General features: G+C 39.1%; 1 protein-coding gene across 3 annotated transcripts; it reads left to right on the top strand.

Moving 5' to 3' along the window:
* The first annotated feature begins 85,969 nt into the window (after window positions 1–85,969).
* MEF2C (myocyte enhancer factor 2C) lies at window positions 85,970–207,562 on the top strand. 3 transcript variants are annotated; one of them, XM_031046190.2, is made up of 11 exons: window positions 85,970–86,462; window positions 131,248–131,444; window positions 143,465–143,668; window positions 172,473–172,616; window positions 172,678–172,815; window positions 179,347–179,533; window positions 180,695–180,742; window positions 196,057–196,229; window positions 198,381–198,510; window positions 199,393–199,528; window positions 205,657–207,562. In XM_031046190.2, exons 2-11 carry the CDS (start codon window positions 131,391–131,393, stop codon window positions 205,976–205,978), a joined length of 1,536 nt encoding a protein of 511 aa, XP_030902050.1. In that variant the 5' UTR covers window positions 85,970–86,462; window positions 131,248–131,390; the 3' UTR covers window positions 205,979–207,562. The 3 variants fall into 3 exon arrangements, with proteins under 3 accessions (XP_030902050.1, XP_030902049.1, XP_030902048.1); XM_031046189.2 differs by lacking the exon at window positions 172,678–172,815 and having other exon boundaries at window positions 205,753–207,562; XM_031046188.2 differs by lacking the exon at window positions 172,678–172,815.
* The last annotated feature ends 80,796 nt before the right edge of the window (window positions 207,563–288,358 follow it).

Below are 288,358 nucleotides of genomic sequence, written 5' to 3'. Positions count from 1 at the left end.
AATAATTGTATTCATGTTCAAATATCCACAGCATAACTCTCCATGTGCTTTTCTTCCACCCCAGAAGTGGCTGTATGTCAGCTGTCAAAAGCTTTGGATGAGCTTCACAAAACATCTGTGGATCTTTCAGTATCAGAAGAACTACATATGTAAGAACATGGGGAAGATTTCCCACTTAAATATTTGTGCCTGTAAAATTGACACCCTCCTGACACTCCAAAGGGAAGGGATGGATCCTCTGGCTGTGGCTTATGGATTTATCTTCTTAAAGTGAATACTGTTGAAACTGGAAAACCAAAGCATTATTTCACTGTGTCGTCTACTGTCCTCATGAATGGAAAATGGAAACATAAACAGGGTGGTTTCCCTGGGGGAAGAAAAGATGAAGAAAGTAATTCTCTTGGCTCTTCATCTGATGAGCAGAAGAAAGCTGAAGTAGTTCGTAGTTTTTCTAGTTGGGAAACCTGCAAAACCTTTGGGATTTGTTGAGCCAAGGACATATCTCTTCAAAGAAACTCAGATGGAGGACGCTGGTAACCAGGGCATGAAAGACATGTTCTCTGGCCATTTGTCTGCTTGTTTTCCTCCTCCTGTTTTCTTTTCAGTTGATCTTTGAGGTCTGTAAGTGTGAATGTGCAGCACTATTACCTGGTGGTGAGAGGGATGTGAAATCTAGGATCACACCAAAGCAGTAAGTGGCTTGAGACACTTTTAAAGATAGAGGCCCAAAACTGTAAGGAAGTATTCATAAAATCCTTTAAAAGCTTTTCTGCTGATAGCTGGTTTCTTGCTTGCCTAGAGAATAACACTGTCCAGTAACTTCTTCAAAGGTAACCAGGTGCCATTTTAGGACTATGAGAACATCTCTGGAATTACATCAAGGAGGCTGACAGAAGGTAGGAAGAAAGCCCCATGCAGAGAGAAGCAGACAGTTAAAGGCAGTTTTTTTATCCCATCTGATGGCAAGGTTGAAACACACCTGCCCAATGTTGTTTTTTGGGGGTTTCGGTCCTCAATATGAATGGAGGGGCACAGATGCAATGTGGTCCTTCTTTGTGGACATCTCCATGTCCAGGGCATCTGCATTGCTACCTGATTTTACTGTGTGCAAGGTAAGGTTAACAAGAAGATAAACTTCTTGGGCTATCTGAGTTCATAGGGCACCTCACCACCAAGTCACAAATTCTTCACAATCCTTATGAACTCAGGTTAGAGTTCATAACTCTAAATTACAGGTTGCAGAGTTCATTTGAGCACCCCCATAATAAAACTGCTCAACTGTTAAAGATCAGGATGAAACAGTCTCTCCAATGGGACATATCTTTGACCTAGAGTCCTGTGACAACTTTTCGCGTATGGCAAGAGATGTGAACCCCTGTTGTTACTTTTACAAGATCCCCTTTTAAGACACAGTCGTAGATTCACTTGATAATTGTTTCCTAGCTGATGTGGTGTACCATGGGTTATATGGGCCTAATGTACAGTACAAAATAGGGTCTTGAGACTGCCTTTTTTGTCCAGCTCCAGAGTTTTTCGGGCTCATAACCCTTGTCACAGCTGTAGTACAAAAATTCAGCTTCTGGCAGGACGGCTTAGGGGTTCAGACCCTGAAGCACCCCAAAATATCCATTTTTATCAGCTGGTTGGTATTTATAATGGGGTTTGCAAGATTAAGTTATATTTTAAACACATTTTCCATCATTAAAAAAAATTCTTCAGAGAAAAAATACTATTTTTCTTCATTTAATTCTTATTTTTTAAAACTAGCATCTGTCAACACATTGCAAGGTTGTTTTCAAAGGGTGACAATTCTAACTTCCTCTGTTACACAATAGTGGCAGCATATGTATTTCAAAGGTCTAAGATAATCAAAGATAATTAATCTCATCAAGGTATTAATGAGACAAACAGCTGCACTGATCTTCACAGAGATGACTGATGCAACAAAAGAGGTGAACACAGGTCAGCCACAAAAACAGCCACCGGCAGCCGTGGCCCCTGAAGATTCAGATCTTGAAAGTCTATCTAAATCTAAATTTCCAAACAGACTGCATTTTCCACTTTGCTCTGCATTTAAAGATCTCACTCTTTTAATATATAATTTTACAATAATTTATGAAAATGGCAAGCAATGTAGAATGCAATCAATCATTCATACATCTGAATGAAAACCCAGAAATAGCAATGCTGTTCTGCAACTCTGTCAAGAGCTGCTGCTGACATCATGTTCATCCTGCCATCCTGATGAACTTTTTGCCTCATCAGCAACTAAAATAAGCTTTTACTTCACAAAAGCTTTACATTTAATTGTGGGTTTCAGCCATTTATAGGAAGAGAGAGAGGAGATATGATTTGTAAACATATTACAAGTCTGTGTTAATACTTTCTTTTGATCCAGCTCAATATTGCCTTCTGTGGCAATGGGATGAAAAAAAAATTATTAATAATAATAGTAAATTAATGATTTTAAATGCCAAAGAGTTCAGGATTCCCATTCAAAAATAAGATTACATTTTCAAAAAAAGTCATTAAGTCATTTTAGCATTTTCCCAACTTAAAGTTATTGCTTTGGAAAGATCCAACATGTTTTGTTCTGACATCCTTAAACTGGAGTATGTTTCATTCTGAATTTGAAAAAGGGTAAAGAGATTTACTGCATGTTAGACTATTTCACATTAGAACAAACAACCCATAAGGGTAACCCATAAATCAAAATTTTCAGAATTTTCACTGAAAAAAAAAGGAAACCCTTAATTTTGTTTTCACTCAGTTGTTGAGTTTTCCACTTGATCTGTTACCAGCCAGAAACTATTTTTTTACCCAGTTTCATAGCCAATGGAGCAGCATAGATGATTTATTCCTGCTAAGCTCCCCAGGAGAGGGATGCCATGGTGAAACCTACATGAAGTGTAGGGTGAGGTATGGCCTTACCAGCTGTGAGACAGGAACATCATCCAGCCAGCATCAAGTAGATAAAACAGCCAAAGGCATTTCCTATCTCTCATGCCAAGAAGGGGTATAATTTGCAGACAGTCTGAACTAAGGTTGCTTTTAAGTACTTTAAGGAGATTTTTAGTTAAGTAAGAGATATCATCTATCTGTTGTGAATGAATGGACAGAACCCCAAAATGAAGCAATCTTTTTAAACAATAGTGTTCTCTCCTTTAACATGTTCTGTGAGTCTGAAGCTAATAAAGATTTTCCATTGGCACGGAGGTGTTTTGAATCAGGCCTTGCATGTGAGAGAAAAAAATCAGAGCCTTAGCAGTTCAGGAAAAAAGCAGTCTGCCTGAAAAGTGGTGCATTCACATATTAAGAAACACTTTAATCCTTTCACAGTTTGCTTGGACTCACGACATTTAATTTCACTTAAGAAAATCTACCATTGGATAGATGGTGCTCATATAAACAAAAGTTTTTTGTTTTGTTTTCCTGCATATTACTATTGATCTTTTTCATTCACAATTTTCAAATCCTTTTAGTCAAGTAAATTGCTTTCAACAGTCTAAATTTTCTTGATATTTCTTCTACTCTACAGAGATTCGACAGATCAATTCTTCATCAGATCAGTGTCTTGCCCTAACTGATTTCCAACTCTATATATTAAGTTAGTGAATGCCAAAAAAAGAAATGTTCACAAAACTATTTTGTTGATACTCTCAGTTCATGAGGTTGATGGAATGAAGACGGGATACAAACTTCCAACATTACTCTATCGAAGTAAGCAAATACATCTGTCTTTCACAAATAGTTTGATGATGTGATTGCAAAGCCAATGTCATCATTTTCAGATAATTCTTACATAAATGAGGCCTTGTCTTCTTGGTAAAATAGACAATGGTATTATTTTTAAAAAAACCCAAACATAAGCTAAATGTAACTTTAAATGCCAATACTAGTTATATAAATAGATTTCACAGAAAAATGTCCATGAACTATATCAACTTCTGTCTAAGATTCTTAATTTTTTAAAGCTTTGGTCAAAAATTCTTGATTCTAAACATATGTGAAGTCTAGGAAAGAGTGAAAAGGTAAGTGATGTTATTTATATCAGGATTACTGGCAAACTATAGAAAGAAAAAGAAAATACAGTTTGCCAGATTTTGACAGGAAAATTCTATCCTCTTACCCCAGTTTCCAAAAGAGAAAAAATAACCCTTTGACCAGCTCTAACTATATAATATCTCCACAGTAAGGACTTCCTTGTAGGGAAGAATTATAAAAAGAGTATATTTAGTCTATTTAAAAAAAATAAAATAAAAAAGGCTGCAATAGAAAAAGTTCTTTGCCACAGAGCAGAGCAACTGAAGCTGGAGTCTGGGCATTATGAATTGCTAGCCACGATTTCTTCCCCAGCACTATCATTAGATGTGTAGCACACATGTGACATGCTGACCCTGGAGAAAATATATTTTACAGCACTCCATGATCCCAGAGAAAATAAGACTGTAAGATGGAAAAAGCTATGAAGTGGATAGCTGAGCATGGTGTTTGAATATTCAGCCCCAGAAGAGAGCTATATTGGAAGCAGGGAGATACCGAAGCCATCATATCTGAGCATCTGCTCCACTTCCTCCATCCTCTTTGTGAGAGTCTGCATATCAAACATGCTGAGACAATAAAACCTCTCATTCTATCAGCTTCTGTATAAGGAAAGCTGAAACCTTTCAGCATGAAGGCGAATAACGAGCAGATCAAAGGGTGACCTGTTAGGAACAGGATGGAAACACAAGACATGTATCACACACATGAAGTCTCGCTATGTAAACTTTCACTGTACTCTGCTGTTATGAACTGGCCTGCTGCATAGCATGGATTCCAGGGAAAGCTTTTGATGTGAATCATTTCCCTGAGACTTGTACACAGTGGCCATCTGCCAAAAAAAAAATAAAAAAAAAAAAAAAGGAAAAAAATTAGTTATATTAGTTTATGCACGTGTGTGGAGGATCTGCAAAGCTCAGGCTTGGCAAGCACCTATTGCTGAATGCACCAGATTTCAGTAAGCAGATCTGCAGAGAGTTCTGCATTCCCTGTTAACTATGAATTAATGCTTTCAGCTAATGCCTTTTGGCCAGTGTCTTGCACAGTAAGCAGCCAGGGATGAAACAGCTTATCTGTGCCTGTGTAGCATCATAATAAAGGCAAAAGTGAGCAACAGTGGTTATCACATGGTAATTGGGCATTTACAAAGGATGATGCATTGTGCCACTCAGTCTTATTCTCAGACTTTTCAGTAGCAACTCATGGTCAGTGGCACAAAAGACTAAATGCAAAAGAATCATTATGCCTTGCTCTGCAACCAAAAGGAGGTGGTAAGTCAGCAGAATGGGCGCAGTCCTACACTCCAGCCTGTGCAGAAAATGAACGTGAATATTGCAAAGGACATCTGTCAAAACTTCCTCTGTCTTTTCTTGAAAGAACAACTCAAAGTAAGTAACACCTGGAGGCTTCAAGAGATCATTTGTTGCGCAGGCCACTAGTAATCACTTTCCTTATGGAAACCATTTTATTCTGACACAATATTGTAATGTCAGAAGCAGGCATTAAAAGGCATTGCTGGTAATCATGCCAATATTTGCTCTATGGAAGGAATCAAGACACCATGATTCCTGACTCAACCAGTCTCCCACGGAGTCCATAGGCACTACTGGCTAACATTGCCATTGGGAAACCTGTACTTGTCACAGGCAGAAATGTTTCAGCTACCACATAGGTGCAACTCCAGACTGTCATTGGCTATGTATATCAAAAACATAGGGAAAATAACATAATTGTATCAGCTCTATTTATTGCCTCTTTGTCTATCTGTTGCTCCAGCTGGATGAAACTAATGCAGAAGGAATATATTTTTATGAGTGACTAGCCATTATTTTTGGATGTGCCTTCTTGGGAGCATCACTGAACTGCGTTTCAGCTTTACTCAGCTCTTCACCCGAGCCTGCTGTAACAGCTGCCAAAACCAGCTTTTCATGCTTTCCAAATGCTGACCTTGAATTATGGACACTGTGAAAACTTTCACTAGTTTCTGTAGATCTGGGTGTTCTTCCACCTTATGTCCATTCAAATTGAACATAACAAAGACAATATCTTTCTTTGGATGCTCAAAATGTTCAAGATGTTCAGGTCATGACCGGATGAGATTATGCAGCTTCTTCAGAATAACTTGGTAAACCACCCAATGGAGACCAAATATAGCCATGATTTGTCAATGCAGCCTTGCAGCTGCACTCTGCTTCTCAGTTTTAATACACATTGTGCATCAGAAAAATGGAAAAACTCATGCAGCTAATTCCTGAACTAGCCAATCTCCTGTTTCATTGTTTGGGCCTCTAATGCCAGGCTCTTCCACTTTTTCTGAAGTTATCTATAAAAACATGAAAAATAATCCTAACTCTGACACTACCATCCACATCTGCTTCCACTAGAAAGAAAACCTCTCTAGGAATCAATGAGGCACACACACAGGGCCTAATTAAATCCCTATGCCATTTCCTTTGAAACTGTCAAACTACAGTTCTTATCTTGTATTCATTCACCCCCAGTAGTGGTGTGATAATTTTAGCAAGGGTGTGCTTAAGCAATAAGACAGAGCAGCATGACAGCCATGCTGAGATTCCACCATACAGTGAATTGTTGGTTTGAAAACTGAAGATCAGGGACACCAGACAGTCAAGAAGTTCTTCTGCATATATGAGAAATACTGGTGTGCCTGAAGGATATTATGATAGACTGATAGAATCATAGAATGATTCTATTATAAATTAGTTCTCTGTGTCAGTACTTTGGGAAGAAGCTGGAGTCATGGAGAAAGATTAAACTGAATTACATGGGGATAATACATCTTATACCAACAGAAGAATTTCACACTACAAGAGTGGCCACCCTGGCCCCTAGCAGAGTTACATCCAGCCTGTTACCTTCTCTCTACTAACTATGGGAAATCAGTGTCTGCAGACAGATGAAACCAAGGCTTCCCCAAGGACTCCTCCAATTAGTAGAGATAATCGTAGAATCACAGAACGGTTTGTGTTGGAAGGGACCTTAAAGCTTATCCAGTTCCAATCCCCTGCCACAGGCAAGGACACTTTCCACTAGACCAGGCAGCTCCAAGCCCTGTTCACCGTGGCCTTGAACACTGCCAGGGATGGGGCAGCCACAGCTTCTCTGGGCAACCTGTGCCATGGCATCACCACTCTCACAGGGAAGACTGTCCTTGTAATTAGTAGCCCTGAAGCTAAATCTCATTACAATGCATGAATGTAATACAAATGCTCTTAAACAATAGTTTGAAACCAAGAAAACATTGACATCCTAGGATAATTCAGGTTTAATTTTATTATTTAGCTAGAAAAGCAGCATAGAATCACATGCCTACTTCTTCATTTGAACATCTCTGTGCCGACTGTACTCCATGAATCTATCACTAATGTACACTCACATCACCTTAACCACATTACTTTTTTAATGAACTTAATGTCACCGAGTCAGATGTGTTCACTTTGGAGGTTTTATTCCTTTCAGGAGGATTATCTATCATTTTCCTGTGCAATATAAACACTAAGAATGCTTTTTTTTTTACAGTCTTCCCTCTGTAAGCAGATGTGGACATAGCTAATGCCTGGAACATCAGAAGCACATGTGTGGTTATTGTCTCTTATGTTTCTTGTGAATCCAGGTGTCCCTTGCAGAAAATCTGCTTCTATTGATTGCCTTTCTTTGGAATACTTGTTTACATTTTTATTGGGAACTTTTGCCAGGATCTGTATACAACTGTGAACTGCTTTCTTATATCAAGAGGTGATGAACTGAAATTGTTAAATACCATTCATAAGCTGCTCTCACCTGTTTTGGATGCTCCTTGGGCACCATATAAAGTAACCAGTAAATTTTCTAACAATGTGCATAACCTGTAAAATAAATACCATATAATAAGGACTCAGAAATGTACTTCTGTATTTTACTCTGACAGCCAAAACCTTGGAAATCAATTTTAGAGATAAAACCTACGCTGTAAAATTCCTAGAATTAGCAAACCTGAAATTTTCTATTTTGCAATGCTTGTTCAAGTCACTTCATAATCTTTACCTTGGTTTCTTGCTGTGTAAAATGAAGTGACTACTTTTAAACCACACTTACAAAAATGTTGTGTTAATTTTTTTTGTATGTAGTGTTTTGAAAGCCTAATTTAGCACTATTTGGATGTTGTACATCTAAATAGATTTTCCTCAGAAAACATTAGTTGACATCACCAGAAATTCTGACAGAATAAAAAGAGAAAAAAATATCCGTCCTGAGAAAAACATTTAGGTATAAATGGCTTTCTAGAAGCCCCAGACCACAAACATTTAAAGTTTTGAGTATAGCTCTTCCTTCAATAAAGTCGATCACTGATTCCAATGTGAACAAATTGCCGAGGATTTTTGAATATTCAGCTTTGAAAAATAGAAACTAATTGAAATCCTTATAAGGAGAAAATAATAGCTCTGCAATTGCACAGCCATCTCACATAAAGATCTGTTATTACAGTTCATGGCATCATGTGGAATCCTACTGCAAGAGACATTTGCCAACAGACTCTTCTGCACATTGGCCTTATCTAAGCTGGTTTACATCCATATTCATGGATAACTATTGAGTCCAACTCACTGCCACCACCTCACAACAGCATGACTGCACCCAGCTGAACTGGTGAACAGAGTATCAGTAATGTCTCAAAAACAAATGAGCCTACTACAATGTAAGCTGGTTAATTATTAAAAATAATTGGTAATGTAATTAGTCTCTGTTTGCATAAAATGCGTGCAAAATCTATGCAGATCTTGAGATAACACCTGAATTACCTAGAAAGAGGCAAAATAATGCAAAACTTGTTAAAAAACTTGGCTCTGTTCTTTTAATAAGAATGCTGTTGAGCACTGAAATATTCTTGGTGTGTTATTCCACTTCTGGCAGAAAAACACTGTTTCTTGGCTGAATTCCCAAGTATTAAGTTAGAAAACACTTGACATTGTGTGTGACTGAACTCATTTTCAGCACAGCATAAAAGTATTCAAGTATTTATTTTTAGGTTTGCCATATTAATAAAGTAACATGGATAGCAAATACCTGTGCCATCTAAAACTACTTCTGTATCAGTATCCACACTGCATAGGGAAGGTACAGTCTGATAAAATGACAGTTTTAATAAATAAATCAAATCATTATTAATTAATCTATTTGACACAGATTCAAAAGGCCAAATACTGACTGAACTATAAGCTTCCAAGAGCAGGGTTTAATCTTCAGTATAATTATAAGGATTCCCGACATCCAATCTGTTAAAAATATTAAAGAAATATTCTACAAAAAGACAATAAGAGTTCCTAAGAATTACTGTGATTATTTTGTTCAAGTTGAAATCTCATTCTTTAAGAAGTCAAACAGCATCCTCAGACACTGAGTAATTTTACAAAGCAGGGGTCAAACTGACTGCTATTTCAGAGGTACTGCAAGGTCCAAAGCAAAGAGGAGGGAATGCTGGGTCAGTTAAAAGCTCTTAAGTTTAATTCCAAATAATGAAGAAGTTTATTTTCCTTCTTTACACCCTTATGCTGGCACCATAAGGGACTGGAAACAGTGTGGCAGCATCTGCTTAGGACCTGTAAATTAGAAAAGGCTTCATGACATTCGACAGCAACCTCCTGGGATAACTAAACAACATGATGTTTAGTTGCCTCTTGCTGCAGGGCTGTGGTGGGTGTACAAGACCATGAGAGAAGCAAGGTTAAAGTCAGGAGAGGATGGGAAGTTTCCCTATCTCTGTGGGGCTAAATGTTGATGAGCCACAAGTCAGACTCAGTTCCTAGAGATGCTGCTAAAAGCCAAAAGCGCTCAGCACCTCCCAGGGAAGCTTAACACCACATATTCCATCTTTTCAAGTCAGTTGTAGGTTGTTTCACTGTGCATTGATTTAAAGTATAAATATCTATGAGCTCTGACTCCTAATCGTGTAAATGAATCAATGTCCTGGGGAATACAGGATTCCTTCTTTCCAGTTATGCTGTGCCTTTTTTTTTTCTTTTTTTTTAACTGCTGTACATCTATTATCTGACTTTAAGTGCATATAATGATGATAGGGACAAAGCACCAAGTATTGAGCCACAGCCACTCAAGTAAAAGATATATCTTCTCTCTCAGGATAAGAAATATTTACCTCAGCTATTTTATAACACACCTCTCTGTTTTATACAACCACTTTGAAATATTTTTTTTCAAATAAAATAAATTTCTAATCTTTGCTGTTACCTATTAGCTGGCTTGAGGTCTAAAAGTTCCTAGGATGCTGACATCCCACAGACACTCCTCTATTTTCCCTTCAGACAGCAAAAGCTCTTTAGAATTACTACATACCCTGCTCCTAAAAAAATTAGGTATATATGTAGCCCTGATCAGTAAAGCATTTATCTTAATTTCAAGTTTCTGTAGCTACATAGAATTCTTCTAATGATAAACTAACTATTAAAAATAAAAAAAAAACAACACATAGATGTTTCTTTCAGTGGGAATAGTGTGTGTGTTTCCTATTTACAAGGAATACCTTGGAAGTGAAGACTCTGATAAGCCATCCATATCAGGTACTATTCAAACATAAAATCTGAGTCCTAACGCTTCCCACACTCATGTGTAAAAATTTATGGACACATCCTATTGTTTCTGTTGCTTCAGAAATACTCTGGAAGAATAATGATGCTGGTTCTTAGATGTCTGGGGGAAACACTGCATGCATGGCATCCAACTCCCCCAGAGATCTGATGCATAATTGTTTTAATGTTGCTAGCGTGTTCCCCATTATTTTAGATGCTCAGCATTGAAAGGAAAAACTTGGTCCACATCTTTCATGGAACACATAAATTTCATTAATATCATCAGCTGAGAGGATTAACTTGAAGGGAGGAGGAAACAGCAGAAGGTATTTTATGGTAGAGAAGCAAACATACCCTGGTGGAGACAGACTCCAGCGGGTCCCCTTCCCTCATGGAGCTCCTGGGAGACATAAACCCACAGCTTTTGTACAGGCAGGAGGGAAAAGCATTCATCTGCCCTTTTTCCTCCTCTAGCAATATTATAACTTTAATTCTGAAATGTCTGAGGCGTTTATCCACGGTGGCAGGGAGGATAAAAGAATAAATAATAGAAGAAAGGAAAACAGGCACGGCCTCCAGCTCTCTGCTGGCCGTCCTTGGCTGGAGGCCTGGATGTTTGCCGTGAGCCAGCATGTGATGCTTTGCGCAGAGCACAGCAGGCGCTGCTGCATATAGCAACAGCTGGGCTGTAACATCCGCCTCTCGTTGTAGTAACACTTCATTAAAAACATAGAAAATGCTCAAAATATTTCTATGCTTCACAGCCTGTATCTGGTAAACTGATTAGAAAATTAAATTATCTGTTTTCTTCAGGTTTCTGGATTAAATATCTATCACAAAGTATGCAAGAACCATTTGGGTGACATTCAGATCCCAAATTCGGCTTATGAAGCGTAATTAAGTGTGATAGTTATGAGCAGTGATAGCGCTGCATGTTGCAGCCTGCATTTGAACAGAGAGGAAATAAAAAGAAAAATGTGTCTCTTATCTTAATTTTTTAAAGATATGTACAACATCAGATTACACACCAGGCAGCAATGGGAACTCTGTGAGGGTGCAAAATCCCAATCACAGCTTCACTCCAACTGATCAATGATGCCTTCTAATGAGCTGCTACTTAACTCGCCACCAGCTGAGACTATGGGGTTAAATATCTGTCTACCAATATTTCCTCCTGACTCAAATCCTCACCTGGAATGAGTGGCAAAGTCCTCAGTGGCATTCATGGAGCTTGGTGCGGACAAGAGGCCTCCACCCCAATTTGTTCAAAAATGGACATTTCTTAGAGCAGTTTAAAATATTATCTTTCAACACAGCAGGTTGTACTGCTTAAATGGACTCAATTCACTTAATATTCCCCAACCAGCTGAAAATAGTTTAGAACAACTTTTGGAAACATTTTTATTTGTTATTTTACCTAAAAAAGATATAAAAGTAAAGTTCATTCTCAACTCACTGTCAAGGGATAAAGAAAACAGAAGTGATAGGGACAGCTCTCTTAAAATGACTAAATTGAAAGTGACTTTAATACACAGTTCAGCTTGCCAAACAGACTGTAGCTGATCCTTCCAATTTAAGTCAGAAAGTCTTTTCTTGGTTATGGTTGAGATCTGCACATAAAAGATGCACCATTTTCTGGGGAAACAGAGATGCGCATACCTAAAAGTTGAAATAATGGAAGACTTGAAAAATAAAATCTCCTGTTTCTAATGGCAGAGTTACAGTATTAGCTTGTGATACCCACATTACTTGTTCAGTGTTAATCTTTAAGGTTAACAATAATGCAGTGTTTAGGCAAACAGTCTGGTGGCTTGCAACAAGAGAGGTGAGATAGATTTCTACTGAGTGCCAAGTTCTCCTGCTCACAAACCAGATATGGAAAAATCACTGCAACTCCTGCATCTCCAAAGACAGTTGTTTAATTGTCCATGATTCAGACACTGATATAAAGTCTATTTGATATTACAGTAGCTGTATGAATAAGAGTTATATAGTTTAAAACAGAGTGCCCAAGACTTTTTCTTTTTTTCTCTACAAATGTGATACAAGACTTGAGGAGGAAATCAGCATCAAGAAATTTCACAGCAGATTATAAGGCCCTCAATTTGGCCTTGGAGCTCATTTGTCCATCTACTCTCAAGTGCAATAGAGGCAGGAGAGTCTGATCCTGCCCCACTGAGCACCCCAGAAGGGGGTTATCATGGGGTGGATGGGAACAAAAGGAAATGGGTGCAGATATCATCACATAGTTATGGTGCTTTTCAGGGCAGAGGCACCTCCTGACCATGAAGCAGCTTTTTCCCCCTAAGGATCTGAACCTCGTTATGCCAGGGTGCATACCTGACATATTACATCCAAGGAGTTTCACATGCAGGGTGTTAATTAGAAAATGCCCTGAAAAGACTGATTTTTTTTTATATTTGCATATTTTATATTGCTATTTTTGAGCCTGACATGTCAATATAGGTAGAGCCTATAAAGTATGCATTACAACAGTCCCTTCCACAACACCAACAGTGCCTTATATTTAAGTACTATAAACAGACTATGACTGGGATACACTGGGACTGATTCCAGTCTCCCTCAAAAAAGTCATATACTATCGAGGTGTTGCAGGGTTAAAGGAGCGCAGGATGGTTTCCATACCCTACATTCCATTTATAATATATCTGTGTTGCATATAAATTGGCACAAGTATGAGGAAATATGAATATCTCAGCATCCTTCAGTGCCAAATACAGACATGATGCAACATAGTCATTTTCTCAATTCAACGTAACATACAATATGCCACTCTCCATTATGCTGCAGCAACTGAAATGTGCTGCAGGCCAATGGAAAATATCCCTAAAAATAGCTATGCTGTTTCTGGGCAAAAGGAGAAGTATTCGACATTTCCTTGAAAATGTTCCCACCTGGATTTGCTGGAACAGCAACATGATCGTTCAGTGACAGGAAGCTTGCTGGTAAGGAGCTTTCTCCTCGATATTACCCTGCTTTACAGAAAGCACTGCAAACATGGATTGTAGCAGTTCTTTAAAATACTGTACATGAAAGCTGCACTAAACTGTTTCAGTGCTCCATTGTGAAGCACTGTATTAGGTGCTTTCTGCTGCTCAAGCAACTTTAGATTGTAACATATTATAATAGTGTGTTATTCTCATACAGATCATTTTACAAATACAATACAAAAGATTGTCATGACATGAGAATCTTCTAAATCATATCAAGGAAAATAAACACCCACTGCAAAGGGACTTGCTTATTTTGCTAAGACATTTTACAGCATATTAGCATAAAAATACTACTTCTGCTTTTCAGGTTCACCCACAGCACTGTGTAAGAGCATTAGACGTGTTACAAATACAAATTATTTTGGCAGCATGATAATTTGTTAATGTATATTTGCAAACTTTATATGACCTTATTCAGCCCTGACATACAACCTGTGTAAATTATAGATGCTTGCATAAATAAAAGGGGGGAGGGCGGGAGGAAAGGTCTTATTGGTTCTTCCATTTCAGATACATGACGCTGGCACCAGGCCTCAGTCATTAATAGTAGATCATATCATGCCAGATCTTGTCTTCTCAGAAGCTGCTGGATGTCCTGAAGAGGCATATCCGGGAGCTGCCTAGTTTTTCTAATGGATCTGCACAGGACTGGAGGGTTGATCATTTCTCCCTTCCATGAGGACCCTGTTATCTTGTATGGGATGGACTTATCCCACACCTCCTTCCTTCCTTTTATTTTTTTCTTGTAAATATCCCTGCCATTGTTCTCTTGCAGGCAGCTCTCCCCATTGCGTGGTCAACCACGTGCGACACACAGTAAGAGATATGCCCAGGGCTTCACCAGAACCCAGCAGTGGCAGAGGAACTGCACCCCAGATTGCCCAAATTTCAACTGTCACCTTTATCTATTGAGCCACTCTTGCCCTCATCCTCCTCTGGTTGGCTAACACTCTGCCCTTTCCTTCAGTACAAAGCCACCCTGTCATGAAAGCTAATGCACTCTTTTTGATAGGTCCTCAGACGGAGCAAGGTCTTCTCATCAAACCCTTTCATGAACGAGACCCACAAGAATAGCCTGGGTGGATGAGAGGAGCTGCAAATAACTGCAAAGATCCTCGATTTCCAGCCAGAGTCTCTTTCAGGTTCATACAGCTTCACCACAGAATGTGAAAGCCTCACACGAGATTAACGCTAAAAATTTCCATTTTTATGGTATTTTTAGATTATATTTCTTTTTCCAGGCTACAGTTGGCTTGAACCAGAGCCACAATGCTTGTGATGATCCAAACACAAAAAGGAATTACAAAATGTGACAATTCTTAAAATGTGTTTCTTGTTGTATAACTAATTACCAGTGTTGTAGATTAAACTAGAGAGAACAGGAGCCATAACATAGGGATTACATAGAATTTCACTTTGTGCTATGGCAAAAAGTTAATGCCTGCCTTGTTATATCTGGTAAGTAGAAAAGATACTTTACAAGAGCATAACACACAGCTTAGATGATTGGAAACTGCAGGCATATGTAAATCAAATATTTTCCTGCACAGTTTAGTGAAAGCTAATTGCAGAAAAGTGTGAGGTGTTCTTGCCCCTCATCTGCTCTGCTTAATTTAGGGCAGAACTACCAGCACAACTCCTTGTAATTTTTTTCAAATTCCTTCTACTCAGTGTCCCACCAGAGTACTCATCCTAAGAAACCTACCTGCAAACCTCAAACAGTGCATATCTTGGCTGTTAGCTCATTTTCTGGGCTGGTTCCTCAAAACCACACCTTGTCCAAGCACTTGGTTGTGTCTTATAGTCAAAATTCTGCTAACAAGAAATTGGATCAAGGGCTGGAAATCACATTTTTTCTTATTACGAACCCAGTCATTTCTGATTAGCAGACAGAAGCGTAAGTTGGTAGGAAAGCTGAATGTGAAGGGAAAGAGACCAGGTACATTTAGCTTGGGCTTTTAGATTTTTTATTGGAATTTGCTTTATAGCACAGAATAAAGTTGGGCAATAGCTCAAAAGCTGAAACCCAAGACCGGCCATGAAGACCTTCAAGTTCCACCTTCCATGCTTCATGTGGATTCATGGATTCATCTGCCCACTAAGACTCTCAATATCTGCCCTTTGGTGGTCTGTCTAAGACAGTCTTCAGAGCCTCAATTAACTGCATAAAACTGAGGCTAAAGTTTGTATTAAATTAATATGGGTGCATTGTCTACTGTCTCAGACAGTGGGATCATTAGGGCTGTTCTTTCTCCCTTTAGCCATTATACTGGTCCAAGCGAGTACATGCATTCATAACAAATAAAACTCATCCCTGTCAAAAGTGCCTGCATCCTCTGTCTCACACCACTACTATGAAATAAAGAACAGTTGTACTACTGCAGGAAGCAAGCCTCAAAAAGTAATGTTTTGGGTACCTGTACTGGCAACTGGATGGGCAGGGACTGAATTAGCAGAAACCCACATGAGATAATTTACATAAGAAAACAGTCATGAGGATATCTTTTATCTTTTATTTATTATTTTTCTCCTCAAGTCTAGAAAGATTCAGACTAACGTGAAATTAAGTGGAAGCCCAATTCCTACGCTCCCCACAGTTATACAATCAACAACATAGGTTTAATTTGCCTTTTTTTATGTCTTTCATTAGGTGTTATACATGTGCACTTTCTCTAAGAGACTGACTTCCCTGCTTCTCTTTAAAGGCAACCCCGGTGAAGGAAACTCCTTGGGTGGAAATATCTGGCCTCTTGGTGAATGTCAAAGGATAGCATGAGCAACACTGGAGTTAGTCTGACCTGTGGTTAGGCTGCTGGTAGACTGTCTGGGATAAAGCTGGCTACCCATCTAGTTTTGGATCCAAGTGCTAGTTTTGTGGGTGCCTTACAGCCATTGTGTTTTTGAAGAATTGTCTGATTTCCGCTGCCCTCCTGTCTTGCTGTTCTCTTTAGTTAAAAGTCAGCTCCACCTTGTATGTGCAGCATACGGTGACAGAAAAGCAAATCAAGTGGCTGGAGGGAAGGCAAAGGGGTTTAGCCTTCAAGGAGTCAGTGTAAACTGGCCCACAAGACAAAAAGGAATTACACAGAGAAGCCTCACTAGGACAGAGAAAACATAAAACCTCCAAGGTAGACTGTCACACTCAGTGATACTTGGCCTTCTAAGATGAATTATTAAGCAGCCTTCCAGTATCTGAAGGGGGCCTACAGGGATGCTGGGGAGGGACTATTCATTAGGGACTGTAGTGATAGGATAAGGTGTAACGGGTTGAAACTTAAACAGCAGAGGTTTAGATTGGATATAAGGAAGAAATTCTTTACTGTGAGGGTGGTGAGGTACTGGAATGGGTTGCCCAGGGAGGTAGTGAATGCTCCATCCCTGGCAGTGTTCAAGGCCAGGTTGGATGAAGCCTTGGGTGATATGGTTTAGTGTGAGGTGTCCCTGGCCATGGCAGGGGGGTTGGAACTACATGATCTTAAGGTCCTTTCCAGTCCTAACTATTCTATGATTCTATGATTATGCTTGTTTTTGCAAAAGTCACCCAGGTATTTCTTCCACATAGAGAGTGTTGGTGTGTTTTTCTCTAGGCAAGAGGGGTCTTTGAAATCTTCACAAAACAGGGGCTTTAGTTGCTTTATTAGCTGGATCACCTCAAATCTATGTTCTTTAAGTAGAGCCAATCACTTATTTGATATATAATTTTAATAATATAGACTATGATGCAACTAATTACATTTCCATAATATTGAGAGAGGGTAAAAAACAGTTGCTATGTGATGGAAATATTTAGGCATGGTTCTGTTATTATTTCTCTTGCAAGTCTATTTACTGTCTTAGTATCTGACAATACTGAAAAAGCCCAAAAACCAAATCTAAATGCTTTATTTTTGAAATTAGTTAAGGAACTAAATTCCAGCTGTTAGAAGTTACACAGTTACCTCATATGTGTCTCAACATATTTAAAAGTGGACATGTAGGTTTGATGTCTGCCAAGAGTAAGAGTCAGTCTATGGCTGCTGTATTACGCCATCCAAGCTTCTCTGCCTCTAATTTCATTCACTATTTCAGAAGCTGAGAAATATGTTTTTCAAGAATTTCTGGATGCTGGGATTTCTGGATGTCTGACAGCCCAGTAGGAGCAGAGCTTTAGTAATAACTCCAGTAGGATTACTGGACATGGACATACAGAAATTGTAAGCAAATGGCCACAGCACAGAGGCACACAATTTATCCTGTACCTATGGAGTGAGGCAATCCCCCCAGCAGTGGATTTACTACACCTGCACAGAGGCATGGTAATATTAAGCTGGTGCTACAGTTGTAGGATGAGCAATTTGCTTTAGGAGTAACCTTTAAGAGTTTCATAGGAAAGTTTGCAAAATATTCTTCCAAATTCATATAACAATGGACAAAACTTTGAACAGAAATTGTTATACATGTATGACTATTAGACTCTGGTCAAAATATGGGTTATTTTGTGTATTGCTTAATGACAGGCTATTTCTTCAAGAAGGACAAGTTCTTGTTCCATATTTTAGCAGGTTTTCCGTTGCAGAATAAAGAGTCAGACAGTTCCTACATGTAAATAATTTCAATAACAATAAATAAATGTATCTTAATAACAAATGCATCTAATAACAATAAACAAATGTATCTTGCAAGATGTTTGTACTTACTGAACATGTAAAAATGTTGGACATACCTTGCATAAAATAAAGCATTAACCTAGAACATGATGACATCATCTTGTGATTTATATAGAACCCCCAGCCTTTAGCTGGTTTACAAAGCTCAACCAAGAACAAAAATATACCTTTGCTCAGACAACCAATGCGCTGCATAAACTGATCACTGTGGCTGCCAAGGCTATTACAGAATCACAGAATCACAAAATCCCGAGGGCTGGAAGGGACCTCAAAAGATCATCTAGTCCAACCCCCCTGCAAGAGCAGGGTAACCTAGAGTACATCACACAGGAACTTGTCCAGGCGGGCCTTGAATATCTCCAACGTAGGAGACTCCACAACCCCCCTGGACAACCTGTTCCAGTGCTCTGTCACTCTTACAGTAAAGAAGTTCTTCCTGATGTTCACGTGGAACCTCCTATGCTCCAGTTTACACCCATTGCCCCTTGTCCTATCACTGGATATCACTGAAAAAAGCCTAGCTCCATCATCCTGACACCCACCCTTTACATATTGGTAAACACTGATGAGGTCACCCCTCAGTCTCCTCTTCTCCAAGATAACAGATCCAGCTCCCTCAGCCTCTCCTCATAAGGGAGGTGTTCCACTCCCTTCATCATCTTTGTGGCTCTGCGCTGGACTCTTTCAAGCAATTCCCTGTCCTTCTTGAACTGAGGGGCCCAGAACTGGATGCAATATTCCAGATGCGGCCTCACCAAGGCAGAGTAGAAGGGGAGGAGAACCTCTCTTGCCCTGCTAACCACACCCTTTCTAATACACTGTAGGATGCCATTTGCCTTTTTGGCTCCAAGGGTACATTGTTGGCTCATGGTCACCCTCCTATCCACCAGGACCCTCAGGTCCCTTTCCCCTTCACTCCTTTCCAGCAGGTCAACCCCCAACCTGTACTGGTACATGGGGTTGTTCTTCTCCAGATGCAAGACTCTACACTTGCCCTTGTTGAATTTCATCAAGTTTCTCCCTGCCCAACTCTCCAGCCTGTCCAGATCAATCTGAATGGCAACACAGCCTTCTGGTGTGTCAGCCACTCCTCCCAGTTTAGTGTCATCAGAGAACTTGCTGAGGGTACACTCAGTTCCCTCATCCAGGTCGTTGATGAAAATATTAAACAGCACTGGTCCCAGCACCGACCCCTGAGGGACTCCACTAGTCACAGACCTCCAACTATATTCTGCCCCATTGACCACAACTCTCTGCCTTCTTCCTTTCAACCAGTTCTTGATCTACCTCACTACCTGATCGTCAAGCCCACGCTTTCTTAGCTTATCTATGAGAATGCTGTGGGAGACAGTATCAAATGCCTTACTGAAATCAAGAAAAACCACATCTACTGCCCTACCATCATCCCTCCACCTAGTCACTTCCTCATAGAAGGCTATAAGGTTGATCAAACATGACTTCCCCCTGATAAAACCATGTTGGCTGTTCTTAATAACCCCCTCATCCTTGATATGCCTAGAGATGGATCAAGTATAAGTTGTTCCATCACCTTTCCAGGGACGGAGGTAAAGCTGACCGGTCTATAATTACCCAGATCCTCCTTCTTACCTTTCTTATAGACTGGTGTGACATTTGCCATCTTCCAATCCTCAGGCACCTCTCCCATTTCCCACAATTTACCAAAGATGATGGAGAGTGGCCTAGCAATGACCTCCGCCATCTCCCTCAGCACCCGTGGGTGCATTCCATCCGGACCCATTGATTTATAGATGTCCAGATTGCATAGCTGATCCCTAACCCAATCCTCATCTACCAAAGCAAACTCCTCCTTTGTCCTGACTCCTTCTGGGGCTACAGGAATCTGGGGCCTCTGGGGAGAGTCTGCAGGAGTAAAGACAGAGGCAAAGAAAGCATTCAGCACTTCTGCCTTCTTTGTATCCTCTGTCTCCAGGGCACCCACCTTGTTCAACAGTGGGCCTATATTGCCTCTTGTGTTAGTTTTATTTGCTATGTATTTGAAGAAGCCCTTTCTATTGTCCTTAACCCAGCTAGCAAGATTAATTTCCAAGGAGGCCTTAGCTGTCCTAATTGCCTCCCTATGTCCTCTAACAACTGTCCTATATTCCTCTCAGGTGGCCAGCCCCCCCTTCCATAAACCATAGATTCTCTTTTTCCACATGATTTTTCCCAGCAGTTCTTTGTTTAACCACGCTGGTCTCCTTGATCCCTTACTTGATTTTCTACCCATTGGGACACTCTGAACCTGAGCTTGGAAGAAGTGGTCCTTGAATGCTGACCAACTATCTTGAGTCCCTTTACCACCTAGTACCCTTTCCCATGGGACTTCCCTTAGCAGATGATTGAACAGGCCAAAGTTGGCCCTTCGGAAATCCAGAACTGTGGCCTTGCTAGGTATTCTATTCTTCCCACACAGGATCCTAAACTCCACCATCTCATGGTCACTGCAACCAAGGCTGCCATTGACCATCACCACTTCAACCAAACCCTCCTTGTTGGCGAGTACTAAATCTAGCAGCGCTCCTCTCCTAGTTGGTTTGTCCACCATTTGCATTAAGAAGTTATCATCAGTGCACTGGAGGAACCTCCTAGACTGTGAATGATTGGCTGTGTGAGTCTTCCAGAAAATATCAGGATAGTTAAAATCCCCCATGAGGACTAAGGCATGTAGTCGTGAGGCTACTTCCAGTTGCCTGTAGAAAGCCTCATCAACTCCCTCGTCCTGATCAGGAGGTCTATAATAGACTCCCACAGCTGTATCACCCGTACCACCCTGTCCCTTAATTCGTACCCACAGACATTCCACTTTCTCCTCATCTGCCCCTGGACAGAACTCAATACATTCTAGTCGCTCTCTCACATAAAGAGCAACTCCACCACCTCGCTTTGCTGACCTATCTTTCCTAAAAAGGACATAGCCATCCATGAGCACATTCCAGTCATGTGAGCTGTCCCACCATGTCTCTGTAATTGCCACTAGGTCATAACCTTTAGACCGCACACAGACTTCTAACTCCTCCTGTTTATTCCCCATGCTGCGTGCATTGGTGTACAGGCATTTCAGGGAGCGAGCAGAGCACGCTGATGGCACCCTTGGGAGGTGGGAGGCCTTTTGGTCTTCATTAATAGTAGAACAATGCCTCACTAGTTCAGCTACGACCCCCTCGCACTTTGAATCTAACCTGAAGCTCTGTGACTTAGCTCTGCTAACTCTTGTCCTAGTACCCTTTTTTACCTGCGGGACAGGGTCGAAACTATCCTTTCCCACAAATGAAACAATAGATTGATAGTCCTCCCTAGTCCGCCATCCTTCAAGCCCTAGCATGTTTCTCTTGGGCTTGTCCCTAACAGGCCCAGTTAAATCCCCTCCCCCCTTCATATCTAGTTTAAAGCGCTTGCCTGCCCGCTTGCTTGCCCGCGCGAACTGCCGTGCAAACTGCCTCAACCCACTCCTGGTCGCCACGCTCCCTGGGTAGGCTTTTAACCACTCACAGCTGGTGCCACTCCTCCTGGCTCCGCCCCCCAGTGAGTCAGCCACTGGGGTAGGGTGAACTGCCTGTTGAGGACTTGGGGCTTCCTCCTCAGTGGCTCTTGTTGCTCTGTGGTGAAGCTCCTGGATGCTGATCTCTCCCCGCTCCGCTCCGGTGTTCCAGGCATCCTCTCTCCAACTACTCACCTCAGCAAATGATCTTGTATATTGTATATGATATTGTAAACAACTTGGTCATGGAAGCTGAGTTTACCAAAGAAAAGTTAGTGAAAACACTATCAGATCAAAGTTAAATACTTTTCCATGTGTTGCTCTGAAAGCTTTCAAACATGATCATCGATGAACTCCAGTGCAGGAGCTTTGTACTATTTATGTCTCAGAGTGTCTCTTGAGCAGTCTGTTCCACAGAATTCTGCTGACAATTGCTTTTAGCATGCCAATAACATAGTCAAAGGAACCTTTATAACAGGTTTGATGATTAACTTCTAAAAACCCAAGTACCTCTCATCAAAAATCTGCTAAAGGAATTCTCTTTAAGAAATAAGATGCCATTAATTAGTCATTATTTCTTATTGCAGAAAAAGACAAAATTCAGTCCCTTTGCTTTTAATCACATATGTTAAGGCGTGATCAAGAACTTACTGAAATTGACAGGTTTCAAGAGCTGCAAAAGTTAAGGAGTTATTGAGTTCGATACTGAATCTCAGTGGATGAGCTGTCTCCAGCACAGAATCACTTCAGGTCTTGTACTTATCATTGTTTTATTCCATGAGATCTGCAGTCTGTAAACTCTTCTGGGTTTGAAAGCCTGCTTTTGTTGTTTAAAGCAAATTACATGGGGTACTAACATCACAGACTAGTATCAACAGTGACTGTTTGTCCAAATATTTGGGGGATCTGTTCATTTTGACAGTGTCCTGGAGGAGTTGCTGGATTGCTCCCCCATCTCGTTTGCAGATGACACTAAATGGGGGTGACCACTGAGCCCAGGAACCCATCAAGGAGATGGAGGGACATCCTTCAAAGTACATGGTATGAGAGCAACAGATAATAGAAGATATCTGAGCTGGATACAGTAGAGACTTTCCTCTGTGAGGACACAGGGTAGTAGGGCAGTATCCCAGGGAGGCTCTCTGGTATCCAGCCTCAGAAGTTTTCAAAATGGGCTGGAAAAAGCCCTTAACATCCCCACTCTGACCCATAAGCTGTCCCTGCTTTGAGGAGGTGGGATAGGAGACCTTTCAGAATGAGTTACGCTGTGGCTGTATGCTCAGTATTTTAAAACTCCTGGATAAGTCTGAAAAATCTTCTGCTGATAGTTTGTTCTGATGTTGTGTTTCATATGGCTTTATGAGATATAATTTCATTTTATAGTACTGCAAAGTACACTAAGAGCTTTGGGATGTGGAGAATAACAAGCATGACTAATTTTTTAACCTTGACCGTTGTTACCCTTAGTCTTGACTGTTGTTACCCTTAGTCCTGGATATGTGCTTGGTAACTCTGACATACATAAAGCACATCACTGGATCCTGAATGAGTCATGCCTCTCACTGACAAAACCCATCTTCATTGGTTTTACAGTTTTTGAAGGTTGAACACAAAATATTTCTATCCCAGAAGCACTGACTGATGTGAAAATATAATAAATAGAATTCATGTTACACAAGGACCCCACTGTTGGAGAAAGTCTCAATTTCTGTATTCAAAATGGCCTGTAATACTTACTGCGTTAAGAAAATGAGACCTTTTAGAGTAGTTAGCTGCCTTGTGAAAACTTAGCACACAAACAGCTCCTCACTCCACTATTTCTCACCATTCACTTCCAGGACCCAGCGGCTGTGCTGGGAAGATGGTGACTTCTGTGTGTTCCCATCGCATCTCTCCTGTGGTACCTGGACATTGCTCAGAAAGGCAGCTGTCCACGATTACAGATCTTTCTCATGTCATGGGTCACTTCACCAGGGAAGTGAGAAGGTTCAGGATGACAAACTCAAAGTAATCTGTCACTGTCAGCTCCATGGGATCAAAGGAAAAACAAACTGTATATGTTTTGGCAAATGGTGAAGGGAAGAGGAGAAGCACAGGCTGTTAGGTTAACATAGACAGACAGAACTGACCCCTGCTATCTAGATAGTTTACATTGCAGCAGTATTTTGCACACTGAAATCACTTTTGTCAGGGAACCTCCAAGCAATTTGCAGAAGATGTTATTAAGAGCTGTGACACCTCTGTGAGTTATAATTACAGTTGTCTCACAGTGGGGTGACCCTCTAAAAGATGCTAAGTCCCTCAGGTACCTACCTGAGAAGTAACTGAGAAGTTCTGGTTTTGGCAGCCATCAGATATAAGGGTGACAATGGCATGGATAGTACAGGGGCATGGTGACAGCACTGCTGGAAAGGGCCTGAGACCCTGTCTCTGAGCCTCAAATGTACAAGTCAGAGCTGAAAAGAAGAAAGTTCAATATTGGTAAAAAAGTCGAGAGGATGACAATCGGTGTCCAAGGCTGGAAAGGAGCTTTAGTTAAGGTGAGGAACTCCTGTCATCAGTTTTCAAGTAACCAACAGACTTTTAAAGTGGTGTTTGTGATATTCTTAAAATATCAAAATAAAAACTGGAATAAACATTTTCTTTCTGTATCTTCTAACCTGCATGTGTAATAAGCATGCTACATCTGCTTCAGCAATCTCATGCATGCCATCACTGCTGCCCAGCATGAATCAAGAGCAGTGAATCCAACTTCCACAGTACAATCAGTTCTTGTTCTCAACTTCTGAGAGTTCATAATTCAGTCTTACTGTCATTTCTTTCCTCTTCCATGTTCTTTCATGAAAGGTAAATCTGAACAGAAATAAACCAGAGTCATTAACTGTTGGAAACTTTAATGTGCTACAAAACCAGAATTAGAAGTGATAATGAAATTCCCACTGCTGAAAGCAGACTTTGCTAACTGATATACGTAGTGAGAAAGGTGGCCATATAACCAATAAAAATAAGAACTGTGTTCATTTTTAATGTGCCTCATTCATCTTTGCTTGAATTGGCAGAACATCAAATTAGAGTTTAAGTTAAGATGTTCCTTTTAATTTTCAGTAATTAAAATAAATATATGTTTAAGTATTTCCATTAGACTCTATTAAATCCAGTATATTTGTCAAAATGCCTTTTAGAACAATGTCTACCAATCTGAATAATATTTATAATGCACTTTGGAGTGAAATTAAATTGAATTAGCTCTAAAAATACAGGTTGTATTCTGCAAAAGCAGCTGACCACTAAATTAGTGCATTTCCATAGATAGACACTGTCATTACTAAATGAGAGGTTTTTTTCCCCCTAAAAACTAAATTAAACCAGGAAGGCTGAGAAGATTAGCATCCCTAACTATCTGTCCATCCCCATTTCAGATTCAGCTGGGGTAGAAATCCAGCAGCCTCAAGCTTCACAAAGCTGTGAACTCCTACAGTTTATAAAAGGCTTATAAATACCCATATTAAAAACTGTTTTCCAGGTCCCTTGCTGTGGATCCAACACTGCTCCTATTCAATCAAGGAGAGATCAATAGCTGAATTCAGAGGAAACAGTAGTGAGCCCAGAAGGACTATTTCCACAGAGGTCTTCAACATAACACTAAGAAATTCTGTCATAACTTATCTGCTGTCAAAACATCAAATTCCCTGTTTTGGTCCAAAAACCCTTTTCAGAAGGAAATTTACTGAGAGATACTGTTGCTACTGCCAGTTTCATGAAAAAATCAGGAAGTTTCCTGTAAACCGGTAGCAAGACTGGTTTCCATGATTCCATGGGATCCAAAACATCTGATGAAACCAAATGCTGTGATTTGTTAAGAAAACACAAAAATAAATAGTAATAATTATACCAAGAACAGAATTATTAATAACAGCAAAAGTTTCAAAGCCAGGACAAAAGGAAAATCTGAAAAAAAAAAGAAGAGTGAGCTCCACTTTGAGGACAACAGCTTCTCAAAAAGCAGCAGTAGAAGCAAGGATTGACAGAGTTACAGGGGCAAAAAAGGATATTGGGAAACAGAAAGACAGAAAAGAGGAGAAAAAGTAGCAGAAGTGGGTTATACAGAATCTTGTCCCGAGGAAAAGACACTGAGAAAATAAAGTATACCAACTGCACAGAAAAGAGGGCATTTAGTAGTCAAGTAGATGAAGCATCTTAAAAAGGAAAAGGAACTGGCAACAGAGACAAAAGCTAACAGATAAACATAAATAGTGCTATGAAATCAAAGAAAATGAGGCATGCACACACAATCCTAAGAGAAGGGAGAAATCCAAACCACAGAGCTCTGCCAAGGGATCAAACCCTGGAAGATCTCGCCAAGAATTGTGAGGGCTTGTTTTATTTTTGCTTTCTTATTCCTGCCAGAAGATATAAACTATATCTATTTACTTAAGGGGAAAAAAAATGTATTGCAATACAGCCAATTTCTCTTCGGGGAAAAAGGATGCTGTAACAAAAATGCCTGAACAGTTTTTCACAGTATATCCAGGGATGCTGGAAGTGCTTGGTAAAGCTAAAAGTGTACAAGGTCTCTCTATAAGGCTGATGCGCAGAGAAAGGGTGGAGCCATCATGGGCCAGACTCAGATATGCTTGTGAAGCCTGAATAGCTTGTGACACTCAGTCCAACTGAAGTCAATGAGTTTATTCCCAATAATCAGTTTGAATCAGGAAATTGGAGTCAGTTCCAAAGAACTGTCAGATTGATAATATAGCTTTTGGTTTTTAGTAACAGTCTTGAGTTAATTTTGCAAACGTAGACCTTTTACAGACCCTTTCAAAAAGGTAAAGCAAGGAAAATGGATATCCCTTTTTAGGGAAATAAAACATTTGATTGCTGGTTGCTTATCAGAATCTGAGAGAGCATCCGTTCACTGATCTGCCAGCTTTAACAAGACACTGGAGAAATGTCATTTACCTCTATAATTACAAAATAAAAAGGAAAATAAAAGAAAACCCACCCACCCTCGATCCTCACCTTACTCCTGCATAAACACTAGTTGTATGTGATCAGAGCTTTGAGCACACACAGAGGTTGGCAAGTTCAGCTGACTGTGCAGAATTTAGGCCAAGCAGCACACAGAGTACAGCTCCTCTCTCAGCTTCAACCCTTCTGCGAGATTTTATCTGACAAGGTTTTCCCTTGCCCGCACCTTCCTTCATGCCCTCAAAGTGCTAGAGGAAGCAGGAGGCATTGCGCCAAATAAATCTCACACAGCCTAAGCAAAATGCTGGCAGGCCACGGGAGCTGCTCATCAGGGCTTGGAGCTCTGCTGAAGTTTTCAAAGAAGTCTCTTTCTCTTCCCTTTCTGCCCTCCTCAGTCACTTTATAAGCACCAGCTAATCTCCCCACAAGATCTTTGAAACCAGCATGAGGTGTTTGCTTATGCCTTATTTTGACAAGCCAAATTTGTGAACCCACTTAGTCTACATTTATCAGAAACTAATTCCACTGCCATAACTAAATCCCTCATTTGAGGAAGCTGTAGATTTTCCAAGAGCAAGTGATTCTGCACTTTTTCATCAGTGTAGCCGCCTCTGTTGTTACCTACTCTCTTTTCCTATGACTCCATAACATTGATGTGAATTTTAGCTTTGCATCCTGCCATACAGCATTACCACAATGCAGAGGTATTTTCTACACAGAACTGTGCTCTAATCCAGCTATATTTCAGTTACCTATTAAACTGCATCATCACTGTGATGCAGTTTACTGACGGCACAACAATATTTCTAATTATTGGTCAGTAATATTTATCATTACTAACTGATATGGAATAAAGTGATGCTGGAAATACAGGTAAGGAAGACGCTGCTTTTAGCAGAGCGTCCAGAAGAGTAAGCACAAATCCAGCTATCCCCACACTGCTTTTGAAAGCAAATTGACATAAAGAAATTGCAGCATTTTAATGAAATACTTCCCTAATACGCTTTAAAGAGGTAGAAGGCCCAAGGAGATTGACCATGACAGAACACCAACAGCTGAGAGGAGGAGGGCATTCCTGAATAAAAGCTGGCACTTAACCTCTGCATATTATTCCTTGTATAGTGGAAGAGCTGGTCTTAGGGTAAGGACAGGATCAGCTGGAACTGAAGGCTGACCATGAGCAGTACAACGTACCGTATCTCAAACTGTGCATGTAGTGATCACACATATGTGCTGCCCGCTGTTGTCTACAAGTACACATAGAGAGCATCGCAGTTTTACAGACCTAGAAATACAAAACACATAACACCCTGCTGGCTTTCCCAAAGCCACAGAGACAAATATCCACATTAAAACCTTTGGTTTACTTAGGCTTTTATCATTCCTTCTCCAAAACTTGCTGTCAAACATGGCACTAAAATTGTACGGGCATTTGGACAAGGGGCAGTTCTGAAGCTTGGCTGCATGTCATGGCTTCAGATATGGTACATATGTCAGAGCCAATGAACAGGATGCAGGAGGGGCATATACTCAGATATAGAAGAGGGAAGTAGGGAACAGACTGTTACTTTCTCAGACCAGTGAAACCTGCTCCCAAGAGAAATCTAACTTTGTGCAAAGAGGAGCTTTGCCAACATATGTTGGCATATCAGGAATCAAGGGCTAGGAACTGCCTGCACTGCCACTGCTTGGGGGCAGGGGGAGGGGATGGAGGCTGAGGAGGCATGCAGTTGTTGTGTGCACAGGAACAGACATCTGAAAGCTCAATCTTTTTCCATGACCTAAGCAATGGTTAAAGATTTCCATTCCTGCTGGATTCAAGTCTCACCCGACAGCTTGAGTTTGTTGTGTCAGTGGATACAGATGCACCCCAGTACTCCTGAAACCTCTGTGATTTTAAGGGAGATGTATATGAGGTTATCCACACAAGGTGGGAATGTACAAGTGCCTTTGTTTATTGGAGCAGGACTGATTTGCATTGCTGTCCTACTGCTCCCCTTTTAACCGGATAATAAATTAAATATATTAACTACTAATTAATTAAGTAGTACACAACTGTAGTAAAGCAACCCTACTTTTTTTTTCCACACAACAGTAAATTATAGACTTGGAGAGGGAACAGCACAGTATTACATTACACAGCAAGTGTTTCTGTGGAATTCCTATGGGAAAACAGAGACATATCACCTGCTAAGAAGCCTCCTGGGAGCCAGCAGACACATGCAACACCCAACTCATTCTAAATGTATGAACAAAGGACTGCAAGACTTTTGACTAAAGCATGTTTGCAGCCCATGCAACACACATCTTCTCCATATAAAAAGCAATGGTAATTAGTGAAGAGGCAGACAGTGGCAACTGCTTGACTGTTACAGTAGACTTACTATTGGGACTACAGCAGCCACACACAGCAAACAGCAGTGTACTGGAAGATAAGGTTCTTGCAGATATGACAAGCAAAGCCCTGACTCTTCCAACTAAATTGCTTTAGGGATCATGTTATTCCAGCAGAGCTTTTCAGAACCAGCAATACCACCTATGGCAGTTTAGCCCAGTTGTTTGTGTATGGTCTGAGATGAAAGCAAGTTTTTTGTAAAGACATCATTGAGCTGCTTTAGTCTCAGAGGAGATAGGGCTTGGTGAATGGAGAGCTTCCCTGAAAGATGAGCAGAGGCTAGGAGGTGTTCTGAAAGGAGGGGAAGCAGCATTCCAGGAGCATACCATCTTATTTAAAGCTGACTTTTATTTTTCCTCTAAATAAAGCTATAGTCAATTTTAGGATAAAACTAAGTTTATGATACTTGCTTTACAGACACCCACTGTCATACAATAGCTACCAGTAACTCTTGCTCAAAGGACTAAAGGCAAAAGGGCAGCTCACGTTGTACAGAAGAAATGCTATACCCCATTACATCCCAAGTCTGATCAGAGGGTGGGTTTGTAAAACTCTTCCCCAGGACACCTAATGCCACACATTCAGGGACAGCAGTGGTTTTCAGCTGCAGGAAGGTCTGTGGGTTGTGTTTGTCCTGTCAAGCCAACGATATCTGTTAATGGCAGCTACCTCTGCTATTCCTCTCTGGGTTTCACTGTGTTGATATCAGTCACCTTGTTAACAATGTTAAAGTAGCATGAGAGAGAAACCTTACTCCTTCTCTTTCAAAATATGTGAAAAGGAAAGTCAGAAGGGGCTTTTTCTTCACTAAGTTACTTCACTGCTTCTGTGCACCCATGATTTAGCCTTTGCTCAGGCTCACATATCCCTGAAAGTGCAAAGTCACAAAGCCAACCCTAACAAAAACACAGCATACTTCTTCATACTTATCCCAAGACTCACTGAAATTGGGTTGGCACAGCATGAAAGAGGAACCCCATGACACCTCATGACAAAAAGAGGAGGAAACATGCCTATCCTCTTCACAGCAGTCCTCATAAATGCCCAAAGACTCATTTCTCCCAGGATGACAAAACACAGATGAAACACCAGTGAAAATGGACTGTGCATCAGTACTAAGGTATTCACACCTCATTGGAGAGCTAAATGGGGAGGGCAAGCTAATGGTTGTGACACTGTATAGCTCAGTCCACGGAGAAACCCAGAAAAAAAAAAAAAACAAAACAAAACAGAAATACAGCATCTGAAGCTTCCTCTGCAGACCATGGCTGGCTTCATGTTTGTATTCTGGATAGAAGTGTTTACAGAGATATTTTTTTGCATGTGATGCTTAGTATAACAGCTCAACACCTTTATTTAGAAGTGATTTGATGGATTTTATCCTCTAGCCATTTGTACCAGCCTTATTCCTTGAGGAGGCATGTGCTGCTCACTCATACTGGATCATCATGTAACACTGAAGTCGCCTGCTTCTTCCTGCAGGACATAGTTGTCCTGGATTTAACATTAGCAGTCAATTTTTCTCCTTCTTAGTAGTTGGTGCAGTGTTGTGTTTTGACTTTCAGTCTGGGAACAGAGCTGATAACACTGATGCTTTTAGTTGTTGCTCAGTAATGTTTGCTCTGACCAAGGACTTTATGAGTCTCATGCTCTGCCAGGAGGAGGGGAGGCCAGGTGGAAGCAGAGACAGGACACTTGACCCAGACTAACCAAAGAGGTATTCCATGCCATAGCACGTTACCAGGGAGGTAACTAGGAGTTACCCGGCTCACTCTCTTCTGGATCATGCTCGTTTTGGTGGGTCGTATCATATTCTCTTCCCTTGTTATTTCCCTTATCATTATTATTATTGGTGGTACCAGTAGTGGTTTGTGTTATACATCAGTTACTGGACTCTTCTTATTTCAACCCGTGGGAGTTACATTCTTTCAATTCTCCTCCCCATCCCTCTGGGGGGGGGGGGAGGGGGGAGGTTAAAAAATGGGGAGGGGGTGAGAGAGAGACTGTGTGGTTGGGTTTAAACCACGACAGTTCTTTTTGGCACCAAATGTGGGGCATGGGGTGTTGAGAAAACAACAGATCTGACCAGATTTATAGTCACTCGTCACAATGCTGATTTATTGGCTCTCACAGTTGTTGCTCTTGATCTCACAGTTTCAGTATATCATACCTTACTTAGAGCCGGTATTTGCTGTGTTAGTGTTTTTCAAGTGTGGGGCTTGGGCTAAGGTTCTTGTCCCATTGTACTTTATGTTAATGACTTGCAATACAATAGAAGCATTGATCATGAAATTGATCTGGCTCGTGTTCCTCAATGGCCTTCTGGGTCTGCCTCGTTTCGGCTGGTGGTATCATATTCTCTTCCCTTGTTATTTCCCTTATCACTGTTATTATTGGTGGTAGGAGTAGTGATTTGTGTTATACCTTAGTTACTGGACTGTTCTTATCTCAGCCTGAGGGAGTTATATTCTTTAGATTCTCCTCCTCATCCCTCCAGGAGCAGAGAGGGGGAGGAGAAGCAAAGGGGGGGGGGGGGGGAGTGGGGGAGGGCAGGGGTGGTGAGAGAGACTGTGTGGTTGGGTTTAAACCACAATAGTAGTTCATAGTATCCCAGACTGGTTTCAGGTGAAAACAAACTTAAAGCTCATCCAGTTCCAACTGCCTGTTATGGGCAGGAACACCTTCCACTAGGCCAGGTTACTCCAAGCCCCATTCAGCCTGGCCTTGAACACTGCCAGCGATGGCGCAGTCACAGCTTCTCTGGGCAACCTGTGTCATGGCCTCACCACCTCACTTCTGCCTAAGAGCTCATCACAATCTCCCCTCTGTTGGGGTAAAACCATTCCCCTTGTCCTATTGCTACAGTACCTGATGAATAGTTCCCCTCTAGCAACCTTGTAGTTGACCTTACACAGCCATACATGTGGCAATTCACCTTCTGCCAAACCCAAAATGATAACCAAGAAGCAGCAAATAATGTTTCCCACTGTCCAGGGAAGTGATATACAGTTGACAACTGGCTTCAGAGTAGACTTCCAACTCAAACAGCTGCCTGTGGGTGAGAACATAACCAATCCACAGTGGTGCAAAGGGCCCCAAAATAATTACGTGGTTTTGATCCATGCACTCCCACTAGCAGTGTCCAGCTTCAGCAGAAGTCTTCTGACCCTAAATAACAAGAGCCAGTATAGAGGTACCTCAGCCCCAGGTGAAAAGGCTGCCCTTACTCAGTCCTGTCCTGCTTGTTCTGCACAGGGTCACCCACTCCAAAAGCTTTTTGTGAAGGGCCATAACCCACTATTGCCTCATTTTCACATAATGATGGAGCTACACTCAGTTTTCTGTTCTGTAGGCTCGGAGTATGACGATAGCCAACACTGTGTTTTTATTTCAAGGCTTTTAAAAGTGTGGGAAAAGTGACAAATTTCCTTTTTCTTTGGCACTAATGTTTCTAACCAAGAAAATGGCTGGAAGCTTTCCTTTTATTTTCCATCTTGTATGGTTGCCACTCTCTCAGACTCAAATGACTCAAACCTTTTCTCTGTCTGATGAACAATGGTGATTTTGTGGTGAAAGTGCTGACATGGTCCTGCGCCTCTAAGTTCTTGCTGCTCAGCAATTAGTAATTTCTTGTGTACAATTCTGGAAAACTGCACAGGGTACTTGGCTGTAGGTACTGAAGTTGTGTCTCAACGTTACTTAACCATCCCTCTGAGCTCACATGAGGTATTACAACACCTTTATATGTGTCAAGAACTAAAAATGGAGTTAGGAGAAACGAACCATGACTTCGGGCAATTCCACATCTTGCTATTATTTCTTTTCCCTTATTTTATTATATTTATTTTACAGTATATACTGCACTATTTCTTGGTATATTCTGAATCCTCATTCATTCCTTATTAAAATAATGAATTTTTTGAGATGTGTTTTCAGATGTCCAGATGAGTGGGACTGCAAAATTATATCCTGAAAAATCATATTAAATAATTATTTAATAATTAGAAAATATTAATGTTACATCATTTAGAGGCCACTCTGGTATTGAACTGCTGGTATAACTGTTACTACTCATTTGGGTTTTTGCTTAATTATGGCAGTATCTCACCAGATATAGATTATATCTCCAAGTAGAATATAGAAATGTTAAATATTAGTAACCCTTTCTTTATAGGAGGTTGTATAGAGACTAAGTCAAAACAGGGTTTAAAATCCAGATTTTACTCTTCACTGCTCCAACCAACATTAAATAGTATTAAAATAAAATTGTGTGCAGCATCTATAACTTCCCTTTCAGGTCTTTTCTTTGAATCTAACTTTTGCATACACCCATTTTAAAAACCTCATAGGCATTTTAAAGGTTTTTTTTATTTTTCAAATATCTCTTCACCCTTTGAAGGAGACAGAGTAACCTGCATTTCCTGCAGTCCTTGAAGAAATAATCATTTCAACATTATTCTTTAATTCATAAAACAGTGAATTAGCACAGAATCACAGAGTTGGAAGGGACCTTAAGGCCCATCCAGTTCCAACCCCCTGCCACAGAGAGGGACACCTTCCGCTAAATCAGGTTGCTCCAAGCCCCATCCAACCTGGCTTTGAAAAGACAAAATGCACTTCAAACTGATTTTGTAATCATCTTCTACTTCTTTGTTGAATCAATCTTTCACCTGACTGCATATTCAATAGAGCAAGGACCATTGACTTTGAAGGGGGCTGAGCACCTCCAGGGCGGGAGCACCCTGAAACACGTACAGCACTTTGGGTTTGGGCACCTTGCTGATAAAAACAGCCAACCTACCTACAGCCTAGTGTGCAACAGATAACTCAAATCTCAGTGCAGCCACCAGGTACACAGGGCTTCACTGTAAACTGGATACCAGATTGTCCTTGACATCGTTATTTCACTTGCACAAACTACTATATCCAGAGCTTATCAGAGTTAGTATAGCATTTTCTACTAGTAGGTGTGCAGAGTTAGGCACAGTGCCATTCACTCTAGCAACAAAGCCAGCCTCAGAGATTCCTGTTCCAACCCCCCATACCCTGTGTTCCTCTTCCCTGGGGTTGTGCTCATACCTGTTTTTTAAGCTATGCGATACACTAGGAATCTTATTTCTTTACACCAGATTTAGGTAAGCTCCAGGAAAGATAATATCTGCTTTGGCAGAAATGTAGAGTGCTTTGCCAGGTGATGCTCAGGCTTGCAAAGTTAACCTGTACACAATTTTTGGACAAGCATGAGTGGGTTTGTGCTCTGTAATGCCTCAAAGCCAGCCCTCACAGCTCCGCAGCTATCCCATGGCCCAGGCCCACAGCGGGCACATGGATTTCACATGCAGGGTTACAAAGGACTCAGTTGTTCTCCCTCTGAAGCCAGTTGTACTTTCAGAAACTACTGCACCAGGATTTCAGCAAGCTGGGAAGTCACACCCTCCATGCATCCCAAACCAGCAGTTCCCTGTCTCAACAGGGCTTCATCCGGTTCCAGACACTGCAGAACAAGCTCTTTGTGGAGTGCATCAGGAAGACTGTATCTCATTCTCCTTTTGGACAAAACAGTGCTAAAAAGTGAAGCAAAGAAACATTTGGAGAAAGTGAGATAAGTGACAACCACCCTTCCCCTGTTTCTGCAGGTCTGCCATCAGAAGTGCTGACACCCCAGCTGATGCTGTGTCCTGCTATAAGGCACGCATACAGGCTGCAATGCATTCCTGAGCATCCTGCAGACAACTTCAAGGCTGGCAGGTCTTTTCTGGCTGTCATTCTGGACTAAGTGTAAAAGGCAGGATGGAAGACTGACTGTTAAAGTAAGAAATGATGGCAAATTTGTGCCTTATTTTCAGAAAACATTTAATGCATTGTTTTCCCAGCAGAGCCACGCTCAGCTTTAGTGGCACTCTGTACCTTAAATGTTATTCACTGTGAGCTGTTTCCTAAAGGAAAAGTACATCTGAGAATTCAGATTATTTTGTCTAGCACAGCTGCTGCTGGTACTGCAAAAGGAGATCTGCAGCTGACGACGAGGTGGTGTGGAGTGTGACACCTCTTCTGGCACCCCTCCAGGAGCACTGAGCTGGTCTGCAGCACATGATACATTTCTTAATTGTTGATAGCACATAATTAGGACAACCTCATTTAATAAAAACAATAAGTTAAATCAAAAGGCTTGGGGTAGACTTTGTTGGTGTTGGAGCAGGAGGCTGCAGAGTGAGGTCGCTTCAGCTATGTAAAACAGAGTCCCCCTTCATTAGGCTGGGGGTTTGGAGCTATGGCTGGACTTCTGCTTAGCATGCTGCCTTCATCATCATATCCCTCAGGCTATCTTCATAGGAGGTAAATGATATTCTAATTCACCCATAAGCACACATTTAAGCCTACAAGGAAAATGTACCCCAGACCGAAATGATTGGCATAGATGTCATCAATATCTTCATTACTTTGACCTTCTCACAGTCTGCTTTGTAAATACTGGTAGCTCAGTAACTTAAATACTTGTGTACCTTAAATGCTTGCATAATTCAGAGTGAATGATTCAGCCCCAGTTTTACAAAACCTTCTGAAGGAATGAAATGCTGTTAACATTTCCAACCAGAAAGCATTTGTTTACAGCACAACAAAGAAGAAAAGAGGTGAAAGAGATTACACAGGGTATAAAGATCTCCTTATTTATTCATCACATACTTTCTAAGGCTTTTTTGCTCTTTAAATTTGTTCTAATATTATCAGAATTGATTTTTAGTCTCTCTGATCCCAAAGGAAATGTCTTCAGTGAAGCTCTCAGTGGATATCTGTAATGAAGAATCAGCTTGTAGAGCTGTTACTATGGTGCTCTTAAGTGTAGAGCTTCTAAAAAATTAACTGATAAGAAAATTCCAATGAACTATATTTAGAAGTATTTCATTTCTTAGCTTTTGACATAAAATAATTTAACAACTGAAAGTCTACACGGAAATTGTTTATTTATTTTTATTGCAGCATGATAACTTTTAAAACCTGTTTTTGTTGGCTTTTAAATAAAACCCTGAATTTAGTGAAAAACTTGCTTACAAAATTCTTCAAAAATAAAATTAGAAGCAAGAATTATACTGCTCATTTCTCTCTCTAGATTTTGTTTTGGTTTTGCTGGATTTGGTTTTTTGGGTCTTTGTGTTGGGTTGGGTTTTTTTTTTGTCATTCTGAGACCCGAATCCCTTAGACTCTACTAGAAAATATTTACATTCAAAGAGCCCTACTTGAATGTTTACCTTTGCTTTATATTGCAGAAAGGCATTTTAAGAGGGTTACTGCATTCTGACTCTCTTGGAAGAAGCCCAGGTCTATTTTTAGACTCCAGTGTCCTAAATTGTGTACTATATCACATAGGGCAATGCAAGCAAAAATGGAAAATTCAGCTTCCTATTATTTTTGAGCACAAGCCAACACTGGCCCATTTCTGTAGGACAGTCCAGCTTAAAGCCCTCTATAGCCACCACTGAAATAATCATAAGGAATACTGGATTATTACAGGAACAACTGTGTTTCACATATATATACAGTTTATGCCACCTGAAGAAGAGTGATTGCAAAATAACTGAAAATAACACCAAAGCGCACATGCACATTTGTAGAAATCTCGTTACTGTTATTATGAACCAGTTTACATTAACACCTTCATTTGAATCACTCCTATTTAAAAAAAAAAAGAAAAAAGTAAAAAAAAAAAAAAACACTCATCTTCACACTGCTTATAATGAATTGCCTGCCAGCACATAATTAATTTCCTGCAACCTGCTCAGCAATACCCTCCCCACTTCATGGCCTTAAGGGCTGAGGGATTCATTGCCATAATGGTTTTCTTGTACAACTTATAAATGAGGTAAAATGCTTGACAATGACACTTTTTCAGTGTTGACCACCTGCACTTTTCTGCAACCACTTGAAACTCCACTCACAGCTCTGGCAATTGGATTCCACCCTACTGATTGTTTCACAAATAGCTCACACAGCATTACAGGCATGGCCTTGATGCAGCACAAGGAAATGAATAGGAATGTAGCTATTCTTAATAATTAGACAGATAAAGGTAATCTGGAATTAAAAAACTTGCTGCCATCCAAATTATACTCTTTGCATTATCTTTACATCTTTCCATTCCCTCACCTTCACATCTCTGTGATATGTCTGGCAATAATTTTACCTCCAATGGTTTCACAGAAAGAGGAGGGCTCATTGTGAATGATGATGAACTGATAGTAATAAGATTTTGCACTTCTGCAAAGGCTTTGTATTCTCAAAGTAATTTCAAAGTGGAAACAGAAAATAACGTTGTGATTTTAACATCCGAGTGAGTTAAGCACTAGCTCTAAGACAAGAACACCCCATAAATAACTCCCGAAAAGCATCTGATTATGTGGTTAGGATAATACTACTTTTATCCTCTGCAGGGACCTAGAAAACAAGTAATGAAAAGTCCTAGATAGGTCAGTTATCAACTGCTTACATTGCCACCATTAGTACTATAATCTTATTATGTAATATGAATTATTTCATGTTGTTTTCCCTTCACTACCTTTTCAATAAGAGAACTGCACCACCATTTGTAATTATGTAGTTATACTGCGCATAAATAAAATTCACTTATTTTCCCATTAGCTCACCGGAGACCCAGTAGTTGAGGTATTCCTGTCTTTCAGGACCCACCCAGAAATATCAATACCACATTTGCATGAGCACCCCACTCTATAGCCTATACTGTAAAGATCATTCTGAATTCCCCAGGCTCACTCCCAATTTCTATTCACTAGCTTAAAATATTGGGCCCTTAGAAAGGACAAGCTGTAATTTATTTTGAGTCTAGTTTCTATCGCTTCACATAAAAGGACAGCTATTTGAATGTGAGAGTATAGTGAAGTTATACAGTGGGTATTATTGTGAGCTTTCAAGCTTAACATATATATACATATTTCTGCATGTATATTTATATGTGTATATATACATATTCAGAGCTCGGCTCAGATGCCTCTATACAAATGCCCGTAGCATGGGGAACAAACAAGAGGAATTAGAGATGTGTGCATGTCTATGGGGGTATGAAATAATAGGCATCACAGGAACATGGTGGGATGGCTCCTATGACTGGAGTGTTGGAATGGAAGGTTACAGGCTCTTTAGAAAAGACAGGCCTGGCAGGCTGGGAGGGGGAATTGCTATTTATGTTAGGGATAGGCTGGAGAGTATGGAACTCTGTCTGGGGACAGATTTCCAAAACAGAGAGTTTGTGGGTCAGGGTTAAGGGGAAATCGGTTATGGGACACATTACTGTGGGGATATGTTACAGACTGCCTGATCAAGAGGAACCTGTGGATGAAGCACTCGACAGACAGATAAGAACAGCCTCACTCTCACAGGCCCTTGTTCTCATGGGGGACTTCAACCACCCTGATATCTGTTGGAGGGATGGTACGGCCCAGCACAAGCAGTCCAGGAGGTTTTTCGATTGTGTGGAAGACAACTTCCTTCTGCAAGTAATAGAGGACCCGACAAGGAGAGGTGCCCTGCTTGACCTCGTGCTCACCAACAGGGAAGGGCTCCTTGCAAACGTGACTCTCCAGGGCAGCCCTGTTTGCAGCGATCATGAGATGGTCAACTTTGAGATCCTCAGGACAGTGAGAAGAACATGCAGCAAACTCACTGCCCTGGACTTCAAGAGAGCAGAATTTGGCCTCTTCAGGAACCTGCTTAGCAAGGTTCCATGGGATATAGCCCTAGAGGGCAGGGGGCCCAAGTTTGTTGGTTGATATTCAAGGATAACCTGCTACAGGCTCAGGAGTGTGGCATCTCAGCTAGAAGGAAGTGCAGCAGGAGAGCCAGGAGACCTCCTTGGATGGATAAGGAGCTGCTGAGGAAATTTCAAAGGAAAGAAGAGGCTTATAAAAGGTGGAAGCAAGGACAGGTGGCCTGGGAAGAATACAGGGATGTTGTCCGGGAAGCTAGGGACCAGGTTAGGAAAGCTAAGGCCCAGTTAGAATTAAACTTGGCAAGGGATGTTAAGGATAACAGGAAGATATTCTATAGGTACATAGAGAATAAAAGACAGATTATGGACAATGTAGGTCCTCTCCAGAAGCTATCAGGAGAACTGGCTACCCTGGATTTGGAGAGGGCTGAGGTTCTGAATGGCTTCTTTGCTTCAGTCTTCACTGGGAAATGCTCTGACCACACCACCCAAGTCTTGGAAGGCAAACGCAGGGACTGTGAGAATGAAGACCTTGAGCCACCGCAGGAGAGCATCTGGTTCGAGGTCATCTTAAGAACCAGAACATGCACAAGTCCATGTGACCTGATGAAATCCATCCACCGGTCCTGAAGGAGCTGGCAAATGAAGTTGCTAAGACACTGTCCAGCATATTTCAAAAAATCATGGCAGTCAGGTGAAGTTCCCAATGATTGGAAAAAGGGAAATATAACCCCCATTTTGAAGAAGGGGAAAATGGATGACCCGGGGAATTACAGACCAGTCAGTCTCACCTCTGTGCCTGGCAAAATCTGGGAGCAGATTCTCCTGGAAGACGTGCTAAGGCACATGAAAAACAAGGTGCTTGGTGACAGCCAGCATGGCTTCACTAAGGGGAAATCTTGCCTAGCCTATTTGGTGGCCTTCTAAGATGGGGCTACGGAACTGATGGACAGGGGTGGAGCAGTTGACGTCATCTACCTGGACTTGTGCAAAGTGTTCGACACTGTCCCACACAACATCCTTGTCTCTAAATTGGAGTGTCATCAATTTGATAGGTGGAGCATTCGGTGGATAAAGAACTGGCTGGATGGCCACACACAAACAGTTGTGGTCAATGGCTCAACGTCCAGCTGGAGAGCAAAAATAAGTGGTGTCCATCAGGGATTGATGTTAGGACCGGTCTTGTTCAACATCTTTGTCGCTGACATGGACAGTGGGATTGAGTGTGCCCTCAGCAAGTTTTCCAATGACACCAAGCTGTGTGGTTCTGTTGATACGCTAGAGGGAAGGAATGCCATCCAGAGGGACCTTGACACACTTGTGAGGTGGGCTGATGCCAACCTCATGAAGTTTAACCATGCCAAGTGCAAGGTCCTACACCTGGGTGGGAGCAATCCCAGGCACAGCTACAGGTTGGGCAAAGAAGAGATTCCAAGGAGCCCTGCAGAGAAGGACTTGGGGGTGTTGGTTGATGAGAAACTGAACATAAGCCAGCAGTGTGCACTCACAGCCCAGAAAGCCAACCGTATCCTGGGCTGCATCAAGAGGAGCGTGACCAGCAGGTCAAAGGAGGTGATCCTGCCCCTCCACTCTGCTCTCTTGAGACCTCACTTGGAGTATTGTCTGCAGTTCTGGTGTCCTCAACATAAAAATGACAAGGAGCTGTTGGAACAAGTCCAGAGGAGGGCCAAGAGGATGATCAGGGGACTGGAGCACCTCCCATATGAAGACAGGCTGAGAAAGTTGGGGCTGTTCAGCGTGGAGAAGAGAAGGTTGCATGGAGACCTCATAGCAGCCTTCCAGTATCTGAAGGGGGCCTATAGGGATGCAGGGGAGGGACTATTCATTAGGGACTGTAGTGACAGGACAAGGGGTAATGGTTGAAATCTTGAATGGGGAAGTTTAGATCGGATATAAGGAAGATGCTTTTTACTGTAAGGGTGGTGAGGCACTTGGAGTGGGTTGCCCAGGAGGTAGTGAATGCTCCATATCTGGTAGTGTTCAAGGCCATGTTGGACAGAGTCTTGGGTGATATGGTTCAGTGTGAGGTGTCCCGGCCCATGGCAGGGGGGTTGGAAACAGATGATCTTAAGGTCCTTTCCAACCCTAACTATTCTATTATTATATGATTCTATATATATGTATATACACACAAATGCACATGTGTATATGTGTTAGCATGTACCTATTTATTTTCTTTCATTTTTATTATTCTATTATTCTATTTCAATTCTTCTTTGCATTTAGAACCAGAGAAGTTGACATGGTTTCTTCCAACTTTGACACAAGCTTTTAACTGTTCTCACACTACAAATAAGCCTGTTTATGCAGAACCTCTTGTAGTATATATTATTAAGGGTGCAAGCTTTTTGAAGGCTAAAGCCCTAGAAGTCACAGCATGGGATGGAGAGTCAAGAGTGCTGAAATCTACTGTTGATTTCCTCACTGAATTCCTGAGTGAAGAGTGGTTATGTCATTTCACCCACTTCCTTGTTATTTCACAAGCATGTTGTAAAAATTTGAATTGTAATTTTGGAATCTAAGCAGAAAGGGAGGAGTATGAGTTTTGCCGAGTTATTTTATGGTTGTTATTGTAACTTGCAAGAAGCCTGAAAAGCCAAATCCTGAAGACAGATTTTTATTTCATTATATTTCCACATTGTTTAGTTATTGCCGGGATGTATCCACCAGTGCCTTTCTAAACTAAAGCTTTGAGATAGTGCTTTTATGGCAGGGGGAAGACAAGGGAAATTATATAGGTTTATAAAAAAAATGAACAAAATGTTTCAGGCCATGTTTTGCTTCATTAAAGGTAACTTTTGTTCCTGTAGTCATAGTGTATTCTCTGTTCCTTATACACATTGCCATTTATTCTTCTACCAGCCATAGAGAACTGGGGCACTGAGAGTAAATGCTCAGCTCATAATATCCATTTCTATGAAGATTTTTTTTTTCATTTATTGACCAAATAATGCTTCCTTCTGCCCTATAACAAGCCTCAAAGCTCTTACTGAAAAGTGGAAGGTGGATTTCTCCTGCTGGTTTTGATGAAAGATTTCTTTGAAAGCCATTTTTGGATTAACCCTGTTTTCAATGCCTAAGCAAAAGACATTTTATCTTTTTACTTTTCTTGTGTACCTGATTTTGTTTACTTCATTGCCCACAAAGGTCAACACCAGATCTGAGCCTAACCATGAGCAAAGGAATATCCCATCAGATCTTTCCCATGGGAGTGCAGTGAGCTGAAATTCAAAATCTTCTTTCTCTCAGCAGACTGTTGATTTTACATTAAGTCTGAAGACTGCACATGCTCTCAACGGGTTTTGATCAAGCACAATTGTATAAACACAGATGCATACACTGTGCTTCACAAGGCTGACTCCTTCGTCAGCAGCATGCATGGCTCCCATCACATCCAGAGAGAGAATAGACTCCCCAGAGTGTAAGTTCATTGTCTGCTTCCTCTTCTTTGAAACATTACATTTTTAGAACTTTGGTTTTAAACATGCACTAAAAATCTGACAGCGAGTGTTGCTGAAGTCCCAACTCTAAATAAATAGTTTAAAATAAAAGTTGTATAAATCCCCAAGTGTGCCAACAATACCGTTTGAAAGGGAGCGCTGTAAACACAAAGTAAATTAAACGCAATCCTCTCTAGTGGGGTGGATGGCTACTTAAACCAGTCATCATAGAGAAGATTTTATTGTGTGGTGCGACAGCACGTACCCATGTGGCTAACCAAGAGCTGATTGAAGAAACAAACCCCACCCATACCTAGGAGCAGTGCCACAACCAGACCACAATTCCTGCGAGGCATAAACTTAATTTGCTGAAAATGAAGAACAGGCACTGTCGCAGCTCATTAGCCAGCAGCAGACATGTTGCAAGAGAAGAAAGTGGAATTTGGTGGATGATCCAACTTCTACATGTGCTGTGAATAAAACAGACTATTGTTTTTTGATAAAGGAGTATTATTTTGAATGTCACAGGCATCTAAGTGAAGCCAGCAGAATTTGTTTGCCAAATATAGTCTCTTGCTCACTGCTAAAAACCCCTAGCTTTTAAATTAGCAGCTGAAGTCACTGAAAAAAAGAGTTTACATTCTTGCAGCCGGCTGCAGCAAAGCCAAACATTTGTTTGGCTTAATATTCAACTCTTTCACAAACTTTTCTTAAACATCTAAGTCAGAAAATACCATTTCTGTCATTTGGTAATTTGACACTTAAAACACTGGTTTTCTACAATTCTTCCCCTCCCCCATCTCCAGATGCCCCTTTTTTTTTAACTTGCTCAGAAAAGACCCAGTAGGGTCATTACTGTGGCATTAGGCTATGTGAAGCATTTCATAACTTAAAGAAATCATGGTTTCAGCTCCTGGCACCAGCTCCAGTTGCAGGTCACAGTCAGTAGCAGTATGGGTTTTGTTGGGTTTTTGGTTTTTTGGCTTTGTTGGGTTTGTTGTTTTTGTTTTATATATATCCCAAACCACTGGATGAAAGGAAAAGAAGGTGTTGCTTTTCACAGTAGCTAGCTGCAGTTGTGATACAGGTCTAGAACACTAGCAGGGCTTAGGAGACCTGACTGTGAAAAACAGCAACAACTGCTACATTTCTTTAGGGCAATGCTGTGTGAAAGGCATGCTGTAAAATTATTAAAATGAGTAGAGTAAATGCTGGAAGCCTGAACTGTCTTCCACATCCTCTGATATATTTGGTGCTCACTACTTTTAGCCACCTTGCGAGGCCAAAAAGATTTTTATAGTTCCAGGATCTGTGTCTGAACCAGCCAGTCCCATTCTTTGCCACGGCGGCTGTGCCAGGACTGAAGTGAAGGGACAAACCCCATGCCTCGTGCCCCCAGGAGACATCAGTAGTGTTTGGTCCCATTAGATGTTTGGGCCCTGCTCCAGAGTTATCACAACTGCTGTTTCTCACTTCTCCTTCCTTCCCTTCCAAAAGGCTGAGGATATTCCCCAGGAAAACAATCTCCCTAACAAGCTAATTTTGGGCTAAGATTCTATTCAAGCAAAAAAATCATACTATTATAGAACGGTTTGGTTTGGAAGGGACATTAAAGCTCATCCAGTTCCAACTCCCTGCCACAGACCAGGTTGCTCCAAGCCTCATCTAGCCTGGCCTTGAACACTGCCAGGGATGGGGCAGCCACAGCTTCTCTGGGCAACCTCTGCCAGGCCCTCACCACCTTCACAGGGAAGAACTTCTGCCTAAGAGCTCATCTCAATCTCCCCTCTGTCAAGTTAAAGCCATTCCCCCTTGTCCTGTCCCTACAGGCCCTTGTCCAAAGCCCCTCTCCAGGTTTTTTGTAGCCCCTTTAGGCACTGGCAGCTGCTCTAAGGTCACCCCTTAAGGAACCTTCTCCTCCAGGCTGAACCAGCCCAGCTCTCTCAGCCTGTCTCCAGAGCAGAGCTGCTCCAGCCCTCGCAGCACCTCCATGGTCTTGTATGGACTTGTTCCAACAGCTCCACATCCCTCTTGTGTTGCTGCCCCAGAGCTGGATGCAGGACTGCAGGGGGGTCTCCCCAGCAAAGGGACAGAACACCCTCCCTTGACCTGCTGCTCATGCTTTGGGGATGCAGCCCCACACATGGCGGGGTTCTGGGCCCAAGAGCACACTGAAGCTGGGTCATGGAAAGCTGCTTGTCAACCAGCACCCCCACGTCATTCAGTCAATTTCTCTACTCACTATCTATCTCATCTACTTTATGTATGCGCTATTTCACACCTCTATTTCCTTAATTCCTACTTCTTCTGCCAGTGTTTTATCCAGAAAGAAGGTATGTTGGAAAATTCAGGGTCAACCCAACAAGGGTCATCAGCTCAGGCATAAAGGCAACAGCAAGACCAAGCCTGGATCCATCTTCTGCAGTGGTGATCACAGCTCCCCTAAAGTACCAGAAGTACAACTGCCACATGGAGGAAGAGATTAGCTAAAAGTAAGTGACTCTTTTCCTTTTCAGACTTCTTGAAAGATGTATTAAGACAATATTGAGACCAGCATGCTTTTCCTGCCTAATATAACAGGGTACAGAGTATTTGACCAGTTCCTGTGCTTTCCTCTTTCCTAACCATACTAGGATGGTTTGTTTGTGGGGCAATCTCCAAGCATGGTGTGATGGAGTGGAAAGCAAATAGAGAAGATGTGTTTACATGACCTGGATCACTGATAGGGTCCAATTTAGTAGAACACAGGGATTGCCACAGATAATCAACTGAGCCATGGCAGCAGGCAGACTTCCCACTTCAGCAGGGAAAACAACTTCCTGAGGGTGTAAATGTATTATTTCATTTACATGAATCTCAAAAAAGTGTACATTTTACTTACTTTTGTTTCCTTCGCTCCCAGTTTACTTTCCCTTTCAAGAAGTAGAAAGTACAGACACATACTGTTTAAAAGCCAACACTGTAAGCTTATGTCTCCTAAAGCACCTTTTATCCAGACTTGGCTTGTGTGTTGTGAAGCCTCACAATATGTGAGTCCCCAGCCTCACATGTTTGATGGCCGATTTTGAGGTCTTCAGACTCTCAGGTTTTGAAGATGTCCCTCAACATGTTAAAGTTTAAGTGGGTTTAACAGAATTACTTTAAGTTATAAAGACAAGCATCTGAACAAAACATTCCAAAATTACAATTTTGAATAGATAAAACACATAACAGTTACCAAACACACTGAATAGTTTAATTTTATTTTGTTGTAGGAAATACATTATTTTTTTATCTGCCTGCTTCATTTTATCTGCAGAAAGTAGTGTACAATTTAACACTCAGTGTTGCCCTCCCTTCGATGCTTGAATGACACAAAAAAGTTGCTAATCACTTCAGCTGAAAACCACACTGATGATAAAAAAATTTCCTTCAAATCAGGTATATAATACCAATCAAAGAAATGAAATGTTTCATTTGTCAAATTATTTTAACCGAGTTAATAAAATAATCCTATCCAAATAACCATTGCCAGCACTTGTAGGTTTATCACCAGTCACAGGATATTGGGTGGTTTCCATAAAATCCTCAGTCTTTTTCTCAGGCAATTAGATTCAGTATTTTTCAGTCCCAGTCCCTTATAAGTATTGAAAAAAATTGTGAGTTCTAACAATTGAAAAACCAGCAGACAAATGAAAAGATTATGAATAAATGGAACGAACCACAGACATTTCTGGCTTTGACTTGCACGTTATAGAGTTTTCTCTCTCTCCTTTTTTGTTTGGTCACTGTTGGATTTTCATATTCTGAAGACAACCTCCCTTTTGAGGGTCTGGTTCACTGTTTCTGAAAAACTGGGGATTGCAGTGCTGTTAATTTAATAACATTTCACTGTGCTCCAGTCTCCTTTTTTTTTCCCCTTTTTTTCCTCTCTCCCCCACTAGAACTGGAACTTTCCTGCTATTCCTGGCATGTCAGACCAAAGCCCCAACGAAAGGCACCAAAGTCTTAAAAGCTCAAGTGTTATGAGTAACACCAAATGCTGGCTGTGCCACCGACAGCCACTGTCATCCATGTCAAACTTTCACTGACAACAGCTGACCTCTGACAGGCAATGGAAAATTTGGAGGATTGAAAAAAGGAATTCAGAAAATTTTAAAAATAATAATAATAGGAAAAGAAACAACCCACCGTTAAAAAGAGCAAATAAATTGATAGTGAGATTGGTCACTCACGTTGACTATGGACTTAGTTCTTTAGTATGGATGACTTTAAGGCCACTGCTGTCCACCAGCAGAACTATTGCTGATGGTGCTGCAACAGTTCACTTTAAGAAAGCAGGGCTTCAGAAGGAAGTGTGGTGGAAATTTCCAAAATATAGACAGTCTGTTTGGATAAAGATAGGCTTTTTATACTTAATTGCTAGGCCTGGGAGGCTTGGCTGCCCTGACCACCGGCTCTGTTTGGGTACACGAGGATGGTTTCATGTTGGTGGGATCCCCTGTGAATAGGGGCATTCCCTTCCCCCAGCATCACTCACTTCTTTCTTCTTGCTGTGTGAAGGAAAAGGGAAAATATTTCCATTGGCTTTATTGCTAACATTTTGGGATTTCCTAGCTCTGGGTGAGTAATGATGTTGAGGCAGCTGGGATAAAAGAGAATCAGCAAAATCAACACAACTCCAATCAGTTAAAAAATGAACAATATTAAATATTAAAGGTAATCTTCAAGTGTTGTCTAAAAAAAAAAAACAAACACCTTGATTCTGTGGCATAAACAGGGCTCATCTTAAAGGCTGTTCAGAGAAAAAGGATCTTAATCCACATGCAATCAGGGATTTCAGTAGACAGACTCCTGAAGGCTGTGGCATACTTACATGTAAAAAAGGTTTCCAAACTGTATTAAAATTAATTGTGTATTTTCAAACATGCTTGAGTTTTTTTGTGAAGACACCAGAGTAGGTAACATGGCTGCAAGGTTTCAATTTATAAAAACTCCAGGTTACCTAAAACTAGATCATCAGATTCTATTTTTAACAACAGTGATATAAATCTGAAGAAACCTCACCAACTTCAGGATAGTTGCCTTGTATTTACATGTGAATTAAATATGTCAAATCAGTCCCTATTTTATTGCTGAAGACCACTAAACACAAATCTCTGATTCTGCAAATAAAAGCTGCACTAATGCATATGGCTGGAAATGTCCACACTAATTCCATGTAACAGCTACTGAGTGAGAGATAATATTCCCAGGTAGAGAAAGGCTGTGAGTGTTTCTTACTACCAGTCTGGTTTAGTATCAGCTTGCAGACAGGGCAGCTGAAACAGCAATCACTCAGAATGTTTTTTAAGCCACCAATTTTTGGTTACCTCACTTATCAACATGTCAGAATATTTTCTTCAACAAATTAGAAACCGACTTTTTCCTTACGCACTTTTCAAGTACTCTAAATTTTCATTCACAATGCCAAACTGCAGTAAAATCCAGCATAATGTAAATCACCCCCTGATATTCCTTTTCCTTTTTGTGGATAGAAGTATAAATGCAATGAAAAAATAAATTATTTTGGATGGCATCAGTAGAGAAATTGCTATCATGGATGGAGTCTAAAAGTCAGATCATCTTGCTAACAACTAAATAATGTATTTCATAAGTTGGATTTTGGCTACACTAGTCTGAATGTTTGAACATTTTTTATTTTAATGAGGAGAGTGTTTTAAAGTGCTGAAACTGGGGATAACATTATCCTCTTGGTACATTTAATAATAGGTACTAATGCAGCCTGTTATTTCCAGCCCCTCTTCCCTGTCTAGCATTAATGGTGCAAATCAATGTCGTTTTCTGAGCAGCAAGCCCAAGCAGTAATGTGGTCATAGGAAATTGGAAAAAATTACCACTTGCTCTGGAAAGCAGCACACTATGAGTTTGAAGTCCTTCATGCTTACATGGTGGCCTGACTCTCAGCAACAGGTCATAGCCGTAGAAACAAGAGCTGCCTGAAATATTATGTAGGCCCTGTAAACCCTGGAATGTGCCGTGCACTGTCAGCAGTGCCCTATAGGGTCTCAAGGAGCCTCTCTTCCCAAGACCTGGCAGAACTGCAGGTGTTTCTGACCAGACCTGTTGGGCAAAGGTGACTGTGACAGAATCAGCTCATTAAGCTAAGAGTGAAGCTTGTCTTTAGGTATTTCAGCTGTGAAGTATTGTAGTAACTCCAGGGCAAAGATGCTGCTCACAACAGAGATCCCACTAACAGTATTTACAACGCAAGAATTAATCAAAAATTGATGTATTTGGATGTCTCTTTTGCAAAGGGAAAAAAAAAAAGCAGCAAGTAAGTTGGCCCTCAAATAACATAACATACTACTCTGTGCTTCGTCTCCAAACAGAAAGGCAAAAATCCACCAAGTTTTGTTCAATGAATTATAGTATGCAGAAGTGATTCAAAGACAACAGTCTTTTCTTGGTAGCTTACACCATAGAAATGAATGGAGTGTTACGTGGAGTATTTGAGTAAAAGTTCCCCTTTCCTAGACTTCCCATGTAACTTTATTTCCTGCTTAGAAAGAAAAAGGATGACAAGCAATTCAATACTCTCATCGAGAGCGATTCCTTTATGATAAGCGGACCCCCTACACAGCATCACTGCGGGGCTGATTTACCTGCAGATTTAGCCAAGCAGCTTATGTACCCCTATGACTGCTCCTGAAAATCTCCAACAGAAACTTTGTGAATGGCCTCAAAACCAGGACTTGGCAGATTTGCAAAGTGTTCTTTACATATCATGGCTCCTTCTAGGCAGCTCACTATATCCATTTTACTTCAGATAGATGCTTTGACCGTCTCAACTCACACATGAGTCTGACTTGTTATGGTTAGCTATCAATTGGCATTTCCAAAAGCACCCATCTCCACCCACTCACAAAGTAGTCCAGGATAGCAGGGTACCTATTACACAAGCCAAACCAGTCAATCTGTTCAAGGGTGTGAAATTCTGAGCTGGCACTGACTAGTAGCAAAGAATTATTCAGAAGCACCACAGTGTACACATTTTAAAATACATTTAACTTCTCAGTTCTTAAACTGCTTGCAAACTTTTTGAGTTACACTGGGATGTAATTTAATAACAAGGCTGCTGTCTATAATTATAATGACTTTTTAATATGTTTTCATTTAAAGGCATAAATGTGGTAGCCTTAAAACAACTGGCAACAGTGTGCATGGCTTGACTTCAAATTCCTATACTTACATGAGCAGAGATCAGGAGAGACAAGGAATCTTGACACTCTGTTGGGGCCAGATGAAGACTGTCCAATCTCATTTCCACAGTATAAGCAAAAAGGCACATTAAATTGTTTTTCATACTTGCAATTACAAGAACAAGTTAAATGCTAAGGGCCAGACCTGAACATGCTTTTCTTCAGTAATATAATTGAAGGAAGCAGTGTTCCTGATCCACTGAAATTACTTTTGCTTATGTGTGTTTGAAGAACTAAGCCATTGCAATTTAGTTCTTGGCTTTCCAAACTGTGCCTGATCCTTGCAGAAACAAAGTACTTTCAAATGGTTGATGCCATCCCATTCCTTAAATGAAAATAAATAGCACTGCCATGCAAAAATAGCAGGTTTTGTTGTTGTGTGCTACCTACCACAGTTCAAGATATACTTTTCAGATGTAACAGATAGGCCAATTTGCATCCTCAGTAAGAAAATTCAATAGGCTACAGACTAATAAAACCACCTTAGCTTGGGCCAGCAAAGCTTCCATTAAAACTAGACAGTATTTGTGTTGCAGAGCCATAAAATATGCTCTTTGCAAAGGATTTTTTCAAACCAGTCTAGCAAAATGTGGGGATACACCTCCATTGGCTTTAGTGACTTTTACATCAGGCACTACAGCAGTGCATGCATTACATCTTCTTAATGGAGATTTACAGGTGAATTAAAAAAAAAAAAAAAAACAGATATATTATAAATGGAGATGTTCCGAAAGGTTTTCTACCTATGCTAAAAAATTACCGAGTGGAAAGTAAATTCTGCATGACATGTAATTGTCTTAGCCAAATCAGCCGTGCTAAGTCTGATTCTCCACAGTTTTGTCGAAATCACCTGAAGATGTGAAATCTTGAGGGCACAAGGTCTTGAATTGCTGACAAAGACAAATCTGTAGCATGCCATTTTTAACTAAAAAGTCTCACTTTTAGACTAAAAAGTCATTATCAAACCTTTCAGACACTGAAATAAAATATCATTTCCATTTCAATTAGCAGCATTTCCATTCTTTGTAAGGCAAATCTTTGAAGGCAATTAGTGCTAAGTTTCCCTACCAAAACTGGGTGCACTGGGACCCACAACTCCACATCAAGCTTTGCATATAGGTAATGATGATGGAACATAACAGCAGCACTCAGGACAAAACATATCGTCAGCAGACACTTTGATCCCTGCCTGCAAAATGAATACAACAGTGTAAAAAAGGTAGACAGAACATAAGACGTCTGTAAACAGACAGAATATATCTGTGCAACTTGCCACACTTGGGGAAAAAAAGGAAGTTAAATGTAAATATATATAATACCCTTTTCTGAGGTCACAGGCAGTTGATTTAAATTTAGTCTCCTACCACTACTTAGTACCCACTCATCTATTAACTCATAAAAACACTCATCTGTGGGCACTTTGCTGTTTACTGCTAAAGGATAATTTTCATGGATCAGGAGAGTACCAAATAACTGTACAAAAGGCAAAATGCATGTTCTGTAATATTGACCCATGCCAGCTCTGCTGCCCACAGAGGGGGCCATTATCAGACATAGTGACAATCCAAGAAATGTAGTGAAGGTCAAGAAACTCAGTACTGCATTCTCCTCAATCTTCCATCAGCTGGAAGTCAGATAAACTACTTGTCTCTGATCCTAAAATGGTCTGAATTCTGGCTTGGATGTATTTCCCTGAAACCATGCACCAGAGCCAAGACGGTGTCTTTGAAATTGTCCTCTACACCATTATTAGAGCCATTCCTGGGGCTGAAGCATTTTTTCCCAACAAAGCTGATACAGCAGGGTACAAGTGGAAAGACTGACAAAACAACCCAAAGCAATGGAGTGGTGGCTAAGTTTGTGGAGAACACAGCAGACCTTTTGTTCCAGTCAGATGGGAGCTACAGCATCTGTGCCATCATTGAGCAGGAGTAGCGTGGCTACCTTTATTCCCTTTCACATCAGCCATAAAAACTGGATATATCCACAGATCTTTCCCAGAAAGCCATATGCTCCTCCTCCGCTCCCCTGGTCATTAAGCAGATGGACTTGGATGTCCCAGTATGGAGCCTGGAGCTGCCACCAATCTAATGAACACCAGCATCACAGGGCATAATTCAGCAGCTCTGACCCAAAACCCTCCTCCAAGCATCCTTGCAGGGCTGGAAGCACCCCGTATGCCCCACAAACACAGTTCTTCCCCCACAGCACAAAGCACAGATGTATTTTTACCACCTCCCAGGAGACACGTTGCAGATTAAAGCACAGCCTGCTTCCTCCCCAACACTTTCTCTGATCACAGCCAAGGGGTATCGTCTTTTTCTGTGTACTGTCAAGACGTTTAGAGGACCTGGCACCAGCAAAGCCTACCCATTGTACTAGGCTGCATAATAGGTCTGGAATTGCTTTATAAAACTGAAGAGCAGCATGCAAAAATGAAGAGACTTGAAGAAGAAAGCTTCCAAAGACATTCTTGTGAATAAGCTCCCATTTTAAGCACAATCAGGTTTCTGAGGCACCAGAGAGCCAATTAATTATGCAAGTATCAAATAAAGACTAATAAAGCAAATATACACACAAAAACCTCATGTTTTCTCTGCAGAAATATTGTATTTTTAAATTGTTAGTTTTTATTTCAGATCTTTTTGCTTGGTCACAGCCACAGTGCTTCAGGTGGAGGGCAGGTATCTTCTTTAGGGACTAAGGCACCACTTTCCATGGAAATAATTTTCAGATTTGGATAACAACAGTGTTATTTCAAGACTTAAATGAAACAAGCATGAGAAATAAATCCTTGAAGCTTTGCACAAAAAAAAAAGCTTGATACTTTCAAGCGTCTACAGAAGCTGGGAAAACAAGCTTCACATCCAGCTTCCTCTTAAAAACATAAAGGAATTTTTTAGTAATTTCCTTGCTATTTTCCCTACCAGCACACAGACTCATGCTTTTGTTCTGCAAAGGGCATTTTCTTATACCCTACCAAACAGTCTCTCTTTCATACTGAAAGCATTTTTCCTGATCACTTTGGGAAAGATGGAGTCCAAAGCTCTCAAATTCCATACAACTGTAAATCAATATATGACATGTCTTCAAGACACTGATTTAATGGTCACATAATTCACTGATTTTTGACAACCCAAATGTGATTTATCAGAGTTTTAAATATTCCTTGAATGTGTGCAAAACTTTTCTCCAGTATGCAAAAGAATAACCTCAGATCCTTCTTTTTTGCCACACTGGACAATTCAATTAGCAGCTGCTAAGTCTGATACCACCTTTTCCTTTTTTTTTCCCCTTTTTTCCAGTTTTTTAATAATCATTATGATTATGAAGTCTACATTGCTCAAATGTGTATGTACAGTGGGTTATGGTCCACAGAAGGTGCTTCTAGCCTCATTTTTCTTGGTTTGGTGGATACCACTGAGTAAAAATAGCATTTCCTGGAAATAGATTTAACAATATGTCTTGATTAAATCATGTAGTATATCTGAAGGACAGTCCATAGCTGATAAAAGATCAGAGGTTGGCTGTCCTATACATCCATAACTGGTAAGACAGCCATGCTGCAGAAATTTAGATTGTCTTTAACCCTGCATTAGTTGTGTGTCTGTTTGTGTTTGTTTGGGGATAGGGTAAGAAGAATGGGCACACAATTATTTGACTAATTTCAATTATTTACTGTGCATGTCTGTGTGAAGAAAACCCTGAAATGGGGTTCAAAATATGTCATATATTTTCTGTACTTACGATTAAACCTTAAAGAGCAGCACTGATGAAAAAGTGAACTGACTGGAGAAATGCATGATCAGCTTCATTACAAAAGTCCTGCAGCATTTGAGCATAGGAAAGTGGGTCAGGGAGAACATCTGCACGGCACGCACAGGTAGACACACTCGGCAGTGGCACATTACTCCTGAACTTCTGGCATTACTGTTTCTGAGCACCCGAAGGCTGAGGACAGAGAGTGACCTGAGGCTGCTCACCTAATAGATGCCCATCCCTGGCAGTGTTCAAGGCCAGGTTGGACAGGGCTTGGAGAAACCTGGTCTAGTGGAAGGTGTCCCTGACCATGGCAGGGGGCTGGAAGTGGATGAGCTTTAAGGTCCTTTCCAACACAAACCTTTCAGTGATTTCACAGCAGTGAGAAATAAACCTGGTTGGTGGTTGCTTCTGTCTCATCTGGTTCTTGCCTGGTAGTATGTCGTATGCTTCAAGACATGAAGCAAGCTATCTAGACTTGCTGCGCTGTCATAGGACTAGTGGGGACCATTAGAGTAGGGTTCATTGGCTCCAAATGGAATGAGATATGTGTCTCTTGCCACCAAGAAATTTAGATGACAAGCTTAGATGCAACATATTATCTGGTGAGAATAATCCTACCCATTGGGCTCAAAATGCCAGCAAAGGTCTGGCTCCGTTTCCACTGTCCCTGTGGCTTCTCCCAGTGGAAATGAACTACAGAAGTAAAACATCTAAGTAAGCCTTGTGCAGATATCTCTAGAGACTTTCCTCCTTTGCTCTGTATTGCAGAGTACATGTTCATACAAAACATGTTATGACATTTGTCACAAAGCCTGAGAAACCTAGCTTAAAGGGAAATTTGGCTTTTTCTGTTGCCAGTTGTGGATAGAAATTCTTCAATGTTTTGTCTTTCATTCTTTCACTGTTTTCAAGTATGGCTGGTAAACAAATATATCCTTTTTTAGTTTGCACGCAGTTTTTTCATTATCAAGCACTATGAATGTAATGTGTTATGTCTGCCACTTGGCCTTGAATACTGAGAAAGCTAAGCCCATGATAATACTCAAATTGAAGAGAAAAGTAATGTCAGCTGAATGGTAGAGAAGAGGTCTCAAGGGGAGCTGTGTCTGCTTAAGGCTGCTTACAGGATCAGGCCTTACTTATCATAATGTATGGTTGTGTCTACAGTTGCTAAGTGTCAATCTTCACTCTTCATCTTCTTGTTGGTATCTAGGCACATTTTGAGTGAGAACAAAATGTGGTGGTGAGCCAAAGCTCACTCATATTTCTGGAAAGGAGACAGGGGCCCAGGTGGACTTTTTGTCACCTGAAGACATATTTTCACTTTAACCTCTTGAAAGAAATAAAAAATAAAAAAAAAAAAAACCCAACCCTTTGTTTAAAACTTCAGTTCTTTAAAAATTGAATTGACAGTCAAAAGGAAACAGTGCATTCAAAGGTGGTTGTAATTACATTTACCCTCATTTTTGTTCCATAAACAAATTTTCAAAATTATGTGGTGTTGCTTTGACCTATTTTTGAGATGCTTGAAAGGATAATGAAGGATCTGAAAGCCAGCAATTTCAGACTTAAAGTCTGAACTTTGAATGCATTTATTTTTAGCATACAATGTAAAGGATGCTTAAAGAGAGGGGGTAGGAGGGAAGTAAATGAAATTTCATTCCTAGGTCAGGAATGAAAAAATATTTTGGGGAAAGCAACAAGCTCTTTTGTTTTAGTTCATTGTTTATCTTTTACTTTTTCAAGCTGCATTATTTCTCTTTCACATGAATCATTATGCAATATGATTTACAGTCTGACCAACAAAAGCTGTTATTAGTGCTAGAATTAGTGGTATTTCACAGTCTCATCAGACCTCATGAGTATTCTAACTGTAACAATTAAGGTACACACAGAGACACCAAGTTAATATAAAATTAAATAATTACTATTCATTTTTTAGAGCCATCTGGTTTTCTTCTTGAAGCTTGTCTCACCAGGCTGAAGATTATCTGGATATTCTTTTGCTAGCCACTTGAGAAATATTTGGGATTCAGGAGCCGATTCAGGAGACAGAAGACAAGCTGAAGTTCTTGGAAACTATGTGTCAGCCTCAGTGGCTCCAAATGGAAAAAAGAGCTGCAAAGAAATCCGACCAACACCAAGCAACTGTTCTGAAGAATGTGGCTTAAGGTTTTCAAAGTGAAGTCAGCCTCCTAATGCATGCAGCTGCAGTTGAGCACACAACAGCAGAGAGTAGACGGGTACAGGGAGAAGCACTCCTATTCCATTAATTCTGCATGAAAGATTTTCCTTTGTGAAACATCCAGGTTGAAATGCTCTTCATTCTACTTGACTTAAAGATAGACCACTGATAGAAAGATTTAGTAGCTGATAATTACAGCTCTTCATTTATGGGATTTAGGTTTTCAACCAGAGCCTGAAGGCAAAAAATTAGTGAAATTGCTGCTCTCTAAGTCCACTGTACTGGGGTACCAATCTATCTGACACCAAGAGGAAAGAAATGCATCATCACCTTGAATTTCACAAGGTGACATAAAAATGAACATATCTTCCTGCAACGTAGCTTTTATTGCAGCACCTAATTTTACCCTAATGACGCAAAATACAAAACTAATATTGGTTTCTGCTTAGGGTAAGGCCCTGTTTGTTACACTTGTAACTTTTATTTTAAATCTAGCAATTATAGGAGGCATGGGTGGTGCTGCCCATAGCTAAGGCTGCCCACAAATATAATAATAAAATAAAATAATAAAATTATTTTTTATAAAAGTGCTTAAATTCTATCATGAAGTCTTAAAATACAAGAAAATGCAAAGATTAAGATGAGGAGTGCATCTTTCAATTATCTCATTCTCCTCTTGGTTGCACGTATTATGTCTTCTGCTAAGAACACTATATCATAAATCTCTATCCATCAAACTCCAGCCTCATTCAGTGGACCGTTTTGTGCCATTGAATTGGGTTTTGTTTAAGTGAAGAAGACTTTTGGCCAAGATACTTGTTTCAGAAGTTTGTTGGAGAACACAGAAAGTGTGAAGAGAAATTATGGTTTTGTAATCAAAGACTATCAAATACTGCTCGTTAGAACAACACTGCCTCTGCAGAAGCTTGTCCGGAAAAGCCACTGATAGATAGATTCAGTTAAAAGATTTTTCTGTACCATCTTGTAAAGGCATAGACTCATCTTAGATATTCCAAATGTGCACAGCATCACACAGAATGTGTGCAGCTGGTCACCCCGAGCCACCCCAAAATCTGTGCTGTCCTCCCCCTCAGTCTCTTGTCTGAAAAGCAGGCTTTTCAGAAGAGTTTTTTGTAGATACAAGATGGAAATCTGAGTATGTTTAGACTAACAAAGCCTACATTAATTTATATGAGAAAATCCCCATGGGTTTGTTGTAAGATTATGTTGTTGAAATTGGCTTCTTCCCATTATTTCCACACCCAGACATGACAACAAATCTGCTGAGTCCTATGGCTTTCACATCTTACATAAAGAATTCAGGGTCAATAGGATGGAATATATGACTGTGTTAACTCAGGCCCATTCCCCTTGACAAAATTTTGGCTGAAGAACTGAGTTTTCCACTCCTTTTCATGTAGCTGATAGTGAGAAAAAATATGGAAAAGATGACTGATGTCCTACGTAGGGCACATGCATCTATTTTCATATATAAATACGGAATACTCTCAGAACAGAAGACAGAATAGATTATTTGTCTAAATTAAATTCAACATAAGGGGGCATAAATTGCAGTGGTAAGTGGTACTAGAGGAATGGTGATAATTCACTACCGTACCACTTTACAAAAGTATATCGTACTTTAGACTGCTGTCTAGACAAACCTCTTTATAAAAGATACTTCAGTAATGTCCTTCAAAGTGCATCATCCAAAGCAAGTTATATCAATTTAAGTTACAAATATGAGCTGTTCTTATCTAGAACTTAAGGTCAGTAGCAGATGTTACAAATTCCTATAGGCGCATGCTCAAAACCAAGGATGGGTGTGTTTTTTTCTTAATGGCAGAAATCTGCTAGATATTCTTGCCTTATCTGCAACAGCTGAGCAATCTTTCAGTGCCATGAGGAGATTGAAAACTTGGCTCCTATCTAGCATGGACAAGCTTGCCTTAATCACATTGCTCTTTTACATGTGCACAAGGACATCAACATTGACAGTGCTACAGTAAAGCAGCCATTTGCTGAAAACAACTGTCAACATTGTCAAGTTTTTTGGAACCTTTTATAATGTGATTTGTGTGACAAAGCTTGTATAATTCTGTTTATCAGCCACAGTAACAAATTTCTATAAGGAAAATATATGGAAAACCACGCTGGAGTTGGATTTTCTATTACCAGCTACTACCTGACTCTCTAAAGCAAATGGGTTAGAAAAAATTGCAAGATAAAACAACTGCAACAGCCAGAGCTTCTAGTCCCATTTAAACTAGTTTTTTTGAGAGTTTTCACAAAAGGTTGCAAAAAATGAAGTAAAAAGATTTTGTCTTTCGTCTAAAACTCGTGCTTTTTCTAAATTCTTCATGTATTTTTCTTCTAAGCTTGCCATCAAACTTGTAAAGATGTGCTTGAAAAAAGAATCATCATTAAATTATATATGGTGCTAATTGATACCTGGAATTTTTTAAAACCCAACATGAAAGGCTCAAAATAGGCACAGAATAGGTAAATACTACAAAGTACATGTTAAAATGCTGAAGAGGGTGGGAAAGAAACCTTATTTAGGATTAAATTAATTTAGACTTGGGACTAGTCCAGCTCTCAGCATTCCCAGCATGCCTCAAGACCAGTTTCTTAGCATCTGCCACTCTTCAGGTTAGAGGACCACTAACCTGCAAATGGTTCTTGTCATCCTTGGCACTAATATACCTTGAGTTTATTAAACTCTGCTGTCATCTTTCCTAGGCATTCATATTTTCATAAATCTAACAGTATTAAACAGTCTGCATTTTGAAAGTATATGAAATTAACTCCAACAAAGGCTTAGCACTGTTTCTGATTATTTAAAGTCCTAATTCCCATAGCTTGCCCTACAGAAGTGGTTTTTTTCCTCCCTTTCAGTCAACCCTTCTTCCATAAAATGGCTTGTAAAGAAGAACTGGGCATGCTTGCCCCAAACAGATCCTGTCTAATATCTCAGATACATTATGAGGACAGTTTTGCATTTACACCTGAGGTTCTCTTCAGACTGTGGGAGCTACTAGCCCCTGAACCTCTTCAATGTCCCTGTGGAACACTCATGAGTGCTCTAAAGGATGCTGTTAACAGACTTTCTCTGTATCATCCTAATCTAGTTTCCGAAGAGGCATTATACATATGTATTAACTGTAGCCCTGTCGATGCTCTGAGCTGTTCCAATTTGTTTTTTGCACACATACTTGCAATGCCTGGGAGATAACGCAGCACACGCTGTACAATTGCTGGAATTTATCTTGAATTAAAGAGAAGGGGGGTCAGAGAGGGGGGAAAGGAGGGATTGTGGGCACAGTACACATTAGGCCCAAAGAGTTTCATAACTCCCATAAGAATCTAGTGCACACTGTCAAAGTGAATCGTGTCTCACAGTTAATTTGGTTGGTGGCCAGAGGCCACAAATAATTCTCTTGCCCACAGCCCAGGTTACTCAGCTGTATAATAAGGATGAAAGCCCTGTTTTCTGCAAAGACTCAAAATCATTGACATAGTTTTTCATGCAGGGGAAGATTTAAGTTATACAGACTTGTATAGGTGTTGCTCTGAGCTTACAATGTAATTTATTTTTAATTGTTCCTGAAGTTTAGGAAGAATAAAATGTTTAATCTTCATGATGACAAAAGGAAGCAGGAAAATAAAGTGACACACTTGAATGAACTGTGAGGAAATAAAGTGCACAACATGTGATAATGCCATGACTCTGTGTTACTCTGCATTTCTGGGCTGAAAAGATATGGCTTGATGGGTAATTTGTCATGCTGTGCAATAGAGAACAACAGTAAAGAGACTTCAGACAGAAGAAAATTACACAAATAGTAGGGTGGAAAGGTATAATTGAAGATGGCAAAAGACTGAAAGAAAGACATTTAAAATTACTGTACTGACCTACTAAATGCACTTGGGCGTGGAATCCTGGCCCCACAAGAAGAAGCATTAAATGACTGCAGGCTGTGACACTACTACAGGATAATGCCAATCTTATGGAGCTCTTAAAAGGATAAAAAAAAATTCCAGTCTTAGTTGTAAATAACAAAAAATAAAAATCAGACCCTTGCTTTTTGCTTCCATGCACAGCCTGAACAAATTTACTACATAGGAAAAGTTTACTATGGCCAGGCTGGTACCTGGTATTCAGACCCATGGAACGAAGTCTTCACCTTCTTATGAGCTGCATGAGGAGTAATTCTCCACCACTAGGATACTGTGTCTGCAGACAGACCTAGGGAGCTAAGCCAGGATGTGATGCTGCTCTAGCTGAGTTGTCCTCTTGCCTCACTGGACAGAGAAATCATACCCAGAGACACCAAAAGTCCCATGCTCGCCTTAGAAAAGCTAGCTGAGGCAAGGGCCAATACAAATGTATCCTTCTCCTGCCTGCTGTTCCTCAACCTCTTAGCTCCTCAGCAAAAGCTCTTGAGAGTAGTCTATTACTGACTGCTCCAAATCTCCATGAATGTGAAATACTTGTATTACCAGCTAACTTATAGAATCATAGAATAGTTTGGGTTGGAAAGGACCTTAAGATCATCTAGTTCCAACCCCCCTGCCATGGGCAGGGACACCTCACACAAAACCATATCACCCAAGGCTTCATCCAACCTGGTCTTGAACACTGCCAGGGATGAAGCATTCACCACATCCCTGGGCAAGCCATTCCAGTACCTCACCATCCTAACACTAAACTTCATACATTCAGTGATGCATTCCTGTGTAACACAAAGAATACCACCAGCATGTTAATAGCTTTGTCTTTTCTTTGCTTCAGGAGACTTGTGAATTCTGACTTCATAACAACATGTCCTTTTCTTCAAGAGAAATCACAGACTACATCTCTTTCTCCCCTCAGGACCACCTGGAAAACACCAGAAAATCATACTGAAATTGGCTTTCCAAGGTTTCCTCATTATGGGTGCAGGATACTTACACAACAGGGAAAGCACTGCTGGGGCCTATGAGAATGCTGGGGAGGGACTCTTCATTAGGGACTGTAGTGATAGTACAAGGGGTAATGGCTTAAAACTTCAACAGGGGAAGTTTAGATTGGATATAAGGAAGAAGTTCTTTACTGTGAGGGTGGTGAGACACTCGAATGGGTTGCCCAGGGAAGCTCTGAATGCTCCATCCTTGGCAGTGCTCAAGGCCAGGTTGGACAGAGCCTTGGGTGACATGGTTTAGTGTGAGATGTCCCTGTCCATGGCAGGAGGGTTGGAACTAGGTGATCTTAAGGTCCTTTCCAACCCTAACTATTCTGTGATTCTATGATTCTATGACTGAACAGCTTGTCCAGTTCCAGAAGCACCCACTCTGTATGAAGCCTAAAATAAGGAAAGCCAGGGCAGCTGCAGGATGAGGCACTATCCCACTGCAGAGATATGCTAAATCATTTCTGCTATTGTACAAACATTTTGACCATAAAAATAAATGATTTAAATTGTGAAACTGTAGCTAGCCTGCTGTCAAGTTAAATAAACAATGAAGAAATCCAGAGACTTCAATTGCAATTGTTGTTCCATGACCCACACTTTTCAAAAGGCCGCTTCCAGTGCATTTAAGTATTAGATGAAGAGAATACTTCACTAAAATAAGTTTCTGCGTTTATCACACACCATTTGGTAATAGTCAGGGCCTTGTGCGATTCTGTGGCAATTAAATTTGCCAGAGAATCCACCCACTGCTGCAGACACACACTGCAGGATGCAGACTGTCATTTTTAAAGCTAAAATGAAGGTGTATTTTTGCTGTTAGCAGCAAAGAAAATCTTCCAGATGTTAACTGAAAGTAAAGTCATGCAGAGATACAAGCCCAAGTTTGCAGGCAGCCTAATGTAATGGCTCTAATAGGCATGAATGGCCCCTTGATTTTAATTGTTAATTAAACCAGAAAACTTGATAGCCATTAAATGGTTAGTGATGCTAAGTATTCCACAGTTGCTTGGTATCCTGATCTCTACTTCCCATTTTCATATTCTTGCCAAATTTGATAAATTTCAGCTTCTCCACATCTACACCCCAAACCTCCTGTTTATTGTGCTGACAACTCTTGGTACCAATATTGCAGTTTGCAATGAAAAATTAAGTCTGGCAGAAAATCAATAGGATGCAGTACAAGATTAAATGCCATACAGTGCTGAATTCATCGCACCATTTTGGTAAAGAATTCCTTTTTTTTTTTTTTTTATTCACTTGCAGCAGTGCCTCAAATCTCGATCTTTTGCCACAGCAGACTGCAGCAAAATTTAGGTGAAGTGGGCATCAGCATGAGATAGGGTCATAAAGAAAGACTATCAAGGCATGCTAGCCATAAGTAACAGTTCTTATTCAAGCCTTAATGTAAAATAGTTATGCTGTGCTTGTGTATCTTAACCATTTTAAAACCTGCATGCTCTACTGACATTTCCCAGACTATAGTATAGAAATATAACAGTAACTTAAGACCCAGGAGCTCAGCTGGTGTAAATTAGTGTCTGTTCAGTGGGAGTAATGCCAGTTGTGTTGGCTGAGGATTGGTGCACAGAAAATGACTCAGAAAATATAGATGGAATTGTGTATAGTGTTTCCTATTAGTAATCTTATGTTCAGGAATTACCAAAGAGATGAGAGGCTGTCTCCTTGTCCTCACAAAAACGAGACAAGAAAACCCTCTGCTTGAGGTTTACTTGTCAGCCAGCTACAAAAAATCACAGTGGATCAGTGATAATTGCCCCATTTTTTGCTCTTAAGACATAAATTATTACTAATCAACCTTGTGAAAGAAGTTAGGAACGAGAGAGGGAGCTGATCCTTGCCAGGCTGCAATCCTTCTCTTGGCAAGGTAAAGTTCCTCACCATTCCCCTGGCACAGCTGTGTAAACAGGTATGCTTCTGGCTCAATTTATGCAGCTGTAGCTTTAGGAAGAAATCATGGAATGAAACCTTGGACAACTCTCAAAAGAAAAAAACTTCAGCTTAAAAACTGTTCTTAGCATGTAAGACTGAATACTTTATTCACTGCAAAGTAGTCTTTCATGCTGGCTTTAATAACTGAAAACAAGTTTATATAATTGACACAAAGTGGTAAGAACACATCAGTGTCAACTCTGCTTCTTTATGGAGGTTTTGCTTTTTCTGTTATTCATGGAAGGAGGCAGGTCAGAAGCAAGAAAACTTTAACCTGAACAAATCCATCATGTTACTTTAGAAATACAAAACAAATAAGAAAATAAACCTCCCCCCCCCAAGTTTTTTGAAATTATGTACTGCTTTTACACAGTTCCTGCCGGCGGCAGGGGGTTGGGACTGGATGATCTTTAAGGTCTTTTCCAACCCAACAATTCTAGGATTCTGTGATAGTAAACAGTCAAGGCAACCTAGAGAAAATACAGGACTTCAACTCATTTCACACTATTTTGACTACACTTATGGGCTAAACAGAATTATTTTGCCCTTACCAGAATGGTGGAATTTTCAAAACTACTAGTTTTCATTCAAAAATGGGCAAAGGCTATCTCTAACTGAAGGAGTATAAATTGATCTCATGGATTTATACTAAAAGTAAGATGGCTTAAGTTGGTAGTATCACCCAGCAAAATAACCACATTAACCTGCAAATTCTTCCTCAAAAAGTAGCATTGACAAGGCATATTCAGTAGCCTGAGGTTTCAGTCCCATCTTCATTTTCTCTAAAGCATTCCAACTCCCTCTCTCAAGCCACTACATAGCCTTCACCCAGAATGTTTATAGGAGGAAGCTAAGCTGAAGTTATTTCTTTCCTGAAAGGATGTCCTTCCTATTATATTCATAATCTGCGTTTTCAGGGATAGAGAAAGGACCACTGAAGCTCTAACTATGTTTACATGTCTTCAGTAGCTCTCAGTCTGCATTTGCTGGAGCAAGAGGGTCAAACGCAGCACTCTATCCTCCCTAATTCATCAGTGGCAAAAGCAAGTACATCTATATCTCCTGCAAGCAGATCTAATTTGCATTGAATAGTTTTCCTCTCACCCCACCAGCTCCATACTACTTCACCTAGCCAAGATACAGGAATTATGACTGCTGTGCCACCTAGCATGCTGATGGGTAAGATGATCAGGAGAAGAAGGTCCATTCCAGGCTTAGCTGTCCACTTCTGTCACTGTAGCCTAGAAGACTGCTAGCCAAGCAGCAGACCACATGTTTTATCCAGCTCACAAAATACCTGGATTTCATTGACAATGGAATTACACTGCTCTCCATGTAAGGGATGATCATCTGCAGGTATGGAATTTCCCTGTGTGATTAGTCACTTTCTGATGCTGTCCTGGGAGATGGCACCCTCTTTACACCACTGCTGAAGACAGACACACATAGATGTATTATAGAATCATAGAATGGTTTGTGTTGGAAGGGACCTTGAAACTCCTTCAGTTCCAAACCCCTGTCACAAGCAATGACACCTCCCACTAGACCACATTGCTCCAAGTCCCCTCCAACCTGGCCTTGAACACTGCCAGGGATGGGGCAGCCACAGCTGCTCTGAGCAACCTGTGCCAGGGCCTCAGCACCCTCACAGGAAGAACTTCTGCCTAAGACCTCATCTCAGACTTCCCTCTGTCAGGTTAAAGACATTTCCCCTTATCCTGCTAAGCCCCACCCCCCTCCTATGAACTCATTCCTTTGGTCTCATGTGCTGGGAGATGAAGAAGGGGCTGGTGCTGGCCGTCTTCCATATGCTTCCCATTTTTTCATTCTGCCACTGCCTTCATCTTGTTGATGAAAACCCCCTCTGGCACAATGGAGCTGTGTAGCTATATTATCAACATACATCTTATTTCCTCCTGATGTTTTGGTGATGGTTGTGGCTATGCCTGAAACAAGATGAAATAAGTACTCTTCAAGTGTGTGTCATTCTTTCCCCAAAAACAGACCCAGAACACTCTTCCCTACATTCTGCCTGTATAATATCTACTGCATTTCTATAAACACTCCTGCAAGACAAGGACAAGATTTCCACTTCCATTTGTAATCTGAACCTAAACATATCCAAAACACATTGTTCTTTAGGACCATCGTCAGGAAAGGTGACCTAGGAAGATGCACCTTGTGAACTCTATGACTGTGAGTGTTGATAAGGGAAAGGAAGAAGCTGTGCTCAAATTACCCTAATAGACTGCAAGGGCCCTGATAAGCTGCCCCCAGGGTTCCCCCACACCCATGCCTCCAGACCCAGTGGCTCCATTTAAACTCAGCTGTCCTTACTAACCAGAGTTATGTTTTAAGTGTAGTAGTCTCCCAGTGGCCACCAGACCTTTACTGTGAGTAGCTGTCTCCTGGATAAACCCATTTTATCATAGTTTTATCACCAGCCCCATCTTTGCTCTGTCCTCTGGATGAATTAAAGCACTCATCTCCAGCCCTGTCCCTGTTCCACCTCCTGTTTATCCTGGCTGTGCTCTTTGGGTGATCCCTGCACCTGACCAATTACTTCACCCTATGCAGATTGCTTGGATTAATTGCAGTCTTCATCCTGGACCATATGACATTCCCTTAAAATCTAATTAGAGCAGCTCTGTATATACTTAACTCATCAGAAAGCTTGAAGCGTTAACGGACAGGCAATATTTGCCCAAAGTCATTAAGTGACCAAGTGAGATGACTGCAGTAAGCACCCCAAATCTCCATTTTACATGCCTTCTCTGATGTATTTCTACTGTTGTAAATACCATTATAATCACTCCAGCTTCATGGCAGCTGATGTGCTATACATGTTTGAGAGGGTGATATCAATTAACTACGTTATCTATAATGCTGTGCCTGCAATTACTACTACTTCACAACTTATCATTAATGCATTTGACAGGGTTTTTTCAAAGTAACATTTATTTAGAGGTTAATCAAAATTCCTAAGACTGCCATTTATTATAATCTGATTTTGGATAATTGTCCAAATCAGTGGCTCTTAGAGGCAGCAGTTTTGTCTCAGTCTCAATGAATACAGTACATTAATGCCAAAAAACAACAGTGGATTAGAATTACATTTCTGTACATGTAAGCAGCTACTGTAAAACTCAGTTCTTCTGAGTATAGGAAATTTTCTGTCTAGATTTTTTTCTATCTATCTAATAGCTGGAAGTCTGGACAATGCTCAGCCATACTAAGAGCAGGGAGGCCAGGACACAGAGAGGAAGCTAAGGTGAGGTTAGCTCCTTGTATCATTCCAAGGAGCAGGGAAAAGAAGTAAAGAGAGAAATAAAAACCTACATATTCATCCTTTTGCACTAGAAATTGAGGCCAACCAGGTAAAGAGTAGACAGCAGCTGACACATCTGCCAGTACACAATGCACAGTTTAGTGTGCACCTTTGCAAGCCTTCAGGCTCCATGATAATATTAAGTCCAGTGCTTAAAGGACCACAAATACCAGAATTAGTTACCACACTAAGTTGGCTCTATGCATATAGACATGCCAACAGCTTTTATTCACTTCTTCTCCTTCTTTGGTGCTAGATTCCCTCCTCAAATCACCAGACAAGCAGAGAAAACCTGCTACTTTCCTGGTGAATTTTTAGTTGGCAGGTATGCTACTTGAGCAGGAGGCAGGTACATTCCTAAGACGATCCCTTCTTCTATTATTCCAAAGCCTGTAGATGATAGATTCCCAGTGAAACAACTTTACATGTTTTCTTAACATATGTAAACCAAGATATCCCTCCTCCTGTTCAAGTAGCTGCTGAATAACTCTAAAAAATCCTGGATAAAGCACATACATACCCAAAAAAAGGTATCTCCAAAGCTGAATGGTTGAAATCTGGCAACTCACAGACAGTGGAAAATCTCAGTGAGAAATGTTAAGCAACACTATGTGTGGTTTTTGTACCAAGTCCACCTAAAATAATAGCTTCCATATCAACTATTTAGATAGTATGAAAGGCTTAAAACAAGAAGGAGGCCCATTTACTGTTTTATTAGTAAGCATCTTTTGTAGACATCTGGACAAACACAAGATAAATTTCTTATTTATTGAACAGAACATATTTACAGAAGTAGAGTTTGGGAGACAACAGGAAAATTAAAAAAAAATGGTTTGCAGGAACAGCAGCTGAATCACTTTTACATGAAACTGGGAATGTTCAGCAATGCCCTTTATTCTGCTGATCCTTTCCAATGTTTATTATAAATACTCCTTTTCAAATAATTAATTTGACAATACACCATATTGCTGATTTGCACTAAGACATTTTAATTCTAAAAGCTTGTAACATTTTGAGGTTTTCAGTTTTGCTGTTAGATACTGCCTATGAATCACTCCCTATCATATTTATATTTCAATTCTTGGGTAATACTGGCAATTAGTATGTAAAACAGTTATACAAAACAGCAGATCAGTCTGTAATAAATCATACTTTGGCAGAGAAGGTCACCATTAATTTATTGCTTTAAAGTAACTTACAATCACTGTAACTGTTCTGTAGTAAATATTCCTGGGGGAACTCTCTTCTCTTTTGTCTGTTGACAGAATCCCGGTGCACATTTAAACTAACTGCATATATGTACCTGAGTTGTACCAGACTGTTGACACTGCTTTCCCTCTTCAGTACAGTGCTGTGGATCTATTCACATGGACACCAGAACTGCTGTTTGGTTTTTTAGCTTTGATAAATATCTCATAAGACAAGTTTGTTCTGAGTTAGGTATCTGTAGCTCTTGGACTGGGCCTTCTTATGGAATCAGCTTGTCATCTAACACTTGTGTATGAGCCTAGTGTGAGAGAGGCAGCGTTACAGCCCTGCATGAAATGCCAAGCTTTGGCCCTGCCATGTCACCTCATCCCTTCCTGCCTGTGTGCTTTGCATATTATATTACACCAGCACAAGCACACTGGCTACCCAGTATTTTTGCATGTCAGAAATTACTTCCTCTGCCCACATTAGTGACTATTTCCAATAGTTTCTTTCAAACATTTGAAAAAAATCTAGAGGTAGAGGCATTTGAAATGCTTGTATATACAGCTCTCCCAGGCACAGTATATTTCAGCAGAACCAGTAATTCACTGCAAGGTCAGTAACTCACTGCAAGGTCAGATTCTTCCCTCTCATTCACCTGGCCACCCTTCCCTTTCAACGGCTTTAATTTCCCTTTTTGAAAAGTTGCTTTCAGTTTTAGGACATTAAAATAAATGGACAAGTAGAGAATCATAGATTGGTTTGTGTTGAAGGGACCTTAAGGCTCATCCAGTTCCAACCTTCTGACACCAGAAGGGACACCTTCCACTAGACCAAGTTGCTCCAAGCCCCATCCAACTTGGCCTTGAACATTGCCAGGGATGGGGCAGCCACAGCTTCTATGCGCAACCTGTGTCAGGGTCTCACCTATTCAAGGTTTTCTTTATTCCCCAGTCTCAGAGACATGCTTTTGCTATGAAAGGTTGGATTAGATGATCCTTGAGGCCCCTTCTAAGCCAGTATTCTATGATTCTAGGATTACCTTTCCTCCTGCCTTCAGCTGAATAAGTATGCCATATTATGTTTCTGCATCACAGTGTGCATCTCCCTGCAGCTACATAGAGCCACTTCCACAAACAGAATTACTCCTACTTAAACACCATTTTTTCATTCTGGCCCCTTCTCTACCTCCTATCTCACTCTATATTTACTCCATTCCCTTTCTTAACTTACGGACCTACGTATCTCTGAACTTTTATTGTGCAAATTGTTTCCTAAATAAAGTTTGGGATGTGGCTCCCCACCACTACTAACAGCCAGTTTATGTACCTTAATGCTGCCCTACAACCTTCCCTCAATGAGAACTGTTCAGAATGCTGCAGCTAAACTAACCTTCTACAGCCTGTATAACTCTCAATTTCCTTTCTCTTCAGGAAGAAAATCCTAGCTCCTCTTCTGTATTAGGAATAATATTGCCCTCCCTCTCACTTGCCACGTGTCTTTACAGTCTTTCTGCCTTTGGGCTCTGCACAACAATAGAGGGAATACACATGTAAACTCACATACACATATTTAGTGCTGTATGCATTTATATGAGTACACTGATGAGCAGTGGAGGTTTCTACGCTCTATCACTTTGCTGTTGTAACTGCCCGTTTCCCTTCTGACCACTGGCTGCTCCCACCAGTGGGAGCAGATTCTGTGTTTTCACCGTTTTTCCAAGGCCAAGTTTGAGCCATCTTTGTTGTGCACAAGTTCTTCAAAGGCAGCTGCTTTTAAGTCAGTCAGATTTCTTTCTCAGTGCTTTTTAAATGGTAATGTTTCAAGCATGGAATGGTCAGAAGGTAGGACATGTATTTGCTCTAATGGCTCCAAAATAACAGGAGGTGCTCCTCGGAGAATTCCTTGTCTAAGTTTTAGCCTGCTGCTGATCTTTAAAAGCCTTCAAACAATGCAGCAATACTTCCTACACCTTTACTGTATTCTTAAACATTTTCCCATTTTTTCCCCCTCTAACTTGTATTTGATCTATAAATTCAAATAGCATGCAATGAGCCTTTATGTTTGTGAAGTACATGTAACTTGATGGAGCTATAAAAGTGGTCCATGGAAAGCTAAAATAGTAATAATAAAGTTGGGCATATGATGATCTAGAGTTGTGTAATATGCCCATTATCATACGATCTGTGCAGTTTTGTCATAGCTTTTTAGCACCTGAAAAACTGAATATAGGCCAAATGTTGTATCTCTATTTTATGTGATGGAGAAGGGAGACAGATTTTATCTGCAATATGCTCAGGCTGACTTTCTAGCATTTTGGAAGTGATTCTTTAACAAATGCTTGGGGGAAAAAAAAAAAAAGACAGACATCTTGGATTAAAAAGCTAAAAATCATAAAGCTGAGAACATGTTACTTAGATGAAGATTTATGTGCCCAAGTGATACCAATAACAATCTTCCTCACCCCTTTCTTTCCCTGAGATCTGTGGCTAGGAAGGTCAGATTTTTTTACTGTTGTAATTGTGGCAACAGGGCAAATCTTGTTTGTCAAGCCCAGCCTTCACTGTGTGTCACAGTGCTGCTACTAGAGTAGGTAAGCAAAATGTCATTTGTTCAGGATGATGAGTAAGGTCAGAGCTTCCTTGTTCACATCAGACTGCATGCACAGAGGGCTGAGCTGATGCTGGTCTCTACTTCCGGAGTTAATACCCTAGCAACCTTGACCTCATAGCAAGGATAGGCACATGATGGAAGGGAAACGTGCAAAATTGTCATGTGTGCTGCATCCTTTCCCAGAGGCTGAAAGTTTCACCTCTCTGATATGCTTAGTTGGCTCAGAGTAAAAGTTCCTGAGAGCAATCACAATCCTAGGTCTCATGTGGCAATCTGCAGAAGTAATAGCCCAGCTCGCAGGCAGAGCACCCACTGAAGCTCCCACAGAGAGTCAACCAGGTTCAACTTGTCCTCATCAGGATCATACTACTTAAATAAAATCTTTACACATTTACAAATGCATTTATAAATAAAAGTATAAAACTGATGTGGATAATCTGGCAACAACTCTCATTAGGTAGCGAAGATTCACAGAGCTGCTGCAGAGGCTGTTCCAGCCTAATCAGTGGAGAGATCGCTGGTGCCATCTGCACTCAGCAGGGACCAGGTCCTCGAGAGAGAAGGCAGCAAATAAAAAACAGTAACAGCAGTAAATGAAAATAATATGCAGCGACACAAACATAGCAAACCAAGACTATAGCTGGATTTCAGTGAAAGCAACCGGATCCTTCTAGACATAAATGTTCTTTTTTTTTTTGATGGCAATTGTAATTAGCAAGGCGTTTTAGTGTTAAAACCAGGCCCAGGTGAAATAAAGTGTTTTCCACCAATAAAATTAAGACAGGATTTTTAAGAAACACATACAGAATGTTAACTAACAGATAGCAATCACTCGTTTTCATAGTCTGTAAATCAAACGGCATTAAAATTGTGTATCAGCTGTACCAATTAATAAATGGAATTACAGGAGTCTTGTAATTGAGCCAAGGCAACTTTTAAATAACTACATTTGTTCTGCAAAAAGATCTCCATAATGGTAGTATCAAATATAAATGTAGTTCATGCCTATACTTCTTTCTCTGCATGGAAATATGGAGACAGAAAATCCCTTATTTCTTTTGGTCCTTTGCACCGATATTTTAACTTAAGTAGTGGGCCAGACAGATCTTAATCAGAAAATTGTGATTTGACTTATTTCTGTGCTAAAGCATCTCCTCCAATTCCTCTGTTTTGGTTTGGTTTCAAGACAGTTGTGAAGCCCTTAACTTCTGTGACCCATTAAACAGTGACAAAGGTAGGTATGGCTATTGCCAAAAGAAGATAGTTTGATTTCTTTGCATTGTTTCATGTTTCTTTCGCAGAAAGACAGAAAACACAGATTAGCTTAATGCAGTTAGAGAAGCACCTAAGTCTGATGGTAATATGAACTATGATTGTTGGTTTTCAAACTAATGGATCATCAAAAAAATCGGAATTTCATTCAAGACTTCACGAATGTTGTTTTTAATATAAGAATGATAGCTGATAGGAGGGTGGAAATGAAAGGTTTTATCAAATATGGTGAAAACTCAAGATCTTTATTATGACAGATACACACCCCAAGAACCAACTTTCCACAAAGTACCTCCCATATAATTATTAAATAAAACCACTTACTTACTCAGTATTCAGCTTTTAAATCCTGAATAAGAGAAGTACATATTGAGAGAGAGGCACTTAAAATGTTTCCATGGTTACAGGACGATGCCAATCAGGTCCATGTTTTTATCTGAAAGGGTGCCCCTGCAGAGACATACAGCTTGGTGAGTGGTTGTTTATACAAGTAAGCAAATAGGAACCTTGTTTATTTTACAAAGAGCTCCTGACCCACACTATTTCCCATCACTTTTTTAGAAGGTACATTTTGCTCCTTTCAAACAGCACATTGCAGTAAAAGACACACTTTTGAAATTTTTTGAAAGTTGTTTTTGAGTTTATGACACAGTTTTTGAGCAGAAAATCGAGTACTTAGGCCTGCTTATTACCAATCCTGGCAAACCGGTGCTGGTGACTCTTTTTCTTAATTCTGAGTGAAGACATACTGGTGCAAATTACACCCTTCTATTTCAATCACCAGAAGACACTTCCAGGAAGGGAATAAAAAAAAAAAAAAAAACAAAATGCAAGGGGTAGGTATAAATAAGAAAATACCCTTACCTTACTCCAACAAGGATATGAACACCAAGTTTTGATCACTTCAGAAGTCTCTACTTTAGCTCCCATTTAAAATGTGGTTGGTTCCTAGATTCCCACCACATAAGTGCTATGCACATGCAATTTTAACATCCAGTCTCTCAACACTGCATGCTTTCTAATTTTGGGAATGAGACTAACACCTCCTATTTGAGAGGCTTTAGTCTTCTAATATTTCTTTGGATAAAAAGGCACAATGAGAGTGAAAAGAAACACAATCAACTTTAATACTTAACACAGTTTAATAACCTGAATTGAAATATGTGTGTGCTCTATTCCCATTAAAAAAAAAAAAAAAGGTTCCTTACAGACATAATTAATAGAACAAAACCCCATCTTGTTCAGAGTTTATTCTTGGAATACTGTAATTTTAACATCTGTGTAAAGGAGGAAAGTTTTTTGCCACATGCAAGCAATTTGGCCTTCCTTCTTCTCGAAGAAGCGATTCCTGGATAAGATGATCCAAGTTGCTATTTTCTACTTGAACTCACAGTGTGCTTTGAAGGGGGGACGGCAATACTGTGTCCGTTTGCCAGTGCTGACAAAGGTCTACTTGTCAGTGATACCTTTTACAGCTAAATTTACTCAGGACTGACAGAGACAGGTGCCCCCTTGGCCTGCCAGACACTTGTGCGCCCACATCACGCAGCCTACAGGTCAACATCCAAAGGAGAAAAAGCCTGGGGCTGCGGAGCAGAGGGTGAGTGAGGCAAACACAACCCAAACTGGGGGGCTTCTCTTCAAAGCCAGCTGGTCTGGCTTTATTCTACAGGAATTTTTTTTACCTGCCCGTTTGATCAAGAAGCCCTCAGCAGGTGCTGACGGGTACAACTTCCTGGAGAAGCAGAAGAAGGGCACTGGTGAGTTTTAATAGAGAAAAACATTAAAATAATAATTCTTAAGTCTTTGGAGTCATTTTACTTGCTGCAGTGCTGGGTAGCTCGGCTCCGCACTTGCAAAGCTGTCTTCAGAGAAAGAAGATAAGCTTTGTAGCATGTTTCGCATTTTGTTTGATATGGTGCTTGATTTTAGCTTCTGTTGCCAAGAAAAGTTTCTTGAAAGTGACTGGGTATTTATAGTCAGTTTCTGTCTAAATGTTTTTATGAATCTGAATAGGAAGAACACAGAGGATTACATGCAGGAACACCAGAATCCAGGCAGGACTGGGGTGTACTCTGTGCCCCCCTGCACCTGCCTCCTTTAAAATAAATTAGTTATCCTGGTGATTTAAAAAAAAAAAAATAGCAAGGATGTGGTGTCTGTAGACTGTTTCCAGTATCTGGAGCTTCAGTGGACATTTCTGAGCCTCACAAACTCCTTCTTGAACATTAACATTAGTTTGTAAGAAATAAGTGAGGTGAACGATGTTTAGAACATTTTAGAAGTCTTGGTAATCAAAGGATTATCACACAAAACAGCTGGCCTTTTGCTGAAGTGAAAAGGTAAATTAAAAAACAGAGGCTACATGAGAGCACTGCTTGGCACGATGCTGTTCAAATATATCATGGATTTACACAATCTTCCTCATTGTAAAACCACAAATTATGCCCGTGTGTGTATTCTCTAATTTGCGTAAGAGCTGGGAAACTAGATGAAGGGAATAAAAAGATTTATTTTTCTAGAACAATAAGATTTCAATTAATGTGAAAATGTAGGAAAATGTAACCACATGTTAAAATAAATATTTTGGAGAGGAGAAAAGCATTTTATTACAATTTCTATTTCAAGAACTCATTCTTTTAACTTTGTTTCACAGTACTCATTACAAATTGTTGTGTTAAATTGAGAACATTTATTTAAGCAAGTAAACAGACAGAAAACTTGACCATATGAATCCTTTTGAATAAACAGATTCCATATTCACAATTCACAGGCACACCACAGAAGATACTAATGGGAGAAAAAAAAGGAATCGTATGTCAGTATACAGTTAGACTATTTCTGTAGTGGATATTCCCCATTTGTCAAAATAGGTGATTTAGCAGCAATGGATAGATTAAGATTGGCTAAATAATAATAGCCAAGGCTCTTTTAAATATCCCTCATCTGTGATTTTTTTTCAGCTAGGTTGCTTGGTGTGGGATCAAGACAGTTGATGGGGAAATCCAACATCAGAGAGGTAGATCAGGGCTTAATCCTCATCCACTTTCTTCATTTGGGGAGATGGTAAAAACGCAGCAGAGATTATTTTTGTTTCTGGAATGTGATACATGAAAATAATCACTATTTTGTCTACAGCAAGGATATCCTACTGTATGTGAGAGTACAAGGGCAGTAGAATAAAACATTGCTAGCCAAAGCATAAAACTCTAAATATGAGATATACTTTCTTGGATGAAGTATGAAACATAAAACAAAATGTCAAAACTAGAGCTGCCTTTAAACCAAAGCAATGCCTGTAAAAGCTGTTTCATGCATAACATTTGTAATGTATGGAAACCAAATCCCTTGAACGGTCATTAAAACCAAGCGCTGTTAAATCCAAAGACAGTAAATAGTTAACTAGACGTTGTACATGCTACACTAACCAAGAAAAACATACAGCCTTTGGGTTAGAGCCTTTAATTCTGTGTACTGTTAAGTTTGACAGCATTTTACTGTATTGATTTTAAAGGTTTAGAAGCAGTAATTAATGTGACAAACTCCTGGATAATTTAATGAAATTCCAATTAAGTTTCTCTATTTCACTGCATTTCCGGAAAAAAAGTATTCTGTAAAATAAAACTTCAGTGCAGAATATTTTACTTTTCCAGAAAAAAAGCCTGTTTAATGTTGCAAAAGGTGGAGTTTACACCCTAGATAGATACCATCAAATTTAAATGAGTGCCTTTTATTGGTCTTTCTGGTTCTTATCTTCCCCATCACCAGACTCAAGCACATTAAGTGAAATTCTAGAATATTTCTATTATCAATTAAATACTGAGATTTTAACAAAGAGGAAAACTTTATTTAACTCACTGAAACTTTACTGCTATTTCAGCTTGAAACAGAATCAGCCCTAAAATGCCTGGTACACTCATTTATTTCTGTACCAACTCTTTCCCATCCACGAAGAGCTCTGTTGTGTTTTGTAAACAGGGGCAGCGCATTCTACATCTTTTTATCTTTTTTTTTTTTATTTTGAAAGCTACAGCCTGGCTCAGCTTTCAACCACATGTTTGTCTTTTCCAATAAATCCAAGCTTTAGTGTCAGGAAGACATCTATATTATTCATTCCATAGTGCGTGTAAATATAAAATGGGATTTAACCACAAAGCTTTGGCAAAAATTGCAATTTAGTTACTCTGTCGTGTGTTCTTCAAAAGCTGATTCAAGGCTTTCCATACAGTGCATACAGTGTTGCACGGTACTTTCAAAGCATATCGTGCCCTCTTCTCCTTTTACTGGTGAAAACTGGACATTTTCCACTGAAGTAAATGAAGCTGCATTTAAAAGCTAGATAAGATGATGAACTGCATGATAAAAAGGAGGAGGAGGGAGGAAGTTGGATTGTTGCTTTAATTTCTGCTTCATATATGAGCATTTAAAACATGCAAATTTTCCATTTTATATTTCTATTATAAATGTGAAGTGTGTGTGTATGTATATACAAATCTGTGTATATGAAGTGTGTGTTTGTAAATGTATATAAGTATGTATAGGCACACTTCAAATTTGTATTTCTTTTTTCCTCAGTAGAGTAAGCAACATGTTACTCTACAAAATATATAAAGATTTCTTAATTAATTAATCAAAAAATCCACTGGTTATTGGTCTAAGACTGCCACCCTGGAAATCAAAGTCTGCTTCCCACCCCTGCACCCCACTGCGTCCCACTCCAATGTGCCGACACCGACGGCATTCCCATACCACTTCCCACGGCTGCTCGCAGCTCCTCCCTCATATCCAATTCCAAAAATGCTGTTGCATTGTACAGTTTGCCACAAACAAGGCAATGCGGACAGGCCTTGCAGCATACCCCCTATCACAACGCAAAGACACCAACCGAGCCATCTTCCCTATCCAAAGGAATACTAGTTTATTGCACAAACTGAGATTTGTTCTTGTGAAAGCAATTAGCATTAGGAGGCAAGTTCTGAATGCACCACTTAAGAAATTCTCAATAAAGACAAAAGAAACAGTGCAATGTATGTACAACTCTAAAGCCCTGGATTCTAAACCAAGTTCAATAAATACATCTTATAAAGGATAAGTATCTAAATTTAAGCTAAGGTATATCAGTTTGCTGGAAGCTTGTAAAACATCTGCCCAGAATGAATGAAACAGTAATTACTGCTTCGTTCATAAATATACAGTATTGCTAGTTCTACATAGATAATTAAAAATTGTGCTCACATCATATGAAGTTCAATTTAATGCACTGTACCCTGAAACATGACAGCATCTGTCAGGGCAAAAAATTAAAAGGCTGGACCGCATGGTAACCAGCTGCTAAAGACTAATGCAGCAAAACATACCCTTCTGCACCTGGGTTGTCTGAGGTTTCATTTGGGTTCTCTTAATAACAAAAAGCTCACCCCCAGTAACTTTCATCTCCCTCTGCTTTCTTTTATTTACCAGTAATGACACGGAAGTATATAAAAACGGTCATTCCTATCATTTTTGCTATAGATATCTGCAGTATTCACTCTTTTTCTTTCTTTGCTTTCTTAATTGGTGGTGGCAGAATACTCTCTATCCAATGTAACTATATACAAATAGTCCTTTCCCCAGTATCAACCCATCTCCTGAGTTTCAAATTATTGTAGAAGAATGCTTGGTAGCAACAAATTAATATTGTGTGCAATAATTATAAAAATGAGTTAAGAGTGAACTGATGTTGAGAAAAACAGAAGACTGTGAAATAATCTACTTGTATATAGGGAGATAGCTACTAACTTTGGAAAGATATTGCTGCCCATTTGATTATATGTCCTTGCAGTAACTGATTTTATTAACCATTTAGTCCCCAACCACTATGCTTTTGACAGCACTTCAGATCCTAGGCACATACAACCTCAGAGAAATGTGATTTTGGATTGTAATCTTTCTCCAAAATATGAAGGAATTGGCTCCCACCTAGGATAAAGAAGCACTTGTTCCTTTGTTCCTGGGAGAAATCAGAACTGCTGGGTTCAATCTGCAAAAAATGTGAGAACTCCTTAGTGAATCTCACTTTAATGCAGAAATTCTTAACCTGCCTATCCCCATTAGCAACAGTCCTCAGATTATTTCTACCCATATACCTTTCACGCCAGCTGAATATCTAGACCCCAGAACACCATTTGGTTTCACTTAAGAGCTAGAAAATCTCTGAAGTCTGCTCCGAATATGTATCCGTTCTCCAGCCCTTGCTCCTGTAGCTGAGTCATAGCTAAAGGACAACCAAGTCATGTCCAGAGATACTAGTTGAAAGGGGCTTTACTACAAAGACCCTCAGACTTCTAGATCCAAAAAGTAAAGACAAATGCTAGTGCCAAAATAACTTAATTTATTCAAGAGTTACCGAAAGTTTAAAAATTGAGAGGTTAACTACATACTTAGTGGGTTAGTTCCAGAGGTTTCAATACATATTTGATTGGAGATTAAATGGTTAATAAAAAAGGAACTGAAGTTGTCTCTGTACAGTCCTTACTTGGCAAACAAAAAGAATAACCCTCAATTTCGGAAGTTTATTTGATTTAGTAATCAGATTTCTTCTCCTTTAGCCATGTCAGGTTTAGCTATCTGTAAAGTCATTGCTGAAAACAAACCTTGCTGGTTTCATTGGTGCAGGCTGTTATGGGAACTCAAATCTGCCCATCTCATGCAGAAGCTGTGCAAAGATGCTCAAACTAGATCAGATGATAGCAACAGCAATTTCAGATGAACTATGTCTAAACAAAAGCACATATCCAAACATGACCTCTGAGGGTTAGTTTCCTTTTAACCTCAGTAATGCCAGCTTTCTCAAGTGCTTCCACGGAAAGAGTTACAACCAATGACATCACAGCTGGAGGCTCATGAAAGTTCTAATATAGATGAACATAAGTGGCACAAGCACATCTAAAAGCTGACCCAACTATTGTGCAATTACATTTTATCACCACAGAGGTTACAAGGTTGTCTTCACTTATCCACAAGAGCTGTCAACCTTCAAAAGGCCTCTCTAAAACATCTAATAAAAGTTTTATATTAATTATGGGTTTGATAATAGAAGTATTAGTATTACAGCAGCATTCAGAAGGCATACTGATGGATCCATGCTTGTACTGGGAGCTGTTCAAATGCAAAGCAAAGACATGAGTTTAGTACCGAAAAGCTTATAAACACAAAACCAGTGCACTTTCTTGAAATGTCCATGGAATAACCTATTACTTCTTGATATTTGCATGTAGCATATCTCTATCAAAGTTTTGCAGCAATACCTTTATTCGCTCATTCAATGTACTGATCCATTGCTATCGCATTCTGTACTCAATATATGTTGCAAATACCGTACAGCATACTCTGTTACAACAGGCACGATGACTGACCTTTAAAATTTGCATATCATTCACTCTAAATTTGGTTCCAGAATGTGGTATGCAATCTGAAATAGAAGGAAATTGTCAGAGAAACAGCCAAAAAGCTGGGTGCTTATCTAAAATGTATCTCGACGTCTAGTCTGGAAAACCCCTGAGAATTGGGTTTAAGGAAAAAAAAATAAAATAAAACCAGCCTTTAATATGGTACATTGGAATCCCTATTTGCAACCAGGATGGTGAACCATAGTGGCCTTCAGAAGAAGGAGATGAGGTTGACCAACCTTTTTCTACCCTTAGAACACTTTTAATTTGAATTTTGTTTGAATTGTGGCTAAGGGTTTATCCAAAACAAACCTCTGCTTTGCTTGGCCCTAAAAAGTACCATGGATTTCATTGTCTACACAGATGCAGATGCTGATCTAATTTATAGCAGCTGCAGAATACTTAATTAAGCCTTTTTTGGCCATCTGTGGCTGTCTGCTTCTGTACCACATCATCAAGCAATGCAGGATAGACAAATGCTTGAGTGTCAGACATTAAGCAAGGAGGTGCAATCATATATTTTGTTTTGGATTATGTATTTTTTTGGCAAAATATCTGAAAATATCACAATACCTTACTCAGGCAATTCCATTTCAGGAAAAGAGAAGAAATGCACAGCCTAAAAAAAAATCAGCCTCTCCAAACCTTTCCCTAAATGAAAAGGGGTCACAGAAGATTCTGTGACACTCATATGAACAAGTAAATATGGCGGCAAGAATGAGAAAGGTGGTTCTTACTCAAAGCACTAGTGATGGAACTTAATTAACCTTTCCTCTTGGAGAGAAGTTTGGGAAAACTTCTTTTGAAATGACCCACTAACAGAAAAGAGGTTTCAGCCTCCTAAAGCTCCATAAATTAACAATGAAATACAAAGTTATCTTCCCTTACATCAACTCTAGATGCTGTGTGAGATACTGGAAGACATACACAGATTTTAAAGACAGGGACGGCCAGCACAGTACTCCATGGTTGGCAGGAACCTGCCTGATCCCTTCTGCAAATTCAAGTTGCCCCACAGCTGCGCTGATTTAGTCTCTGTTTGGACACAGGCCCTTCAGAGAACAAAAAGCCACCAAACCAGAGCACTTCTGCCTCCAGCATGCTCTTCTGTCTTATAGACTGTGCTAACAGCAAATCTGTTGTACTTCTTGGGTGAAGGCTGCTTAAAAATGTAGGTAGACTTCAATCACAGTTGTATTAAACTATATGATAAATTGCACATCAACCAAACGCCTTGCTTTAAAAAAAAATAAAAATCTAATGTTTCTGAGGCATATGAAGATGCAGAATAATCAGAGAGATGAGCAGCAGTTTGTGAAAATAACACTCCCAAAAATATTCTTCAAATACATCCCATACTTAAACCCTATTAAGATGTGGAATTGACTCCAAATTTCCACTCTAAGCTCACATTTGATCTATTTTTATATTTTTTGCATAGAAAAAAAAAGGCCATTTAGCTTGAAATTTCACCTAATTATGTCAGAAGAGACTGAGGGGACGGGGCAGAACTGAAACTGGTTTCTGAGCTGTTGAGTTTGTCTGAGACTAAAGCTTTGCTTGCTGATTTCTGACTAGCGCTGACATGCTTCAAAGCCTTTCTTACACTTCTTCCATGCAAGTCTAGCCTAACATTATTTGAGTCCCTAAATCTCAGTGGGGGAAATGGTAGGTTAAATTCTTCCTTTAGTTACGCTTAAGTAAAACCACTGACTACATGTGTTATTCCCCTAAAATACATACATGTATATAGAGACTATATATGTGGAACGTTGTCATATGATATGAGGATGTTTGAAGATCTTACAGACAGGCAGTGACTGCAAGAGGAACTGGAGTAGCTGCATACCCAAAAACTAGTTCTGAGGCAGGAATAGGATCTGAGTGATCACAAGCCTCTATTTAAGGTCCCATGACAATCTGTGAGTGTAACTGTATTTCAGCAGGCTTGAGGGGACTTTGGACATGACACATGAGTTTCACAGCATCCACACTGAGCAGATTCAATGTTTCTATAGCTGTTAACTCCTTCATATGCAAATTCAGCCTCATTTTCAAACAAATGAGCAAAATTCAACTAATAGCTCATCCCTCAAAAGCTCGTGTGGCAAACTGTGGACATCATCAGGTCCAGATCCAATTCTAATATTAGTCTGTGCTGTCATTCACAAAGTAATAAATACTATTTTTACACTTTCAGCACAATTTTAGCAGTATCTGAAAAAAAAAAACCAACAAAAACATACTTGTCTACAAAGAAGTTACCTCCCGTCTCTAGTATTAAAATAGTTAAAAAAGAAACAAAGCAAACATTACAATAAAAAGAAAATCTTTGATATAAATAATCTCTGGAAAATTGTTCCTGAGATATTTATAGGACAGTATCAACTTGCGAGCTACAGTTTCAGAAACTGCCTTTTGTAACAATGAAGCATTACCAGAAGTGGATTAATTTAGCAAAACAACCAAACCTCTTTTCACTGTTGACCTAGTGTGTCTGGCAGCCTTTTCCTCTTCTACAATCAGCCTCTTCCCTGTAAAGGCCCTTGAAAAGATAGACAAGGGAACACAAAAAAAAAAAAAAAAAAAAAAAAAAAAAAAAACCTTTTAAAAAACAGGGAGTGTTGAAATGACAGCTTTCTGAGAGCTTGGAAAGCAACAGATAATGCCCTAGACTACACTATGTCCAAGCTCTCCAAGGAGATGAAAAACACAGTTTACACTGTCTTTCCAGGCACTGCTGGCGCCACAGCACACGCATGTCACGGCTGACGCCCAGCACTCCCCAGCCATTAGTTAACAAAGTGAAGTTTAATTTTACCACCCTCGCTCATTCCTGCCCTGCTTCCAGACCCCGGCTCTACACCACGCTCCTGGGGCTGCTGGGCCACCCCTACCTCACCCAGCCCGGCCCTTTGGCCACCTTGGTGTGCACCCTGCTTTCGAAAGTGCCCTTCAGCGTCTCAAACCATCGACACCCGCCTATTCGAGAGGCTGGAGGGGTGGGAAGAGGCTGTGGAAGGCTCTGGAGGGGACAGCACTAAGATGAAAGCAAAGCAGAAGTCTCTTCTAAAGCCAGCCCCTGACCGGAACTCGCTACGCGTTCGCTGTGCCCGTCCTTGTTTTAAGCAGCTGCCGCCTGCACGAGATTCTTGCTACGCCGCTACCACCGCAGCGGGATGGCGACCGCTTCCCTCCCTCCCCGGGACCACCCGCTCTCGCGTTAGCCCGCCTGAACGTACGATACCCTCGGCCCTCCTCAGTGCCTGTCCTTGGAAGAGGGGACAGCAGCGAGGAGGAGAGGGGAAGAGCTGGAAGCGTACCCGGTGCTCCGCCCGCACGGGCTGAAGTGGAGGGAGCAGCCGAGCCGGGCCCTCCGCGGGCACAGCGGGGTGTGAGGCAGTGCTCCCGCCAGGGCGGAGCGGGACCGCGGCGGCCGCTGGGCCGCGCCGCCTGAGGAGATGGCGGCCGGTGGGAGTGAAACGGCAGGCGCAGCTCCCGGGGCTCATATTGGTCATAAATGAACAGAAAAGCCGGAAGTAACGTTGTGTGTTAAAGGGGCGAGGGTCACACCTCCAGAGCAAGCTGTGGCTTCTGGCCGTGGCGGGGACCCTCTCTGCTCAGCTGCAGGTGCACTGAAATCCGGGTGTTTGGGGTAAAAAAGTCTTCCAGGGTTGCCTTGTGCGGCCTTCCTCGAGGCACACCCGAGGGTGCTGGCACAGCATACAGGTGCCTTCGAAGGAAGAGATTAATAAACCAAGCTTTGACACTTCAGCATTTGGCCCAGTCATGGAAATTGCCATTTATTAAATAATAAGACAGCCACGTTCTCCAAAATGCATATACAAGTATAAATGTTTTATTTTCTAAGTACCAGTCAGAGGATGAACCCCGTTCAGTAGGTGTTATTATCAGAAGTGAAACATCTCGTAAGCTGGGATTTGGATAGAGTTTATTACAGCTTCTGAAAATGTCGAGTTACTGACAAGTGATACTCTTTTTAGGCTTAAGTGCACATCAGTAAAGACACGTATCCTTTTTATAGATGTTGTTTCATAAATTTCTTTAAATGTATTTAAGTACTATAGGTTTGCATTCTAATAACACACTACTTTTGTGCTTTTAAACATCTAAGGTGCCGAACAAGAATTGTAAACTGTGAAGTAACTACTATGGGAAGGCTTAAGTAAAGCATTGGAGGCGGATGATTTTGACAATAAAGAGGGTGTATGTGGTGAGTGTTTAACATTTATTGCATTTAATATTACAAAGTACTATTTGTTGTTTTCAGATTTAATGTTAAAAGCAAAGCCTGGAGAGCAAGTTCTACTGTATCATGTACTTGAAGGTACACCTGTGACAAAGGCTTTCTGTAATCATTGCTTGGTGTGTATAACACCATTCTAGTATTAGCATGCCACTTTATTTAAAGTTCATATGTCAGCTGTGCCTACTTAGCAGTTTTTGGTGGGTTTTTTTTTTTGCAATTAAATGATTTTGCAACGTATCATCTTCAGCTCTTTGTGGTGGTTTACGAAGCATTTAAACTGTGCTCCTGGAACATATATCGTGTTATCTTTGAAAATATCCAAGTTTGCGTCTTTTGTTCATTATAAAAGCATATGGATTGAGGGAATATTCTGAATGAATGAGGAACAAATACAGTACCGTTGAATAATCTTGTGGGGTAGATTAATCTATAGCTTCGATTCCTCACAGGGTGGGTTGCTGTGGCAACCACCCCAGCTCACTTTAAAATAATTTTTTTAAGCTCACTTCAAGCGCTGCACCCAGCGTGGGCCAAGTTTAAAAGCAGCCAGACATGGGAAGAAGTGTTATATACTGTGTTGCTCTTACAAAGAGGGAGGTGGTTGAGGAGAGCGAGGCGTGGAGTGGAGTGGGGTTGAGCAGAACTTTAGACAGAAAATAGAAACCAAGCCACCCAGGGTTAAGATGCAGGGGGGGGGTAGATTATTTCATAGTAACCTTACTGCTTTTCAGTTTAAAAACCATTAGAAGATGTAAACTGGCAATCTCATTTCTCCTAAGGGGAAAGATATGTTCTGCATCCACAAAAGAACAGAAATGGACTTTGATAATCATCTTCAAAGGAAACGTTACCTTGACATAATCGCACTTGTAAGAGAAAGAGATACTTGGATACACTTTGATAAAACTTTAGAGATGTGATTTTATAATTATTGCATTTTGACTGTTAACCTCGTTGTTTAAAATATTGCATGCATCAGGTGGCGGATTAAGGAAAAAAGCCCCAAAAGTAATTTTGTCAGCAGACCTACACATGACTGGTGGACGGCTAAAAAAAGTAGATATGGGTCTCATGCCAGAAATCTGAAAAGGGTGCATTTGTAGAGCATCAATACAAGTACAGACAGCAGAACAAAGGTTTTCCGCTGTTTGAAATTATTCCAGATTTTAAAATTAAATGCAGTAAAAGAGATGGGGGGGGGGGGGGGGGAAAGTCCTGAACACTTCAAAAGGTACAGCATAAATTCATGCCTCATCTAACCCTGAGAGGACTGAGAAAGCCAGATCTGTCCCCTTGTATGTTTGTCCATCTAACATCTGTACCCTGATTTAAAAATCGAGGTGTCCTTTACATGGATTTGATGAACTGTACTCGTGATAAAAACTTGGCATGGCTTTAAGGTACTTCAGTATGTGAAGGTCACAACTATTTAAAGATTAGGCCACAAGTGCCCACACGGAGATGTAGTAGATGTGCTAAGATGCTGTGTACTTTTATTTTCTGAAATACTTGCCCACTCTAGTAATTGCTTTCAAAATATGACAATGCTCGTGTTCTGCCTGACCAGTTGAAGGGCTCTGTTACCAACTAGCCAGAAACCTGGCAACTTACACATCCTGCACAAAATAAAGCAGATGTCAGTCATTTTCAATTAGAGCACAAAAGTGTGAAGTCTTAACACAGCTTTCTATTTTTCACCACTAAGAAAATAGGAATGTTGCCGGATAGTTGGGTGTCGTGCTGGGAATTATGTGCAGAAGAGAAATAGCAAGGGTACAACCCATGTTACTGCTTTGTATTCCCTTACTGCTGTGCTTCACGCCAAACCTGAGGCTGAGAAAGTTATTTCTTCCCCACCATTATGCAGGCTCTGCTGCTGACACTACTGAGCATATGTGGCTTCACCACTGTATATATGCGCTAGGCTGGGCTGGTGCCTGGCTGCCTGGGGGCTAGGGGCACCTCAGTGTTACTGTTACTGTTCTTGTGGGTGCGTTTGTAGCCTGTAATCGCCTGTCCTGTGAGAGTTGCCCAGCCTGTATCTAAATCTCACCAGGACAGAGTGAGGCATGATGAGATCTGAAGTCACTAAAGGGTATTCTCAAGGGATCTGCCTTGAGAGCAGTTGCAGGGTGCTTGTTAGAACTCCCTTAGCTTCGCTCTGCTCCAACCATGCTTTGAGCATCCATGTTTTAAGAAGTGCAGTTGAACCAAGAAGGCATTTATTCACTGTCAAAAACGGAACTTCAGAAGTAGGTCAGTGGCCCAATGAGATGTTTATAGGGGAAAAGACTGTGAGACCAAGGGCTTGCATTAAAATAAACCAAATACACATTTATCACTGCTGTTGAATTCAGTAATTTGGTTTTATCATGCGTGCTGTTCCTATTTCCAGTACCTTAATCTATCATAAAAATAATGGTCTGTGCCTTTATAAACTCCCCTGCTGCTCTCGAAGCATCATAAAAGTTGGCTTATCTACACAGAAATTAAAACAGCTACCTGCAGAAGTGCAGTTTTACTCACAAATTATTCCGTGTGCTTAATGTGAATTCGAGCTCCCTTAACAGTACAGCCCTTTCAGTCCGGTTTTAGAAGCAAATGAACCTATATTAAAAAGCGCCCTGCCCTTTTACACGGTGTGCTGGTAACGCTGCACTTCTGTGGGTAAGTGGGACCCCGAGCGGGACCTAAGCGGGCTTTCGCCTGGAAGAAGGGGTGCTGTCCCCCCACTCCGCCGCCGGGGGAGCCGCCAGCAGCGCCGTGCAAGCCGGGCGACTTTGGGAAGTTGGGCTGCTGCGGAGCGGAGTGCAGGGAGCACTGGAGCTCGGCAGAGGTGCGAGGAGAGGGGCAGGGGCTCTCCGGGTGGGGGTGCCCCGCTTAGCTCCGCTCCTCTCCAGGGGTCTGTGGCAAACGGCGATGGCGGCAGCTCCGTTGCCTCCACCCCTCCCGAAGTGCCACTGCCGGGTGTCGGTCGGAGCAGAGCGGAGGTGCCTTGGGGATGGTAACACGGGGGGACATGGCAGAGACCCCTCGGCGGGTAGGTGCCGCAGAGGAGGGCTGATCCCTGGCCTGCCGCCAGGCTGTCCTGCGCCCTGCCTGGGCTCGGTGTGAGCAGGGATTGTCATTAGGTTTGCGTGTGTCATATGCCATTACCCCCACCGTAAAACTAAAATTAGCAAAATGTCAGGAATGGAAAGATTGATTCACCCGAGATGCAATTATCATTTAAAAGTGCTTGATTGAGGTGCTGATGTTCAGTGATTTATTCTGCATACCATATACATAATTAAAGTAGTGCAGTGGAGTAATTTATCAATCTAGTTTAGACTTGAGGGGCAAGGAAGGGAGCTGCTGCCGCTGCTGCTGCTCTGTTTTATTAAAACCCTTTCGGGATCTGATCCCGCCCTCTTTTTGCAAGAGTGAAACTGATTATTTCTCCAGCTCGGGAGGAGAGAGTCATTCGTTTGGGATTGTGGGAGAGAGAGAATTAAATAAGAGACGCGGAGAAGAAGAAGAAAAGGGAGGAAGAAGAAGCGAAGCAGAGGACACCTCATCAGGCGTGTAGTCTGAAAGCTCTTCCCCCCTCCCCTCCGCGATGTTACAAAGGCTGTGAGCAGCTCGCCTTTTCCCATTCGCCTGCTGTTACTTCCTTCCTGGACGCTTTCAGGACGAGTCCGGTTACTTTTAATCCGACCAGCAACAACTCAGCCACTTTCTCCTCCTCCACGCTGCACACACGCACACACACACACACCCCAGACGTCTTCTGGCTGCTTATTGGATTGACTTTGACGGTTGTGTGTGTGATTCAAGGAGGCTGCATGTTGAACCAGGTGGTGAATATTTAAGGCTGGAAGAAGTAAAGGGATTTTTTCTTTTTCCTATGAAAGGAAAATATTTCAAGGACTAGTCTGATCATCCAAACAGCTAAATGTTTATAATGTAAGTACACTTGAAATTCAGCATTGAATAAAACATAGAGGGCATCATACAAAAGCCTTATATACATTTCCTATTGCATTTGAAGAATTTATCAGTCATATGTAGACTGGGATTTAGGTGGTTTGCAGACTTTTTAAAAGTGTGTGATTGTACAGTTGCTTTAACTTTTTAGACAAGTAACTTAGTTAAATCACTGTCTAGTATATTACTACTGACTTGTCTCTGTCAGTGTCTTAAGTGTTTAAACTTTGGTGAAGTTATTTTACATAAATTGTGTGCTTGATATTGTGAAGTGTTCCATGCTTATTTGATTTGAATAGTTCACCAAATGCTATGACCTTGTAGTGCTTGCACCCTGATTTATCAGGCTAAGAAAACGATCCACCTTGAGTGAAACGCTCTTAAACTTCATTGTGTGATAGGCTGTTTTAGCTCTTGAGTCTAAGTAATGCATGCTTGCAGCTGTTTAACTTTGTGCATCTTTCATCTGAATACTTGCGTTAAGAGAGGGAAAGACCTCTTGCACTGATATAGGAACTTCAGACATGGGCTGCAAACCTCTTTTGAAATAGTATGCTTTGGTCTTTACGTGAGTAATCTTTAAATTTTTTAACACAAGGGAGCATAGCTAATCAAGCCTTACTAAAACTGGCTGTTTAGTTACAGTGCAATTACTTACAGGCTAAGGTAAAGTTTAATGTGAATGACAGACTTAACAAGACTATTGGTGCATTATGTAACTGTAATACTTATCCTTTGCCATAAAACTTAGTGTGACCTTCTGTCAGCCTGAAAAAACAAGTATAAAGACAAGCTAGTAAGTCTCTCACAATTATAATAATAATAATAATGATAGAAAGCAGCAGAGTGGAAAACTAAACTTACTGAATCATTATGGGAGCCTAGGCATTGTTTTTCGTAGAAGAGTTGTATTTTCTGTATTGTATGCAGTGATTACTGGCAAGTACCTGTATCCTGAAATTAAATAATGTAATAATGTCATACACAACTTAAGATTTTAGATTTAAGAGAATTAAGATGAGAAACATACTTTGCCAGTATTTTACTGGTGGTCAGAAAAAAAATCGTCTTGACGAAATGCATTTGCCTAACACATACCTGATGATCAGCTTAGTGACAAATGTCCTACTTCCATACCTTTACTTTAAAATAACTGTGGGATGAATGATAAACCAACTATATTATATGCAAATATGACTAGATTTCTTTTATTGACACTTTCCCTGTTGTTGTGGTTGAAGAGTAAAGATGTTTATATGGAGTATAATAACTCTAATCCCTAGAGGCTTGGCAGGGCATGGAAATATAACCACCTGTGAACCATTTCTAACCTCTGTATTTCATACATACTGCTTTCCAGTTAAAACACTTGGGCAAGTGGCCACTTCGGGGATTTATTTTGTGAACTGTTTTTGTTACATGATTTTAGGTAACTATCATGAAGTCAAAAAAACCCACAAGACTTTCTTACTCCATCTCTAAATACCTGTTACATTATTATTTCTGATAAAACCCTAAAGTCTCTGCTTAGACTTAAGTCCCTTTGGAAGTAATAGAAAAATTCTTTGAAGAACTTTAGAGAATGGCCCTTAATTCAGGCTGAATATGTTCCTTGTAGTACACATCTTTTTATTTTAAACTTTGCTGTTTATATGTATTTTCACTAATATGCCCTACGTAGCTAGTATGAGTATATAGTTCTGGGACCTGCACATAAAAACCTTCTTTCATGCAAACAGTATTTACACAGCCAGTCCCACTGAAAAGGCTGAGACTTCTTGTGTGAAAATTAAAAGTCACAGGAATAACAATTTGCAGGATCAAGCCCCATGGAAACCTAAAACCTCTTGCCTGTCCCATAGCTCTCTTAGGACAGAGATGTAAAGAATGTCACTTTCAATGTCCCATAAATACATGCAGGAATCAAATATATCTGTATTTTCTTTAAGATTACTTGACCAAGAAAAAGGAAATTTAGGTTTAAGAGCCTTGAAGAAATTGGTAGAGTGATGAACAGTGTGTGAGATTAAAGTCTTTCAGAGTTAGTTCCTGAGCTGCTAGTTTGAAGCATCATAAGAATATTCATACAAATAATTTCTTACTGTGAATTTTCTTCCAATATAGGATCAGAAAAATTTTCTTACTTTTTTGATACTCTTATCTGTGTACTTGCAACATGTATGTTGGAAAGCAGAGTGATGCCTCTCTTAAATGATTCTGATTTTTTTAAACATCTAAAATATTCTAGACATGAGAAACAAACCTTTTACCAAAAGTTTACATCAAAAAGATTTTGATAGCTCACTATTTAGTAGATAAAGGTAACTACATTAAAACTTAGGAACTGAGCAGGACTTGTAAATAGAATGCTTTGCCAGCTTAATTCCTTTTAATCTTTTATTTTAAAGGTTAATTTATTGTTTATCAGAACAGTTCATCTTCAGAAACAGCGAAGGATATTTATACATCACTTTGAGCAAGAAGTTATTAATTGCTATTAGGTGCTTGAAAGAATAATTGTTTGAGGTTTGATATATGTAGACTCTTTTTTTTTTTACCTGTTGGACATCATCACTTTAAATTACATGATGATTTATCCTAAAAATCATAGTGAAGTCTAGTGGTATTCTTTTCAAAACACTGATTATGAAGAAGAACATAAATAAGGTGGTATACATATTTAGGGAGTTTGTAGTCTCTTCTTCGTGGCTTTGAAGATTAACCAAAGCAGCTATATTTGTGATGTATTTTAAGATTTTAAATTTTGCTGCATGATAGAGATTTTGCTACATCCTCATGAAAGCTCTCTAGCGACCTAGGTATGATATACAGAAAAATTATGTATGTAATTCTGAACAGCTAGAAAACTTCAAGCTTAACAGTAGGGGTAGTATTCTGGTATTTGGAAAGGATGACAATATAGTTTTGCATCTTATTTCAGAAGCAAAATGGATTTAGAAGAGCTGGTCAGCAAACAAAAGTGGTGGTGCAAGTGAGAAACTGAAAAATTTAGTTTCTTAATATCCTATTTTTAAAAGGAATACTTGGGTCTTCTGACCAGCTTTAAGGTAATTTTCTCAGAACTGGTGATCAAGGTTGCATGTGGACAGGTGATTAAAAGCTAGTGTCTTCAGTCCTCTACTTTAATCTCACTGTCTCATTGACTGCAGTGCAGTAGAACTTGTCTGTTCACTAGGATCTGTCATCTTTAGGAAATCAGACCAGCTTATAGAGGCTATTCACAAAACCAACAGTGACAACAAAGTCTTAAGTGCCTTACAAAAGAAGGATTAGGCAGTTCACATGTCATTTTGATTGGGCAGAGATAAAAGCTGATTGCTGCAGCATGGCTAGGCACACTTCAATTTCAATTGATTGTTTTATAAGACAACTATAACTCTGTTGCTTAGTCATTGTTAGTCACAATTTGAAAGAAGGAAAACTTAATTTTGACAGTACTGGTTTCGCATGACTTTATAGTGAAAGGCTATAGCGTTGTTATACAGATTTTTTAAGTGCTGCTTAACACACTGTTTTGGAGGAATGTGTTTAAAATGTAGTAGGTGATTGTCCTGGACTTAAAAAAAAATATATATATATATATATATATATAGGTGATACCTTGTAATAGCAATTAAAAGTTCTTTAAAGTGCCTAGGACTATATTAAGTTCACTGCATTTACCCTATTAAGAGCTTTCATGCAGAGGAAAGTGGATAAAACATGGCAGGGCTTTGCAGATTTATCAGAAAGTTCAATATTAAAGAACAAGTAAGTCACCTTAGTTTGTCTCTAGTCTGTTATTTTTAAATATGTAACATGATGTAAAACTATACTTGCATATGTGTACACCTTAGTCTGGTTTGAAAAGTGTTAGGAAATTAAATGTTGTCCCTGTACTATTAAAATGCCATTTGTCAGTGAGAATAGAGAGTTTAAGATATATGCATAATATAGTTAAAATGTGCAGCCTTTACCATTTGTAAGTAATGAAACTTGCAAGCTGATAACTTCTATGCTAATTTCTTACCATTTTTCAAATGAACTCTTTTTTTTACCCAACTGATGCCTCCTAGTGTTTCACATAATAAAACACTAATGAGTCAACCATAAATGTAAACATTGTTTTTTTCATTGTCTTCGTCTTATGTGATACATAAAATTACTATTTATGTATTTAATTTTGTGTGTGTTATTATAATCAGACAGGAAACTCCTGTAAATTCAGATGTTTCCCCTTAATGGACTACAAACACATTTAGATTTTCTTTCATTCTAGCCTTGCCTAGCTGTTATTTTGAAAAGTTTGTTATATGTAAAGTACATTTTTTTTTTCTCCTTTTGTTTCCTATATGCATTGCACTAGCCTCTCAACAGTGTATTATGATGTTCAAATGGGATTTTAAAAATTTTGGTAGGATAATGTTTCAAATGGAAGCCCTGGAAAACAGGCAATAAATGCAGTTATAGAAATGTTTGAACTATCCTGAAGTACTCACGGCCAAGTAAGATGAAAAGACTAGTCTGAGACATGCTCGTTCACTAACAGTCCTTAAAGAATTGTGAAGTTCTCACACTTTGTAGTCGTTCCTGGTTATTTTACTGCTGCATAAGCAAGAAAACTGTACCAGGGCAGTCCGCTGAAAACATGCACCTTGCACATTTGATTGCAGATGTGGATGATAAGTACTTTTGAAAAGGAACTCCTGTACGTAAAATACTGAAATGGGTCTTGGAGTGGTAAGGACTGAAATACAATGTCCTTTTTTTACAGGTTCAGTCTGCCATGTAACTTCTGGATACCTGAAAAAAAACAGTTCTATTTGTTTCATACAAGAGTAGAATATTTTATTTCTTTTGATGGGAGAGTGTAATTTTCAGAAAGTTAGCTAGCATTGGTGTGGCAAAATGCACCTTCTGGGATCCAGCTATATATTTGAACTGTCTAATACAGTCTTACAATAATAAAGCAGCAGCCAAGGCTGAGTGCATTTTTGAACATTTTAATGTCACACAGTTTTATGTAAAGTATGAGATCTATTTAATGATGACATTGGAAATACAGCCTGTTATTCTAAGACTTTTAAGAAAAGCCATAAAATTCCTAGGCACCTGTTATACTATGGAAGTTTTAAAGGGAAATTAAATGATTTCACAATTAAAAATTTTAAGTTTACCAATTAATATGGGTAATAAAAATGGTGTCTCCTTCTCAATGCACATATGGTAAACTTAGGTGCCTGCTTACAGATGAAATAATTGTTTCTCACAGAACAGAGAGAGAGGCATCTATACTTGCAGATCCCAGTCATGGGAATTAGTGTTTGGTCTTAGGATCTATAAAAAATGCAATTTTTAGGACTGAGTTCTGACATCAACCCTGTTAGTATCACATTTTTCTCTCTGCAAAGAGACCTTTCTGAGATACACCATTTATTTAAGCCACTAAACATTGGGTAATAGCCTAGCCTTTAAGTTTCCTTGCATCTTGGAAGTATTTCAAAGTATGCAAATGTCACGCCTTATTCAGACAGGAAAGACAACATGCAGAAATTATAGAATTTTCTCATATATTACATTGCTTCTTCCCTTGCAAAGAGAAAGTAAATTTGCAAGAGAAATAGAGGGAAGCATGGAGGAAAATAATCTTTGCGGTAGTTCAAGTATAGGACTGTTACTCTGAAATACAGTTAAACGTAGCTCCACTAAGAATTTGCTCCCCCCTCCCCCTTTTTTTACCAACTAAATACAATTAGATTGCAGAAATATGTCCTAGGAAATTCCAGAAGTACTTATTTAAACCCAGGTCTAGACGAATTATTTGGTAATTATTTTTACATTGTGTGGGATAACTTCTTAAATGAGATGGGTTCAGTAGTCACACCAGTGAGGTCTGTAGCCTAGGCCCCTGCTGTAATTCCCTGAGCAAGTGACTTTGCTGTCACCTGCCTCAGCAGGGTCCATGTACTTATCTCTACCTTCTGCCACCTTCCCTGACACCAAAGAGTGGCAAGAGCTGGAGAGGAGAGAGCTTCAGAGATCCTGGCCGGTACAGCAGGTCCTGCAAAGTCAGTATCTGCTGCTTTCTTTTAAGTTAACCATACGGCAGCCCACAGATTAGAGATGGAGTGGAACAGATGGCATAAAGATCTTCTGCCTCCTTTTCCCAGGTTATATAGCACTGTTGATGCAAAACTTAGAATCCAACTCCTATTTCTTTGACTGTATAATTAAGTGAAGTTTATGAAGAAAATGATTATTAACCAAATGCCAGTGCAGGCATTCACCTTAGACATAATTTCTATTGCTGATTCTCTAATCCTAAAAGATGTACAGTTAAGTAAATTGAAGTAGAAATAACATTATTTATGTTTGCTTTTATAGATACAGGACGTATGCTGTTTGTGAAACCCATGCTCAGTTAAATTTCAGTGTTTACTTTTAAGTAGTCAATAGCTGTTAGCAAAGTATGTACAAAGGACAAGGAGGGAGGATTGTGAAATTGTTTATGAAACAGATCTGCAAAAGTAAACATAATGCAGAACATTGTCCACATGAAACATCACTTTTAGTAATATAAATAACAGGTAACATAGTAGCATGTGCTACTTTTTTGATTTCAAGTAAATTCTTACCCCAGTGACCAATATATTGTGATATGACATTATATTCGAGACAATAGTCATTATTTTAATCCAAATAATTTAATTATTGTAAGATCATTACAGAAATTAAAATGTTCCCTAACATATCCACCAGTGTAAAAACCTACACTACAGCACCCTTCATTTAAAATTTCCACTTAGACTTCTCAGTGGAGATTGTTTTAAATCATTTCATTGGAGCTGGGTGGAAAAGCTGTACCTAAATACGGGGGATGTTCTGAAGAAACAGCACGGCACTAAGGTTCTATGACCATTCTGTAGCACTGACCTCTCCTTCAACCTCGCATTTCAGCTTTAGGCATGTGCGGACAGGAGCTCCCCTCTAACTTCAGAAACCCTTGGGAATGCCGGGTCAGTCTTTTAAAAAAAAAAAGTTAGTGCAGTCTGAGGATATTCTGCAAAACCAGCAGGAGACAGTATGTTCTCTACACTTGTCCTCAGGCCTGCTCTATCTCTGTCCATCTGTGTCCTGATTGTTGCTCCTGCCTGTACTGAATAGAAGTGGGAGAAACAGCAAAAAGGAGGAAGGCTTTTAGGGGTGTTAGGAAGAACATGGTTACAGACCAGTTCAGTAAGGTGGTGTTTAAATAGAGGAGAGTGGACAAGACATCATCATCAAACCTTCATCTTACAGAGTTTTTTCAAACACATTTCCTGTTCAAGTGTATAAAATTAGCCTTGCTATAAATAGTCTGTAATTGTTGCAGATGTAGGGAAATGATCTTTAAAAAATAATAACAGTGATTTTTTAATTGGGCTCTGTGCCTGTAAGGAACTGATATTTGAAGCAGTATTTGGTGAGAACCAGTTTTGCCCACAGAATCCTGGATAAATGGTCAGGTTTTCCTTTGTCTTGCTTACCTGTAAAAGATGCAGTCAAGGAATTGATATAGCAGCAGAATGAGACAAAAATTCCAATTTATTGCCCTCCTGCAATATATGAAAGAAGTGTGAAACTGCCTACTTATCAAACTTACACAACACAATTTTTAGGTCAGAACACAGAGCCAGGGAATATATCCTTGTAGTGGCATTCAAAATGTACAACTTTGTCCAAAATACACAGACATAAATTTTAGATATCAGAAATCTGACTGTAAATGTTAGTAAGAGCCTATTGTCTGGTATGGTCATTTAAAATTAAATTGGATGAAGCAAAATTGCATTAATGTTTTTTGGAACGCACACTAAAAGAAAATACAACCCAGGCTTGCTGGATTACAAGTACTGTTATTTATTTGATGTGTTATTAAGTGGAAGTAATTTAAAATTACATTTTAAAATGTGTATTAACTGGAAAATAATCTTCCATTTTTTTCTTAAAAGGAACATGATGGAATGATTGGCAAGCTACCTAATTAAAACAGAACTGCCCATAATTACATGTACAGAAATTGAGAATGCCTACTTTTATCCTTGGTAGGTAGAAATCTGCGTATCTTCACTGGCATAACAGTGGGATCTGGCATTTCTGTTTTATTGTTGATGCTGCAATAAAAAAATACTATGCACAGGACATAAATAGAAAAATATTTTTTCTATATTTCCTACAATATTCTTGGCATACAAGTTTAAAATTGGACTAATATTTTAGTTTTTTTTCCAGAACTCTATATTGACAAAGCAGTATGAGAATCTATCATCAGTACAAGTCCCAATGCTTAAATCTGCATCCAGAACATTACATTTAGTTCAGTTATGCTTCCAGTAGATATTGTCACAAACTCAGTATGACATTCCTAGTGATCAGCAGAATAGTCATCCTGAAGGCATCCTTACTGAGTACTATCTTTTCTGGAATTTAATGTTTTTATAAAAAACTATCAGGGATAAGATACGGTCGGTGTTGATAGGCATAATGTAGATCCTTGTGACAGATACAAAGAAAGCAATAGGAGAAGTGATTTTTCTTTTTTCTGATGTTTTAGTGCTATTAGGATTTTCTTTCCCTGCTTCTAATCCTGTAGAAAAATCCTTACTTGTGAGCACAAGAGCCCAAGGATTTCTCAATGGCAGCAGGGTGTGTTCTTTATTTAACTTTTTTATTCTTGTTTGAGGTTTGTTTTTTTTTTTTTTACAAGAACGATATGAAACAATATCTGATGCAGCAAAGAAGCATAATACAAAAGAAAGATATTCTGGTCTGTTCTGAAGACCAGTACTTGTCATGTATCTGGACAAGTGGTAATTTTCTGGTGCTGCTTTCTGTTAAAAGTCGCTAATGTCATCCGTAAAGCAGTAGCAGTACGTTCTGCCTCATATTTCTGCTTAAGATTAAAGGCAAACCTGTTGTGAGACTACTACTTCACTTCCCCAAACAGGACATGGAATAACACTTCTACAGATTTCTGAGAAAAAGTAATTTTGAGGATGGTCAGGAAGAAAGTATTTGTTCTCTCACTCTACTGTTTTCCAGATGTGATTGGAAAGAGGAAGCTGTTCCACTAATGGATCAGAAGATTGCTCTGTGAATTTAAACATCATCCTAAAAACACAGCTTCCATGTTTGATAGCTGTAAGTTCAAAATACAATGTAGATATATCCAAAAGGCCTCTTTAAAATCACAAGGAATCTATAGACATAGTTCTATGAGATTTTGCTGCTAACACTTAAAAAAAAGGGGGGGGTATCATCTGCATTCTATTTTCATATCTTGGTGTAAATGCTGATTTTAAATGCAGAATGGTTAAATAAATACTATCATGTGTGTTGATAGAGCACATTTCGATCTGAAATAGGTATATAAGGTTAAAATACAGGTTTTCAGTTGAGGAAGTGAACCTACAGCACATGCAGTTCCCAAATGTGTTCCAAATTTTAAACAAGTTTCTTGAATATAATAATCTCCAGTGCCACAGGCAACCCATCACTGATGATTTCCAAGACCAGGGAGCGGAATCCTTCAATATGAATTCCAAAATTTTAAAATAAAGGGGGAATTTTAAACCTATACTGTATATCTTAAACATGCAATTCACCAGTCATCACTGAAAAGATGCATGAACTTTGCTAGTGACAGCAGATGCAAGGTAAAAATTCTGCAAATGAAGTGCAGAAGCTGCACAACAGTCTGATGCATACAATACAAGAAAGGGACTCAGAACCTCTAAGTATAATTTTAAATGCAGCTGCAAACTATTTCCTTTTTATTGCTGCATGTCTGTTACGCGGCAGTTCAGCTCTCCAAGGGCAAAACATGGATGAAAACTGGCAACTTTACTGAGATGCTGTAAAATCTAAAATCTATTCAGTGTGCCAGGATGTATCTATATAATTAGAAATGACTTAGGGCAACACGAGAAAGGGAAATTGAGCTTTTGCGTTGCAGTGTCCTGTTGTCTGCTGGAATCCACATCCTCAGATTAACTCTACAGATTCTTTATTAGCACTGATTTACCTTTTATAGCAGAAATTCAGGATCTGAGAAACTTGATTTGAAGTAGTTCCTTTCCTTGATTTAGAGCAGTTCACAGAAAAGACAATTCTCTCTTTCTGGAAAGGTCTTTAATCAGCTGGCTATTCAATATTCTGGGAGAAAGCTACTGTCACTTTCTAAATGTGAGACCACCCCATTTTTGTACAGATAATTAAATATTCATCAAATGAAGGGCTGTAATTGAGTCATGTTTCACTGGAGTGCCATAGTTCTCAGCTATTGAGTTGGTCTCTTGTGCTCTTTTATCTCTCTTACTCAAAAAATACAAGCCTTTCTGTGTTTCTAGTCTGTAATATAGCTTAAAAGTATTTTAAACAACAAATTCCATGCCATTTTTTCTATTGCATTGTCTGAAAAGTTTGATTTTACTCTATAAATTGTAAAATATAAGAAGAAAGTGCCCTTTGTTTTTATCTTTACATTTACCAGCATGTTCATATTAATAGATGAAGTTAGATTTTTCATAAATACCTCTGTGTCAGTCTTTCATAATTTTTGGTGGCCTCAGTCTTTCCTTTGAGTTTGTTTCCTGAGCTGAAACATACCATGCCTACCAAAGCTCTGAAATCTAGGGTAGGCGTAAGAAACATGAAGAGGTGTTTGAATATGCGGACAATGAGTGTGCTGTAAAATGAGTAATGTATTGATTATAGGTTGGTTGAGACAGGAAGTACAGCTTCAGGGTACAACAAATTGCTCAGACTACCTAGGAGTGTTTAATAAACCTTTATGAGAATAAATAGTTCAAAAATAACCAGTATATGCATGTTCTCAGTCATCTTCAGCAGAGCTTGGGTGGTCCTTTAGGAAAGACCTTGTGGCCTAGCATGCATGCTTCTTCAGCCAGTTTCTTGTACAGTTAATGTGCCTGTTGAATATGTGGGTGTGAATCCAAACCTGACTTCCTGACCACATTATTATTCTTGAATTAATGTAGAAGAATGACAACTCTGGTTAAAAAGTTGTGCCAATATTCAGCCTTGATGAGTATTCATCCAAGAGCTTGAAACAGTTTATGAGCTGTAAAAATGTACTTTTTTCCTTTTTTTTTTTTCCTTTTTCTACCTTTGGGAAATACTGATTTCACAAATAGAAAGAGAATAGGTATACAGAGATACTAATTTGTTTATTTAATAGTATTTCAGATGTGAGTATATGAACCTGTCTTTTGCTCATATATTCTATCACAACTCTGCTGACTTGATGACCCTACTAAAAACTGCTTTATATACAGAATTATCATTCATGCTGTTAATTAACATCCACCTCTTTTTCTCAGTTCCACTCTGACTCCTTTTCCAGACTCATTAGAAACAAAGGTACCATTTGAATAGAATGTTTCAAATTAAGATCTCCTTCTCTTCTGGACCATACTGGGAAGAATATGTAGAGATCTAACACTTCTTTGATCAAGAATATTTTAAGCAGTTTTCAAAGTTAAAGTCTGTACATGTACGGCTGCCATTCACACATTGTGAAATGAGATGGAACATGAAAGGTGCATTATATGCCGTTCTAGAGCTTTTCCAACAGACTAGGCGAATATACATCAGCTTTTGTATGCTGGATGTTAATTGTACTATGTAATGATATATTTGAGTTTTATAAATGCCAAATCATTCAATTTTACTAATGTGATTCTGAAGTACCATCAGAATATTAGATACTCACTGCATATGGAATACATAACAGGCTGAGACTGCTAGCCTCGTGAGGCTTCCATATCCTCTAAATAGATTGCTTGAGCTACTTGGACCATTATGTGGTCTACTAATCTTTACTCAGCTGGCAGTCACATCTTATTCATGATATGCAAGACAAAACAGTGTGTAAAAAAATCAGAGCAAAATTTAGAAAAGTTTATATGTCCTTGTAACCAGAATACTATTTTCTGGGAAAAAAAAAATGGGAAAAATGAGCTTTCATATCTCTTTGGTCTGTTCAAGTGATTAACCAAAAGGGAAACAATATAAGTTACTTTACACCTGATATAAAAGATTTATTTTAGAGACTCAGCAAAATTCCTGGATTCATTCCTGAGCATCAGCATGTGGTACTGCTGCCATGATGAGTACCTGGGAGTACTTTTTAACTATTAATGAATATCAGATTCTCCTTTTACGCAAGAATACACAGTTACTGCCATTTGTGGTAGAAGTTCTGTACTGAAGTCTGTAAATCACTGATCCCTTTTAGAGCCATCTTGGGCTGTCAGTTCATATATTCAACATTAAAACTTAACAGAATACAAGTAGTAGTAACAAAACTGATTTGAGTCACCCTTAGTGCTATTTTGCCAGGCTCCCTAGTCCTGAAACAAGTTACTTGTTTAATGTCAGTTTCAGGTATAACAGGATTTTTGTCTCAAAGCCAGGCTAAATACAGGAAGGATAGTCTAATGTTTAGAATAGCAGCCTGGATTTGGGCAGTGAGTATTTAACTCTTTCTTCCAGAACGTGTTTTAGATGACTGATGATTTCACTTTGTTGGTGCATCAATTCCCTGTCTGTAGAATGAGGATGCTATTTCCCTGAGGCAAATTCTGTGGGATTCTGTGGGAATGATGGCCATATGAGTACCATAGGGAGTAAATAAGACAATGTAGACTATAAATATGTAGTTGCTTTTGGAAAGTTACAGTCTAAAGCAAAGCATACCGTCTGCAACAGACTTTTAGATAATTTCACTTTTGTTAGAGAGCCATTTTAATTAAAGTTTAGAACTTTCTGCTTCTTTCTGTCCATTTTTCTTCTACTTCTTTAGTTGTTGTGCCAAGGTATCCATGTGTGTTTCTTCCACTGTCATCTGGCTCATTCCCAGCAGATGCACACAATCTGTTTTGCTGTCATTGACAGGGCTCAGTTTACGGAGAGAATGTGAGAGAACATGCTGCTGTAGTCACTTATAAAGGATCCTCTTTTCTAAAAAGTAACTGAGAATAAATTCATTCTTTTTAGGTTTTTATATATATTGTTCAGCCATAGGGTTTTATCCAGGGTAGTCTGTATCCAGTTAAATAGGGTATTTATTTAACATCTTAGCTTTATTTTTAATTCCTAGTTTGTAAAATATAGATTTCCAATAATTATATATAGAAAATCATCACAATGCATTAAGAAATACCAATTTCAAGTTATGGCAGTTACCCTGCCCATTTTGGAATAAGCCTTATTTTCCCAAATATTTTTTTTAATTTTATATTATTTCTCTAAATTTTTTTATTCTCATTTATAAATATTGCTGATCATCCAAAAATGTAGAGTCTTGAGAATCTTGCACACATACTGAACATCCAAAAGCATGTTGTATAAGGGAAAAGGGTGTTCCTTCTAATTCAAAGTATTTGTCCAGAAAGAAGCTGAGGAGATACAGAAAAATGAAAATTGACTGGTTTAGACTTTGTTGCCTACAGAAGACAAAAAACTTGAAACCTGAATAGTTGCCACTTGTTCTTGAGTTGTGGTAACTGCTACAGGTCCTAATAGAGATGAGCACCCGTACAGCGTGATGCTGTGCAACAGACAGCCTCTACCTCAAGGCATTAACAGTATGAACAGGGTAAATGAGGAAGGTAAAAGGAAAAGAAATTCAGATGGTTTTACTATTAAGAATGTCTTGCAGTTCTTCTCAGTATTCAGTAGAGAATGCTGGTGTGTTAATTTAACTTTATGGAAGGTGCCTAACCAGCATAATACTATTTATGAGGTGATGCAGTATTCCCATTATGTCTTTGGCAGAGGAAAATTAATCAACAGCTTAAATTTGGTAAATACAACTTTGAGTTACTTCTTTGCAGCTTCCTACCACTAGGATAGCAGGGCTGATGATAGCAAATTCCACACTGGGCTACTAAGGTTTCAGATTAAGCTGTTAAAATACTGTTAACATTAAATATGTATGGACACACTAAATGCTTAAGAACAGAATTTGTTTTACAAGCTGATGCTGCCTGTTATCCTATTATTTTCATCCTTAATGACCTAACTTCTTTCTTCAAATTGTACTTCGTTCAGAGAGGTTGATATCTCTGGATTCTTTCTTATCTACAGCTAAAAAAAAAAAAAAAAGAAAACATAAAAAATTTTCAACAGTGGAAATCTCCATTAATTCCCAAAATCAAGAAATAGTTTAATGAGCTTAGTGACGGCTGCATTTGAAATAGGTTCATGTAGACATTAACATAAATTGAATATTTAAAGAAAGTGTATTTTTGGGACATATTTTTAAACACATTTGAGGAGTGACTTTATATACTTAAAACTCTGAATTCATGTTTTTGTACCTCACCTAATTGCAGATCTTATGTTATTGATAGGATATATATGTCAAAAAGGCTATCTAGAAATATGCTACAGTGGTAGACTGCCATGTTAGCTAGGCTTGTGCTTTTTCTGTAAAATCACTTCCTGTGATCATGTACATATATTTATACATGTGTACATATATATATCTGTGTGCTTTATATACAAATATATATGGTTTTCAAACTATGTTTGCATGCCTCTGGGTATGCCTTACACTGTAAATAAAACTGTCAAAATGTCTCTTCACAGTTAGACCTCATAAAAATAATCAGTCCATAAACACGTGGTGCTTTTTATTCATATATATATACAGTTACTATATAAAGTAAAATTCTTTCTCCTGTTTTTTTCAGACTTACATTTCTTCCATATTATGGGTTAGAAATAGGGTATTTTTTACTAGTTTTTGATGTAATTTTATATTTGTGTATGCAGGTATGAGAATGATGTATATAAACATCCCAAACATAACTTTTTCTTGGTTTTATAGATAGGTTGAATTAGAAGATGGCCGTAACTCCTGTATTTTACTTTTTTTTTTTTTAAGTATAGGAGCTGGATCTTTCTAGGGTTTCTGCAAATAATACTGACTTTTTTGATTAGTCCCAAAACTACTATTTGAATGGGAATTGTTATTATGTGTATCTCCCAGAGACAAGTATTTTCAGAATAAGTTATGACACATAATGTAAAAAGAAGGCTAAGAGTAAATCAGACCCTCAGTTAGCTTCTTTTGTTACCTCTGTGCCTTGATTGTTAGGCTCAGTTCAACTCCAGCAATATTGTTACCACTTAGTTATCACACTTTTAAGACCAATATTACAACAGCACCAGCACACCTATTAGTAAGCTGGGCAGTGAGGCGTGAATGAGATAATTTAATACATTTCTAAAAGAGTAGATTTTATATCCTCATACATGTCACAAGAATTGATACATCTTCAAGGCATCAGGAAACAGGCCAAAAACCAAACAAAAGACTGCGGAACACAACACTTTCTCGTTATGCAAACCTGTATTTATCTTGATTTGGATTTAGTGCACTCTCGTTTAAATATAAGCATATGAATTATACTTCAATGTATTATACTTTTTTGTAAAAAAAAAAAAAACTCAAACCAACCTAGAAGCTGAACTGCAGTTCAGCATAGCAATATATTGCTGTTACATCCAAATGCTAAGCACAGGAATTTCAAATCTGTTTGCCTGGTACCTCACAATCCTACTTGGAACCTGATAAGGTAAAAAAGATGAAATTTATAAACATCCAGATTGAACAAATCAGATGATAAATTCCAAATCTGAAGACTTACTATATAGAAATTCTATTCCGTAAGGTAAGCAGTTTCAGAGTTTGTTTCAGTCATCAGTGCTGATATTAGCTGCAGATATATTTCAAGTGAGAAGATATAAAGTCAAGATGGTTTGGGTTTTGTTTTTGAAGTGGTTTTGTTGTTTTTTTTTTATTTTAGACATAGCTGATAACTTCCATCTAAAGAAAATCCATGAGAAGAAAAACACTTAGCTTTATGTTCCATTCACTTTCATCTCCATTGATTAGTGACTATTGTTTTCAGCTTCCCAGTAAATGTTTCGGGAGTAATTATTGATGGTTACTTAAGTGATGGTATGAAGATACCTGCGTATCTTCAGCTAAACAAATATATAGAATAGGTCAGTAAGTTCTGTATATGTTTGCATTTATGCCTTGTAACACTGTTAACAGTAATGTAAAGAAGTAGAAAATATCATGAAAGGGATGTTTGATGTATAGTTAAACACTGGAAAATTAAGGTAAAATCAATACTAAATAATTACGTGTTCTTGTTCTTCACAATGGGGAACAGTATGGGCCTTTTCACTTGAAAATACTTCTAATGCCTTGACAGTAGCCTGTTTCCAATGGGTACTTCATACCCTCTGTAGCGGTATGAAGTAGATTTTTTTTCCCTGTATCAGCCTAGATGTGGACCATTCAGGAACAGAGACAACTTGTTTTTGTGTTCTGAGGTGGCCCGAAAAACGTATTGTTCATGGAGCAGAGCTCTTCACCAGTTAAGATAGCTTGGATCTTTTGGGCTAGTACTGCCCCTAGTGTAAGGGCTGTTTGGTGAATTTTTCTTTGTAAAAATATACTTATCCTTTTTTGTCTGTTTGCCCCAGGATGTGGAACTAACGCATTACTCAAGAAGAAATTATACTTATCCAAGGTCTAAGAGAGAAGGGGACTGTCTGGTTGGAGCCAGGGTTGACCACTGACTTAAATGGTACACAGATTTGGCTGTGATATGCAGTCATGCTCCACATGCATAAATCTAATAAGTAGAAATTGCATGTGTTTATACAGTGCAGGAGATACCTTAGAAATTACTCATTTTGTATCCAATCACTGTATTCAACAAAACAAAATGTCAGTAATCAATTCTTCAGTCAATTCTATTATAATTTTATAAGTCTATTATAGTTTCTGCTACAATTTTTTCCCCAGCAAAATTACAAACAGTACATTAATTATGAACGTGTTATTTTGAAGAAAACTATTGTAATTTTGAATGTACTTTTCACAGCATTCAGAAAAATTACCAGTGTTAACTGTGTTAAGATGACTGAGGATGAAGCAGCCCTTTGGTAGTAGCACTCACAAGTTATCTTAAAAACAGCTCAACTGACAAAGCTATTTAATACTCCTTTTTTTTTTAATTGGCAGTGCTATTAAGCTTTCAAATACACTATCTCAACAACTGTTCCAATTTTTTATTTCTGTTAGCTAAAGAATGTGAAAATAAGAACAAACAGCTTTGTTGTATCCAAAGTCTCATAATTTTGGTTTAGTTTGAAAATTTAGCTGTTAAAACATTAAATGTAAGCAGCTGAAAATGCAACGTGTATTATACTGCTCTGGTTATGCAGATTCCTGTTGTATAGAAAACATCCATTTGTTGGATAAAATGAAACCTCCCTCTAAATTATTTTGTATTAAAATTATCAATATAAATTTCAGTCAGTCATATAAATCTACTTTCTTTGTGTTTCTATGACAAAGCATCATTAGGAGATAGAACTCCAATTCTGAAAAAATTTAAGCACAAGAAAGGTCTTACTCAAATGGTCAGTAAAATAATTTGCATGCTAATTAAAGTCATGCTTAGACCAGACCCAGTAGGCATCTCAAGCAGTGAAGAATCTTGCCGTTGCGTTGAACAAGAGCCAGAGCACTTCTGGAGCTGAGAAGAGAAACCATTTATTACAAGAAGGTAAAGCAGATGTTTAAGAAACTTTTCAATTTATCTCTTGGGAACAGGATCACCTTCAAATCTTCAATATTTGCTTAATTTTTATATCCATGTAGAGCATGCAAGGTGAAGAGTTTTTCTTCTCTTGTGCACAAAGCACGCTTCCTACAGGCAGAGGCTGGCACAGAGACAAATATTGCATATTTGTATTTAAAAAAAAAAAAAAAAAAAGCAAACCAGCAAGCTATTCTTTCAGTCTGTGTCATTAAAAAGATTTTATCTGCTGCTGCTTTCAGTCAGAAATGCTGCAAACAGTGCTTCTCAGTAAATCGGGAAACAGCTACCTGTGTAGTTACTTCAGCATCACATTAAGCTAATGTTTTCCTTGCCTAAATACCCACTGTTACATAATGCCACCAACACATCTTTTCAGGGGGAAAAAATAAAAATTGTTTGAGTTTTAGAAAACTGAAAAAAGATCCTGAAATTGTTTGAGTAAACTTCTGTGTTGGACTGTGAGAAGACATTTTGTGAAAGCCATTCCTCCTCCTGCACTTGAGTGATGGTACAGACAGTTGCACTGTCATCAAGGAAACTTGTGTTACAATCTCTTTAGGCTTCTAGCCTCTTTTACTGATGTCTCATTAGCACAAGAGAAATTCTGTTCCACATCAGTATATTCGGCAAAAGCGTTCAGTGAATTTCATGACTTCCTGAAGTGGCAATTTTTCAGTATGAAGTAGAGAACAATTCAGAAAATGTTCAGTACAAAAACATCAGACCAGAAAGTTTCTTCATGTTTTCATGAAGCCACAATAAATATCCATGTTATGAAAGTGTAGTTTTGCAGCTTTGTACAAAGCTACTCTGAATGAGGGTTTGTGGACCCAGTAATCTGTGTGAATTTCGTGGCTGTGTTAGGGTAGGGAACCAAATCTTCAGTGTAGGACCTAAATTCTTTTCACAACTGCTTCTGTAGACCTGCTGCATAAACAAAAAGTCTGCTTGAAAATTCCTTCTTTTGCCATAAAACTTCAAGAGTTCCTGTAACTCAGAAGTGAAAAGTGGGGAGGGGAAATCTTACTTTATTATATACATTATTTTATAATCAGTATACTATTTTCAGAAGCTTCTAAAAAAATAACACTTGTCATTTGAGAGCTGCAGCTGTTAGTCTGTTGAGATATAGAGGGGATGGGGCATATATTGAATTATTCATGAAGGCTACTGCTATAGTTGACAGAAGTTCATCAGCTAATTCCCCCACTTTATTCTGAACTTTCTTTTGAACTCGGTCAGGCTTCAGGGGTACAAGCTGTTACTTTTAACAATCATGCTACTAGAAGTTTCCTATACTAAAGTATAGGAACCTCTCTTACATCACAGAAGCTTTCTCTTTAAAAAAAAAGTAATTTATTGCTGACTGGGGGCTGACAAGTGCTTTATTTTGAATACTTCGGAGATAGAGTGAATAATTTGATACACTTTCAGAATGTAACTGTTACATAGATGTATTAGAAAATGTATGTAATAATGCTTTATTTCCTTAATTTGGTGAACCAATTTGGTGAACCAAAACCCCCCCAACATTTTAATTATATACATACTTAATATCTACATGATTTAAGAACACATGAAGGGTTTGTGTGCTATTATTTATAATATACTTTTCAATTTATAGGCCAATTCAACACATGCAAATGCAAGGAAATCTTAGCTTTCACAAGCGGGGGGAAATAGAGCACTCTCTATTCAAAATGCTAAGCCTCATGCTTGCATTAGCCAACCATTTTGTCATGCAGATTGTCAGATTAATAATAAAAATATTTTATGGTTCTTCAGTGCAGAAGATCATGGTTAGTTTGGCAGACACCAGTATCATCAAGGCGCATGAAGTGCGTGCTTGCAGCAGTTACTGCAGGAATGCTCAATATCAAAGACTTATCTCAGTTTGAGCACTAAGGAGCTGTGTGCCTCTCACTCCAGGGATTCCACAAGTGTAGCTCTGTTTTCACACAGGCAGGTTTGCCAGCTACCTCTGCATGAGCAAAAGCACAGATCTTACCAGTGCATATTCTTTATCTTTAGGAGACTGCTCTCTCTTTTTACATGGCACTACAAACTAATTTGGAGAATTTGAGTGCAGTAGGAAATTGTAATAAAAGTTCCAGTGTCCAGTTCATTCTCCTCAGTGGAGGTTTCTACACTGAATGAGATTGAAAAATATCTTTTTAGTGGTGTGCTTGATGCAGACAGTGCCCTTATTTATCCTGTGATGACCTCATAGCAGCAGCACATGCCCTCTTGATGGAGAGGATTATTGTAATTCCCTTATAGAAAGGCTTCCAGCAGCTCAGTTCTGTCATTTGCAGCCTGTTCAGAATGCAGTGACATACTCCCGTTCTGTCTTGAGCAAATGTGATCATCCCCCTTGTACCTTAATTAATTTACTTTGTCTGCTATGAAGTAGCTGTTTGATTTGAAAGTTTGCTCTCTTAGTTTCAAAATCCTTAATGGTTTAGATCCTGGCTATTTTCAAGAACTCCTCCACAAATATCATCTTGACAGATATCACCACCCCCATAGCACATTTTAAGAATCTCAGCATCACATCTTAGGTTGGCAAGTTATGTCCTTTGCTGTGATAGGCCTTCAATTAAGGAACTCCCCCAGGAAATCTGTCTCAAACCATATATCCTTATCAGAAAACGTTAAAATTAAATTCACATTTTTGGCTACTTTTTTTTTTCCACTATTATTTTTCAGCATAATTCCTATTAAGACCGTATGTATTATGGTTGCTCTCAGTAATTCTTGTTGGAGTTGTTACTTCAGATATTCTTGTTTCTTTTTTTGTAGAGTGACCTAAGCATGTTAGTGTTGTAGTTATTGATAGTGACTTCTTAATGATGCGTTTCATGTTGATACAGGTACAATCTTTTCCGTGTTAACAAATACGGTTTGTCAATATAATTGCTTACTAGATAGGACACATGGACAATTATTTCATTTAATATATTAAGAAAAATGTGTTTGAATCTTCATCACTCTTCTTTACAAGGAATTATGCCTTTCTTGTTCCCATTTTGCAGTCTAAGTCATTACACCTCAGCTGTACAAAGCTTCAGATAGCAAGGAATCATCTTTGTCTGCTTGTCTTGCTGTCTGTTTGTCTTGCTACTTGTATTATAGTCCTTGTAATTATGGTGAGATGTCTAGAGCTACGTTTAAATGGTGGCTAGTTTTCTCCATTGATGATAAAGTACACCTGTGTTTGAAGAAGCTTAGACTAGATGCCAGATGTTGATGGCTTCAATGAAGTCAAATGGATGCTACACTTGTGGGCATTCATAGAATACTTACGGCAATACACAAGGTTTTTTTCTTCAGTGCCATGTCTGCGTTTCCAGTCTAATAATTAATTGCATTTTGCACACCTGAATTAATTTGTGGAATCACTTGAGACTCTAAATACTGCACTAATAGTACCACCTTTCATTTGAATACTGTGCCCATATTTAGATGCACACAACTTGTATCCAGCAAAGGTTTACAAACAGCATCAAGGATTTGCTTTTACGTCTCTAATGTACTCATTGATTTTAGATACTCATTGGCTTGCTTCACTCATTGGGATGCAGTAACAATGTCTGTGATTTCATTAATCTTAACCATTACATATGTGCTTAATTTTAGGTACATGAGCAGTTCTGCAGCCTTCAGTGAACTCTTCAAGTGTTTCAAATTAGACATATACATTCACACTTGTGAGTTTGGGGCTACACACCATAGGACTGCAAAGACACATTTGTTCAAGTTTATTATTTTTGGATGTTGTATAGATGTCACAGTTATTTTTGTCACGTAAAATGCTACCCCATTAAGCCTTCACTTGACTCATTAGTGTGGTGATGTGCTTTTAAATTGTTTTAAATCCTTTAAATTTTAAAGTATTCCATGCATGAAAGTTACTCAAAGAATCTAATTAAAATTATAAGAATTCTGAACATTTTCTAGATTGTATGTATTATTGCAAAGTGAAAGGTAGTTTTGATCTAAAAAAAAATAATAAAAAAGTTGTTGGATATTTTTTTTCTTAAATCAAATTTTACAAATTAGCTATTTCCAGAAAGAAAGAAGGAAATGGAGGAAGTTGACATGCATACCTGAAGCTAACTCCATTATATTTAGATCTTTCTAAACATAACTTCAGTGCAAGGTCAGCTAGTAGATGATTGTTCCACTAAGTCAGCTAAATAGATGATTTTTAATATATTTTTTTTGTCTTACTATTTTTAGTAATCTTCTGATGGATTATAGTCAGTGAGAATACCAGAGAATTTTTTAGCCCAAATAATTCTTGAAACAATTCAAAACTATTGCGTATTATTAAGCTGGGAATTTACAAATCCTCATTACTGGATAGTCTTCAGGGTAACTTACTCATTAGGCCTTGAACCACAATCCCAGTAGAATGTGGTGTTTTTTAATAGCACTGGTTCCTATGAGGAAATTTTAATGTGGCATTGTGGAATACCGTGCATTCTTTTGCTTTATGATTTCTTCTCCCTAGATACAAAACTGTAAAAGAGATGTGTTAATCTATTTTTATTCAAAGTACAGAAATAGCTCAGTTACTGTTCAGAGATTGAATAACTAATATGAGCATACTGTTTGTTCTTAGTCATGCTGTACCGGGTGCTCAAAATAAGGATATTGATCAATTACAGGTAGAGATATGCAGCACATTTCACACATCATTGCTAAATTCTTCTGTTTCAAACTGTTTTCCCAAAAACAGTACTGTAAATCAAAAGCGTAAAACTGCTACATCAAATAATAGATAATGTGCTTCAATGCAGGTTGCAACTTCATACTAGAAAAATACTCATAGTAAGCTGGCTCAAAATTATCCTTAAAGAATGAAAGTATTTCACATGATTGTTCCTTCTTGATTGGATGCTTAGGACACTGTTCTTTGGGGATTTATGCCCTACATATGTCTGAACTTACGCAACTAAATAAGAAGTATGTCAGAATGCAGCATTTATCTCTTAATTGAAGGAAACTGTTATTCACTTACCTGCTTCTCAGCATGCGATTAGAATCTGGCTGTTACATATTGCAGAAAGGAGAATCAAGGCAGCTGAGCTTGCTTGCCTGGAATTTAGCAGTCCATGGCTGATAACCCAGGCTGAACCTGACCTGGGCAGCATTGCACAAGTAATTTGTGAGGTTGAACTGTTCTTGAACAATTTTGCTAACGTATCAGACACAAAAAATCTTTCCCTTTTTACAAAGGAATGTGTATTTATTTTTTCTTCTTATCCTGAACAAATATCTTTGAACAAGCTGCTGTCCAGGACCTTCAATTCTCTGTTTCTCTTTTGACTTCAGTCCTTCTTGTAGTACACAGGGATTTGATAGGTGCAGAAGCGAAGATTTCTTTGGAGTCTTTGTCTATCATTAATTTTGACAAGTTTATATGATGTTGCATAGTGACCTAAAGCTGAAATATTACATCAGGATGAAGAAGTTGGCAGTGGGGACATACTTTTAGTCTATTGGCATAAGAAGAACTAAAATGATGAACTTTTCCCCAGCATCAAAGGCAGTTGCAGTACTGCAAGCCGACAGGGTAGAAGTAAAAGGATTGATGCCATGGGCATTACTATGAGTTCATCTGCTAAGATGGAGGACACTAGAAAACTCAGGTGACTGAGTGCTCATATTTATGCTTCACCCTTCTTGGTTTCATAATGTGCATGACATGTAATCCTACTATGCAGGTACAAACCCCACAGCCATGACAGTTGGCCCGTTTTCTGCAGTGGAACGTAAAAGTCATACAGTTTGTCAAAAACACCATGACAGTGTTAATGTTTGTTCTGTAGTTCACAAAGGATTCAGTTTATAATGCTTATAAAAAAAAACTATCTCACAACAGATACTGATTAAAACATATATAATTACTGAGTAATGATCTTAATGTACAGAGCATTTTGTATCATATTTTTCACAAGGTGCTTTTCTTTCAGAGCGACTAGGCCCAAATTGTACCCTGTTTACACCTGATTTCAGGTCTTACTATATTTCACAATGATTTTTACCCTGTAGAGTGAAAAACTCCATGTACTTCAGTTAAAATATAGCTAACATTTGGGTGGAGGAAAACCCCATAAAAATATAAGCAAATATATCACTATATTCTTCCATGCACGTTTAACAGCAAGCTGGAATCTAAAATGTGCTTCCTAAATTAAATTATAAATTATTTTGTGTGAGTGAATCTTGCCATCTGTACCTTGGAAAATGTAAGATTAATTTAATTATGGGCTCTAATTTCGGGCTTGAGTATCTGATTGACAGTAGCAAAGGTTAAACAACCTACTCCAAGACAGTGCTGGTATTTGGCAAACGTGGACTGAGATTCAGCCTTGGAAAGAGGATTTGCCCTTGGAACTGTTCTAAACAGAAGGCTAAGAAATCCAAGCTTGTGCTGTGTCTCCACCTTTATCTTGCTTAACTACTTATTTTTAAATGTGTTTGAAAGACAATTGAATTCAATCAGCCATAAAAAAGAAGCGCACTAAAGTACAGTCTGCGATAAAAATTGAAGATTTTTTTTAATATGATTTAATAGAAACTAAATTGGTCCATATGCTATAATTTTTCCTCAGGTTAGTCTCAACTAATCTCAACAGCTGTAACCCCTGAAAGTTGCTGACTGATGTGTCTGTCCCAGGACTGCTGAGTTACAATTACAACCTATGGAGTTTCTGAGGACCTTCTACCCTTTTAGTCCAATTCCAGGTGGAATATGACCGCATCCAAAGCTGGTAGTGTCGTCTGTTTTTGTGGCAGACATTTAAACACAAAGTGTCTGACATCTTGTCAGATTTGTTCAGAGTTGTTTGATACATTGCAGATACAGCCTTCTAAACCCTGAATTTAGGCTAATGCATTGCCTATCCAGGATTTAAGGAAGTGTTCAGAGTTGCTGATGGCTATCATTCTGCCTTATTGAAACTTGGTTTCTGATGTTTTCTATCCATGCTTGTGTCATTGTGTTCCCTTGTGTAAGTGCCATTATAGGAAGGGCAATTAATAATTTTGTGGGTCTGTTTTTTTCATTTCATGTTAGTATTCAATTTATGTTAGTATTCAGCTCAACGAAACTAAAAGCCATTATTCCATACATTATTCCAGGAGAGCATGCAAGCAAATTGCAGTTCCAGTAAGAAGCTATGCAGGCGTAAAAGAAAATTCCTTCTATCATTTTCAAGTGATAGAACTTGTAGGCAATTAAGTTTTCAGAAATAGGAATTTCGCATCCTATTTAATCAAACAGACAATACCCGCACACACCTCATCCCCATCTCTGGCAAGAGGATAGAGACCCTATACCAAGAATAGCTAGACTGTATGTAGCAGGATAGTGTTAGGATACACTATCAATTACTGTCAATAATGAAAGTGCTTCCAACTTCTATATCTATCAATATATCCATTGCTAGTTAGCAACATTTATGTGAATCACTGATTTCTGATTTATTACAATATGAAAATTTCTGTACTAAGTAGTTCGTGTATGAAGAATTGCAAGTAAAATTACTTTCTGATTTAGCAGACATTTGTGGTCTCTCCATCTCAAAAGAGTGTAGAGAATTTGCATTTCACCTATAAAATTTAAAAACTGGTTAGTATTAAAAAAGTTTTTTACAATGTGTAAAACTCTTATCTTTGACTGGGTGAAGCTGTGAACATATCTGAGGGAAAGGAATCTTTTTCCTTTCTTTCTACATAGTATTTTTTGTGTGGAGAACTTTTTCTTTGGTCTGTTGCATGATACCAAGTCAGCAGTGTAAAGTGGACTTTCGTATCCTCTGCGTGTGCTTCTTGTTAACACATTCTTATATTACTAATATTTTTTTCACAAAGACTGTCACTCCCTATTTCTGAGCAGTAGGTTCGATATTCAAGTCAAAAATCATATTTTTTGATAAATTTCAATGATCCAATTTACTAGTCACACAGTGAAGCTGCTCCCAACACACACACTCTTTTCTGTCACTGGAAGTTGGCCATTCTACTCTTTTTCAACCAAATATTGATATTTCACGTGTCCATGTTAACACAAAACCGGGGCCTTGACTTGTTAAGAAATAAGCAGTATGTTTGCCATAACCCTACTAAAAATGAGATTTAAAAAAAATCCCAAACAGAATACTGCACAAAAAAGTATGTCAAATTTCTAACAGATCTGGTTGAAAATACACTATTATTACAATCACTCTTAAGATATCTTTTTTCTATGACAACCGTAAAACAGTTAGAAATGGGTTATTGAAAACTTTGATTACTAAAACCGTTTTCTAAAATTGAAAAGCTGACCTTATTTAAATAATAATAATAATAATAATTTTTTAAATCATATGAAGAAGGATGTTTACACCCCAGGGACTATGTCACAATTCCCCTTGCCCTTTTTTCAAGACTGAATTATACCCACCAGCTTGATCTGTGTAGAAATTAAAGCAGGGGAAAATGTAGGTTTTTTCAACTTTTGCAGGAATGTGTGTTTCTGCTGTTTATAAAGGAGGAGTTGCCTTGAACAATATGAAGCTGTTCTTTGATGTATTAGTTGCGTCTACATAAACCATATGATAGTGAACAAAAGATTATCAGTTAGGTTAGGTTTATTCAGACAACATTGAAGAGTTAAATATTATAATTTCTTTAGGATTAGTTCATTTTCTTTCATGGCATTGTTACTGTTATCCATAAAATGGTATTTCCAAAACTCCATGTTGCAATAAATTATATCTGAAAAGAGAGAATGTAGATACTAATTTCTTTGGGGGATTTGAATGCAAAAATGTTCCTGTTTTCATTAATTTTAACAGATTACCATATGAGTATTTTTCTTTCTTTGCTACTTCCCTGGAAAAGCTGGTAAGAGAGAAAGACTGCTCACTTCAGACATGACAAAATTCCTCTTAATAAAAGAGCTTTCTGATTGTATAGTATGACATAGGGCTCTATACTACCCTTTGAAGGCAAAATGTAAGTAAGGAATGTGATTAGTTCACCTGACTCTGAAAGCAGAACCACAGTGAAATGCTAGTACTTCTAACAAACAAAACATCACCAAATCTATCCAAACCAAAAAGCAAAAAAATGCCTGCTTCAACTGCATTAGAATTTACATGAGCAGAATAATGATCCAAGATAGAATTTGGCCAGGGCATTAGAAAGAATTAATTCTGTAAAGATTGCCATGAAATCTTTATTGTTCTGTGATCAGGATACTGGTTTTGCAATTCATTTGTAACATACTCTTTTCTATTAGCATAGTGTCTCCAAACACTCATAGTTGAAATCTCTCTGATTTCATCTGTTACCTGCACATGTTTGGACGTCCTTTGTGAACTATAGTTAAATCTGCAGAACAGTTCAGGAATGTCTTGATATTCCAGTTATGACTGAAGACTTATTATTTTACCTGTTAATTTTTGTACCATAGAAGCTTATAGGAAGAGAATGACCCTGTCCTAAAGAATTTGTAGAGTGTAAATCTGACCCAGCTTGACCCTGATTAACTTGTGAGAATCAGTAGGATCACAGCACATGCTGATTTGACTGCAGCAACTCAGGGAGTGTCTCTTTTGTTAACCAGGGTGACCATATGCCATGCAGGTTAAGAGTAGTTGACACCTCTTTAATTGAGCGTGACAAGTCTTTAAAAAGATGAACATCTAATCACACCCACTTATATGGAAGGAGAGCATGGCACTGATTTACAGATTGAGAAAACATACTATTATTCTGTGCATACCTTGGTATGGAATATGTATTGTCTGTGGCAGATGCAAAACCTGCTTAATGTGGAAGGAGCCCTTAGAATCTGCTTCATGTAGTGTTAGGCTCTCTACTCTCACTGTTCTGCTTTTCATCAGAGAAGCCAGGTTGAGCAGGGTGGCCTGTAGTCCTAAAACACTGTACTTGAAATCCTCCAAACACTTGCCTGCCACGGGTGTGATACTGAATGTCAGGGTCAGCATCTTTTTCCACTGATGAAGGGAAACAAGTTGTGTGCCAGCTTAAATGAAATAGTAAAAGAAGGCAAGATGTCATGTTTCCAGTTTGTTTTTATTTATCAGACAAGGTATTAAACTGTAAGACTGACAGCTGCCAGTCTGTAGGCACCTGAATCCATACCCCAGACATTTTCTTCCATATCAGTGCTGATTTCTACAGAACCATGCAGCAGCGAGTTTTCCAGAAACAAGCCCATGTACATTTGCTGCAGGCTCTGTTTATCCCTGCAAGAGGTTTCAGGAGGAGCTACAGATTTAACTAATGCATGGCTCTCAGCTGAAGAAATTGCTTTGGGAACTGAAACAAATTTTCTGGGAATCTAACATCAAAGGACCATCAGACAACAAAATAACTATAAAAATAAAGATTTTGGCCTAAAAAACAGACCCAAAACCACACTAAACTTAAAACCCAGCAAGAGAGTTGCTTCCATCTACTGGAGCCAAGAAAAAAATATGACAAATGAGCAGCAAGCTCCTCTAGCATAGGCTATAAATCAGTTTATTCTTGTCTCAGGCTGCTGGTGTTGAAAAGTAAATACATGAGCTGGTATGGGAAAGTGTTTGATGATTAAAATGACTTGAAAGTATCCCCTCAAGTTTTCAGTAACTTAAAATTATAACAGTGAAAGCTATAGTTGCTGTTAAAGTTCCTCATTTATACTTAAATGTACTTAACATATCCTGTAGTTGCATACTCTATAGTCTTTCGTGCAAACTTGCAAAATGGAACCTTTGATTCCTCAGTGGTCATCTCTAGCTGATATACAGGACTAACACTTTCATATTAACATGGCTGATATAGAGTCTTTTTTTATTATTAATATTATTATGGTTATTATTGTTAATAATATACTTTGAAACTTTTATGCTTCATTTTTATGATGCTTTGTTACTGTATAGCACTGCTGTACCCTATGAGGATTTAGAGCCTTTGACGTCATGGTAATTCATCTTTCCTCTCCAGAGGAACCCAGTGGACTCTTCAGAGAGACTGAGAAGCATCGGCATATTTTTCCTTTATTTAAGCAGGATAATGCCATTGAGCTGTGTAAGACCATATAGAGCTTGCAGCCTTGATAATAAAGTGGTCTTGGACATTTCATACAATATCCTCAACTCTTTTTTGAAGTCTCAGTGCTATTATTGTTAAAGTAAATAGAAAAATTGCTGCTAGCTCCCATATGCACTGAAGCAATCAGAAAGCGAGATACTGTTTTCAGTGAGCTGTTTCCAAGCGCTACAATCAGATTTTTAAAATAATTTTTAAAAACCCTATAACGTCTTCAATTAGGTTATGACATGCTGTCGACATTTCTATTGAGTAGAACCCATTACTGACTCAGATGGGTTTCAGTTTTGCAGCACAACATATGAGGATGAACATTTTAAAGTATTTCATCATGCAAAACTTGTTAAATCTGAAGTAAAAAAAAAAAAGAATGCTGGAGATTTTTCCCTTAGAGATATTGTGATAAATAAGCAGCAGATCAGTTTGATAATTATACTTGGAAAGTACATTGCTTAATAGCAGTGGACTGATACTTATTTGTCATTTATGCATGATCTAATTGTGCAATTGTCTGATTTTTCATATGAAGGGAGGAAATTTAGGTTTACAGACTAGGAAATCAGTGACACAGTATTTCCTTATGATCAACTTGCTTTTAATTATTCTGCTGTTAGTGTTAAAAAGTTTTTTAATGGAGATTTATAATCAGGAATAAATGCTACATTTGAAGATGTCTTATGCAAAACACATAGTTTTATTCTAGAACAAAATTCTTCTTTATGGTATCATTTTTTTAAGTACTATTTGTTTTGAACTTTGGATTTTATTGTTCTTATCTGAAACTCTCTAGTGCCAAAAGTGTATCTTCTTCTAGACATAAATATGTAATTGATATGGAGTGGATTTTGTACAGTCTTTTTGTCTGTTCATTGCAAAGTAAAATTGATCTCTTTAGCTTGAAGCTGCATAGTTTACTGTCATTAGTTGGGGACAGTCAAAGATGTGAAGTTTCAATAGTAGAGAAGCCTTGGGATTTTCAGCTATTTCTGAGATCTTAATCAAAAATATTACTGATTGCTTGGGAATCAATGAACACACTCTTGAGGAAAAAAAAAAAAAGCAGCATAATCTTAACATTATTCACAACTCATTTTTTTTATCTTAATATAACACAGTAAAGAATATCAAAGAACAGTAGGAAATCTTGCTCCATGTAAACAGGTCAGAAATGTTCAATACTTTTGATCTTTTTTTTGAGACAGTTGTACACACATGGGTAGCTTTAAACACTTTAATTTTCCTTTTGCCTTCCTGGCATATTGAGTTTTATCACATTCTGAAGTCCATGCCTATTCAGGGTTTTTGAAACCATAGCTTTAAAGTCAACAAACACTTCAGTAAAAGTAAGTGCTGTTTTAGGAGAATTATCATTGTGCTGATGACACAAACTACAGCCTCTCACATTAATGGAAACAAGATTTCTGAGTCATTGAAGGACTTTAAAAGGGAGAAAAGATCCTTAAAAATCATCACATTCAATTTCTAGAGAATAATATCTCCATAACATTCTCTGTTATTCCCTGCTTTTACCCATTCACATGAGGTTATATTTGACTGAACAGGAGTTTAAAGCATTTTTAAAAATACATTGATTGATGTCCAGTCAGTCTACTGAGTTTCAAAACTTTGTTTTTCTTGGGTCTCTTTCAAATAGAAAAGAGGAAGTGCTTCCTTTTACAACATGATGTCAAGACAAGGACACATACGCTCCCCTATGGACACATATATACAAACAAGGTACTATTCAAGTCAGTTCAGAGCTTACTGACTGGCACACGGGATCCTAAATGAGAGCAGGGAGAAAAATGCATAATGCTTGTAAAAAATAGCAGCTTAATTACGTGGTGTTTCATTAATTAAAATATTGCTGTACAGAATACAAGGAATAAGGATTATTGTTCAGAATAGACATCACAGTCACAGTTGTATAATAGAGCAACAGGCTTCATTTTCCACACACATATATATATGTGAAAACTATTTTTAATCCATGTGCTTATTCAAAGGGTGGTTGCAGGCTACATTCGGGTCTCATTTTCACCAATGAATATGTGCAATAAGGGAACAGGCCACGTAGCAGTTTTATTCATGGCCGTGCATTTGAATAGCTAGCATCGAAACGCTAGCCCTGAGGCTATGGCGATAGGTTTTACAGTACTGTACTTTTTGTAGCAGTAAGGACATGCTGTGTTTTCAGAGGAATGTCTTGACAACAAAGTGCATCCGTGAAGGCCATCCCACTCATAATGATGGTCTGTCTTTAAAATAGCACTAAAACAAAAAACCAGTTGTGTTTTGGCAAGGATCTTAACTATTTACAGCCAGAACAGTAAATAGTGCTTTAGTACCCGGATCTCTTGGAGCTGTAACTCCAAACCTGGAGGAAATACGATTATTGGGGGCTTTTTCTTCTGTAGTTTTTTTAAAATATAGTATCCATTATCAATGCAAACATTCAGAAACTCAGACTGATATTTCTTTTTAAAATGAAGAATTTTGATTTGTGACAGCTGCATTGGATCGTTAATCATATATTATCTTTATGGAAGCCTTTTTCTAACATATGTTAATTGGCTGTTTTCTGTGACAAATTATGAGCTCTTACTTTGATGAGGTTCAATTGCAATCATGCTGGAGTTGAGTATGTAGAGTTTCCAGCCCCCCCCCCTGCCTCCTTAAACCACTACAAGCATCTGCAGTGCTGAGTAATGGCAGGATTTGGATTGATCTGATTTCTGTACAAATTTTTTTTTCCACCGGATATTTTCAGCTCTTTGCACTAAATCCATTACAGGGTTTGCTGTTTTTAGCAAAAGAATGATCTAAAATTAATATCTTGTATGGCATTATTAAAATATAATGAGAAATTATTTGCAGCACAGTGTACTGAAATCTTTTTTAATCTCCAGAAATTTCAATGGGCTACTAGAAATTCTCTGTCAACTGTTATTGCATTTTACAGTTCAAATTTACTGGAGTCATATAGCATTTCTGGGAGTAAAACGCCTGCTTTTGAAGTAAATATTTTTTTAATTCCCAAGTGTAACACTTGCAAGTTCTTTAAGAAGAAATTTATTTTATTTTTCGAGAAGTGGTTGGCATCACTTTATTTCTTTTAATACTTATAAAAGAAAATTATGTTTCCCAGCTGGCCAGGAAATGTGTCTAATTATGTTTTACATAAACTTGCACATTTTCCTGCTAGTAAAGAAAATATTGCACTGAAATTTAGTGTCTTTCTATCTTTTTTGTGTATAAGGAATCTTATGCTTACATTTGTTCAGTATGTAAATTAAAGAAATCCAGAAAACATTGACCACAATGGAAGTAGTATTGCTTTGAGCTTTTTTTACTTGTTACTCTCTTGATGATAACAGTTGACCATAATTTTGTTTGTTTTGTACAGCAATTCATTAGAAATAGTAAGATAGAAAATGTTTGCTGTATTTTAATGTGTTTTTACTTAAAGCTAGACTTAGGTTAAATGTGCAGACATACAAAATTTTATGTATTTTAATACAGAGAGAGTGGTATGGTCATAAAATGGATGGAGCATCATCTTTTCAAAAACTGTGTCAAACAGTATCAATTACATTGCAATTAATTTAGCAGAACACCACACAGCTCAGCTTTGACCTACCAAATGGCAGTAGATAAATCTGTCCCATTTGTTCTTCAGAGAGAAGATGGGGGTTAAATTTCCAGGCAGGTGTTAGAGTTTAGAATAAAAAGAGCCAGATGTGTATGGAAGCTACTTCAGTCTCATGAGGCTGGTTTTAATTCAGCTGTTTCCCTGGAGTACCACACAATCAATGAGTTCCAAATCCTGGGGCTACCTGCCTGTACAGGAAATCATGGGAACATTTCTTCACAGACTACTACTGAACATGTGTGGAAAAATTAGAGCAGAAATTAAAGGTAAAAGAAAGGTTAACCTCAGAAGCTACACGAGCACCACATTTCTTTGCATTTCTGAAATGCAGAAATTCTAACCATGTGGAAGTGCTTAAAGAAGCAATGCATTACCATGGGGAGAATGAGAATATAAGCAGTGCAAAATTCACACTGTGGATATTTCATATATTTCTCTAATCACTGCTCATGGTAGTCAGTGTTTTAAAAGTAAGCATATGTAGGTCATGTGCAGCACAGTGAAAAGCATTAAAGCTAGGTGAATTGAACCAGGGAGGGGTTTCAAAAGGATGATTTTGAGCATGTTGTCCCTATCTCAGTACGTCTGTAGTAAATTGATGCTCTGTGCCTTGAATTAGTCTACACAATGACATTCAATTCCACTTGATAAGACGAGCTTAATTTGCTTTAAGAAAATAAAGCAAGGTAAAGAAAGATGTACAAGCGAAAGAGAAGGGTTGGCATTTTATTGGATTTTGAGGCCTGCGAGCCATGTGTCTTAATTGGGGCCAGTTGGGATCATTCAATAATTGCTGTCAGAAGATCAAATTTAATTCTCTTTCTAAAAAGACCACAGTGGGATAGAGTTAAACAAATTGTCATCTGAGGTTTCAAATGAATGAAGTTTAATTAGGTTGATTAGGATGCTGTAAGAGAGAGAGGGTGAGAAACAGGAAATTGATGAATCTGCTGTGTACCATGTTGGACCTTATATGACAGTACTGTCAAATATCTTTATTTCAAGAAGATATACATTAGCATAAAAGGCTATAGTGCTACAACAATGTGTTTATAAGTGTTTTAGATATATGAGATAATTACAGCTTTCTGAAATCAGTAATCTTACCCACAGATTTTAATATTTTTATGATCACAAGTTTGCCCTTAACATTACTTGCATACATTTTTAAATCTGATAAATTATTTGTTTATATATTCACTGACTATGCCAAATGAAAATTATGGCATATTTACTGAAAGCCCTTATAATTTCTCAGCTGTGTAAAAACTACTCACTTTATAGAACATTTGCATGAACAAATCCCCAGGTTTATTATCCTCAGGTTTCCAACAGAGAAACAAAATGAAGGTGGTATGAAATATTTTTGGCAAAAAAGAGAGCAGATCTCAGCCATGTTTGCATCCTAATCTTAGATTCAATTCTCTATACTCAGCTGCCTGCTACTTTTGCTGTTTCTAAGAATAACTTTTGTCAACTCACCTTGCGTATCAATAGAAATCAAAAAGTGCCATTTCTGAGAAAACATAATGTACATTCAAGGCCACAAAAAGATTTAGCTAATGTATCTTTGTATTGATTATGTTTTAGGTTTTTTTCAGCATGTTTCTAGGACAATAATTAAGCAAGGCTGGGAATGATCCGCTTATAAAAAAAATGCTCATTCAAGATAAAACAGAGACTATCAAGCAAATTGCATTGCATTTTGCTCAGCAAGTTAAGCACGTTTTATATGTATGTTTCTTCGGATATTTGTCAAGGAATTTGACTTTTTGCATTGGCTATTGCCAAATGCAATGGGTTTTGTATGTGTAATGAATAAAATAAATAAATCCAGCTTCATGTGCTAATGGAGTGGTTACAGCTGAGGTTCAGTGGCAGGCTGTGATGCTCACTTGTGGCTTTTGTAGTTGTAGACAGCAGTAGGTGTACCTCTGTGGCAAAACCCTTCCCTTTTAGTAGAAAATTTGTTTTTACGGGGCTTGAGGTGAGAACTGTTAGGCTCTGATTCTGTGAAAAACAGAACAAATCCTCATGTGGGAAGTATGAATTAGTTACCTAATACAGTTTTCAAAAACTGTGAACTATGATGTGGCTGCACAGCTTGCTAAATTAGATGGGGCTATTTATGTCTCTGTGATGAAAGTACAAAACTGACGCTCTTTTAGCTCTTTATCATATTAGAGCATAATTTCTTAGTGTGCTGTGTATCTTATGTTTCTCCATTCAACCTTTCTCTCTTTTTATGTGAATATTGTTAACAGAAATATATCTATTGCTTGTCCCTTTGAACAACACCAAAGCAAAAAACAAAATTTGTAAAATATACCAAAATTCAGGACAACAGAAAATTTCTTCCTCAGCAGACAGCCTAAGTAAGTTGTTTCAGGTACCCTTACCATTTCTTCACTCACAAGGCATCTTTTTTCTATTTTCTCCCTAATAGCAAAGTCCATGTTGTCTTTCTTAGAGCTATGTCTGTTTATGCATTTTTTCTTAGTTTCAAACTAGTGTGAATCCAGTTTGGATCTTCCAGTGTAGAGAAATGCCTCTCATCAAGATACAGCCGCAAGGCAGAAAGCAAGTAGCTTCAGCAAATGAGTGATGGTGTGCTAGCACTAGCAGATATGGCCATGTACTTTGTTTCTCTATAGTCAGAACCTTAAATTTTTTAACAGATGCCTCATCCTGAACATGCAAAAAATTCCAGACATGAGGCACCAGACAATGTATGTGAAGGTTTATTTCCTATGATGGGGCTTATGAGAGGTATCAGATGTTTGTAATTCCAATAAAAGTACTTTTTTTGCTATATTGCCACTGTATTTTTTCTTTTTTTTAACAACAGATGTATTCTGAGTTCATGTGTTTCCACTTATTTGTGTGCATTTTGTATACTTAAAAGCAGCAACCTGTCTCAATTTATGAGCTTTGCCATTAGAAAAAAACATATATTTCACAGACAGAGGCAGTTCCTCACCCCTAATCAGTGAAATGCAGGTGTTTTCATTTTTTTTTTTACTAGCCTTATTATGTACCTGGCATACATTTCATCTCCTTTTGTCCTTGGGAAACAAAAAAATAAAAACCAAACCCCTAAGTGGGATTGGAAGCATTAATGTAGACTTTTCAGCTGTCATGGTCATTGGGAAGATTGATATATTTCTCTTGCGGGTTTTGGTGGGTTGTGTTTTTTTTTACCTTCTTCCTCTTCATTTTAAGCCTGCAGCTGTCTCTGGGCAAGCAGCTGAGTTCAGGAGTGTCATGGTTTTCATACTCATATTTATCATATTAACATTTATACAGAATGAATGAACAGTTAGCAGCTCAGCAGCTGTCCTCCATGTTGTGCAGTTTACTTTACATTTCAGAAGAACTGTATTTAATTCTTGACATTTCCTGGAATATCAGGGATTAAGCAAAAGTGTGTGTTTCTATAACTTGTGATACAAAAGAGAGAAGCAGAACATGACCAGACCTAATCATTCCTCTCTGATAAATGAATTGTCAGATGAAAGATGGGCTGATATGAGGTTGCTTCAGAAAACTAATAAAGGTTTTTAACCAGGAATGTTATGTGTTTAGGTCTGTATTGTAGGAAAAGCAATTTTCTCTTTCTGTGTATTGTAGTTGTAGCTGAAGTCTAACACCACAAACTAGAGACTGTTCCTAAGCAGAGGTAATGTATTTCATTAGACCAGCTTTTATAACTGGAAAAAAAAGGATGAGTTTTGGGTCAAAAGGCTCCAAAGAAGAGCTTGTACACCACAAAGACAACTCAGTTAATATGCATTAGATACCAGCTCTGTTTACAAAGCTTGTCTAATTTCTTTTTCAGTACTAAATGGACCTGTTTTCATGTTTGCATGAGTATAGAGTACTATATAGAAATTGGTGGCATTCTCTTGTCTTCCAGCCACTAATAAAATTACTCTTAAATTGGCAATACAGTGAGGAACACTTCCCAGCCAGAAAAAAAATTGTACCTCCTTAAGACATCTATATGTTTTTATGTCAAATATTTCCCATCATTAACCCAAACCAGTTTTGCATTCACTCAGCTTTACCTTGATAATTTTTGTTACTCAACTTTGGTCATATTGGAAAGAATTCCTTTTATTAACCCCCTTCACAACATTTCTATATAATCAGTTGTCTAGCAGAGGCCTATATTTTCTGAGGAACTTACATCTCTTCTTGTCTTAATTTCTACACTTATGTTCCCAGTTTTGAGGTACTTTAATCCTCAATTATGTTCTTATTCTACCTCCTTAGATGATCCTTCCTGATATTCAGCTTAATCTTTCAATACTGCTCAGTCATTTCTTTGTGCTGTAATTTAAAGAGACTTTGGGTTCCTAATATATTTTGCTCTGGTTATTCATGCCACAAAATTCCCGTTTCTAAAAGCTTTCCCTTTTCTCTAGAAAAAGCCTGAAAAGTTTCATTTGCAAATGCATGAGATATCCCTTTTCAAAATATAATTATTAAGTTTCTACAGTCCAAATCTTTGTTGCTTCTCAGAAGGATGAAGTGGTGCAGCACAAACCTAGAAAGGCAGAACTCATCTTCTGTTATTAAAGATAGGCTCTTTGAGTGAGAAAAAGGATGATCCTGGGTAAGAGTGTATAAAATTCCTTTGGAGTTTGTTGAATGGAGATGGATGAAGGAGACCAGGTCTGTGTAGATCTGAACAAGTCCACCTGATTTACCCAAGATTTTTTCTCCATCTATTCCACCTATTTCTTCAAGACTTATCATTTACCGTAGTTCAGACACTTCTGTCTCCAGCTCTCTTGTCTAAATGTGTGTACCAAGCTTCCTTACATTTCTGCCGTTCAGCAAATTATAAGCAGAAAGTAATGAAAAATCTTTTCTGTTAACAAAGAATCCTTTTGAAAACCAATTCTTACTTGCTTCAACAGAGGCAAATCTGAAATTGCCTGCCACTGGTATTGGCATGGCATTACCAAGCACTTGTGCTCAGGTTCAGACTGCGGTTTGATACTGCAGTTCATAGCTTTTTCCAGTAACACCCAAAATTGTCCCATGATTCTTAAAAGCCATTGTGGGGATTTATGTTCCTCACCACAGATTTCCTCACATACAAACACTTGTAACAAGTCTGTAAATCTAGGTCTAACCACAGTCAGAGTCTGCTTGCAGGTGATGCAGTGACTTAAAGCTATCAACCTTAGATTTTTCCTGTAATCATCCAACACTCTCCAAAGTCCTTTGTATTTGTGTATAAGACTGTTCCCAGCTGTGTCTTACTGCACTAGTATCTTACCTGGCATGAAAAGTGTCTTTAAGTAAAGGTAGATCAAGATCTGAGTAATTCAAAGATAGATCCCTTTGCAACACACAAGGTGCTAAAGCATATTCTGTTGACCGCTGAAATACTTCATGCTCTGCTCCAGGTAAGTAAATGACAGACTGATTTTGTGAATTTGTAAAACACCTTTCCTGATACTTACTTCATTACATTTTCCTGATACTTACTTCCATTAACTATAATGTGATCCATTCAAATCATTAGCTCAAAGCTATTGAGACTTACAGCTGAAACTGCAGCAGTCCAATTTCCCTTCTCCATTTTCAGGCAGGTTCTGATTCTTAGTGACTGTGTCCAGTTCAGTCCAATTAGGTGATGCAGTTTTAAGTCCTTTATTTCTACACTTGTATTATTAGTTTGTCTGATTCAATAAACTGTTATATTTGAGCCAGTCTCCCAAGCGCTTCAAGGATCCTATTCCATATTTATTGGTCAGACTCCCATTATGTCTGTCTAGCTGCCAAGGTACAACATGCACCTAATCATAAACCTGTAAACCTTTTCTTCAGACTATTGGCTTTCCATTTTCTTCATCTGAGTAATAGGTAGACACAGAAATATCCCTTGCTAATCACTGTAGACTTAAGATCAATTTTTCATAAGTATGTTTTTTAGTATGCTAGCATTCCACAAAATTGCTTTCCTTAAAACATGCATTAGTGTCTGCATTCTCTGCTTAACAAATCAAATACTTTTCTTCATCTATTCTCCAAAAATGTTGTAAATTAGCCAAGTCTTCCTTTCTTCATGAAGTGTAGCAGGCACATGCCTCTTCTTACTGGGCTGCAGGCAGGCAGATTTCATCTAGATTGCTGGTGGTTGCTTCCTCTTGGTGCACTGGTTTAAGGAACGACTCACCATCTGTGGCAAATTCCACAGTTGCTTGGAAGGCCTTTGGCCTCCTATCGTGGAGTTTTATCAGCATGTCCAGGTTGGGTATAACATCTATGTACAACTCAGAAAACCCTCCTTCACTGTGCCTGATGGATGATTCTTTGCACATCCTCTGGAAGGTAAGCTGAAGTCCTTTCCTTTCCACGCAGGTGTGGATATTTAGCTTCTGGGTAACTCAGAGTTTTGAAAAGCAGGGTCTGTGGCATACTGAAGTAGGAAGTACCATCCTCTCCACTGTTTTGGCAATGATGCTTCGTTTACCCAAAAACACTTTTCAGGGGAACTTTGCAAAACAGTAGCAAGTGAAACTCCTCCACCCACACTGCATAGGTTCTTGCTCCCTGAGATAATGTAGTACTGTGTTTTGATTTGTAAGCTACAATGACCACAGTTGTCTGATTTGAAGGGGATGAAGTATTCTTACTAGTCTTCAGAAGCATTTAACTCCAAATTAAAAAGAAATCACAATGCTAGTTACTGTCATGCTTCTTCCTCCCAGGCATATATGCAATGGCTTTGATTACACGACTTAAGTTGACTGAAAGAGAGGAATGTTCTGCAGTCAGTGAAATAGAAGTATGTTCAAATATAAATGTGAAAAACAAGGAAGGTGTATGTCCTGAAGTTCAAATTTAGAAATAAACTCATAGTGTTGGTGTCTATTTGCAAACAAATAAATTGATGGAGTATCATTTGGAATAATCTTTATTAAATTCAGCAGATGCTTTAAAAATCAGTAGTAAAAATAATGAAATACTGTAGTAAAACAATAGTGAAAAAGTGAATTCAGATCAAATTACTCAAATTTTCTCTAAAACTTTTAATCAACAACTTACATATAGGATATGATTTTGCAGTTTGCAAGTTTATGAACATTTTACTCCTCTCTTGTTGCAGAACTTCATTGCCCTAGAATTGTTCTTTTTATAAATAAAATTCATGCCATATATCAAGAATCAAGCTAGATGCATGAAAACATTAATAATCTCTGGTAGTTAAAAATTACAAATATTTTTTTATGTACGGATTTCTTCATTTTGATATATTGTCCATCTACTAGTCTGTGGTATTTCCTCTGTTACTTTATATCCATCATGGCCTAAATGTTTGGTTTATACCTCCTGTAGCAAAATGTATGATCTCTTAAGAGTTAAATTTAGTAGATTAAAATGAACTCATTTCCAATCTTTTCATGTCACAGCCTGCCCATAAGATCAAAACACATAAGTGTAGGTTAGGTTTAATTTCTAAATCAGTGTGTTGTGGACAGATGTTTGAAAGCTTAAGATGACTCATATTCATTTGCTGCATGGCTTTCTGCCTGGATAACCATACCATACGTAGATCATGCCATTTTTGCTTTACTGCTGTATTGCTTTGATGATGACATATATAATTCTAGCATAACCTTTCTGTTAATGGCCCAAGCTGTGTCTTCTGTAATGACCATGTAGCCAAACCACATTGAACATGAAGTACTTCTTCTATATTTAATGTCAACTGACCTCAGTTGGATAACATGAGATATGATCATCACTTTCACCCTTTTCTGTATTTCTTTCAACTTTTCTGCTCAAGGTGATGTACCCAAAATGACTGGTGCCTGTTTGTTGTGGTTTGCCCAGCTTTTTCTTCACTATGTGGCTGTCTTTGCCTGCACAGGGAACATACTTATATAGGCTTTTACAGAAAACACTTGAGCAATCATTTTATTTGAATACGTGTTTCTCACTGTGGATTTTCATGGTTGTGTTGCAGTTTTTGAAGTTAATTTTTCATCAGAAAAGTAGCCGATGTGTTCTTAACTCAGTACATTTAGATTTTTGTTTAGAATCTGATTCAAAACTCATTTGAGTAAACAGAAAGGCTTGCATGAAACGATTTCATAGATCTTTGAAGTTACTTTTATTTATAAAGACGTTTATCAAGAATGGTGAGTGGGGGCAGTGCGGTTTTGTTTGCTTCCTTAAATCAGGATAATAAAAAATTTGGTTTGGTTCTTCTCATTAATCCACTCAGACTGCAAGCTGCTTAATGGAACAGGGACATCGTTATGGCAAGATTGTTTCTTTTTTAAAGCAACCATGAAAATGCTTAACCATAGCACATTTTGGGTTAGTTTTTCACTGGCTGCCTTCTTGTTTAGAAATTAAATGTTTTGACTCTCCTGTTTTGATACTGCTTATTGCCCCTGGTGTGACTGTTTAAAGAACTCTCTGTCTGGGGTGTTGCACATTCAGACAGTTCTGCTTGGAGAAGGAAGTGGAGAGTTTTGGTTCCCATTTTGCACTTCTGGAACAGTTTAGGGAAGGAAGCACCTTTACACCTTTTATTGTTCGTGGTTGCTGACATCATATCCTTCCCCGACTGCTCTGTGCGTGTTTCCTGCCATTCTATCAAGATTCTTCTGTGTTGCAGAGAAGGGATAACGGGTGCGCGTGTGTGTGTGGGTGCATGTGCACCCATGTGTGTGTCTGTGCATGGGTGCACGACAGAGAGACAGGAGCTGCATCTGCCCATTAGCTCTTGTCCCTTCTCAAGGCTCTGATCAGTCTTCTGTCAGCAACCACTGCCTCTGCCAAATCACATAGTGAACAGAAGCCCGCCAAAAACTGAAGTTCCTCTTTTTGTAAGCAGTCTGATTCTTTTTTTTGTGTGTGTGTGTGTTTGGGTTAGCAGAAGAAAAGATGCTGAAGGCTGTAGCACCATAGCACGTAACTACGTGTTTCTTTAAGTGCAGTTTGTTTGCATGTGACCATGTCATTAAGTTAGAAGGTTTCTTTTATGTGCAGTTACTTCAGCAGAGTTTCTGGAATTATATTAAGTTCCTTTTTAGATTCTCTTGGGTAATGAAAGCCTGCAGTACTGTTTGAGTTTTGTAGTACCTTCAACATTACCAGCTAGCTTGCTTATAAGTGTTAGGGAAATACAATCAATCAGTTAACAGGAACTTTAAATACTTAATCCTTAATCCTGCAAGAACTTTCAAAATGCATTGTGTACAGCAGTGAAGTCCTAAAGCAGCAACTGGGATTTGTTGGTCTCCAGAGTTCTTTATACTCTGTTTGACTCAGAAGTCACTAGCTTTTGAAGGCTATTGCCCTTAAATCAGATGTCTTGATTTACTCACCTGAATATAATTGATTAGGAATCAATATAGCTATCTGCTTTATACATGTGCTAACAAAATGAATGTAGCCAAACACATTCTACAAGTAGCTTGTGAAACAACATGTATTGGAACATATGTAAGTGTAAGACAGATAGAGACAATACCACAGTATTCTCAATTACATTATTTTTTAAAAAGGAAATAAATTTGCTAGGAAAACTAAAGCGCTTTTATTTGAATTTAGACTAGTAAGCAAAAAAGACAAAAAGGGAGAAATATTTTCATCCCTGCAAGAAAAATTAACTAACTGCCTTGTGAAGGAAATTTATGTTTCTTTGAAAATTGTATGTTCAATGCATATGGCCTAACATATTTGCTCTTCTCCTTCATGTTCTCTCAGGTTGTATGATAATATTTAAGAACCAAATAATTCTTGTTCCCTTTCAGCTTTATGTTCCTGCACATCTATTTTTCCACTTTAAAATAAAACTAGTGTAGTTAGTGGATTAATTCAGGTAATGAAGAACAAAATTCTGCTCACCAAGTGTTGCATGCATTACTTCAAGATAATTCTATGGAGATCATAAGAATTCTAAGTGTTCTGGCTTTATGCTGTCTATAAGAACTTTTGGTGTTTGCAGGTTGGTCTTAAATGTGGAAATGGTAAGTGTGTGGGAGGGACTCAACATATTGCTTCTTCACTAAGACTTTTGTCCTTCCTGGTAGGTTTTCTCAGAATTAAGTAATTTTTTCTGAACTCACTCAGCATCAGCATCCTGATCTGCAAAGCAGCTCTCATCCTAGCTAACCTGTCACCACTGCTCTAATCTTTTCACCCTGACCTTCCACCTTGAAGTGAATAAGAGCTTAGGCAGGGATAGTGCTGTAAGCCAATAGTGCCACTGGCTGCAGGTGAATGAAAGGAAAGGAAGTTGTTCCATATGCATTTGCTGTGGATTAGTGTATTGGCTTACTGTTACAGAGAAAGCCTGTTGAGTCCTCTGGGTCCTGCATGTGCATGGGAAACGCCATTCTTCACTTGCTCTTTGTAGCAGAGGTAAGACTATAGGAAAAACAGGAAAGAAACCCAGTCTGAGGAAATCTAAAACCATTTCTAAAAATAGACTGGGCTTGTTTGTCAACACTGAATGTCAGATAAAACTGTCTCCTAGCTTTGTTTGGGAAATTTTCTACATACATCTAATCAACTCAATTTAATTCAAAGGTTTGGGCCTCTTTTTTGTTGTAAGTATGATCAAGAGCCTTTGTGTATTCTTAAGCAGTGAAAGAAGTAAAAAGCATTAAAAAAATAATAATTGCAGCCTTTACACTTTTTTGTATTGGCAGTATGACTTGTTCCATGTTCCACGTTATGGTAAAGATTTAGACATATATAAATATGACTACCAAATCGTATAAAAAGTTAATTATGTATGGAAAGGTAATAAGTATTACACTTGAAAATTTGGTTTGCCCACCAGAATAACTGTACCATACTGGCTAGTTAGAAAGCTCAGACTGACTGCTTATTTGTTAACTTGCTTTTTTCTTAAGAGTGATAAAACACTTGAGCAGCTTAGAGTTTAATGTATACAAAGAAAATCAAGAGACATTTGAAGATCAGAATGAGTGAGGTCTAGCTTTTCTATCTCAGTAGCTTTGAATCACAGCCAAATAATGGATTAAGTGGCCAGGATATCAGCTTAGTGTTCCTTCATATATTGTGAGAATTTATCAGGTTGGCTGCGAGACTGCATCTTAAAATAAATAAGGAAACACTAGCCTCAGTTTTAAAATTACTACATTTTTATTTTTGAGGCAGTATTTTTAATATACTGTGGATCTGCCATTAAAACTGTATGAAAACATTCTAAATTAATCTTCTTCAGATTTTTTCCTCTTTTCTGGATTTAAAAGAACTATGTTAATCTTTGTTAGAAATATGTAAATATAAAAACACAGTAAATGAAGGTTAAAGGGGAGAAATTAATCTTTTACTTTAGTACCAGACTGAAAGTCATTTCTGTATTCTCTTCCATCTCTGCTAAGTATTTTGTTGCTAAAAATACTTTGCCTATGATAGAGACTAATTCTGCAATTTATGACATTTCGTGAAATATGAAACGTACTTTGTTATGTATTCTTATATATTGCATCTAACTGTCCTTAGTTTTGTGATAGAACCAGTACTGTAAAGCTCAGGGAGCTATTATCAGTGCATTACTGAAACTGTGAAGGTATTTTCCAAAACATTCTTGAATTACCATGTTTCCCTATTATTCTGTGCTACATAGCTTGCCTTTTGGTGCAAAAAAAATATAAGGAAAGATAAATAGTGTTTGCTAGTTATAAATCACTTGCCAGAACGTTTTAGAATTTACATTGAAATAAAATGAGAGAAAATGCACTACTGCTTTCTTCAGGTATTTTGAGTAATACTGGCACTAATCTATATTCTTAAAGAATAAGGTTAAAAATTTGGATTTAAAGTAGCTGATATCTCTCATATATCAAGTAACACTTTAATAAAGGTCCATGCTATTTGCATAATGAGGGGCATTATCACCTCTGCTGTCAAAACACAAGATTGTTTTCCCTTCAGGAATGAATTAGCTGGCCTACTTAGCATACATAGGTAAAGAAAGGTTCATTAACTCTCTGATTTAGGTAATTTTTCATATTAGAGCAGTGAATGGTACTTAAAACTAGAGACATCTAATTCTATTAAAGTTTTGGCAATGTGCATTTCATTCTTTTTTTTCACTTCTTAATATATTAGAGCATTTATTCATAAAAAGAGGTCTTTGAATTAAATTATTATTTATTGATGCATTACTTATTTTATAGATGCAGGAAATTTTTATTATCATTTACTCTTATGCTAAATTATAATGAGGATGTGTGGTCAGCTTCATACAACTTTCATCTGATTACCAATTTTATTTCTTTTCTGTGTTCAGCAGGAACAGATGCAGGGGACAGTGAACTGAGTAGTGCAAGTGCTGAAGAAGGAGGTTTGTTTTGAGGAAACGGGAAAGAGGAAGAAAAGAGAAGGGGAAAATACATTATTGTAAGGAAGAAGGAGAGAAAAAAAACGGGGACTATGGGGAGAAAAAAGATTCAGATTACAAGGATTATGGATGAACGTAACAGACAGGTGAGTAGCAAAGATGCTGTATTTGAACATCATACTATATTTCTAAGTTGACTTATTCTCATAAGTGATTAAAATGTTGATAATTTTGTGTACATATACATACATACATGTATACATACACACAATGGAATACTATCAAAGAAAAAGTACTTTTAGAAACAACCAGAAACCTCACACACAGTTTTTTGCAGTTTAGTAACATGCACAGTTAGGAATTTATTTCCTGAGGCCTTGATTCTACAAAGAATGATACACATGGTCTACTGTGGACCCTCTCTACATTCACTTTGACTTCAATGTGTAATATGCATGGTTAAGCAAATCTGCAAATTGTTACAAGATACAGGCTTTTGGTACTGTATTTTGTGAACTATTATGAGTTTATTTGCAGGAGGACTTGCATTTAAATTCATAGATCCAAATTATTTATGTCTCTACATGTTTGCACTGTATTTTTACCTCCTTCATCTAAAAATGACACTACTTCATTAAAAAAAAAGTCGTCTTTTCCCATCAGTATTTTAAAACCAATTTGAGCACATTCTAAAACCCACGTACAATAATACTGACATGTTATAGTCTCTGTAACTGATGCTATGGCTAAATAGGTCCAGCAGGACTGGTTAATTAATTATTATCACTGCCTTCAATAAAATGGCTGAGTAGCTGTCACATATTATCAACACTATCTCGGCTAGTTAAAATATGGTCATAAATCAGATACTGCTTTCCTGTTTTCAGAAAAATAAAATTCAGCAATTGACATCTTAAAATCAGTGAAAAACTGCCGCTGTTTACATGTGATGTAGGCAAATGTTTAATTGAAAGTGGAGATTCACAAGTGTGAGAAATTCTCTGTAAAATTATTTAACTCTACAACTGGTGTTCTTCATACCCATGGCTCAAATTTAAGAGCAATGTTTAGTAGATATTTTTGAAGAACTTAATACTGAGTTACTATTAATGTATTAATTATATTCCTTTGATCCATAAATTTCTTCGTATATTCAGGTTGTTTTTTAAGATGTTGCTAGTCTTCAAGGATTTTATAAAGCCATAAAAAACTCAACCTAGGAATAACAACAAATTACAATCTTTAACTATGTTTTCTAAGAATTTTTAGATTTTTTAGTGTTAGTAGTCACTAGTGTTCTCCATAGCAGAAAATCATGTATAAAAGCAAAATTACATTTATGATGGATACACTTTGTGTTTTCCCTGCAGGTTGCCTCTTGCTATGGGCCAAGCCAAAAAGCAATAAATCGATCAATATAAAACCATCAACATGTTTGTTTTAATTGATTTATAGCTTGGAATTTAAATTGGGTTTGAACTTATCATTAAACATTAGTTAATTAGAAGCTAGTTGTTTGGAACTTCCCCATACTACCATGGTTTCCTTTTGAAGTGAACCTGAATTATTTTGTAAATGGTAGTACAGGAATTTGCCATTAGTAACATTACTTCATACAATAGCTTCAGTGTCAACTTGCTTACTCAAATACTGGATTTATGGAGAACTTAATCCCTGGTTTTGTCAAAGAGATGTCTTTCAAGAGGCTAAATTTACTTCAGAAATTAAGACAGATAGTCTTTCCAGTCATTCACAGTAGAGTTTCAAGACTTGTAGCACCAGTGTGCAGAGCTAAAAAAATTATGACTAAAACTATAATGCTAGAACACTGAGAACTGTAGTATTCATACAGAAAGTGTTTATCTTGCTAGTATTTGGTAATATCAATCATGTTGAATAGTCACAGCGAGGCTGAAAGTATAGATTTACATTATTTTACCCTCCACATGCTGTAATTGGCTTGATACTGCTTCTGATTTCTATTAATTTATTGGAACATAATTTACAAAATGGTTTCACTGGTTTTGTTCTTTTGTACTTAGTGCATTGATTCAAGCTCATTGAAGCCAATGAAAAGATTTCCATTGATTTGTTTGGACTGTGCAATCAGACTTTTTAGTTGTAGCAAAATATGTGTGATTAAATACAACTGGATTTTCACTAATAGCTGATTGATCTTTTAACCATTCACAAGAGACGTACCCTTTCACAAGCCTTACTGTTTATTAAAATTCAATGTATTCTATGAGCTGCTGTTGCTTCAGTGAAGATGCACCAAGTAATACTTGTTTTCTAACTTACACGCTTCCAGTAATCTTAAAATAGTTTATATTCCAATATTATTTTTAATTTTATGATGTAAACACATTTGAATGCACAGAAAAGATAGAAAGGTTACACAGGAAAAAAAAAAAGGTTACAACTTTTTTATTAATAATGTTAAGATACCAACTGAAGCACAGTTCCACAAAGCTTATTTGTAGCACCATTTAACATGATATGGCTGGAGATTGTTTCCTTTTCTTTCTCACTATCTAACCAAAACATGTTTTCAAGAACAGCAGCAATCTGTTGACTTGAAACTGCCTTACTGTTACTATTCAAACACAGCATGGTTTCACAATACAAGGCATGTTAGATGGGAATGTGATATACATGGATAGTGCATCCTCAGCTGTTTTCAAGCACATAAATTCTCTGCAGGGCAGCATATGCAGGGAAAAATAAGTGGAACACATATCAAATGAGAGGATACAGCAATAGTTTAACTCTTCTGCCTTCTCCCAATGCACAAGGTGAATCTGGATAACAGAGATTTTACTAAAGATTTTACTCTTAAACTAAAGAGTTTAAGAGGTTACAAGACCTGCAGAAGGTGATATCTGTCCTTGATTTTGCACTCATTTGCCCAGTGTCCTGACTAGCTTTTCATGTTAACCATTGACTGGAGTACTTGTTCTATCAGTATAACAGCTGTTTTCTTCCACACTACTGTCTGCTGTGGTGCTAAGGTACACCCCTACTGCTTAAAGTGCTTGCGTGAGTAGATTGGGAAGGACAAAAATAGTGATGACCTCCCTTCAAGAGAATTTCATTTGGTCAAGTCTAGTTGGTTGGATTTGTGTACTTTAGTGACCATTCTGGTAATAAATGTAAGTTGAAACTGTCTGGAGTTGGATGTCTGGCTACAAATCTCATAGAAATGCGTAGTATGGGGTATGACCTGCCCTTTTCCAAAAACTATTTCAAACTTTGGCATTTTGAGTTAAGTTAAACTACTGCAACCTAGACATTAGAGGCGTAATCATTTTGCCCTGGACTGCATAAGAGCTCTGTCATTGATTTCAGTGACTGCAGAATTTGGGCTTTTAACTAGTAGGAGCCATTAATTTACTGCTGTTCTATGAGGGCTGCAAGTTGGCTGTATTTTCCTGGCCCTTGTAGCTACCCTGTGCTGACAAAGATGGCAAAGATTTTTAAATCTTCTATGAGTGACCAGAAATTCTCTTTGCCTACAAAAGTTTCAAAAAAACCCATCTGAAAACTTCCCTTTCACTCTGCTTTTAGCCACAGGAGTATGAACAGCTGCCAGGGCTAGAGTTAATGTGTATTTATTCATGTAGTTTAGTTGCCATCATTATATTAAATGGAAATGAAAACTCTTAAGAGAAACCTATTATAAGCAGCCAGAGATTTTCTCTTGTTTATTGCTACACTGGATAATATGGTCTTCGTAAATGTAGATTGAATCTCTGTTACTGTTGCTCAGGCTCATGAGATCATGGTAGCCTTGTCAACAGCCCATTCAAATAAACTGCATACATGATATTATTTACACCACAAATAGAACCAACAGCCAAAAATATTAGCACTGACATCTGATATTGGAAGCTCCTGACAGCTACAAGGTCCTCGTGCAGAAATTTCAATGGGACAAATTGGAAAAAGCTGCTGTGAAGAATTCTGGGTTGGTTAAAAGAAAAAAAATTTAAAAAAAAAAAAGATGAAGGAGGGCATTTGCAAAAATATGGGTGAACATTATTTTCATGTGTTTTCTTAATTGACAGAAATAATTCAACTAGCTCTATTATGGTCAACACACGAAGGAAGAATTACATTCATCTGCCTCAGAAAAGTCCTTGTATTCTTTATTTGTTTTTCATCACTTTAAAATATTTTGTTAGTTTTAGTGAAAACCTTTTGTGGTCTGCTGTAGACTGGGATCATCTGAACTCTGCAACAGTCTGGACAGGGCTGCCCAGGCCTAAAATAAATAGATGTAATGACATAACTGATATTGTATTACTGTTATACTAGGTCACTTACAAAATATCTCATTAAATCCGTGGTCTCTGAGCTAAATCCAGAGGTACATTGACCCAGGAAAGAGGGCATATTGACCCAATGACATTCTGGTATTGGGTCTGGAACCCCCTCTTGCTTTTAATCTGCTGTTTTTTCTAGTGAGTTTTAAGAAATATCAGGGTCTTACATGGTGATCCACCATTTTTTATCCCTCTGATCATCCTGCTCATTAGTTCTGCATTATTTTTTCTGCTTCTGAAGCATGCTGTTGACAGGTCCACAATTAAAACGGAGTTTAGCTTAGCTAATGATTCTATATACTGTTTAAAACTTCTCTTTCAATATATGTAACTTGCTGGGAACTTAGGTGTTATTAATACCATAGGAAGTATACACTTCAGTAGTAAGGTGCTTAAATAGCAAGACACCTTTTTAAACTATGTCTTTGTGATTCTATGGGGTACAACAGTAGCAAATACTTGCTGTTTAACTTTTATCATTCTTTGATTCCAACAAACCTGTAAAGTTATAAACCAATACTTACTGCAGCTATCCACTCAATAGAGAACAAATGAAGCAAATAAGTGAGGTTATGGGGCAGGGGAAGAGTATCCTAGAGGGAAATGACCATTTGCAGGAAGACCTAGATTTGTTCTACACACTTCAATACCTAATGCTGCTAATTTCAAAACTAGTTTCAGCCTTGTGTATCTATCTTCATCTGTGTTTCAGCTCTGTTTAAAAGGAAAAAGACTCTCAGCTGAACCAGAAACTCCTCTGTAGAAAGAGCAGCTTGCATATTAGTGCTAACGTGGACACAAGATAGATAATAAATTTTTTTCCACCCATCTTTTTGTATTCTCAGTCTTCCCTCATGAGGTGTCCTAATTTTATCCAAGATCTGAGATTATGTGAGTTTTTTAGCCCTAGGGAAATGTTTTCATAAGAAAACATAACTGCTTAACTATGCAATTAGGCATTATTCTGTTCAATGAACTTTTGTCTTAAACATCACATGCTTTTTATCTTTTGCATATATGAATTCCTTCTCTTGCTTACATTAAATTGCATATAGTAAGACATATACTTGGAATGTAGCATTGCAATTAGGCCTAGGTCTTGCTGTTTTTCATTTTATTTCACATGTAATGTTAGGTTTTCTGTAAACACGTAATACACCCCAAGTTTTCATGGCACCTGAATTGTTATGATCTGAACAACTCTGGCAGCACTTTTCATGTCATGTCAGATTACCTGAGAAGTAAGGTTTTAATACAGCTGCTGAACTGAACCATGAATTTCTAGAACAAATTATGTTTAAGGTTAAGTGTGCTTGTGTTACAAATGTATGTTCTGAGCATAATTTAAAGTGAATTAGCATACGGTAAATATTTAGGTCAAATTACTTTTAATTTGAAGTGTGAGCAAGAGGCCTAAGAGAGTGCAGTAGTGAATGAGGCATCTGCCAGCACAGCAGAGCTGAAAACTAGTGCAGACACAAGCAAGAAGGCTGTCTTGCAAGGAATAGTTTGGAAAGCCCTGGGGGGGAAAGAGCTGGAGGTGGGAAGCAGAACTGAAGCCATTGTGGAGAGGAAGAAGTTACACTCTTCCTGTTATGACAGGAAATGCAGACAAATGTGCTTCCTGACCATTTGCTCAGCAGGGAATGAAATATTCTTTGACCTTTACCTTAAGAACATTTTAGCTACACAGAACTAGTAAACATGTTTTTTACCTAAACATCTATTTGTACCTGCCAGAACTGGTGATAGCATACAAAAAAAAGATGTCTTCTTTCTTGTGCATTGTATTGGCTACTGTGGTTGTGATACAGATGATGTTGTCTGCCTAAAATACATACATATCTGTACATCTATCTGTAATGGACCTTATCTCTGTTTAACAAAAGGAAATGAAGTACAGATTAACCATTATTACTCTTGCATTCCTGTCTGCTTTTAGATCTTAATTTATAAGTTAAGGTGAGAAGCATATTGATACTGCTTTACCTACTAATTTCTGAGTTGCTATATCATCTGTTAATTAACACATCTTCCAATTATCCCTCCTGTTTTCAATTACAAAGAAAAAAATTTGTATGAGAGACCCATCATGTGTTGGATTTAGGCAGATTGAATAATATCACTATTTTAAGTATTTTTTATGTACTAATATACTAAAAATGGGGCATAACATACAAGTACAAAACCTTTTTTTACACACATTAATCATGAACATTTTATTTGTTATAGCTATAATTTTAGGGCATCCTGCTTAGAACTCCTCTTTATTTGGATTGTTCAGCAAGTTGTAGCTCAATATGCTTGAGGCTTTCTGGGACAATAGCTCTTTCAGCAGCATAAAATCACTGCTGTCTTATCCCTGTAAATTATGCTGGAGGGTTATAAGAACATGGAAACAGGCTGCTGAAGGTCCTTCATTGCTCTTTAAAGGGTCTTTCATTTCATATGGCATGCCCAGCTACAGCATAAAAGGGAGGCTTGTCTAAAGTGAATCCTTGTCTGGTGCTGCTTCCCGTTGCACTGAGGATCACTGTAAAGATTGTTGCAGCCAGGCCTCTTCATATGACAAGCAGGTCTAAACAAGAATCAAACAGGAGGAAGGGGAAGAGAGAATATGGCAAGTTCTGTAGCCTCCTCAGTAGTTATTTGGGATTTGAACATATGATAGGATTGGGTGCCTGCAGGGGCATTTTAGTCAAGAGCCTCTTGGTTTATACATGGCCAGCTTGGCTTTACTATGTTTGAAGTTATATTGCTTGTGCAATACCTCCTCTTTGTCACATACATTATACCTACCATGCTTGTTCCAGTCCCTCTGGCAGAAATTTTGACGTTCCAGATGAAATACAGACAAAGAGAGCAATATTTCTTCTTGACCAGGCAGTGTCTTTATCAAATACTTCTGTACATCAGTGGTCCCTGTTTTTCACTAGTCACTCATACGTATTGTCATGAATGACTTTTCTTCTCAGTTGGGAGACTGGGGGGAAGTTTTCTCTAATTTCCCTAATTTTCCCACACATGTTTAATGTCAGGAAATGTATATGGGAAGGATTATGTACAAAATCACTGTTTCTCTCATTTTCCTGTGTCAGCAGCTATATATCTTTATAATCAGGATAGGAAGATGTAATGGGAATGCTGATATTTTGCCACTGGCTGGGCTTAATTGCTTGAAAGATCACAGGACTCCTACTTCAAAAATATAAAATTTTAGCACGTATGCTGTAACTGTCACTGACAAATACAGAGTGCTGGTATGGCTCAGCCTTTTGGAGTGTGTGAGATTTCAGTAAAAGTACTAAAGGACCTGAATTAAAAACAAAAAACAAATAAAATAATCCCAAGCCAACTCCCACCAAAAGTATAAAAAGAAACAAACAAAGCCTACATTCAAAAAAAAAAAAAAAGAAAGAAAGAAAATCCGGTATTGTGAAGGCCATGTTCATTAAATGGGAATATTTATGTCTGCTTCTGTTCCTCCACTGATGTGTTAACAGCTATAAGAAACATGTAATTGTTGTTACCAATTTAGCTAAACAAAAATTATTACCAAGGCCGGTATCACCATTTATACACACATATATTTAAATTAAATTTCACCACGTGAAAAAATTTATACTTGCAACGAAATAACATTGTCTTCTAGTTTGTTTCAAGTAGGTTTTACTTACTAGCAATTAAACAAGGAAGTCTACTCTGAGCCAAATTACACTTTAAGTGGAACGTATCACAGTGTGTGATATGCACACTTCAATTTGGGCTGTCTACAGCCCCATTTACAGACTCTACGATGGCTAGTCCATGAACTGTCTCTCACAAGACTTTTGCAGCTTTATGCATGAAGAGCTAGTTGGGAGATGTTTCCATGGCATTGAAGAGCCAGAGTTGAAGTAGAAAAACATCCTTTTAACAATCCTGGGCTTTAATGCCTTTCCTTTAGCACATTCAGTGATTTTCATCTTTAGTTAGAATTTCATCAGAAGTGCATAAAAATCTTGCCTTGATTTGAATCAAGGAAGCTGGAAGCTGTCTACTTCACTGGGGGTTTTTTGTTGATTTTTTTTTTTAATTTCCCCAGTATTTGTTAGCAGCATCTGGTTTGCTCACAGCCTGTGAATTCATCAGCATTTATGCTTCTTCATATTGAAAAATACTGCAGCATTTAGTAACCTGCCTTCTCGGTACTACCATTCCTGTTATGAGAGCAGTTTGGCTCTTAAATTTCTAAACATAACCTTTAAATACGCAAAATCACCTAAGAAAAATGTAACAGACGAGTGGGTTTTAAGTTAGTACAAAGGGATGGAATTAAGTAATTTTTTGGTATGTTTCAGAGGTAAACGTAATACTCTCCCTACACTGGGCTTTTCTTGCCATACATGTAAAATGATCCATAAATGCACCTGACAACAGTATTTAGAAATAGTGTCAGTGTTTCAAACCATGTGTTTAATATACACATGCTTTAAGAGGTTTTAAAAACAGTTGAATGCTGGCCTCTGATCAGTTCCACTTCCTCCCTTCAATCCATTTTTATTCTCCCCAGTTCTCACACTGTCATTATAAAATATTATGTACCCCAAAAAGAGAGAACTTCCTAAATTGCCTATCATTCTCCTAAAGAGGAGATTTGTGAACTGCAAAACACCTACAAATCAGCAGTGGATTAGACAGCAGGGATAATTAATCGTATCTTGACTAATAGTGTCAGTAGAGGCCATTTAGTTATTTGATTCCTGCTGCTGAAAAATAAGTCAAATATTAAACAAATATTGAAATGCATGCACTTTTTTTTATGTCCCTTTTTAAATATGTCGAAGATTTGTCCCTCTGTATGTGTATTTTCTTTCAGTCCCATTAGTATTCTTTATGTCAAATGACAAAGTACTGACATTGTCAGTTGTTATATGACACTATCATGACTGAGAACTGTGAACACAGTGTATGATAATATGACTGTGTGACCACCTGGATATTTTGATACTGTAGCTACAGCTACATGAAAGCTTCTGTTCATGTGGATTGTATGTGGCCTGTTCATTCCCAACACTAACTCAGTTCAAGCATAGTCAGAGCTTCTTATGTGTAAGGTTGCATACTACCTTTCACCTAGACAAAGGAGACCAAATATTTTAAATTATTTATGCTTATTTTTAACATTTAATTTCAGTGAAATTTCTGCAGTGCTAGAATATTATCTCTTACCTTAAACTATATTTATTAGATACTTTCAGGCTTGGTGAGTGCAATTAACACAATAAAAGGTTAACAAATTGAGACCGACAAAAAAAGTAATTAAGATGCTATCTACTCATATTTTTCACAAAAATATTTTAACGTATGAAAAATAGGTACATTCATCTTTCTTATGTAGCCACATAGAAGAAAGTGTGTAAAAAGTTAATTTCTTTTTAATGGCTTGAAGAGTATTCTTTGTCTTTTCTGAAGTTACTGATGTTCACCCCTACTATAAACTGTTGTAAAAGGATAATAAATTTACATATATATTTTATGTATATATATGCAAATATAAGCCACAATGAATGGCATATTTAAAAAGAAAAGTAATATTCCAGATTACTATAGAAACAGTAGTAGGTATAATTGTTTTTAACACCTTTATCAGCAGTGGAAGAAAGCATTATCAGATAGACTGAGAAAATGTGAGAAAGATCAAGGGTTTAAAAACAAATCAAATTTAAAGGAATTAAGATTATATTGAGGGAAAAAAATCCATCTAATTTGTTCCTCTTTTATTCACTTTCCACTATCGTTCTGGTGGTATTATGAAATAAGTATGTGCTACACTGCGCAGCTATGTGGTTATTCTAAATGTTCAGGAGCACCTAATAGTAAACACAAACAGTAGCTTTAAAGATATTTCTGTACTGGAGTGTGCTTTGATAGTAAGAAGCTGTAACATGATAAATTCTGAGGTTTCTGTGCAACAGAAACCATACTGTACAGAGACACTGCACCAACAGCACTGTGGTCAAAAAGTTGATTGAAAGGCATTTTAGATGCAGAAAAATACGTTGAGCTAGTACATGTTAATTTCTGTGTGTTTAGGTTTTTCTAGCATGCTTTTATAGGTATATATGTTTCAACAAATGCATTTCAATTTTCTGTAATCAGGGAAAACATTAAAAGAGTATTTGAAAGATGGGAGCGTATTTTTTCCAGAATTTGAATGGAGTTTTGTTACCTACCTCATTATTCATTCCAAATATCAAAAACCATTGAGACAGACATATTTAGAAAGAGCTTACTATCAATTAATCATCCTTGAGACTAGTGCTGTAGAAAGTGTGTTTTTAAAATGCTTGAGTAGTTGTGTTTAATGGCAATTCATCTTTTCTTAACAATACATTGACAGAGGCTAAGGAGATTGAAACAAGAAGAGTAACATTCAGTATACATTTGGGAGAATAGGTGTTCATAGTATTGGCCCAGAACCTCATCTTTCTGAGGTGGACTAGCAAATAGGGATTAGCAATACTTAAAGATAATGTTTTCCATGGCCTGATGTGCTGGGATTTTAAGGTAGCTGGGCTCACAGTTACTATTAACTTAAGAGTGTGACAAGATAAAACAGTAGCCATACAAACCATGTACAGATGAAACTTCTTGCTTCAGCATTAAAGTGCAGAGGTGTTATTGCTTATGGTAGGAACAAACACATGATTAGGCAGAACCATGAACTTGGTCACATGTCTGGCCTTGAGCTGTCAAAGATCTTGACCACATGTTAAATTTGATTAATAATAGGTTTACCAAAGCCATAGTTTAATCTTAAAAATTCTAGTCACTGAGAATTATTAGAGAAAAAAATTGATGTAAAAAAGATCATAGTTGTATATGTTTAATGGAAATTGCATATATGATGAAGCGGAAGAAGGAGAAAAAATTCAACCATACAATTAGTTTAAACAGCTTATGGTAGTTTCTTATTCTAAGTCACATGTCTTACTGGAACTTGTAAGCTAGTGCAGAAAAGAAGAGGAAAAAAAAATTATATGCAGGTCTTTCATTGTCAAAATAGTCCCAGTGGAAAATTATGGTTTTATACAGAGTTAACGATATTTTCCGTACTGCCTAGGTTTTGCATGATGTCAGGGCATTAACTGGGCTAATGGAAACTTATAAGCACGTTCCTATTTTTTCCTTCATAACATGACCCTAAGAATTTGTACTAAAAAATGACAGTTCATATTTCCAAGCATCTAATTTGAAATGAAACAAATTATGCTATGTCTGTGTTTAGAAAAGACCTTGTTTCAAGGCATTTGTTGCTGGCCAGCTATTGTTTCTTCTTTGTGCTCATTTATCATGAGTGTTTGAATTTTTAAAACATCATATTTCTTCAAAATTATCATGTGTGTTTATATGAACAGTTTATCTATTTTAAACAACTGAAACACTGTGTGAAACAATTTCTTCACTAAAAATCTAGCAGGATATAGGGAGCATGGAATCAAAGTCAATCACTATCAAAGATAATAATTTACTGCACATTTTCAAACTGAAATGCAGTTTTAAAATGTTGATGGGAAAGATGTATGCAGTTACAAAGACACTTCATAGCACTACTTAATGAAAATGAAAATGTCCCATGCGCTTTATCTGTACCTCTAATTTTATGCTGTGAGAATTTGGTGTATTTCTTTACTTCGGTAACACACACGTATACTTATATTCTATTTTAGAACTATATTTATATTTATGCATTTGCCTTTGAACATGTTCAATTCACAGTCACAGATTAGATTTCCAAAAAAAGGACCACAAAAGCCAGCTCAGGGATTTCTAATGGACCTTTCTTTTTTTTTTTCCAGGTGACATTTACTAAGAGGAAATTTGGGTTAATGAAGAAGGCTTACGAGCTGAGTGTTCTGTGTGACTGTGAGATTGCTCTGATCATCTTCAACAGCACCAACAAACTCTTCCAATATGCCAGCACTGACATGGACAAAGTGTTGCTGAAATATACTGAGTATAATGAGCCTCATGAGAGTCGAACAAATTCGGATATTGTTGAGGTGAGATTTTGTGTTCTGTGAGGATCCTTTATTGGTGGAGGTACTCAAAGCAAAAGGCATGATCATCTTTCTCAAGGGCTGTAGAATGTACCCTGGGGGTGACATAACAGCAGGAGAGCAGAACAGGGATAAGAGAGGATTGGCTTGGGGGTTGGAGGTGGTGCAGCAGGAACGAGGGAATCCATGTCTTATGTGAGTTGTAAATTCTATCCTGCTGAGTCCCGCAGGCTCAGCAGAAACTCCAGTGATGAGTTCTCTGGCTCCCTGTCATCAAGCCTGTTGTGCTGCTATGTCCCCTTAGCCCTCTCCATGCCTTGACCACTACCTCCCAGCTGAATCTCCCTCTTGCCTCCTAGTTGCTCCTGGTGACATATTTTCCAGAACACTGGTGTGCTTTATCTTCTCACTCCAAAAGTTATAATGCACTTTGTCCAGGAGAAACCAAAAAATATGTTGTAAAAGATGCCAAGGAAAAAGATTTAAAATCAATACGTTTAGGCATTCAATTCACTTGTTTAGATTTCTGGTTGTTTACAGAGGAAGGAGGTCGGATTAAATGAAAGAAAACCTTGCTTATGAACTGAAAAAAAACAAATGTTTTAGCTACCTCACACAGAATGCCGTTACCATAACATAATATAACAGCATCAAAGCATTACTACCAGAAATCTAGACACACCTGGTAATTATTTCTTTAATTACATAGGGAAAGTTTTATTTACACTTGCTGAAAATTATTAATTAAAATTTTAAGTTTTTTCAATTTAAACTTCACATAATTGCCAAAAAGTGAGTTTACTTTATAATCACATTAGGATTCAAGCCATGCAAAATAAATTAAGCTTTTAATGATTTTGTTGTCATAGCAAAATGCTCAGAGTGATATCTAAAAAACTGGTTATGTCACTTAAAGCAACTCCTGTTTTCATAGCACCTAAGCAAATAGGCTTCTAATAGTATAATTTTTAAAAGCACTGGAACGGTGAGGTCCTGTCTTAGCAATCAGTGAAAATTCATTGATAAATGCTATTGAAAACCTTGGCCTATACACTTAGGTTACTTCAGATCTTATTAAAGGTGTTGGTTTCAGATTTTTAAATAATCTGGATGTTGTCTAAAATGAGACTTTGGTGCATTTTGAATCTTCACCTAGGTTAGTTATGTGTTTGAGACCAGCAATGGAGGAAAGTAAGTGTGTGAATTACATGTAAAGTGGTTTTGACAGATGAAAAAAATTCTGTAATAGACATCTTCACACTTGTTCCAAGATGTCACAGTCACACCACCATAGATTGTCAAAGACTGCAACCCAGGAATATATATAATTTTTCTGCCTATACTTATGTCAACATATAGGATGATACTGTTTTGCTTCCTTCATGATCTCCCAGTAGATTTTCTCCCCCGTTAGGAGAGGATGAGGTTCTGACAGAAGATCAAGAATTTATGTGAGTTAAGACTAAGAGGAAAGTGCATAATTTCTTCCTCCTCTCCATCTTCTCCTTTCCTCTCTTACTTCAAATCTCCAGTATTCACATGAAGCCTTTCCTGTGATCTAGCTCTTGTAAGCCCCATGTCCTGCCCAGCAGAATTCAAATTCTGTCCCCAGAATAAATGACCTGTCCTCTCTCAGTGGTAAAAAGCCAGAATATTCTTAGCAGGAAAAGTTTTCTGTGATATCTTAACTTCTTCCTGCTGGCTTTTGTGTGGGAATAGGTGAGTAAGCCAGTAGTTACAGATTTATTACTTGTTTCACAATGAATTAATACTTTTCATCACGAGCATTGTGGTTTTTCAAGAAATCTGAGTGAAAATGTAAAATTTAAATTAATATCTACTTTGTTGTAACTTTCAGAGTTTCAGAAAAAGCACTCTGCACCAGCAGAGTCCCTTTCCTACAAAAATAGCAGCCCAGTTTGCGTAGGCTAGTAGGCAATTATGCATGCAGATATGTAATTTTCTGCCTATACCAAACATTTGATGAGCATCCCTTTTCACTCCTCTAAAAGGAGCCAAACAGAAGTAGGTAATTGAAATAAACACTATTTAAATTAAATAACCTAACAATAGGCAGAAAAGGCCAAATGAAGTGCATATTTGCAGTTTTTCTGTATGTTCTGTCAGCTCTGAATTTAGTCATTTGATCGTTTTGCTGTTATGTTTTGTAGTGTTCTGCTTGTAATGCATAATACTTACGCCACAGCAATGACAACACTGAGCAAAGGAATACTTGTGCAGGGTGTAGGTTTTGACAAGGGTTTCGTATTATCATGCCTTTACTTAATAACTAAAGTCACAGTTACGAGTACAACAGAGGAATAGAGACCATGAAAAGTATGTGATCTGAGAAATGGCTTGTAGTTTGGATATATTTTTAGATACAGGATATAAATCTCCCACACATTTAAATATTTAAAGTGATCAGTTAAACTGACTACATTACACATATTTTCCTTGCAAGAAGTCCATTTTTTAGCACTTTCAGACAGCTAGATTTCACACTTACAAGTTTTTAATCTTGTTCTTCCAGAGCAATCAACAGCAGCTGAGATTCAGACAGTATTATTAAATTTGATCATTTTCAGCTGAATGACTGTTCAATAACTATATTTCAGTGGGAGAAAAGGGCATAGCTGTGCTCACAGATTTCTGCACAGCATTAGAGAAAGAAAACTTTTTTAGGTAGACTTATGAAAATTTGAAATATAACTGTCAACCGTGTAAGGGTCTTTAATTTAAAATCCAATTTCTGTTCACATTCAGCATAATATTAACTATTTAGTTACTTTTTGGTTGTGGTAGAACTATGTTATTAGTCATTAGAATGTGGTATAACTTCCTTGAGCAATATATATTCAAAGAAAATCAAAAAACTAGGTCTAATATGTAGTTAATTACTTTTAAGTTAAACCACTGCTATTCAAATGGAACAATTGCATTAATTTCATGTAGGTCTGGCAAAAGCTGTTAATTTTATTAAGCAAATGCTTCCAGTTTAATTACTGGGTTTAATTATATTTAGCATTTCTGAAAGAATGAGTCTTCAAGCCATAATTTATTTGAAGTATTGGAAGACACCAAGTGTCATACATGTAACAAACATTGTGCTTCTTTTCAAGGGAAAAATTCATTCACCTTAATACTTCTGTTACTGCAAATGAAGCAATTTGGTCATACACAACCTATTAGGTGTATGATCTGATTTCATCTGTCATGATGTTAAATGGAATGGTTAACATGAAGAAAATTGTAAAGTTCAGTTACTGTTACTCTTCTGAGTTCTTTTGGTTTAATGATTCAAGCAAAAAGGTTATACTTTCTTTAAACATGTAGCAATTTTATGTACATGTAATTAATGTAATTGAGATGGTCTTTTCCAGTTGACTCATTCAAAATTGAGTTGATTACCATGCAGTTTGGTATATCTGAGCTGTTTAGACCACAAAATTATTTACCAGCTGAATACGTTTCAGTTATTATGCAGTAATACAACATCCACAGGTAACTAAAAATCAGTGTGTACTCATGAAGGTGAAAATATTTACATTCAACACTAAAGTTTACTCATTTTAAGCACCAGTGACAATTATTGTCGGTCTTAGGAAAGTCGGGGTGGTGGGGCAGGGAGGCATGAAATGTATTAGTTCTTATAAGGAAAAGTTCATCCGGAGACTTCTGTTTAGAATTAAGTGGATTCTTCAAGGTGAAGCCTTTATGTTCTCACCAACCAAACCACTCACATCACAGTCATTCTTCAGTTTTGCTTCAGTTGAAAAGTACATGTTGGTTGCTGGATATAATGACTTATTTTAACATGCAGGGCTCCTTCAACACTGAGGAAAAAAAAACCCATCTTTACAACAAAATATTCAGCAACTGTCATTTAAAATCCTGTGATATAATTACTAGAAGGTTTGTAAATCTTTACTTTAAAATGGGATTACATTTTCCTCTCATTACAAAATCCTGTGGCATTTGGCACACAATCTTTGGTACAGAAGTAGTGTTTTTACAACTACAGTTCCAGTCTGTCCTTAGAAGTTTGTCAATACATCCAATTCCTATCTGCTCTATCAGAAAAAAAAAAAACTTACCTTATGAGTTTGTTGTTTATCAAAACAGTTGTGTAGGACTAGACAATATTTTCTTACAGTAGAGAGGAAATGGGTAAGAGTAAATGCCAGAGTTTTACAACAGACAAGCCATGTGCATTATGCATTTTTCTGCATTTATTTAAGATGAGGCCAGATCCTCTCCTTGTTTCTGTAAAGCAGAAGTGGATGTAACATGACTTACTTCAGTGATATTTCACTGCCACGATACTGTGGCTGACAAGAATCTAGTGCCAAAGCACTATAAGCCCACTGCTTAGGAGCTCAGGTAGGACATCACCATTAGATTGTAGGAGGCGTATTTCAGAGAAGGGATACATGAAGTGATTTCCATCTTGGCTGCAAATGCCAATTACAACCCTGAGCCATCAAGTGTTTGTTGATTTAAGGTGAAACATCCTGCCTGTTTCTTCTGTCATTGTCCCTTCTTCCTTGTCACTTTTTTCATGTCAAAGCGTCAGATACTGTCTCAGCATTAGCAGACCTCTAGTGAGTTTTCACTATGTCTTTGTTTTGATTCTGTTTCTTAGATACCAAATCTAATACACTGATCCTTTGTCAGTATGCACATAAATCATTCCTTCACAGATCACTAACCACTTCATCTTTCAGCTCTTCTTAAGCCCCAAATCCAGAATTTTATTTGGCCCTGCTGCTCTTATTGTCCCTCTTTCTCCAACTGGCTTCTATTCCTTTTTTGATGGAGGGGTCACTACCTTTAATTCAAGTTCTCCTACTAGATCAACTCTTTCAAATTCATCCCATTAAACAGATCTTCCATTTTCTCTCCAATAAGTTGCTCTCTGCAATACCACTAATCACTTGTAGAGAAAAAAGAGAAACAACGCAAACTTCCTCCATTTTTCTCTGTGCTGAGGTTCTCAATGTTATCAATCCTGATCCCCCATCTAATCTTCTTTGAATTTTGTGAAGTTCACTACTTAAAACTGCTAAGTTGCATGCATGCACACACATCTGCATGGGATTTGCAGCTGTCTTTTATCTTTGAGGAAACTCTCTGATAACCTTGATTATGGTTTTTCCAAAATATCCCTTTTGCTGTCTGCCCTTGGCTCTGTCTTTAACTGGCATCTGGCTTCAACTTCCTTTTAGTCTCGTTTCTTTTTTTTTTCCCACTTAGAAAGAGTTCATATAGGACTTTTTTCCCACTTAGAAAGAGTTAACATATAGGACTTTTACATGTAGGAAGATGTCAGCTCCTGCAATACACTGTCATATCCTTCTTCAGTAAAACCTTATCCTCATTTGGCTTCTCAGCTATACATTGTTTTACTCTGTAGGTTGTTCCTTTTTTTCACCTGAATACATATCAAGCATCCTATGCCCTTTCACCCACCCGCTCTTACAATTTTGCTGTGTTCTAATGCACACTAACAGGTCCTACCTCAAAGTGTTTACAGCCCCACTTCAGACATAGCACAGCAAGAATGGGTAGCAAAATAAGGTGATGATGATACAGTATCATGATTCTGCATGTACAACAACATGAATCCTCTTTCTATCAAACAATGTTTATACCTCTCATACCAAGGACCATATTTTGACCGTTTCTGAGGGACTCCTCATCTTCAGGTAATGCTTCTTCGGTCTGGCTGTTAGGAATCACTTTTTCCATTACACTTGAAGCCACTCTTTCCCTCTCATTTTTTCCCTCTCATTTCTCACAGAAACTGGGGAATTTTGGAGAAACTGTATTTGTGATACAGAAGACTTAGTAAAAAATTAGCCTGAGCTACTCTAGGAGACTTTAATCATCCTAGGGCCATTGTAATGGGGTTGCTAGATGGGCCATGGGGACAAAAAGTAGTTCTAATTTCAGATTTCAGTAATTACTAATTGTGGATTCCTCTTCATGGGTGATCAGCATCCAGCATTGTATTTTTAACTTTTTTTGCATGGGGTCATGCATCTTCATTGCTGTAGTGACTGCTGACCTTTTGCAGAGTATTTTGCCTTCCCCAGTAGATTCCTGTATTTGGTGAGGAAAATTAGCAAGAGAGGTTTAGCAAGAGAAATGAGTGCCATTTTCAACAACATTTTCCCCCAAGGGGAAGAGGTGAGCTTATGGGCATGTGAAATTCATCCTGCAGACTGCACATCCTTTCTGTTTTACAACACATAGAGACATCTTTACAGACCTTAATGTTAAGACGGTAGGGAACAAATACCCCTAGAGAGGGGTGGAATTCAGAATTTTGCTCTTATGTGTGTACCATTGCTTGTTAGAAAAGCATTTTGCTCTAAAAAAATATGTATAATAACAACATGCAATTCATGATATATAACACAAGTTTGTAGCAGTACTAGCTTGAATTAAGAATCCTATCGCTTTTAGTATGATGAGAAACACAGGCATGAAATATGACTACAAAGCCTTGGAGGACTTCATGCTTTACACCCAGTCCAGCTCTAGCACATTGGAAGGTTGGGAGTTGATGAGAATGGCACTCAGACAGCAAATGATGCATACATATGGTGTGCTACATGGTCAGTGTATTGTGCCTGAGAGGAATGCAACAGTCCTGTTTTGCTAATGGACTTACTGCACATTACCCCATCAGTTCTTATAGATGTGCTGTGGGTCCTACAGCACATGTAGGATTAGTCACTTAGTGTGCATTCTCTCTGAATGAGAGAAGAGGAAAAAAAAATCCTTCTGTCAATTATTTCTAAAGGTCACAGAGCTAATGACTAGCTAGGAGGTTAATTAGATTCTGAAAGCCTCTTCATATCAATTAAGTCTCTTACCTGTGTATTTGTAGTAAATAAGCCCATATAACTATAAATGTGCCTTTTTAGGAAAAGTAAGGCAACTGTTGTAGATTGTTTAATGTAATAAGTGTATTTTTTCTCTTATCAACATAACATGCTACTGCATATAAATAAGACATAAAGTACACATCAAGTCAGCTCTTCAGCTGTTGAAATCAGGGGAACTGTGTCAGCTACCATGGGCTGATGATCTGGGACAGTAAGAAAGTAACCCTGTACGTAAGAAAGGTTATTCAGGGTGATCTAAAGACAGTACAGTCTATTGGATACTGCCCTGGACTAGGACTCATGAGACTCAGATTTTATTAATAGCTTTGCCAAATACTGTTGTGTGACCTTGGACAAGTCAGATTTCCTCCTAATGCTTCAGTTTCCCTACCTGTAAAATGGGGGTAGCATTATTGATTTCCTTTGTAAATTGATTGAAGACCAGCTTGTTAAAAAAATAGTTACCATTACCAGTTTCCACAGGTCAGGGGATGATTGGGCAGGGTCAACTAGCCAAATAATTTCCTTTGGATGATGGTTTAGGCTTTTTAAATGCTTACTTCTTGTTTCATTTTTAGTAAATACAAGCCAAATCATTATTGCTAACCTTGTGTGTGACAAAATCATAGGATTGACTTCAAGATCTTCAGCATTTAATAATACTTGTTTGCCTTCTGAGTTTTGAGCTTTTGAAAATGTGTTTGTAACCTAATATCCTCATGTGAGTTTTTTCTGTTTTTCCTAACCATGATTAGTACAAAAAGATTTTGGAGAGGAAAATATCCTATTTTCAAAAATACTAAAAAAACTCTTCACTTTATCAGTCTTAATTTTCCCAAACAATTAATTTAGAAATAACATATTTTTTAAACAAAAAAACTTATAATCTTACCTTATCTTATTATCCATCAATTTGGGGTTTATGTAAATATTAGCTATTACAAGACCACAAGCAAAGCTTTTGGAAAAGTGTGGAAAGCAATTCTCTTCTGTTCAAAGTAGTCTCTTAATGGATCTGCTGTTCCAGTGAGTGGAACTGTCCCAGTCAGTCCTTCCACTACACCCACTAGATAGCAATTTATTCCCTTCCTCCCACTTATCCACATAGGATTTTTTACTCTTTTAATCTACAGGTTATTGTTTAAGCTGTCCTTGATAACTCTGCAGCATCCTGTTGCTGTGCCTCTAATAACTGATAGATTCTTGATGCTTTGCAGCTTAGAAGAAAGGTAGAGGGTCAAATGTTGACACTACTGTTTGAGGGTTTTTTTACTAATATGTTTCAAATTAATCCAGTACTTGAAAAATGCAGCTAAGGGAAAGTTGCATAATGAGTTATTTTGTTTGGCTTTCTCTCTAAAAAAAAAAATTAAAAAAAAAAAGATCTCCAAAAGTTTTCCACTATGGTTTATTTGCAGTAAGGATTAGATTGATGTGAAATGTAGTTTGTTATCCTAATGTATCTCAAATGAAACTGAAGTAGCAATTCTGATAGCTAGTTTTTTCATTCCTGGAAAAAAAGAATAGGGACAGTGAAAACTAGAATGGATACAAAGTTAGTTTCTCTGAAACACACAGTAAGGCAAGATCTGCTTTTGAGTATATTTTGGGGAGGCTCTGGAACTTGTGATTTTTACTTACTGAGGATCAGTTCTTGTTATTGGTCATATCCCTCTGCTATTTTTCTTTTATACTTTTGTTATTAGTAAAAATTTTTAAAATATTTTAAGAACTTAGGGAATGTTTTGGACAAACTGTTACAAAAATGCTATGATGGCAAAGGTGAAAAATATGTGCACAATATAAATGTGTTCCAAAATCTTGTTCATAGTTTTTCAAACTGGGAACTTAAATTTCTCTTTCTCAGAGCAAGGTCTATTTCACGGATCACTGTTTCCTTCTCCAAAACATCATATATCTGGCTCAGAGGCTGGAAAAATATTACATGTCTGTGTAACATTCTTATAACTTAATAGTTCCAAAGTTTTATCCCAATCTAGTCATTGGAGAATGTTCTTTGTTCTTGTAGTCACTGTTTCACATAGTAACAGCTTGTTGTATTTTGGTCTGTTTGCCAGAGGGTAGGTTTATTTTTAAATCCCTGAACTCTGAATTTTCTTTATTTTTCCAAGATTGGAAACAGCTGAAACGCCTGGAGTTACAGGTTGAAGGGCTTGCTTCACAATATGAGATGGGAAGCCTCTTCCCATCCCCCTTTTGTGTTTTTCTTTTTTTAAGTTTTCTAACAATGTCTTTTAACTGATATTTGTCTAAAAATAGAAAACTGCCTAGCTAAAAATAGCTTGGCTCTCAGTCTTGCCAAGGAAAATGGAGAGGAATAGGCGTGGAATAGAAGGCTGAGTAATCCAGCTCTATTCATTCACAGATCCCTTTGAGAATGCAGGCGATGATAAAGTGCCCTCAAAAAACCACAGGCCTGACTTGCTCTCTTCAGACTTCTAGGTGCCAATAAACATTTTAGCCCAAGGATATATTTTTTTTTTCCTCATAGATCGTAAACACTTTCTGAAAGACAAGGCTTTGTTTCACATAAGCTAACTTACTGTCAGAAATAGCTGACTTTCTGAAGGTCCTTGGGGTTTTTTTTTGACTTTTCCACATTTTTTATTTCCAAATGAGCAATGACTGCAAAGTTCTGTCAAGAATTACCATGAAATGTCACATATCTAGTGTGAATGAAAGAAAAAAATAGGTGCTTTCAATTTATTTCATATTGAAAATTGTGCCCTCAAAAGTTCACATGCCAGTAAGAAAGAAAAATGTATTACCCTGATTCTGAGCAGTAAAAGTGAATAAGTTGTTTGGTTGTATTTCACTAAAAAATCAAACTTTTAGTGAAAGCAGAGCACTTCTCCATATACATAACTGAAGTCTTTTATTTGTAATTCTTCATTTATCTAAAACTCAAATTTCAACAAGAGTGTAGGGGAGATGGGAATGGCAAGGGGCTGGTTCTAATTAACTTTAAAATAAACTTGTTGAGAACCCCACAAAACAGGAACTTTTAGTTTGAAAAGCTATCATACAAGAGAAAGTCAGTCTCATTGTGTGCTACAGAGGTCTTTATATCACATCACTGTTGTGGTATTGAAGTAAGAAGTATCCGTAATACTGAACAGGAGAAAAGACACCAGGAAGGGTTGAGGATGTTATTTAAACCAGGAATGTTTGTTGTTGTTCTGGATGGATTTTTTTTTGTTTTGTTTTAGTTGAGTTTATTTTTGTATATTTCTAGGTCTGAGTAACCTGGTCAAACACAGCAACAGGGTGTGGAAATGTCAGCACAGTTCATAGGGTTATTTGAGCCTGAGTATTGTTTTGTTCAGTTCCTGTAATGCTGCTTGTGATAAGACTCTGGAGACAAAGGACGATAATTGATGGAAAGGGACTTAAATCACTCCAAAAAGAATCAGGGTCCTTGTATTTGGATACATCGACTCTTCTGGTCTCCTTCCTCCTTGTAAAGCATTTTGTCTTCTTGCATGTTGGCCCCCTACTGCTCTTTGTAATGGAGGCAGACCACAAGTGATTCCTTTATGCAGTACACAGGGTGTAATTGTGTCTGTGTGGTGTATTAGTAATTACCAAGGCTGAATTCCCATATTGTATCTTCACTGCAAGCATGGAAAAATAGGACACACTAGCCTGCATTACCATTTTCAACCTAGATAGTGAGCTACTTATGGCTACATTCCGGACACAAAGGCTTTTGTGAGCAAACCCATTTTTCATTTTCAATACTGAGACATCCCTGCTCCATAAGGAAAATACAAAGTGTGGTTATTTACCTGTATTCTTACACAATAGTAATAATCACAAGTGTAGAAATTCCACATCTCTTACAACTATCTTTACTGCAAACTATTGACCTTGCCCTTTTTTCCCCCCCAAGACATTTTTATTAGGTTTCCATAAGCTGTCAACTGTACTTTGTCAAACTGGTGTTGAAGATGATGCAGCACTGTATTTCTAGCAAAATCAGCAAGTGATGCATAGTTCTTCATATGCTTACATATTAGCAAAGTCGGGGGTTTTTTAGTGTTTCCAGATATGGGCCCTTAGCCACTGCTTATAGTTGTATTGGTAAAAAGAGCTGTACACTATCAAATGTCAAAACACTCTGCTATGTAAAGGAAGTCCTTTATTGAGTTTGACTTGAGCCCTGATTTAAAGCCTAGAGTGGTCAATGAGAGCCTTCTGATTAACTTCAGAAATCTCTGGTTATGGCTCCTATCAAAGACACCAATTTCTATTTATAGCCTTTGTAGTAAGCAGTACTAGAATAGGTCTTATTTCTACAAAGATTCATAGGAATCCTATTTCAGACAATTAAACTGTTCACAAAAAGAAAGTTAAATGCTCCTGCAAATATCTGCAGAATCATGGCTTTATTTTTTGAAGCTGTTCCAGTGTCAGTAATGGTGGCAGAATGGGGACCTAAACAGTTCATACTATGAGCAGCATTTATTATCTATACCGAAAAGTAAAAGCCTCCACTTCCCTTCCATGCCACAGTTGAGCTGGCAGTAAGTGAACCCCTTTCCCTGAGTAAAAAGGCCACTGTGCAGGAGGAACTACATCAGCAGAGAGGATGGGGGTACAAAAAACATGTTCCTGTCTTTTTGCCTACTTCACCTGCTAGGGAGCTGGCGTTTAAATGCTTTGCTTAGAGCAGCTCACCCTTTTGTTATTCCTGAAGCAAAATATCTCCACACTTCTCCCCTGGGCTGCATGCAGATAGCAGTTATCTGTTCTTGAGATCCCTTTCCACAGTTTTTATAGTTCTGGCAGAAGTTCTGTTAAACTTCAAAATATGCTGACTTTTCTTCCTTGTTACAGTAAGAAGGTATAAATTAATTATTTATTTATGTACTCTAAAATTTGCATCCATCCTTTATGTATTATGTAGTTCATATTGGTTAGGATCCATTTGCTCTGAATTCAGGGAGGCCTCCATGTGTTTGTTTATATAAGAGACAATTGAAATAACTGTAAATTAACAAATTTGCAGGGCTATGAAACCTCAAACACATGTGCTTTATTGTTCTACGTTTTTAATAATCACAAGCATAGCAGTCAGCTGTGAATTAATGTCCATAGTCCACAACTGCTGAATGCAGTCAAATCTTAAAGAGCCATTGTTCTTTGAATTAAAAATGAGACTTTGAAACAGAGTTTCAATCAGTGCTTTTGTTTTATGAAGTAATTTATAAATCCACAACTTTAGGTTGTTGCGTTTTCCTTACTTAATTTTGCTATGTGTTTTTTATATATGGTTAGCAGTTAATGGAGGAGTAAAAACGTCTGTTAAAAGAAGTTACATAGTCTGTGTTCTAAACAGTTCATTAATGTTTTTTGATTATAGACAGTGGTGTTAAAAAGAAAAATACGTATTGGATAGGCTTGCATTAAAACAAAAATCTCAAACCCATTTGTTTATATCATACTGTGATCTGTAGACAACTATAATTACATTTTATTGTGCAGAGTATAAAAATGTGCATGCACTTTACTTTGGGTTGTTAAAGTATACGTTTATTTCTTTGATCAAATGTTACAGCACACAGGCTGTTCAAAGAAAGCAAATTACAGAAGAGTCAATAAAAGTACTTTAAACAACACACAGCTGCTATGGATTGATTGAAAAGAGATCAAACTCTTGACAAAGCAGCAGTTTCTAATGGATTGTATGGTATTTAAAGTATATTTAGCTTACTGCAATAGAATCATGGCTATCACATGAAAAACATAAAACCACATAATTTTTCTTTTCATTGTTGTATTCCAAGGCTAGTTTATTGTATAGTTTTAGCATGTTCAAATAGATATCAGTAAAATGGAAAGTTTACACCTTTGTCTCCAGCGCTTACCAGTATGCACGTTAGCATTTAATCTGGTTTTTGTAGCCTGTGTGAAAAGAAGCTTGCCTTCTCAGATGTAAATTTTCACACAACCCACATATATTGTTTAACTCATGAATAAAACTCATAATTATGCCTAGTACTTTCCAACCTGTATCTGAAAGTGTTTCACAGAAGTAACTAAACACAAACTTTAAAATATGGCAGTTAAGGTCTTCTATCCAAAAGTGTAATCTGGAGGCTTATGAACTTTGTGAGAGATTCTGTTATTTGATTTTGAAGACTCCTAGGGGCCTGTACTGTGGTTACTATGCATTAAACCCATCTAGGCCTTGGTTAATGCTGGGAAAATGGAGAGTCTTTTCTCAGTTTAAGCCCTAAAGATACAGGAACTCTCAGTCCTCCATGAACAAAATAACCCTGGTAATGAAGTCCTAATACTGTCAAGCTTTTTACAAACCAGAATCAGAAAATATTGCTGATGTTTGTATGCCATCAAAGGGACATAAGCTTCAGTTTAATTCCTTTCTTAAAAGACTCTATCTGCATTTCATTGAAAGTCTTGTAAACATAAAATGCAAGCATCAGCTCTGCTGCAGAAATCAGATTTCAGTGTGGAATCTTCCCTCAAACAAAAATGCTGTAACAAGCCACAGAATTCTGTCTCCCATAGATTTCTGTTTCTCTGACCCAACAAATCTTGTACTTGTTACAAAACAAAAGCAAAATATTGCAGGGAAGTGCAGAAGTTTAACCTATCTAGAGCTGTGCAGAGCATGGGAAGGTGGGTAAATCCTATCCCTTATACAGATATGAGATACAATAGATCTGAGGCCATTCAGAACAAAGGAGAAACAGAACCTGTGTTTCCAGTTTTGTAGCAGGTTTCTAACCACTATTTACACAGAAAATCTGCAACAACACCCTTTTCTTAAAGGACAAAAGTGGCTCTTCTTCAACTGTTTGAAAAATTAGCTGTAGGAGGGGAGAGTAAGCCTGAATGACCAGCAGGGCTTTGGGGGTGGTAGTCTCTCTGCAGTGCTGGGTAAGCAGTGTAACTGCTGATGAAGGATAGGAATTCCAAAGCCCCATTTTCTTGGTCTGTGTCGCTCACAACTTCATCCCATGCTGCTAGGTTTGAATCTTGTTCTGTAACACCAAATTCTTCCGGTGCCCAGAATAAGAAGCCTCAGATCCTGACAGACACTGTGACTTCTTTTCTGGAGGCCAGGTGCCTAAATAGTAAGTATTGCCAAATCAAGCTTTCTATATCCCTAAACCCGTTATTGGACCTATTCCATAGCCCTTTCCTGTCACAAGGCTCTTCCTAGCAGCAAGGGACTTGCTGCAGGGTGTGGACTGCTCTTTATGGTTTCAGTGTAAGCTCAAAGCAATGTGGCTAAGAGAGAACACTCCTTGTTGATAATTTTCCTACCCTTACTCTTTAAAAAAATGCATCCAAAAGATGCTTGGAAAGGTGTGCTTTTGTTTCTCTGTCCCACAGATGTCTTTATAGCTTTCAAATGCTGTCAGGTATAGGGGGTTCTGCCTAATTGGCTCTATTAGCAGAACCCTTGAACTGTTAGGACACCAACAGATAACTATGTTGGACAATTCTGACTTGTATCAATAGGAAGGAGTTCACATAGTAGAACTAAACTGACCTAATAATAATGCCCACCAGGGATTCACAACTGTAGCCTGAACAAAAGTGAGATGCTTCTGGGCTTGGACTTTAGGTGGAATACTGAATTCCCAGAGGTTATAGAAGCCTCTCTTGTCTCTCCCACAGACTAGATTTTTCGTTCCCTTCCCATTAAGGAGTCTGAGAAATCCTCCCACTCCCTCTGTACAGTCTTTTTCATGGGAGAAATCTTCTTAATTCCACCTCCTCCGTTCACGGAATGATGAGCAAAAGAGCTGACTAAACATTCTAAAGTTAAGTCTGCTTCATACTGATCTCCATGAGCAATTTAGTGGCAGGAATAAAAGAAGTACTCATCCATTCCTGCTACCTCTATTTTATTCTGGGGTCTTGTGATCTAGCATACCCCAGGCAGAAACAGGAATCCTGCCAAATTTTGAAATCAATGTAAGTAAGCTTTGCTGCCATTTATTTGAAAGTTTCCCATTGCTGAGAAATTCCAGGCAAACCTCAGGATTGTGAACCTCTCAGCAGACACTAGGAACAAGGTTGTACACTTCTGAACTGGAGAAATTCTTATATGCTCATTACTTCTATGCTCATTGGACTCTCATGGAAAGGATCTCATAGCATTATTAATTTTCACTGAAATTTTGGCTACTTAGGACATCCATGATCCCTTTTGCCACTCTAAAGTGCTGTATGAAAGCCTGGGCCCTTTGAAATCAGCCAGGATCTCTTTGCCAGGTATTTGATCTTAATATATCAATAGTAAAAGGTAAAGCCACTTGTATTTTGAGGTAACCACATCTTCAATCTTATCACAGCCTCCAATTTCTTTGTCACAGTCATCTTCTGATGGAATTTTTATATTCAAACATAAAATAAATGTTAAGGAACATGATGTATTCCTTTATCATTCCATGTAATGCTTTTTATCTTTCCTCTAGATTGTGGTTTTGCATTATAAATGTTCTGCAGAGCTTAGGAAAAAGCTCTTGCTACTGCGGCAGCAGGCTTGTGGCTGCAAATGGCTTAGAAGATACCCAAAATAATGGAATAAGTAAATGAGCTCAGTGTTCTTGCCACGATAATGTCGACAGGAAATCCTGCTGTTCCACCTCAGCATAATAGTTTCAGATTTGGTTTGTAGTTGCTCCAAGCCTCCAGCATGGCAGGATTTTGGGTCTGGGAGTAGTGCTTGTGCACTGGTGGATTTCAGCTCCTCATTAGGTAAGGAGCCAGTATGGTTCTTCCTTGTACACAAACTGAGTGTTACTGACTTCTGAACACTTTTCCCAGGTAGCCAGAAGTCAATAAAGATCTATCTGTTTCTCAGGAGCACAGTCCCAGATACACTGCTTGTGTCCGTGTTGCCAAACACTGTGAAATCACCAAGGACATCAGTTTTTTAAAACAAACACAGTCCTTCAGGCTTGTCTGGATTCAGGATTCCCAATGAGAAAAAATCCCTTTCTTAAAAGTACCATGTCTCTGTGAGGCTTCGATTAAGCAAAGATCTGTGGTATTTCTGGAGATGTGAGTACCCCCAAACTATTTATTACCTTTCCTGCACTGGAGATTACTACCTTCGCAGCAGAATCAGAGGAAGGGAATGCATGACTACCCCACGGCCACTCCACCTCCACAGCTCTGGTGTGGGGTGAGTAATCCCGAATCTCAGGGCAGAGTGGGCAGCCCTTCATGGTGATTTGTCCTGCAATACCAAGAGCCACCAAAGCTGGTCAAGGCCCATAGCTAAGTCTTCGCCAAGTGAGATAGTACCAGTCATACACATTCACAGCAGCCTTCACGCACACCTCTACCAAGCCATGGAAGAAAATAAATGGGCCGAAATCTTCCTCCGTTGGTCCAGCTCTCCTGTAGAAATAGGGACCCAAGTAGAAACATCTTCTGTAGCCCACAGAATTCTCTGTGTGGGAATACCATATGATTAAAAGTTTGAAGATTTCAGACAAGTAGGGCTTTGGCAGGCCAATATACCAATTCTTCTTTACAAACCTGTAATTTTTTCCAAAAAAAGAAATTCAGTTTTACAATGAAAAACCATAACATTTAAAATATGTTTTAGTAGCTTCTGAAAGAAGCTGAAATTTTCAAAGACAATGCTTAGTTTCTGAATGAAGATTTGTCTTTTCTATTTTACCTTCTCAGACCTGATTCTTCTAATATCTCTGTAAACTCTATCCTTAGTTCTGGTCAGAACTTCAGACTAGACCTTAAGTCCACCTCTGCAACCCTTGCTTTCTCCAGCAGTGATAAGAACTAGAAATTGCTCCATTTATCAAGTTGTCTTCATTCCCAGACAGAGCACTGAAACTGACCATTATGTTGTTGATTTAACTTAGCGTCTATTCACAAAGCTGCAGAGAGCAGCATATAAGCCAGGTTTGGCAGGTGGATGTGAGGTCTATCTGTATTAAATTCAGACTCCTTTCTGAGCATGTTACAGTTTGTTTGGGTGTTTCCTTCTCATAGCACCCCAATTACACTGGACTTACTGTCAATCAACTTTTGATAATATGAGAATTATAGAAAGCTGAATTAACAAAACCCAGAGAGGAAGATGCAAAATCTCATGCAGGGGAGACTTTGCAGCAGTCTTCCAATGCCTAAAGCGGCTGACAAGAAATCTGGTGAGGGGCTTTGGACAAGGACTTGTAGGGATAGGACAAGGAGGAATGGCTTTAACCTAACAGAGGGGAGACTGAGATGAGCTCTTAGGCTGAAGTCTTCCCTGTGAGGGTGCTGAGATCCTTTCAGAGGGTGCCCAGAGAAGCTGCAGCTGCCCCATCCCTGGCAGTGTTCAAGGCCAGGTTAAACAGGACTTGGAGCAACCTGCTCTAGTGAAAGCAACCTGCTCCAACCCTATGGCAGGGTGTTGGAACTGGATGAGCTTTAAGGTCACTTCTAAGCCAAACCATTCTATGGCTCTATGATTCTATGAAGATGCTAACAGAAGTGGAAGTTAAACTGCAGCTTCTTGGGGTATGCTGTAGCAGCTTAACCCTTGGAAAACCTTACACAAAGGGGCTAATCTTTTGCTTTCTTGATGGCACAGTTTGCAGTAATGGAAATTGAGAACTTCCTTGAGCAGAAAGCTTCCTAAATTCTCAAAAATCTTTTCAAAATCTGACCACTTTTTTGCTAATTGTTATTTCTGATTCTTGCCACTGGGAGAAGCACTCACTCCCCTCAAGGAAAGAGCAGAATGACATGGGCTTCTGAAGTTTTGCTTTAGGAAAGCAGACCAGCTTTCTAGGATAATCATGCAGTTCTGGAGTTCCATCCAGCTCCTCCATACAACTCCTGACTGTACTCTCACTTATTTTTTGGCTCATGTAGGGTTACCTTCAAATTTTCACTTGCAAAGTTTGTGTCTGAATCTTTTCACTCCCCTAGGATTTTCCATGGAAAAAACAAAAAACAGCTCTTTACTTTTAGTAGATGACACTTTGGTAAGCAGACAAATGTATACCATACTCCAGAGATTTTACCAGCTGTTTAAAGTTAGATGCAAATTGCACAAGTGTTGCTGGTGAACAGCAGAATTTATAGAAATTTGTAGTCTAACAAAAAAAAAATCTTAGATCGTGTTTTTAAGTCTGCATTGTTTCAGTCATCTTTTTTGTACTTAAAATCATGGCCAGTTTTATTTCTCAAATAGTGCTTGCTCACTCCAAACTTAGTGGAGAGACATCCTTCTCTTTCATTGACTCTCAGCAGAACAGTGAGTTGATGGTTATTGCTTTGTGCTGTTTAAGGCCTTCATCTGCAATGAAACAGGAGGCTAAAGTGTCAGAGATCTAATCTGTATTATAATTCACCCTTTTTGAAATATATATTGATATGAGCATTTTTATCAATGGATAAAACGATTATGGTACTATAAAAATAAAATTGAATGGGTTTTCTTCCTTTTAAAGTAACTGCCATTCAGCAACATTCGCTTATTGACGTATTGGTACCTTTTTTTTTTTCTGTAGTTCCCTGTAATTTGATCTGACATAAAATAAATGTTTAAATTCTGGGAAAAATACAAAACCAAAAAATCTGTTCAGAACATTGTTGCATTCGAGACTTTTATGTGAAACCTCCAAAGAAAACCCAGGTGCTGAAGGAAGTGATGTTCTTGCCTCAGTGGGTGGCATTTTCACTGCTGAGCCAGTACTACACCAGTGCTACTGTAGGGGCTCTGTTTCAGATGGAATGGAACAGCAAAATATTGTGGTCAACAAAGACTCCCAGGCCCATGGTTAAGGGTGAAGGTGTTTGCCCCATGGTCTAGGAAGAATTCTGTTCCAAGTAACCTATGTGTTGTCTGAGGTGCATGTCATTTCTGCTCCTGAAAACTTAACTGGCTAGCACTGATGGTACATTCATCCCAGGATAGCTGCATTTCAACAATGTGTGAAGCAGTCCTTAAACATATAATTTCAGAATCTCTTTGGGATCTTTTGGAACACAGATAATGCTCTAAAATGTATGCAAAGTGTAATTCCTATCAGCTACCATTCTTTCCATAATAAGATTTTGTGACAAAAGAGTCTGAAAAATATATGTGTTCCTCTGTTCGTCATATTTCTCAAGTATTTTGGATATGGCATTTAGTATTAGACGTTCCCATTTATATCATGGAAAAATATCAGCTGCCTTTGAAATAGTTAATTGCTTCTGCAAGCATTTATATTAAGCCCTGCATATTTAAAATACTGTATGTTTCAAGAGATAGTAACACTGATGTAACAGACGTGGCAACACCACTGTACATCCAGAATAACTCAACTGTTGTCTTTACAGCTGTTCCAAATCCAGCTACAGTTTTACACTACTGTAAATGAGATCTGACTTCAGACTTGTATTGGTGTATATGTCTGACTAAATTAGGCACAAACGAAAATGAGGGCAGTGCTCCATCTGGAAGGGTTGGAGTCAGTGGAGAAGGACGAAAGATAGATGAACGTAAAAAGGAGGCAAATAACAACCTGTTGATGATTACAGTGTTTATTTTTAAGTGGCCTCACACTCCCCAGAGAAGCTGAGATGATTCTGCTGAACTACTGTAAAGCTTATTTTTCCATTCATAAACTTTCTGTGTCTGGCTGCAAAACCTAGTACAAGTCAAATACACTATGTCTCACCAATATCTTCTGGTTCAGATATCTTTGATAAAGCTTAGGGAAAACCTGGCCATTTAAATACTTTATACACTTGCACAGCTTTGAAAAGTCAATAAAGGGTATAATATAATGATACCATGCTGTTGCCAAGCAGCAAGAAGTGAGTCAGTGATGCATCTACTGCTGTTTTAAGCCATTCATGCACACCTTGGCAGACTGGATCTGCTTGTATACTGGTGGTGCTCCTGCCAGCAAGGTAGTGGAAGTAGCCAGAGTGTAGAATTTTTGTCTTCATGGAGTCTTTCCATAAGCACTGGGCCTTGAGAAATAGTGGAAGCCTATTTTCCATAAATCCACTTTCCAAGACAGAGAATGGAAAACAAGGTGCTTGCAGACTGTGGTAACTAGTCTTTGTTGTGCAGCAGAAGGCACGCATTTATGGAAGAGGCAGCATGTATAAAAAGTGGCAGTAAAAACAGGAGAACAAGTTGAAGTTTTTTGCCCTTACCTACATCTTCTGTATTCCCATTACTCAAAAACAGTGCCTGTTACAGACCTTTGAACCCTCAGTAAGAGGTTATAATTATTGGGGTGCTCAAAGGAGTGGTGGTAACTATCCCATCCTCAAATGTCCTGAGAATGAATACCTGTGACTGAAGTAAAAAAAAACTGCTAATGCTGTGCATGAAGCACAGACAACCGGTCTTTGGTGTGCTGTCAGGTTTTTAACACAACAGAGCAGAATTTGACTGCCTTTTCAAAGTACAGGTTTAAAAAACACCTGCACAGAAGTTTCATTTCAACATAGTCCTTGGGTATAAAGGGTGCATATAGCAGTAAATTTTGGTTAATGTTTAAAAGGAATTTTGTCCAATGCTGGTTGGTTTTTTTTGTTTTTTTTTTTCCTTTTTAAGTTTTATGTATCTGTGGCAGTGATTTTATCAAAATGTGTAATCACAGTTAGGTCAGCATTTCAATTATGTCAGTAATATTAACACCTCCAATTAATCTTGCATGGAAATTCATTATTTAGAAACTGCCAGTATTGTCTGGAAAAACACATACTTTTTTTCTGTATGTGCTTATCCACTACAACAGCAATATTAAGCTGGTATTATACTGCATCATAGCAAACGAGGCTTGTCATGCTTATCATAGAATCATAGAATCTCAGGCTGGTTTGGGTTGGAAGGGACCTTAAAGCTCATCCAGTTCCAACCCCCTGTCACAGGCAGGAACACCTTCCACTAGGCCAGGTTGCTCCAAGCCCCATCCATCCTGGCCTTGAACACTGCCAGGGATGGGGCAGCCACAGCTTCTCTGGGCAACCTGTGCCGGTGCCTCAGCACCCTCACAGGGAAGAACTTCTGCCCAAGAGCTCATCTCATTCTCCCCTCTGTCAGGTTAAAGCCATTCCCCCTTGTCCTGTCCCTACAGGCTCTTGCACAAAGCTCCTCTCCAGGTTACTTGTAGCTGTTCTAGGCACTGGAGCTGCTCTAAGGTCTCCCCTTAAGGAGCCTTCACTTCTCCAGGTTGAACAAGCCCATCTCTCTCAGCCTGTTTCTAGAGCAGAGCTGTCCAGCCCTTGCAGCCTCTCCATGGCCTCCTCTGGACTCACTCTAACAGGTTCACACTGTGAAGACTTCTGAAAAAAAACATCTAGATTTGTACAAAAAGGCACTGAGAAGTGTCTGTTGGAGTGCATGTATGCATATATAAAAATATATGTATAGATATATATACACACATGCAAAGCTCAAATGCAGTGTTCCTCTCTGCTGTAGCCACATCAGAGCTGAGAAGAGCAAACAGCAGCAGGGGTGAAGAAAACCCAACGAAACCAAACCCCAACCCCAGAGGTGTCGCGCAGCAGGGCTGGGAGTGGCGTGTCCCCAGTCAGCACTGCGGCCGCAGAGACAGCCATCTATGGCCATAGGGCAGCAGGCGCCAGTGCTGACAGCTGCAGATGGCCGGGATGCATAGCATTGCACCGACACTCGCTCTGCTCCCCCCGCAGATTTCCATCTCCTCTGTAAAGGCCAGGGAAATGCGATCCCTTCCAGTGAGGGCTGGCATAGGAATGTTACGTCAGCTGCCCCCCAAGGGGGGGATTTGTGGAGGTTTTGCAGACCTTCTGCACCATGATGATGGATGGGACAGGGAGTAAGATAGAAGGGTGAGGAAATAGCCTTACTTAGAACACTGGGAGTTGTTCAGATCTGAAGACTTAGAACGGTTTTATAGACTCATAGAATCATAGAATACTTAGGGTTGGAAAGAACCTTAAGATCATCTTGTTCCAACCCTCCTGCGATGGGCAGGGACACCTCACACCAAACCATGCCACCCAAGAACCATTAAGCCATCATATGATTATTTTAAAACATTGGGAATTATTATTTAGAAATTTGAGAATTATTTAGATTTAAAAACTTAAAATGGTCTTAAACAAAGGGAAGATTGAGATGAGCTGTTAGGCAGAAGTTCTTCCCTGTGAGGGTGGTGAGGCCCTGGCACAGGGTGCCCAGAGAAGCTGTGGCTGCTACATCCCTGGCAGTGTTCTAGGCCAGGCTGGAGGGAGCTTGGAACAACCTGGTCTTGTGGAAGGTGTCCCTGCCTCTGGCAGCAGATTGGAACTGGATGAGCTTTAAGGTCCCTTCCAACTCAAAGCACTCTGGAATTCCATTATTCTAAATACTTTTTTAAAAAACAGTTTACAAGTGCAATGCCTGACAGGAGGCCTTTGCATGGCCCATGCAATAACTGTGAACACAGGATGGTGTAAACTTAGTTGTGTGCGTTACCAGGAACTTTAATACAAAGCTTTCATGTGATTTGCTTCTGTTTCTTTCTGAGACAGTCCAGAAAGATACATGGTTTAGATTAGCTGCTGTGAGAATCTGATATATCCTTCTATTTATATTTATAAAGTCAAAGTTTCCCTGTGTAATTTAAGTCAATGCTAAACAGAAAAACACTGGGAAGTGGGTATGATTGAATATTAAAGGAAGGGATTGTGCTTGGTCTCCTTTAGGGAGCAAACCTCTGCCATCTCCAGCCTCCCTATCTCTCCAGAGTGGTAACCCAGATTGGCAAGGTGTGCTCCCTGTCATGAATGTGCAGCAGAAAGGCAGCAGAAGATGTGGTGAGGCTAGCTAGCCTGCCACAGACTGCATGATCAGAGCAAACAGGCTGAGAAGCCTTGCAAAGCTCCCCCATGCCCTACTCTTACACCACAGCTATGGGAAACAAAGAAACAAAAACCCAATGTCCTCTTGCCCTTTAGAAAAAACACAGATTCATTTGGTGTTACACAGGTATGACGAAATTTTGCTGATAAGCCTTGGCATGTGTCAGGAGCATGAGAGAGAGAATAGACCAGACTCTGTAAGCCAGTAGAAACTTCATGTCCTGATGAGCTTGCAGCACACGTGTAAACATTCATAACACACTGGTCAATCACTCCTAAGCAAAGAGAAGCAGATGTTACTGGCAAAGGGTGTCAGCATTGTTTGGTTTCACAAGAGTGTGATTAGAGAAGGTACTTGAAGAAGGAGAGCATAATCACTTGGCATGCAAAAATGAGAGGCAAATCCAAGCGAAGGATTTGGTGTATTGTGAAAAGCGCTGTTGATGTGCATTCATTTGAAGAAGACAGACGCACAGGACCAGAGAATTGATTTTTTTTTTCTTTTCTTTGAAACTTCAGTGAAAATGAAACAGTAACAGAAAGGTTAACATGTGGTTATAGAAGTTCAGCCATTATATAAGCCTTGTAGCTGATTTCAAAAGGAGAATAAACCACAAAAGCATTTTAAGATTTGTACAAAAGAGGTAAGAAATGTTCCATTTTCTGTGTTACTGATATACACTTTTTTTTTACATGGAGCTTGTTAGATAACAGTAAGTATAATAATATTTTATCTGACTCTCCTAAACATGCAATTAAAGTACATTAGTACCAGCATACTAGTTTATGTTCATTATTAAATGTAAAAATCTGAGAACTCTGCATTAATGGAACATAAAATTTGAGATTTTAGTTACACAGAGGTAAGGGAATTCAGATGGATGGTTCCCATAGCAACCTATCTCTTCCTCTTTGTGTTTTTCATTTCACTACAGCCTTTCATTACTTGATTGCACCATACATTGTATCGTGCAATTTCATCATAAAATTTCATCATTATATAACTGTGCAAGAGAAGAGAGAGAAGGTTGTCTTCAGTCAACACCTCCTAACTCTAATGCCTCTGTTGCACAGAGAGCATAACTGATGCTTAAAAGTATCAGGCCCATTATCTAAATATTTTCTGCTTTTTTCGGGTGTACCTCCGTAAATTTAGCTGGGTTCTTTGAAATGGCTATAAATAATAAAGCAGTCAAACACAACAGCATATCATCCCTTCGTAATTGGCTATTGTCTGCCTTGCCACGTAGATATGTGGCTCCAGTGAGCAAAGAAGAGACCAAAGCATTTTTCATTTGTGGCTGAAAGATTTGTCCCATTCAGATACAGGAAAGAAAGTGATATGGAAAATGGAGGGTACTTGTGGTTTCTCTCTTCTGACAGTGGAATATAATTTACCAAATTACAACTCTGTGGATTGTCATGGTCACTAGTGGGGTTATCAGTTAGACATCATTGTGGTGGCTTCTAGACAACATAACAGATATGGGAATCTGTAGAAGTAGACCTGTAATTCTGAATGATACTGTAAATTTTGATTACAGATGGGGAGCCAGTGAGATCATACTTTTCATTGCACAAATGAACATATGATGAACGCAAATGATTTAAATAGTTAGGCCTTTGTTTCAGAGGATGTCAAAATGGAACAGAGTGGGCTGGTAGGAAACTTTTGGAAACTTTATTGACCAACCTGGTCTTTTCTATTTGGTGTCCATACTGTGAACATTTTCAAGCCCAGATATGTGTGGATTCTCAAGCCCTGGAGTGTTGCGGGGAGCAGTTCCACAGAAGGCGAAAGGAAAAAAGGACATACCTCTCTACAAAAATGAGCAAACGAAAACTATAGGATGGAAAAAATAATAATAATTTCTAACCTTCGCCACTCTTCCTGTTAAAGAAATGCTAAAAGAAGAGAATAATATTGCTGAGACAGAGACTGGATTAGGAAAATTAAAGGCTTTCCTCCTCAAAATCCTTCAAATTGTGATGATTCCACTGCCTTGATAAAATCAGACCTAGCTGATTTTATCATATTTTCTCTTGTGCTTTTGTACTGATGATAAATTTTGCATGAAATGAAAGTAAATAGTTGTTTATACTTCATTTTACAGCAAGCCAGTATGTCACTAAGTCAGCATTTCTCCTCTCAGATTTATAGAGCAAGATTTAGACTAAATTGCTGGCATATGAGATTTCAGCCAAAGATTGTTTTCATTTAACCATTTTGTTTTTCAAATGCCTTGGCTGATTTTAGGTTACTGGAGTCCCATATAATTACTTGCTTAATTGCTCGGAAGAAGTGGGGCTTCCGTAGTTCAAAAGTGGCTTATTTTCTTTAAAAATAACTGAAATCTGGCTTGGGGTTCTCTAGAATGCAGTGCACTATACCAATGTGTAATTTTATTCTTTTAAAAATTCCCTGAATAGTCATTAAATTTTTGGAAACTAACTAATCTCCAGGAGGATGCGATAGGCCTGGCTAATTTCCAGGTTTTGCAAGAGGCTATGACAGCTCAACATGGTAAGGAAAATTATTTCTAAATCACTGCAAGACTGGGTCAAAGACTCCAGGCTACAGAAACCCAGTTGGCCTTCTCAATGATTCCAGTCTTCTCCAGTGTGCAGAACCAACCTCTGCTTTCAAGTGGTGACACAGTGTAAAGGAAAAGAGGAAAAACAGACACAGAGTCCAGGGAGTTTTTGAATGAGAATGGATCAGTTGGATATTGGTCAGTACCACTCTCAGTTGTGCTATCCCAACTTTTGTTATGTTGCAGCACAACAATAAAGGACAAGTTTCATGAAAACTACATGTCCTCATGCAGGAAAAGAGAATCAGAAATTACTCCAAGGAACACTTCCTGATGAAGGCAGCTTAGCAACATGAGCCCTTAACACACAGAAGCAACAAAGAATCAGCAGAAGGATGGGTGTGGGGGCAAAAGAAACCCTGAGAGACCCATCCTCAGGAAAGCTTCCCAGAATGTCGCACTTTAACCCAAAATGTAATTCATGGGGAACCAGGCGTTAGTTGCAGCACTCACAAAGCTAAGAACTGCACCTCTGACTGCAGCACATGTGGGGAAATTTCTGTTGCTTAAACTTACCACAACCCCCTGAAGCACATACTTTGGTTGGTTGGTTGATTGGTTAGTTTCTTGGGGGAGAGAGGGGGAGCACTGATTAGCCATATCAGCCATGGCACTAGACAAACACACTGGACTGATGGTTTTTGCAAGAGAAAGGTTAGCCCCTACTTTTCAGGCCTACAGCTAATTCTTGATAGGACTTCAAGATGATTTCACTAAGTTTGGTCTTTGGGTTTTCTGGGGAAAATAGAGATTGCTTCTACTCTGCCTGGTGTAGCAGCAACCTGCTTTCTAAGGACATGAAAATATATATGTATGAAAGTGAAAACATTGTTATGTTGGGAGGGAATCTAGTCTCATTTTGGAGACTGCTGTAAGACATTCAGTGGATTACATTGCCTTTCCTCCTCTGGATATCTGAAAGATAGCAGTGCATTTCTGAACCTCTACAAACCACAAAAGTGACTGTTTCACATGAGTGCTACATAGAGAGCTGCAGGGCTTTAGGCATAGTGAACATGCAGAGGATAAGGTGCATCTTCTTTCACCCAGGCATGGTCCTGTAGATGCAGCAGACAAGGATTTGGGGATGATGGGAGAAGAAAAGATTCAAAGAGGCTGCAAAACATCCCCCCTCTTACCTTTCCATATTACTTTTTGTCTGGTAGCATTACAATTGTGCAGCTCCCTTCCCTCACCTATGCTCATACAGTTGCAGCTGTGTTGACCTCTGGGAAGAAAAATAGGTCATTGCCATTTGTAAGTAGAGAAGCTGGGCTGTCATCTCCGAGCTTGGAGCTGAGGATGCTATCCAATCCTGCTCACATCAGTATCATTCCACACTCTACGTGACTCAACAGGACTCCATCAGTGACTCAGATGAGCTCAAGAAAAGGTCCCAGGAGCGCTGATATGGGTTTCAGTCTGGACAGTTTGATCCAATTAATCTTTAAATAGAGTATTTTATGTATTCAGAGGACACCTGTTTTGTACTTACGTGAAGGGAAGGACATTAGCTGAGATTAGTTATTGAGATATAAAATGGAAATTTCACTTTTAGTGTGTTGTATGTATTAAATGTATCAAACAGCAGCAGACTGCAAAAGCCCTCTGTAATTGGTTCATTTCAAGCTAATAGCAGAAATCATACATGACTGTGTCTGTTCTGCTAGTTAACATTTAAAAGATAAAGGAGGGGTAAGGGAGAGTGGAGAAGAAGAGTAGAGAATCATTCAGGTTGTTTAGCTTCTTCAATTTTGCTTATGGTGGATTTACGATTTTGTCATGGTATCAGTAGTAGCTCATGAAGTCTATATAGATGTGAAGTCTGAAAAGACTACATCGAGTCAGCCTTCCACAATTGTCTAAGTCTGCTTCAGAAGTTCACAACATGAGTTTGGAAGGCTCAGATCTCACAGGACAGCTCACCATCACTTTGCTGACTTAGTGAAAATGCAAGGTTCAGGGGGATGTCTCTGCAGGGAGAACAGGCTTGCAGCTTTTACAGGAATAAGAGGGCTCTGCTTTTAAGTCTCAGATAAAATACAGAAGACAAAGTATAATTTTTAACAAACAATAGTACAGAAAGGAGGTATGACATTATAATACCTGCTGGCTTTAATGGTGGTAAATTGGGCATTGCCAGAAAGGAACTAATTGGGAAATACAGTTTTCAAAAAGGAACAAAGAGCTCTGATGAGAGGCAGAAAGAAACCAGTCAAAGCATCCCACATTACTACACAGCACAAGCATTGTACCTTACTAACACAAGAGTGCTATGTGATCTGAATGTTGTAAATGAGATTACGTAGCCAGGTTTGAACTTGGAATTAACTGCAAGTTGTCTAAGGAAAGTTGTAGACAGACCAGTGGACTCTTTGAAGAGGTTTTACTGAGACATTATTAGAGCTAGATTTGAGAAATCTCTTACAAATACTGACTTTGTGAGCTCTTGCTTGGGGAGTACAGAAAGACTTGCTTCTCATATTCTTCTTAGTGCAGACCATGACTGTTCTTCAGTCATCTGTCAAGATAGATCAGTTAAAACCTATTTGAGGCCAGGCAACCATTCTCAATTGTTAGCTACTGATTTCATTCTCATTCTAAGCTTTTTTATCTCCGTTACTTATCTTGGTGATGATGATCATGGCTCTGAGGGTTGATTTGAGCTGCTGAACCTGAAATACATCTGGTTTGACTTTTCACTAAGCATCTGTTTTAGCAATGCTCTTTTGTGTACATTAAGCTTCAGCACTGTGCATTTGTAGCACTGTAACTGGAGTCAGTAAAAAGTAAACACCACATCTAGAAGCTCTTAATCACTATTTCACAGCCACATTAGCAGCTCTGTCCTCCCCCTTGTCCTATTAAAAGCATACACTTAGGAATGGCAGGGCATTGCTAATGTCATTCCTTTAATTCAGTTTAGTACTCCTCCTTCTTCTGTGAAGAACACTAATTCCTAAAGTTGTTGAAGGTGTTTTGTTTTTTTTTATTTCTTCCTCCTGTATCTTTCCTTAAAGTAAAACACCAGGATATTACACTCTGAACAGTAGGCATCATTTTTTTTTAATGTTCATTCATTTCAAATGTATAAATGTGTTAAAATAAATTGTGCTCTGGGTGGGTATATTAACTTCTTAATGCTATTGGAAGTGGGGAAGCAGGGAGGCTACTAGTACATGCACTTTGCCAGATTGCCAGCTTCATTCTGTATTGACTGATTCATTTCAGGAGAAAGAGGTCTGTATGATCTCCTCTTGCCGCCAGAACTGGAGACCTACAGCATCAGCATGGTGCCATCAGCATGGTGGCATCAGCATGGTGGATCTCTAATCACTTTCCTTTCCTTAAAGCATAATGTAAAACCTTCCAATGCTGGGGAGTTTGTGTTACTTAACACTGCTGAGTCTTTCTTGCAGCCTGTGTCAAGGATTGAACTCTCCAAATTATGTATTTCAGACCTTGAGAAAGAAAGGACTTAATGGCTGTGACAGCCCAGACCCTGATGCAGACGATTCAGTAGGTCACAGCCCTGAGTCTGAGGACAAATACAGAAAAATTAATGAAGATATTGATCTAATGATCAGCAGACAGAGATTATGTGTAAGTACTCTGATCTCCCTTTCATTTTTTTTACTTTCTGATATTTCTCTGAACCTGGCAGGCATTGAACAAGAAAGAAAACAAAGGTTGTGAAAGCCCCGATCCTGACTCCTCTTACGCTCTCACCCCACGCACTGAAGAAAAATACAAAAAAATTAATGAAGAATTTGATAATATGATCAAGAGCCATAAAATACCTGTAAGTACCAAAGGTTAGATGGCTGTCTGCTGATAACTGCTGCAGTAACAAACCATAACCCTTTCAGTTCTGGCTTCGTAAGGAAAACATTTCAGCTGGAAACAGACTTTAATAGCCCAATATATAATTAAACACTGTGGTCAGAAAATTTCACACAACATTATTTTTCTTCCAAGTATCTACCTCTGACACACAGACAAAGCCTATTATAGGTGAAATCTGCAGTAGGAAGTGAAATATACATATATACATTATATTCACTTGATTTACAGAACTGTTTTACCACAACACTCGCCCAAATTATACTTAAAAAATAACAATGGAAATCTTCCTTTGTGAACAGGCTAACAAGCAAACCCACAGAATACTTTCTGTGGTAATATAGAAAAAACAATGTAGAACTGAAATTCCTTTATAAATAGTAATTAGTGCATTCTGTGCGTGTCACTTCAGTTCTCAAATGTCTCTGCTAAACTCAGTTGCAGCACTGAAGGGTTACAGCTACTTGCTCACTGCAGAGAAACACTGCATGAGAGCCTAGTGGTAGGATTCAGACATGTTTGTGTGTTGGGGTGATTTTACAGCTTTATCAGAGAATTCGCTTTGACCTCATCAGCATTTCTTTAATGCTTTAACATGAGCTAAATTTTGTTTTAACCAATTCAAAATTTCTAACCATCAGTCATATGCCTTGCCAGATATCTAAGAGAAATAACTCTGCATGTGCTATTCTGTTTGCACAAGACATATAAGGGGAGAATACTTTGTCGTTATGTTGAATACTACATTTATAAAGCCAACAAAAAGAGTGTGGAGGTTTGGAGGTTATATAATTTGCAGAAGTAACTGCTTGCTTTTAAGAGATCTGTGTTCATTCCTCTCTCCCCCATGTAGGTTGTATTGCTAGCTGCCAAAAATGATTCTGTATACCCAGAATGAGCAAAGTCTCTTCTATAGTTCTAGTCAATTGTGCATACAAAATCTGATACCTAAGTTGAGAATGCCTTTTAAGGATGTTTAGATTGTGTCTCATGCACTTTAAATTTTCTTTCCATTCATTCTGAGCAGAAAGATTTTCAATCAAGTTAATTAAAATTTTAAGTTCTCACATCATGGCAAATATATTTTTGAAAAAATACTATAATAATAAGGATTTTATGTGAGACCAGCATGGTACCAAACTTGATAAATCAGTATTTGGAATGACTGGTTAAAGATGCCCAAATATCAGGGAGCAGTACATATATATTCCATCTTTCTTAGCTGCTTTTTTATTTGCTTATTTTGCATAGCTGTTTTTCTCAGGATGGAATTCAGTTTGACAAATGATGACTTCAACATTTAGTGTGACTCTTATAAGATTGAATGCTTAACCCTTTGTCACATCAAAATCTTACCAATTACCATTCCTTTTTTTCAAGGATGACCTTTGGCTTGTTCAAAAGAGATGGATTTCATCTCTTTTGATTGAAATAGTCTCTTCTGATTGAAAAGGGACTGTTTCAATCACATAGTATTTAACCAAAGCCATTTTTTCACCTTAAAAACTGTGGGATGGTCCTTCAGATCCTCTGTTTTTTCTCATGCTACCTGTTTTTGATCCACCAAAGCAGCAGATGTCATAACCATTTGAAATCTTAAGACATGAAAAAAAGGAAAAAACAACCCACCTTGTAATAGAACTCATTCCTGCAGTAGCGAGTTCTATTGCTTTCTTTACCTCCATAAGCACTTGGGAAAGTCATCTTTTCTATAAAGCTAGGAAAGTTCTAGGAATTAGAAACAACACAGTTAATATAAACATGGGACATCACTTTTGTCCTCCCAAAAATTAATGGAGTTTCCCTCTGGTAGCTTTTATTAAATTCAATCTTTTGACCTCAAAGGTAGTCCTACTTCTGCTGTTAACATAGTGATGAACTTGGTTTTCTGAGCTGTATTTAGGGTATAAAGTGACTTCCGACCTTGCAGGGATGTTACAAGGTACAGTGTATTATCTTTTTGCGAAATTATTCCAGAGAAGCTTCAGAGATACAGAACTGCAAAACGTTAGTGCTTCTTTTCATGTAAAATAGGATATCCCTTCTCTGAATACTTCACACAGAGCTCAAGATCTGTATGCTCCATCAAACTGCTTCCCGCAAAAGGAGGAATCAGTAGATGTTCTCCCCTAATGCAATAGAGGCAGCTTTCCTTGGCATAAGCCAAGATGTAATGGCCAATATGGAGCTCAAAGCTAGAATATAATGGAAATTTTACATATACATTTTATATATCATATTGCATACCATAACATCCATAATTGTACAAATCAGTATAACTTCAGGGAAGTCAGGGAATTTGTATTCATTTACTTGTGATCATCAAAGGCTCCCAAGAAAGTTGTGGGGTGAAAGGGGAGCAAAGCTGAACAAAAAGTCACTAAGTCAAGTCATTAAATCACTACTTACAAAATATATAAAACAATGCAATGCCTGTGCCTAGTCTTGTAAAATAATAAAGCTGCTGCCAAATGAAAACAAAATTGGCTTTTGCTCCTAACAGCTAAGGCCAATAATGTTTCTTCAGATAATTTTCTAGGGATAAGTATTTATATTGTTCTAAAACATCTGATAATAATTAGACATTCATTTGTAATTTTCATAAGAGTGATGAAAGCAGAGGAGACAGAAATAGTCAACTAGAAGGGAGCTATAAGTATGTATCTCTGTCTCTAAATATATGAAGGCCTGGTTGAACATGGGAGGGATAAAAACAATATTTAACGCAGAATGGTCAATTAATTTCCAAGGGGTTCGAGCCCCTAGCACTTTGCTTTGCTCAACAACCCACAGATTGTGGAGCACACATCTAACACAGTGTGTGCTGTACATTGACAGTATCCTCTCAGGTGAGCCATCTGCCCTCTTTGGCAATTGTGTCCAAGGGAGAAAAGACAGAGAAAAAGAAGCAAATGCAGCAAACTGTGTGCACATTAAAGTAAGGCTTCTTCTATGTTAGTAAATTAGCAAATGGCAAAGAATGTACCAAGGCAGCAGGAGGTACTTATCCCTGCCCTGAATTGTTTGAACAGTCCCTGGTACGCTTTTGGCACTGGCCGAGTAACACTCTCCCAAACAATCCAAACAGTCTTAGCTCTGTTTGGTTGTTAGCCCAGGCCAGGAACAATTCCCAATTGTCAGATTATATGTAGTCATGATGGTTTTGAGGTTGAGAAAGCTTAATAGTATGGATGTGGACTGCTTTGTGGCCTCAGATGGCCTCAGTTCCTAGGCAAGTTTAATTTACTAATATAGATATTACGCAAGTGTATCATAAGCTTTAATGTCTGTCGGGCCTAGCTGGAATAGATATGCCCTGTGACTTTCCACCAGGAATGACTAGGGGATCTGCAGGACATTGCAGTTCTTGGTGAAGGTCATGCAAGTCTGTCACAAACTTTGGGCAGAGCAGCACCGTAGCTAGACACTGTTTAATACTGGTGTTTATCCAAACTTCTGTCTCTGACCTTTCACTACTAAAGAGAAGAAATAAAAACTACTATATTCCAGATAAAGTGTGAATTGTGCTGCAAAGCCAGAGAATAAACTGACCTTACCCTCATAAAACTGCCTATGAAGTACCCTGTAAGTAGATGTAAGTGTATCTGAACAGTAGGTAAAATTGTGAAAATGAAACCATTACTACAGAAATTAAGAAAATAATTTAACTTCTTTTAAAAATGTATTTTTAAACCTCTAAAATGAAAGCTGAGAAACTGTTTCAGCAATGTTTGTATATTTCAGTGATGATCAGTGAGACTGGCAGCCACAAGAGCAGCTGAGGCTGAAGCTCTTTCAAGCTGTACTAACATAGAAAAAGAAGTTTCCAGCCCTTCAAGGGTTTGGTTTGTACATGTAAAAAAGAGCATAATGATGAAAGCAAACAAGCCTATGAGGGCTGGCGTTTGTGTTTTAGTTTAGGTAACTCCACAGAGATTGGGATTAGGAATGTAAATTAAGAAAACACAGGCAGTATCGGATTCTACCCAAACTCAGAGGACTAATTTCACAGATCACATGACAGAGGTGAAGAAGATGCTGTGCAACATGTTCCCCAGTGGGTGACACTCAATCTGACATGGGCTGTCACTCAAGCAGGCAAAATCATGTGCTGAAATCCCCCAGGTACAGAGATCTCCACCACAGCCCTGAACACTGCAACAGGAGGTTCCATTTGGCTTATGCATGACTCACACCAGGCTGGACAATTATCCTCATGTGAATTCACTGGCTAAAACCTTTTGAAAAGGCAGTTGCTGACTTTGGGCTCAGGAGCAGACAGGCACCTCTGATTTACAAGGGATTTGAGAACCTTTTTAGTCCTGTGGACAATGAACACAATGTCTTGCTTAAAAGATACCTTCAGACTGATCAAATGTTACATATGTGAACCTATTTCCAAGAAGCCTACACCTCAGTTGTGACATACACTATTACTCCTTGTGCTGTGCACTTTGTAAATATTCCCATAAAGAGAAGTCACACATGCAGCTACCAAGCTGGACTTGAACTGTGAGAACAGCTGCAAGAAAAAACATGATTGCTCCTAAGAGAAATAAATAACACACTACAGCAATTATATTTTTCATCACAAAATAATTTATTCTTTTTTTTTTATTTCTGAGGCACAAACATTAGTATGTTTCAGATCCACACAAAACCAAGCAGGTCTAGCATCTCTAGGGCCATACCTGATCTCACCCATTATGCTACGGCCACCTCTCACAAAACCAGGCCACAGGCTACATGAAGTGTTTCAGAGCTAAATAAGTCCCAAGGCATTTGTGTAATGTATGCTTCACATCATGCCCTGAACTAAAGTCTTACTGTGTGTTTCAGTGGTTAAGGAAAATGATTCCTCTATATTTAGAGCAAAATTATGTCTGCCCCTAGAAAAGGGAGAAGACAGGGGAAAATAACCTTAAAGGATAACTGTGATTGGATGACCAGAGCTGAAATACACAGGGTACAGCCAACAGCTCTAGCTAGCCACAGAAGAAACATGTGTGTGGCACAAGGTCAGGGTGCCTCTGCTGCCTGACACAGCAGATTATGTGTCCGGCTCTCAACATCCTCCCTCTAGGTCCTGGAAGACTCACCAGTGCTATCAGCTGCCAACAGCAAAATTAAAACCTGTGATTTCCTTCCTCTGAAAATGTTAACATGGCTGGTTTCAAGAGTTTTCTGATGCATTCAGACTCGAAGCTTACAGGGTTTTTTAATGTCAAATTAAGGGGTACTTTGTTTACAGTGAGGTATTTGAATATCTGAAATCGTGGAACCATATCATAGAATAGTTTGGGTTGGAAGGAGCCTTCAGAGGTCTAGTCCAACCCCAAAATGCTGTAAAGTAATTCTGAAAAAGTTTTCTTTCCATTCACAAAAACAATAAATCAGTTATTTAAAAAAATAAATAAAAATATATAATTTAAAAAATATTTTCAGAATAAGTAGATTAAATATAGAGTCTAATTTATTTCAGTGTCACCAGGGTCATATATTTTAAAGGAATTCAGACAACTGCCACCCAAGAAAACCCCAACCAACCAAAAAAACCTGAGTTGGGATTTCTAAGACTGTAATGAGAATCAGGTACTGCATCTACCCACACCCCCTGTCAGAATGGTCCATAACTTGGTTCTTTTTTTAAAGAGATTCTTGCAAAGGAAAGTGGCTCAGGAAAGGATCCTGCCTTAAAGTATGAAAGAAGTATACTGGAAAGGTGTAACTGAGCACCACCACTGCCCTCAAAAAAACAACCAACCAACAAAAGAAAAAAAAAACCTAAGCAAACAAAAAAATAGATTAAATTATAAACAAAACACCAAACGATCCAACAAAGAACCCAAGACTGGTGTCTATGTAAAATTCTTGCATTTGCTGCCTGTTCCTGAGTAAAATTTTCTTTCTTTTAAGCCCATCCAAGTTAAGATAGAAACTTTTTTAAAAAGTAATTCACCATGTTCATGCCTTTAATGTGATTTGGGATCACTCTGGTTGCTAAAGCAACATAAGCTGAAATTAAAGCTTTCCTTTTTGCATTCCACCCCTTCTAATTTTTCTCCATGCAATGAAGTCACCATAGTCATGTACCTTTGATCTTGCAGTCGTGTGTTACACTAGATTAAGATCTCACAAGTGAACAATTACAACTTTACAGAATTAAAGAAAAAGAAACTTAAGCATCATAAAACAAGATTTTGTTTTAAACTAAAGGGGGAAAAAAAATAAATATTTCAAGTTCTTACAAAGTGAACGTAGTAGCTGCATTAAAAGAAGATGGAATCATGATTTGAAAGATTCATATTTAAAAGCCCTGGTAACTCTTTTGAAACTCTTCGCTTGACTTTTGAGGGCAGGGGTGTGGGTGGGCAAGCATATTTTAACCACCAACTACAAAATATTTGAATTAAATATAGAGAAACTGTACTTGAAGGCTGTTGTGCTTCTGTACTATTCTCGTCTTTGTTTCCCTTTTTTGCTCATACAGGCTGTTCCACCACCAAACTTTGAGATGCCAGTTTCTATCCCAGTGTCCAACCACAACAGTCTGGTATACAGTAACCCAGTCAGCTCGCTGGGAAACCCCAACCTTTTGCCGCTGGCTCATCCTTCTTTGCAAAGAAATAGCATGTCTCCAGGTGTGACACATCGGCCTCCGAGTGCAGGTAACACAGGTAGGTTGTGTTTAATCCCATCCTTTTAAATGAGCTTTAATCAGCTGCTTGTCTGCCTTAGGTAATTTTAAACTGTACAACTGTGCTCTGAGAAACAAGAGCACTGTTTTTACCAGTCATAACATTTTGTCCAAAATTGCTGTGTTGAAAAAAAAATCAAAAGAGCTGAAGGGGTTTCTATTCCCAATTTAGATAATTAAAAAAAAAATCTAGAAAAGGCTTAATATTGACTAAGATTAAAGGAAATCAATAAAGGATAAAAGGGCAGACAATTTGCTGTTTTATAAAATGGCAGCCTGTCTACTTAATTCATGCACGAATTCACTATACCATAAAACTTAACAGAGAGAAAATGTAGCCAATGCAAATAAGTTGAAGCGAGCAAAATAGGATACTCATTCCTTAAATCAGCAGTCTAGAGGCTAAATTCAGAATTTGTTACTATTCAAACACTCACAGGTTCCTTGATGGGTTAATGTTAATTGAGATCTGTACTGAGGTGCCTTGTATAGCAAGAGGCTGTGCTTTTCTCTGGTGATGTTGAAGGCTCATCTCTGAATAGGATAGATGGGGATTAAGTTCATTCAATCTGTCTGGCTGAAGCAACATCAAGATCCTTAAGTATACAGGGTTCAAAGAACCATTTGAGGTCCTCAAGTGCAAAGAGAAGGTTTAAAAATCCTTAGAGTGAATGTCTATGAAAGGCTGAGGAAATTAAAATTAAAAGCTATGTAAATACATATTACAGATTCTCAGCTATGTTCTCTTCCAGTAACCTTCAAGTCTCTTCCTCCTTATCCTATGTGCAAACCTTTGCTTTTCTGACTAATGCTGAGCTAAAGAGTTTTCAAATGAAGGACTACTATACATGCCTTTCAAATATTAATTGATTTTTTTCGCATGCTGTAGAAGTATGAAAATAAAATAATGAAATGTTGTGCGCTATATATTTTGCTTGTCCTTGAAAAGCAAATGTCTTCTATGAGTAACTTTAAAGCATTACAGTTTTATGATTATGGGTCTGATATGATGCCTTCTGAAGTAAGACAAAAACAGGAGTGAGTAGTGGAGCAGGCTTTTTGAAGTTAGAGAAAATGTTTTGAATATTTGCCTTTTATAACTTATCGTGCTCATTTGTAGTATTTCATTTCAACCCCCTAGGTGGCCTGATGGGTGGGGACCTCACAACCGGTGCAGGCACCAGTACAGGTAAAGAGAAAATCATTTAAATTTATTTTTCTGAGTGAACAAATGACTTCCTTCAAAAGCTGAGTCCTAAAAGAGCTCCCTATTGGAGGTGGAATATTAGAAAGTTGTCGGCATGGGTTTATTTACCCCAGATGGGGGTGATGAGTTGATATTTGTGCTTCTCTTATTAGTAGGAAGAGGCCTGTTTTCAACAATGTCAGAAATCTTGCACCTCAACAAATTCCACAGACACAAATGTCTGCTTTCTTTCACATTAGCTCTCCTGTAAAAACTTCTGGGTCCCTTGCATAGCCTTATTCAGGCAAAACTCCTGCTGAAGCCAGTGTCAGAAACCCTGACTCTTTTCAAGTCAGAGGGAGTTCTTCCATTGACTATAGTGTAACTGGGGTTTTGTTTTATTAATTTATGTTTGAGTAAAGTTTTCAACATTGAATCGCTCATTAGACTTCAGTCTACTGAGCATAGATCTGATTTCAAGCCCCTTCTCTAAGACCATTACTAGTAAGCAAAATCTGTTAGCATTTACTTAAATAATCAGTCATTAACTTAAGCTTAGTTTTACGTATTTGCTTAAGTGCTTTGGTACACAACAGGGAAAGAATTTTCAAAATACCCATGCAGAGAAAAAGATTATCCCCTTTAGTCCTGCTCCCACGGAACTAATGAGACCTGTACTTGCTAAGGTCTGTGTTATCAACGCAGTGTTGTCAAAGTAGTCCCCTTTGCTCACTGAACTCAGTGGTTTGTTAGCAATGTCAGCAATCTTGCATTATTCCAAATACAGATTACAAAAGACAATGGCAAGATTACTTTTTTTCAGTTTGAGAAGTAAACACATATGTTCGAAGAAAATAAACTGAGTGGTAAAACATGGAGCACATCCAATTTTATGGGGTTAACTGCTCTCAGAAAGAACTGTATAGAAAAATAGCTGGAAGATCCATTTTGTGCACTATAAACTGGAGCTGACATATACACCGATTCTGACGTTGTCTTACAAAATTATTTATAAAGAAATGCTTTTCTTTCTTGGCTCTTCTTATCTCGCATTAGACAGCCCCACACATTTTATCTTCACACATAGATGAGTCACAGATGTTTGTGTGACGCGTTTGTAGTAAAATTGAAGCTGCACTGCATTGTATCAGAAAGGCACTTTAAACTCATGCTGAAGCTTTGAGGGGTCATTCTGTATTAATTTAGGAGTTAGGAAGGTAGGCCATGAGTCTCCTTTGTTCTAAAAAAGAAAAAAAAAAGCACTATAGAAAATTATAAATTTGTTAATTATCTTTTGTTAGCCTCCGAAACATAGCTAAAGAAAGATTAATTCTGACTCCTCGCGTTTCATCTCCTTTTAACCTCGTGTGTAACTTCAGGAAGGAGCAACTGAGGGGCTCGGATAGGAAATTGATTGCGCTATTGAGGGGCTCCCTCTACTGACTTACTAAGAAATATCATATTCTTGCCACTGGTTTTCCTGTTCGTTTAAAAAGACTTTGGAAAGCTGTTAGTAGAGAACAGCGTTGTCTTTCAAACGGGGCAAAAGATAAAAGTTCGTCAACACGTGCGTTTGCCTTAATAATCCTGGTGCTTAATAAAATCTGTGTATCAATAGGCCAGTTTATATTCTATTTACAATTTATATTCTATTTGTTCTTTTTTGGAAATATATTAAAAACATATGTAAGCATAGGAAAAGGGATAGCTTGATTATTTACTATTACAAATTAAGATTTTATATTTCCTGTGTGCAGTGTTGTGCATTAAAGCTCTCAAGCAATTAACTTTGGAGCAGGTAATTGATTTGTGGGGCACGTATATGAGGGGCATTGCTAGGAATGCATCATAAATATTTAATCATATGAATAGTCCTTGTTCTTTATCTGACAATAAGAGCTTTAAACACCATTAAAGAAGTGTTTTCTAAATCAAATGCAGAGCAGTAGGGAGAATTTGATACAGGGATGAAGGAAGATGAAAAGGTCACTGTAAGGTTGAATCCTCTGTCTGAGTTGCATCATTACACAATGGCACTATTTTGGACAGTTCTCTTTCTTTAGGGTGCAGAAGAATAAACATCAAAAGTTCTCTTTGTTCATCATTCTTCACAAAAAACAGAGACCTCCGTGTTTTTTTTTCTGTTTGGCATCTTAGAAGCTGGTAGCATGACCGTGTGGTTTAATCTGTTGTTCATATTTCTAGCCAGATTAGAACATTATGAATTTGCATTTTTCTGCAGTGTCCAAAAATAGCATATATTCAAACTAACATGCTCCAAGAAGAGTCTAAAGAATTTCATTTCTACCATTACAAAATTAACCTACCTTTGATTACTAACACCAGTCCTCAGTTTCTGCACTACTTTTAACAAATTTCATTATAACAAATTGCATTATAGCTGCAATATCAAAATGGAAGATTGCTTAAGCCTGTGTTTTAGAAGTATATTATTTTGTTGGCTTGGACTATTTAAAGCAATAATCCTGGAATCACCCACAATCTACATTGGGAGTCAATCCAAGACATAAATAGAACTTATAAAAGCTGTCTGCTTCATTATTACACTACATAACTAACTACTGTAAGTGATACTTTGAAGGTAAACCAAAGTTATCTCAGGTTTGTTAAAGTAAATTTGTTCCTAGCCAAACACTAAATAGTTTCTATTGTGTCACAACAGCAACTGCCAACAGAATTGGGGTGAACTTCATATTTAGGATAGTTGCTAAATTCTAAATACAGCAATGTCTTTGGCACTGTTCTCTCACATCAGAGGCTTTTGATGAGAGAGAGAACAATAGCTTTCTGATCCCAAATCTGTATGCTCCAAACCCATTCTAGATTATATCATAACTAATATGAAGACAAAGTGACATGTACCTTGGGTGCTATGTGAAGTTCCTTTATAGGAAGTGTAGTCTTTAACAAAATCACATAACAATAACTTAACCAGAAATAAATAATGCCTACAAAGTTTTACTACTGTAAATTATCTGCACTCAAGCTTTATGCAGTTGCTCAATATTTATGGTAAAAGCCTGATAAAAGATTAAAATATCAAAAATATTTCAAGACTATTAAAACCAAAATACAACAGTATTTGGGGATATCTTTGCATCTGACTTTAAACTTTTGGTTTTCAAACTGAATTATATTTTTAGATTGAGTAACAGTTTTCATTTTTATATGGGTTTTGAGTTATGACATTTGGTATTTTATAATTAAGTTTTCTTTTGAATGAAAAAAAGCCCACCTAAATCAAAAGAATTTCTTTAGTTTTGAAACTGCTATAAATTGTAAAAAGGAAAAATTAAATCTCCCAGTTTTAAAGCCAGGATGGGTATCATGCAAAAAAAAAAAAAAAATCCTTGCTTTAATTTTTTATTTAATTCACGTAACTTGTTTGTTTCACTATTTGATTTATGTACTGTCTCCATCTTGACATTAAATTAAACTAAAGGAGCAAACTGCAAACTGTTTCTGCAACTGCTGTCCATGGGACTAAGTGCTTGTTCTTTTTAAATCAAGCATCCTCAAACCTGTTCTTTAAAATCATTAGAAACTGAAAAGATCAGCAGTGCATCCCATGTCTTTTTAATTCATCCCATGTCTTTTTAATAACATCCCATATTTACGTATAAATCAGCAGCTAGTAATTTCCTCCTGGAAATTAACCGCAAGCTAACAATTGCCTTCTCATCTTCTGAGGGTTGAGGTCCTGGATCTGCCAGCTAGTATCATAATTTCCTAGTGCTTCCCTGCTCATTTTTCTTTTCTTGGTCTTGTAGTGATTGTGGGTGAATGTGTTATATATTCTACTAGTATTTCAAGCCACATGGGAATATATGTAATAGTACGGTCTTTTAATTTAAAAGCCCTCAGGTGGAGGCTACTGTATCAAGTAAAAGAGTGATGGACTAAAAGAGTCCCATCTGCCCAAATAAGCCTACAAGCACTACCAAAAATAAACAAGGATTTTGAAGGCACCTAGTTGCATTAGTCTTTTGAAACTATAAATAAGCAAACTAATACTAAAAATTAAAAAAAATAATTAAAAGGTTCTATAAATATTCTCCATTGTGCCCTGAAATACTTGGCATAGTCAAAAGGAAAATAATTCTTACTCTACAAGTGTGGAATATGTTAAATAAGCAAGTGAGCTTGGAACAATGATTCCCAAATCAGTTTATGGGCAACCTGTTAGGACTGGGTTTGCCAGGGAAAGAATGATAAGTCATTGCCCTTCCCTTATTATTTGATGAGTGCTGTCACCCACAGACCTCTGATCCAAAGATTGGGCAAGATGCGGTACGAAAGTATAGTAAACAATAGTTTCTGTCCAAGGAAGTTTACAGTCCAAAAGAAAGAACGTGCAGTAATTCATAACAGAGCTTGTGATGCAATAGTGCCAAATCCAAACAATAAGAATTCATAAATTGGCAGGTTGGCTTAAAACCATAACGAAGGATAAGAAATGGAAAACATAACAGCTCTCCTTTTCTCTTTTTCCACTCTCATTATGCCATTAAGTGTTTCTTTTCCAAGCTTTCCTCCATATAAGGAAAATATATACTTTTTATTTTTCTCAGTGTTTTAAGGGAAGTGCCTATAGACAGGAGATTTGTGATAAAGCAGAAAGAACACTTGAACCTGTCTAACAGCTCTAATACACAGTATGAAAGAAATTTTCTATGTAACAGTACCTCAATTTCCTATCTGTGTAGGCAGCAAGGCAGGCCTTTCCAAAATTAAGTCTTATTTCTGCGCTAAGCAACTGATCTGTTTTACACACTTTATTCAGACTGTTTTCAGACAGGTAAAACCACATCAGTCAAACTTTGAGGTTAAGTTTGAAAAGATGGATGCTGCTGTCCATGTAAAAGTTAAAAATATCTCAGCAATGAGTGTCATATACAAAGGTTGAATGCACGTATTTTTGCCCAACTCATATGTCTGCCTCTTACTAAGGCAGACATTCACATAAACTGAGTAGACCTTAGTGAAAATCTGTCAAAATTTGGCCTTTATTAGGTTTCCATCAGCTGTGTAAGTATTGACTTAGTAATTTATTTAGTTATTCTCTGTCTCATCATCTCTTTAATCAACAGTCTCAATATTTGTATTTATAAAGAGACAGCTTGAAAGAAAAAAAGCCCTAAGTTCACATGTAATGAACTATTAAGTGAATCATATAAGCTGTGGTTCTTTGTAAGCAGGTTTGTAAAGGCAGGCATGATTGACTTCTTTCTTTTCCTTTATGACAAGCAGTTTCAAATGTTTCTCAAGAATAATTTGGATTCTTTACTTTACATAAAATCCTTTCTCTCATGAAGTCTGGGGAAATTTTATGCTTCACTACAGTGAGAGAGAGTGATTTCACTGAGATTTTTGTCTGTGCATTCTTGCTCATTAAGACACCACACTGTCTTGTTTTGCACACTGCAATCTATATTCTTGTTCAAATTCAGAATATAGAAAAAGGCACTGCAAATTAGCAAACATCTGTATTTCACGCCTGTCCTGAAAAAGATAGCTGATGCCTCCTGGATTTGGAATGCAGCAACGACTTTGCTCTGAGAAAGAAAGCAAGAAATGCTTTTAACCTCTGGAAGCTGGGACTGCAGCCACACATGGAAGCTCCTGGCTTAAGTTAACATGACCCCTGCTCTTTAACTTTTGACATGATTCCCCAAGTAAGATATTAAGTCCATAAATTCTATTTGTTTTCCAAATCTCTTGCAAGCTGATTTTTCCTCTGGTAGCAGTTGGAGCAGTCTCCCAGAAACAAAAGCCAGAGGAGATAAGGATAGGTTAGTTACTGATTTTTTCTTTTCAAAACAAATCTAAGTAGTATTATCTATGTGCAAAACACTTTCCTTTTATGTGCATATCTGTTCAAATAACATTGGTAAGTTTAAAATATATGTCATTTGCCTTTAGTATAGGTAGTCCTTTTCGTGACGCAGTTTTAAATTATCCACTCTTTAATTTTCAGTAATTGTGCATTTAACAAAAAACAACAGTTTAGCTATACATTTAAAAAAAAAATAGACAAACAAGAAACATGATTTTTTCTAAAGTTTCTTTGTGGAAGCAAGAAAGTTCATTATTTTCAAATAATGTGTTCAGTTTATACTTGGAATTGCTTCTTGTCTTGAAATATTTTCCAGTAAAAAGCAATTTCCCCAAAATGACAGTTGATTTCAAGCACCCCCAAAAAAATAGGGAAATTATTTGTCGTCAGCAAACAGCTTGTTAAAAGCAGATGATTTGTCAAAGTCTCTCATTCAGGCAGTCAGGAGGTGAGATAGATAAGTCTTCTACTTGTCCTAGGAAGTCTTTCTCCTGTATATCTTTAGAAAAGGTTATGCTTTTCAGTAATATATGTTTTTTATGACTTGTCAGATGGGTTTTTTTCCTTTGTTCTGACTCTAGAACAGCTTATATTAAATAAAATAAAAGAAAAATACAGCTTGTTTTTTGCATAAATGCAACTAGAATGGAGCATCGTTTCAGGTAGCATACAAAATGGAGGAAGATACTAGCTCCTAATACGCATCAATTAATTGGTTTACTGGACAGCAAATTAATCTACAATTGTAAGAGGCCAGCTAAGTCCTGAAAATATGTTTTTGAGAGAGGCTTATCTCAGATGGGTGAGGACCAGATAGGATTTGTTCATGCTGCACATATTAACAGATCAGGCCTATGTCAGTTACTGCAAGATTTTTTGGAAAGCTGTTGCACAAGCTAAATTTCAGATGAGCGTGTGTTTTGGTGTTGACCTCTCCTACTAGACTAAACCTTAGTTTAGAGCACAGACTAACCTTTGCAGACATCAAAGTGTGGAGCACTACACAAGAGTGAGGAGCACTACACAAGGTTGAGCACATCACCCTGTGCCTGATCCTCATGATACCCCTAGGATATCCTACCCTAGGATACCCTACCACGCATGGGACAGGGGCAGGGTAGGGGTTTTGCCATGGTAAACAGCCCTTCTAAATGACTGTAAACTCTGACATTTTTTTGAACCTTAAGAACTTGTAACCTACAGGAATATAATTCTGATGCTCGCCATGCAGTGCCCATGTGTTTGAACTACAGACACGTCATATTTATAAAGCACAAAACTGAGAACCACTGTGTAATTTTCTTAAGTGATTTTTCACAATTACAATTTAGGGAGAATTAAGGATGATCATCCTTAAACAGGAAAGAGCACTCCCCTTTCTCTCAGTGTAAGATTTGCAACAAACCCTATGAGATGTAGCCCTATTCCAAAGGTTTCAAGGAGGGAGTCAAGAGATGTGCTGAAATACCTACCTGCAGCTTGGGAAACCTAACTGCAATAAAAAATGTTTTGAAAGGTTGCTCACAGTTCCTTATGTGGGTAGCCACAGGCAAATTCTGTAGGCAGTCAGGTGCCACATTTACATTTATTTTACTAAGGTGTGAAGTCCTACACCAAAGTGGAAGTATACTTGGTGCAATAACTACTTCAGAAACATTTAAATACAGATCTTATTATAGGCACAAAACTTAACCACGTTACTGGTGAGTGCCATGTACTTAGTTATGCACTTGACTCAGCAGTAAAGTATTTGCATGAAGTTTAATGGCCTGTGATAAACAGGTCAGGTTTCTGTTCTCATGGTCTTTCATTCTACATCTACATAAACTCATCTATTTCCCCATTTGACTGAAAAAGCGTCTCAGATTTCTACCCTCCTAGACTCACAGCATGTCCTTAGATTTACAGAAGTGTGTTTTGCAGTGTGCTTTGCGTTAAGTGGCCAAAGAGCCACTTCTTTGCTTTTAGCTTCTGCTTGAGAAGCATCATCTCTGTCCTAAAAAGAAACAGATAATACAGTTTTAGATGAGCTCTTAGGCAGTTCTTCCCTGTGAGAGTGGTGAGGCCCTGGCACAAGCTGCCCAGAGAAGCTGTGGCTGCCCCATCCCTGGCAGTGTTCAAGGCCAGGGTGGACAGCGCATGGATCAGCCTGGTCTAGTGAAAGGTGTCCCTACCCATAGCAGGCAGCTGGAGCTGACTGAGCTTTAAAGTCCCTTACAACCCAAACCAGTCTGATTCTGTGATTCTATGAAATCTGACCCCAGTTATCGCAGTGTGGGGTACACATACCTTTTACAGAATCACAGAATCCCGAGGGTTGGAAGGGACCTCAAAAGATCATCTAGTCCAACCCCCCTGCAAGAGCAGGGTAACCTAGAGTACATCACACAGGAACTTGTCCAGGCAGGCCTTGAATATCTCCAACGTAGGAGACTCCACAACCTCCCTGGGCAACCTGTTCCAGTGCTCTGTCACTCTTACAGTAAAGAAGTTCTTCCTGATGTTCACGTGGAACCTCCTATGCTCCAGTTTACACCCATTGCCCCTTGTCCTATCACTGGATATCACTGAAAAAAGCCTAGCTCCATCATCCTGACACCCACCCTTTACATATTTGTAAAGACTGATGAGGTCACCCCTCAGTCTCCTCTTTTCCAAGCTAAAGAGACCCAGCTCCCTCAGCCTCTCCTCATAAGGGAGGTGTTCCACTCCCTTCATCATCTTTGTGGCTCTGTGCTGGACTCTTTCAAGCAATTCCCTGTCCTTCTTGAACTGAGGGGCCCAGAACTGGATGCAATATTCCAGATGCGGCCTCACCAAGGCAGAGTAGAAGGGGAGGAGAACCTCTCTTGCCCTGCTAACCACACCCTTTCTAATGCACCGTAGGATGCCATTTGCCTTCTTGGCCACAAGGGCACATTGCTGGCTCATGGTCATCCTCCTATCCACCAGGACCCCCAGGTCCCTTTCCCCTTCACTCCTTTCCAGCAGGTCAACCCCCAACCTGAACTGGTACATGGGGTTGTTCTTCTCCAGATGCAAGACTCTACACTTGCCCTTGTTGAATTTCATCAAGTTTCTCCCTGCCCAACTCTCCAGCCTGTCCAGGTCTCTCTGAATGGCAACACAGCCTTCTGGTGTGTCAGCCACTCCTTCCAGTTTAGTGTCATCAGCGAACTTGCTGAGGGTACACTCAGTTCCCTCATCCAGGTCATTGATGAAAATATTAAACAGCACTGGTCCCAGCACCGACCCCTGAGGGACTCCACTAGTCACAGACCTCCAGCTAGATTCTGTGCCATTGACCACAACTCTCTGCCTTCTTCCTTTCAACCAGTTATTTAGCAGCAGTAGTAGTGTACACCTGCAAATGGCCCACATAAAGTAGATTGTAACGATGTTCCAGATTTTACAGGGCACTAGCCCAAGGGTTAGAAATAATTTTGACAACTGCATTGCCATTAGAGACCTTTACATAGCTTTAGACTTAAAGAGCAAGAAATTCCCAATGATAGTTTTACAACCTGCATGGCAGGAATGGATGAGTTACAGGGATAACTGGACACCAGCTTAGTCTTATACTGCTATAGGAATCTTTACCTTTCTATTAATATTATTTCTATATGGTTTCTAAAAATGTAATAAAAGTTGTTGAGGTACTTTTCATTCTCTTCCCATTCTTAAAAAAAAAAAAAAAAATCTGGTACAAAACTGGGTGTTAATTTAGCTAAATTTCTATTCCTGCATTGATTCTTTTATATATACATGTATTTTGAAGTGGGGGTAAATTGTAGTATAGTTGGCTCTCACATTTATATAGATTCATTTTAAATTTAACATTCTTTTTGATAGGCCTAACACTCAGTCATAATGACATATATATGGTGTGCATTTAATGTAACCCCGTAAGAAGCAGGAATCCTCCATGAAATAGTATGCGCTTGTTCTTCTGGGAAGAATTATTATAATTTCCACAAGCAAGAGCATATACTTGATAGAAACTTGAAATGACCATTAATATTCTTTGAAACTCCCTTGAGAATCTGAAAGCACTTTTCCTACTAAAATTAAAGGGAGGTAGGCATATCATGTTCCTAAAGATTTTGTAAATTCTCTAAACATAGGGTCAGAAAGAAGCATTAGAGTAAATAAAAGAGAGATCAAAGAAAGGGAATGTAGATTGTATGTCTTGTTCTTCATTTTTCTAGGACTACCATAGGGTTTTATTTATTCAATTTATTTAGGGTTTTTTATCTTTGAAATCACGAATCAAAAAGAAACAAGTAGGGACATGACAGGTTCAAAATTTCAAGAAAACAAAAATATAAAAATTTTCTACATTTTCTAGGCTTAAAGAATCATGACAGTACTGTTCAAGAATGTTGAGAGACATGGAAATCAATTATTCTTTCCTCACTTGTGTTACCTTAACACATGAGAAGTTTCCTGGTTTAAATGCTCAGCAAAGAATTATTGTCCTACCACAAAATGTCAATAATTGCAACCATTATAACAGCAATGACCAAAACTACATGTAAGGTACAGGTGTTACCAACAGAGGATAAAAAAGAAGTAAACTTTGCTCTCTGCCCTGTCCTGAATAAACTTGTGCCCTACTCATATCTTTACATTCTTAAAACATGAAAGTGACCGTTTAAGAGAGTAGTACATGAATTTGTGATGTTTGTTAAAATCATGGTTTTCCATAAGTAAATGATTTTTTTTTTTCTAATTCTTCTTGGCTGACTAACTACTTGTGCACAAAAATAACTTTTCTGGATGTTTTCATAAAGCAGCATTGCAGGGATTAATCATGCAGTCTGTACATGGACATAATTCCTTCTAAAGTCAATGGCACTTGTGCTTAAATGCAGAATGTGGGAACATGCCCAAGAAGAGCATTCTATGCTCAGAAAGCATTTGTCTTTATATTCTGCCATTAGTCCAAATACAAAGTCTGGCACTGCATTTCATGACACGTGCCTCTCCACTGGTTCTGTCTAGAAACAAGCTCTTTTCTGTGTAAAATATTTTTACTCTTTCAAGGCAGTATAACAAACAACAAGAGGAAAAATAATTTTCTCTGAAAACTTCTTGAATTGAAAATGCTGTAAATTTGCAAATTCTGACATATGCCCTTTAAAACTTGTGTATCTACTGTTTTTATTTTCATTATGCATTGCCAGTTATATCCGTAATGTTTAAAAATGTTCTATTCCAGCAAAAATATGGCTTTTAACCAAATAAAAATGTAAAGCCAACTTGCTCTAAAATCCATCTGTTTTTCATTTTCTTATAATCTATAATCAGGAAATCCATTCATACACGACATATAATTTTTGCGCTTTCAAGTGGATAGTGAAATGCAGTGTTCTGCATACCCAGTCACATCTAAATTGATAATTGTCCAGGCAGAGTGTAATTTTAAAGTAGAGGATGAAGGAAGGTTTAATTTGTATATTAGAAGTTTTATACGGTTTTTTTGCCTCTGAATGTAAATGAGGCCATTCTCTTCAGTGGATTTGTCTGAAGGTGGGACAGCTGCCTCGGAGCAGGCCACAGCTTTCTGAGTAAAGAAGATACAGTTTAAAGAGCTGGTTTAAATGCAGACCCTTCTTAACTGTAAACCGCATGCATGCATTCATCATTGATTTTCAAATGATGGGTTTCTGTATCATTGGTTTAAGGTCCACAGTCTTACATTCCTGAGTCCACATTATACCAAAAGAATAACAATTTGGTGTCTGGAAAGACAGATAGTTATTATATGGCTCCAAAATGCTAGCTGGCATAATGTGCCATGAACAGCAGCAATCTGCTGGTAAAGAGAAGATTGCAGTAGTTCTTAAAAATAATTTGGTGTTCTAAAAATATAAATGTAAGAAACATTATCATAGTCCAAAATATTGTACACGAGTAGGTAAGTACTATAAACATCAGGTGAAAGTTTCTGACGAGTAAAGTTTTATACGGATGCATTTTTTCTCTTAATACTTTAAAGTGAATTTAGTAAATTAAGTAAATTTTATGTAGAAAATGAGAGTTTTTTCTTGTAAGGGTTTCTATTCTCTGCAAATCACAGATTACAGTACATGCATTAAGTTAAACATCTTAGGTTGTATATTGTAGAACTAAAAAAAAAATACATTGCTTCTTCAAAAAGCTTCATTTTCACTTTCTGAGCAAATGCTTGTCATACAACAGATTTCACAAGACAGTTTTACTTCCTGTTGGTAAAACAGATCCTGTATGAAACCAGCACCAGAGAAACTCTACTTTGCTTCAGTTTCTTCTGTCGATCACTTCCCCACATCATTGGTTTTTTGGTATTCCATTTGTAACAGATCACCCTTAAAAAGGCACTGAATTTTCTAGAAGAAAATATTTTGTATATTTGAAATGCCCCTTATAATTTTGCCACCTCTGGTAACACATAGCATTAATTAGAGAACAATATGTAGCAAATCCATGTTGAGAGCAAATGTTCATTTAAAAACCCAGCCTACTGACACAAAATCGAAAATTCTTGACACTGTTCTGCTATTTTAGCTTGATAAGTGTAAAATACCCTTTTTCTCATGAACTCATTTTATCTCACTATTATTGAGGAAATAACAAGACTGACTATGAAAAATATTTTAATACAAAATCTCTGAAATATCTGGATGCTTCCAAATTTTCATCTAAATTCCTATTTACAAAGGCTGAGGACAACATGATACTAAAAAGTATGAGAATAAACAAGCCAGGTCAGACCTGTGACTGAAAGTACCTCACAAATATAAAAGTCAGACACTTTGTGATACTTTTCCTTTGTCCTAAGTCTAGTGTTCACAGTTCGGGGTCTTTCAGACCCTGAAGTGTTATTTTTGTATTTAAGAGCCTTTGACAGTGATTTTTCATGGATTTTGCTGATGTGATAAATACAATTAGCTGATGTGCTTGCAGATTAGTAACATGATTTAATGTTAGTCATGATTGGGCGCACTCAGTTATCCTAAGGAATCTGAGACAGATTCACTCTCATGTACTGTCATTTTTATGTCTATGTCATAGACTTTATGAAATTTAGTTTCATGATCCATTTATGTCCTCTAGGGCTGTAACCCAATTTCATGTATGAAAACCAGTGAGATACTGAATATTTCACTGACTTTGGGACTACAGACTGAATCTGAAGGTCCAGGGCTTCTGACTCACAGGACTCAGCCACACTTACTTGCTCTTCTTCCCACATTGTTCCTAAGTTGTGTGTCTCAGGTTGCAAGCTGTGAACAGAAGACAAGCACAGAACAGAAAGCCTCCCCTAGCATTTGCTTTCTTGGCATTCATCTGTGAAAGTTCCCTCTTTCTGTACTAGTTGTCATGCTATTCCCTCTTTATGACCAGCAGTTTGTGTTTCTCTCTTGAGCCTGTGCAGACAGAAGTCCAAGGCTACACACTTTGTGTGGCTAGGAGGTGAAATTAGGTGCATGAAATATGAAGATCTCATTTTCAATAGAATGGTAGGTCAGTAACCTTACAGATACACAGTTGTCAGTAGTGCATGGTGAGAGAAGAGAACCCTCTTCTGAAAAAGGCAAATGAAGCATTTGTCTGTCAGAATTGTGCCTGGGGCACGCAGAAAGAAGTGGGGAGATGAGGATGAAAGATAGGGTGGTATTTTCCAAATAAGGTTATGCTCCTGCTACCATTGACTTTAGCATTGACCGAATCAGGTCCAAAAAGTGTGGTGAAAGAGAGACAGAAACACTCAAGAATCTTCCTAGTCCTCACCTTGCCTCTTCTGGAAATTATAGCCTTGCTACACAAATCCTTTGTTTAAAAACAAAACAAAATCATGACCTGGAAAAGGCTGAGTCAGGCAAGGCAGAATCCTCTGTAGCTGTTGAGAAAACACAACATAGATTTGACATTCTTTAAAGCTATAAAAATGTCTGATTATCCTGATTGTCTTGTAAGGGAAACAGGTCTTGGGTACTTGGAGTGCAGTATATTGTACTATATACCATAGTGCAGTAAACAAGAGTCACATAATGAAGTTATTTTCAACACATTGCTGAGATGTCAGCTGCCCTGAGTGAAAACACTTTAACACCAGTTGTAATGATCACAGAATCCCAGACTAGTTTTTGTTGGAAAGGACCTTAAAGCTCATCCAGTTCCAAACCCCTGCCACAGGCAGGGACATCTTCCACTAGACCAGGTTGATCCAAGCCCTGTCCAGCCTGGCCTTGAACACTGCCAGGGATGGGGCAGCCACAGCTTCTCTGGGCAGCCTGTACCAGGGCCTCAGCACCTTCACAGGGAAGAATTTCTGCTTAAGAGCTCATCCCAATCTTCCCCGTCAGGTTAAAGCTGTCCCCCCTTGTCCTATCACTACCTGTCCTATACATGCACTAGGATAGGAAAATATGGCATGTGTTGTATTTTCATAGAATCATAGAATAGTTAGGGTTGGAAAGGACCTTAAGATCATCTAGTTCCAACCCCCCTGCCACGGGCAGGGACACCTCACATTAAACCATATCACCCAAGGCTTCATCCAACCTGGCCTTGAACACTGCCAGGGATGGAGCATTCACAACCTCTCTGGGCAACCCATTCCAGTACCTTACCACCCTCACAGTAAAGAATTTCTTCCTAAACCTCTGCTGCTTAAGTTTCAACCCGTTACCCCTTGTCCTATCACTACAATCCCTAATGAAGAGTCCCTCACCAGCATCCCTGTAGGCCCCCTTCAGATACTGGAAGGCTGCTATGAGGTCTCCAGCAAGCCTTCTCTTCTCCAGGCTGAACAGCCCCAACTTTCTCAGCCTGTCTTCATATGGGAGGTGCTCCAGTCCTCTGATCATCCTCGTGGCCCTCCTCTGGACTTGTTCTAACAGTTCCATGTCCTTTTGATGTTGAGGACATCAGAACTGCACATAATACTCCAAGTGAGGTCTCAGGAGAGCAGAGTAGAGGGGCAGGATCACCTCCTTTGACCTGCTGGTCACGCTTCTTTTGATGCAAACCAGAATACGGTTGGCTTGCTGGGCTGCGAGCACACACTGAAGCCGGCTCATGTTCATTTTCTCATCGACCAACACCCCCAAGTCTTCTCTGCAGGGCTGCTCTGAATTTCCTTTTTGCCCAACCTGTAGCTGTGCCTGGGATTGCTCCGACCCAGGTGTAGGACCTTGCACTTGGCATGGTTAAACTTCATGAGGTTGGCATCAGCCCACCTCACAAGTGTGTCAAAGTCCCTCTGGATGGCATTCCTTCCCTCCAGTGTATCAATGGATACACAGTGTATCAATTTTCCTATAAAGGTACATTGCATGACAGAGTTATTTGCCTTGATGTTTTTTATTATTATTTAACATATTTAGTGTTCAGTCTTAAGAAATATCTTGGAGTTTATAAACCTTCTCTCTTTTTTCTTCTTCTCTTTTTTCCTTCTATTTTACCTAAACAGGGAATGGATATGGCAACCCCCGCAACTCACCAGGTCTGCTGGTCTCACCTGGCAACTTGAACAAGAATATGCAAGCAAAGTCTCCGCCTCCAATGAATTTGGGAATGAACAACCGTAAACCAGATCTCCGTGTGCTTATTCCACCTGGCAGCAAGAATACAATGCCATCAGTGGTAATGCATTTTCAAAGCTTTTTTTCCTCTCCTTCACACAACAGATACTCAGGAATTTCAAGGCCTGCTCAAGCAACTACAATCAGAATAACATTCCACATTCTTTCTTTTTTGGTCTTTCTCTCTAACCTTAAGGCTCAACATTGAGCTGAGGATGTAGGCAGAGCCTGTTTGATTGCTTTTATGAAGTCGTATTTACTTCCTCCCTTTTTTCTACTGAGTTGCAAAATAGGAGCTGTGTCCTGTACAGTCTAAACTTCTGCACCCTCTTTCTTAGTAACTGGAAAAGCCTTTCCTGGATTTGCTAATAAGGCTGGATTTAACCCTGAGTATTCCTAACCTCCTGTGTTTTTCTTAAAAGTTTAACCACACAGACTCTCATCAGATGGCAGTTTAACTACACATAGATTAACCTGAACTCTATCACTCTGATCTCCATTTTGTAATGATAAGATGTAGTAAACAGATGGAATAGGGTAAAAAGGAGCATGAACCTGCTGCATCTCCTGCCAGGATTAATGAAATTTAGGCAGGCTAGAAGACTGAATCATAAAGGTGTCATGTGCATGTCTTGTAGTTCCCTTCCCAAAGCCGGTTAGTGGTTGCAACCAAATCTTTCATGAGTGATTTAACATTAAAAGTTAGTTTAATTTAAAAAGGATCTTGATGGTAAATTTAAGTGAGACAATAAGCATGTTTTTCTGTTATGTAACAGATGCTATTAAAACAACTTCCAAGTTGACTGCTTCAGCTTTACATGTCATAAATTAACTTTGAACATCAAAACAAACCACTCCCCTTAACTGTGGCGCTGCTTTCTGAGAGGAGAGGTAACAAATGGTCTCCTACAGGAAAATGTTCAAAGTCAACCAAAGCAGTGACAAGCTGTCTGCATCAAATAATTTATTCCAGGGTCCTTGAAAACTGTATTTTCCAAGGGTCAGGTCAATGGTGAGGTCTCCTGAAACCAGGTATAGCAACACAGTCTTAGAGAAAGTCTTATGCTGCAAACTGGGTGGACTGTCCTTGCAGTTGAGACAAACACCCTATCAGAAGGACAACAAAGGATCTGTGAGGTGTTATTTTTCCAGACAATACTCAGAAAGTGTTTAATTTGCTGCCTATCATCAGATGAAGCTATTCCCTAAGCTAGAAATCTGCACCCTGGTAAATATTTATATTCACTAATTTTTAATGCTCCTTTCCTATGCACTCAGTCTGAGGATGTTGATCTGCTCCTGGTAAGTGGTAGCAATGTTCATCTTAATAACAAGGAAAAGAAAATCCATTCTTTTGTATGATTGATACATGTGTAGGTGAAGTGTTGGGGAACTTTACCATAACTACTCTGAACAACAAGGCCATCGTAGTTTTTGAAAAGCAGCAGTATGGAAGACCAGGTGCAGTTGTTGCACATACTCAAGCTAAATATACGCTAGGATAAAGTTTGCTTGTTGCTGGTGCCTTGAAAGCGTGTAAACTTGTGCTGCTGAAGATGGTGCAGCCTCATGACATATTTTTTGGTGTCTCTCCAGTCATTTTGTTATGCTAGTCCCAAGATTAGAGTTCTCTAGCACAGTTTTTAGAGTGCAACATCTAGTGCCCTCGTGCAAAAGTTAAGTGTGTAAGTGCTGAATTGTCTTAACATGCTTGAAGTTTGTTTTATTGCACAAAAATGAAGTAGTCAGAGCACCATCTGCTGGAAAGACATCCATGTTCAGCAATCCCGGGATGCCATCACTTTCAAAGCATATAATCCAGTAGGGCTGGGTTAGGGGTCTTTTCTATCACTTCTCTATTTTTTATTTTTTCCTTTCTCTTTGAGTGGAAAGGAAATCAATTGGAATAGAGTTTACATATTCCATTGGTTTTTCACACTATCTGTTCTCCTACCAACAATAAAAGCAATCTTACTTGTTACTAGTTCAGTTACCTAGGAGATACTGATGTAATGGGTTACTATGGTAACAACTGGTCTCTTGAAGGCTTGTAAATGATAGGTTTGTCAGAGTTCATAAAAGCCACATGTTAAATGATTAATTTCTAGAAATTCCTATCAGACTGTATGTATCACAAAACATACCCAGGCAGCTTATATACTAACTGACTTAAAACTCGTCAATAATATTTTTATTTTACTTACTTTAAAAGAATCAGAGGATAAATAACTCCCAGTCTGCTCAGTCATTGGCTACTCCAGTGGTTTCCGTAGCAACTCCTACTCTACCAGGGCAAGGGATGGGAGGATACCCATCAGCCATCTCAACAACATATGGTACTGGTAAGTATGGGAGCAAGATGTAAAGGCTGGGGGAGGGAGCAAGGTGATGACAAATGTCTGTCTCAGGACTAACGAACTACCTAACATTCACTGGGAGAAACTGAAAAAAATCATAGTAGATATGTTTCTGTGCAGCATTCACTTACCCTGTATCTGTCACTAACTTGAGACATATCTATTTTAAAGTTATCTGTTTTGTTTGAACGGAAAACTTCTTTGATAGCTTTCTTTCTTTGGCTTTAATAAAAAATGTAACTTAAAAGACATTTCTTAATACCATAGGTAATTTCACGTACTTGAGTGTACCTCCTTAGGTACCTCCAGAAGGTAGCAGGAGCAAGGAGCTTCACTGGCTTCTAAACAGAGTTCAGTAACTTTCTGGGCTATCCCATAGGTATCTGAGAGAGACTAAAATGAAACCTAAGAGATCCTGTCCAGTTCCCATTGCACATTGCTGCTGAATAGAGCAAGCTGCCCTACAGAGACGATGCTCTTAGAGAAGAAGTGTGTTGTTCAGACACAAGCTGCATGCTGGCTTCTGCAAGGAAGACTGTAACCAAAACATTATTGTTTTTCAAGTCTTTTACTCTGTGAGAACACACATTTACCTACGGTGGATATACAAGTTGAAAATGCTTTGGATCTTCCAGATCCAGAAAAGCCCTGCTAAATTACAGAGTAATTATTAGTGCATTATTTGTTCCCAAGTTAATGAGTTGAGGGAAGAGGAAGGCCTACTTTCTGCTGCAACTTAATGTGATTGGTATAATTAAAATTAAAAGGCTTATAAAGTGACATATAAAAATTACGATGCTAGTAATTATTTAATTGCTTCCTCTTTAATTCTCTTTTAATTATTGTCTTTTCTGTTTCCAAATCTAGAATATTCTCTGAGCAGTGCAGATATATCATCTCTCTCTGGGTTTAATACAGCCAGTGCTCTTCATCTTGGCTCTGTGACTGGCTGGCAACAGCAACACCTACATAACATGCCACCATCTGCCCTCAGTCAATTGGGGTAAGCACTGTTTCCTTTATTTTCATTTTCTACAATGACTCCAGTCTTCCCAGCAATCCCATATCTGAAATACATCAAGACGACTTTTCATCAACACACATTTACTACATGTAAAAGCTCCAGTTCACAAAACTGGAACTATTTGTTTCATTAAGAATTTGCCAGGTAGCTACAATTAAATATTCTGTGATCATGACGCTTTCTCAGTAGTGTAGTAAATACTATTTGTGGTTTACTCTTTATTTCTTTAAATAGCATTTTATGTCACTACTAAAGACCAGACTAAACACTTACACTATTCTATTGCTGTATTTTGCCATTTTTACCATTTAAGCTTTTTATTTCCAGTTAATATAGCACAAGCATTTGGAGTAAACTTGAAAATTTTCTAAATATTTTTAATCAAGTAAGAGCAGTGTAATGATTTGACCTGAGATTAAGCCTTAACCTTATAGAACAAGCACATGCTCCCTTCTTCTTAGCTCTGACATTCAAGTTTAATTCTTTGGAAGTGTTTTCTACAAGGAAATAACATAGCTAGGCCTAAGAACTGTAAGCCCTGAAAGCTCATTGTGATTAATTTGCCTGTGTTGAAGGAGACAGGTATTCGTGCCCTCTAGTGACTAATTTCAAGACATTCACTCAAGGCTGGTGAAGCACAAAGCTGAATCATTTCAGGAATGTTAGAAGTGTGAAACTTCACACAGAGAGGTCACCTAAAGCATTCTTGAAAAAGCAAAGCCTATTGGCTCATTGAGGTGAACTTTAACAGTGTGATCTTCAAAAACCTTGTTATCTGGTGTTTCTACTGACTAAGACTATAGGCATTCACCAGCACACCACACATAGCCTAAGGTAGGGCTAGCCATGTTTGAATTGCAAAAGTTTTCGTTATAAAAATTGAAGCTGAAAACAGCTGGAGTGTATTTATGAGAGATATTTCATTCACATGCATTTAAAAAGTAAACATTTTTTTCCCCCCAGATAGAGGTGTTGCACATATGCGCTAATATTTTTTTGCAAGATGGTTGCCATAATGTGAAACTATTTAATAGTATAAATGTGGTTTAAACTTCAAAACTCTCCTTCTAATTTATCTATCTGACCACTTTTTGTAGCTTACTGTAATTTCTTTACCATATACAGATTGTCTGGGTGTTTAAAGGACAGCTATACAAGTATTTCAGAGGAAAGAAATGTTTTAAACCTCATTTCTATATAAATAATCATATAGAGATACTAACTACATAAAAATATACAGCTGGCAGTTGCTGTGCTATTAAAAAAATACTCTTAAAACCTTTCTCTTATGCTTCTTTTATTTTCATTTTGCACAGTTTCTGGAGCAAAATTCAGGCTAACTTTATAACTAAAGACATAAAGCCTCAAATAAATTGAAAACTCACATGTTAGATATCAATGTATGTCCTTACAATAAGCTGATTGTTTTCAGTGGTGTACCAAAGAATGTTATAAGGCTATTTGGTTAAGCAAAAAAAGTGTAAATTAAAACCTAAACTAACTACATGCCTTTTCAGATATGTCACACTTCGTCATCTGTTCCTAATTCATATCACAGAATGTCGAAGTGTAATAGCTGTGGCTGGTGGAATACATTCTGAGTTGCTACTTATTATTATTATTACTATTATTATTATTATTATTTCCGTTATTTGTAAATTAATTCAGCTATGAAAACTGCTTCATTGACAGTTATGGAGAAGTCTTCTATCTCTGCAGAAAACTATAAGCTTTTTTTTATTTTATTTTAGTCACTGAGTTCTACATGCAAAAGTACCTCTTGTATGATCTGAAAAACTTGAAACTGTACAGAATTTATTCAGCCCATGTCAACCTGAGCTAGAATTTTCAGGAAGATTAAATCACACAAAATTATAGTCATCCCCAGGTATTTGAGAAAATATATCTGCAAAGGTTTTGACAACCCAAATCCCTGTCCTGAGTGAGGTCATATACTGGAAAGATTTGGTAACTGAAAAATCTTTTTTGGCAGCAATAGGCTGTGAAAACCCATGAAAAAACAGTTACTGAAAGAGACCCTAAGTCCTCAGCAGGTTTTGTTTTTCACCAAAACCTAAAAATGAAAACCAACCCTGCTTCCCCAGTGCAGTGCAGAACATGGTTAGTAATAGAATAGGATGTGGTTAGATATATTAGCTTTCTCCAGAGAAGTCCCCAACAATTTCAGCAGTGCTGTCAGAACCATCTTTAAGATAATTGGAGAAGATGTCTACAACCTAATTCTTAAGTCTTCATGTTGATTCTACAATTAACAACTCTACTGGTGTCAATAGGCCGAAGGGCAAATACCTGATGATATGGAAGTAGCTCATTTATTCTGCCTGGGCAGCCTTCAGGCTTTTGATGAGCTCTGTAAACAGGAGAATAATGTAGAGCCTGTTTTGATATGATAGGGACATCAAAACAAGTCTCAACTTTTTAGGTCAAAAAGTGAAATAGTACTTTCACAGCCTTTTAACTAGGTCTACACCTGGAAAAAAATACACACAAATTCTACTGAAAATCAATTCCTCCCAAAATTTAGGGATTTTGGTTTAATATTGATTCAGTGTCTCTTCTAGAGAAGGTTACTGCTCATTTAGATATTTAGCATCGACCAAAGAGTCTACCTGAATTTAATTGCTGGTAACCAAGAGGGAAGTCCATGACAAGCTTTGAAATAAATTACCTCATTTTTGTAGGCATAAGGCCATTATATGGAGAATGTTCTCTTACATCCATATTTCCTAGTTGAAGAGATAATCCTTCCTTCCTTAAATATCATCCACAGGTGAAATTTTGACTTTCCTGGAATATAAGTGCAAACACAGAAACAGCATTTCATCTGAAAAATCTTCAGTATAGATAATTGTATATGTATAGGTATTTCGTCTGTAAAAGTTTCTCCATACCCACCAGAATCAGAGGTTGTTCAAATTCAAGCATACTGTTGACTTGTTCTGTGAGTCTTACATAGCAAGCTTATTACTTGGCAACAATTAAATTTGGTTAGGTAATAAGAATAGCTAGATATCAGCAAACAGTCTTTACTAAACCATTTTTACTGAAAATTTTAGACATCATATTTTGTGAATTTCTATCAGTTCCTGATTTGAATAAAACCCTTGTATGTTTAGGATTGAGCCTTTTTTCTTCTGCCACCATTGTAAATGAGATGTTCCAGTGATTTAGGTTAATATTATTCTTCTTTTAGAATTTTCTTTTTAAAGTGTAGACCTGAATATGTGAGAGCTAGTCAGAATATCCTGACACAGAAATTCTTTTTCTGCTTTTGCATTGATCAAAGCATGTGAAAAAAAAAACCTGCTTACCTAAAAGAAAAACAGAGGGAAGTGAGGTTGCATTGCTAGCAAGTCAAAAATATCTTCTATTCTCCTAGTTACCAACTAACACATAGTTAAAGTTACATAACTAAATTTTGTAGCAGACAGAATTCCTGTTTTTTATAATACAGCTTCTATTCTAGAGCTGTTTAGGATACAAGACTGCACCTATGTGCTATTTCACTATTTACTTCTATGTGTTACACTAGGTTTTCCTTGTAATTGACCATATTAGCTAACATGAAATTATCATAAAAATGTTTCAGAAAATTTTAATGAAATCATGTAAATTGTAATAGCCAGAAAGCATGTATTAAAATTCACAATAACAGAAAAAGACTATATTTATTTCTTTTAAGTTGAATGCTGACTCAAAATAATTGCTTTAATTTATTCATATTGATTTAAACCTAAAAAATTTACTCCTGATATGCCAAAATAACTTCTTAATCTACAAAAAAACTGTTCAAAATGCACATCAATCTGTAGCATTTTTTAAATTGCCACATGTTAGTATGCCAGGTATTTACATCAGCCTGCTGATAAGTCACAGGAATCTAAAGAAAAGTGCAGATTCGCATTCTCACACTCAGTTTTAAAAAACTATTTAAAAAGCAACATAGCAGTATAGCAATACTAGCTCTGTTTAATTAGAAATTCAGTTTATCCCTTTAGATTTGGTCCTTTGGGAGTTGTCACACAATAGAATGCAAGTATGTTCAGTGTGAACAAATTTGGCTGAATATGGTTTTTTACTTGCATGGTTTTTTCAGCTGTCCACAGCTTTTCAAAGTGACATGTCATCTGCTCTTATCAAACACTTCTAAATCAAGCCCCCAGCCTCCAGCATCCTTTATTATGGGACTTTCAGGTTTACCTATAAGTTTAGCATCAAAAAACATATGTAATCTTATCATATATACTAAACTGGCAGCCTGTTTTACTGGGTGAAGTACTAGCATTTCCTAAGAACCTGAAAAATAAAGTCACTGGAAATGAAAAGCAAAAAAAAAAAAAACAATCAAACAAACAAAAGCCTAGGAATGTAATTTTTATTCTTATTGGATTCTTTTCAACAATATTTCAGAAAAGAGTAGAGTATTTTACTGAATTGGCATGACACAATCTTAGCTTTACAGTTTCTTAAATGTGTTAATTTAACAAATGCAAAGAAAAAGACCTTTTTTTTAAAAAAAGAAAAGCCTACATTTGCTGCTGTAATGGCTTGTATTCACAAACTCTGTGGTTTATGAAAAGGGTGACTGCAAATTTGGCACCTTTGTCTGTATAGGAGTGAAGGGTAGATAAAAGCAATTGGAGGTAGAACATCCTGTTCTTTCTGTTTTCTAACAAGATCCATTCATTATTAGAGACCCAATAGTTCCTGGTAGAAGCAGCTGATATCATTCAATATAGAAGCCATATAGCTCCATTTTAGATCTGTCAGAAGAAAACAGCATTTTATCTTTCATCAAGGTTATAGTAGATGTTGCTTAACTAAAGCTCAACTCCCAGTTGATATCAGGAAAAGTGAGATATTTCAATAAATTAAAAGATGACATGTAAGCTTACTTGTATCTTCTAAATGTTTTAAAATATTTCCAAATGCCAGTATTTCTTCTACCTGCATTAAAATGCTTGCACATCTGCTTGCATTTAAAACCTTACGAGGCCAAGTGGCCTATTGCCCCTACTGCCTTCAGTCTCCCCCTGTATAAATACTCAGTAGAAAGCTTGAAACTGTGTCTCAGGGGTTAGACACTAACTTCAGCCTAGCAAATGGTCCCTGAAGTGGAACATAATGGGAGCCACATGTTGAGAACTCTGTTTTAATAGCGAAAAGTCAGGTTTTACCAGGAGGTGGTGCTTTTGCACAGAACAGCCTGCAGATGCAATTATCTCATTTCTCCCACAGAGATAGAGTGCATTCTCAGTATTCACTCTCCTCCCTGCCTGTTTCAGCTTCCCTCTGCCCACAAAAATGCATAGAAAGAAAATTAACTTAGAATAGTTATACAGCTTGACTTTGAAGAAATTTTAGCATAGCAGTTTCTCTTGATGCTAGGAGCATCCTCTGAGCTGGGCTCCCCTACAGGCAAATAGCACAATCCTCTGACATCTTCCAGTACTCTTCAGCTTCTCTTTGACTGTTTATTGAAAACCTTTCTGGACTGAATTCTGAATTCATAGATTTGAACCATAAAATCATTTATAAATCTTTGCCTCCCTGTGGTATTTTGTGAATGTCTAAGACCAGAAATTACTAGGACCAGTAATTTCAGCTCTAATCTGAATGGTATAAATTGTACGTGGCCCAAACTTTTATTTCTCCTTTGCATCTGAAGTCGTGTGTCAAAATAATCAACAATAAAAATAGTTGAGTGCACTCAAACTAATTGGATTAATCCCAGCAGAAAGTCCATGCCTCCCCTGTCTCAGCCTGTGCATACACACACACAAGCATTAGTTTTAAAGGTGGTTGCAACAGTGCAAAGGCTCGTCTTCCAAAATTTATGACGCTTGAGGCAAAAAAAGGAGAGATTGATAATGAAATCTCCTTTCAAATCAAGGGCACATCCACATCTGTTGTGATGCTTTTCATTGCTTTGAATTGACGAATTCTGCCCAGACCATAGTCCCCATGCTTTCTGCAGGCACTGACCCCTCACGAGCCTTTACACTGGTGTTTTGTGTGAGTGTTTGTGCATATCTGGGGGCTCCATGCCTCCTCCGTCTGTAACTGGGTTTCCTTTCCTCCTACAGAGCTTGCACTAGCACTCATTTATCTCAGAGTACAAATCTCTCCCTGCCTTCTACTCAAAGCCTCAACATCAAGTCAGAACCTGTTTCTCCTCCTAGAGACCGTACCACCACACCCTCGAGATACCCACAGCACACGCGCCATGAGGCGGGGAGATCTCCCGTCGACAGTTTGAGCAGCTGTAGCAGTTCCTATGATGGAAGTGACCGAGAAGATCACCGGAATGAATTCCACTCCCCCATTGGACTCACCAGACCTTCGCCGGACGAAAGGGAAAGCCCCTCTGTCAAGCGCATGCGGCTCTCTGAAGGATGGGCAACATGATAACATTATTACCTATTAGGTTGTTTTTTCTTTTCCTTGCAGTGTGTGTGTGCTATACCTTAATGGGGGAGGGGGGGTCGATATGCATTATATGTGCCGTGTGTGGAAAAAAAAAAAAACAAACAAAAAAAACAAACAAAAAAAAGTCAGGTACTCTGTTTTGTAAAAGTATTTTTAAATTGCCTCAGTGATACAGTATAAGGATAAACAGAAATGCTGAGATAAGCTTAGCACTTGAGTTGTACAACAGAACACTTGTACAAAATAGTTTTAAGGCTAACTTCTTTTCACTGTTGTGCTCCCTTGCAAAATGTATGTTACAATAGATAGTGTCATGTTGCAGGTTCAACGTTATTTACATGTAAATAGACAAAAGGAAAACATTTGCCAGAAATGGCAGATCTTTACTGAGAGAGAAAGCAGCTGTTATGAGACATATAGAAAAGTGTACAGATGTTTTGACAGACCCAGCAGTTGGGTGGCCATGAATTGATGCTAGAAAAAGAGTGGGTCACCTGACATACCGAAAACGTTCACAAACATGCAGGCATATGGTTAGAGTATGGCACTCAGTTAGAAAGGATCAAATGTTTAAAGAGGACCATACTTCTAAAAAAGTTGAGTTCGAGGGCTAACATATTTAATTTTAAAAAATCTGGGTCTGCATCACTTATTAAATAAAAAATATAAAAAATATGTACATTACATTTTGCTTATTTTCATATTAAAAAGTAAGACAGTTTGCAAAGCATTTGTGGCTTTTGTAGTTTCCTCAAGCCAAAATGTGTTCTTTTTCCCGTGATAGCTTCGCTGATCTTTTAAACAGTCCTGAAGAAACAAACAAGAAGGACTTTTTGTATAGAAAGCACTACCCTAAGCCATCAAGAACTCCATGCTTTGCTAACCAAGATAACTGTTTTCTCTTTGCAGAAGTTTTGTTTTTGAAATGTGTATTTCTAATTATATAAAATATTAAGAATCTTTTAAAAAAATCTGTGAAATTAACATGCTTGTGTATAGCTTTCTAATATATATAATAATTATGGTAATAGCAAAAGTTTTTGTTATCTTAATAGTGGGGAATTATATTTGTGCGGTTGCACATTTAACTATTTTCTTTCAGTTTTCTTTGGCTGGGTATACATTTTACAGATCAAAGTCAGCTGTTGAAAGACTGATCTGTAAAAAATTGGAATTTACCCATGGTGTAACAACTTAAGTAATTTTAATACAGCATTTTACAATCAGTTGGGTGAACTGCGATCCATTGTATATACTGATTAGTTCTTTCATGCTGTTTTGTGCATTGTAACAAGGGCCCTTCTATTACTTAACGTCCTGCGTATCTTGTAGTTTTCCATGGGTTAAATGACAAAGTGACGTAACTTGGCCATTTCTCATTAATAAAGCTGGTATTCTGTCTGGCAGAATTGGGTGTACAGCTCTAACGGCTGTCAGTTGCATGAGTGCAGATAAATATTTGGCAGAAGCAGTAGAGAGAGTTAAAGGGAATGATTGCCATGAACATGGGTATTGTAAGGATTACTCCCCTCTCTCACAGATTTAAAAATCTTAGAGAGATCATGAATTAAAGGACCATTCAAACGTTGATTGATCTCACAGCCAACACATGCCGTCAGGTTCCTGGTTCTCATGGACCTTTGTGGTCACGTCGTCTCACAGTGAGCACATTGTTGAGCAATGCTCCCTGTTTATCTGCAACCAAGCAAGCTTTGCTTCAGCATATGGCATCCACAACTTCTCCTGCCTCATGTGGTTTCTTTGACTAAAACAGCTTGAGCAGAGGGAGTGTATCATTTCTGTTAAGTCCCTCTTTTTCCCTCTTGTTTATCAGAAGAAAATGGTATTTTCAAATGTTTCAGTCTAATCTTGCTGTTGGAGGGAAAAGGTGTTTAAGCAAATGTTAGTGCCATAGTAAGCTGTAATATTTCTCCTTTATCCAAGAGTCCTTCCAACTGTCACATATCTACATTGACACTATGGTGAAGAATATAGCTGCAACAGCTAAATATAAACACCAAATACTTTGTTAAGGGAAGTTCACACTCTGTTTCCCACCTATACATGCAGTTGCTGTGCACTGCTCTATGATAAGAGTGTACCTCTCTGTAATAGAGAATGATGAACAGACTACAGTTTGCATCAGGACATACGCTTTTCACTTATCATGACTTTATAAATGCCTGCCTTACAGGCACTCTCAGCCATGCAGGGGCTAGTGCATGATCTGGAAACTCTTTAAGCAGAATACTGTGCTACTACTGCATCCATCTTAGCTCGTGTAGCAATCCGCAGGGTAAACATAAAGATACGCATGTTTGAAAAAAAAAAAAAAAGAAAAACACCAAAAAAATCACAAAAAGCAACAAAAGCAAAAAAAAAAGGTAAAATGGGGCCCACAATTAATTTTAAAACACAAAAAACCTGTTTTTGAAACCACTTTCTTCACCTTCTAATAAACTTATACTCATATTCCCTTCTGAGAATTTTAAACTTTGGTGTGTCAAAAATATGCAAATATATCACAAATGTACCTTGCAATTTCAAGAACAAAAAAAAACATCTTTATCAGTATTGTAGTAAAAACTTGTCAGTGGGGAAGGGGATTTGGTCTATTGATATATGAAGAATAGCCATATTAATAGTTTACCTTGCGATTTGCCTCAGCAACGCATGAGAAAAGGAAAGATAACATATTTAATGAGTAGCAGTGTAATATATTACTGCAAGTAACTAAGCAGAAAGTAGCCTGAAAAGTATTGCCTGGGCAATTTATATTAACTCTGACAATGATTTTTGTACAAACACAAGTAAACAGAATCACATGAAAATAAATGCCAGTCATCCCTCTTGTTCCTGCTTTGGAGGGCAACTAACTTATACTGGCAAAATTTTGGGGGATAATGCATATTTGCAAACTGATCTAATGATAAGAAGCACAACTCTGATTGTGAAGTCACTTTCTGTAAACTATAACTGTCTACCTTTCTTGTTCCTTTATCTGTACCTTACCATTTATTGTATTTGCGAAGCTAATTTGGGTTTATTGTGTGATTCCTTTGTATTTAAGGAGTTTGGGGCAGAGCCCTGAAAGAGTATTAACATTTACTTTACCTTAACCCATGCTATATAATGTTTTAGGCAACATTCTTAATTGTAAGTTCAAACACCTGAAGTGGCATTCTAGACATCTGCAAGTATTGTTATAGCTAAGCTAACCTCTATTAAAAGGTGTTGTCAGTTAGTGTTTAATTGCTGGTGACAATTATATGATATACCCTATCTGCACAACCTGTATATTGTATGCATTGAGCCATTCGCAGTAAAGCTTTTGTCATTTCAGTGTTTTTCAAAAGTTGTGTTTTATAACAAAATGGCTTATATTTTTCCCAGAAGAGGAATTTAGCAGTTTTTAATGAATAATATAAAAATATCTGTTGTCCTCAGATCTTTTTCAGGTAAAGCTAGCGTAAGAATAAAAGAACCTATAGACTGTTTTCAAGGATGTCAACCCTTTTGTATTGTATGTGTTATCCTATATACCCTCTTTTATCTATAGTCCTAACAGCTGTTTTGTTTTCCTTTTTCCTTCGCCTTGAAGGTAAATGCTTTGTAATTTTTTAAAAGCCACTTGAAACCTCAATAAAGGCTGTTGCCTAAACATGGCATACTTCATCTGTTCCTGTTTGTGCCATCTGCTGTGATGTCGTCAGTTATATGGCATTAATTTCCTGCCACTACAGGTCTCTTGAAGGACTGATGGAACATTGGTGTCTGTTAGAATGCTTCAGACTGTAGATGTAATAAAAGGCTTTTGTTAATATATTTTAACCAAAGATGTGGAGCAATCCAAGCTTTGAGCCACAGACCTTCTGCATCAAAAGTATCTGTTTAATTATTTTCATAATCAGGTGTTGCATTTCTACCTTCCCTTCTCATACCTCAGACTGATCCTTACCTCAGTTTGATTCAAAAAAAGGTCAGTTAAGAAACTCATTTAAAATTTAAAAAGTGAAAAAAAAAAATGCAGTATCAGAGTCTTTCATGGAGTAACTAATATCAGAGCTGGGTTACCACAGGCGTTACACTTGGATTGCTTCAGATGGTTTGTTGTATCCTTTTTTCTTTTTTTCTTCTCTTTCATGGGGATTTGCTTCCATAAAACAATGGTGATAACAAAATAGCTTGTAAATGGGAGCATACAAGCATTTGCAACAAATATAAAAGTAGAGGCTCACAGCGGCATAAGCTGGACTTTGTCGCCACTAGATGACAAGATGTTATAACTAACATCCCTGTGTATCTCAAGGGACTTAATTCAGCTGTCTGTAGTGAACAAAAATGGGAAAATTTCAAAAGATTCTCCTGCTGGAAATAAGGTATAATTTGTATTTTGCAGACAAATCAGTAAAGTTACTGGCTTTCTTAGTGATACGGTGTGTGTGGTGCCTTTTTTTTTATTAATTTGATGTTCCATTTTCACTGTTTTGCACAGTAACACGTGAAAGAATCAGCACTTTAACAACTGGCAGTTGCCTCAAGGTCCCTCTGCCTGTCACTTGTGCTTGCTTAAAAAGTTAAGCACCTTTTTGTGGCACCCTGAGCATCGTGGGTCTTCACAAATGTTAATACCCCATCACACATCATCCCATCAGGTTAGAGAAGCTCCATTACTGCTCTGGCAGTTAGTGTAGTTTTGAACAAGGCTGTTTGAATCTGGCCCTGATGTCTAAGACAGCAGAGGAGCTAGGTGAGATAATGCCTGGCATTTGTGTACTTAATCAGACCCCCATAGGTACATATGCTGTAAATTCTACCCATGGGGAGAACTGTGTAAAAACCCTACCAAAAAAAAAACATATTCTGTGACAAAACCTTGTATCCCTTGGGTCTATCTAGACCCTTGGGTCTAAATATACATTTTCTCTAACATGACAGCTTATAGGGACTGCATCAGAATTAATCTATTCCCTTTTGTGTACTTTTGTTATTGTTTAAATTTTTTTTTCCCTTCCTAGCATTTATAGTTCTGGAGCCTAAGACTACAAGGATCCCTTTACTTCAGTGAGGTGTTTTTTCAAGCTGTTAATAACTTAAGATGTTTTGTGAGCATGGCAATTTCAAAAATAACAGTACAAGGCTTAGTTTCTAAATGTGTTTATAAAAGAAAACAGCTGCACTTATTTACTTGTTGCTTTTAATGACAATTTTTTTTATTTAAAGAAAAACGTTTCTGGTATTGCAATGGACAGCATAATAATTAGATGCTAAAACTAAGAGTAAATGTCATTGGGTTTACTGCATAATGTGTTTTTCTCAAATAAATCACATTTTGTCATCGTTGGCAGGAATAAGCAAAATATTTCTGGAAATGCAGTTGATGTGTAATACTGTCTGAAATCTTAGAAAATTCATATCTGGGAGTCCTTACACCTACAGTCAGTCATCTGTGTGATTAATACTGATCATGGTATGCCTACATTGGAAAAGGAATTATGTAGCAAATAGAGTCTGTTACAAACCTTGTCTTGTTATTTATTACTCCCGAAAAATAACCATACCCATACTGATTACTTTGCTTTATATTCTATGAACTATATTTCTGCTTTAAAATTGTGCATTGCATTGCATTGCATTGGAGGTCACCAGTTCTTTAAATAAGCTATCTCACTTTAGTCTTATAAATGTCATTCTAAAGAGAAATTGTAAAGAGCATGGTCTGAGATAACTAAGCCACACACCTTCTCCATACAGTGTTTGCTTTCCCTCAAAGTTTTTTCTCCTTTTCTTTAGCAAAAAATCAACATAGCATCTTTTTAGAACTGGAAGACTATGCTGAGAGCTGCATATGTCCCATGAAAGAGAGCACAGAATGTCAATTGTGTTTATACCTTTACTTATTGTCAGTGTGACACACTCATACCTAACCCTCACTTAGATGCAATGTCTACATTTAGAGGGTCCAAGGAGCAGCAAGGAGAAATTACTTTAAAACAATCAGATCATTTAGTCTGAAAAGAGAAAGAAAATACTTGGTTCACACCTCTGTTGACATACATAGCTTCTTCCTTATTCATTCAACGGAAATTTACGGATGCAGAGCAATGCAGCAAGGCTTTACCTACTCCATGAATGGTCCGTCACACGTATGGAACTGGAACTCCAGATTTGGTTTGGAGAACTCAGACTGCTTAGTCATAGCAAATACAGACTACATTTATTCGTATTTGTGTACTGCACTTGACAATTTACACAGGATATTCAGAGCATCTGCAGAAGGTGGATATACACTGCGTACTCTGCAGTTCATACTAACACATCTGAGATAATCTTAGCTGTTGTTAGCAACTATCATGACCAACAGTAGTATTTCTACCGATGAAGGTATTTCTTCCTCCTCTTCCAGCAGATTTCAGCATATGCTCTGGTTCTCTTCTGCGTCATCTTAATTGCTAGAGGTTGTTCAAAGCTAACACAAGAATGGTTGCAGAAATGAATTTGAAATGAGTACATTGGTTGCAAAAGCTGCAAAGCACACTGTTCTAACTGTCCTTTCTACCCTCTTCTGTCTTTGTGCTTCTGTATGTGATTCATTCATAACCCATCCAGAGCTGTCTCTTTCAAGTATCCGTTTGTGTTTGTCTGGACAGTGACCTGTAAGCTCTTCGAGGCTACAAAATTTATTGCCTCATTCTGAGGGGGAGAGGTTGATTACTATTACCTATGAAGGTTTCACTTCTTTGACTGGAGACAAGAAGTGATAGAACATGTCAGTGTGTGGGGAAACACTTAAATGTAGCAAAACTTAAATGCAGTGTATTTGCATCATAAACATAACTGGTGTAAACCACAATTTTGTTGTGACACTACATTGCACAGCTAATTATTTTCTGTACTCAGGAGATTTGTTCAGAATAGGTAATGCAGTCTCACAGTTAAAACACAGCATCCTGTGACAAGTATGTACAGAAGTGTATTGTATCACCAAAACTCAGAAGAAGGAGACAAGGAAAAGCATCTGGAATCTGACTACGGAATGTTGACAAGCCAAGGTGCAACGCTTAGACAACACAAAATGGCCAGTAGAAATGAAATCGGTTGCATTTACTAGGTTGCATTCTGAACCACTGAGAAAATCATCATGAATATCAAGAAATATATTGAAAAGAAACTTTAAAAAAGCACATACATTTCTGCCCTTCTGTGCCTAAACATCTGAATATATGTCAAAGAATGGTGTTTGAAATACAACCCTTTTGTTTCCTTCTGACATTTATCAGGAAAAACATCACCTTCTTTAATTATATTTTGTTGTATTACACATTAGTTAACTTGGAAAAGCAGAAAGGAGGCTTCTGGCCTAAGTGTGTTTAGTTTATAGTCGGTAGCCACAGAGAATTAGCCTGATCTACAGCAGTGCTCTCAGACTATGAACACAGAACTTGCACTCAGCAAAGTCTAAGATGTAAGCTTGGAGGAGATTACACTGCCTCACAGCAACACTCTGCACTGTCAAAGATAAGCTTGTGAAAAAATAATACATGCGGCACTTAGTCATCTGAAGTAAATTTATCTCTTCTTGGTGGAGGCCCAAGTCGCTTTTTTTGCAACTTTCTGCACTATGTTAGAACTTTTCTTTTAGGTAACTGGGAACTAGAAAATATCATTATGACATCCTTTGCAGATGTGTTCTTACAGCAGGAAACCCTGATCAAATACACATTACCCAACCTTGAAAAGAATACAGAATAAGATGAACTGGGGGGAAATCTGCTTGAAGGAAAAATTACACTAAATACGAGTTTTAAACCTGTTAAATTAATAAATAAATATGAATGTGTATCCTCATGTGAATGATATGGAGACAGCAGATCTGCAGGAAAATTACACATGTTCTTTGTCAAAAGCAGTGGAATCAAGGGATATCCAAAGAAACAGTCAGGCAGCAGGTTCACAAGAACATATGGTGACCACATTACATGTAATTAAGTAGTGGGACTTGCAGCCATAACATACCATGGAAGCCAAAAGCCTGAGTCAGTTTATAAGGGTTAGATAAGTTAACAAGACATAGCTCTGTTTGTCCTGTTGAGCATGACGATACAGAGTTCCCACCTAGAGTAAAAGATTTTCCACAGCTTATTTCTGGAAAATGAGAGGCATTCTAGAGAATTCATATATGCCATTATTTTTTTAATGTCAGTCCCCAACAGACCACTGTCAGGGAGAAGATAATGAGATAAACAGAGTTTTGATCTAACCCCACATGGCAGTTCTTGTGACAATGATTACCACATAATATAACCACCCTTCTTTTCCCTGCAAGCCCTTTTTTCAGACTATTCATATTGATTTTACAGTGTTAGAACAGTACAAATGAAACAGTCAGCCTGAATAAAAGCCAAGAGCTAAAACTGTCAGGCCTTCCTATTTAGTATGACCCTGATTTCTCAATATTGTAAGGAACACCCAGTTGACTTAAGTGTAAACGTGCACCTGCTTATTTGCTTCACAACAGCCAAGAAAAATTAATAACTGCATACATTACAGACACACAATACAGTTAATGATGTGATTGATAGAATTAATGCACACATACACAAGTGAGGATGTTGGTGTGTAAGTATGGGGGTAGGAGATGAAAGCAGAGAGGTGACACAAATACAAACCTGGACCTGTAATTTCACATACCTGCTGCTCAGCAATGCACCAGAATTTTGCCCATGTAGTTGTCTGCAAAGTCCCAGTTAACACACTGGCACTGTTCCCGCCATGAAAAAAGTGCTTGTGTATGTAAATATCATAGAATCCCAGAATCACAGACTTGTTTAGGTTGGAAGGGACCTTAATGGTCATCCAGTTCCAACCCTCCGCCACAGGCAGGGACACCTTCCACTAGACCAGGTTGCTCCAAGCCCCATCCAACCTGGCCTTGAGCACTGCCAGGGATGGGACAGCCACAGCTTCTCTGGGCAACCTGTGCCAGGGCCTCAGCACCCTCGTAGGGAAGAACTTCTGCCTAAGAGCTCATCTCAGTCTCCTCTCTGTCAGGTTAAAGCCATTCCCCCTTGTCCTGTCCCTACAGGCCCTTGTCCAAAGCCCCTCTCCAGGTTTCTTATAGGTGATATGCCTACACAATGCCTCACAAATGTGCCAATATTATGCATCAAACTTTAATTAATAGAACACATGCGCAACACAGGATAAATAATGAAATCTCTATTTGTGGTCGCCATACCCAGCTACACAGGATATTCCATTGAACAGCATTACAGGGAAATGCATGTTGCATACTCGTGGCAGGTCTGAAGGTTGCTTTTGCCTCCGGCCAATCATTCCAGAACCCAAATGGATCTATTGGATCAACCACCCACGCACAGAACTTGTTTTCCATGACTGTACAGACTGACTTAGCAAAGAATAACAAAGGCTGTAGTTTAACCAAAACTACAGGACTAAGTGCAGAAACTACTGAGCAAAATTACACAAGTATGTTACACAGATCAAATTTGGTGGCTGTCAGATGATGCTTTCTGTTAGATGCTTCTAATATCTTTGAGTGTATACTGAGGTGTTTTAGGAGTTTCCAAACATATTTTTGTATCCCTTAGTCTGTGAACTAGTCAAGTTTATTAATAGCCTAACAGTGAAATCATTTAGTAATTTAGCAACTCATGAGAAATGCTCATGACAGATGCAGCAGAAATATAACAATCATTTTTAAAACTATATCTTGAATTACCTTAGCAGGTAGAGGCAGAGGCTGAGGCTTTGTCAAACACAGTCCTCTGCCATGCCTTTTCCTCTATTTATACCCTTTGAGTATTAGCTGAACAATTCAGTGTATCAAGCTACTTGATTCCTGAAGAAAAAATGACAACTTTGTCCCAGGATAGAAGACAGATAGAAGACAACAGCTGGACAAATATAAGAGCTTACAAGAAGATTAAACCCTCTGCAAACATCATCTCAGTGCCATCTTTCTGAAATCTATTCGACATCTCAGCTGTTCTAAATTGGAAAGGCTAAAAAAAAGAAATCACATTTAAATAGCTGTAAAGCTATTCCTGATCTAGTTTTCATATAGCTGTGTCAGTGTCACTCACAAGTGTAAATAATTGCTTGGGAGTTGCAGAACTATGCAGAACTAGAATCAACCTGCAAGTCAAGCAATGGAAGTCATCAATGCAATGACTTCTAATCCTGTTTTAAAGGTAAAGGACTTTGAAAAGAGGAAGAACAGCATGGCTTTAGTCCAGGTTTTCAGATGAACAAATATGTCAACAAACACAGGACTGTGGTACAGGCAAATTCTGAAGCAGTAGCCTGTTTTCTTACCTTTCGAATTTAGCAGAAGCAGCACACACCCTGCCTCCTGAAAACGTTGGAGAGGCTTTTCCAGCCAAGCATTTGTGGCTGATTCACTCTAATTCTGCAGGATGAAATGTGGATATACATGGAGTACATTATGGTTTGGTAAAATCTGGGGTCTTTTCTTCTTCCAGCATACAACAGATACCTACTAATCATGTCCTGAGTTTTTCATTGAAATTTTCTTCCACTGCTGGCCTTTTTGAGCCTCTCACCTACATATTGCGATTAAATTCCAGAGTTAATGTGTTAAGTATTTACTATTTCCTCTCTTTAGTTATTATTTTCTTATTACTCCACGTTGCTTTCAGAATGCTGTGAAGACACACACAAAACCCCGTCATTGTATTGGCATGGCTCAGAAAAACCTAAATTTGTTCTGCTTCAGAAAAGTGTGGGACAAACAGCAGCTTTGAGACAGTGCCATCTGAACTGTTGTTTTATGGGAAGGCAACCACAGGAAACCCACAGGAAAATGGCTACTCCAACAACTTGCATAGTCGGTGAAGGCAACACCATAACAAATATTCAGCTGTCCCTTTGATAATGGATAAACTGGAGAGACAGTTTTCATCATAATTTTTCTGCCTGTTTGCCAAGATAACGCTATATAAAAGATATAAAAGACTGTAAAACTTCCTTAAGCTAGGGCTGATTTTTCAGTAGACAGCATAGGCCTCTAGATCTTCTTTATCCAGTATAGTCTCTTATCATATAAGTTCTTATAGCTGTGAGAGTGTGAGGTGCCCACTCACGCTGATTTCCTCTGACAAAGCTAAACAGACCGACTGCTGTTTCTGAGACACTTCTGTAGTTATGCTGCCAGCTGGGGTCAGGCCACATAGCTAAGCCTGGGTACTTTTTCTGTTAATGTTAACATCAGTCTCCTTCAAACGATCTATGAATAGCTGCCAAAGAGACAGCATTAGCCAGACCTTTGTTCTTCCCACCTTCTGAATGGTACCAGATTTCTCTAGCCTACTAGATTATAAGGAAGTTAATTTTGCCTGTAGAGAGAAGTACCAGTCTCTCCCATACAGTTTTTGTGTTCTATTTTTGAAGCCATGGAATATTAGAGTTAGAGATGCTAAGGAAGCCTTTTCCATCTCTCAGGCATTTGGATTCCCTCTGATCTTACTCTTTGGCAGCCACTGGCCACAGGCAGTTACCCCCATTCCTTACAAAAACAAAAACAAACAAACAAAAAAGCAAGCTGATTCTGCTCATGGGACCAGTCCCAGTCCCTTTAAAGGAACCTCATACTTCACCAGTGCCCAGTCTTCTGATTTTTGGTGAACAGGTGCAACCATGCTCTCCACCAGTAGATGGTCCCACTCCTATGCTTTGCTCACTATTCATTTTCAGCCTGGAGAAGAGAAGGCTCCGAGAGACCTTAAAGCAGCTGCCAGCATATAAAGGGGCTACAAGAAACTTGGAGAAGGGCTTTGGACAGGGGCCTGTAGGGACAAGGGGGAATGGCTTTAACCTGACAGAGGGGAGATTGAGATGAGCTCTTAGGCAGAAGTTCTTCCCTGTGAGGGTGCTGAGGCCCTGGCACAGGGTGCCCAGAGAAGCTGTGGCTGCCCCATCCCTGGCAGTGCTCAAGGCCAGGTTGGATGGGGCTTGGAGCAACCTGGTCTAGTGGAAGGTGTCCCTGCATGCACAGGCCATTGGAAATGGATGAGCTTTAAGGTCCCTTCCAACCCAAACCACTCTGTGAGTCTATGACTGGATTTAGTTCATAGAGTGAAGCAGTTCTCTGTACAATATGTGGAAAAATCTCGTTCTGTCCTCACGTTGCCTAAAGCAGAAGAAAGCAAGGGTACTCAGGTGATGGAGGCACATGTAGCATTCCTGTAGGGCATCTCGTATACAAAGTGGTGACAGTATTAAAGCAGATGACTTAGGGTTCATAGCTAGGAATAGGAGCTGTGAAGCAAGGCAGAGGGTCAGGCAGCTGAGAGTGAGATGTACATCCACAGACCCCCCTGCTGAAAGGCAAGGGTTTGGAAAAGGACTGGGAGCAAGTCAGGCAGAGGAGATTTTCCAGACTCTTCGGATCTCATGTAGATACCCTGTGTAAGGTCTGTGATACTTGGACTTCACAGAGGAACTTAGTGTCCAGGTCTCCTTATTATGCCAAACCAGTCTGCCAGTCCACGAATCTCAGGTTTTCACCATCTACTGTGTGGTACAAAAAAAAAAAAAAGAATAAAAGCTGCCTACCAAACTCTTGACTTCTGTCTTTTTATTAAAAAATGAAAAGAGAAAAGAAAAGCTTCTTGTCCCCAAGCGTAAGCTCAGAAGAGCTTTGCAATGCTTTTAAAGACAAAATTCCATTTTTTTTTTGTTATTCATTTCCAATATCCTGTCCCCCTTTCATTCCAAAGAAGTTTTCAATGAATGCTAGGTTATCAATGTTAATAATAATAACAAACAGACAGACAACAAGACAGGAATACTTTTAAAAGTCTTTGTTAACAGACATTTACAAAGGTCTGGCAAGCCATGGTGTATGGGTGTCATGTTGAAGTTAAAGTTGCAAAGATAATCTTAACCTCCTCTCTGTTGTGTAATGTGCATGATTCAGAGCTGTCGTTCTTCTGAGCATGCTGCAAAAGACATCTGTTCATTAAGGTTCTGTGGAGAGAATGAGAATATTCTTCCTGCAGTGATGCAGGTCTGCAACAAAGCTTTTGCAACTGGCTGGCTAAGATTATCTTCCAAATCATTATTTTTGCTGCTAGGACTTTACACTATTATTAATTCTGTCTTAGATGACTAGAGCTTTGTCGAGGCAATTTTTTCACCTTAATTACCCTTTAAATTTAAATTAATAAATATTACACAATCGCTCCCAGGCAAGCCATTCTTTCTCTGTCTCAGTTTTCCCCTGTGTCAGAGACTTCTGATCCATTCAGGACCTTTTCAACTGCAAATCCCCAAGTGAGCAAAAGACACATGTAGACATACATGCTAGATTTATGGTGAGGGAGGATGTCAGACTCGCCTTGGCTTGCATCCTGGAATGGAGAAACCTCTTGACTGGTGGAAATAGTTTCTTCCACCTCTGGGAAGGGGCAGAGAGACTTGGTGGCTTGGTGCTACTTGTGTAACTGTAAATCAAGCTTTGCAGACAAAGAGATATGCAATACCAGCCTGATCAGGGTGTTTTGTCAAAACAGTCCTGCACAGGTACATAACCAGTTTGCTTGAACTGACTATGCATGTTTCAAGCTGAACCCCACTGGCAGTGCTGGAAGGGCTCCAGTTGCCTTCAACAGGCTTTTGAGCAGAGCATGACTATCCAACAGCACTTCCCAAACACTTAGCAGGGTCTTTAGGAGCTGTCTGACCATTGCAGCAGGCAGTTAAAAAGTTTTGCAGCACCAGGCATCTCCCTTGGGTAGTTTCCTGTGCAGACTCCATTAGCCTAAACCCTACCATAAAACTGGGCTCTTCCCCTTTGTCTGCTAATCCACATTCCATGATGCACAGGTTTCACAAAGGAAAAATGGCAAAACAGTTTAAGACTGATTTTAAAGCTTCTTGCCTGTGGTAAGAGCTTAACTTTGCATCCCTCCTTAGAGCTCCCAGCTGCTGGGTGAGCAGCAGGAGCTCTTTTTCTGCTGCAGGAGCAGGTACTTGTCAAAGCAGAGGAGATGAGGATAGGTGTTGTGATACCTATCGCACTGTTTGCATGAACCACAGGCCCTGAGTTTAGCATTACCAGAAGCAATTGTGCTCTTCTGTCTGCATGTGGTGGTGTTAATAACTCTATGTTTTGACAGATCTGCAGGTAAAATCCCAGCTTGTTAATCATCCTTGTGGGCCTAACTCTGCCCTCAGACACATGTTGGCATCTCCCATTGGCCAGAGAAGCTTAGTAACTGCTAACACTGCTGCTTTGCTGCTCTCAGCTGCAGGCCTTTGGTTAAAAATACCATTCACCTTGTCTTCCATGAACTTCTGCACCTTGGAAATAGAGACATCTCACTATGTGGTACAAATAGTCCTTTCTGACATTAAATCTCTGAATGTAGGGATGGAAGCTCGTTTTTTCTAATGAGTTCACGTTATCTTCTTTCTTCATAGAACTCTATGGTGTATTTGAAAAGATTCTCAGAATCATTCATAATTATATCTGGGTTTACAATTAAACACTATATGGTCAATATTTTCCATAATTTACAAAGCTGGAATAAGACAAACTAAGTGTTACTGTTATGCTTAAGCATATAGTTATGGTATAATTAAATTTATTGTTCATGATACACAATAGTGGAACTTGAATATAAATGTTTAGAGAACTTTATGAGATTAATGCAAAAAGCCCTACCTTTGAGTAAAATCAGTAGCAGGTAAAAGTTTATGGTCAGTTCCTGTTCTTTTACCATTACAGTGTTTGTGAGAGCAGGGTTTTAAGAAAACATACCACACAATCCATGCCAAAAAAAAGCTGGCTACAAGGGAAAATCTACAAGGATGTTCACCTTCTTGTGTTATTTAATGTCGTGAAATAAAAGTCAGCCAACTACCTGAATTTCCATCTCTGTAAACAAAACCTGGGAGCATATGGCAGTGCATATTGCCTCAGGGTGAAGCAGGGTCACAGCACAGCACAGCACTGGCTTGAATTACAGGTACTGCTGTCCTCTGATATGCAGGAAGAGGTGACAGGACTTAGGGAGAGGTGAGAGGACTTGACAAGTGTGCATATGAGAAGTAAAGAGGACAAAGGTGTCACTAAAAACATAAATCCAAACTGGGAAGCCTAAGTTTCCTGGAAGATGTCAATAAAGATGAAGTGAATGAGGAATGTCTAAAAGAGGATGTCATAGAAAGACAGAATCCCAGAAAGTTTTGTTTTGGAAGGGACCTTAAAGCTCATTCAGTTCCGACCCCCTGCCACACCTTCCACTAGACCAGGTTGCTCCACGCCCCGTCCAATCTGGCCTTGAGCACTGCCAGGGATGGGGCAGCCACAGCTTCTCTGGGCAGCCTGTGCCAGGGCCTCACCACCCTCACAGTAATGTTTTGAACGCAAATGATTCAGCATAAAGGAAGGGGGCAGCTCCTGGACAACTTTCTTTCTTAGCTACACAAAATAAGTGGTGCTCTGGGAGGGAGAAGAGTGCCTCTTTGTGGGCTGTTTGTACACTGGAAATGCAAGAGTTTTTCTCCATGAGCATATGCATGTTTGGCTTTTCCTTTCTGTGTAGAGGTTTGGCAGCTGGAATTTTTGCTTTTACAGGAACATAACTTCACATCTTGGTTCTGTGTAAGAAAAGATTGATTTCTTGTTGTGCTGACAGCTTTTGTGTCCCTCACCCCTTCCTGGCTCCCATTGCCAGCAACAGAATGCCACCTCTCCCCCCCAGACAACAGAGACAAATTAAACTGAGCCTTGCTGGACAGCTGTCTGACACTCTGGTCCCAGAAATTTATGCTGTGGAGTTGGCATCCACCGTACAAGGCATGCCGTTCATGTTGACATCTGCCGCTGCTCCAGAGCGCAGTTTAGCCCTTCGGTTATGCTGCCTTCTTTTGCTTTTGTACGGACACCTGAAATACCACCTGCCCCCACAACACCCGCCTCTTGGAGACCTCTCTGCTTCCCAGGACACTTGGGATGATATTGTTGGAGTGTCCTGTTCCCCTCCCTGCTGGGGTAAGTACTGCAGCCCAGTGCCTCCTTCTGCCCAGGAGCATGAGATGAAGAGGCAATGCACACACATCAGCACCAGCTACCCCTGCCCTACCACCAGCATCACAAAATCTCCTCACAAACACCCCATACAGCCATAAAAAAGCTCCTCCTGAAACAGTCCCTAAATACTCTCATGGAGGACTCTGTCTCCCTCCAGTGACTGCTGAGTACCTACAGGGACTAACCTCAATTGTTTAAAGTTAGACTGTTTAAGTGATTCCCTGAGGTTAAAAAAAAAGATGAACCTGAGATCACTCATATGAGTTCTGGTGTCTTGTGGGCTGTAGATTTTCACATGACACCCTACACTGAGCTTACTAATATGCTAAAATGTACTAATGCATGAGTTAGTTACCACTAACATGGTAAAGATGCTGTGAGAGTCTGGAGCAGCTCTGCTCTGGAGACAGGCTGAGAGAACTGGGCTGGTTCAGCCTGGAGGAGAAAAGGCTCCAAATGACCTTTGAGCAGCTGCCAGTGCCTAAGGGGGCCTACAAGAAACCTGAAGAGGAGCTTTGGATAAGGGCCTGTAGGGACAAGACACGGAGGAATAGCTTTAACCTGACAAAGGGGAGATTGAGATGAGCTCTTAGGCAGAAGTTCTTCCCTGTGAGGGTGCTGAGGCCCTGGAACAGGGTGCGCAGAGAAGCTGTGACTGCCCCATCCCTGGCAGTGTTCAAGGCCAGGTTGGATGGGGCTTGGAGCAACCTGGTCTAGTGGAAGGTATCCCTGCCTGTGGCAGGGGTTGGAGCTGGATGAGCTTTAAGTTCCCTTCCAACCCAAACCTTTCTATGACTCTATTATTCTATAAAAAATATCTTTGAGGCAGGATAGTAAGAATTAGAGAGGTCTCTTCCCTTGTACTGGTGGTGTGCTCTGTACGTTAATGTGCCTGCTCTTGACAAATACAGCTTTTCATCTGCGTTTTTTTTCCCTCCTGCAAGGAAGACCCCTTCAGCACATTTCTCCCTGTAAAACTATTTATGTCATGTAAGCAAGACTTTACTTTTTCATTTTTTGGTAAGCAGGTATATTTATGTGCCTAACATAGCATTCTGTGTTCCCCAGTGTTCAGGTATTTTTCAGGCATGCTTCGAATGTTTCGGTTTACACCACTTCAAAAGATGGACCTGCAAAAGTGTGAACATGGGGCAATGTCCTGGTTGTAACACACTATTCCTGAGCTGTGGGAAGATGCAAAATATTCTTTCTGTACACGTTAATTCTTTACCACCATTCATGAACAGATTAGTCTTTTTTCAGCAATCTCAAGATGAGAATTACTGCTCAGCTGCCTGTAGACTATGAACCTGTACAAGGTCATTGCTTTTCAAAAGAACCACTACTCTGCAGGTAGTTGCAATTGTTGTCTCGTGGTGCATGACTTTGCATTTGACTTGCATGTACTAGAAAATGTGTTGTCTGCCCCAGGTTAGCTACAGACCTAAAATGTGCTGTATGACTCCCCTACAACTAACATTATTTCTCTCTTGTACAAAGCTTATCTCATCTTCAAATATGAGAGTTATTATTCCTTATTTAGCTTCAGACAGTTAATAAAATGTTGGAAAGAACAGTGTCATAAATTATCTATGGGAATCCTGTCAGGAAGACACATATTTGACAGATTTTTTCACTGGCACCAGTGTTTTGAGATCTACTGGTTGCCCAGTTCCTAATTCATAATAACACATGCCTTATCGATAGCCTGATAGCCCTCAGTCAGACTGTCATTCACTCTAAATCAAACAGCTGTGCAAAACTCCGTAGTGACTCATGTCAGCCAGCCCATTTACCTCATAAAAACTTAAATCACATTTCTTTGATTAAAGCCATTTTCCATAAAGCTGTTAATTGACAGTAGTTGTGCTGCCATCTTTCATTTTCTTCTCAATTAATCATGGAATCGTAGAATCTTCCATCAGCCTCTTCACTAAAATCACCTCAGATTGATGCTAAATTCATTATTTAATTTGTCCTGAGTAACAAGACATTCTAAAAAAAAATAATTTTGTGACTATTCAGAAAGATAGGAGCTTTAAAATGAGTGATTCAGAGCTGTTCTCTTCTGTTTTCATACTTTGTCTAGTACGAAAAGAGTTGTTACTGGCAGCAATGTACACCTATTGAGAAATGACAATTAATAAACATTCACTACAGCTCAAAATCTCATTGAAAAACAGTCCTGAGTACCTCCAAACACACATGATATACTTAAAAAGGTATCTCAGGAAAAGTTTTGAAGTGGCCAGTCTTCTGTTGTTCACAGTCAATGCATCCTTATTCTGAGGATAAAAAGATCTGAAAGTCCGTGTATAAAATCAGATAGTTTTCATGGCAAAGCATCAATTTTTGGTCACAGAGAGCATGATGCTGCCTTAGAGAGTTACTAATTTCAAAATTTATCAAGAGCGAGATTTTTTGGTTTGTCTTTGTTGACAAGGTAGACAATAAATATGATCCCAAAAGCACAGCACACAAGCAAAACTATTCAAAATTGCCTGAGTATGTTGTTCAATAAATAGCTAATGAAATGTACCAGCAGTTAAGATTTCATGCAAGGCTGGAGGACAAGCAACATACAATGGAAAAAAAAGAAACAAATCACTCCTTTTTTTCTCTAAAAGCCTTTCCACAACAGTGCCATCAGGAAGGATTGTGTTCAGTCTGAAGAAATCAGTGCTAAAACGAAGGTGGGTAATGGATGCTGCGTTGGCTCAAGTATAAATCTCCACAGCTGACTTTGCCAGTCAGAAAAGTTTGGATTTTGAAGAAATGGGTGGGAGGAATGAAAGCTTTTCTAAAGAAAGCTTTGGATTCAGTATCCACTGACCTTGTCTGCATTTTGACTCTTTCCTGCAAATTGTGGCCTGGATTTGTAGATTATCAAACCAACCCTAAGGCCCCCCCCGAGGCAGAAGAAGCCAGAAGAATTAGCCACCTGAGAGATGGGTTTTGGAGAGAAGGTAGGATGTAGTATTTAAAGCAGAGGCAGATCCAGGTGTAATAGAGGCCATGAAATTCTTATGGAGAAACTTGTCATATCTTCAGCAGAGCGGACAAGAATGTGAACTTGATTAGCTGGGATGGGTGAAGATGAGGAGGGAGGCTATGAGCCTTCTGCTGTAGAAATGTGATATTTCTTCCTGTAAGAGGGCAGAAGGGTAATCAAAGGATGGATACTTGATTTATTACAAAGCCTGCACCACCTCTGCCTTCCAGACAGTTTGTGGGCCACAGGAAAGAAATCTTGTGCTGAAGGCTAAACAGACGCGTTATAATAACCTAACAGTAGCAAATGTGAGAATCAATGTTTGGACAATTCAGCTAGGGGGTGGGGAGGCTGTTGCTGCTGTTGGATGGTGACAATATGGTGGGAAGTAGTGAGAAGTTGCCTTTGTCACAAGTGCAATATACCAAGAGAAGGAGCGTTTCATAGGAGAATGTCAACAGCTAGTCTGAATCTGAAAACCCAGCCATCAGCACCATCTGAGAAAATGGAAAACGTAAAAGGACATCAGGAGGAAACAAGGGCCAGTACACACCACATCTCTTTTTTTGGCAGCATGGTGCAGAGGGTTTGCAAACAAACCAAGATCTCACATTGTTTGTCATGAACCTATTGGTAATTGTCATGTATTAGGGAAAAGTGTGTGATACATATGCAGTTGGATCATTTAATTTTGTGCTGAAGTGAATCAACATTCACAACTCACTCCATCTGCTCCTCCAACAGAACTCCTCATATTTGTCTTCACTGCTGGAAACGCCCGTAAATGCAGAGGGCAGACTGGTGATCAGACTCTGATGTGCAGCCACTCCAAACCACACATGGCTCTACTGTGCAACCATACCAATTCTTCACCAACTGGTGAAGGAAGACAGCTGCCCCACTTCCAAGAACAAAACCATTCAAAGTAGAAATTCAGGATATTGGGTTGCTGGAGTGTGTCAAAAGAAGGGCAATGGAGCTGGTGAAGGGCCTGGAGCACAAGTGTGATGAGGAATGGATGAAGGGGAGCTGGGGGGATTTAGTCTGAAAAAGAAAAGGCTTGGGGGCACTTTATCGCTCTCTACAATTGCCTGACAGGAGAATGAAGGCAGGAGGTGGCTGGTCTCTGCTCCCAAAGAACAAGCAATAGGACAAGAGGAAATGGCCTCAAGCTGTGCCAGGGGAGGTTTAGATAGTTATTAGGAAAAACTTCAAAAAAAGGCCAGTCAGGCATTGGAACAGGCTGCTCAGAGCAGTGATGGAGTCATTGTCCCTGGAAGTGTTCACAAACTGTATAGACAAGGCTTTCAGTGACACGGTTTAGAGGTGGACTTGGAAGTGCTGGAACAACTATTGGACTCAATAGTCTTTTCCAAACTGGTTGATTTCATAATTCTTGATTCTATGATACTATGACTGTTCTTCATGCTGCACTAATTTTTAAATGTCATCCTATTAGGACAGTGTGTGCAACAGGAGATGTTTATGATTGTGAAAAAAAAAAATAGGCAACAAAAAAATAACCAGTTTATCTGTACATAAGGCAAGTGGTATTTTTTCATTTTTCCTTTTACTAAAAGAGTAACAAACCAACCTGTTTAACTCAGCACTCTCGAAGCAGTGCTGCCTTTTACCTTAAGTGCATTACACTTTCCTTAGGAAAAAGCTGCTGAAAATAGCATAGTTCTTTGACTGCCTGGCTTTTTCCCATTTGTAAGCAAAAACTGCAAGTAGAGTTTTATGTTTTAGTTGCTGGGGTATTTTTATTTAATTGTATTCTTTACCCCCAGTTTTAAAGGCTGAGGTTTTTTTTAAGGGTAAAGAGGGAGGCAAGTGGTCACTTTTAGGAAACTGAGAAGATTATCAGTTTGTTGTTAAAAATGTTTTTTGGCAGAAGGAGGCTGTATTTTCTAATGGTAGGTGTTTGGTTCAGTTAATCCCTCTGGAAATCTGAGATATTGTTTTTCCTGATGTAGCCAAAAAACATATTTACTCAGGTTTAAATTTACAGGAATACTCATCTGATACTCCAGCAAGTGGCTAATTGCTGGTCTCTGGCCTACTAAATATTTGTAATTCTAAACTGTGTCAAATTCAGGGAGTAGAAAGAATGTAATTGTAATTCTGTTTAAAATGCTTCTTTCTTCCACCATCAAGTGTCTCTCTGCTTTCACCGGCAAAAATACATGACCTGAATTTTGAAATGTGCTTCATGATTTTTTTAATCCCCTAAATTTTGCAAAGTGCATGTATTAACTTTGAAATCATTACAGCTTTGGTCTGGTCTGTACTCCTCATCGCTACCCAGTGTTGTGGAACATAGTTCAAGGGCTGAAAATCCTCTTACTTTTGGGAAATTTAGTGGAAATGTTGTAATTGCTTATGCCTCAAGTCAAGAGGCCTTAAGGTGTTAAGAGAAGCAGTGATCTTACTAGATCAGCTGTATGTCAGAAAGTAAAGTTCTTAGGATGCCAATAGGATGTAAGAAAGAATTTTGACATTGTATCTGTATGGGACAGCAAAGCTGAATACAGTTTGGGTCTACATTTTAATCCTAAGATAAGAAATATAGAATAGCAGCATTGCCCAACATTTCTAAAAGATTAAGTCAAAAACATTTATAATTAAATTAGTTGATTGAAAAGGAAACACAAACTTTAATTTGATATTTCACATTTGTACCACTGTAACATATTCCTTTATTAATTATGTTGTGCTGTGCCTGAACCTAGGACAGGTTAGTAATTAAATACACAACAAAAACACTAATGGTGGTATTATATGTTACAGTGACTCAGCCTGAGAAAGTGAATATCTATATTGTATCCTGCAATATGTTATATAAGGCAATTACAAATATATGGAAAACCTGCAATAGAGGTGGGGGGGTAGCTTCAAGCCTTAATAAAACCTTTTGGCACCCAGCATCTAACACAGAATCATAGAATCATAGAATCCCAGACTGGTTTGGGTTGGAAGGGACCTTAAAGCTCATCCAGCTCCAACCCCTGCCACAGGCAGGGGCACCTTCCACTAGACCAGGTTGCTCCAAGCCCCATCCAACCTGGCCTTGAGCACTGCCAGGGATGGGGCAGCCACAGCTTCTCTGGGCACCCTGTGCCTCACAGGGAAGAACTTCTGCCTAAGAGCTCATCTCAGTCTCCCCTCTGTCAGGTTAAAGCCATTCCCCCTTGTCCTGTCCCTACAGGCTCTTATAAAAGGTTTTATATAAACTTTATATATAAAAGCAAAAAGTTTTTTGTAAACATCTACCTCAGCTGCTTTGGACACATGTTATTTCTATCCATTTTGATCTTGCTCTTTCATAAGTGTCTTACAAAGAATAGACTTTGAATTCTGTTTTACCAATTGTCTGGATTTTATTTGTCAAAATTATATGTTGGCACTTATAGTTTGTGAGAAGTATCTGAGCTTTTAGCCATTGTATTTAACAACTGTGGTACATGAAGTCAGAAAGGAAGACTATTGTACCCATATACAAAGACAAGAAAAACTTTAGGACACAAAATAATCTTGAGTACAGCAATCCATAGGAAATGAAAGGTGATTTGGTGTTCAAGTATTTAGGGCTCTATTTTCATCGTACCTGACTTTTGAATGCCTGCTGCCAAATACCAGATGCAGTGTTTTTTATGTCTATATGTTTGTCTGAAAATTCAGGCAAAATAGAAAAAAACACAGTGTTTTGGGATAAGTAATCAGAGGCAAAGCAGAAGAAGGGCTGTGTGGGAATCAAGGCCAGGCAGAAGAAACAAGACTCACATTCTTCACCACAGTCACAACAGCTTTGAATGGGTTGCCTGGCATTGAAATAGCTGGTTTTTGCTAAAGTTTATCCCAGACTTGGTGTTTTAATCTCTAGCAGCACAGCTCTGTCACTGAGAGGGGCCTGTAACACTCAGTGGAGCTAATATCTCTTAATATAAATAAAGGTTTCCCTTCATGGATTGCTGTTCATTTTCTGGTGAAAGCAGGAGTAGGTGGAAGGAAAGGAGGACTAGGGGGGGGGGGGGGGGGGGGGGGGGGGGGGGGGGGGGGGGGGGGGGTGAGGGGGGCAGATTTACTCCTCATGTTGTGTTCCATGAAGGAATCTCATACACACCAAGACATGAATCCACAGACTCATCTCTTTCTGGGGAAGGATTGTATCGCAATGCCAGGGAGGCATTGTAAAGTAGCAGATTTTCATTGTGAGCCACCCCTGACGCTGCTTTCCCAAATCTAGTTGTGCTGCAATGGGAAAAGAATATGGGGTGGTGTGAGCTTATAAATTATGGCTACAATAAAGCCTGGCTTCAGTTAGCCCTCTGGGGTTTTATTACTCATCTTTCCCCCTGGGTCCCACTGGTTTTCACATGTCACTGCAGGGTGTTGGGAGCTCCACTTTCCTCAAATCCACTTTTGTTTTCCTCATTTCCTACAAAGTTTTTATGTTTCAACAGATTGTGTATGGCTGCTGCATACCCAAGGCAGGCATCCTGACAGAGAGTAGTGGGGAGCCATGGGGGGGAACAGGAGAGCACCTACCCTAGCTGATGGAACTATATCTTATGCCTGGCAAAGGGAAAATTCCAAGAAAAAGGGAAGGAAAGGGGGAAATAAAGTGGGGGAAAAAAAAAGAAAGAAAAAAAGGGGGTGTGGGGAAAAGGGAAAGAAAAGGGTAAAAATATAAAGAATTAGAAAATGAACTCACACATCTGCTTTTTCCCCTCTGCAGGTAATATTTCACACCTCTTTAGGCCATGCCTCTGCCTCTGCACCCGCACTTGGTGCAACTCCGCTCCTCTGTCTTATTCTAACATGTTCACCAGAAATTTCTGTGCCATTCCTCACGTTCCATACACCCCACATCACCATTTCCAAATTTCCACTTTTTTGCCCAATTTTTCGCCTTGGCTCCCGGCAGCTCCAGCTGGACCCACCACAGCCTGCACCTGCAGAAAGGTGCATGCCTCCCACCCACGTTCCCTGGTGGTTTTCCAAAGTTTTGGGCAACTTTTGAAAAGCAGAAAGTTTCCTTTATTTTTAGGCGTGTTCTGATTCTTCCCATCCCTTCCCTTCTATTCTCTCTTCTCTCTTCTCTTCTCTTCTCCTCCCCTCCTGCCTTCTCTCCCTCTTCCTATTGCTCTTTTTTATTATTATTTTATTTTATTATTTTAATTATTTATTTTCTTATATTTATTTTATTTTATATTTATGTTATTTCCCCAGGGACATCAGCGATTACGAGGGCGCGTTTGCTCTCTCCGGCCTCCCCCGCGGGTCCTTTCTATCACTATTATTATTCATTTTCCTCTGCTTTCTCTACCCTTTCCGCGTTCCTCCTGCTCCGCTGGTGCGCAGCGGGAGTGGCTCCGCGCTGCGCCGCCAGGGGGCAGCAACGCCCCGCGCTCCTCCACTCCCCCCCCCCCCCCCCCCCCCCCCAGCATCATCGCTGGCCCGTCCTTCCGTGCAGGGGAGAGGGGACCGCTCGGCTCCGCAGGTTGGTCTCTTTGTGCTTTCTTTAATAATAACGGTAATTATCCATAATAATATGCAATAGGCACCATGTTATGCACTGTTAGGGCGTGCGTCCCTCCAGAGGGTGCGGGAGTCGGGCACAAACACTGATGTCGGGATGCAAAACTGGTGGTAACCCCCGCAGGACGCATACACACAAAGTACGGGGTTTTGGTGTTGCTTTCCTGGTTTCACCCCGGTGAAGTTCGGTGGCAGCGTGGGAAGGTGGAAGATAGGAGGAGGAGGGGATGCCTTCTCCCCTGAACAGGCACAGGGTGTCTGCTCTGGATGGCGCTGCCTCCTGCCAAATCAAAGCGAAAAGGGTTTTCTCCTGCCCTGGAAGTAGTGTCCTGCCCTCCTTCCCATTCCCAGATTTAGGAAACACGACTAGGAGGAAAAGCGGGTTTGGCTGGGGGTTGTTTTGTGGGAGGAAGAGGAGGGAAGAAGCAGCGTGCTGGGGAGGTGTCTGTGTGGGACCAGTAGCGGCTTCCTCAGCTCAGCTTTGCTTTCTGCAACCCGAAAGTCCCGTTCTCAATGGTAGCTACAACCTCGGAGCTGCGCTGGGAAGGGAATCACTCTGCGGAAGGGAGCTACAGGGCCTTGAGGCACGAAATCCCCGCGGAGGGGTCTAGCACCGGGCTGGGACTGCAGGCTGTGTTCTATGGGCTGCTGATTCCCACCTCCAAGTTGATCCCCATCAATACACCTGTGGTGGTTTAAGAACTCCTTGAAGTGATTTTTTTCCCCTCCCCTCCGGTGATAAGCAAGTTAAGCAAGTCTTAGCGTTTGGTGGGGAAGGGGGGTGTACAAAAGAAAAGTAAAAAATAAAAGTAAGGAGAAAGAAAAATAAAAAAGAGACAAAAAGAAAAGAAAGAAACATAAGAGAGAATTTAAAAAAAAAAGAAAAGAGAAAAAATAAAGGAAAGAAAAGAAAAAAAGAAAAAATAAAGGAAAGAAAAAAGAAAGGAAAAGAAAAGAAAAAGAAATAAATCAAAGAAAGAAAAGTAAGAAAAAAAAGAAATAAAAAGGAGAAAAAAGAAAATTTAAAACCAACCAAACAGAAAATAATATAAAACTAAATATTAAAAATTATCACCAAGCGAGAAAATAGCCAGCTCTTTTGAAAATGTCTGCTGTGGTTTCTGTGCCGTTTGAGGAAGATTATCCCATTTAAGTGTGCCTGGAAACGATCCCCATTCCTTCAAAAAAAAAAAACAAAAAAAAAAAAAGGAAAGAAAAAGACTAAGTAACTGAAGAAATTCACGTTAACTCCTCGTTTTCAGCGGTTCCTGCTGACATGGGACAGTTTTTCTCTGAAAGAAGCGCTTGATGGCCCTCGGGATGAGCTGGTTAGCACTTTCTCGGGAGGGTCCCTCCCGACCCTGCTCGCTGCCCCTTTCTTCCTAAGCACCGGTCTCTTCATTAATGAAGCACATTTTATTTTGTAATAGCGCTCCATTCTGGCTTCAAACCGGCTTCCTAAGAATACAGCAAACTTTATATCCTTGTTCATTTCTCCCCCGAGGAGAGCATCCCCTCGCCTAATGCAGGTGTTGACTCCATCCTGCTTGGTACATCATCCTGGTACTGCAGGATGATTGACTCCATCCCTGAAGTACTAGCTGTAGAGATGGAGTCAAGCTGTTCACATAACCGAGGCAAAAATAACACATTTTGTACTCATGAGGTACTTAAAGTGACTTTGCTTAGTGAAGGGGAGGAAGAAGCGAGTTCTGTTTTAAACCGAATTCTCTTCAGGGGGTGCCACGGACCGAATAATGACCCTGTTTCCGGCTCCCACCACGAATTAGGCGGGTTTTGGGTGGCCTTCATTTTGAGGTGTACTATTTACAAGCGCAGTTTGGAGGAGAAAAAGAAAAGTCTTTAGAGGAAAGATGGAAATAGAACTAAAGTGGTTTACATCACCAGAATAATTATTACATAGGGTTTAAAATATTTTATCTCTATTTGAATGGCATCAGCTTCTTGGCAAGTGTTTTGCTTCTGATAATTACGTGACCTACAACTGCAGTACTGGAATCATCTAATAAATCCTTGAATAAACAATTTTAACTTCAGCAAATCCTTCAGCCCCCTTTAAATTCATTTGAAAAACCTGAATAACTTGCCTTTACCTTCCATATATATATATATATATGCATATATATACTCAAACTATAGATACGTAGATATACTCAAACTAGATATAGATACATGCATATAGATATACAAGATTCATCTCTCATTAAATATGGGTACTTAGTTATTGAGATACATACATAGATGTAGATGTAGAGGTATCAAAATACATATGTATAGAGCGAGATTGATATATATTTATATCGAGAAAGATAACTTGGGTATATGTGGCCTGTGTGAGAGAGATTAGATGAGTTTGAGTTACAAGTTAAAACAAACAGCCACACACCTTTTTGATCTAAACAACTGATCCTTGTTATTCTACACCTTTAAAACCAATTGCACCGATTTAAATGGTTTGACAAACAATGTGGTGATGATTCCGTGCTTAATAATCCACTTTCCCCTCACTCTCCCGCTTGAGCTCTTAGAGCTCGACAGCAACTGGTGGCTAACATCACTGGAGCTGACTTGCTCCAAAAGAGGTTAGCTGATTTTTGAAGTCGAAAACGTTTTTCATGTATCCCTATTTAAAAATAAAGAAAAAAAGAAAATACTGTTTTAAAAATAGAGGGGAAAAAAGGGGGACGAAAAGGGGAAAAAAATATCAAGAAAAAGCATTCTGGTATTATCGATTTATTTATTAACTGCCCTGATCAATAAATCTGAATGTGTACTCAGAAGGATGCAGACACCAGAAACCAGATAAAGTGAATATATCTAACCAATAGCAGCTCTTATAGACAGTGTAACTGTGAGGAGGAGAAATCACAAATTCAGGAGATCGCTTGTTCATTTTTACCTGCTTCAGGTAGGCATGTTACAGCAAGAATGTGCAGGCAGTTGTCCTGATGCCAACACTTCTGGTTTGGTAGGAAGTCAGTTGCCAATATTTACTAGTTCCTGTTCGAAAATAAGTGAGTTACAAGGGAAAAGTTTCCTTGCTCCTTAGAGTGAACAACATTGTTTGATGGATTTTATTTTGGTAATTTAAATAATAGTAATTCTCAATTCAGTCTGAGTTAGCTGTTTGTGTTTATTATATGAGTCGTTTTGTATAACATCAAAATAGAAGAGAAAGACTTTATTTCTCAACATAGTATAGGATGATGTAGGATGCTTAAAATACTTCATTTTTATGCATTCTCTTTTTAAATATAATGTAATGCTTACTGATTAATTTTATTCCGATATCACTAGTAGAGCCGCTCGCTACATTATTTGTTTATAGGGATGGATGATGTATTAACACCCTGAAACGCGCTGGCAAATACTCCTCTCGATTACAGACACGAATCTCTTATCACCGCACCGAAACCACAGCCAATGCGCTGTCCTATGCCCCAATTAGCTGGATGGCAAATTATGTTTTGCCGTCATTCGCGCTGCAGAGGCTGAGAATGATGCAATCTCTGACTTGCAAACCGTGGCGGAGAGGGGGTGGGACGGTCTCCCCAGGTCTTCCATGAGCCTTTCGGAGAACATCACCAAAGAAACCTTCAGACAAGGAACCTGGAGGGGGGGAATCTCTGTGTCTGCAGGAGTGAAAGTTTCCAAGGGTCCAAGGAGAATTCCTCCGTCGGTGGTGCGCAGCCAGGTTCTCCGAACCCGGGACAGACCCCCTTACCCTTTCCCGGTCCCCCCTCCCCTGCTGCCTGCCTCCTTTTGCAATGACCTTTCATTACCGGCACCGGTAGGAACAACATCATTCCCAAAAAGAAAGCGGGGAGGCGATGTCCCCGCCTTTACCCCCACCCCCCACAGCCCGCCAGAGCCCCGCGGCAGCCCCTTTGGCTGTGTAGGATAGCCACCTAGCCCCTTCTCTTGGCCTCAAATCCGACTCTTTCCTGACTGAGACCTGACTTCTGGGTGAAGGTCCCGAAGGAAGGGCCACCCCGAAAGAAGTGATAACCCCCCCCCCCAACCGGGTACGGTACAACCGGGTGATATGGGGACAGGGGCGGTATGGTTGCTAATGGGTGGGAAATGCCGGGGCCAAGAGGAGGGGGGAGCCACGTCGCAGTCCAGAGTGGGGCATAACCGTGGCCACCCCCCTTCCTCCACCCCTCCTTCCTCCGCTTTCCCTCTCCTGGGTGAGCGGGGCTGCGCTGGAGAAGCTTAACCCTGGACCCCTGCGGAGGGACCGCTGTGAGTAGCGGGACTGGGGGGTCAGTACTCGGATTGCGGGGGGAGGGGGGGGGGGGGGTGGGATGGTACATCGCAACTGCGCCGTCTCACCAGGAAGAGATGCTCCTCTCTCCTGGGCTGGGGGCGAGGTGGAGCATCTTCCTCGAGCCCCGTGCTCCTAAAAACACCAAGTGAGAGACGCTGACGTCCGGGCCGAAAGCGGGGGGGAGGGATAGTGGGATTTGGTGGTTTAGTCGCGGACGGCGGCAGGACGAACAGGGAAGGATTCCACCGCGTTCCCCTTTTCTCCTTAACAACTCCCTAATTTCTTACTGTCAGTGACAAATGTTATTCACACTGGTAGAAGCTATTGGGTTGTGAGGAGGATCAGCTGACGAGATCTCACCTACGGGCTCTTTAAAACCACACGCACACTGATGGGGGTCTGTGCGGTGCCCGTACGGAGAATCGCATCTCACGGGAGAGAAGGGGGAAAAGGAGTAGATGGAGAGGGGACAGGGCTGCGGGGGGAAGAGGGTAGGGAGTGGTGGGACCGACCTGGGGAGCGCCGCCTTCCTCCCAACGGGAGATATCCTGATCGACTGCGAGGGAGCGAGCTGCAAGGGGCGCGTTGCGGTGGTCGCCTCGTATCCAGGCTGGTCGTCTGCGGACTGGGCAGCTCCTGGCTCAGTCCTAGCTCCCCGACTTGATTCCTTCATTGGAAGGCTGGGGAGGGTAACGGGGGCGAAAGGTGGGTCAAAGGGTGAGGGGTTCTACCTTGCCCGCTGCCCTCTCCGGGGACAGAGGGGATGCTCGACAAGCTCTGACCCTGGTACCCGGTATCACTTGTTATGCCCCTGGATGGAATTCGGCCATGGGATTAAGCTGGTGGAGTGCTGGAGGTATTTGTTTGTCTGATGTATGCGCCTCAGAAAGGCAGGTTTTGGACGGGGGTGCTTGGGCAGCGTGGGAATCGGCGGCAGCAGCGCTGTCCGTCTGTCCGTCAGTTCTCTCTCAAGGCGAGGAGGTTTGGGGAGGGGGTGGGGGGGAGGCAGTGGCGTGCCCAAGGCAAAATGAGCAAGATCCATGCCTAAAATGACATTTCAGTACCAAAATAGTCCTCCTCGGCCTTTCTGGGAGTCAGTTAGAACAAAAGGACAAAGTCTTCCCCAGAACGACAGACGGACGAGCCTCGTCCCAGGCGCTGGACTGGATGCGGGAAGCCAGTACCGAGGGATCTCAGCAGACCCTCGGCTTTTTGCAGTTGCTTTTAACCGTGTTTATTCACCTCCCCAGTTCCCAGAGAATACACCAGGTCCGTTGACAGGGGCACCTTCGCCACGGGGTACAACACGTGCTTTTGAAACCTCATATACCGGCCACGGTACTCCTTAATATAAGTATATTTAAGACAAATATATTTAATATAAATACCCGATGCTAGTGCGCCAACAGCCTTTCCTCGCTGTGAAACCCCGAGGAGTTGTTGGTTTTATTTATATTTATTCGAAGAAGAAGAAATAAACTCCCGCAGGAGCGAAAGAAACATGCCCGAAAGAATCAGATTATTCTTTCCTCCGCCCGCAGTGTACGAAAAAAACTAAATTCCTAGAACGAGATCTGGGAAATCAGTGCTGGAAGCACACCGACTTGGCAGAAACTCAGTTAATGAACTTCCAAAAGAACAACAACAAAAAGAAGTGGCTGTTAATCCAATCAAACATAACATTTAACTTGTCTGGTTTTAAACATCTTTTCCCCCTGAGAGCCTACCACTGTCAGAGCTTCTCTTCGCCACTCCTAAGTTTAAAATCTGCCTTTATTCAATACCAAACCTTTACTTATAGTATTATTATTATTATCACCATCATCAGTATTATTATTATTAAAAAGAAAAAGGTAGAATCGGGGAAAGGCAATGCCTCCTAGATTCAGCTACCAAGTGCTTCCGAGAAAACAGGTGTTTCCAGGCAGCATCAGTACAAACTAAGAACGAGGTGAATACTGAAGTAGCCGTTCCTGGGATATCCTCCCCTCCCCGCTTTCTTAGGCCCGGATTTTCTTAAAGCAGGCACCCGCACAGAGAGACCCTGTTTTGAACCCAGGACATTAACATGGGTGCGAAAAATTCACGCTCTCTCCGTGTGTGGAAGGTGCCTTGCCTTGAGGGGACGAGAGGTGCTGCACATCACCCGGCGTTGCTCTGCCACAGGCAGATTCCCGCTAGGAACTGGTCGTGATTCCCGCCATGATCTGTAATTCTGTTATTTTTACTTATTATTATTATTCTTTGGTGGAGCTGGATTGAGGCGCAGAGGTGAGAGGCTGTATTTGGGAACAGTGAAACCACCTCCCCGTCGGGGGAGACAGTGCCACGGTCTCTTGCCCTCTAGTTCTGCCTGCTCCTGCCTGTTCCTGCCCATCCCTGCTGCCTCCTGCCCTCTTCTGCCTGCTTTAACTTCTGCCTATTCCTGCCCCCTCCTGCTTTCCCTCCAGTCACCTGCCGCTCTTATCTGCTCATGTCCTCTCTATCCTCTGTACCTGCTTCTACCCTCTCCTGCTCCCCCTTATCCTCTCCTGCCCTCCTCTCCTCTCCGCTGTCCTCTCCTGCCTTCCCCTGCCCTCCCTTGCCCGTTTCTGCCCTCCCCTGCCCTCTCCTGTCCTCCTTTGCCAGTTCCTGAACCCCCATCCTGTCCTTCTCTCTCTTGCCTGCTCCTAAGCTCCTCTGACCGCCTCTGCCTGCTTTACCTGCTCCTGCCTATTCCTGTCCTCTCCTGCCCTCCCCTGCCTGCTCTTCTCTTCCCTCCCCTGCTATCCTCTGCCCGTTTCTGCCCTCTCCTGCCCGTTCCCTCTCCTGTAGCAGCTCCTGCCCTGTTCTACCGTCTCTGCTTATTCTGACAGCTCCTGTCCTGTCTGCTCACTCCTGCTCCCTTCTAGGAGCTGTATCCTCTCTTGCCCTCCGCTGCCCTCTCCTGCCCGTTTATTTCCTTTCCAGCCCTCTTCTGCTTTCTCCTGCCCATCCTTGAAGGCACCTCTACCCTCCCCTGCCTGCTCCTGCCGGTACCTCTGCCTGTTCTCCTACTGTACCGGCCCTGCCCGCTGGTCCCGACAGGCGTCGCTGTCCCGCCGCGGGGGAGCCAGTGCCCGGCGCCGTCCGGAGCATCGCGTGGAAGCGGGTACCAGGGTGCTGGGACGGGGTGTCCTGTCCCCTGTTCCCTCCGCTCGCGAACGGGTTCGGCCGGCAACGGGGGTGCAAAAAGTGTGGGGGGACAAACCCTGCAGACCGGAATTGCAGTAAAAATCAGGTTTACTCCTCCGCTTGAGGCCGTAATTACCGAAAACAGCGAAATAACCGCGCATTTCAAATCTCGCCTGCATCGGTTGGTTCTTTCCCGCCTCGGTGTAAACGAACGGCGAAAATAAAAGAGCAGAAAACGGAGCTCGTCTCTCTTTTGGTGGTTCAGGGAGCCAAACTCTCCTCCGGGCTGGTGCTGGAGCTGGAGTTCCGTCTGCTAAGACAAACAAAACTCCACCGGGAAAGAGTTTGCTGCACATCACTGCCCGGAAACATCGTCCTTGAGAGAGCATTTTGAAGTCTGGGTGGAAGTATTGCAGTTCTGCCTGCCGCCTATCTTGCCATTTCCTACCTCTGACCATGGGAGATGCGCTTAGCCAGAGAGGGGGGGTATGGCTTTGGGGTCTGTTTTATTAAATCCAAAGAAAGGGTAGCCTGAGCGTGTACCTGCAAGGGAAGCTCTTGTACCAGGAATTAAAATTAAGGTTTAATATTTGTGTGTGTGTAGGCAGAAAGCTCTAAAATCAGCATTTTCCTTACTAAAAAAAAAAAAAAAAAAAACACTTATTTTGCTCATGTCATATTTTAGTGACTTCTAGTTACTTCACTCAATATTATGTGTTTGCCATTTACATTTTTTTCCATTTCAGTCTCTATATCTTGCCAGGGAAAAGAAAGAGAAAGAGAAAAAAAAAAAAAAGCCTCACACCACTTTCCTATATACCTGCATCTCCACTCTTCTGAACATGCTCTAAATAATGTAATGTAAATAATGCCAAACAAGTATGTCTGTGTGCAGAGGATGTGCCAAAATAGTTCTCCGCCTTTCAGAGAGTCACGATTATTTATACGTTTTGATAAGAAGACAGATAGGGCTGAAGAGACGAGGGAGAAAATCTAAGTGCAAAATGCTGAATATTAATTTTAGAGGAATCGGGATATTAAGAGCATGGAGGACAAAAATAAATAAATAAATAGACAAATAAATAAATAAGGCGAGGAAGTGAAACTATTTCATGCATTGCAGCGGCCACCCCAAAACTGTGCACTATTTAGTACTTTTATGTATTAATTTCTTTATTTACCTATCCCGGGTCGAAATCCGTGCAACCTCCAACTTCGGCGGCACTCGCTTGGCTGACCGCGGAACACACGCTCCCTTCTTTTTAGCTGTGGAAAAGTTGATGCTCAGTAACGAGTGTGCTGCGGGGTGTATTTATTATTCCTATTCCAAGAGTCCAAGTAGTAAGTGTCGGGGGGGGGGGGGAGGAAGAGACAGGGCGAGACAGGGTCTTTCTCCCCCCCACCTTACACCCCTCCTTACCTCCCCGCTGCATGGGGCTCATTCAGACTGCGCCTCCTCGATTCGCTGGGCCGCTGTTCGCTAATGCGGGGAGGGGTGAAGGGAGGAGGAGAAGGGGGATGGGGGATGATGTTGAGAAGCAGAGCTCCTGCAATCCCATCCCGGGAGGGTGGTGCTTATGGGGGGGGGGGGGGGGGGGGTTGGTGGGTGGGAAAAGAGCGGCATTCTGGTCCCTTCGGGCCCACGGCGAGGCGTGGGGTAAGTGAGCGCAGAGGCGGCAGTCAGGGTGGGGGAAGAGGGAGGAGGAGAATGAGGATGTAGGATGCTAGATGAGGTCACGGGGGAGTACACCCCTGAGCTCCCCTCTCCTCTGTATATGTTAAAAGGTGGAGGGAGGGACTGACATATGAGAGCTACACATGAGCTAATTAACAGCGTAAGGAGGGGAGGATGATGATGGTTTGGGATGGCGGGAGACCCCGACACATGCCAATAGTAAAAAAAAAAAACAAAGAAAAAGAGTAAAAAAGGTACTTTCCTAATGAGTTATTGCGTTATGTGGTAAGAGCTAATCAGACGGGTGGTGGTGTTAGCTTCCTTCCTGGGGTGCTGGGTTTATGTTTGTTTCGTTATATATTTAACGTTTTATATATAGCTGCCTGACCACTTCTGATTGGATGACTTACCAGCGCGGAGCTTGTTAAAACTAGGGCGAGAAGTAGCGCTGGAAATACTGTACGAATCACGAACTGGTTTGTGTCGAAAGGACCTTAAAGCTCACTCAGTTCCAACCCCCGGCCATGGGCAGGGACACCTTCCACTAGACCGGGTTGCTCCGAGCCTCGTCCAACCTGGCCTTGAACACTGCCAGGGATGGGGCAGCCACGCCAAAGAATTGAAAGTACACATGTGGTGAAATAGGCACTGAGTAACATAGACTGAACATGCTCTTTATTTAAAAATAAATATATAAAAATAATTATATAAAATATTAAGGATCTATAAATAAATAGAAACATGCATGAATGACAGTCTTTGGGGAGGGCTAACTTGCCCTGTACGTTCATGCAAATAAGTGATTCCTAATGAAAATAGTTATCTGTGCATCCACTTAGACCTTTATATATACATACTATACTATATATGTAATATGTAACATGTATAATGTATCGTTTATCGTATAGAATAGATAGCATATAATAATATAATATTTTATGTAGAATACATATAAAACATTTATTTTAATGGAATAATGTTGCTACCTTAAAAATATAGCACTCCTGTACAATGTAAGAAAGAGATTTAAACCACTGTTCTTCCTCGTAAGAATTTCCCTATTAATGCAAACTGAGATGTGCTATCTGTGTCTGTAATGTAATTCAAGGCCTGTGGATTTTTTCGGACGAAGCAGAAGTAATGCTGTGGGCAGTATTTTTAAATGACCTGTAAAAATGCTTTTTTCCTTGTAAAGAACCAGGTGGTGGGTTTAAAGCTACATCTGCTAAAATGGGAGGTGACAAGTTTAATAACGCGGCATTTAAGGCAGAATGTACCACTTGTATTCCTCGGAGACAGCTTTCCCGACTTGGAGGTACACGTTTTAAGAGAAGACTTTGAAATAAAATGTCCCTGAAATCAGGGGAGATATAAATGTGCTCACAGGCCATAATACAGCGTGACATACTGTGAATCCTGTGACGCAGCCCCCATTACACGCATTATCTATCTATGCATGTCTATATCGCCTTTATACCTTAAAACGGTGGGGGTTAGGTTTCCTTTGCCTAATATAAAGTTAAGTTGGCGATCAAACTTGCAGTTCCGAGCTGACAGTGTGACAGCTGAGCAGGGGAAGGAGATCCTCCTCTCCTTATAAGGCCCACTGGAGCATTTGGATTGGTAATTTTAGTACTGTGCATATTTTGTAATGTTATAGAAATAGAAGCCTGGAGAAAGCTGAAGGTAAAGATGCATACACAGCAAAGACACGCCAAGAAAAAAAAAACAACCCAAGTGAAACAGAAAAAAGAGAAAATAAAATAGAAGATAAAATAAAATAACCTAACAAAATAATAGTAGACATAAAGGAGAGATTAAAGGAAAAGCGATCGCCTGTAACTTCCAGTAAATTAAAAACAACGCAAATATAGCTTTACATATGCATCACTATATGCATATCCATGAATAGTAGCACACGCTGGAGCCAGCGGGAGGAGGAGGAGGATGTCGCGGCGTGGAGCCTGGATCATGGACCGCAGCCGCTCTGCTCCCAGCCGGTCTGTTTTCATGTCGCGGATTGCCCATTTCGGGGTGTTTGTGTAGATGATGATGATGATGATGTTTGGAAGGAGAGGAGGGCCCGAGTACTTATTCTGTTAATTAGGATCTTCTAGGGGAGATAGCTCCGGAGATCCGCGGTCTCTTCTCCGAGGGGCGGATTTACATGTTCCGTGTTCCTTTATTTTGTTATTTTAAAGCCCTTATTCCCTCGATGTATGTAAATATATCCGGATGCACAGCGAAGCGTCAAGATGATGTCAATGGACGTGACCTCGCCGCTAAACCTTGAACGTGAAGCAGGGATGGGAGGGGGTAGGGGGGGGCTGTTCTCTCTGCTCCGCGCTATGCCCGCGCTGCTCCGCGAACGCTCCGTGGAATGAGCACTGACACAGGCAGCGGCAGCCAGCCCATCGCCGTCCCGTGTGTACCCCCCACCCCGAGGAGCCAGAACAAACCCACCTCCCCACAGCACCGCCGATCTCGTCCCGCCTCCTTCTTCTTTAAGTGTATTTATTTATTTATTCCATTGTAGTGGTACGTTATTTGCGGCTTCTCATCATCTGGAAGCAAGCGGAAAAACTATGGTAATTAAAAAAAATATAAAAAATTAATAAATAGGGAGAAAAGAAAGAAAAAAGGCACAAACAATAAAGTATAAAAATAAAATAAAAATAATAAAATAAATAAACTAAACTTAAATAAAATAAACAATATAAAACAAACACAAAAAAAACAACCAAAACAACACAACAAAACAAGAAACAAGCAAGCAAAACCACAAAAAATAAAAACAACCCCAGCCGAAAACCTTCTTACCTCCCCAAAGTGCTGCACTGCACAGGCGTGTTGAGCCACTTGAATCTTGAATCGAAGCATCTCCCTGTCGGACACCGGGGCTCTGCCGGGTACCGGGGCTCGGTGTTCCGCCGGGCTGAGGGAAGGGAGGCTGGAAGAGGGGGTCTCACCCGCGAGCCACAGAGGGAGCAGCAGCAGTATGAAAGGGGACCGGGGGCCCGGCGGCGGCAGAAGCTGAGTGAGGGAGATTCCTGCTCCTCTTCCCCTCTTCCCACTTCTCCCTGTGGCGGTGTGCCACGGGTTCTGGGAGAACTTTTAGCGGCAGGGGAAAGAACTTCACCTCGCCGTCCTCATTAGCGTCTCTCCTTTCCTCCTGGCGTTATTTTATGTATTTCTTGGCCTGCCGTGAGATATTCCAGAGCATCCCTCTGGATCTGGGCACAAACCAGCTGCCAGCGAGCAGCTGCACACGCCTTCACGTAGGCATCTCATCCCACTCTAAATACACAGCTAGTGAAGCGCGGCTGGACTTCTGGCAGCCGGAGGGGTGTAGGCTTCCATACATCCCCTCTCCATCCTGTTTTTTTTATTGTTATTTATTTCTAGTGCATCCGAGCGCTCTTCCTGAATTCCCTGCATTCCCCCCGGGCTTGCGTTCTGCTCTTGGCAGAGCTTTCCTTTGTTCCGCGGGCTGATGCCCTGGAGGATGCGGGGAGGGATGTGGGGAATGCGTCGGGATATCTGCGCTGTCCCCGCGGAAATCGGCTCCCGCTGCCTGCAGCCGCTCTGCGGGAGAGACACACAGCTGGCGCCACATACAGACATATATACAGATATGTATATATACACATACACATCTATACATAGATATATACGTGGATATATGACCCAGTGTAGCATGTGTGTATATATTTAATGGTCGCCCCTCCCGCCGTGCGACCCTCCCCTCAGCCCTTCCGTCTCCCTTGTCACCTGCCCAAGAGGAGACGGGGCGACGTATTAAAGCCAAGCCAGAGCTAGGGGAAAGACGGGGGAACAGCACGGCACCCCCTCGACGTGCACAACCTCCCTCTAACCCTGCTCCATTTCTCCACCTCTTCATCTCTTCCTCCCTCCATCTTTACTCCACCTGTCTATCTCTCCCCCCACTCCATCCCTTCTTCACCTCCCCGCTTCCTCATCCCTCCCTCCTCACACACCTCCCGCTCCGGCTCACACTCAAAACTCTCGCAGCACCCCCCTACCTTGTTCCCTTTACCCTCCCCCCCCCTCCTCCTCCCCCCCCCCCCCCCGTGCCCTAAAATCCAGCTGGGCTTTGAGGGGCGTTTTCACGCTGTTTCCAAACCCGGAGCGGCTGACGGCAGGAACTGGTACCCTCCTTCCAGCGACAAGAGGTCACGCTACAAGTTTACATGACTGCAGGGATGGAAAATGAATCCTTTTTTATCAGCACCATCATTTTTTTTCTATTTTTTTCTTTCTATTTTTTTTTCCTTTGCTGTTGGACGAACTAAAGGACAAAACGGTAGTGCCTCTCCAGAACAAGGCTCGGAAGAAACTGTACTTCAGAAGTTAGCTGGAGGAAAAACAGCTTCTAAATTTCGACCTTCTGCTGAAAAAAAAAAAATAATTATAAGTTTCCAAAGAAATGCGTGCTTTCCTTCTTCTCTCCTCTAGGAAAAGGAGCCATTGCTCTTCTTTAGACTAGACATTTCTAATTTGTTCCGTCTGTCAAAATGGGACTATGAGAGGTTTTGGTGCAAATTCATTATCTCTGGCAACACACAACATATAGTAGGAGCTGAAAAAGACCGTGGCAATGGATGAACAATAGGGCTTCAGTCCATCAGCAACAAAAGCGTTGGGAAATTGGTTGAATTTCAGAGCACGTCCTCCTCAGCAGAGAGGGCTGGACTAGACCTTGGCCAAACCCCCCAAAAAACTTGCAGAGCATAGCATACAACACTTCACTTTCTACTCCAGGGCGCAGGAATCCATATGGAAAAAAAGAGGGCGGAAAAAGGGGAAAAATTAAAGGAAAAAATGGAGCCAAACCAAAGACAACTTCTGCTTTTCTCTCTGATTTGTTTTGGTTTGTTTTTTTCTGGATGGAAGATCTCCAACTCTCCCATCTCCGTTCGCGCAAGAATGACACCGTGGAGCTAAGCGGCACTTTTAAATAGGGATGGCAAAGGGAAAGACGTGAATTTCTGGAGACGTGGAAGAGCTTTCTCTATTTCGAGGGGCCCTTGGCCTTGAGGATCTTTGTTTGCCACCGGAGGCTTAGCTCACCCTCAGCTCGGTCGATCTGGGGTCAATTTTTCCTCTGACAAAGACGGATAAACGTAAGTACCACGATGTGTGTGTTTGGGGTGTGGGATATACCGATCCTGAATTCCCTGAAAAAACTAGTGATGCTGAGCACGGGTAAGCAGGGGTTTCCCGGGTCGCCCCGACCACTTCCACTGTCCACCGGCGAATGGGAATCTGATTAACAAGTCAGGGTTTAGGACTTGACACCTTTGTGCCCCTGACGCTAAACCTGTTGGTCGTGTGGCGTGTAGTTAGTGTACAAGAGCAGTTATAATTGCCCGGCGAAAGCAGAGATGTGGCTTTTCAGGGAGCCTTTATATTTTGGCAGTGGCTGGGTGCACTCAGAAAGGTGTTGCAGGCAGAGGGGCAATGACTCGTAAAGCTGGAGTGTGGGAACTAAGTCCTGAGGCCTCCATATTCGAGTTTAAAAACAAAAGGGGGAAAAGAAAAAGCAAAAAAGAAAAAGCAAAAAAAAAAAAAAAAAGAAAAAAGGGAAAAGAGGAAAAATAGGAAAAAATAAATAAAAAAGAAAGAGAGAGAAAGAAGATGAAGGGATGTCTTGCAGAGGGCCGGAATACAGATTGCTCGCTGCAGCCTGTCCATCCCCTGCCTCCCGCGTAGGAGGTCAATTGGAGCGAGCAGCCATCACTTCCCGGGTTATCCAAACCCCAGCATGGCTTCCGACCCCAGCCCCAGATGTCGCTGGAGCAGGGGACACCTCCAGAAGTCCCGCTGCTTCCTCCCCTCCCTCCATCCATCCTTCCCTCCCACCCAAAAAAGTAGCCACCTTCCGCAACTCCCGTCCATCCTGGAGCGGAGCTGGGAAACAGGTGAAGCAGTCTCGCTGTAACACAGACGAGCTCGGTGCTTCCCGGGAAACAACAGCAATAGTATGAGTTTTTAAAGAAGTGCGTGATGTAATCAATATGATGCAATAAAAGTGATTACCTTACGCTGTGTGCATTTACCCTCTCAGCTCTCGGCAAGCTGACAGGGCTGTAAATAGAGAGGATGACTTCCCGGAGATCCAGGTCTGGAAGAAGCTGGGAAATCCAGCGGGAAAGCGCTGGCTTAATGTGGTTTGCATGTTTTGAACCGAAGGCTAGGTGGAGCCTCCATCCTTTATTAAGTAGCTAGCAACTTATAGTATGCAAATCCTGCATCTGCCTCCCTAGCTTTCATCACTTCTGCTCAGCAACCCCAAACAATAATAATATTCTTAACCTATTTTTTATAAGCCTGGTTCTCCAGAAATAATGATTAAAAAAAAATGTTATTCACATTATTTCCTGTAAATATCGCTTTAACCCTACAGACACCAGAGTACATTATTTGTATCTGGTTTGTGTCACGTTAAATCATCTGCAGGAGTTGTAGCTAGTTATGTTCCCTTTGAATCTAGAAAGTGCTGTAGTGATGCATTTAATAACCCCGAAAGTTAATATACTTGGCACCTTCCGGCGACGTATATGTTTACCTGCACACATATATGTTCACGAAGAACCAAACACTGAGAGTGTTTAAATTACTATCCGTCGCTCTCTTTCTTTCTTTCTTTTTCTTTCTTTCTTTTTCTTTCTTTCTTTCTTTCTTTCTTTCTTTCTTTCTTTCTTTCTTTCTTTCTTTCTTTCTTTCTTTCTTTCTTTCTTTCTTTCTTTCTTTCTTTCTTTCTTTCTTCCTTTCTTTCTTTCTCTTTCTTTTCTCTCCATTTTCAGGTTTAGACAATGCAGACAGAACTACAGGGAGTGACAACCACGACAACATACGGTAACTTCTTTTTGTTGTTTAATAAAAGTCTGACGCTATTATGTGCATTACCTACAGGTAATGTTCTTTGGCAGCGTGCAGTGTTTCCATGTGTATTTACTGACAGTTGGTGGTTTTAATACTTCTCTCTCCTCTCCACCTCTTCCCGTTCCCCCCATCCCCGATTTTGAGTTCTCGTCAATCTGTCTTTTCTCATTTAATAGTTTGAATTTGTAGTAGATATCCCTTTGCATACTACACATTCAACATAACAGGAGCATAATCTGCAGTTAAATGAAACAGTGGTCAGAAAAGAAGCAGCAAGGCACTTTTATTAGAAGGTAAGCCAGGCCAGTCACTTAACCTTGTTGGGAGAAGGAAAGGGATGCTCTACAGAGAAAGCTGACTTGGGCTGTATTGGTGTGCTGTGGTTTGCATCTGCATGAATTCTGCCATAAATTGGTGCAAAAAGGGAGTTTATGTAATGCTATGCCCTTCCTATGTACCTCACAGCAGCCAAAGGGGGACTTTGTCTTCCCCATGGAAGGTGGTGATGCTGGCATTAGGAGAGAGCTCTGACTTCAGTAATCTGAGAACCATAAGCATTCCTCCTTGAAGTCAATAGGGACTGTTTATTCCTAAGAAATCCATACAGGATGTGTTTTTCTGTATGTCATAGCCATCTGGAGACCTATCAAAAGATTAGAAAACAAGCATGGCAATCACACTAATCTACAGGCCATTAGCAGGAATTTATTAGTTAGGTAGGGGGAAAAGTCTGCATATGGATTGTGTATCTTGAGTATGCAGAACACTTCTACATTAAGCATTTGGAATGAATAAGGTGTATACGTTTATGTAAACTGGGAGGAAACAGGCAGTGTAAATGGCCACTTTTGACAATTCAGGTGATATTTTTTGGCAGTAATTTCAGAACTGCAGATTGTTCAAACTTCCCACATGCTAGACAACACTGCGACCTTGGTAACACATCTTGCAACTGCTGTATGCATTTTTGTGATGTTCAGAATAAGGAAACACTTTTGAGTGAGTCTTTCCAGGCCCCCATTGGTTTTGAGGCCCTGCTATGTGTCTGAGAGTTAGAAAATGTAACTGGTAATATGGCTAATGAACACCCAGGTCATGATCATCATGTTGGCTCTTTACTGAGGCTGCAGTGATTAACCTAGAAAAGGTGTGTGGCAGCTCCTGCCCAAGTCAATGTGTTGGTGAGGTGGTCATGAGAAAAGGGCTTGGTGTTTTAAGGGTATGTATCTCGATCTATTGAAACATACCAATTTGCAATACCAGGCCTTGCTTTTAACTGTAAGTCATGTGACTTGGTTTATGTGCTTGCACTAACGTGTACATTCATGCTTGTGTTAATATGCATTATGTGCACACAGAGCTATATAAGCATGGGCGTATGCAGATATATACATGGGGACCACCTGAATTTTCATGCCTCTGACTGTAAGAATTTAATGAACAAGCAAACAAGCCTGTCATGCGCAACACATGCATGATCACCAACACTGCTGCCCCTAGCTATTGCCAGAAAAAAAAAAAACATCTTTCTGCCTATCTGCCAATTCAGAAAACCTCCTTAGAATTTTATATAATATCAAACTGATCATATGCTTCTGGATGTATCAGATGCCTGATTGGTTTGTCCCTGTTTTGCCTGAGCAGCCTGAGAGGTTCAGTAACTACTAATGACGTGTTACATGAATTCTAACAATTTTGTGCCAGGTTCTGTATTTTCCACAAAGAATATGGGCACAATTAGCTCTTACACATCTCTCAGGTATAAAGCACTGGTGGTAAACTGCAGTGTCACCCTGTATTCCAGGTAGAAATGCTCAGTTTCAAATGATTGAGGATCTGAAAGCATAAGTAAGTGGCCTTGCTCATAATACTGCTGCTGAGGTTTGGCAGATTGGCAACGCCTATGCATTATTTTTCCATGGCAATATTAATTTGGGGCCATGTCTGACAAATGAGATTGCTTACCCATCTTCATGCTTTGTGATAGATAAAAATGGACTGGTTGGTAGAGTTGCCATTTTACAGTGTAGACACATACACCTACATAGATATTTCAACACCAACACACATACAGACATGTACTCACACTGACACATGTACATATGGCTCCCCTATGTACACACAAGCACACATATGCTTTCTCATGCAAGCAGGCTACAGAGCAACAACAACTTCAGCTTAACTCCATGCATTTAAAAATCTTCCCCCTACACACCCAGTAACATATAGAAGCACATATTAATTTACAGAAAATGCATTGAAATGGCATGTTGTGGTTTATTTTGCATCTCAAAAGGGAGGGTAGGAGCGTGGATTTTAAATCGTCATTGCCCTTCCAAGTGCAGAGCAGCCCATGTTCTGTGTGCTGGATTTTCTCAGTGTGTACTCTGCACTGGCTGCAGCCCGGTTGAGCTGTGGAAGTGCATTTATTAATTTCATCAGTAAATATGGTAGATCTCAGTGAGCAGATTCATTGTACCGCGTATACTCGGGAGACGTTTAATGCTTTGCACTTCAGAGTTAGAAAATTTCTAAGCAGATTTGAGTGTTAAATCATACAAAGCATAATGTTCTTTTTTTTGGGGGGGGGGGGAGGGGGAGCTGAGAGGCTCACATCCTAAAGCTGTTCATAAGGCATGACAACAGTTTGGAAAGACTTGCCTCCGTCCTTTCCTTGCGTAACGCCAGCATGCATTTCTCTGCTCTCAGCACGAGGTTAATAAAAAATAAATCAGCGTTTTTCATTAAGGCGTTTCGCCAGATGATGCATAGCCTTAGATAAACATTGCTGCAACGTTCACCTGTGTTGCATCCTAACATAGACACACACACACAGAGTGGCTGGGAGAGATGGAGGGAGGGAGGGATGGAGAGAAGGAAGGAAGAGTATGGATGCTGTAGGAGAGATTGCTGCTAGCAGCTCCCCCAGCAGAGAGGGTCCGTCCCGCTGTAAATACCTGCGGATGCATCCCTGTAGGCGCGAAACACGGCGGGGGTGCGGAGCTATGACCCCCCCCCATACACACCGCACACAGCAACGGAGAGAGCGAACCGGCAGCGTAGCGCAGTGCTGCTCGCGGCCTTGCCTGCGGCCGGAGCTCTCCGCTGCGGCGGACGGGGAGATCCGCTGCAGGGGAGCGGCGCTTCCCCTGGCTCGGGTAAAGGGGCTTTTATCCCGCCTCAGCGATGATGGGTTTGTTCTTTCCTTCCCGTTCCCGCGGAGGGCAGAGCGGTCTGCGCTGGTGAGGAGGGAGGTAAAAGCCGGGAGCTGCGGATGATCGGAGGCGAGATGGGGCTCGTGCGCATCAATTAAGCCGCGTGCACTTGAGATTTCTCATGACATCATCATTACCCTGGTCTCCTGCGGTCCGGGACCTCTGACCTCGCCGGGCTGGTCCACATTTTGGCTGTGACAAGCACACACCACAGCCACTCCTCCCGCCCCCCCTTTCCCCCCCTTCCCCCCCCCCCCCCCCCCCCCCCCCCCAATGATGGCCCTTTTCTCCTTTTATCAGGCCGGGGGTAGCAGCAGGCCGCCCGGACCGCGTCTCCTTGCCCCCCCCCCCCCGTTTACCCCTCTCCATCGCGATAGGAAACCCGGGAAAGAGAGGAACTTCCCCCAAAACAAGCACGCAAGAGAGGCATTGGCAATCAACCCGCCACCATTTGCTAAAAAGCTCCGTGCCGTGCATGACGTGAAGGGATAGGAGTCGCATCCTCGAATCATCTTGTAACGTCCTAGGGAAATGGGATTTTATTTTCCTTCTTTTTTCCTCTTTTTTTGCTTTTTCTTCTTCTTCCTCCTTAAGCTGTGCTGGGAATTGCCGCTGGCTTTACATCTTCACAGAGCCTAAAGAGTCTTTTCGCGCGACCAGAGCTATTTACAATGCAAATCGAGGCCTGCGAATGGATGGATGTTTCTTCTTTAAACGCCGCTCGACGCACCTTAATATCTAGGGTTTATTTTCTAGCATTAAACACGGATTGTTGGGTACTGCTGCCGGAGGCTGAAAAGAAAACGTAATAAAAAAAAGTTTGGAATAAACTTTGAAGGCAACGGACCTATTTCGGGTGTTATTAGCTGCACGTATACAGCAGCACATGAACCAGGTCACGGCTGCATGCAAGGATGAATGTTATAAAGCAGCACTGGTACTCTTGGAGGACAGAGCATGCCTGTTTGCCATGAATCTGGATTCCATCAAGGAAAAAGATAATAAGATAAAATTATATATATATATATATATATATATATATATATATATATACATTCAAAAAAGGTTTGAGGGAAGCGAGTTGTTATCTTTGGTTATCTAGCTGTATGAGTGTTTTGGTCTTCATAAAGCTAGATAACCGAAAGTAAAAACTCCTTCAAGATCATCGTACAGCCTGTGGAAAGACTACTGCGAGCGACAGTAAAAAAACACGAGAAAGGTCAGGAACGCTGACTGAATCTAACGTTTTTACAGCTGAAGGTGGGAGTGAAGGAAAATAAATGGCACACTTATTCCGAAATATGAAGTTGTCAGATGGCAATGCCAGCAGAACGGATAGCTACACAGAGGGAATTGTGCTGCTGGTAAACAACCCGTGCGCAACTCTTCCTGTTGAATAAAAGCTAAATGAGAAACCATGAGCAGTTAACGCTGAGCTAAGAAGACATAGTTTTATATATACATATTCACTCTCAGACAGCTATTTGGAGAAGCTGAACTTCATTTTGCAAAGTGATTCATTGCAATGAAATGGCCTTAAAGGCGGTAGCTGGTGGTGATGATGATGGTGGTGGTGACGATACAGCGTGGTCGGAACTGAGAAAATCAAAACAAAAACAAACCCTAAAACACAATAGCAACAACAACAACAAAAAAACCCCAGCCCCCCCCCCCCCCAAAAAAAAAGGCAAAAAAACCCCTAAACAAACCAACAGACCCAAACCCACAAAACCGAACCCAACCCCGAACCCGCCTGTGTGCAGCTGAGACAAAGCACCGGGGTTTATCTCAGCTCATGTGAAAGCAAGCTTTCAGGAAAAGTTTACACCGAAGTGTAGACGAGCTTAATAATTATATCTACTGGGAACTCGGCGGAGCTGCACAAAGATGAGAAAAAGTGATGGCCGGTTTTTATTCTTCTATTCAAAAAGCGAGCACAGATGCTTCTCTGTTCCTAAAGGGTTTCCTTGAGGAAGCTACTGAAGCAGAAAGACATGATGGGGAAGAGCTCGCCTCCCCCCCTTGTCAAAGTGTTAAAAAATGTTCCGTGTCTCACTCCTCGCCTAGCATTGGAAATGAAAGTGACATTTACTCCAAAACCCACGCGTGCGCCTCCTCTCTTTTTGTTAAAGGATGATCAGGTCTATCCAGGAAACAGCTCTGGCATCCCAAACTGAAATAATTAGGACGTATATAGACCTGACAAAAACACGGGTTTGGGGCTGGGGTGGGAGGGTGGTGGCTGTGCGGGGAAGCGGAGGGTCTGTCTTTGCCTAATTGATTCCGTTAAATGGCGCGCAGTAGATGTGAAAGGCTGAGCGCTCCCGTTCCCACGCTCGGGGCGAGGGTCAGCGCCGTGCCCCGGCGGCCCGTGACCGACAAGCTCCTGCGGGGGACCGGGACCGGAACCAGGACCGGGACCCGCCGCCCCGGCTCCGGGGTGAACACAGGTCCGGGTGATGTTCGTCTCGGTTTAGGCGCCTCTCGCAGCGCAATCGAGGAGGGTTAGTTAGTTAGTTAGTTAGTTAATTAATTAATTAATTAAGTAATTGTGCAAGGCAAGGTTTTTCCTCTGGACTGAACCTGCCTGCCGTGCGGGAAACCGCTGGTCTGCGGGGCGGGTTAAAAATGAGATGATGGATGAAGGAGTGGGACTCACCGGTCCCCATAAGACAGGGGCGCGTTACCCGCAGCACCCTGCTTTTAATTTTTACTTATTTATTTTCACCTTGCTTACACAAACCCCCTCGTTTTGGGGCTCGCAGTGGGAATACTCGCCTTCACGCCACACGCTGACGGAGGAAGGCAGCGGGGTCTTGGCGGCAGTAGGCGCGTTGTCTAAGACAAAGAATTTCGTCTCAGAAGTTGCCCCGTCCTCCCCGTAGCTGCATTCCCGCACCGCAGTGCAAATACTCCCTCCACTCCCCCTCTTTCTGGTTACACGTGCCAAAGTTTTACTGCCTTGTTTATTTACACGGAGAGCGTGTTTGTGGCACCGCAGAGTGCCCCCACGTTCCCCATTGATTGCCAGTCCAGGGGTGCTATTTACCTAGAGCCACTGCTTGCCACAATTATCATTTGCATGACAAAGTGCATGGTTTCCTTCCTCAAAGAGCTTCAATTAAAGGCAGTAAGCTGTTTTCTGAGGAAACCCATTGTTTATTTAAGCATTCAATGGGGTCGATTCACTTCAGTTGCTAGCGTCTTGCTCTTTGATGTAAATCTGTGAAGGAAAACACCCGAGAAAAATACCAGCGTTATACTGTCATATTGTTTCATACCTTAGTTAATGTCATGCCACTAACAATCAATAAAACACGTTTGGCTATTATTACTATTATTATTGTTACTCCTTCACTGCTGTAGGAGCAAAGCATTCCCCCCCCGTCTGCCCCCGTCGTCCCCCCCCCGCCTTTTGTCCTGTACATTTAACTTCCGACTGGGGAAAAGGGACCATGTAGCAGCGCGCCTTAGGATTTTATGTTTTCAGAGGCTCACAGTAAGTAAAGTTTCCTAAAGATAATCTGTTGGGAGCTCTTCCCTTAAATCAGTGTGTGTGTGGGAAATCAAGCCATATACAGCTTTATGTAACAGGGTAGGGAAGAAGTAAGTATCAATGGAGCAGCTCTTTGGAGGTGAGTTTCAGCAGCGGGACAGAGTAGACCGAGTATACTTAGCATACCAGTGCATTGTAAACAGTTGGAGTGAAGTTGCAGGTTGCGTGAGTATGCATGTTAACTAGAAGGGACCCTGGCTTATTCTTTGTGAGAAGGGAGCAGCAGATTGCTGTGCAAGGCCAGTGTTAAAAAGGCAGCTGAATTTAACACCATCTGGAAGAAAAGATCCCTTCACGACTTTCTCACACCGTCAGACAAAACTAGTGTCCCTTGTTCTGAGCTCTTGTCTATGCAACCATACAATACTGAGTCATTATACTTTTGCTGAGAGAAAATTTGAGAACACAATATGGGCAACCAGTGAATGACCAAGTTTCATTGTGCCCGCTTAAGTCGATTGAAATCTACGTCTCGAGCCATGAATGGCAGCATTGTTTTCCCCACCGGGGCTGTACTAAATGTCAGCACAGTGTAAAGACAAACTTGTAGTCTGCAAATAACTTACCAGATCTCAATTATAATATTTTCCCACACTAGAACTAATATCATTGCTAAGGCCTACAATACACAAAATAATAAAAAAAAAAATAATAAAAAAAAGAGAGTGAGAGAGAGAGAGAGAGAAGAAACTGGGGAAAGAAAATTAGTTCATCTGCGAGTTATTTCACCCAGATAAACACTGTTAATTTTCTTGTGGGAACTAGGGTTCAGAGAATAAAGCTGGCTAATAGCTTTCTGACAAGTTCAAGTTACCAATTTGCTTTTTCACGTAATAAAGAATATAAACTGTGTGAACAAGCTTGTATTCGACAACTGTTCCTACCCTCCAGCTTGGGACTAGTAAAGTGTTAGTAAATGCACTCAAACCTACATGGGTTGCTGCTTCTGAGTATAGGGGAAGAGTTCTTGAATGTTTGGCAGAAAAAAAAGGCTGAAACTGACAGCAGAGCAGTGGGAAATGCATTTCCAAGGTGCTGGAGGAATTCCATCAAGGTAGCTTGGTGTATAGTCCAGTACCAGGAGGCATGTTTTCAGTTCTTTCAGTTTTCACTCTTCCCCCGCCCCCCCCCCCCCCCCCCCCCCCCCCCCCCCCCCCCCCCCCCCCCCCCCCCCCCCCCCCCCCGATAATGGTTTTCTGTTACAAATGCTATTCAGTTTAGTCTAGTCTTGTGTTTAGCATTCACATACAACGCAGACTAACACATGGTTCAAAGAAACCACGAGTTGTGATTCATCAGAATATCTGTGTTTTAAACCTAAGTGGCTGCAGCTACCCCTTGTGTTTTGTAAGGTGCTGTACAGTTCCTGGCAGAAAACCTCAAAACAGCGAGTTTAATAACCCTAGTGCTGAGTCACACATCCCTTCCATGGCCTTTCTCAGCTGGGCCGTCACCTGCAGCACTGGACGTTGAGAATGCTGGTGCATGGTGCAGGCAGAGTTGGCATGGTGGCTGGGCAGGTTCTGGTGGTGGAGAAATTGTCTTTTCTAACTTTCTCATGCAGCCACTTTTGGGTGAGTGACAGTTGAGCTGTTCAGGCTTGGGGAAGAGGCAGGGTAGCACAGGTGCTTAAACACTGCCCATGGAGGAAGAAAGAGAAGCCAGGCCTTTGCCAGTACCTTGCCCATTGTACAAAACCTGGCAGCTGGGGTGGAAAATGCCTTCACCCCTCCAGATAGGGCTACTTGTATGAATGGGCATATTCATGAGTGCATCTCCCCCCTTCCCTAAAGTTGCCATTAATCTGAATTCATTATTTCTGTTTCAATTAAAACATAAAATGTTTCATTTCTGTGAGAAAGCCAAGGGTAGACTGTAAGAGCAGATCCCATGGTTCCTTCACGAATTGAAAGGTGCTTTCTGATTTGTGTCAGCTACCTCTAGAAAGGGGCTAAGAGGGGTGCAAAGACATCCTGCAGAGACATGGTGAAAATAAGTCCATTTAGATTTTTAAAATGCACACCACTTCCATAGACTGCTCACCCTGGGGTGAGCACATTAATTACCCCTCACTTCCTCCATTATTTTAATTTAGAAGAAAGGAAACATCAGACTTTGACAATTAAATTTCCTAACTAAATGGCAAGTGCATGAGGTAAAAATAAGGGCATTTTTTACAGTCCTTTCTGGAAGGGAGGGGGGAAGGAAGAGAAAGAAGCCCTTTGGCTTTGCCATTGTTCATCAACAGTAACCTGTTTTGTTCTTCCTGAAGCTTTTTCTTGTTTATAACTATAAATATACATGTGCGGGTATACGTTCCTAGTGTGTAGTGTGAGATGATTATTTGCCAAGGTCAAAGTCTAACAAGGATGAACTCATGCCATTGGCTTTGCAGACAGCAGGACTGAGTCTCACGCCAGGCTGTTGACCTGTAGTTTTGACATATAGATATGTAACACACAGGAAAAGAACAGGGTGTTCAGTCTGTCTTTAAACCTAATGCTAAAAAAAGCTGTTTTGTTCCAAATTCCACACAACTAAGCTATGAGTGAGCCAAACCTCACAGGGCTTGTCTCCTCAAGAGACAGGGCTCATGGCTGCTCTCTTCTGCTTCTGTGATATTTGGACATAAAGTAGAGCAGGTCAATAAACAACTATCATTACATCTCATGGATTCATAGATCTGGTCCCTTATCCAACAGCAATAATAAAAGAATCCCAGGCTGGTTTGGGTTGGAAATGGCCTTAAAGCTCACCCAGTTCCAACCCCTTGCCATGGACAAGAACACCTTCCACTAGACCAGGTTGCTCTAAACTCTGTCCAACTCGGCCTTGCAAATAATGGTAAAAAATAACTGTTTGGGCCTGATTTGGCAGGGAAGCATGAGGGCATTCACAGCATATGACCACAACGGGCAAAAGCAGGCCTCCACCTTGACCTGCCATGGAGTAAACAGCCCTTCAGCATGCAGGTGTGGCAGGTGGGAAGGAGGAGGCCGCGCTGGGTCTGAAGGCGCTGCTGACCGCCCCTTCACTGCTCCCACCGCCGAATACCAGGCCCGGCGCTGCAAGCCGCAGCACCCACCGCGGCCTGAGACCTAAACCCGCTGCTCCCGCCACCGCACGTCACTACCTCGCCGAGATGGCGGCAGCGAGACAGCCATTGGGCAGCCGCCCTCCTAGTCCCACCCCCTCGGAGAGGCCGCGGAGCTGATTGGTGTTTCTCGGGAGACCGGCGGCGCGCTCGAGATGTGCCGGGGCAGCACTGTCCTCCCTCCGTGACCCTCAGCGCCGATCCCCAGTCGGTGCAGCCCCCCCCCTCCGCCCGGCCAGCTCATCGCCAGTCCCCTTGGCCGCCGCTGTTAGTTGCTGTTAGCCGTTATCGTTAATTAGCGCTGCCAGCCGAACGGGGAGCAGCCTCCCGCATCATCCAGACCACTCCTCGGTATCCCGTTGCGAGCAATTGAGTTATTATCAGTACGGGTCCGCCCCCGGCACCAGTGGGTGTGTGGTTGGGGGAGGCTCGAAAAAAAAAAAAAAAGAAAAGAAGGGGGAAAAAACCAAAAAAAGCCAAAATGCTGGTCTTAAAGTGATTACTAAAGGCAGTTATTAACATCATGCATGGACGTTTAAACTTGTAAGGTGCAGGAAGGATTAAGGAGACATCACGCTGAGCGGGGCTAAGGGTACCAGCTTGGCTCTGGAGGCAAGGTGGAACTTGACCTGCCTGTGATGGTGACTGTGCATCACCGTGGCATCTCTGTGCCTGGCACGGCAAAAAGCACTTTGGAGTATACCGGGCTTATTTTTGCCACTTAAAAAAAAATAAAAAAATCCCTCCTCCCCTCCCTCCCTCCCCACGATGGGTGGTTGTGTAATCTGAATTCCTGGTAGAACAGCTCAGAACTCTGTCAGAAGTTGTCATCTCCATGTTGCTGCTCTAAGGAAAGACCCGTTTTTGGACACTGTAATGAGTTTGAGTGCTTTGGTTAAAAGTGTAGATGCTTCCAGTGCCTTGTATCCAATGGAGTAACATTTTGGAAAGGAATCTTTGATACCCAGCAATTTGGGATGCTGTTCATTTCTGTATCTGTAGCAGCTTGCCTTTGAAATTTCTGTGCCCATGCTACACCATACAGACATATTTCTTCAGTGGTTTAGACTATATTAGTAAATATGTACATACATAAAATAGGAACAATCATGGGGTTTTGAGAGCAAAACTGACTTTGCTCCTCCAGGTGTAAATGCTTTGCCTTTCAATACTCAAAAGAGGCTGGCAAGAAACCTGGAGAGGGACTTTTGACAAGTGCCTGAAGGGACAGGACAATGGGAATGGCTTTAACCTGACAGAGGGGAGATTGAGATGAGCTCTTAGGCAGAAGTTCTTCCCTGTGAGGGTGCTGAGGCACCGGCACAGGTTGCCCAGAGAAGCTGTGACTGCCCCATCCCTGGCACTGTTCAAGACCAGGCTGGATGGGGCTTGGAGCAACCTGGTCTAGTGGAAGGTGTCTCTGCCTTGGCAGGGGGTTGGGACTGAGAGAGGTTTAAGGTCCCTCCAACCCAAACCAGTCTCTGATTTTATGATCTTTGTCAGTTCTTTCATCTCTTAGTGAAATCTGAGGCATGTAATGGTGAATGGACATTCACTCCTCCTAGGCATAGACGATTTAAATATCTATACTGAAGCACTGTGTGTGATAAGAACAGAGATCTTTATTTGCTTAATGATTTGCAGAATATTGTGGCTTTAGCAGTGCTGAAGGCCACGTGGCATGTAAGTAAGGTTGCAGCAGTGAGCAGGATTGGGAGACCTATGTGATAAAGTTGGGAAACTGCCAATGCTTAAGAGGGTGTAGTAAGGAAACCCTTCTGCTCAGCCTTTTGACCTCCAGTTTGTGCATCAGCATGGTGGAAGAAGCTAGGTCAAAATGAACTTAATAAATAAAGGACTATGGGAAACCATCAGTAATTTGTCTTCTTCAGAACTAAGAAGAGTTTGTTGGTAAAAAAACTGATGTCCTGTGCTTTGGGTCAAACCTTGGCTGAGTCTATTTTTGGACTTCAACAGGATCAACATTTTGCACTTTGTAAAAGGCCCATTTTTGCCTGAGTGAGATAATTTTAATTCCAGAATAAACTCTGTGCCAGTGAAAGTGGGAATATAATTGCTTTTTAAAATCTGTTTGTTTTTTTTTAATTTTTTAAATGATGTCTTTTCAGGTAATTTATATTGATTCTTTTAATAATGTCAGTTCTTTGAAAGGGACATTAACATAAAAAATACTCCACACTCATTGTCATGTAGAATATTATCGTTGGGAAACTAGGGTTTGGGGTCTTATAAAATATCATCATTATAATGAGAATAATAGTCATAGTTTAATGTAATTGCAATCTAACACAATAACCTTGTACAAGAAAGCTGGAGTCAGTAACAGAAAACCTGCCCAGCGAGGATGGGATCACACATGTGTGATTTCTTCTCACCTGTCTAACTCAGCAGCAGTTATGGTACCTCAGAAAATGTAAAATTAGCACTCCTTTGTCTAAAGTATGAAACACTGTCTTCAGCTGTCCTCTGTCACAGAAAACTATTGCTGTTGTAGCATCTCAGAATTCACTGTAGGTGCATGGGAAAGTATAACCTGGTGTTGGTACAGCCTGAAACAGCTAGGACTAATTCTTTACCTATTTTTCTATGTTAAGAAATTGTTACAAAACAGGCCATTAAAACCTCCTTCTCTATGGTTGTAGTTGGTGTAAGCATACATTATGTAGGTTGCTGTTCATCTGTGTACTGAGAATTTTATGAGGTACCAATATTTTACCAGTAGGCATAAATATATTGTTGGGAAATATGTGAATATTTATTTATGTCTTCCTTTATATTCCTGTAATTCTCCAAGGGCATAAATTAGGTTGTATTACAGCTAAGTAGATCTTCCTTTTATTTTAGAAGCATATACATGGACCAATTGGCATACACAAACTTGGTGTGCATGTGTCTATAACTTCGAATCTGGAAAACCTATAATCTGTATCTGCATGTGCATCATCATGAAGTGGGCTTACTGCACTCCATGGTATCCATAAAGCTCTACCACATTTGCCTCAAAAAGACTCTGTGGGCTGAGGGAAGATGTGTAGCACAACACAGTTATTGGGAGTTAGTTCCCTTTGTCACCAGGCTGTCTCACCAAGACAGAAAACTTCCATTTCTTCCCTGCATTGTTCTTCACCCCAGACAACCAATGTGATAGCTTAAAATAACTACACAAAATCAAGTAACCATTTAGTGACACTGCACTAAACCCAACATTTCCTTTGATTGTTGAAGAAGAGAGGCTCCAGGATTTTATTGTATATATTTTACTGATATTTTTCTTCCATTCTAGTACAAGCTATACTTTGTTTCCTATGGAATAATCTAATTCTTGTTCTGTGTGTAAGATCTGTCTTTTTCTTAAAATAAAGCTGAAAAGAGAAAACAATGTTTAGTTTTCATCATTTAAAAATGATTTATCAAAAATAGCTATGTTAGATATTACAACATCTTGCACATCTCTACATTATTAAGTTAATCTAATGCCCAGAGTGATTGTGCACATTCCTGGGTGTCCTTCTGATATTTCTCCAGTCCGATGGATTTTGAAGTGTGATTATGTAAATTTTTTCACTGATAAATAAATTACTATAATTGTAGTTGAAATACCACTCAAATTCTGAAGACTATTGCATCTAAATAATATATTATGCATTACTTATTTATCAAGACTAATTCAAAATAACTGTAGGGCAAGCACACATTTATATTTAAATACCACTTTTTTATTTTTGCACCAGGTACAAAAACGTACATCCACATGTCAAAAAGAAAGAAGGAAGAACAAAGTTTGCATCATTAAATGTAAAGTTTTTTGTTTGGATTAATAATGTTGCAGCAGTAGTGCCATTCTTACAGCTATCAAATCAAGTATACTTTGGTCAATATTTATAATTTCGGTTAGCAGGAAATCAAGAAGGGAACAGTTAATGTGGGTGGGAGGTGAGTGTGTGTATCAATAAGAAAAGAACAACAATTTTAACTTGTATTGAGGAATAGTGAGTGGCTGGCAAGATTTTAGTGCCTACAGATTGAGCAGGGAGTATTAGAGAGATACCAAGCATTGCAAAATTAAAATCATGGGCTGCGTGGATTTTAAACTCAGCGTCCAATACTAAACGTGGAAAGTCTCAATGAACTGCCTGGTGTTGATTTGCATCACTAGGCTGCTTTCCAGGGCACCATTTAGCTGCACTTGCCAAGGAACTTTATTTTCAGTCTCACACAAATTCTAATTCTGGGCTGGTAGAAGTCATCATAGGCATAGTAAGTCTGCAGTGTACACACAGGAGTTTTCCTTTTCCCTTTTCAGAACAGACCTTAATCTGGCTGCTAATGAAATAAGGGAGATCGATCGCAGAAAACCTGCAAGGGCAAATTTACTGTACCATATATAGTAAGCCCCAATTGGTACATTAGCATTTATCCATTTTATGCAAATTTATTGAGAAAATGACTCATGTATATGGTTTAATATGCATCAGTGATAACTCATAACATTTTTATAAAAAGAAAGAAATTAAAAATTTATTAGAAAACTAGACTAGCGCTGCCACATGATTAAAACATTATTAAAGCATATTTCAGTGTTTTGCTTACACTGGTGTTCTCATCATGGTGCCACCATTTCATGACAAAGAGCGTAGAGGAGAAAACATTCAACTTAAAATGTCTGCTGGCACACATCGCTGGATTTGTATGTCACTAAACAATGAATGAGCATAGCCTTGAATACCAACTATTTAATTAGCACTTTTGCCAGCCATGCATAGAAAATAGCTCATTTACATGCGTCATGCTTAGTGATTATTCCCATAAAAAGCTACCTATTTTTTGTTTAATGTATGTAGCGTTCTGGTACACCATTGCAAGAAAATATAAATATATATTATTATTTTAAACCCCTTGAAATTAAAAAAAAATGATTAAAACATGTAAAGTCTTTGTATTTCTCTTGGAGGTATGTTTGAATTATTTAATTTAATCTTAAATGTGCTGTAAAAGGCTGGATACACTAATAATTAAGAACTTCAAAGGGCAACAGAAACCCTCTAACAGTCCCCAGTTTAATTAAAGGCTATTATTACAAACCTCTTGAGCATACAGTTACATTTAATGAGAAGTGATGGCTTGTACATGCTGCATTTGAAAGATACTGCTCCTGTTCTAAACACTGTTGATAGATGATGCTGAAACATGTGAATTCTCCCAGTGAAATATTCTATTTTCAGCGTAAATGGGATGCATTTGTGGAAATAAATATTTCTGTTACTTTGGAAGTATAGAATTTTAAACAATTTTGCTTAGAAATATTAATTAGTTTGCTTTTTTTTTTCATGTCTCTCAACAACATTAATAGAGTGAAGGAAAAAAGATATGCCAGTTAGTGTAAATGAAAGTCAGCCATTTGAGCACATTTTGCTGATAACATACAATACGCTGACACGTTCCTTTGCTGTACACAGAATAAACACAAGATACTATACTTCACAAAAATGCTTAATGTCTTAATTTAGTTTTAAATATTACTTCACCCTCACATAAGAAAAAAATTAATCTCAGTGTATTTAATAGGTGTTTTCACAAACAGTGTATATTCAGGTACCTGTAGCAATGTAGGCCAAAATACATGTTAAATCAAAATACATTGTTCAAACTATTAGTCATGTATCGAGTCCATTCATGTAGAGTCCCTGTTTCTAAGGTGGTTGTTGCTTCCCTACAGTGTCCCTCAAATGTGGCAGCTCCTTATAAGGACTGCTAAAGCAGAGGCTTTAGGTTGGGCCTATCATAGATGTAATTAGCATTTCTAATTAATGGATACAATCTTCTGTATTTTGAGTTATAAACTGGATTTTGACCTCTTCCTTCTACGTTTTCCTGCCCCTGGTTTTGCTTCCTCATGTGAAACCTAATCCTGTGCTTAACTAGCCATCACTTACACAGAATGGTGAAGACAACAGGATATTTGGAGTCTCAACTGTAATATGATGAATTCACCTAAAAATGAACAAAGGAATATTCAATATTAATGTTATACTAATTTTTACAATGGACATTTTTTCCTCTAAAAAAAGCTTAAATAATTGCACATGCTTTAGTGATTTTAAGGAAGTGTATTTTCTATTTCGATGAACATTGAATTTACAATCTGAATGCACTTACTAATAATCTGGGGAGTGCAAATGAAACAAGTTACTGTTCTTGGAGATGCTATAAATACTTGTGGGAAATGTGAAAGAATAAGGCCATAAAACTGAACAGGCTGGCAATATAATCTGGAAATCAAAATATAAGATTTAACATGGGAAAAATAGGTAATGAATACACAGGAGGAAAAAATGTCTGAAACACAAATAAATATTCAGTGGGAATAGATATTACGTAATAGGAAGAGACTTTAAAGTTAAGTGGACAACAGTTTAGTTACAAATTTAAAATGTGATTTAAATATATATCTATATTGCTGCTAATTCTTTGTATATATATAGTATATATATGTTCGTATGTGTATATATATATATATACACGCACATACAAAGAATTAAAAGCAATGCCTTTTATGTTTTGTATTTAAAAGCATCACATTTTTGGGAGCCTAAAAATTCCACATGGCTGGATTAGACTCCCTAGAATATAGCATGCATTAAAAAAAAAAAAGGAAAAAGAGAAAAAGTAATGAATCAAAATGATGAGATTCAGAGAAAAAAAAGGGGGAAACTGTTAAAGTGACTGAGTGGAGGGATTGGTGCAGGAAGAAAAGTGACTGAGCTAACTGATAATCGAAAGAAAATGCACATGGGTGCTTGGATAAGGAGTAATCCCAGCTACTGAAGGCTTGCATGGTGTCAACTGGTCATTCCTTGTTTGCATTTAGACTTTATAATACTGAACAAAACCTGGCTGGTATAACCCAAGCCAAAATGCAATATTAGGGCAGTGCTGACATGATGAACTGTGTGCTCAAGAAAGGTAAATGAGAAGGAAATAAACACAGGTGCTTATGGTCTGAATATCTGGACTAATTCCTTGTAAGGTGGTGGATGGGGGCATAGATCAAAGAAAATAATGGTTGACTCTGCTGCCTAAGTCACTTAAAACCAGAGTGAAGAATACTCCAGAGAACTCATTGCAGGTTACAATCCTGTGCACTTAAGAGGATTGACTAAATCAGCTCTTAGATCTTTTTTCATCTCTAAATTTTTATGACTATGTAGTCATTTGATTCCAGGTGATTTTTTGCCTAGAGTTAAATCTTCAAATAAAAGCTTTTCTAAAGATAAATCTTAGTAGTTCATTTGTACTTTTTGAGAAGCATGTGTGATAGAGACCTATTGTGATAGTGTTTACTGTCCAGCTACTATCCTGGGAATAATAGGAATACAAATGTTGGCTTGAAATATAAATTTAAAAATCAGGAATTAAAATGGTTGGTTTAAGATGCACAGCCTTTTGCTGGAGATCCCAAAGGTATAATTATATTAGATATAGGCACATTCTTCCCATTTATTTGACATAGACAGATAGGTACTGCCTTTGCCTTTTTCACCATTTCTTGTAAGACAGTATCTGAATTATTCCTTTTTGTGAACAGGTGAAATACAAATATATCACATTACATATAATTATATTAGGTTCTATAGAAACATATCACATGTTTACAGATATGATAGTTAAACCCATGTATTTTTTAATATCTGTGTCCTGAAGAATTTGCATTGTCCTGTAAAGACCCTAGAATCTTTCCATTGAAGTCAAGGAGCAATGCTTGTACTCATGCAAGATCAAGGTCTCTTTAAGTCTTTAGGAGGTTATAAAGATTGAGTCTCATATAATTTATAAATTGTTGTCTCTGAACAGGCACTGTCAGAGTTCCAGGCCAAGTCAACTGCAAAGGCATCTGTCCTGATTTCATTTTGAAGTTTTGGTTTGAACATGGTGTAAGCATTCAACCACCTTGTTCAAGAAGAATGTAGTCCAGCCTGCCAAATTCAAGGACTTTTACAGTATGACCTGAGAGCTGCTTGATATTGTTCTGGATGCCTTACTGGCATACATCTCTGCTGTGCACAGTTTATAGTTACACACATTTATGTGTACAGAAATATGGATATAAATATATACACACATAAATGATACATATTATATACTACATATATGAACTACGTAGTGTTTGCCTTAATGTAGAATGTCTTGGTATCATTGTATGCTAAGTTAGAAAGACAGGAAAAAACAAAACTTTAAAAAATATTACAAATAATAAAAATTTAAAGTTAAAAAACCCGGAACTGTCAATGCTAACTCAATTTTAACTTCTTTTTCCTGATAATTTCCAATAATGACTGGGCATGACAAAGTCAGTGGACCAGCATTCAATAATATGCATTAGTCTTAAAACCATGTTGAGAGTAAATATATAGAAGAAATAGTATGGTGCATTGTTGTTTTACTAGTGTTCTAAATTTTCAGTTTGTAAAATGAGGACAATTAGACCAAAAGATGGAAAAATAAGATGTGGGACAACAAAACCATGACAAACATTTGAAGAACCTTTGAAAAAAAATTTCATCTCATTGGAAGCTGTTGAGGGAAGATTGTTTATATTTAAAAGCTCAATTTTTTAGCTACTATAAAGGGGAGTTTGAAGAATGTGTCAGGGGTACCAGTCATGAGGTAGGTGAAGCTGTGCCACTGCCTGGGGAAACAACTGAAGTCTCAAGAGGGCAGAAGAGGGAGGATGGAGGAGTGTGGCTGTTTGGGTTAAGGGTCTGAACATGCACTGTGGAGACCTGGGTTTAATCCTGGATCTGCACACTATGTTTGTGTTTTCTCATACAGTCTTCTGCGTTCCAATACTGCCATGCTTAGTTTCATCATGCCAGCTGGATGCTGGCATGCATTAGATGCCACAAAGTGTTGGATCTGTCTTTATAAGATACACACCTCACAACTCATCCCCACTTCACCTGTCCTTGTTTCTGCCTTCTTAGACCTTTTTCCATGCCTGCTGTCTTCTCCTCCTTACCAGCAAAGAAAAGGGTTCTGCAGTCAGAAGTAAACACAGAGAGCAAACATAGCTGCTGCTCTTGGGCTGAGAGGTTTTCTCTCCTTGAGGGTAACTACATATAGGAGAAGAGCATGCTGCAATGGGGTCATCACTGCTAGAATCCAACCTTCAAAACCAGGGCATATTCTAACCTTTTGACTTTGGTTGTCTCCTGTGATGATTAATAGAATTAATTCAAATTTGCCATGATTTAAAATGATATCAGAATTGAGCAAGGCTTTTTTCTTTTTGATTTTGCCAGTCCTGTTTTCCTTATAAATTCCCCCCTCCTTTTGTTATAATAAGAGAAAAAGAATTCCTCCTTCATGCATCTTTTGCAGTATTAAAATAAGTCATAAGCTAAGGCAGACAGGTTGGAAAGCTTGTATTCCAGACCCAACCTAGGGAGTACAGTTAGAGATGGTAGAAGCGAGATTGTTGGAAAATAACCACATAGCTACTATGTACATCCTACTTCTCTCATTGGTTGACTCTATGCTAAACAGCAGGAAAGGATTTGTAAGGTTTATACTTGAAGAACAACTGTGTTGTGATTAAGAAAATAAGAAGCTCTTCAGCCAATCACAACGTAAAGCATTGCAAAGCTAAGAATAAACTTTATGCAGTAATTGAGCATATATGCAAAGTAATTTACAGTAAGTAACAAATTTTGTTATAATTTTGGTATGAAAACTCATTTTGCTATGTATTTGTGAAATTTATTTTTCATAGATATTGGTTAAAATTCTAGATAAAATTTTATTTAATATATAATGAACATGGATAGAAATGGATTGTTACAACAGACCTTGTAGAGTTCTGAAACTGACGCTCTAAAATGGTAAGATGCAAAACTTAATTAGTAAGTAAAAAGACATCTTTTCCCTTTTCTTGAATAAATTTTAGAAATTGACATGATTTGTGGTTTTGCCACATTGTTTCCCTTCAAGTTAGGTAGAAAGTGCATGCATAAATTAATAATAAGCCTTTCTGTACAGTTGGGTGCAGATTATAGAAGGATTACATATAATTTAATAAATATTTCACAAAACAACTAACATTTTCTTTTCTTCCCCACGAAGGTGAAAAACCTATTGAAAGAAATAATATCAAATCTACCTTAACCAGTTATGATGTGGGAAGAGTTCTGATCTCTTTTTAAATTCACTTATATATGTTGATTATGATTTTAAATATTCCATAAAATACAGATTTCAAGTAGCAGGAAATTATACTAGTAATAGGAAATTTTGGAGTATTATAAAATATAAAAAATGGAAATGTTGCAGTCCTGATCAGGATGAAAATAAAATGTTTTTTCTATTTTTATTTCCAAAGACATTGCAAGTCATACAGCATTATAACATGTGATATGTGTATGTGTGAATACGTGTATGTCTGTATATGTTTATGTATGTAACATAAAGGTATAGATATATGGAGAGAGGGCACTGCACACATTAAATCCATCATAAATGTTTAATAATCTTAAAATAAGGCACATTTTCTTGTGAGTCTGACTGCTCTCAACTCTGTAAACAATGTCTTTCATTAGAACTTGAGATGCAACTCTACTTCATCAGAATTTATAAATGTATTTTTTAAAAAGTTATTTTCTATATTTTAAGAAGTCCTGAGAGAAGTTTTGTTCTTTAAAAAGAAAAAATGTATATTTTTTTAATTAGAAATTCTGCTTTTCATAAAGAATCTAAATGCTCATGTTTTCATTTTTAAATTTATCTCTTGCTACAGCTGAGTTGGTACTGGTTTTGAGCTTTTTTTTTTTAGGGATATTTAGAGAAAGATCTACCATTCAGTATCATGTATGATTGAAGAAGTTTAGCATGCTTTAACTAATGTACACCTAGTCTAATTATTTTGCCAAATGAGTCTTCTGTTTATACATGACTTCGAAGTGTTAATAGGAACTAGATGATCTTAAAGTCCTTTCCAACTCTAACCACACTATGATTCTATGATCAAGAGCATACTCAGCATTGCTTAGGATCCGGTTTGGACATTGCCCTGGCATGATGTGTTTTATTCTTCTGAGTACTGGCAACTGAATTTTTTTTACCTTAGCTGTACATTTAGGTGACAACTGGCTTGTCTTCAGTGAAGAGAGTCCTACAGCAATTTGACAGCTAGTAACATGAAGACATTAAAAGAGTGAAGGAGTTGAAAGTAGGGCAACTGGGAAAGGAAAATAATCAATTACACACAGACGTTTTACTTATTTTGAGAAGTCAGCTGATTTCAGTAACTGAGGCATGTTTTAAGAAGAGCAGTATTTGACTTCTGAATTAACAGTTGACACGTGCAATGTTTCAAGAGATTCTTTAACAGAACTGTATATTGCTAAATATTCACCCTCATGGTCCTAATATTTTGGCATAGGAGAAACTGTTGTCCAACTTAATGTAAAATGAGGAAGCCTCAGGGTCAGTGCTCTTCAGTTCAAGGGATGCTTATTAGATAAGTATTCACAGAAAGCAAAACTCCAGATTTGCATTGGTGACTGACTGCTAATTAAATAGATTTGTTTCAGTAAGTTTAAAATAAAATAAAGCTTAAGGAAGCCAAGCTTGCTTGTGAGTGGCTCATCTGTTAAATAATATTTTTTAAATTCCCCAAAGCATCTTTTTCTGAAATTAAATTCAAATATTTATCTGCAATAATTCTTGGAAAGGCCATCAGCATTTGGAAAGCCCTGATGTTTTGGCATAATATGATAAGCATTAAATACATCTACAGATGATAATTTTTGTGGAGAATTTCAGCAAATTTATTGGAACAGGCAGGGAGAACTCTTAGCCTGAAGGTTGTGGTGAGGTGTACCTCACTTTCAGACAGCTGGGAAAAGGGTTTTGTACTTCAGGTATACAGGAGTAGTTTTCAGGAATGTAAACGTGTGTGATCATCCTTTCAGTGAGGATCACAACTGAAACTGGATTTTAGGATAAAGCTGCCAACTTTTACCAGTGAGCTAAATATCAAAACAAATAAGTGCAGAATCTCCCTGCCATTGGAGTCAGAATTCAGACCTTCAGCACAGAATTCAGCAGACCTTCATACAAAGCCTATGTAAATATAACTCTTATGTCAAGTTTATCCAGCAGATTCATCTTCAAAAACAAGAATTAAGAAAAATACTTCTCTTACGGAAAGACTCAGCCTCATGGTGTATGAGACTACATTATTCCTAGATCTGACAGTTTAATGCTAGTCTCATTTTGACCTTTTTTTGCTTCATCTTGATTTACACAGGTGAGGATTTTACATCTTCATAAACAAATTCTTTAATTACGTGATAATTATATGCTATTTTAAGGGGTCCCCCCCATTTTTTTAACAAAAATCTGTAACAAAGTGATGTACATAGGTTAGGTAAATACTGAAGTTCTTGAAACCTTCATGCTTTGGCCAGGTGAAATATATTTTTTCCCTGCAGGACTGAGAAAAGATATAGCCCTGCAAAAAGCTAAGTGCCTTCTGTAATATGTTCATTTTAATTTTAATGAAAGCTGAGGCTGTTCAGCACTTTGTAGTAGACACTCAGCAGCTCAAAGGCCTTCAATTTCCTTCTCAAATGCAGGGGAAAGAACAATGAAGTAAAATCTCAAGACAGAGTCAATGTGCCCTCAAGGAAATTTCATTTCTGACCTGAATCTAGCAATCAGCGAAAAGTACTGTAGGGCATCAAGAATTTCTGTCAGAGCAAATTGCATCTAAAACCCAACTATTCCTTTCCAGGCTTTAATACTGAGGCAAATGGCAACCACAAAACCAGTGAAGATCAGGAAAATAGATTGGTGGGTGTTCTGCAGTTGGCTGCTAGCAGAGGACATGAGATAGGCTTCCACTCCCTATCAGAGAATCTTGGTTTTCTGATGGGGACAACTTGAGCAGATTTATCTGACTATTAGCCATTGTGTACACAGTCACCAATCAATGAGCTATGTTACTGGATGGCCAAATCTCCCATCAATCCAAGAGAGGTTAGCTGGTGTGCTTCCCACAGAGGCAGAGAGCAATGCTGTGGTACAACTGAACTGAATTTATACTTCCTGTTCCCTTCCTGGTGCTGAACCCTTTATCTTAAACACAGAAGGGAGATAAAAATTATTGCACAGTAGAGTACACCCTTGCCAGAGTAAGATGGAAACTCTTGAGCTTTAATTTACTAGACATAATATGAAAATACCTAAACAAATCCACATTGTGATTGTTATTATATGTTTGAGTTCTGTATGTGAATAAATTGGTTGTGGACATATATTAAACAACAAGATTTATATTTACAATCATAGAATCATAGAATACTTAGGGTTGGAAAGGACCTTAAGATCATCTAGTTCCAATGCCCCTGCCATGGGCAGGGACACCTCACACTAAACCATGTCACCCAAGGCTCTGTCTGACCTGGCCTTGAACACCACCAGGGATGGAGCATTCACAACTTCCCTGGTGTCCTGGTTTGAGTGGTAGCAGTCATTTTTTCTCCTTCTTGTAGCTGGTGCAGTGCTGTGTTGACTTCTGGGCTGGGAACAGTTGCTTGATAGCGAGCATGTTTTGAGTTACTGCTCGGGTGTTTTTTGTTCAAGGCCTTTTTCTGAGCTCATGCTCTGCCAGGGAGGAGGGGAGACCGGGAGGAAGGAGAGACAGGACACCTGACCCAGGCTAGCCAATGAGGTATTCCATACCATAGCACGTGATGCCCAGGATGTAACTGGGGGAGGGCCGGAAGGGCTGGAGCTCTGGTGGGGGATGGAGGAGGTATCGCTCAGTGCTCGGTTGGGCAGGGTGGGGTGATTTATGGGTCGGTGGCTGGTGAGGTGGTGTATTCTCTTTGCTTGTTGTTTGCTTTATCATTATTATTTGTAGTAGTAGTAGGAGGAGTGATTTGTGTTATACCTTAGCAATTAAACCGTTCTTATCTCAATCCGTGGGGGCCACATTCTTTGGATTCTCCTTCCTAACTCTCCGGGAGTTGGGGAAGCAAGGGGGGGGGGGGGGGGGGGTGAGTGAGCGAACTGTGCGGATTTGGTTTAAACCACAACACCTGGGCAACCCATTCCAGTACCTCACCACCCTAACAGTAAAGAATTACCTCCTTATATCCAATCTAAACTTCCGCTCTGTAAGTCTGAACCCATTACCCTTTGTCCTGTCACTACAGTCCCTAATGAAGAGTCCATCCCCAGTATCCCTGTAGGCCACCTTCAGATACTGGAAGGCTGCTATGAGGTCTCCAGCAAGCCTTCTTTTCTACAGGCTATTCAGCCCCAGCTTTCTCAGCCTGTGTTCATATGCGAGGTGCTCCAGTCCCCTGATTGTCTTTGTGGCCCACCTCTGGACTTGTTCCAACAGTTCCATGTCCTTTTTACGTTGAGGACACCAGAACTGCACACAATACTCTAAGTGAGATCTCACAAGAGCAGAGTAGAAGGGCAGGATCACCTCCTTTGACCTGTTGGTCACGCTCATTTTGATGCAACCCAGAATACGGTTGGCTTTCTGGGCTGTGAGCACACACTGAAGCTGACTCATGTTCATTTTCTCATCAACCAACACCTCCAAGTCCTTCTCTGCAGGGCTGCTCTGAATCTCTTCTCTGCCCAACCTGTAGCTGTGCCTGGGATTGCTCTGACCCAGGTGTAGGACCTTGCACTTGGCATGGTTAAACTTCATGAGGTTGGCATCAGCCCACCTCACAAATGTGTCAAGGTCCCTCTGGATGGCATTCCTTCCCTCCAGTGTATCAACTGACCCACACAGCTTGGTGTCATCAGCAAACTTGCTGAGGGCACACTCGATCCCACTGTCCATGTCACTGACAGAGATGTTGAACAAGACCAGTCCCAACACCGATCCCTGAGGGACACCACTCGTTACTGGTCTCCAGCTGGACATTGAGCCATTGACCACAACTCTTTTAGTGAGGCCATCCAGCCAGCTCTTTATTGACCGAGTGGTCCATCTGTCAATTGATGTCTCTCCAAAGGCAGCAAATTTGCCAAAAACAAATTTGATTGGCTTTTTGTAAATATTATTTGTTGGTAGCTTAATAGTGAGCTGTGCAGCGGCTTTTCTTTCTCTTAAGAATGAAATGTGCTGTGTGAATACCTGCACTTTTGCAACATTGGTGTTAAAACAGCCAAGCACAGAACCTAAATTTTGAGTTGCAGGGTATCAGTACAGATATACTGAATATTTGCTATGTGTTGTTCTAACCTGCATATTACTGAGGGATTTTTGCTTTCACTTGAGGGCATGTATTGTGTCTTTGTTGAATCAGGCCAAGGAAGAACACAGGAATGGAAGTGTTTGAGAACAAAGTTGATGGGGAAAGAAATTGCTGTTGAAGAGTTTCATGTTTGCTGAAATGTTTCCATTTTCTGCTGGCAACAAAACCAAATAAAATGGTTGGGTTTATTGTTATTGAATTATGTCTTTCTGCATTCCAATATTGCTTCATGGGTGTTGAAGGCAAGATTCCTTTTCTCATATATGAATAGAGCAATATCATCTCCTGTCTAACCAAGTTCTAGACACATCATTGGAGTTTTGTAGCTGTAAGTGCCTGCACACTGAAAAACTAACCTGGTGTGTAGAGGAAAAAACCCTAACAGAATGACAAGACTTTTAAAGAAAAACAATGTAAGATTTACCTATGGGAAAAACGGTTGTTTCAATCAGATTTTAAATTGCCAAAGAAAAATTATGGGAAACTGACTTTTTGCACTAAATTTTTGAACTTAGAATATTTTACAGTTGTATTTATGTTCAGAAGAAGAGAAGCTACTCTTATTTCTCACACAGAAAAGAATCAGGAATGGATTTGAATGGAAAAAAGAGTTCAACAGGAGTTGAAAATTACATAAATTTAAACGATAATCAAACATGCTCTCTAGTATAACTAGCTTAACTAAAGTTATAATATCATAACTGCTTAAACCCAAGGAAACATTATCTTCATCTAGAGATAATTTATGAAAGACAACTTCGGTGTTAATTTCTTTATGCAAATGTATTCTTGCCTAGGTTAAATAAAAAGCTGTTTCTTATTTCTCCAACTTACGTATCCACTCCAAACAGCACTTTTATCAGCTTGGACAGTAGAAATAAAATCAAGATCAGTGATCAGGGTAGATAAAATGTGGCTGAGTAACAAAGAACAAGATTTTTTCTACTGTAACAATGAGTAATTTAAGCAATCCTATTGATTTCCCTGCTCAGAAAGCTGGCAGATTCTCAGCCTATACAAATGAACAGCCAAGATCATGTCTCTGTTTATTTTATAAAGTTATTTTAGTCTCAATAATCACAATTAATTATAGCAATGGTTTCTGGTAATCTATATGAACAAAAATTGAACTTGAGCTCGCAATTCTAAACCTCCATCTGTTATTCTGTATAGATAGCATTGCAGACCCTAATTTCTACATTAGTTCTTAAATTTGCATCTCTCCATTGGCAACATTTATTTTTTCCCAAACCAATTTTTGGCACAAGGAGCAGAGTGTCTAGATTTTTTGATTGCAAGTCTGAAATTCCTGTGGCCATTAAAATTAGCTGGTTTTGCTCATTAGAAAACTTCTTCTGAACCTAAATGATAAAAGAAATAAAAATTCCTCTGAACCAAAAAAAAAAAAAAACAAACTTTTTTTTATTATTAATTAAATGAAAAATACTGTCAGAAACATCTACACCTTTCCTAAACTAAGGATTGGAATTGCTTTTCCAGTTGGATTAGAAGATTTTGTGAATTTTTTTTTAATGCAAGTGTATAGGCAATTTAAAAGTATAGATGTTTCAGTTTAAAAGTTAAACATACATTTTAAAAATATATTTCTTCTGGATATATTTTATATCAAAGCTGAATTTTCAAATTAATCTTTTAAGACAGTAGTTTAGGTCTTCTGATTGTTCCCTCATTTTATTTAATGTAATAATGTGGAAAATAAAAACAACATATTTACATTATTGTACTTATTATGCAAGTATTAACAGTTGTTACAATTTAAAAAGTAATCTCAAAAATGAAGCAGCAATATATAGAGTACTTCAAGCAAGGCAATATTTTTGTGGTTGTTGATAGAAATATACTGCAACATACAATAGATATATGCATGTCAGTAAATGTGATGTTGTCAGTGTGCCAGTGGTGTAAGAGTTGTTTCAAATGAGAATTTTGCTTTATGAACATTTAGAAATGTAATTTATACCTCCAAAGTAATAATAATAAACCAGGAATATTTCCTTTTTACTAAACAAGAAATGTATGAAGAGGAATGTGGCAAAAATCTCATAATGGAAAACTGACATAAGTTTGTTTTTTCTGTCTGTTTCTCATCTGCTTAAAATCTTCTGATTCCTCTTCCCTATGCAACTGGAAAGTAGTCAAAAATTGAAGACAATGCATATGTGTTAGTGTTGCACTTTTACGGTCTCACAAAAAAGATCTAGTTTTACATTAAGGTGTCATTCATTTCTTGCTTTTCTCAAAGATTTATTCACTCAGTTTGGGTCAGATTGTGCCATTGGTTTTTGACTAGAATTTCCTCCTGACTCTAACAGGAGGTTCTGCTAAAATATCAATAGCCTGGTCTGGTTCACCGTGAGATTCCTCTGAAAGAAAGAATCTGATGCCTCATAAAAACAGGATAAATGGAAGTACTGGTAGTGTGGCAGTGATATGAAAGCTGGAAAAGGAAAGAAGAGTTGATACCAAATGATACGCAAAAATAGAAGCAGATTTAAAGGTGATATTTTGGCTGTTGGATCTTCTTCAGACCATAACCTGAAAAGTAATTTTACTATTTCTTCTTCAGCCTGAGGAAGAGCATTGCCTTAACCTTGGTTTGTATTTCAACATGTTGCTGGGGAAAAAGGGATGTGATTGATCAGAAGAAATCTGCTATTATTTTTCTTAACTAAACAGACTCTGAGAACTATACCCCAGAGTTACTCTAAATTCAGTATTCTGTCCAGGGACACCGCTGGTAAATAATTAAGACTGCTACTGACTTAACTAAACCCAATTATAGATATTAACATTCCTCTGAAAATCACTGTCTAAACATTTCCCTAGTGACAGTGTTTTATCCGGAGGACCTGATTCAGCCATCCTGACTTCCATGGTACGATATTACTTGTGCACAGAGTTTAATTGAGGTTAAAGGCCAAATTCTAATCTCATCTGTACAAGGTGTACATCTTGAGTAAAGCTATTAAGGTCAGGGGTGTTACTTTAAATTTACAGCAGCATAAGTAAAAGCTTATAGGGTATATTCACATAAGGTTTATTTATGCTTGCAAAGGTTACATGCCTGGCCATCTAGGTTTTCTCTTAAATATACAAATTTCAACATTCATATCATGTTTTGTGTGCCTACCTAATTTACATATTGCCTATAAGTTATTGGTTTATAATTCATATGCAAATGTAAATTTTAAAATAATCTGCCCTTGAATTTGAGGAGGTATTGGGGGGAAATAAAAGTATTAACACTTTTTTTCATTTAATTTCTTCTCACAGAGGTCTCATATACACTCATTCCTGTAGTATATATGCTAGCATGCTTTGCTAAAAATGGGTGACAGATGTGACCTTAGGCATGCAGAGCTGTGACATTCATGGGCATAATGTATGAAAGCCTAAAACACAGAGGATGCATTTTTCTGATTTTCTCAAAATAAAGTGATTCAATCACACAGACTTTGTTGGAGTAGATGCAGCCTCTACAAAAATAATAAACAACCAAACCAAAAAAACCCCTAATATATTATTGTTTCAACTTACAAGAAAGGACAAAAAAAATACATTTGCAGCATGGTCTATTCATGGCATTGCACAAGCCTGAACTAATTCATCAGTAAGATAGGTGATTTGACATGAAGTCTTTCCTGCTTAGTATAGCCATAGTTTTGGGTAAAAAAAAAAATAAATATATATATGCATGATATATACCAGTGAACAAAATAGTGTCAGAGAACAAAACACAGCAAAGTCTACACTGCTATGTGTGTTTCCATAAAGAAAATAAGTAGAGTAAAATACAGAACTCAAATTATGGTCACAGTGGCATAGGCAAACTCTACTCACTCCTGAGCCTAATTTGTTTCACTTAGGTCAACTGAATCTTTTTTTGTTTATATTTTCCCTATACTGATGGAATAATGGAGCACCTCTTTAACACTGTGATTATTGTAGTCTTGTTGTACTTTTGAAATGGCAGATTTGAAAAGAGTATTCACTAGCCCCACTCCCATTCTTCTTACCTACCATCAATCTCTGCTGGGCTCCCAAAGAGCTAAGTTTCATCATATGGAGCTTCTCAGCACAGGCAAATCCAGGTAGGCAACTGTCCATATCTGACAATTTTCCTGGATGGAAAAAGGCTTGTAATTTTTATTATAGTGCTAAGTGATATTTTTGTTCTTGGCATTGATGCATACTGATGAAGACAATAAATGTTCAGATGTCTATGGCTGGCTGAAATAGACTTCTCAGCACGTATGACGACATGGAGTAGTGATTGAACTATGAGAAGAGCCTGAAAGACATTTCAAAGATATAATAGATGTCTATAAAAGGCTTATGCTAGAAGATGTAAATGGTAGTTCCGTCTTTGTTTTAGTAAGGTAAACACAAGTCCTCAATGTGTAGAAAGGAGATGAATTTTTTAACTGAGCAAAATCTTTTACAGAAATAAAATGAAACAAGAACCCCTTACGAATTCTCTGGATGGTATGGAAGCAACCATTTTGAAAACAGGAGGCAAAATGATTTGATAGATACAGCAGTCCAGATGAAAAATGAGATTTGAGATCCTGAGTAGAGCTGTACTATAGATTTTGAGATACCAAAAATTTCCCATAGAGGAGAATGTCACTGGTACGGTCATTAGGCTTACAATGTGTTTGCATTGCAACATAAGGAGATTGGACAGAAAATGATGTGGTAGATAAAAATGGACATTAGCTGGGATTATAGAATGATAATGTAAATGTGGCTGAGATTTGGAGATGTTTTTTAAACACAGTTTTTAGGATTCCATATTTTGGAGTGAATGATTTTGAGCAAAGAAATTGAAGAATCCAATATATTTATTGAATATGGGTCTGCTGGGGCCTAAATTAGTGGTGCTTGCTGCAATGCATAAGGCAAGTTTAAACACATTTCTGAAATGAGCACCGAATTCTTTCTCTGTAAGCTATGGAAATATGTTTTATATATTTTGCATTGATTTTGTATTATTTACATAATAAAGGTAGAAATTAATTTTTCATATAATCACTTTCAGTTGCAGTTTGAAATGTTTTTTCTTATTTTTGATATACAAATTTTAGCTATAGATACAACTTAATTGTTTTGGAATGAACTGTAATTTGTACTTCCTGTAACTCAGTTTTTCACAATTACGTTTTGACTTCATAACTATGTTCCCTTAACTTACACGTAAAAACTGTCAATTCTGCTTTTCCATAGAAAAACAACCTACTCACATGCAAACTCCAGTGCATTGCTGATTTATCCCATTTCTCTGCTACTGGGGTTTTAACTGTCACTTTCGAGAACCTTGTTCAAAATACCTGTGTATGGTTGAGAGAGCACAAACAAACAGCACATTTCAGGAAGAGATTTCATCTTCTGATTAAATCTTAGGATGCGTTCAGTAACAACTGGCACTTTTTCAAAGTGTGTGTCTTATTTACAGTCTAAACAAAATAAGACACTAAGTCACAAGTGTTATTTACAAAATCCCACCATAGAAAGTAAGGCAATCTACATTTCATGAATGAAATCATGGCCAAAACTGAAAGGAATGTTTTAAACCAGAGATAATGAAATGGTATTACTTAAGTTAAGCTACATTACTGATGTGTGAAACTCACTTTCAGAAACAATAATGAGTGTAATACTCCAGTAAAGTATTAGGTATGCTATGGACTACTTGAGTAGCCACAGTTATGTTATATGAGATATGTGTATCTGTATATGGATAGGTAACTAATGAACAAGTAAAAGGAAGAAACCTTTGCTTTCTATTGGTAACTTCCTCAAGGGATGTTCTTCTATAAAGTCTGATGTAAGCTGTGCACTGATAGTCCTTCTCTGTGAAATTTAATCCCCTCTTTGGTGTTTCTTTTTATTTTGAAAGAGCAAGACCACTGCAAGCCTTTTGCATGTATCTTCTTTTACATTTTTTCTGATTTTCACATAGCTCTTATGTTTATGTCTTCCAATATGTATTTTGTTCTCTTGCCAAGTCTCAGTGAAGCTCTTCTGCCTCTTTCTTCTGCACCGTTTTTGGCTTTTCCATTTTTCTCGAACATGTACTGGTGGATGATCTTTCTCTTAAGTTTGTGAAGTATCTCAAAGTCTAGATTGCTCACGCCATGTGGTTATATGGTTATCTGTCACACCAGCCAACAGTTCCAGATTGGTTTAGTACCTTTTAATTAAGAGCCTGGAATAAATATATGGAAACCATGTCCTTCTTTATGTGAACAGGTAAACCTGTATATTGCTAGAACCATTATTTAGAGACTTTTCCTGTTGTGACAGGAATCACAAGACCAAAATCACAGTGCATTTTATGTATGCTTAACCATCATAGAAGCAGTAAAACCTGAGACATATTTACAATCTGCATAGTATAAAACATCTCAAGATCACCTCAACATATGCATATGTGCTCTGAAACTACAGAATACAGAAATTTAAAGGTGGGATAAATAATTTCAGCTTTTTTGTTATCAAAATAATGTAATGAATCAGTAGCAGTGTCACAGAAGGCTTTTCTTAACATTCTGCTGCAGTTCCCTGGGATCTTTAAAAATTCAGTTCCAATGAAAAGACAGATAAACATGAGCTTTATTAATCATGTCCCCTATGTACAAATATGCACACTAATAGGGCATTGTTAGCATCTCATACCTAGTTTTAGGATGTAATTTCTTGCTTTTTTTAATGAGACTTAAATTCTGAAACCATGTCTCAGAATAAACTGGGTCATTTCAAGACCCAAGAAATGTTATTTCTGTTACAATATGTTTCCCATTCACTGAGAAGCAAACACTTCCCCCTCTCTGCCACACCTGGATTATCTGCATGATCCACTAAATAAAAAGAAGGAATGAAGAGCTGTAAGTTTTCCATGAAAACACAGGGGCTGCCTCTCTCTGAAAGTGCCTGCTGAGGATCTCAGACCTCTGACCCAGTGGGCAGTCAAATACATGCAGTGTGCACACACCAGAAATCAAAACCATTATTTGAACCAAGTCCTTTCTTCAGCATCTCAAAGTTCTGCTTAGGCTTGGTATCACACCAATGTTTGTTATATTTTTGTTTTCTTTTTTTCCTCATCATGTAATAAAAGAAGGAAATAAAATATCTTAACATAAAAAAAAATTGTTAGCCCTGTACAACCTACATTCACTGTTTTTCTTGACCTTGACTTTCAAATAAAAATTTAATTTTTATTTAAATGTTGAGAAACAGTGTTTCCTCAGTGTCAAAAGGGTGGACAAGATTTTCAGAAACACTTTTTGCCACAGAGGCCAAGTCAGTCTCAGTATAAGCCAAAGACCTTTAATATTGCTATATAAGTTTTCTCAAATACAAGATGTTCTTCTGAAGCATTATCACTTCTATGGTTTGAGGAGACAATAACAGGTTGTATTAGAATCTGCCATTTACCTTCTTTCAACTGCTCTGGCTCAGTTTCGGGCCTTTAGTTTTGGTATATGCACAGGGTTTAGACATTTTGTTCTTAAAAACAAAAATATATTTTAAAAGCATAGCTATGTACTTTTAAATGAAAACATAAGATTCCAATAATACAGGAATTCAGAAACTAAAATTGACAGCACGCTACCGTAATAATTTCACCCTGCAGAGGCCATTACTATAGGACTGTACTGGGATCAGGAACAATACCTTCACTGAAGATGACAGCATTAAGAAAATCAGTATGTTAAAAACATTTTGCCTTGGCCTCTGTTTTAAGTGATTTTTGATAGTGGCTCTTATGCCACTATGCAGAATATAAATGTATCATCAGTGGGAGTTAAAAATAATGCTTGCCAGACTGAATAGAGCAGATCAGGAGGGCATCACAGTGCTATCTGTAAACTTCTAATTAAAAGAAGGCATTGAAGTAGAATTCAGTGGCTAAGGAAGAGAATTGCACTTGTCCTGTTAAACACAGACTGTCAGCTACAGTTTTCAGATGCACTATTCAGAGTGGTACCATGCAGTGAAGGCAGCTGCACCCCCTTACAGCAAAGATCCCCAATATTTTCTTTGCGGTATTTTTGGGGTTACGCATGTATGCATTATTAGAGAAGGCCAGCATGGTATGAAAGGCACATACAGTGCCACTGTGAAGGTTTCCAAGTGTAACAGCTATCAGGCCCTTGCACTGTTGGTGTGATATTTTTGGTCCTGACTATTGATCATAGCCCTTCCCTGCCCATACCTCTTTGAGAGTAGGCACAGGAAAAAAAATGAGTTTTACTTCACTTTTTACCAGAATAAAAACCTGAAACTGAATGGTGTGATAGTAGGCCTGAGTAACCACTTCTGCGCTCTGTACGATACTGTTAAGATTTTATTTATATATTTAGGAGGATGGAAGGCAGAACACAACTATTCTTTTATAGATCAGGACAGTGACAGTGGTGAAATGCTGCTCAGCAGTACTGAGTTTTACACTTTTTACTCTTCTTCTTGAGGTTTTTGGTTGTGAACATGTAAATCCAGGAAAAACGTTATTTTGGTTACTGAACTTTACACCAAGATTTCTCTGTTTCTTCATGTTATATCACATTAATGACTATTTTGATATTAATTAGCACAGAAATATTCTTAAAATATTTTCTATAGTATTTTGTGACAAATAGTTTTCAAAATTACACAGAAAGCACTCCATACAAAAAGGTATAATAATGGTCATATAGGGTTTTGTAAGGGTTTTTTCTTCAGGGTCACTATCAATGTAAACCAATAACTTTGTACAGAGAAAGTTAATCCAGTGGAATATTCTCAGACATTTGATTGTACTTTCATACAAATGCCTTGTATTCTGATTTGATACTTGTGTTGCACAGTGTTATCTTGCTATCTTGCCATGTACCTATAGTATTACCCATTGTTACTTATTTCACAGGGCTAGGAGTTTTCAAAACACATGTGCAGTATACTCTGCACTAGGATTTCTGCATGAGTATGTATTTGCAAAAGTACCAATGTTAGCATTGATGGTATTTCCAAGCTAATAAAGACTTACCTACCTACATTTTCACAGGTCACAATGATATTAATGGAGTAAGCTTTTATATAAAATAATATTTCTGGTTTCTTACTACTGCTCTATTCCTCTGTCTTTATTCAGTTCCACAAAAATCGAAGAGTAAAGACGTAATTGGTTATCTAATGCTTTTCTATATCACTGTAGAATTGTTCCTTAAAGTATATTCTTCAGTGTTTTGTCTTATAAATAGCAGGAGTCCACTTTGTCCCCCAGAAAAAATAATAGAATTCACCATTAGGAACATTTTCCTTTTGTTCATCTTACATTTCCTTTTCTTCATTGCATTCATACACTCTGGCATTGTTCAAGGCCAGGTTGGGCGAAGCCTTGTATGGCATGCTTTAGTATGAGGTGTCCCTGCCCATGGCAGGGGGGTTGGAACCAGATGATCTTAAGGTCCTTTCCAATCCTAATTATTCTATGATTCTATGATTATAGCCTGACAATCACACTGGATCTTATTTTCAGATACATTCCCAAACATTTGGAACCTAATTCTGCCTTCATTACTAATTACTCATACTAATACACAGTGGTGAAAATTTAGTCTTCAAATACAGTTCTGCAAGATGCTGGCATGTCTTGCAAAATTATGCACATCTGTAAAAGTCAGCACCTCCCCATTTAATTCAAGACTCTTGCCTTTGTATTCAAATCTCTCCCTAACTTTGTCCTACCTTCTTTGACCTAGCCATTTGACCAGCCTCTGCTTTCTCTTTTCTGCTAATGATGTTACCCTTTGCTCTCTGGCTGTTTGGTCCCCTCCTCATTGGTGTTGTCCTGCCTCCTGCTTTCGACTCAGATAGAGCATCCTCAGTGAGCTGAGTTATGAAACACCCACCTTCTCCTTAACGGGGGCTCTGGCTGAACTTTAAAATTAAAACAACATGTGTGATCTTTCAGGATGTTTGAAAGTACATTTATTTTGCAAGTTATAAATAAATAGAATAAAAATAAAGAAATAAATAGAATAAATAAATAAACAGAAATAATCAGCCCTAAGGTAAACTTCTTTCACGAAATATTTTTGCCATGAGGTTTCCGTCTCTCCTCACTTCTGATCCTGTTCTCTAACTTGTGTGGGGATTGTAGCAAAAGTAAACTTCCCTGAGAAAACACAATGTTTGCTTTGTAAGTACAGTGCCTGACTTAAAAAAAAGGAAATTATGCATTCCTAGTAGAAAATCAGTAATAGCAGTAGTAATATCTTGAAATTCCAACAGGGCAAAATTCCGAAAATATTCAATAGGCTTTGTACTTCAAAATCAAATGCAGATTGGGCTTCAAGTAAATTAAAAAATGGAAACTAATTAGAGAGAATCTTCATTTCTGAGTGGAGCTCAAATTTTATCATGTGTGGAGGAAACAGCAGGAATTCTGTATCTGCAAATACTACTCAGCAGAAAAAACAGATGCAAAGAATGATTTAGAAGCTTAGTGATGACTAATCTATTTGACATGAACTATGGAGGTATTTGCAATCAGTCTGGGTTAGGTTTTGAACAATATCTGCAAATTAACAGTTATTTGCTCAAGTGTTATAGGTGCCTTTTCATAAGCTCTGTCAAAGCTGGTAGATAAGTATATATCTGTTGCTCTCTGTTGAAAGTATCCTCAGGGTTTTCAAGTTGATGTGCATGTTGAATCTTGATGAGAGTGTGGTTTGCTGTGAAAGGTTATTTGAGGAAAGTTAGAAGTATTGGTGGGGCATCCAGTCATCCCGGGTTGAATGAGTTACAAGAGGGGAAGCTCAGTCAAGAGCCCTTTTAATCTGATTTATCAAAAAAAAAACCTTCACCTATTTCCGTGTTCTGTCTGATCTTGTATGGAAACAGATAGGGGAAGAACATTTCCTGTTTTAGCACTAGTTCTGTTGCTATCTTTTATTACCTTCTGCAACTCCTTTGGGAACTGTCTTGGGTTTTATGTTTTTTTTTTTGACCTGTCATAAGTACCTCTCAATTTTACAAGACATTTATTTCTTTCACTGATATCTAAATTTTCTTCTGCTATTTGCCTCAGGTCTGTGTTGCGCTATCTCTGGACAGAGGCCTATACACTCCTATGGCTCACCCAGTCTATAAGCAACACCTTTAATTTATCCTCACTTAACAGTCTGGCAGAGGTCTCTGTTACTAGAAGAGAAACCAGTTTGGTTTACAGTTATTTGCACAACAGAATTCTTCTGTGTCCTTAGATTGTGAAATAACTGTTAACAAAACATAACATTTTGTAATTTATTTGGCTAAAGCAAAAATAAAAGAAAATCTTTATTCTCTTTTAATATCCAATTATTTTTAAGATCTCATGCTTTGACGCTTTTGCCAAATCCACCTGCCCATAAATCAGCCTCCAACAGAATAATAGAATCATAATCATAGAATAACAGGCTAGTTTGGGTTGGAAGAGACCTTAAAGGTCATCCAGTTCCAGCCGCCTGCCAAAGGCAGGGACACCTTCCATTAGACCAGGTTGCTTCCAAGCCCTGTTCAGCCTGGCCTTGAGCACTGCCGGGGATGGGGCAGCCACAGCTTCTCTGGGCACCCTGTGTCAGGGCCTAAGCGCACTCACAGAGAACTTCTGCCTAAGAGCTCATCTCAATTACCTGAACGTGAATTTGATAAAATAGTGCACCTTAGCACCTTTGTTACTTATCTTTTGAGCTTAGAGAAAATATATATCAAAACTTTCCTTTATAAACCTAGACTTAGGTGTGATGATATCCTTGTGTATGGAACAGAGATCCTCTCTTGCCACAGTTCTTACCTACCTTAGTGCCGTTCTACAGACTTCTAACTGAGAAGGTGAGATTGTATCCCTCTATTTAACCTAAACTGCTCATACTTATTTTAAAATAGGTCGATGTTTCTTCTTTGAAAAATGAGAAAGAGCCACAATGAGAGAAAATCCTGTGCATTCACACACTCTCCATTGCCAATTATTTTGCCAGCTAACAACCACATATTTTTACTTTCTTCACATGCATTCTTGGTTGTTTCTTCATGTACTAGGCCCTACTACTCAGCTGTGTGCAGCCACCACCTTCTTATCAGAGTGGGTTGGACTGGTCTTGGAGCAACCTGGTCTAGTGGAAGGTGTCCCTACCCATGGCAGGGAGTTGGAACTGCATGAGCTTTAGGGTCTCTTCCAACACAAACCAGTTTACGATTCTGTGATAGCTGGCATTCTGAACTCACAGGAGTTTGTTTTCACCTAAGAGTTATTCTCCTCCAGACTGTAACATCACACAGAGCATGACTGCAGAAAAGGACATTTTTTACTGTAACTGATTAAACATTGATTGTTCTTTACTGTCCCCAGATACGTTTGGGTCTAGTAAGCAGATCAGAATAGGACTGATTTGTGGGACCTGTGTGAAATTGCAAAATCCATGTCAATATTTACAATGGACTCTGTGATGGGAAAATTTGTATGACTTAAAACATATTCTTACGAAATCAAAATGTGAATGTTAAGCTTGTAATTCATGTAAGTACTAGACGAGCAGGAAGAACTCAGAGTACTATGTATATTCATACTGAGCGGTGGCTTCCACAGAATTCATAATTAAGGGTTTTTTTAACCAACAGAATGATAGGACCTGGATTTTTTTCTCAGCAAAGACATATTTCTGGCAAAGTAGTGCAACTAACTGCTCACTTTAATATTTAGTTTAGTGCTCACTTATGCAGAAGCAGCAGCTGCTGATGCATAAAAACAACCTCTAGTATCACCTATCTCTTATCTCAGTCACTGATACGGCCCAGCATTACCTAGTTTATGAAATATGAGCCCTCAGATAAGTACACATCCTTGTACCTTGTATTACTAAACAACATTTTTCCTAGTGTAGTGGTCTCTGCTTTTAAAATTTTATCCTGGTTTCCTTGGTGCAACCTGTGCCTTTACAAGAGCTACCAAGTATATTATACACTTTAGCTACCCATTCCTTTATTTTAATGCTATTTGTAACTTGGCAATATTTTACTACTGGTTTTGTGGTAGAGAACACACAATTGATGAGAATTTTTTGTATCTTCCATCCTACACAGAAAAGATATAGTACTTCTCAAGCCTGTGATTTGATTACTTTCTGTGGGAAGCCAAAGATAGCACAGCTTTTTTTTTTGTCCTTTTTTTTTTACTCCTACCAAATTGCATTGAAAATCTTGCTTCAAAATTTTCTTGTCCAGTCATCCATATTTTCAGACATGATAAACACTCATTCTTGCTGCTGAAATAAGTGACAGCACATAGAACTTCTAAAAAACAGATTTTCAAGAATTAATAAACTAACGCTTGGTTTTTTCCTTACGGTGATTACTTTTGCTTTATATTATTTTGCTGTTAATATCACTATAGAAATGATAGTAAAAAAATAAGACCCATTATATTACTAGGAGTTGAGACTTTATTCAAGGGTTTTAGGGTCATTTTTTTGCATTTTCAGATTAAGCAGATGCACAAAATTACAGAAAGTGGCATGGGTGCTGGAAGGGATTACTGACATGAGTATTTCCAGTACCATGTTTGAAAGCTAGAATGAAAAGGAGGGATGTTTTGACATAGCATCTGGAAGGAAGAAAAAGAAAAATATTTAAAATGAGAGTCAGTATTGGTAACTAGATGCGATTGCTGGAAGGGGTTGTGCTGCTAATAAAAGCAGTGCTCATGTGTCACTTCTGGGCCAGGAAGGCATCTAATCACACAGTCATTGCCCAAAGCACACTGTGGTAGTAGCAGTGGAATAATTGTCACATCGCTAACACCCGTGAGCATCACCTGGGAAAGGTGCTCTCAGAAGTGTTCCTTGCATGATGTTCTGGGGCCATTATGGGGGTCTACAATGTCCTGGGGAGTCCACAATCTGGAGAAGGCTCTTTTACAAAGGAATATAGGGGCAGGACAAGGGAGAATGGCTTTAGCCTGACAGAAGGGAGATTGAGATTAGCTCTTGGGCAGAAGTTCTTCCCTGTGAGGATGGTGAGGCTCTGACACAGGGTGCCCAGAGAAGCTGTGGCTGCCGCATCCCTGGCAGTGTTCAAGGCCAGGTTGGATGGGACTTGGAGCAACGTGGTTTAGCGGAAGGTGTCCCTGCCCGTGGCAGGGGTTTGAACTGGATGACATTTAAGGTCCCTTCCAACCCAAACCAGCTTGTGATTCTGTGATGATTCTATGGTTGTTTTGCTAGTGGTGTGGGGCCGGTAATTCCTACAGACAGAGCAGCTCTAACAGAGGGAGCGTAAATCAAGGATGCACCAGGCCAGAGAATTTGAAAGGGGGCCATTTTGAGTCAGCATGGTGGAAGAGGATGTGCAGTACAAACTGATCTCCTGGGTAACAGGGCTCACCAAGAGCCCTGCTGCTGCAAGGTGGTGGAAATGTTCACGAAAGCTGGGGAGCTCAGCAAAGGCCTGAGGCCGTTGTCAGAGCAAGAATGAGCTCCAAAGGAGGCTCAGTGTATGCAGCACAGCAGCAGCAGCAGGGTGTTGACATACAGGAGGATGCTGAAATGACCTTTGCCCTGGGGATGGAGAGATGACTCATGTAACTCTCTCCTGACCCTGCTGGTATTGGAAGGCCCCTTGCTAAGCAGCCTGGACAGGGTTGTTTTAATGTCTGCATTGAAATTGATAAGTTTTTTCCTTTAGTATGGAAAATACATGTTTTTCGGTCTTAAAAATTCCAAGCTTGCATGCATAATACTTTCAGTTCCAGCTTATTTATCACTTCTGTCTTGCTAGGATCTGTTACATGTCACTTCCATACAAAATTGTTAATAAAAGACTGTTTTCAGGTTACCTTAATAAAATTTTGAAAGTTGTTTTTCATATTTATTCTAAAAAACCTAACAATCTGTGGGAAAATATTGATTTTTGACTTCACTGTGTTTTCAGAAGTTTAAAGTTGTAATAAGAATTTATCTTTTTAATAAAGTTATTTTTCATACTCTAAAAAAAATTCTTAAAAACTTGATTTTCTTCTGTGAGTACATGGCAGGAGAATCACATATGCATTCCATAAAAATGCTTAAATGCTGCCAGTAAATGGAATAAATCTTTTTGTCTCCTTTACATGAGAGAGAAATTCTAGTACTTTGGAACTTAGCATGTACTCAGCTAATGTGTATGTATATGAACACATGTACACGTACACATCACACTATTTTTTAAATATATGTATATGTGTATATATGTATTTAAAGCATATAAAAGGTCAGCTTTGAAATTCTGTAACCATATTTGTCTGCTGATCTACTGAATAGTCCCAGTATCTCTCTCTCTCCCTTTTTTTATTTTTAGTAGAGAGGACCCAAATCAGCCTTATTGGCTTGATCAATATAGTTTAAGTCATCAGACTAAAGACTAGGAGCAGTGTCTTGTGAATCAGGCCCTCACTTGTGTTGAACAGGCCTTTAACTTTCAATATAAAGTATATCTGTCTTTTTCCCATTTTAGGTGACAGATGATAAAGAAAGCAATCATTGTTTTGTTATTATTTGCTACCACAGTACTGGAAAACCAAGTAAAATGGAGAAAACACCTTTTTTTTTTTCTTTAATGGGTTGTTACACAAGCAGAGGTAAAATGTTTTATATTTTAATTGCTTCCAAAGGTTCCTGTCCTTTAACCACTTCGTCTCCAGCACCAGCATGTTTCTGCATTCCTGCACTGAATCTAGAGGGATTCTGCATGGATTCACTTCCCTGCCCCTCTGCTAATGTTTGGTGGCTCAGGGCTGAATGCACATGCTTAACTTCACGTGCATTAGTCATGCCATTGAATTCAAATGGGGGAGGTGACCTTATTAAATAGCTACATGAGGAACGTACAGTACGTTATTCTTACGGCATTTCAGCAAACACAGGCAACAAACATGTCTTGCACCACAGCCTGATGCAACCTGAAAGACGGAGCCAACGGGTAAAAAACGTTAATATACAGGTAAAGTAGTATGGTGAAGGATTAGCAGCTTCTACATATGCAGTGCAGTTTTTGGATGTGACTAATTTTTTAAGTGAAAAAAAACCTAAGCAAAAACCAGCAAATGGTATGTTTTAAAAATGTTTAGCAAAGCACTGCTGAGAAATGTTTTTTACAGAAATGTGATTTTGTACTTTATATACCTACATACTTTTAAAATGCAAAACAAATTTACTTAGCTTCAGAGAATGATGATACCTGGAGGATATAGATAGTGGATGTCTTTTCCTGTATTACATTTACATATCTGAAATTTGAAAGATGTTTTACCTAACTTCATTGAATGTCTGGAGCTTATGAATGGTACAATCTTGAAGTTATAAATGATAAATGTCTTTCCATCTTTCTTTTCTTTAGACAGTCTTAACCTCATTACAAGTTCAGAATAGCAACTTTTGCTAACCACTGTCACAGAATCATAGAACAGTTAGGGTTGGAAAGGACATGAAGGTCATCTAGTTCCAACCCCCTTGCCATGGGCATAAAATAGT

Source organism: Melopsittacus undulatus, chromosome Z (genome assembly GCF_012275295.1).
Source record: "Melopsittacus undulatus isolate bMelUnd1 chromosome Z, bMelUnd1.mat.Z, whole genome shotgun sequence".
NCBI lineage: Eukaryota > Metazoa > Chordata > Aves > Psittaciformes > Psittaculidae > Melopsittacus > Melopsittacus undulatus.
This window is presented reverse-complemented; position numbering and strand designations above follow the sequence as displayed.

What these genes read in the sequence shown, in the direction of transcription:
- MEF2C (XM_031046190.2), top strand. Translation starts at nt 131,391, where the DNA reads ATGGGGAGAAAAAAGATTCAGATTACAAGGATTATGGATGAACGTAAC. An exon ending in CGGTGCAGGCACCAGTACAG is followed by an intron (nt 180,743 to 196,056) that starts GTAAAGAGAAAA and finishes TTACCTAAACAG; the next exon opens with GGAATGGATATGGCAACCCC. An exon ending in CTCAACAACATATGGTACTG is followed by an intron (nt 198,511 to 199,392) that starts GTAAGTATGGGA and finishes TTCCAAATCTAG; the next exon opens with AATATTCTCTGAGCAGTGCA.